General features: G+C 43.7%; 2 protein-coding genes and 1 long non-coding RNA gene across 8 annotated transcripts; all 3 read left to right on the forward strand.

The window, feature by feature from the left end:
* The first annotated feature begins 6,598 nt into the window (after positions 1-6,598).
* On the forward strand, positions 6,599-59,094 carry PDXK (pyridoxal kinase). The gene is made up of 11 exons (XM_087758046.1): positions 6,599-6,827; positions 30,486-30,540; positions 38,503-38,607; positions 41,542-41,625; positions 44,807-44,853; positions 47,104-47,189; positions 48,046-48,091; positions 50,775-50,886; positions 52,288-52,424; positions 52,986-53,052; positions 53,796-59,094. The coding sequence occupies exons 1-11, from the start codon at positions 6,735-6,737 to the stop codon at positions 53,906-53,908; spliced, it is 945 nt and encodes a 314-aa protein (XP_087614172.1). The 5' UTR covers positions 6,599-6,734; the 3' UTR covers positions 53,909-59,094.
* Positions 59,095-99,992: 40,898 nt separating this feature from the next.
* On the forward strand, positions 99,993-112,210 carry LOC148055742 (uncharacterized). The gene is made up of 3 exons (XR_015704785.1): positions 99,993-100,101; positions 103,297-103,409; positions 112,156-112,210. It is a non-coding gene; the product is annotated as an uncharacterized LOC148055742 (long non-coding RNA).
* A 10,532-nt stretch (positions 112,211-122,742) lies between these two features.
* Positions 122,743-222,731, forward strand: AGPAT3 (1-acylglycerol-3-phosphate O-acyltransferase 3). 6 transcript variants are annotated; one of them, XM_087758639.1, is made up of 10 exons: positions 123,942-124,202; positions 167,714-167,834; positions 199,733-199,959; positions 204,376-204,545; positions 204,748-204,909; positions 209,257-209,410; positions 209,859-209,961; positions 213,121-213,196; positions 215,424-215,622; positions 216,280-222,731. In XM_087758639.1, exons 3-10 carry the CDS (start codon positions 199,782-199,784, stop codon positions 216,366-216,368), a joined length of 1,131 nt encoding a protein of 376 aa, XP_087614765.1. In that variant the 5' UTR covers positions 123,942-124,202; positions 167,714-167,834; positions 199,733-199,781; the 3' UTR covers positions 216,369-222,731. The 6 variants fall into 6 exon arrangements, with proteins under 6 accessions (XP_087614768.1, XP_087614769.1, XP_087614765.1 ...); XM_087758640.1 differs by lacking the exon at positions 123,942-124,202 and adding an exon at positions 165,242-165,375; XM_087758642.1 differs by lacking the exons at positions 123,942-124,202; positions 167,714-167,834 and adding an exon at positions 122,743-122,946.
* The last annotated feature ends 5,106 nt before the right edge of the window (positions 222,732-227,837 follow it).

A 227,837-nucleotide genomic window follows, 5' to 3' on the forward strand; every position in this document is an offset into this window, starting at 1 on the left:
TATGGATTTAAGTCCAACAATTTTTCTGCAGGCTGTTTTTTCACCTAAGCTGAGAGCGTGCCAGCCTTGCTAGTTTGCAGTTCTACTTCATGCTAGGTTTTTGAGAAACAGCACTGATGGTGCTCTTTTTGTACTAGAGACAGCAGCCCCACCTGCCTGTCAAAGGGTTTAGAATCAAACGCTGCTAATACTTTATTATTACTATTACAACCATAAATTGGTACTTTACAATCTGTCTTAGCAAACAGTCAACTGACCAGCAAAAATCAGTATCTTAAATACAGATGGTTTTCTAATTGGAGAGTGCACAATTATTGCTCTCTGCTGGTCCAATTCTGCCGCCTTGAAGACTTGTTGAGAAAAGGAGAGGTTATTGATGCAACTTTTACATAACCTTGACCTTTTATTTTCTGTCGAGGCCTATGATGATTTAGAGAATCCATATACAATTTACAAAATCTGATTTAAGACCCTCCCTCTATGCGTCTTTCATCAAGCTGAGTGTGTCATATTCTTGGCAGCCCCCTATCTTTTCTATTGTGCTTATATAGAAAATCTGGACTTCAGAAGATCTTGGTAGTTAACGCAGTCTGTCCCCCATTCCAAGACAAACTTAAATATAGCTATCAATATTTATAAAAATATTTCTTCCACTAGTTATGAAAAACAAACGGAAGATAAAAACTCATCAGTCTTGCAAAGCAATCTCTTCCTGTGCTTTTCATAATCCGTTGCATAAAGGAGGTAAGCCCTCCATTATGGACATCAGTTTATTCCCTTCTGCTCCTTCATAGCTCTGTGTTATATGTATTTGTAGGCTATTACTGGAGTCGAGCTTTCATTAAGCTAAAGACACCGTTTCATCCGAGGTTGTGTGTCCTGAGCCTTGGATCCTTCTTACGGCCTCTTGCATCATTCCATCACTGCATTTTGAATGAAATGCCATTCCACAAGCTTGGCAGTACTCCACCAGAGACCCTACCAGTGCTGGCTATGCTGCAAGGATTACTTCATATGTCTTGCAGACTATATTGTTGTTTATGCGGTCCAAAAGGTGTTTACCTTCATTGCAATATTGTGACATTGTTGACCCACGTTAAGCTTGTTATTCACTGTAATCTCACGATTTCTTCATGCATGGCGAGCTGGAATTCCAAAGGGTAACAACACAGACCTCGGAAGGCAGCAGACTGTGCAACAAATGGCCCATAAAGATGTTTGTCCTGTCTTCCCAGGAGCAAAGAAGGTAGGTAAAGATGTGTATCTTTCTGGATTGCTGTCTGACCAACTGTCATGTATTATTGCCTCAGGTCTGCCATGGGGTGTTTTGCCTTTTGGTGCACTGACAGGCTGAGCAGAGGAGTGAGGGAGATGTGAGACAGATCTAGGGGAGTTGTAGAAGGAGAGCGTAGGAGGAACAAGGAACATTTGTGGAAGAAACATTGCCAGTTGTTGATAAACTGTGGTCTTTCTGACTATCCTTTCTCTTGATCAAATTATGATAGTCTTCTACTCAAAATTAATGATTTCCAGAAAATATTCTGCTCTGACCAAGGAGAACTGGTTTGAGAGGTCAGGTTACCTTAAAAAATGAACTGTAAAACTCCACGCACAGTCCAGTGACAAGGTCAGGCGCTTGAGAAGGTATCATCCCAGTAGCACTACAGCAGCAGCTGTAGTAGGAAGCCCAGGACAGCTTCTCTATTGCCTACATTTGATCTAACCTGCCCCGCCTTTTTCTTTTTTCTTAATGAAGCCCTTTGTCACACATCGAATGGTTATTTGCTCTTTGAATAGTCCTAGTAACCCCCAGATTTGGAGGAGTACCTGGGAGTTAATTTTTTTCATACAGAACAGGCTTGAGAAGGATAGCATAGCAGAATGCATGATGACTATGGTGTTGAAGTCTAGCTTCACTTTTTTCTGAGACACACACTCTTTTTTATGAGGAAGGGGCCTGAGTTCTTAAAGAATAAATAGGGCAAAGTCTGTAAAAAAACACTGCTCCGAAACTGGGCGCTCACATTTAGATGAGCTGCTTTCTGGAAGGGAAGGAGAATTGTTTTCTGGCCTTTGTTTTGCTTGTGGCAACTTTTTTACTGTATAGACGTACAGGTTCCCCCATATTTTGAAAAATGTTGGGACTTGATACTGTTGAGTCACCCCATTGGTTACTTTTGGTTGTGTATGCGGGTTTTCCTCCTGAATATATGAAAAATACTTCAATTTTTACAGCTTAGAGTATAAAGGGAGGCTTCAGATGTTCCTCCGGGATAAGCATAAAGAAAGATTGCTAGGAGTACTTGCCTTTGTTGGACCTTTCAGAATATTAGGAAGAAGGTAGCAGTCCTGCATAGAATGGGCTTCTCTACTTGCTTGGAGAAACAGCATGTGTTCCCCTGTAACAAATACTCTCTCACTCCCAGCAGCTGCAGAGGAAGGCAGAGCTCTGCATTTGCACCTTCCCTGCCTTCCTACAAAGGGCCTTAGCATTACTGCTCTTGCAGACCTTATCGCTCTCTACGACTACCTGAAAGGACGTTGTAGCGAGGTGGGGGTCGGTCTCTTCTCCCAAGTAGCAAATGATAGGATGAGAGGACACGGCTTCAAGTTGCACCAGGAGAGGTTTAGATTGGATATTAGGAAAAACTTCTTCACCAAAAGGGCAGTCAGGCGTTGGAACAGGCTGCCCAGGGAAGTGGTTGAGTCTCCATCCCTGGAGGTATTTAAAAGATGTGTAGATGTGGTGCTTAGGGACATGGTTTAGTGGTGGACTTGGCAGTGCCAGGTTAACGGTTGGACGCGATGATTTTAAGGGTCATTTCCAACCTAAACGATTCTATGATTGCTACCCATGCTGTAGTTTCCTCACTCAGCTGTACAAGCAGTCTGGTGTCAGCTGTGCTCTGCAATGTGAGACTTCCTTGAGCCTATTCCTTGCCTTGCCTATGTGGTCTGCTAAGTGCAGGAGTAGCAGCTGTACAAAACCTAAGGGCAGGCATTAATAAACATATGAGGTGTGCTTTCCTTCTTGGGGAGAGGGGACGTGGTAACTTGCTCCAGTGAGAATGTCAGACGTGCTTGGGCAGTTTTTAGAAAGAACAGCTGTAAATGCCAGAACTCTTCCTGGCATTTCCTTTGGACAGTATATCATTCTCAGGAAGGGATTATACAGTTGGCATAGGCACTACGGAGACAAACCATTAATGTCACTGCACAACTATCTTAATTGAGGGCCAGCCACACCTGACAAAGCTGTGGAACCCACAAGATAGATCTTCTTGAGTCATCCCCACAAGGAACATATGCCAGTATGTATGTATCCCATGCTTACAAGGTGAAAGTGGAGTATTCAGCCCTGTTGCTGGGGAAAGGAGGAAAAGCAGGAAAAAGGACAACATCTGTATTCCAACATTTGCCCTCCAAGCTAGCGGAAGGCCAAAGAAACGTTATTCTTCAGTGTATCAAGAGATATGGAAAACCACAGGGTAATAGCACTTCAGCATTTGTTGCATCGTGTTTGTGGAGGCTTTAAGAGCAGCAAAATGGAGGCACAGATGCCTTCTGTTCCAAATCACATGCAGTAGCTGCTCCCTTGAAAAGCAAAGGACACATGCAGCAATTGCTACTAAATGAAAAACAGTGGTTGGACTTCAGGTGAATGAACAAGTTGTAAGTAGGCTTCATGTTAACTGCACGCAGTGTGTACCTTGTACACACACATATTACAGAACAGGCTGTGTCCTTTGGATGTGCATCACGGGAGCGGCACACAGATGTGGCATACGGCTTACTGCATGTACACATTTTTCTTTATAGTGTGTGCATTCTGTACTCATTTATTATGATGAGTGTCAAACATAAACAGGGCTGGAAAATTCTCTACGGTTGCCTAGCCTTTTCCATGTGAGACCTTACTTTAGTTGTTTATAAATTTGGAAGCCCTTGACTGTTTTCATAGACATTTTCTGTCTTAGGTTCATTTTGGGGTAAGAGAAGGAGAGAGGACAGGGGGAAAGAACATAAGCTAGAACAATTGAGTCATGTCTGGAAATGAGTCTTGCAGAAGAGACAGAGTATCCCACACACACATTTTTTGCAACCTTTCCTTTAAAAGACGAGGACACCTTAAGCTCTGGAGCCCTGGGTTTCTTACTTGGGGGAAGACAACGATTTCATGTGCATTTTGCTCAACTTATGAAAAGCAGCCCCAAATGTAACCCAGTTCTGTTAGCCTTTGTGAGGGGGAAAAAAAAAAAAGTCATTGTCTATGCTCTGTTAAGATCTGCTAGTGCTTTAAATTCTTCAAAGTTTTGTCTTTTTTTAAAGTAGATTTGACCTGCAGCTGCCAGTCTGGACCGTATGCTGTCTGGTCTCAGCACAGCAGATGGAAGCAGGGAGCCTTGCCTTTTCCTCCCTTGTCAGTTCAGAAAACGTCCATCTCAATCAGGTTGCTGGATTTGGACCAGAGCAAGATACGTGTTGGTGGGAAGAGTGCAAGTGGGAACGGGTCAAGGAGTTTGAAGCGGGACAGGAAGGTGAAGCAAAATGACACTATATGTTAAGAATGATCACTGGAAACTGAGATAATATAGTCAAGGTCATGGACTTGAAAAATATGGAAAGAAAGAAAAGATGGTGGAGTTGCTGGATATAGATGGTGGAGTTATTGGGGAGGGAAACAGAATAGCTTGAGTCAGAGGAAAAATAAGAGGGCAGACTGGCACAAAAAGTTAGAGATGCGAGGAATATGAAAGAGGTAACAGACCTGGCAAGCAGCTTTGGCTCTAAGAATGCTAAGATGGTGAGGGGAGGAAAATTAGGACTTGGGACCCTGCAGGTTGAGGGATGTAGTAAGTGGCTCAGTGTAGGAAGGCAGGCAAGGAGCCTGGAGGTGGAGAACGGAGACGGGTGATCAGAAACTGAGGAAGATCACATCCCGATATATGCCTCTGTCTCTAATTCTTCCGGCTTACCCTGCCATCCAGACGTGTGTCCCATCGAGATAACCTCCTTGCGTGAAATGCTGTTTTGTAATGTTTTCCCAGACCACTGGATCTGGAGCATACATGGTGCAGATCATTCCTTGTTCTGACCCTATCTGTACTCCAAGGAGATGCACCAATTTCTACAATTCAAGAAAATACGTACATTTATAGGTGATGGAGAAACTGTTAGTAATAAGGCCAGCCTAGAACAAGCCCTCAGTTTTGCAACTGGAGGGATGACAGAGAAGAGAGCAGTATGTTTCCTAATTTTCCAACAGATTACTTATGATGAGGAAAATATACTTTCATGTTGCTGAGAAATAATCACGCTATTTCAAGAGCTGATTTAAAACTTTCCACTAAGAAGAACAAGAGGCATCAGGCATGATTTCTTGTGAAAAGATCTTTGACTGAGCCTGTGACGGTCAATAATGACAAATGGCCAGCGGAGGATGAAATTCCCAAACAGGCTATGAAGTCCTAGCTCAGCAGAGTCTTGATGTATTGTAGCACTTGCCAGCCAACACATCTTCTTTTACTCTTTGGCAGCCTTACAGAGGGTTTTTTTTTTGTGTCAATAACATACAATTGCACTCACTTCAAAACCTGACTGTGAGGGTGGTGCTCCGTCAGGCCGCCTGTAGCTCAGGCTGGCGTGCCTGTGGCGTCCGTGGCTTCACAGGGCTTTCTGGACACTTGGGGAAGAGAAGCTGTAGCACTGTCGGGATGTGTGTGCTGCTCTTGGCTTTCCAGTACACGGAGGGGCAGGTGTGGCTAGCACTGAGGCACGGGGGAGCGTGGACAGTAAATGGCAGTTAGCGCACAGGATGGGTGGTGTGGGAGGGTTGAATGGCCAATGCTGTGCGTACTGGCCAGTGCTTGGACGTACCTATGGGCCCTGGAAGCGTGCTTGAGGTATTGGGTGCCGTGGGGTTGTGCAGTGAGGGCAGGAGGGAGTCGATGGTGGCAGCCAATGTGACATGTCAGACTGGGCGAAGGGGGTCCATGTATGCGGGCCGTGGGTACGCAGCGTTTGGAACAGGCGTTGGGCCTGGCGTGTGGGAGCAGCGGTACCGGGGGGCCTGTGCCGGGGAGGGGTGGGCGACCTTGGGGCAGCGCCTCTCTGGGTGTCAGCGGGCGCACCAGCGCCGGGGTGAGGGGCACAGCCTCCCCGCGGCGAAGGGTGGGCAAGGGGACGCGGCACCGTGCCCGCCGAGGGCCGAGGCGGCGGCCCGGCCGGCCGGGGGCAGGAGGGCTCAGCGGCGGGGCCGCTCTCCCCGCGGGACGGCGCCGGGAGGAACAGCGGCGCCCGCCGCGCCGCCGGGTAAGGGAGGGGCGGCCGTTGAGGCGCATGACGGCGCGTGCCGCGTGACGACGGGGGGGGGTGGGCGGAAGCCGCGGCGGGAGCTGCAGCGAGAGCGCCGGAGGGGACAGGGACGGCGTTAGGTGCCGCCGGTGGGCGCCCCGCCGCGGCGGCTGCCTCCCCGCGGCGGCGAGGCCGGAGGCGGCCTTTAGGTGTCCGCAGCGATCGCCTGACGGCCTGGGCGCGGCGGCGGCGGCGGCGGCGGCGCGCCCGCGCGCTCCCCGCCTCCCGCGCGCCGGGGGGGCGGGTGTGACAGGAGGGGAGGGCGAGCGCGTGACGCCCTCCGCGCTCCGCCCCCCGCTCCCGCTGCCGGCGCCAACAGCCCGGCTCGGCTCGGCTCGGCTCGGCTCGGCGCGGCTCCGCTCCGCTCGGCCGGCGCAGCCATGGAGCCGGAGCGCGAGTGCCGGGTGCTCTCCATCCAGAGCCACGTCGTCCGCGGCTACGTGGGCAACAAGGCGGCCACCTTCCCCCTGCAGGTGAGCGGGCGCGGACGGGCCCGCCGCCGCCGCGGTTCCCCTGCGGGGCGGCGAGGGCAGTCGGACAGGTGGTGCGACGGCGGGGCTGCCCGGCGGGCTCCGGCGCCCGGGGGGGTGGGCGCCTCCTGCCAGGCGGGGGTAAGGTCAGGAGGCGGCCGAGAGCAGCCCGCCCGGGCGCCCTCCTCGCCCTCTCGGGTGCCGGAGCGCGGGGCTGGGCCGGGGGGAGCCGGCGGCAGTGACCGTCCCGGGTCTCCGCGCACCCCGGCGAGCCGCGGCCGGTGCGGCTGCGCCTCCCGCCGGCTCCGCGCCGCACGGCCCGGCCCGCGGCTCCCGCTGACATAACGCCTTCGCCCCGCCGGCTTGAGGCTGTGGTGGACGGCGGGCGGGCTTAAAAGGGTGGGGGGCGAGGGCAGTGCTTCTGGTGGGTCCGCTCGGCTTCATCCCGCCGTGCTCTGCGGGCGCCTGTGCCTGTCGCCGAGGCTTGTGCCCCGGCATGGGCCGGGCGCCGCTGCCCGAGGGCGTCCGCGCCGCGGTGGCAGGCGTGCGTACGCAGCCTGGGTTTGGGTCTCCCGCGCCGGGGACGGGGAGCTGGGCTCGGTGGGCCGGTGGCCTTGTGCTGGGGCAAAGCGGAGCCCCTCTAGTCCTCCTTGGTGGTGGGGCTGGGTAAGCCCCCACCCCTCGGTCTCTGAGGATCCAGGGGAGCTGTAGTAGCGTGTAAGGACCACCTAACGACTGTGTAAGGCTGGGCCAGAGAAACTAGCTTACACGGCCCGGGGCTTGAGGGTGTAATTGGACCTTGGCCTTCATAGCTGTCATGTGCTGACTTCAGAGTTGCTTGCTAAGGTCTAGCTGACGGCGGGAAAACATCGGTGTGCTTTGGGGCGAGCTTTTGTACATCTCACTGTTCTCTCTTGCGGAGTGTCTGTGTGGTAAGGGGGCTAATCTGGGGCCTTATCGTCAAGAGGTCTTTGTTCCTTGACGCGCGCGTGGCTGCGTGAAGCTTGCTGTCGAAGAATCTCGCTGCTGGAACGCAGCGTGTCGTGACGTTGGTTATCTTGGTACATGCTGAACAAACGGTGGTGTAATCTCACTTGACGAGACACGAGAGATGGTATACTCTGATAAATGATACACTTGCAACCAGGCCTGCAGCAAGCTATCATCACACCACCTTATCGCCATCCAGTTATAATGTAACCAGCTCTCTTGAAATTTAGTATATGATGAAGGGTGATGTGCATAGGAAATCCGTGTATTGTGGAAAAATCTGTGTATGTGGAGACCCATGCCTGAAAGGCTGTCACGATCTGCAGATCAGCCGTCCCTCCTTTCGTAACAGAATGATCTCTAAATTGTGCTCCCCCCCCCTCACCTCTCCCAGCTATTTTTGTGGTCGCAGAAGGGCACACAGTAGTACTTATTCCAGAAATCTCCAGTCTCGTAAACTGTTGTCTTCATTTTCGTTCTGTGTCAAAGGTTCTCTTTACTCTTACGTCACTCAACCTTTCTGTGGCATGTGGGCCTCTGTATGGGTGTCTCATATGACTTGGCAAATCGGTTCCTGTAAAGTGTCTTTGGTTCCTTGACTATGACGCTATAAAATACTACTGTAGTTAAGAAGTCCTATTGATGTTGTAGCTGGGTTCTGTTTAGGAGGCTATCACGCTCGCACCGTGTCATGTTCCTCGGTGTACGCCGTAAGAGGAAGTTGCTGGGGTGAGGTGAAAAAAGGTAGCTGGGGAACAACTGAACTCCTATCACTACAGGCTATGCTTGAGAATCCTATGTAGGCAACCCTGGGTGAAGCTGTGCTTGCTAGAAAGTTATTTAAACCCTGGTTTTGCTAGAACGTCAGATCTAGCAAGTTGCCACCAAGTGAAACTTTCCTTTTTTATGTTTTCTTGAAACAAGGAAAGGAATTACAAACCCCAGTCTCTTTATTTTTTTAAATATATATATATATATATATATAAATGAAACCTGATGCTAGTCTTGAGGATGGGTGCAAATCTAGCATGCTTATGTTATTTCCCATTCTCTTTTTTACTTTGGTCTTCTGAACCAATAATGGTTAAATGAGCCTTCCGTCTGAGCTCATCAGTATTAAGTTTGCAAGGCAAGATGTATGTAGATACGTATGCGTGTGTGCATGTGAGGTCTGATGGGCTGAAATCCTGACAGAACACTTCAGGAATCTGCATTTGGACAGCAGCATCCAAATAGAAAACCAGTCGTGGTTTCACCTGCTGCTTGCGGACTTCTTTTTGAATGACTTGATCTTTGGTGGAAGTCTGTGATGTTATTATTTATTAGCCATAGCCAGCGTAGCACTGTGCACAGCAGAGAAGTCTTTAGTGTCTCTTTCTAACCAGTTGGTTTTGCTTTGTCAGGCTTCCAGTACAATAAAGCTAAAGCATTTTAAAAGTATTTTAGAAGTAGGTGTGTGGATGTACTTTCTTTGTGAAGTATGTGGTAAACGCTTTGTATATAGCAAGCACAGCAAAAGAGAGACCATATATTAGAGCAGTTGTAAGTAATATAGGTGAGTGAGAAATGCTGGAACCCTTTATACCATTTCAGGATAAAATACGTTTGTTTAAGTAGTTTGAGATTCTAGATTAACTAATAGGTCGTAGAGGAAACGCGCACCGGGATTTTCCAGGTAGTAAAATGCCAGGAAGTGAACTGTCCTCAGCTGTGCTTTGAAATCTGCCTTGTCAAGAGTTTAAATAGTTTTTACTTGCATGGTTTTACTCTCTCTTTACAAGTTCTGAAGGTGGTTCTAAATTATATTTAAAATAGTCATAAGTTACTTCAAAATTGTGTAACCTGAGCAGCTTTTAGTATCAGGAAGTGGTAAAAAACTGGCTAGATGACTCAGACAGTTGTGGTGCATGGAGTTAAATCCAGTTGGCGGCCAGTCACAAGTGGTGTTCCCCAGGGCTCAGTATTGGGGCCAGTTCTGTTCAATATCTTTACCAATGATCTGGACAAGGGGATGGAGTGCACCCTCAGTAAGTTTGCAGACAACACCAAGTTGGGCGGGAGTGTCGATCTGCTGGAGGGTGGGAAGGCCCTACAGAGGGATCTGGCCAACTGTTTGAGGTTCAACAAGGCCAAGTGCCAGGTCCTGCCCTTGGGTCACAACAACCCCATGCAACGCTACCGGCTTGGGGAAGAGTGGCTGGAGAGCTGCCTGGAGGAAAAGGACCTGGGGGTGTTGGTTGACAGCCACCTGAACATGAGCTGGCTGTGTGCTCAGGTGGCCAAGAAGGCGAATGGCATTGTGGCTTGGATCAGGAACAGTGTGGCCAGCAGGACTAGGGAAGTGATCATCCCCCTGTACTTGGCACTGGTGAGACCGCACCTGTAATACTGTGTTCAGTTTTGGGCCCCTCACTACAAGAAGGACATCGAGGTGCTGGAGCGTGTCCAAAGAAGGGCAACGAAGCTGGTGAAGGGTCTGGAGCACAAGTCTTATGAGGAGCGGCTGAGGGAGCTGGGGTTGTTTAGTGTGGAGAAGAGGAGGCTGAGGGGAGACCTTATCACTCTCTACAGCTACCTGAAAGGAGGTTGTAGCGAGGTGGGGATCGGTCTCTTCTCCCAAGTAACAAGCGACAGGACAAGAGGACATGGCCTCAAGTTGTGCCAGGGGAGGTTTAGATTGGATATTAGGAAAAACTTCTTCACCGAAAGAGTAGTCAGGCATTGGAACAGGCTGCCCAGGGAAGTGGTTGAGTCTCCATCCCTGGAGGTATTTAAAAGATGTGTAGATGTGGTGCTTAGGGACATGGTTTAGTGGTGGAGCTGGCTGTGTTAGGTTAATGGTTGGACTTGTTGATCTAAAAGCCCTCTTCCAACCTAAATGATTCTATGATTCTTACACTAGTCCTCAGTGATTCTCTCCTGCAAAAGAAACAGTAAGTCTACATTTTTAGCTCCTTCTGAATTGTAAAAAAGATGGGAAAAAACTTTGGTCAGCACAGACAGTAATTTGATATTTAAGGATAGTCTTGAACTGCATTGTTCAAGGCCAAGGGTATAATTTGCTTTCATATGCTGAGACCAAAACCATTATCAGCCTATCTTTAATGATTATCTGCTGCCCTAGCAAAAAAGTTTAAGGCTTTGTTTTTTTTTTTTTCCTTTCTTTTGTTGAACAGTGTAGTCAAATGGATTAAGTATTGTACAGAAAGAGAGACAGTTAAAGAGCATCTCTTATTTAAGATGACTACTTGTTCTGTTTTTCAAAACCTACTTCTAGTGTGTTAATTATGTGAGTCAGAAGAAGGATGGATCAATCAAAAGTCTTCACAGAGTAACAGTAAGAAATGTTCCTACTGGCTAGCCCTTATTTTTGTTACAGATCAAAGGCTCACAAAGCCTAACCCTTAAACAAAAAATAAATACAAAGATAAAAGAATGCATTTTCTCTTTGTAATACCGAAAGATTGTCCTAAATTACGTATCTGAAACAAGAATCGTGCCTCTAGATTTGTACTTCAAATGAAGCTTGTGGAAGCATGGTTTTCTTCCTTGCCCCTGTTTTTGTTCTTCTAAGAAAGGTAAACAAGGGACAGATGAGTTGGGAAAAAAAACAACAGCCAAACAAAACAAACTCCGGACCCCTCCTGGAAGGCTTATTCATGGCTATGTAAATAGCATTTTCTTGTTATGTGGATGTCAGTATTTGTAGTTGCAGAAGTCCAGTGAATACCATGTGCAAGGTGAGGCCACGGAAAAGACTTGTAATCCAAAAGGTCCTAACAAGGTGGTTCCTGGCAGTCTGGATTTCTAGGGAGGGGCTTCGCCAGAGTTTACCAGAAGTGCTTGTCCAGATTAACCCACCTATGAAGAAAGGATGGTTCTGGCCCTCTAGGAGCTCTGATGTACTGTGAGAACTTTGAACTTCTGAGAAGATTGTAGGAGATGGACATTGGACCTGTATGGTAAGCTGGAAGAGGAGTAGGACAGGTCTAAGAGAGGACAAGAAAGCAGAAAACTCCTTGAAACTAAATAAAATAAAATAGGGGTGGTGGTCACTCTTTCAGCTCTTAACATTGCTTGAAGACAGACTAGACTGAGGCAAAGAACTGGAAAAAATATTGGAATCTCACTTAACAGTAGTTGTTCACATTTGTGTAGCACTGTAAACTAAGAGATTCCAAGTTTCTTTACAAACTTTTTACAGAAATCTTTTCAACTACTAATGCGAAATAATAAATTTGAAAAATTAGAGTAATTTCAGCCTGCCTAAAAGCAGTGCAGCTAGGACTGCTGTTGTGCTATGGACTCTAAATTGCAACACTGAGCAGAGTCTCTAATAAACAGGGAGCGAGGCTGACTGAAAGGTCATCATCTGAGGTCAAGTCTAAGTGTGTGATAGTAGTATTGATAACCGTTCCTACAAATCACTTAATTGGGGCAACTTGTTAAATAAACTTTTGCCCTGAAAATACAGAAATGCTGAGGGATGTTCCCACAGGTTGACTATATTACAGCTGGAAAGCTGAAAAAAGCATTTTAAGATGCATTAAAGTTTATTTTGCAATGTGTGTATGGGGCCAGTTGACCAGTTGCCATTTTTAAACTTTTTAAAAAGGAGATGATAAATATTTACAGTGGATATTATTATAATTCGCTAACTTTTTCATGGTACATTGTGAAAATAGGAAATATGCAGATGCATAGACTGATATTGACATAATATTTACACTGGAGTGCCTGCTGTAGTGAAGAAATAGTAGCTTTTTTTTGGACATAAATGTAATCTTTTAATCTAACACAGCAAAGTAGGAAGATTAAGGAGGATCCCATTTGATGTCTAAAAGTATATGCAAATATTTGGCTTCAGAGCAAGCAAAACTGCCTTACCCTGATTCACTCACTTTCTTTGGAAAAAAAAAAATGGAGTCATCAAGAAATTGCAAATCTTAAAGGACTAGAAAACCTTGCCTACTAAAGGTGGATTTGCACTGTTTGTATGGAGAATATAATGTACTTGGAGACTCAGTAGTAAGTGTTCACTTGCTTAAGGCATTTTTTTAGTTAGGAAATGGCCTTATGTTCTATCTTTAAGCCTTAGGTTTTTTTTGATTGTTTGAATTCTTAAAAGTAGTTATGTCTTATTTCTGCTCCAAATGAAACAGTAGAGAGAATATTTTTTTCCTGTATAAACAAAAAAGGACAGACAACAGAGTCAATATTGATCAGATTTCTGAAAAAAGTAAGCTTCAAGTTAAAGTTAATTTATATATTAAAATGTACTGAAACAAATTTACAAATAAAAGTATGATTTGAAATAATAAAATGAATCTTTAATTGTATGTACGAGGATGGTACAAAGATATGCCTGAGAGAAATGTGACACACAAAGCTACTGATACTTCCGTAAAATTTCCCTTTTAGTCAAGTGTTGTCTCTTAATTTTCATTTTTTCTATTTATATCCAAACTGATGGCCACCTTTCCTTGAAAAGCATATTTAGTCATTTTTAATAAGAGATACGGCATTATCCATGGCAGACTGAACACACACCATGCAGGTATTTTTAGCTTCTTTAAGCCGAAAAGATGCAAGTGGAAGTTCCACTTCAGTTGCTTGTGTTGTGTGGAAAACAGGCTTGAGTTGGTGAAGCAAGGTTAATGTGAGGAGTCAGGCATTAATCCTGGTACATAAAATGTCCATTCTTCTGAAATCACTATGTGTCATAGAGTGTGCAGCTGTATAGTAATCTACAGAGGGGGGAAAAAAAAAGTGAGGAAGATAAAATTTGAAACGTGCCAAACAGATCCATGTTGATAGATAATATGTGCCCCAACAGAAGCCAGACTGGTTCATCATCTGGTGGCTTGGCAGCAGTGGGGTAACTTGTCATAGCAAAAAAAGTATTACTGAACTGAAATTTGGCTATGCTGAGCTGCCCCAATTTTTTCAAGCCTTTGGTCAGGACTCGTATCTGTTGATGCTAATTCATCTGTGACACCTCTGAGCTCCAGTTCCCTTAGCATCTGGAACAATTATCCATAGAGCAGGAGAGAGAACTGTGATACCAAAACCTCTTAGGTGGTTCATTTGAAAACAAACAAACCAACCAACCAACCACCAAACCTCACTTCACCTTCTGTCATCCTATTTACATCTTAAGCATATGGCCTAGTTTGGGCTGAGTAGAAATCCTTCCATGGTGATTCACCTTCGCTCCCTTGGGAAGGCAAAGCACCTCTTGCCAGAAGGATGTATGGGATTGAGGAGGTGCTAGAGCACATACTGAAAAATGGTAAGAGTCTCCTCCCTGGCAAAGCAAAAGCTGGAGAGCCACTTTCTGATCTGTAGATGCAGTTGTTTCTGCAGAAACAGAAGCAAATGGTTTTCCTGACCAGCAAAACCTTTCCAGTCTGATTACAACTGCTCCCCTTCTCCCCTCTGCGAGGTCCAGTTGTGTTTTACCTCTCAGAAGAGGATCTGTGTGGAAATCTCAAGCAAGGATGACACAGCTATCAATGACATTAATAAGTTGAAGGGAGGAATCCATGGCAATCTTCAAGAATAGTATTCGTTAGGTCATCACACTTGAAAGTGCCAAAGAAGTAAAGTGCTGGTCTGTCCCACAATATCAGAATAAGGTAACGTTTTTTCTCTTGCTTAACTAGGCAGATTGCTACCTAATAAAGCCAAGTATCTTTTTTTTTCATACTCCCTGTAACAGTTCTCTACTTTATTTATTGTTAACAATAAATTATTTGTTTTCTTCCTGAATTTTACTGTGATTATTCTTAGCTCCTGTGTATGGTAAGTCTGTCCCCATCTTCTGGAAGAGGAAAGAAAAAGAAAATAAGTTATAACAGAAAAAAATGTTGGCTAAATTCTCAAAATTTGATACTGTTTTTGCAGAATTATACGCCAGAGTTTATGGTGATGTATTTAGTAAAGTTTGGCCTAAATCTAATAAATTAAAATATATTTTTTATAAATATGTGTATCTTCATGTATTTTACAGCATTTGTTTTGGGTGATGAGTACTACTGAACAGGTTTAGGCCGAAAGAAGACTCTTTTTCTATCCACCCAGCTCTTCACTGTGGTTACTCTCACTTTTCTGGCAGAATACAGCCCCTGTCTCGTAGGGGTGGGCACCACGTTACCTATGGAAACCATCAAACACTCTGAGCAGCTAACAGAAATGGAAAAAAATGGTTAAAAAATTGTTAAAACTGAGACCAGCAGGGATGATATTTCCTGCAGCACGTTAATTATTTGTTATTGCTGTTTGTGGACCAGCACAAGCTACAACCTGTGTCACAGCTCATTCCTTTTGTAGCCAAATATTGCTAGTAGCTTTATATTGGGGATGGTTGTTTCTGTTCTCACTGTAGTTAGTGGAAGTAACATTGTGCCTCTGCTCATTCATACAACAACCAAACAAATATATGGCAACTTAGTGTTTAAATTTCAGAGATTTTTATATTGTCACCTATCCTCTAGGGTATGGTTTCATGATCCGCTGGCTTCAGTAGCAAAGCCAGCTTGAAAAACTCTTGCTCTACCTTACCACCACCAGCTGGTTCTTCCACCTGCGCTATTTTGCTGTCCACTTCAGCTCTTCAAGGTGAGTCATTTTGTGAGGCCATGTGGTAAACTGCTCTGAGAAGCCATCCAGGTTATAAATAACTTGACAAAGAGGGAAAAGAAGAAAATGTTCATGTATCTTGTGAGTCAATTTCCTGATCCAGTTCCCTACACAGCCCCACAGACAGCTCTTTTGGCATAACGGAGGTGCCAGAGCAGGAGCAAGCCCCAGGCTCCTGCACCTGGCATCTGCTGAAGGGAACGTTCCTCAAAGTATGCTCTTGTGTAAGACATCTGCTTGCTCTGAGTGAATGGGTGAGACGTTTAACTGTTCTCCAGAAGCTTCGTTCTTTCCCTGCAGTGGCCTTGGTGTGATCTTTACATAACATGGTGCCTCTTTCAGGGAGTTGGTCCCTGTTCTGTTTTTACAGGCATCTGTTATCTTGCAGTTTAACATCTAAAGGAGAGTGGTATCCTTTCATAGTCTACATAAGAAAGCCAAATAAAGCATATGTGCTGGATAAAACAAATTTCTTGTCGGATAACTCCGCCGTAAATGTACATAATGTTCTTGTCATGCCTTGCTCGACTTGCGGTTCGAGAGCTAGCTATCAAAAATATGAACAGCAGGATTAAAAATAAAATAAAAATCAGAGGAAAAGAATGTTGTGGGATTCCCCCCCCTCCCATTTCATTCACTAAAATAAACAAGAGATTAAGTCCATGCCTATTGAACCTATTGCTGCTGTGTATGTCTGCCTCTCCTGATCAGTGTTTGTAAACTTCCTTGCATAGCACTGTGTGTGATTCCAGATGGTGGGAGTTTGCAGTGACAAGTATGGCATTTTTGTCAAACTACATCCAAGTGTAGAAGGAAGCAGCATGAAGATGATGAATCTGAAATTTGCAGTGAACCCGCAGATATTATAACTTCAAAAGAATATGTGAACTGCAACTTCTCCATCTGAAATTAGTACCTGAAGTCACTCTCACCTAACAGTAAACAGAGTCTCAGGATGGGGAGGAGAAATGTATTTCTTGAGTGAAAGGCAGTCAGACACCCACGGCATCGTCTCATTCTCCTTTTTCTTAATGTTTGCCCTATAGTGGGAAGAATGAAAGGGAAAACAGGAGCTGTTATTTCCATGTTTTTCATTACCTTAGTCCTTAGAAATCAGTGCCTTGCAGATCCATCACTTGATCCCACCCCAGATGGAAGGAATGACCTCCTGCCCATAGGAAGGTTAATAGAGCAGCTATACCACAAATCTTTTGACTCTGCAGTCGGGTTGATCCTGAACTGAACTGGCATAATGCATGGAGTAATGGTGATGGGCATGGGCGTCTTGCAGGCACAAGAGGCTGTTTGTTTGAGCAGCCTACGAAAAAATGCTGATGATGTAGAACAAGGAATTTCTTAGTGCTGAACAAAACGGCTTAGAGGGAATTTTGATAAAGGCATGTATTTTATGTTGTCTTAGTATCTTGCATTGAATAGTTAGCAATGCATACCAGTCAGTCTGTCAGGGTGGCAAGTAAAACTGAGTGACCTGGTGGTATTTGCTTTGAAGCATTCCTGTGTCTCCAAGGCTTATTTGGAGGAGCATCTTTAAGGCACTATTATCCTTATCTTGAATTTGGCCTGATTATGTTTCAGGTATGTATTTATATTGCGAGCCTTTTCAGAAAAATCAAGAACAAATTCACTGCAGTCTCAGGCTGTTGTAGTCTTTTCTGGTCAGATGGTCATGATGTTACAGCTAGATCAGCCCATCTGCAAATTCTCAGTAAGTACCAATTTTGCCAGAGCACTTTGACAAAAATTGCAGTCTGCTCTGGCAGAATCATAGAATCATAGAATCGTTAAGGTTGGAAAAGACCCTTAACATCATTGAGTCCAACCGTTAACCTAGCACTGCCAAGTCCACCACTAAACCATGTCCTCGAGCACCACATCTACCCATCTTTTAAAGACCTCCAGGGATGGGCACTCAACCACTTCCCTGGGCAGCCTGTTCCAGTGCCTGACTGCCCTTTCAGTGAAGAAGTTTTTCCCAATATCCCATCTAAACCTGCCCTGGCACAACTTGAGGCTGTTTCCTCTCGTCCTATCACTTGTTACTTGGGAGAAGAGACTGACCCCCACCTCCCTACAACCTCCTTTCAGGTAGCTGTAGAGAGTGATAAGGTCTCCCCTCAGCCTCCTCTTCCCCAGGCTAAACAACCCCAGCTCCCTCAGCTGCTCCTCATAAGACTTGTGCTCTAGACCCTAGAAGAGAGAGGCATTTGTTTTCTGCTCCAGTCTTTAGTATGATGTCCTCCGTGGTGTCCAGTGCTGAAGTCAGCTTGTAAATCCTGAAAATTGGTATGCAGTTGATCAGAGGTGAAAAGGGAGTGTCACTCAAGAAACAGGCATTAGGCTACCTGAGGTGATCATCTTGCCTTGTTTTTACTGATGTGGGGCTAGTTGTTGTTGGACCTGAGAACTTGTGGCCATAGAGCAGCAATGAAGCATCAAATAAACGTGGCTGCAGCGTATATAAAATATCCCAGACTCTTCCACACCTAGCTTCCTCTCGTGTAGGTTCTTTTGTAACTGGAAAGCTGAGTTGGGAAGGAAAGAAAACAGTTTGAGATGCATGGAGTTTGACTTGAGAGTACAAGAAGTTGAGGTGAAAGGTAGGGTCAGGTAGGGAAAGGCATGGTGGTTTGTGGTTTTTCAGGGATTTTTTTTTTTTGTTTTAATGTGAGAGTGAACAGTTCTAACCAGGCAGGTTGTTCATATATTCTTGATTTTTGTGTGTGTGTGTATTGTTTGTATAGTCTTTGTATAATTTATTTTGTAGCTTTTTTAAAGAGTATAAAGTTCTGTCATTTTTAACAAGTATCAGATACTATCCAAATACTAATCTTTTGTATCTGTTATAGCCTTTCCTGTGTTTCCTGTGTCTGTCACTGGTGAAGGAACTTTTTTTTTTTTCTCAAGGTCATCTGCTGTATTTTTTTATTGTCTGTTTTGTAATTGTCTGTTTCTAACGTCAGAATTTGAAGTGGCCTGTTTGGTACCTGACTCCGGATTAATGAATCACCAGTGATATCTCCAGCATCCCTATTCCTAACCTAGTTTATTTGCTCTTGTGTTACTATCCTGGTACAATATCTCCGAGATCTTAATGATTTTTCTTTGCAGTGCTTTGTCAAATGGTGCACTAAAATACAGCTATATTATACGTACAGCGTTGTCATTATCTACTTGGTATGGTTTATTAAAAGCTCAGAAAGAGAAGAAAGAGATTGGGTTAGTCAATAGCAGTTTCAGTTGAGTTTATCAACCCACGCCAGCAATTATGCCTGCTTCTCTAATTGCCAGGACATGCCTTTTCTTTTCCCCAAGCTCCTTTTCTCAAACTGAATCTGTGTTCTCATTTTCTACACCCAGTACAATGTACGTTTTTTTGATTCGGTATCAAATGGAAGGAGATGCAGGAGCTGGCACACAGTGACTGAAGTGCAAGCTGCGACTGGGAAATCCTTTCTCTTTCTCCCCCTCCAAATTAATTTGATTACAGAAATTCAGCCTTTTAAAATATATTACTGTTCCATATCCAGAGGAATACAGTGGAACAATGATGTTCACTGGAACTACAGTGATGGCTGGGTAAGGTGAAGTTCCAAACTGTAGTACATAAACATCACCACATACATGCAAACCACTTGTGATACAATGGATATATAGAGTGTTTCATGGCCTCATACAGAGACTTTCTTATTGGAAAGTATTGTTGCCATTGCCTAGTTAAAAAAAAAACAAACCAAACTAAAACAAAAAAAACCCAAAAAACCTCAATTACCTTGTTTGATAGGGTAATTTTAGTTGTGGCATGGAAGTGAATTCTGTTAATGACTTTCAATTAAGCTCATTTTTAATATATCTAAAAAAAATGGAAGGGATGGAATGGTTTTGGTTTATGTGATATGGTGATTTTTGTAGACAAATACAGGTGTTACTCTCTGATTCAGTTTGTGTATTGTACACATGGTCTGCTGAAAGTCAGCAGTTTGGAGACTTACCACAAGATTTCTTGAAAATTCTTCATAAATTGTGTTTGTTTAAGTCTCTGTAACCCCCTTTGTTTATGTATGTCTTTATGCTATAAAACTTTGTCCTTTGGCTGATGAATCTGTCAGTGTTACATTGCTATAAGAGTAATTTTCCTGTTATGTAGGGCCTACCATATGTGTCCCCTGTTAATAGCAATAAAGCCAGCTGTCATCTAAATGTGGATGTGGAGGGAAGTCCCCTGGAAGAAAGTATGATCGTACGGTGGGGCTGTTCAAGCCTTTGATCGGTTTTGTGTTGCTGTCGTGTACCCTCAGGTACAGGCCCTCTGAAGTTAATCAGTGTGGTTTGTGCAGTCCTGAGCAGGGCAACTGTTGTACTTTCAGTACATACACCGTGGTTCTGGTGGGCTACTGGTTAATACTTTCGAGATGCTTTCCCCTTGCATGGGGCACTGGATACGCTCTGTTAATACACCTGTCTGCTTTTAGCTTCTTTTTTTGGCCCAGATCCATTTATTCAAGTGCCTTATGCCAACTCACCTTGTTGTTGAATTTCCTTATGTTAACGGTGTTTGTGGAGGCAGAGAAGACTGTAATTAGGCAATTATTAAGTATGTTAATTAAAATTCATAGTCACAGTTAAGATGTTTGTGTTGGGATAAACTTCACATGTTCTTAAGCTTAATAAAAAATTGCGTGTGTGTTTATTTGTTTTACGTGTATTTATTAGAGATGCAGGATTTGCTCTTAAATGTATTAATTTCTGTTTTTTAAAATGCTCCTATGTGCTTTAAAGGATATAAATCAAAGCACTTCCCCATTACTTGGAAAGCTTGACTGGCTCTTGAAACTGAGGACTTTTTTTTTCCTTTCTGTAGAGCCCCTAGGCTTGTCATGTGCTGCCATTAACTTTTGAAAATTAAACACTGCATTTTGTTTTGAGTATGTTGGAAGGCTTCCATAAAAAGCCCTTAATTTGTAGAGAAAAATAGAGGGGTTTTGAGTCTGTTGTAGTTGTTGCAGCACCCGGTGGCATGGTCTGTGTTCTGAAAAACAAAGTACAAGACCACACGTATTACACAGTACTGTACAGATCATGGCAGCACACAGACAGAGTACATATAATGCAGCGTAATTGATTTTGCACAGCATAAATTCCCTAAGCGGTTCTTTGGCAGCTGGGGAAGGACCAGTGTCTTGTTCCTAGCTGTATTCTTACGGCATGTGTGAGGAACAGGACATTGGCTTTTACATCTGAGTTCAAGTGGTGCTAGTTTAAGCACAGTACTTTGCAGACTGATGGTGTCCTGTCTTTGATTACTGGCAGTATGGTTTCACATGAGTATAACACTTGTCCAGTTCACAGGGCTCTATGAAGACTTATATTTTTAATGCTTTAAGGAGACAAATATGCAGTATTCAAAACAGCATTTATTTTTTATGACTTCTGTAGCTGAAATCTGTAGTAGTGCTATGTTTAAGATAGCAGGATGATAGACCATGTTCTCCAGATGCCTGCCTTCTACTTCTTTAAATCACAGCACAATGGTTAGAAAGGGTTTGGAAATACAAAATGATCTGGAGGTCAGACTGTGATGATCTTCTTGTGCTTTAGAACTTACATATCTTGATCAGGAGCGCAGCTGGCTGAGAAATCCTTCAGTAGCATTAACTGCTTATTTTTATCAGGAGGATGAGGGCATACACTAAAGGATATGAGGCTGTTACACTCTTTTAGAACTGGCTTAAAACAACATCCTGATACCTGTCATGGTTCCTTGCTTCTCAGGCTCCCTGCAAGGACCTGTTTTCTCTGCAGAGACAATCGCTCTAAACTCAGGCAAGAGATTTTAGCGGAGCGTAGGTCAGAGTCTGAGCCAGCCTGCAATGAAGACAAGCCTGACCATCGCTTCTCTTCTCCCTAGTAATGAGTGATAGGACGAGAGGTAACGGCCTCAAGTTGCATCAGAGAAGGTTTAGATTGGATATTAGGAAAAATGTCTTCACCGAAACGGCAGTCAGGCACTGGAACAGGCTACCCAGGGAAGTGCTTGAGTCTCCATCCCTGGAGGTATTTAAAGAATGGATAGATGTGGTGCTCAAGGACGTGGTATAGATGGACTTGGCAGTGCTAGGTTAACGGTTGGACTCGATGATCTTAAGGGTCTTTTCCAACTTTGACGATTCTATGATTCTGAGTGAAAGCAGTGAGATCTGCCTGGGTTTCATGACTTCGTGAATCATTTCTAGGCATCACAATTTAGTCAAAGAGTAGGAAAGCAGCTGAAATTAGTGGTTGTTTCTGATAATGTACCTGCACATTGGTCTTGCCCAGTAAAGGAAAAGGAATACAGTAGCACAGTTGAGTTTACGCACCTGAATCCTTGATTTGGAATCCTGCGCATAATTCGCTGTGCTGCCTTTTTAGGCTCTATCTGAATGGTTTTGGTTCACTTGTTTAGTCTGTGTTAACCACCTTCTCACTATTCTTAATATTTACTGCTACTTTGCTCTAGTTCATCAGTCTGTTACCATCCCTTGGCACAAAGGACAGGACATACCTGGCTCGGACCGTTCATCATTTGACTGTTAACTGAAACAGAGTCATCCTGTTTCCATAAACTTTACTTACAAAGCGAGTGTCTTGCTACGAAGCAGAAGAGTTGAAGTGCAAGGAAGTTAAGTGTTATAATAAATGTTATAATAAATGCTGCATTTATTTTGGGGAGAACTAGATGCATGAAAGTAAAATCCTGTTTTCGAAAGTGGAGTCTGAGAGGTTCTCTTCTGGTTAGCAGAATCTTGCTCCACCTTTCTTCTTAGCCAGAGCCTTTTCTTGTCAAACTGTGTTTCCCTTGGAGATAAGCTCACCTTTTAGAGATGTGAACAAACGAATTATATAGCGAGATTTACACCTGTGGCACATTTGTAGCTCAGATCTGAATGTGAAGCTCTAATTATGCATACAAGAAATCAGGTACCTTGTGTTCACAATAGTAGAATTTGTATCAATGATTGGCTGAGCTTGATTTGCAACTTCAACCTCTGATATTTTCCCTGGATTTGTGGTTTACAAACTGTTTCGTTTGTGGGCTCACTTGGGGAAATTGGTTTTGATGTGTTCTGGTACGGCAAAGCTAACATTTTCCAAAATTAAGAACTTTGAAGGAACTGGAGAGTTTGGATGGAGGTCTTGGCTTTGCTTCATGATATATAGATAGCAATCTGTGAACATGTATCAGGGGATATAAATACTATGGAAGAAATGTATACAGTTTACAAAGTCCGTTTTTATACAATCTTTTTTTTTTCTCTTTTCTTCCTCACCCTGCTTCCCCCCCCCCCCTTACTCTGCCTTTCACTCATTGTTCCAGATTTTTTCTCTTAACTTGAGTTGCAGCACTGCTTTGTTGGTTTTAGTTTCAAACCTTAAAATGAAATGCCACCAGAGGCATAAACCCAGTGCCCAAAGAGGGAAATATGTACCGACCGAGGTTGCAGAGAGGTATTTTTAATTGAATTTCATTCTTGCAGAACTAGGTCTTTGTTCTCTAAGGTTGTCTAAATTAAGTACAAACTCAAACATTCTAGTTAAATTGGCCCACTGATTGTTTAAGAGCGATTCCACAGCGTCTCTCTCAGCCCCCTCTAAACCTCTCTTTCTCTAAATATGTACATATAATGCATTGGAAATTATTTGTTTTGTTTCTAATGTTTAGTACCCAGGAAAGCAATAAAATGTAGTTCAGTTCGGAAGTTCATGTAATTCAAGTGACAGTTTTTCTCGCACACTTAGGAGATTTAAGATATTTATATATTTTTTAAAAAAACCCCATTTTTTCAAACTGAATACAAGCAAGGAAAAAGGAGAACTTCTTGAGTACTATGAAGTGTGTGATACTTTTGATAATTTATTTTTTTCCTTGCAGAAGCATAGTAAAGCTGCAGTACAAATTTTAGACAGAAGCAGTTCAGTAACAGCTTTTCACATTTCTATAAGCATTTCTCAGAGTAAATAAAATTATTAAATGAGAATTTATATTAATATTTACTCTGAGACAGAGCTAATCTTTGAAGTTAACAGTTTTCAGTCTCAGATGGTGTTAACAATCCACTAACAAATAGGATTAGGAGGCAAAAAAGAGTACTTTTATTTGTCTCCAGACCATTGGTACATAATGTAGATTACAGAAATATAAAGCTTAGCAATCATTAAAACTGAATTTGAGATGGTGCATTTCCTTCAAAATCTTTCTGTTAATTTATCTGTTGCTCCACTGACGCTTTTCCATACTGTGGAATAGTTTATTGTTGTTTTACAATCCCCCCCTTTACATAACAGGCACAATTTAGGCTGTCCTCTTGAAGGAAATGTATGTTTGTGATCTTTAATTTCTAACAATCTTAGGTACTAGTTCTTTGCAGCAAAGAAATAGCATGTTTCAGTATATGCACGATTGAAATGTTTTCTGGAAGGGAGAGGAAGAGAGACTGTAAATTTTGAAGAAAGCTCTAATTCATGCGTTAACACAGTGGCAAAGTCCATAAGGTTGCATTTTTAGAGGTGAACCAGAACTGAGATCTAGCTATCTATCCAGCCCGTCTACAAGAAGGGCCGAAAGGAGGATCCGGGCAACATAAGATAACATATCCGGTGCTGCATAACCTCGGGGAAGGTTACGGAGCAGATCATCCTGAGTGCCATCACGTGGCACGTACAGGACAACCAGGGGATCAGGCCCAGTCAGCATGGGTTTATGAAAGGCAGGTCCTGCTTGACTAACCTGATCTCCTTCTAGGACAAGGTGAACCGCTCAGTAGACGAGGAAAGGCCATGGATGTTGTCTACCTGGACTTTAGTAAAGCCTTTGATGCCGTTTCCCACAGTGTTCTCCTGGAGAAACTGGCTGCTCATGGCTTGGATGGGCGTACTCTTTGCTGCGTAAAAAACTGTCTGGATGGCCGGGCCCAAAGAGTTGGGGTGAATGGAGTTATATCCAGTTGGCGGCCGGTCACAAGGAGTGTTACCTAGGGCTCAGTATTGGGGCCGGTTCTGTTTAGTATCTTTATCAATGATCTGGATGAGGGGATGAAGTGCACCCTCAGTAAGTTTGCAGCCGACACCCAGTTGGGTGGGAGTGTTGATCTGCTGGAGGGTAGGAAGGCTCTACAGAGGGATCCGGACAGGCTGGATCGATGGGCTGGGGCCAGCTGTATGAGGTTCAGCAAGGCCAAGTGCCGGGTCCTGCACTTGCGTCACAACCACCCCATGCAATGTGACAGGCTTGGGGAGGAGTGGCTGGAGAGCTGCCTGGCAGAAAAGGACCTGGGGGTGTTGGTCGACAGCCGGCTGAGTATGACATGGGACATAGTTTAGTGGTGGACTTGGCAGTGCTAGGTTAATGGTTGGACTTGATGATCATAAAGGTCTTTTCTAACCTAAATGGTTCTATGATTCTATATAACCTATATAACCCAAGACATTTTCCATCTGTTTAGATCTTCAGGTTGGTCTGCTAGTAAAACAATTGGTATCATTTGTAAAATTTGAATCCTGAAGGAGATCCATTTTTTGGCTTCTAATTTGTGGCTTGGTGGCTGGACATAAGTTTATATTACTTCTGTGCTTTTAGAAAAACTAGGCTGTTGGTCCAGTTTTCCAAAAAGAGCCGACACCTTTAGAGGGTGTCCATGTATTTTGAAGTATCTTCCTTTCTTGTGTGTTGATTTTTTTTTTCCCTTGAGTACTTGCCAGTTCAAAGATGCGCATTTTAATAGTTCTGTAGACTGGGTGCCTGCACGGGTGATGCACCTTCTCTTTGCAAGGCTGGGATAGCACTTTCTGCACTGTGGGAAGAACTGGATGACGTTTGTCCCTTTTCTTCAGTTATTTGTGAGGAAGAACTAAGCCCAGTTTGATGTCATGCATGATCTTGGAGTATGTGTTTCATGCTAGCTGTTTCTTCAAAGGCGTTCTGTTCCAGTGTGCGTATTTTGATTTAATCTTTCAAGTATTTTTCTGAAATGTGTCATTCAGACCTGCCAGCCATGCCTTCCAAGTATAAAACTCCTCCGGTTTTGATGTTTTGTGATTTATTTTTAGAAATGTAACAGTTCTGCCTCCTTTGCTTGAAGATACTCAAAAAATATGTAAGAATTGCCCATTTTCCTCTGAGACTTCAGTCACAGTAAATGTCACTATATGATGTGATATAGGCAACCTTAGTTTGGGTCTTAAGAAGAACATTGTTTGACATGTGTTTAGACTGGAGGCTGAGAGATTTAGGATGAACTCAGTTATCTTTTTCCTTTGAAGAGAGCTTATTGTCCTTACCCAAACTGGCTGTGGGTTTAGATTTGCCCAGGATTTGCAGTTCTGTGGGCAAATTATATTTATACAGAATCACAGCAGAGGGAGAGTATGGAAACCAGGAATTGTTCTCTACTGGAGGGCCTGTAAGAGATCATCCAAAACAGGGGATAATGGTAGCGTAGATGATGGGGAAGTAACAGAAGTATAGACTGTTTACAAGCTGGTATAGAGAAGCAATAAATTAAGCATTATTGTGTATTTCCTAGAAAGGTCAGTCCTCACACTAATCAAATAGGATCTGAAGGTGTTAGTTCTGACATAGGCAAAATCCAAGTGGAGCGAGTTCCTTCAGTTGATTTACACAGAGGTGCCAGGAACACATGCATGCATACACATGCAGGAGAATGACAGTTTTAACACAGAAAGTTGGGTCATTTTGCAAACTTAGCAGACTGATATGCAGAGAAATTCAGGAAGCAAAGGGAAAGTGGTGCATCAGTGGGTATAAGGTGAAACTGTCAATATCTCAGTAAAGGCGTTTGTCCCACGGGTGGACCTGGCAAAGTGCTACTTGTGGCTTCTGCTGTATTTTTTGAGCAAAGTGTACAGACAACTCTGGACTTCAGTGAACCGTGTTAAACCATTACCAGCTTGAATTTGTCCTCTGTTGACTGAATGCCACAAATCTACTGTATAGATCTCGATTTATATTTATTTACCATTTCATCTGCAGTCTTTAATGGATTACAGTATTTGGATTGCTCACAAAATAAGGAAGGGTGTTGAGGTGACAATTTAACTGGCATATCTATGTAGTTACTTCAGAAACATGGAGAGGTTTGTTTGTGTATGTAGAAAAAATGTCAGTAACCAGAATGGATTGATTTTAAATCCATGAATTAAAATAAGTTATTTAAATATGTTTTATATCAACAAGCAAGAAACTTGATATAAAGAATTGAGTTTAGTCCTGTTTTGAATTTGTATTTTCTGGTCATCTTCCAAAGGAAAGGCTAATTCTTACTGGTTTATGACATTGAGAAAATTGTTGATATCCAACTAAATGCATAATTTCGGGAGATATTTGGTACTTCTGTGTGCAAATATGAGGGATAGACTTTCTTTTTTTGTATGATTTATCTGATTCAATATGTTTGCTCTGATCTCAATTTTCTACGTCTGTACATAGGAAAATTATGTATTTCTAATTAGGTAGTTAACTTTCACTTAAGATTTATTTAACTTCTGGTTTGGGTAGAATTAACTAAATTAAAAAATCCTCAAAATCAGTGCTTTGTTAACTCTGCCCAAGACATTAAAAATGCGAGTATATATTAAAAAGATTTAACAGGACATCTTTTGAATACAGCTCCCTTTGTAAGCAGGGAAAGTATTCATCATTCAGAGAATCAGAAATGTATGGTCCTTTAGATATGCAAGGATGATAGTTACTACTACTGTTTTTTAATTGTTGGTTGAAGGAGGAAGCTTATCCACTTTAAATAATCAGGTTGTTAAAATGAACTACACAAACCACAATTAAGACACAGTTTTCTTTGTGGCCATAGAAGAGATGATTGCTGTCAAAAGCTGCTTTTAGCACTTCAGTATACCCTGTTTTCAGGTTGTGTTCTGATGATTAAATTCCATGAGACTTTTCAATGCAGTTTGCCTTGGTAGCAAACACGTACTGGCTTAACACGACTTCAGCATTCTTTTTGATTATTTTAATGCTTTATACTAAGGCCAAGACCTCAACACCTGTGGCTGTCATTCCAAAGGCAGTACTAATTAGGGGGTTTAGTTGTACTGTGTTTTTTAAATGACACTTTATGACCTTTAATTACTCTCTCTGTTTTGATAAGAATCTTTGTAAAAGGAAATTCCTTGAAGTAGAGCAACCATGGCTTATTTTGAGGGCTGAGTCAGAACTAGAGAATTGTTAATTAGGTGTGTTAGATTACAGTCCTGTACGTTTATTCAAAACAAGACTTTAGGGCAAATTTGAAACTGTGACAAACTAACTTTTACCAAGTGTACAGCTAAGGTCTTGGAGACAGCTAGGTTTCAGGTTAGAGGTGGCCTCCTTTGTATTTTCCCTTCTGCTGGTTGAAGCAGATAAACTGGCCAAAACAAACCAAAATTCCCTAATCCTATAGTAAAGCTTGCTGAGAAATCCAATGATAGCTAGTGCTGGTATAGACAATAAAGAAGGACTGCTCTTTCTGGGGACCATCAGCTGGTACAGTGCTTACCTGTATTATAAAACAGCCCTCCCTAGAAGCCGTTGTGCATGCTCTTCGTCCCTAAAGCACTAGGTGTAAACCTGACTAGCTAGTAAATCATAGTAAGTGTGTTCCATGGTGTCAGGTGGTTAATAGTTGGAGAGATGTGATCTAAATATTGCACAGAAATGGATTAATTCTCAGTTGTTGCCAAGATGTTTGAAGAAAGTCAGAACTTCTTAGGTCTGTTCATTGCAGGGAGGGGAACTGAGTATGGGATGACAGTCTCATTACAAGCAGTATTCTCATTTATTTCTTTGAAGAGCATGTGCAGACATCAAGGTTAAGGTTATGACAGTATTGCCATGTTCTCACCCCTTTCATTCATGGGTCTTCAAAATAAAATCCACCAAGGTGAAACGAGAAACTGGGGTGAGAGTAGAAGCTGTGGTTAATTTTAACTCGATCAGGCTGAGACAACCCACCATTCTGTCTATCATTAATGTATGATTACTTTGCTTTCTGGTTAGGAATGAACAGAAACCTTTATTATATATTAAATTATAGAATCATAGAATAGTTCGAGTTGGAAGGGACCTTTAAAGGTCATCTAGTCCAACCCCCCTGCAATGAGCAGGGACATTTTCAACTCGATCAGGTTGCTCAGAGCTTCGTCCAACCTGACCTTGAATGTTTCCAGGGACAGGGCATCTACCACCTCTCTGGGCAACCTGGTCCAGTGTTTCACCACCCTCATTGTAAAAAATTTCTTCCTCATATCCAGTCTGAATCTACCCTCCTTTAGTTTCAAACCATTACCCCTTGTCCTATCACTACTGGCCCTGCTAAGAAGTCTGTCCCCATCTTTCTTATAAGCCCCCTTTAGGTACTGGAAGGCTGCAATAAGGTCTCCTCGCAGCCTTCTCTTTTCCAGGCTCAACAACCCCAACTCTCTCAGCCTGTCCTTATAAGAGAGCTGCTTCATCCCTCTGATCATTTTTGTGGCCCTCCTCTGGATCCACTCCAACAGGTCCATGTCCTTCCTGTGCTGAGGACCCCAGAGCTGGATGCAGCACTGCAGGTGGGGTCTCACCAGAGCAGAGTAGAGGGGCAGAATCACCTCCCTCGACCTGCTGGCCACGCTTCTTTTGATGCACATTGAAAGAAGAGACTTGTTCTGCAAAAACCTGTGTGGACTCTGAGCTGTAAAATGACAGAAATGCAGTGCCTGCAGGCAGAAGGAACTACCTCCATCTTGTAACAGCCCAGGGTTTGAAATAAGGGGCTTATCACTGAATGGCTTTCATGTGCGAGAGGAAGTAGATGCACAGGGAAAACCTAATGTCTGACACCATACACCCAGAAATTTTTAATATATGTGAACGCGTTGCCTTCGTGATGAAAAGGGAGAGGCGTGTGTCTCAGTGAAAAACGTGACTGGCAAAAGCTTCGTTTGTTCACTCCCCCCTCCCCAGCAAATTGCCTGAAAGTGGATCATAAACAGCGATGCATCATTACTATTATCTCCCAGTATGACTCACTGAGCCATATATAGCAGCTCGTCTTTTGAGGAGAATTCTTACTCAGAGCAAGTAGGCTGTGGAAACAAATATTGAATGTCAGCCTGTTATGTCACTGTAGCATTAGAATTTCTTTTGTGGCAGATAAAAATGTCTAAAAATGGCTTGAACAGCAATGCCTGTCTGGATTAAGCAGGGATTGTCAGGTTAAAAATCCTCATTAGTTTTCTCCTGATTTGATGCTCTTATTTTCATAATATTTATCTCTTTTTGGGGCAACAAGAATGTGTAGATTGCACTAGCAAATTCTTGGATATTGCAATATTTGGATTGCTGGTAATGCAAGGTAGCAGGTGGCTTTTGGAGCATGCTTTAGGCTTTTTTTACTTTGTGTTTTTAAGAGTTCTCGCCCTTTGATTGCCTAATCATGCCCCAAATTAATTCTCTGTGATTTCTTTCTATTGTCTTTTAGTTGTAAAGAAACTGCTTGTGAAATCCAAGTATGGCTCATAACGTTGTTCCCTTTTAAAATTCATCTGTCCTCCTTTTAGAAAGATTGCCTTTCTGGAATACATCCTCCGTCCATATTTTGCAGTAATTTAGTACCTTGAAATTTAGACTGCTTTTCTTGCCAAGAAAGACTAGCCAAGGCTTTCTTCAGGGCTTCAGTGATTGCTGCTGGACCAGCCTCTCCATCCTTATCCCCAGGTGAACTCTAGCCTGAGGATCCAGAACTCTGTTTTTCTGGTGCTGTTGCCAGTGTCAGTTTTGTTCCATGTCTACTGCTGTAGTGAAGTACTGCATTGTTTGTTTATGTTGCAGGTATGTTGACTCAGCTTTCGCTTTAAAACAGTGCTCAAGATTTTTAAGTAAGCACTGGGAAATAAGAATCCTTTCTTGTGTTCTGTGATATTGATAACATATTGACAATGCTGTATTAGTAAAAGAAATATTCCTGTGTTCTTTTACAGGTTTTGGGATTTGAAGTTGATACGGTGAACTCTGTCCAGTTTTCAAACCACACAGGTAAAATTTTACATATGTCTTCATATACCACTCCACAGTCACTCAGCTCTACTCAACATGTGGCTCACCTCATCACATGACAGTGGAAAAGAGATGGGTCTTATGTTTTCACTCACATTTTCAGGATACAGGACAGAAATGTAATTTTCATGTTTTGATTCAAGTCTCACAGAAGTCTGGATTTGAGATTAGGACATGATATGACATGGTAATGTCCTGTTGTGCTACTTCAGAGTGTGAATTTCTTTTGTTAGGCAGTAATCTAATTAACTCAGACAGTGAAATAACACAAATACGACTGGCCTGGTTTCGACTGGGATTAGTTAATTTTCTTCCTAGTAGCTGCTGTAGTGCTGTGTTTTGGATTTAGAATGAGAATAATATTGATAACACAGAGATGGTTTAGTTACTGCTGAGCAGCGCTTACACAGAGTCAAGGCCTTTTCTGCTCCTCACACCACCCCACCAGCGCGTAGGCTGGGGGTGCAGAAGAATTTGGGAGGGCACACGGCTGGGACAGCTGACCCCAACTGACCAAAGGGATATTCCATACCATATGATGTCATGCTCAGTATATAAGCTAGGGAAAAAGCTGGCCAGGGGTCCGCTGCTCAGGAACTGGCTGGACATCAGTCAGCGGGTGGTGAGCAATTGCATCGTACATCAGTTGTTTTGTATATTCTTTTATCATATTATTATTTTTGCTTTCTTTTCTGTCCTATTAAATTGTCTTTATCTCAACCCACGAGTTTTACCTTTTTTCCGAATCTCTCCCCCATCCCACTGGGGGGGAGTGAGCGAACGGCTGTGTGGTGTTTAGCTGCCTGACAGGTTAACCCACAACAACATCCATCCACAGGCAGGCCTGTGCACAGGAGAGTCTTCAGTACTGTTTTCTGTGCAGTATGGCCCTATGACACTCATATTACCAACCGAAACATCAGAAGAACACTGAGCTAGATGCAATGTTTCGTCTCTCTATGTGCCCACCCAGAAGGCTAGCAATTACCCGAAAATTACATGTTGGAGGGAGGAAAGGGGTGGGGTGTTAATATATTTGGGTTCTAAGCCTGAACATGATGCATTCTCATTGTGTTTTCAGACTTCCTAACACTCACAGTGCTAGAGGACTTTACTTTTCAAAAGAAAGCTGGAATTTATGTTTATTTTAGCAATACCTTTCACCCATAAAGGAGCTCCAAGTGACGTGCTATTTTTGAATCAATAGAGGCACATCTACTGTCATGGTGGTGACAGGTTGTTTGAGGGGAGATCTACTCTAGATAAAGAAATTCTAAGGGTGTCTTAAAAAATAAACAAGGAACAAATTCTGACTTTAACATTTTGTAAAAGAGCAAAAATTGTTTCTGACAACAAGAAAAAAAGACAGAAGTTAAGATACTTTCCTAGTATCTCACAGGTACAGCTCTATTAATAAATTACTAAATTTTTGGAACAGAGAGCAGACCAGGAAACCTCTGTCCTCTTATTACTATGTTGAGCTCCATGCAGCTTTCAAAAGGTTGTAAGATGTTCCTGTCATGGAAGGAACTTAGTGACACCCTGGGAAGAAGAAAGTAATGTTTCAGAGGTAGCTAGAAAGCCATCTTTGCTTGTTGAGGAAAGGCACAAAAGAGGTAATAATTAAACAAGGGGTGGGTGTCTTTCCTGGCTCAGGAAAAAAGCTGCTTATTGTGCTTGTACCCTTTGGCACAGTACAAAGGTTCTCTCCTGTTTTTAAGAGATGTTTGGATGTGACTTATGTTTCTTTAATGTATTTAGGTTTGGAGTTTGGGATTTTTTGTTGTTTAGTTTTTGACAGCTGGGTAAAACTGTTGTAGTCTTCCAGAAATGAAGCAATTTTTTCATGTGAAATAACTCGGTGCTCAAAATGGATGAGCACCTGTCGATTGTTGGCTTTCAGTTTCAAGATTAAATCAGCTTTATAGGGTGTTAAAGAGCTTAATAGAGTTTTTATTGGACCATAAACTGAATGTTTCTGAAGGCAGGAAAATTACATTACCAATAGGATGACCAGATTCTTAAAACAGAAAAGAGGAAAGATTTTTTTTTTTTTTTAATGGTATCACAGCTGGAGAAAAGTTACAAGTGCTTCACTCAAGGTTTTGCAGGAACAACAAATTAGTGATTCCCTGCCCCTGCCCCCCCCCCCCCCGAAGGCCTAAATGAACATCCCAAAACTAAAAACATCTCAAAGATCACAAGTCTTTAAAATATTTGGAGCTTTTATTTTGTCTCCTGGTGTTTAGGAGTCGCATTATCAAGTTTTTTCTGTAATCTTGATTGTCTTAGTAAATGTGTTAAAAAATCCCAAAGATTGGTGCACAACCTTATGACTTTGGGAAGCAGAGCTTTCAGAAAAAAATCACAGTACAATAAGTGTTTGGCACTTGCCAAGTGTGAGTAAAAGGGGAATTTATTTAGGAGTATTGGTCATTTGGCTGAAAGAGGAGGGAACGGAAAAGAAAGGAAGGGCACATATTCCCTTTTATGACAGGTCTGGTTTCCTAGCACTGCAGTTTATCCATGAAATCCTTTCCACCCTTTCTTAAATTGAAGGATAGATTCTAAGCACAGTGGCTTTGCACCTCTTCTTTGAGAGAGGCATGTAGGAACATGTAGTGTCCTCATACGAAGGCTTTTCCAAGTTTGAACGTTTACGCATGCCTGCACACAAACTTGCAGTAGTACCTGCAAATCAATGTACATGCAGTCTGTGCCACTGCAGGGATTAACGAACAGAAACAGCCGTGCTGGGCCGTGGCTTGTGTCTGGAGCAGTGCCGCAATACGTAGGAATCATGTGCTGGATGAACTGGCGAAGGTAACTTAATTTTCCTGCAAAAACAAGATCTTATGAGAACCCTTTCTTTGATCATCATTAAAGCTGAAGGGCAAATTTTTGCTTCAAAAATCTGTGAACTTCAGTTTCTAAAAGAACGTGACATACCAGAGGGGGCACAGATAGCAAAGTATGTGAGGTTTTGGACATGGCGTTCTTTCTTTCCCCATCCCTGTCTTTAAACCTGGTCTTGTCAGCAAAAGATACAACTCGGAGAGAATTTATGACTAACAGGCTTTCTTTGGTGAATCATTATTGCTTTTTTTTTTGCCCTGTCTTTAAATTAGTAAGATACCATGGGCCTATGTCTGCTGACTCCTGCTCAGAAAATTCAGCTTTCTTTAGTCTCTGATAATCTTGAAATTCGGAAAATGTGCTTTAAATCAGTCCCTCTGGGAGAACAGTTTGTCATGTTGCTTGGTGAGGAACTTTAATGATTAGAGTGACTCACCCTCGAATGGCATCATGCTTCATGTACAAATAAAAGAAGCTGTCATGCAACCTTTCAAGATTCTGTGCTTTTTATTCTATTTTACTGTATTGTTTGCAGAAGCATCTCATCATCTGATGTGCAAAAATAAAAATCTAGATTCTTTTTATTGTATCATTGATTTTTTGGGGTGCATTTTTAATTCTTCAGTGATTTGCATTTTTGCTTTTAATTCGTAGGTTAATGGTAGGCATATAATGTGCTTACTTTGCCATCCAAATCCTACCTTTGAAACTGCTCCAGATGAAATAGCCTGTTTTGTTTTGGTTTTTTTTCCTGTTCCTTTTTATTTTTAAGCAAAGCACTTTTGGACTTCCACTTAGTGGGTGTGTAGTGGGTGGTTGGGTTGGCTGGTAGGTCTAATATATAGGAAATTATAATTATGTCTCGTTGATGTCTTGTTGATGTGATTCTTCACAGTCTTCCGCCCATATGCAGTCGTTCACACCTGTGCAGTGCAGGACAGAAGATCTCCACTTGTGCCTAACACTAGTAGCATTTTACTCCTACACTGACCAGCTGTAAAAAGTCCAATGGAGAATTTGGTACTGTATTTCTGGTTTTGTTGAAGGCCTTCTGGTAGCTGAAGATTAAGTCGTGTTTAGACCAGGTTGTCTGCCAGAGTTTGCATGTGAATTTTGTGCCACAGCTGGGACCAGATTGCTTGCCCATCATGTGCCGTAAACACTAGATCTTTCTTCCTTTTTCCCATGTAAAATACTTGATTATTGAAGCTGCTCAGAATAGTTTTGCAGGGAGCACCACAGGAGGAACTCAAACCTCAGAACAGAACATGCCTTGCTATACTTAAATGGTAGCTTGTTTTTTGTTTTGGGTTGGTTTGGTTTATTTTTTTTTCTTCTGTTATGCCTGGGATTTTTATTCTTTTCTTTTTTCCTTGTTTTTGAAAGTAATTAAGAAGCTTATAAATACATTCCAAAGGAGGTAAAAAATGTAGCAGAGGAGGAAGGCAAGAAAGAAGAGTCATCTTGGGTGCAGTATTAGCTGTCTCTCTTGGTTGTGGTTTTGGTTTTTTTTCTTTTTCATACAGATGAACCAAGTCATTTCCTTGGAGACTAATGAATGCGTTTATCATTTTAGAGGGATAAGTGACAAGAGGCATCATATCTTACCTGTTTTTCATTCCCTTCTCTGCTTAAAAGCAAATATATAACATTTAATTGCAATAAAAGACCATAACACAGATGAGCAGAAGGGGTATAAAGATGTTTAAATGTTTATGTTCATCTATGCATTTAAAATTATTACTAATCTGGGAGACTGATGTAGTCAGTCTGAGCCAAGTGCAATGTGGAGAGCTGTTATCATGATTTGCAGTATTCTCTCTGCTCTCTCAGTCCAGCACTGAGGGGAATTATTTGGTGGTTTTGTAACCAGAACAAGGAAGACTCAGATTTCTTCCTCTGTGGAAGATACAAGCCAAGATCTCACTTTAATATCCAAGATAAAAGAGTAGTAGTTTGATCCAGCTGCTATGCCTAACCAGCTCTGTAGTCTCCAAATGGGATGCAGTTGTTTTGCCAAGTACAAACTTGAAACTCATTCTTTAGTTTTCTTGGCTGTGGTTCTTGTATAATGTGTGCAAATAGCCAGGTACTGTGAGACTTTGAACTTCTGTATTGTTGAGTACCACAGTGGAAATATTACTGCAGAGCAGAAGTTACAGCAAGTGGACAGTTAGAAGATTTTAAATTTTCTCTTGCTGTTTTTCAGATATTCACATTTAGTGGTGTAGGCATAGGGATAACAGTTCTAGGAAGCTGACTTTTAGGTCTTGCAAGGCATCTCTGGGCGTTCAAATGTGTTCATTGCTAGCGAAGTTCTTATGTCTAGCCGAGGAAGACGGCGATTCCTCGTTATCATCCTCAACTCCAACCACTCATGCTTTTCCCTAAAGCCAATTGGACGTCACATGTTTAAGCTTGCTGTTGGCATTCCTTGCTAACTCACTTTGGGTTCAGGGCTGTGCAGTATTTTTTTGATCACACAGTATCTATCTGGATATTTTGCCTTTCCCCTTTCAAGATAGTCCCTCTCCCTCTTCCTGGGGCCCGAGGTATCCATCCTTCAGTTAGTGAAACCCTTTTTGAACCTGAGTAACTGGCTTTTTCTTCTGTCCCTCTATAGAAGCTGCTTTTTGGTTGTATGTTCCGCCAGGAGAGTAGGATAAATGCAGGGTCATGGGATTTGCCCCTTGTTCACCATGTCACATGAAATTACCCTGGGGAAAGGGCTTAAGGTGGTTTCCATCTTGCTGCCAATTTTGATTTTGTTTGTTTCCTCTTACTTGAACATAATTCAGCTCCTAGTGAAATCACAGTTCTCTGCAGATCCAGTGAAGCCATTGCCCTTTTTCTTCTGTCGGACTAGCTGGGGCTTCCCTCAGAGCTTCCCTAGGGCTTTTTTTTCCTCCAGCTATCGTGTGATTAGACTGTATGTTATATTACACGTGTTACCAGGTGGTAAAAAGATCCTCTGGATACCTTTGGAAATCATTGCTACAGAGTTTGGACAATGTCCCTGCTCCACGTGGGTAACTTATCAATTCCTGAGCTAAGCTGGGCTGCTACCTAATATTTTGGTTCTGTGTTTATTTCCCTCCCTCAGTGGAGAATCAATGTGACACGGACCCTGTGCATTGGCTATTTAAGACGGCTTGACATAGGAAGATGAACTTTTAGTTAAATAGTGAATGTGCAGGGTCCCTCTGTAGGAATGGCACCTGAGAGTATCTAGATTGTCTGGACGGTCTATCATAGTTATTTTTATGGCCATGTGTAAGATGAATGACTGCTCTTTTGCCAGCTGGCCTTGATTCTGGGTGAAAACTGCACTCAGTTTCATTGATGGGCACAATGGAATAAAAAGGACTCTGTTGTGTCCCTGTGTGGACTGGCTTTGCAGTGCTAACAGAAGTAGAGATTCAGGGAAGAGGAGAGGGCAGATTATTTCTCTCTGAAACTGCAGATGTTACAGAACAAACATCTCCATATGTGTTAAATAAGCCGAATACTTGAAGTTAGTTGTCGTCAAGGGTTCCTCATATACTTGGGGCTAGACATGTGCCTACGTGTTAGGCTTTGCTGGTTTGAGTATCATTGTGTTCTGCGATGGAACTACAGCCCTAACATGTGGGAATCCCTCACTTTGTCCCTTTCTTCACAGAGACTTTTTGAAAAGCGTTTGCTAGGGAGAGAATTGTAGTGGCTGGTGTGAGTCAGTCCCCCAGCCAGCTGGCAGCGAGTTGTGTTTTAGAGGCTGGGCCTTTGTGAGCTGAGGAGAACAAAATGATCCATCTGCTCACCCTACTGTGGGTGTATTTGCATGCATGAGAAGGAAGACTGAAAAATGTGCTTATCCTAGGCTCTAGGCACCTTTTGGCAGTTACTCTAATAACACAGTTTAGAGTGATAATCAAAGCCAACAGTTTTTATCACAGAATTTTCTAACTCCAAGAGCAGAAGTTAAAACAAACAAAATGCCATTGTCTTCACACGGGGGTGGTGTGGAAGAAGATAACCTCATTTAACATTTCACTTTTCCTAATTCCAGTTAATAAAAAGATAAGCTTTTTAGCAAACTCTGAATTTACGGAGGTTGGAAGAGTTTGATTGTGGGTGCTTCATCTAATATCCTGGAGGAAGCCCCATTCTTATATACAAGGGAGTGATGTCTGCCATCTAGATGGGCAGGCTTTGATGGCAAGGTGCATTTACATTTTTCAGCTGATCTTTAGAGTCTGCTGAGGAAGATTTTTTTGTTTTCCTTGAAATTGGCTGCCATGAAGCTTGGTCCATTGTTTGCTGAAATCAGTTCAGCTTCTCCCAAGTAACTTTACCTTCCGTCCGCTTCTCAGCCAAGAATATTGGCTTGTAATTCTTAGAGATCATTCAAGGATAAGAGTGTATGGATATTATTTGTCTCTTTATAGCGTCTGCTACTCATTTGCCTCCTCTAGGATCTTCAGCATTAAAACAGTGCTATTTTTGGAAGAAAATCTGTCAGATGACATTGTATGTTTAAAGAGCATCCGTGACAATGTTCTGCTGTGGTCACTATTCATTACATGCAGGTCCCAGTAAACGCCGTATCTGATGGGTGCAGCAGTGCTGCATGCCTGTGTCCAGACAGATCCACAAGCCTGTTTAAGCTTGTCATCTAGCTGTCAATCTTCCTCTTTTTTTTTAATAGTATAAAATAACAAAAATAGATTATACTGACACCCTCCTCCAGTGAAGTCTAAAACATACGTTTGTCCCCCTCCACACAGGAAAGGGATAGTTGTATAAGCTCCATGGGAAAACTTGCAGGAGCTTGTGTGTGCTTTGCTCAATTTGCTGATAAATGGACAGTCTCAAACTCCAGTGTAGTCACTCTAGTTCCTTTGGGAAACAGAGGTGCTAAGAAGAAGATGAGCATGTTAACTGTTCTGCTGACAGCAGCTTTCATTTGGCAGCAGCGTTTTACAGAAGAGGAGGTGGAAATGCTTTCTGGTGCTAATATCTGATATGGTCCTCTAAGTGTATAATCTGTGTGATCCTAAACAGAAAATCTAGCTCTTGAAAAATTATCTGACATTTACTTTGCAGGTTATGCCCACTGGAAGGGTCAGGTGTTAAATTCAGATGAACTTCATGAACTGTACGAAGGACTTAAGCTGAACAAGGTCAACCAGTATGATTATGTACTCACAGGTAAGAAGAGTTTGTTCCTTGGAGTTCCCATGAGATGTAAACAAAAGTAAAGAAAGATAAACTGTATCCCTCCTTTCTCCAAACCAAACGATTACGTTTTCCCTCCTTTGATTATTCCTTCTGCATATTATAGTCTCAACTGCTCGTGCTGTTTAGTGTGAAACAGCCAGTGTTCTCCAGCCTGAAGGTTGTAATTGGGTAGGTAAATTGATCCTCTTGCATAGTTGACAGACTTGTACAGGCTTAATTAATGTTTGGGAGTGCCTCTACTGAAAAAAGGATGAGGAATGTCAGAGTATTATTTTTAAATTTATTACGAAGACATGAGTTTAACCCTTTCTCCTAAATTTGCAGTACTGGCACTCTGCAGTACTATAGCATGATTTTATACGCAGTTGTCTGTCCTTGTTTTTTCTACTTGATCTTTAAGGGATGGTGCTTTGGATACAGAGCGAAGTATAACCAGGGTTGGATTTTGGTTTTGACTCTGTCATATCTCTTGATCCTTTGCTTTTGTTACTACATAGGTCCTCTGAGTGGATACAGTTCCGCAAGACATAATGACTGCAGTGTTTTCCTTTGCTTGCCACTAGGTGCAAGGTATTTATAAATATAGGCAAAGGAACCTCTTGTAGAATGCTTTATAGAAAGGAGAGATTCTGTGTGCAGTTTTTATTAAAAACTGCTTCTCATCCAATTCCTGCTTCCCAAATGTAGATTACTGATCAGGTTTTACCTCAGTAAGACCTATGCATCTGGTTTAGATTACAGTATCAATTTTTTATAGCAGTGAACAGTCACTTTTTAAAGGTAAAGGGAAATATAGCACCAGATTTGATTGATTTCATGGCTTCCACATGTAGGAAAGTGCTTTATACACAGGGAAAACTGGAGACCTGAAGTGTATGGATTATAACCCCAAAGCAGTCATTCTGGCTTGAAGGGTGTGGCATATCTGAAGAGTTATTGTCAGTTCTTTTCCAGGGAATATCTCCAAAGTAAAGGAGACTAAATAGAAAATAGACTGAACTAAGGTTAAGAAATTAATTTCAGCATAAATGTGTTCTTTGTGATTGAGAAATAGACAAACATCCTTCCTTTCTTTGAAAGAACTCACACAGAGGACATTTCCAGTAAGAGCACTCTGTATTGCAAGAGTTTTCAGGAGATGTTAGTATGCAAACTTTGTAAATAATGTTTGACCATTCTTCTAGCTGAAATGTTCCTTTTTTATTTGACTTTCAACTCTTGGAAGATACCCCAACTCCTTTCCTATCACTGTCTTGTACTGGCAAAATGGATGTAAGAGATTAAAAATAGTAGAAGGAAGAATAGAAATCTTCAGCAAAAAGAAATTTTGGAGGGAAAAAAAAAGAATATTAATATGCCTTTTAAAATAGGATTTGTAGGTAGATGGGTCAGTGTGTTGCTCATATTGTTGAAAAATCTCGTTTGGTGTGGCTATTTTTGGTACGGACAAAACGAAGACATGGGTAGAAAGGGCACTAATTTCTTAAGATCTAATAACGCTCTCGGTGTTTTAGTGTTCAATTGTGCTGTGGCTGAACTTAAAATTCAGTTTTTTTCATTCAGGGCCAAAAGACAGATTTTTTTTTTTTTCTCTTCAAACGGGAACAGCCGTTCACTGTAGTGCACAATGGTACTTTGTACCTCCAACAACCTGGATATGATTATTCAAACACTGAAAACAAATTAATTTGTCAGCAGATGGGATTTGACTGTAATTATATATCTGACGACTGTAGATATCTTGGCTGAAATGGAAAACATTACCTTTAGGCTGATTATACAAAATAACACTTTGTTAACTTTTGTGACTGTTAGTTACTTGTAGATCTTCATATATTTGTTTCATTTACAGTAAAACACTCAAGAGACAAACTCCAATTCAGTGTAATTTTTTTGAAACACCTCTGTCAATAATGTTAATCATACTCCGTATTTTTTTTTTCAGCCAGTCTACCATCACAGGTCATTTTAAACAAAAGTCTTTGCTTGACTTTTTTGTCTGATTATCAGCATTTCATAGACATAAGACAAAGCATTTTGGCCAAAAATCTTGGAAGCTTTTTCCATTTCTCTGCAACATCTAAGAATTGATCAATTTTGCGAGTAAAAAAAAAAAAAAATTCTCCAAAATGTATTTTTAAATATTTTAGTAGAGTGGACATTTCTAAGCTGAAGGTTTGAAGAAACTACCTTGCTTAAAATAATACTATTAAATGAAATTATTAATTAATAAATGTTGTAAATAAAGTTAACACCTAAAATAAATATATAAATAAACATCTATAAAATAAAGAAATTAATGATTAAATGAGAATATTGTGGTGCTAGCATTGTGATTAGGCCCTTGAGATATAATAAAACTTCTTTCTAGCTTATTTCACTGCTAAGCCTAGAAATAGGAATTTTATTGGTATATTGATCATTGCTCTAAAATATTCAAGATTAGTTCTCCATTGCAGTAATGTGTTGGAATGTATCAGCACCAACATTAATAATAATAAAAAAACCTGCTTTGAACCAGAATACAAGAAAAGCATATGAAATTTAAAATATTTCTCATTTACTACATGATGAATAGTACTGATTCGGACTGCTGTTTTGAAGAGAAGGAATGTTTTTTCCTTTCAGCCTGACCTTTTTCTATATATGTTAAAGCATTTTGAAGTTGTATGACCCCTTCATATACAACATACTTAGTAAATGGATTTTTAAGGTTGTATTTGTAGTTGTGCAAGCACTGTCTGAATTTGTCTTCCACCTATTATTCCTGAATGAAATACTAAAATGCCTTTGTTCTAAAAATACATTGTTCCAAAGAATGAGAAGTATGCAGGATTCCTATCCAAAATTAAAAAAAAGCGCGTTCATGAAAATAAACTTCAAAAGTGTCTTTTTTTCCCAAAGGGTATACAAGAGACACTTCGTTTCTTGAAATGGTGGTGGATATCGTCCAGGAGTTGAAGCAACAGAATTCTAACCTAGTATATGGTAAGGATGTGTATTACAATCCTTTCTGCTTCATCATTATGTATGCCCATCATTTTCATGTTTTAGGATGAAACACCGTTCTGATGTTACGCAGCATTTCACAACCACCTTGTGCTCTCATCTGTCTGGGACCAGCTGAGGCTTCAGTGAAGTTTTGTTTCAGCATTGCTTAAGTGTAGAGGGAGTTGGTTTTTTATCTTTCTGATTTTATGCCTTTCATTATGTTTCTTGCATTATGCTGTCCAAAGGAGAATGTGCCTTGAGGACTGATTGTCTGTATCAAAGAAAGGCTTGTAAAATCCCAGCCAGCTGCTGCTGTTCATAGTTCAGAGGCATAGGTTGTAGTACTGATAACTGAAGCCTCTCCTTGATTTCCAAGTCAGTCAAAAGCAGGATAGACTCTCCCATATTGCCCTGCCATGGTTTCATGTTACATCCCAGAAAAAGTGTCTTACTGTGCCGTATGAGCTTCATAACTTAGCTTAAACTCCAAGGCTTTTTTTAACTGTAGTGCCCTCTGCTAAGATTACCTAGGAGCACTCAAAGAGCAACAGACTCTAGCGACTGCTGTCATTGACATGTCATGTCAGGCTTAAACCTGTGAGAAAAGATTCTCCTCTTTCTTTCCTGACTCCCTGAGTGTTTCAGGACTTTTGAACATAACCAGCGTAGGCTTGAATTGAGCAAAACGTTTAGAGTACCAGGGCAAAGTCAGTGGGGATTTGGTGGGGTAAAAAGCTGCGAATGATGGTTCAAGCCTGTCATCTTCAGTTTCAGTAAACTGTGTGGTCAGGAAACACCTAGAATGGTCTGTAGCATTTGCAAGGTGTAATACTGCAGAGTGTGATATCTGATTTAAAATTAACAAAGCACCTTTCTCATTTAGAAAAATGTAGCAGTTATCTGCATGAGCTCGGGTTTTGTTGCTTTTTAGCCTTTATTAACACTGTTGCATTGACTAACGGCTTGACTAAACTGATCCCCTATGAGAGGGTGACCTGCTTAGTGGATGAGGGAAAGGCTGTGGATGTTGTCTACCTGGACTTTAGTAAAGCCTTTGACGCCGTTTCCCACAGTGTTCTCCTGGAGAAGCTGGCTGCTCATGGCTTGGATGGGCATACTCTTTGCTGGATAAAAAACTGTCTGGATGGCCGGGCCCAAAGAGTTGTGGTGCATGGAGTTATATCCAGTTGGTGGCCGGTCACGAGTGGTGCTCCCCAGGGCTCAGTATTGGGGCCGGTTCTGTTTAGTATTTTTATCAATGATTTGGATGAGGGGATGAAGTGCACCCTCAGTTAAGTTTGCAGCCGACACCCAGTTGGGTGGGAGTGTAGATCTGCTGGAGGGTGGGAAGGCTCTACAGAGGGATCTGAACAGGCTGGATCGATGGGCCAGGGCCAACTGTATGAGATTCGACAACGCCAAGTGCCGGGTCCTGCACTTGGGTCACAACAACCCCATGCAATGCGACAGGCTTGGGGAGGAGTGGCTGGAGAGCTGCCGGGAGGAAAAGGACCTGGGGGTGTTGGTCGACAGCCGCCTGAACATGAGCCGGCAGTGTGCCCCAGTGGGCAAGAAAGCCAATGGCATTGTGGCTTGCATCAGAAATAGCGTGGCCAGCAGGACCAGGGAGGTGATAGTGCCCCTGTACTCGGCGCTGGTGAGGCCGCGCCACGAATACTGTGTTCAGTTTTGGGCCCCTCACTACAAGAAGGACATTGAGGTGCTGGAGCGTGTCCAAAGAAGGGCACCGAAGTTGGTGAAGGGTCTAGAGAACAAGTCTTATGAGGAGCGGCTGAGGGAGCTGGGGTTGTTTAGTGTGGAGAAGAGGAGGCTGAGGGGAGACCTTATCGCTCTCTACAGCTACCTGAAAGGAGGTTGTAGTGAGGCGGGGATCGGTCTCTTCTCCCAAGTAACAAGCGATAGGACAAGAGGACATGGCCTCAAGTTGTGCCAGAGAAGGTTTAGATTGGATATTAGGAAAAATGTCTTCACCGAAAGGGCAGTCAGGCACTGGAACAGGCTGCCCAGGGAAGTGGTTGAGTGCCCATCCCTGGAGGTATTTAAAAGATGTGTAGATGTGGTGCTTAGGGACATGGTTTAGTGGTGGACTTGGCAGTGCTAGGTTAGCAGTTGGACTTGATGATCATAAAAGTCTTTTCCAACCTAAACGATTCTATGATTGTTAGGTTCTCCAGAGCCTTGTACTAGTAAGTGAAAGCTAAAAACTCTAATTGGATTATGAGCAGAAAGAAACATGTAGCTGTATAGTACAGGAAGGAAGTAGTCAGATGGTGTGAACACAGCTAAGCTAAGATCCTTTATTTTTAAATAAATAGATTATAATGTAAGGAAAATACTTCTAAAATGTAGAACAAGTTACCCTATTTTTACTCATAGAAACTTCCTTAAATACTGATTGGACATGGATTTCATATCTTTGGATTTGTATTTCTTTTTTATCTTGCTAAAAGCTCTTTTAATACAATGAACATTGTTCCTTTTTAAAGTACAAGGCTAGGCTGGTTCCATCCTCACTTTGAAATGGAGGGCACTTGGAATATGTTGTAAATATTGCTGATGATTCAGAACCTGTGCCAAATGTGTGTTAATATTATTACAGCGAGTATGAGTTTATGTACTTTGGCATGAATTTTCTTCTTGTTTCACTATAACACACATAATTTTTTTTATGTGTACACAGCAGTTTGGTGCATATGTTCAGCATGTTTCTTTTTAGACTAAAGTAAAAGTAGCACTCTTTTCACATCTATTAGTTTCTCCCACATTTCTTCCTCACCATACTACTATTCCAGACTTCTGGGTTGCGGAGTGAAGGGGAGGGCTCTCTGTGTTTTCCATAACAAAAGCCCCTTTACTCCCAGCAGTCAGACCCTCTCATCCTCGTCACCCTCAGACATAACATGGAAGCAGGTAGGAGAGGGTGACTACAGCCCTCTGACAGTTGTTTAAGACACATGGCCTACTCTTTTGGAATTGGCAGCCACCAGTTATAAATTTCAGGCTGAGCGTGCTCCAAGAGCTGTGAGAGTATATAAGCTACCAGGTGCTCAGTGCTGTTACATAGCCACTGTTACCTAAATGGTATTTTATGTTTTCCCTCCCACCAGGGTCTTTATAACTGTACCCTATTTCTAAAGCAAAATTTATTCTGTTACAGTATGCGATCCAGTGATGGGTGACAAATGGAATGGAGAAGGCTCTATGGTTAGTACTTGCCTGTTTGGATTCTCTGTATAGTGAATATCTGCTATATAAAGATGTATAAAGATTTATTAATTTTTAAACGCCAAAACTAAGCTACTTTACCTAAGCATGGCTTTGGATTCCAGCATCTATTAAGTTTGTACTTTCATTTCCTGTATTTGAATGAGTGTAGTATCTGGGAAGAATGATGGCTGCATAGCCTTGGGATTATTTCTCACTCTCTGCTGAGACAACAGGTGGAATACAGACCCTGTCCACAGGAAAATATCCCCCTGCTCCCCCTCCTTGTCTCACTGGAGTTCCCTCATCTTCTGTCAAGAGCTCTGTTTTGGCTGGTAGCCTGGCTGGCATTGTCCGCGGTCGTGTGAATTGACATACCACTTGAACCTAAATGAAGATGACTTATTTCGCTTGAGATCCAACAGCTGCTAGGCAGTGACAGTGATCAGTGACAGAAAGGTTCTGTGTGCCAATACCAGACTGCATACTGGCAAAGAAACATGCCTTTTTGATCAAAACTGGCAAATAATTTCAGTAAAAATGCAATGTGGGAACACATCAGCAATAATGATATTTTATGTTTTCTTCTGCCTTAGCTAGTCACGCACTATGAATTCCTCTTTGTCCTTGTACCTTTTTACAGTTTACCTGCTCATAAAACATCACATGAAGTAGCACCTAGTAATAAATTTGCCATTGCTTTTGTGTTCTATTCTTTCATTTTACATCTATTGCAATATTTATTGTCCTTGGCTTTTGCTAACAAGGCAGAGATCTAGCAGCTGTAGAGTCACCTTGCAAAGCTTTAGCTCTTGGGAGAAGTCATAACCATAGGCCTACCTATGTCTTTGGGTGGAAGGTAAGGTAGATGGAAGAAGAGGAGAATATTTAACAGGCAACCCACCAACTCATTCCTGCCATAAAAAGTAATAAAATCATTATTTAAAATGCCATGGTTCAGATGTGACCTAGTCTTGCATTTCCGTCTAAAGGCAGAGTCCCTGTGACATCATCGCTTCACCATGGCTGCGTGAGTGAGCTCAGTATCAGTATGACGGGTGTTCTGGTAGCACCTAGTGGTCAACACTGTGGTGGGGTTGTATCTGTTGCTGATACAATTGGAATGGGAGACAGTAACACATGGGCACGCGTACACACGCACCCTGCCCTGCGTAGCTTATGAGACTAACAGAGAAGATAAAACATGGACAAAAGGGGGTATTAATCCTGATTTAGCAAATGGGGTTCTGCCAGAGAATATCAGCTACTAGTAAACAATGAACTTTTATTAAAGGTTTTGTTAAATTGAGTTACAGCAGGATTCAGGAAGGTGAGGTGACCCCTGCACCCATCTAACCCAAACTCCTAGCTGAGCTCCAGTGTGTGCCAAAACAGCTGATGCTTTTCAGCTTTGAGTCTGAAGAGCATACAGGCTGGTGGGCTCCTGGTACGTCTTAGCATATGGCACCTGCTTAGACAACCAATCTCCCTTTGCTGATGGGCTGTATTTAGCTAACGAAGATGGGATAGAGATGGAACAGACAGGTGGAAAGGGGAGCGTTGGACCTCGTTACTTGAAGAGCTGATTCCACAGGCAGCGAAGTATGCTAGCGTTTGTTACACTTGGGTGCAACACAAGCAAACTATTTTTAATGTCCTTATCAGAACTGCTTTATAGATCAAGTTGTACTGAACAAATTACAAATCTGATTCCCGTTTACACATATTGATGTACAGCACACCCTAGAAATACTGCACTGAAAGAAGGAGGCAAAATAACACGTAGCATGGATGTTACTTGCTCCTAAGCCTCGCAATGCAACACAGTCAGTGTGGGCACACGCTGCCGCAGCAAAGGGCCTCTGTACTGTCGGTACAACAACAAAGCAGATTCTTTTGGAGGTAAGGACATGAGAAAAGGTTGGGACACTGTATTTCCTCATGCTGCTGTGTCACCTTGGTGAGAGGGAACCTGAAAGTTCTTCATCCAGGCACCTCTTCCTTTTAACGCTGCCAGCTTAGGTCCGTCTGCTTAGCGGTGCTTCCCATCGCCGCCGGTGAAAGAAGGGCTGTTGGTCGTGCTGTCACCAGCTGGAGGATGCACTGCCACGTTAGTTACCGCTGCATAACAGTACGCTGGGAGCTGTCAGGTTACTCGTGACGGCATCAATGGTAGTGGAGGGAAGGAGAGTTGCAGTCCCACATCTCAGATGCTGCTGACAACATTTGATGCTGTTTCTTCTCCCCTAGTATGTGCCCAAGGATCTCCTCCCAGTCTACAGGGACAAAGTTGTACCTGTTGCTGATATAATTACTCCTAACCAGTTTGAAGCTGAGTAAGTACTTATTTCCTTTTATAGCCAAATAAACTTGGGGATAAAAGCAGGGGAGACTGATACCCATGCTTTTATTTTCCAACCTAATCAATTCTATGGTTCTATGATGTGTCTCAATACCATGCCATATGTATGTATGTGTCGGGTTTTGGTTTTTAGCTGTTACTTCCAAGTGGTGCTTTTCAGCAAACCTCCAACTGTTCCATATTGAAACCAATAAAAAGTCTGGGAGTTATGCGAGGAAAAGATTTCTCTTGTTTTCTCTGGTCTCTCATTTTCATGATTACTTCTCGTTGTCTCCAGAGGCCTGTATCTAAGGCAGGTTGAAAAAATACCTCTCTTCCCTTCCCATCCTTCTCCATTCCTAGGAAAATTTTTGTTAAATGTCAGAATATTAAAACTGACATAGTTTGACTCAACCCCCCAAAATTAGATTCAGAAATACCACCATGGCAACATCTCATAGGAGTTAAGAATTTAATGCCTCCTGCCCGTCCTGTCTACATAGCTGTGGTGCTTTGGTGGGGAGATTATCTGTCATGATACATCACAGGCTGTCCTCCTGAGGGGAGGGAGCAGCTACATGGGGGATGGAGAGAAGACACTTGTGAGGGAATTTTATGATACAGGGATCTCTACAGGAGGCAGGTTAGGACTGGTGTGAGTCCGCTTCAGAAGCACTGTGTATCGGTGCACAGAACTTTTAGAGACAGCGGTCTGGTACAGCAGACCGTGTAGCTACAAACCGTTTAGGCCTGTACGGTGCAGTCTAAGCTTTCCTCCTTTCAAAGAGTTAAACAACGCAGTCATTGCCTGGAGAACTTGTGCTGTTTTAAGATTTCTGTTTCATTCTCAGGTTACTCACGGGCAGGAAGATTCACACGGAAAAAGAAGCTTTAGAGGTAAGTAGGCAAGGGGTGGGATGTGTAAGATCTCTTTCTGTATTCCTGCCTGCAGTGCTGCAGTTTGCCATTTGCCTTTAACCTTGAATCACTTTGGCCTCTATCCTTTCTCTCCATTTATCATTAAAGCTTGCGCACTCCAGGTGCAAAGCACTTTCTGTTCTAGTGCCAGACTTCTGAAGAAACTTCCCGAAAGACCTACAGATAAAGGCATTACAGCGGTAACGAGTAGATCTCTGTGAGCTTGTTTTGCTGCAGTGTAAGAAGGGTAGCAGCAGCAGCCGTGGCGAGTAACCCCACGCTGCCCTGGCTGGGGAGAAAGCCCCGGGTGACCCTGGGCGTTAGAAACCTGCGTGAGCCGCTCCCTCTGCTGTCCACATGCGAGTCGTGCAGAGTGCCCCGCGTTAGGGCAGCCGTTCCTCGTTCTCCCATGCAGGCTGTCTGCAAGGAGGAGAGCTCGCTAGCAAACTCTTACAAGGATTGATTGAACACGCTCTGAATCGCTTCCTGGCAGTGTTTGCCGGTGCTCTGTTTCACTTAAATTGACTCAAAGGGAATGAGACTTGGATTGCAAAAGGATAGATTGCATAGGTGAGAAACCAGACTGGGAGTCAGGGCCTTCGGGTGCTTCCTGGTGAAGGACGGACAAATCCACAGCACTGATAGCTGCTGCCATCGCCATACAGAGATGATAGATGGTCTGCAGGTACGCTGCATTGAGGTGTAAGGATTTACCCTTTTACACAAACCGAAGAAAATAAAAAGCTGCAGGGCGTGGTGATGAAGGACAAAATAGGAATATGGTTTTATTGGTGTCCTGAGAAGGGCTGAGCTCTTTGTTTTGTTGACTAGTCAAGTGCTTTCATAGTGGACTGATGTTATTTCTTCCAGTTTGGTTTCGAACTTCAAAGGAACACAAAATCTTTAAACAAACAGCAGCTGCAGTGGCACCCTGGAGAGTAGCTGGGGTCTGTCAGCCCAAATGTTTGTTGTTTTGGTTTTTTTTTTTCTTCCAGCAACGTCATGCAACGTGGGTTGATTACCATCTCTTCTCGCCAGGAAGCAGCTCCAAAGATCTCAGCTCTTTTAATTTTTTTTTCCTCCCCCCAGTTTTACATTACTCCACTGTGCTGGGCGAGGGTGATGAGCTGTGCTTCATGCCGCTAGCTGCTCACTACAACTCAGTTATCCTATTTTCATCCTCCCCAGTGGAACCACAGTCTTGAGAACAGCACTGTTGCATGAGCAGCCATTAGTTTTAAGTTTGCATATTTCAGCTGCAAACAGGAGTTGCATGTGCTAAGCAATTTAACAAGTTAGTTTTCTGACAGTCTGTCTGGTTCATGTGATAGCTCTTATTTGTGATGGGTTTTAAAAAAATCTCTTCTAAAGAGATGGAATTATACTTAGGAATGGAAACATTTTTAAAATAGTTGCTTGCAGGATATTATATTTTAATCTGTCTATTTCCCCAGCTGCATGTCATATATAGGTCTATCCTTCTGAGTAATAATCCATGCTGGAATTTGTCCCCTTTGGAAGTGGTAGGAATTCTGGCATCGATTTCCATGGTGACAAGCTTTCATTCATTTCTTTAGCAAGACTAGTGATGACAGTATGGTCTTCTAACATAAAATTAAATATGATGTAATATTAATGTAGAAGGGGCTAAGTCCTACAACTAGAAATACTGGTGATTAGGTTCTTGGTGAACTGTGACAGAGAAATGAAATTGAGTTTAATGTTACTTCACAGGTTGATTATGTCAGCATATGCTGGTGGATTTACTGCTTCTTTAAAACATAACCGATGTCTGTGCAAAGAGGTCTGACAGTTGAAGAAACTTGGAGGCTTAGACAAGAAAGAAAAGCAATGGAGAATTAAAAAATAGCAGAAATAAATCTTTATCATTCAGCTGCTCATGAGTCATAGCTAGCCTGAGAGGATTTTTAGTTAAGCTCTTCTGGGGAAATTAATATTTTGTCTGTATTTTATGCCAAACTCATTATTGAAGTCATTCTTTCTTCTGTGAAATCCAAGTCACTTCTGTAGCAACCAATTGTGATGTCAGAAGTAGAGTATTAAGGAGTTTAAGTGAGGAACACACAGAGTAGAAATACACCTGCAAAGGTACATAATTTACAGGTGTAATTTGGGGTTTGAAACGGAATGAGAAAAGAAGATTGAGACAGGCTTGTGCCTCTGATTTAGCTCTTTAACTCTTCATTTTTGCTAACTCTTAAAATAGTAGCCAAATAAGACTTCATGACCTGGAGTTACTGGCTTTCTAGCAAGTGTTTCAAGATGCCAGCTCAGTTGCGTGGGTCTCTATATTTGTTCTCTTATTCTTTTGATAATATATTCTGAAAACATGATGCAGACAAAAATTCTGATCACAGCTGAAACAGAGTGTTCTTTTCAGAGGAGCATCCAAAGATAATACAAACAGAAGACGCTTGTATATTTTAACAAGTATGTACGTTTAAATGCGGATGTTTTCATTCCCCTATTTCAAATTAATTCCCCTAATTCAAGTGAATTCTTTGAGTAGAAACTGGTTTTTCCTCTTTACAAAAGATGACAAAGTCAGGTGCTTGTCAGAAATGCTCAGTACTATGAATGATGCAAGGTTTAATCAACACACATTGCAGTCACTGATTCCTGCCTTTTTGCACATGGCAAGGTAATGGATATGCTCCATGCCATGGGACCAGAGACTGTGGTGATCACAAGCTCAGACCTACAGGCGCCTCTAGGAAACGACTACCTAATTGCTCTGGGAAGCCACAGAAAAAGTAAGTCATGAACTCGTTCATTAAACTGTGCTTTCTTTTAACCTTTTCTGTGCTTTCAGTTACTTTTCTAAGAAGTAGTTTCATCAGACCCGTCTGTAGTGCATGGAAGGAGCTTAGATCCCTAAGTGAATTTCTTCTCCTACAGTAATATCAGAGAGTGGTAAGAATGGGGCTGCTCCATGAGGGGAGACAAGCTGGGAGCGGAGCATGATCATAGCAGAGGCAGAGCACTGCCCTCACCAGCAGGGCACAGGCCCACAGTATCTGAATAAGGTGAGCAGAACAGGGGTGGTGATGGTGGACAGGTCCCATTGGCAGTCCTGTGATTGCTGGAGAAAGGTGAGACAAGCCAGGTCCAAGATTAATCTGGAAAAACCCAATCAGTAAGCAAGAACAGCAGGGCTGTACACAGGTACATCTACAGCACAGCTCAGGCAAGGACGCTTGCACCCGGGATGAGCTTCCGTGCAGCTCCTGGGTAGGTGGGCAGAGGGTGCATGGGTGGAGGATGTCCTAGGTGAGGTTGATCAGGGCTGTTAAAGCCCCTAGTAGCGGTCCTGACAAGTAGTAGTAGTAGTATAAAACAGGAACTTTGAATGTTTTGAATGCTTTTATGAAAAGTTATACTGTCCTGTTAGCAGATTGTTCCTCCCCTGGGAGGTTGTAAAATGTCCTTCTGCTTCTTCTCTATATCCCCTTCTATACCGTCACCAAGATTCACTGTGTGTTTGGACTGTCGCAGGATGTTTTTACCTGAGAAGGGCATAGCTATGTGGGATGGTATATGATCTTATTTTCTTGTTCACCTAAGGGGTCTAAATGTGGGCATCACATTCTGGACTGCTGAGAGACCGAAAAAGTCTTGATATTTGAAACAGATTCCACCAAGAATCAGTCAGTGGGTCTTAGCACTCAGTACATGCTAGGTCTGGAATAAGTCTGGTTATTCCACTGGTGATTACAATATGGCACATGGATCAGATATTCTCTGTTGATGTCTACAGCTGCTCTTGTGCCTCCATACAACCCAGAGATACTCTAGGTTAGGATTTGGGATGCCCCATCTAGGATTCAGCAGTCTCCATAAATAGGTGGTTTCCTGAGCAAGCTGCTGCTGCTGTCTGAATGAATATAGGTGGCTCTCAATCCTTCATGAAAATGAAGATGCTCCCTATTAAGTGAAGTATGTACGGTATATAAGTTGTAAATGCTATCCCCACTTGGCAAAGTTTTGAAAGGTTGCACCTTTTAAAAGAGCTGGTACAAAGTTTACAATACTCCTTAGCATCTTTACGTTCCAGACAACAAAGGAATTCAAATCTGGTGATCACTTTTAAATTATAGTAAATGCTATTGTATTAATTGCTGGGTCTGTTACTTAACTGTTTATTTGTGTTGTAGCTAAAGCAGATGGTACGAAGATAACACAAAGAATTCGAGTGGAGTCTCCTAAAGTGGATGCTGTTTTTGTTGGAACAGGAGACTTGTTTGCTGCTATGCTGTTGGCATGGACACATAAGCATCCGAACAATTTGAAGGTGTGGGAGAAGTTATTCGTCTCTTTGCAAGTTCAGACTATGTTTCTTTTTTTTTCCCATTACTTTTAATTTATGACATTATTTAGAAACTCTCTTCTGTTTTGGCTTTTTTTCCTCACCTCGGAGGAAAAAAAGCAGAATTTCCGTTTTGCCAAAGCATTTTAGCTTGTACAACTTTGGATGGTCATCTTCAGTTACATGGATTTTGTGATTTTGCCAAATAAGATGTTCGAGAGAGAGAGAGGCTGCATACAAGTTTGTAATTACACTTTTTACCCTCACTTCATAATAAGCACTGAAAATAATTTATCAGATCTATTTTTACGTTTCTTTCCCCTAAGCACCTAGAGTCCTTGATACGGGTGTATGGTTTCTAATACCTGTTTTGGGAGAATTAAGAGAGTCTAAAATTTTTTTTCCCAAACTCTACATTATATAGTTATCATTCTGTTTGAGTCTTGTCAGTCATGTTTGTCTTTTAATAGCAGTGTTTTTGAAATAATAATATTAAACTAGGCAGCTGAAATTTTACTAAAACCTGAATATATTATGTTAACGCAGGTGGCATGTGAAAAGACTGTGTCAGCCATGCAACATGTTCTGCAAAGGACCATTAAGAGTGCAAAAGGTAATTCATTCAAACCTTGTTCCCTTGTTCTGTCTGGATTTGCATCAGAAGAAACATTATAAGAGCTTTCTGGGTTTCCTGACTAAAGGCAGCCCTCGGTGCAGAAGCAGCCAGGGAATTTACAGAATGAGAGCTTGGTAGTCTTGTCAGTGCGTGTTCCTTACTGTGTCCTCCAAGCCTGTTTTTGACAACACCCGACTGAAGATGTCACTGTTCAGCTTGTAGTGGGACTACAATCATGCTGACTGCGCTTGACCGCATTGCAAAACCCTAGCAGAAGAACTTGAAGAAATGCTGAGTTTGACGTGCCAGAGAGCTGCTGTTTTAAGTGTAGCTCGCTCACTTTCCCTTTGAGTCCGTGTGTTTAGTATTGAGAGGGGTTTATCAACTAGCAAACTGTCTGTTTGCTGTGTTGGCTAGGTGAGGAGCGTTTTTTTTTCAGCTTCTCTCCCCTTGGAGTTCCCATGTCTTTCAGTTCCTAAGGAGATCCAGATGGGATCTGTGGGTTCTCAGAGCATGCCTGTGTCACTTTCACACAGCAGAGCCATGTCTGTTTCCTGGAGAGAGGTGCAGAACAGGGATGATAGGAAATCGCAGTGCTGACTTGGATCTTCCACCTTGGAAGCCTTTAGCAGGGGGTAGTAAGGGGAGGAGGGTAGAAAAAATAGGGGGGTAACAGAACAATGTAACTTGTTTCTTGTTATACTGCTGTTTTTAATGACATTCTGATGTCATCTTTTTAGCACAAGCTGGAGAAGGAAACAAACCAAACTCAGCCCAGCTGGAACTGAGAATGGTCCAGAGCAGAAAGGACATAGAAAACCCAGAGATCATAGTGAAAGCCACCGTGTTATAAAGGCTGTATGTCTCCAATAACGCACAATGTATTGATGTCCTCATTTCTTCCCTGTAAATTGTAATATTTGCCTTAGATCTGTGACAGAAACCTGACTTTCATGAAATAGTGCCCAGCATAGGCAGATATCCACTCTCAAACATATGTGCTGGCCTTGCTCAGTTTTAAAAACAAAACAGTTAGTGTGCATTGAAGCATATTACCAGGTATCAAAATGGCTGTCAAATTCACTTAGTCTGTGTAATTACCCAGGGCAAGAGAGTACAATGTTCCTGCCTTGCCAAAAACTTTAGATGTGAATTTGCTAACGGAATGCTTGACTGACTGGAAAATATATTTCAAGATGGTATCTAGTGCCAATGGAGCTGGCTCCATGCTCCCTTTTCCTGGAGATGTCGGGTTACCTACTCGGGTATTCAGCATCTCAGCTGCTATGAAACTAAGCAGGGTTAAAACTACACACAAAGTTCTGGTTGTGTGTAGGAGTACTTTGAAGATGTTTGGCATTTAAGTACTCTGAAGCGACCTTGAGGTGTCGTTCACGTTACTGATAACTGCTCCTGTTTCTTGTCTGTGAACAGCTGTACAGTTTCAGTTTTTGCAGGTACTGGCTGCTTATTTCTAATGTCTGTGGGTGTCCACATGATTTTCTTCCAAAAGCTGCTCCAGAAACATCTTCATTAATAAGAGAATATCTTTATTCAGTAGCACTGGTTAGAAGTTTGTAGTTCTACCTCTGAGGCCAGGTTTGATTCTTTCTTTAGTTTTTAACTAAGGACAAACATTCTGTAAGGACAGAAGAGAAAGCAGATCTTACCCTGAAAGCTGGCTACCCTAGTTTCTTCTTCATGCGTGGATGTATTTACAAACTACATAGGGCACTTCCACTTAACAACAGTGAGCACTACTGGCAGGCTTATCAACGAAGCAATATTTTTAGTTTAGTAAGGTTTAGTACGTTACATATGTTTACCAAATGCAGTGAAACATATAAAATTAACTTGTTCATAATGTAAGTCTCTGCAGCCTACAATGATTAGAGATGATAGAAATGCATTATTATTAATGCATCTTTATTTCAAAATTCTGCTTCATAAGGCTTCAAAATGGGATTCTTAATAATTTCAGCGTCCTATACATCACAGCCCCATATTATACCAGTAGGGCAGATATGCTGACAGGTGCTGACCGCTTATACTTCCGTACGATTTCTGTATGGGACTGAGGTTCTTGCTTCTCCCAAGATGAGGTCTAGTGTGTTGTTAAATCCAAATTCAGTTGATGAGCTTTATTTGTCTCAGATGGCATAGGGAGATTAAAATTGCATTTCTGCTTGCAGTGACATGAAGCAAATCTGCATTCGAGGAAAGGGCTGAGTTTTTCTTGATTACCTGAGTATGCTCAGGAAACTCACTCTTGGGCATCTCCCAGATACCGTTCCTGCATCTTCCTCATCGCACCTGCCTAACTGATAGTGTCACTTGCATAGCTTGGGAGTCCCCAGAAGAGCTACTTTGGAGATTGCTTTGGCCACTGAAGTCTTCACTTATCCCACCATTTTTGTGGATTTTCTGCCATTGTAAAAGTTAATTGGTTTCACCTAGTAGAAGAGTATTTTATCCTTAAAGTGATTTTTTAGCTGAATAGATTTTTTTTTGTAGAGTAAGATTTCATAATTAATACATCTCTGAAATCCCTCATTTTCAGTATCGCTGAAGCAAATTAAGAGACGAACAGGTTTTGCAGTAGCTGTAAGAGGCAAACTTCATGCTTTCACTCTCAACAACTAATAATAATATTATTTCCTCTCATGCATTTGGCATTAAAAATGAAAAAAAAAAAAAAACCCAAAACTCAGATGACTTGAGAATTTTAAGGAGGGGAAAAAAAAAAACACAAATGACCTACAACACGTGACTCTACTGCCACAGTTTTTAGTAACCACTGCCATGAAATAACTTTCTAGCAATAAATAATTTTGGTGATGTGCACAGTTGCTAAAATTAGCAGTCAGTAACAGAGACGAGCTCATGGCTGATATCCAACATGTAAAAAGATATGAACTATCTTAACAGTGTGTGTAAATATCTGATGGGAAGCACTGAAGAAGAAGGAGCCAGGCTCTTCTCAGTGGTGCCCAGCAAAGGGGTAACAGACAATGGGCACAAATGGAAATACAGGAAATTCCATTTAAACATTAAAAAAATATAGTTCACTGTGAGGGTGATCAAACGTTGGCACAGGTTGCCCAGAGAGGTTGTGGAGTCTCCATCCTTGGAGATATTCAAAACCTGACTGAATGTGGCCCTGAGCAACCTGCTATACTTGACCCTGCTTGCACAGTGGGGCTGGACTAGATGATCTCCAGAGGTCCCTTCCAACCTCAACCATTCTGTGATTCTGTGAAGTACAATGAATTGCCTTTATTTGCAGTGCTGTATTTTTAAATTGATGCAAATGGGTTTTTTTCTTCCCGAGACAAACTTCCAGATAGGCTAGGAAATAGCTCAGTATTAATAATTTGCCCCCTTTTTAGATAAGCTGCTTTTTGCTTGGGCAGTTGTGCCAGTAATGCAATTGCCTTTTTTGAGATAGTTGCTTTCAGCAAAGGTAGTTAAATACTGTAGCTGGCGATGCATTTCAACAGTTGAACACAAAAGGATTTTAACTGTTTCTAGCATTGATTAAAGAAGTGTTGCATGCCATATTCCAAACATAACTATAAGTTTATTTATCTTTTAAAATTATACTATTTCACGTGGAAGTGTATAATCGCTACCATCCTCTTGGGAGGAAGGGATCAACATACTGAACTCCCCTGCCTGTGCATATCACGGTCGACTTTGTGGCATTATGCTTGACACCCTCACCCAGCTGTATCCAGTTTTGCAGCTCCTATGGGTCACATATAAAAATCTTCAGATGGCCAAGCTTTGAGACCTCTACTGTGTCCCTCAGATTGCCAAGAATTAGATGAATCCCAGGAGCAGTTCACATGCAGTAAATGACATTTGATTTCTGCGGTCCCATGGCTCCAGCACAGATCTTAGCTGGCTCTGGAAGTGGCTCCTGGTGCACTGTCTCCTACAGCCAGGGCTGTGGATTGCTCGGCACCCCCTGCACCAGCATTAGCTTCATTGCCAGTCACGGAACATGGCCTGGCTCGGGAGCTGCATGGGGCCTAATTGCGAGCCATATGGTGGCCATCCCTGCACTAGTGCAGTGCAAAATTGAGGTTCTTCAGTTCTTCACATCAGGGGATCAACAGGAGAGAGAAGCTCAAAATTGGCCTTTTAATTTTTATTTAAGCAGCAATAAGTATGCACAGTCAAAATTTGCTGTCAAAGAAACCCTACCTGTTGTAAACATGTACGACAGAAAAGCCCTTTTAGTAAGCGTGAGACAGCACAATTCGTTTTGCCACTAAAAAAATGGGCTTTCACAAGGGAATTGAGAGTAAGGCAAGGGCTGGTTTTTTTCTGAAATAAAGCAGCTTGGAATTTAGGAAACTTAAAGCTACCTTGCAAACAAGATCTTTTTCTGTAAACCATAATGAACTGTGATCTTGCCATAAAAGAGTAAGTGATGTGTTTGTTGGAGCAGCTTATACCTGTCAGGTGTGATCTTTACCCACTGCTTCAAAGAATGGATCAGTTCAGTAATTCACCCCTTCCTTAGAATCTGTGACATGTCCATGTTAAAAAAAAAAAAAAAAAAAAGTATAATGATACTAATGTGCTCAATTTGCAAAAGTTCATATTGCGCAGTAGCTGCATTCTGTAGCAATGGGCTGCTAGCTTCTGCTTAAGTCCCCAGGAGTTGCTCATGTGATATCTGTTTTAAACTCGCACTGACCTGATCTAAATTAGGTCAGGTTTATGTCTTCAGTGAAGAATTGGGCTTAACATCTCTTGCCAGGAACAAACATCAGAAATTATCTGTAAATATGTTCTGTAGCTAACGTTTTGTAGTCACAACAGGCTAACAGGTATTTTTACATGTCAAGGTATACATACTTAATACTTGGATGCATTTTCATTTGTTCAGAATTACACAGCGCTTTTTCATAATGCTTGCAGAACAAAATTCAAAGACTCAGCACAGTCCTGTCCAATCTTTTATCCTCTCCTCCTGCATATAATACCTGTATCTATTTCTGTGTTCCTACTGTCTTTCTGGTGCAGCTGGAAAGTGTCTCAGTATTAGACAGCTGTCCACTATTTATTTAAGGGTTTGGAGAAGACTTGTCAGGGTTGTCTGATCCACTTACAGATCCTTAGGTAACGAAAAATGGTTAGCCTAAACTAGTTTAGGTCCCAACTGATTACAGAAGCACTTTAGCCCAGAGAGTGGAGTCAGTAACTAATGGATAATCTTCCATGACCGTCCTAACAGCATGAAAGGTGTCTGTAACCCACCAGTCCAGCATTCACCAGTTCGGGACTGCTAACTTCACTGCCACGCGTACGTGTGAAGTTAGCAGCGAAGGATGCTTCTAATGCTGAAGTACACGTACGCATGGGAGCGGTGAATGCTTTGTGTTTGTGTCCAGTCAACTTCCCCACCATTCTTTCTTTTTGCTTACTGGAAGTAATTTATGTTGGATCCCCTTTTTTCTGGAATGAACTTTGCAGTGTATGTGGTCAGCCATTTTGATTACTGCAAAGGCACTCATTTGCGGAGCCATCGTGCAGGAGAGACCAAAAGTTGTTTACAAACGATCTTCTCTATTCTGGGCCCGGATTAGTCTCTACATGCTTAAAATTCCCATGTACCTCTTTGGGAGATGTGCATAAAGACATTGTGCTAAAATCAATGCTATTCACACTCAACATAAACATCTAAGAAATCTGCAGTATGAATTGCTAACGTTAATGTTTGTTTGCTGATTTTTATCATAATTGGGAGAAATCTATAGTCAATGTGTTATACAAAAGAATCGGAGGACCAAGGTTTCCAGCTACTCATACTGCCTTTTTGAGTATCTTAACTGTGTCTTGATTGGATTGTGTTAATTTGTTGTCTGAGACTGTTACGGTGATTGTATTGATTTATTTTATTTTAAAATATATGGCAAGGAAGATTGTAATAAAAGCATCTACATTTAATATACCGTGGACACACAAATTGTTAGATCCTATTTTTGAATGTTAGTTGTTTCAGAATTAAACAGAACAAGAACAGTTTGATAGTCTTGCTGAATAAAGTGGATGTAATTACAGGTTTCCTTAGTTATATCCTAGTATAGAGAAAGGGTAGTTAATGGAAGACCGCACGTTGTGTGCTGTAATCATCTCATTGTAAGATAGTAGGTATGTGGAAGTGAGTAACATCCTTGTTGTCTTAGGGTTTTTTTTTTTTTTAAAGAAGTTTCATGGGAAGACAACTACTGGCATTCTGCACCACCGCTCTTGTATGCCTCTTACTTGCATGTGTAGGATCTCTCGGTGTTGTGCTCTTCATTCCTGCATACAAGGTGAGAAGAGGGACTTGGAATAAGAACCACAACTCATTTTGAGGTCTGTTTCTTGCGCAGCATTTAGCTGCACTCCACAGAGTCATTTTTATCTTACTGCGTGGGTTAGAGCATACAAGACCACAGAGTAGGAAACAATTGTTCCTGCATGTCAGAACGAGTGCTTCTGTTAGCACTCTGCAGCGTCTCTTTTGCAAGAGGAAGAGAGGAGGTACCCAGTTTAACGAGAGCACTGGTTGATGGAGAAGGTGCTACGTCATTATGCTTATGCCCGCTGGAGAAGTTTGGCTTATACTAAAGAAAACCACCTCTCCTGAGTAAAGGTCCGTGCCCATTTAAAGAGCACTTTTAGAAGCTGAGACATATGTGTTACAAATTTTGGTCACCCTGAAACCAAAATATTTCTTCATAAATGGAAACACAACCCCTTCTTTTACATCCCATTGCAGCCTTACTAACTCATTGACGAGTCGTTGAACTCCTATTAGAACCACAGGAGGAGATTATTCAGAGAGCTGTTCTTCATGAAAGACATTTGCTTCTGGTAAGTGAGAGCCTACTGCTGAACAGTTTTGTAGCTTTCTAAAACATGTCCATTAAAGACACATACCAGCCATGGAAACTAAGCTTTGAGATGTTCAATCACAGCCCCCAAAATAGCTCTTCCCTTTTAAATAAATGAGTAAAAGAGTGAGTTTATACACGCATGCAGGAGCAGATTTAAGGTGAATCTACGAGGTTCAATCAGAAACTGGAAGACTGTGCCCTAAGTGCCCGGCAAAGGGTGTTGAATGCAGACTGCAAGGGAGCTGCTATTGTCAGCACACTTTTTCGGGAGAGTCCAAGCTAGTTCTCACATTTTCCAGGAGAGAAGGATGCAGTTTGGCTTTCGACAGCCTAGGAAAGCTCCCATCTGCTTCACCGGGAGACCAGTGCCAGGTGACAGCGCCAGCGCCACCAGCCACCAGTTTGGTGCTTTTACTGCTCCAGCAGCAATGGACGTCGAGGCAAATGGGATGCTCCCAAGTAAGCACGCATTCCTGACTTAGTGCCTCCACAGCGCAAATAATAGTAATAAATCCACAATTTGCAGAGCAGTGAATAAGGCAGCACATTATTCAGAGAGAGAAAACCAGCAATATGAGAAGGCTGCGCCATATGTTACCGCTGAAATCACATGTACTCCTTACCTATTGCCCTTGTGGTTGCATCGCTATTTAGAAAAATCCGTGCGTAGAAGAGTGTAATATATGTACTCTGTGTGCGTGCGCGTGTATGTTGAAGCTTTGTTTGCAACGTGGTGGGGGTGGGAAACAGACTTTGGGGGCTGGCTGTGTAGGCCTTCAGGATGTGAGCAGAAGGTCTTAAAGAATTATATTTTTGTAGATTGTGCTGAAGCTTTGGGTCCCAGCCACACGTAGTCTTTTCTTCCAGAAAAGTAAAGTGGTTTGCAAAAAGAGTCAAGTGGCTGTAATGCAGTAGGGATAGTACAACCCCACCAGCCCTGGACAAACTGAATAACTTCATAAAAGATGCCTTTTGAAGTAATATTTTTTTAGTGCTGAATTGTTAAACAAAGAAATATTTATGAGCCAACTTTCTATGTACTTAAAGTTTGTGTGGTGCTTTGTACTGAGTAGGTGGACCTGTTATATGTTTACACATCTTAATGATTGTCCTCGAGGCATATGTAGTAATCCAATGACTTTTATGCCAGAAAAACAATGAAGTTCGGTGTAATAGCAAAAGATTTAATTTCTAATGAAATTGTAGGCTTTTGTAGCGTTTGTGTATTTTTCTGGTTGGCGGTTACGAGTCGTATTCTTTCTGCAGTAAGGCTTGTACGCTTGATTGTAGAGAGAGGCAATAGGATGGTAAATACCATTGTTTAAAAAGAAAACCCTAAATATTGCTACCTTATCCATTATAAAATCAGGTAAGTTGTGGCATAAGGCTGAAATCTAGATTTTGCATTGGAATAAAATATCAAATACATCTAGGGCAGGTTAAAAATAGGTGACGGATTTGTTTATCTCATTAAATAAGACTGGGGGATCTTACAAGTGCTTAGCAGCAACATCTAAACGGGCAAGCCCAGAGACTGGAACGAAAGTAGCTCGTTCACATTTTATGAACCTGGCCGAGCTAACTTCATAGCTTGTGCTGAACACGTGCAGCAGATAGCTGAGTAGCCTAAATGGGAAAAAGTCAAGATTTTTTTTCCCTGTAGTTTGTCAGTTGTAATGATGCGAAGCATTTTAGTAGGGTGATCTGAGTTTAAACTCAGAAATATATTATCTTTCGTAAGAGTTGAGTTACCAACAAAATCCCATTCAGTCAAAAGGCAAGCCGTCAGCATGTTTGAAAATCAGAGCATGATTTCTTCATCTTACTATACTTTCTTGAGTCTTTGTTTCTTATGGCTGGAAGACGAGGGCTAAAGCACAACCATCCATACGTATTTATTTTTTTGGTTGTTATTTGGGGGCTCTCTAGAAAGTGCAAGGCTCTGCAACATAAATCAGTTCGCGGAGTATGGCCCACTGCTGAATGTTGTGCTCCTACCGCCACAGTTGGTGATCTGGAAAAACGGAGCATCATTTATTACGTCTCTTTTAAGAAACATGGCAGTATCCTCACCACACTTCCGAATAAATCACTACTGCAAAAAGTAGAGGAGAATTCATCAGAAGTTTTTCTCTCAAGAGTTCCCAAGTCCTGCATATGTTAAAAGAGAAGTACTTCTGCTTTGCTGAGTTAGCAAGAAAAAGATCACGGAGATTAATAACGCACTGTCGGGGAGAGGGGCTACGGAAGGGAGCAGCTACATTTTGCATGCTTCGCTGTGCCTGGCTTTTCCTCCCGTGGGAACCTGTGGGTGCAATACACCCGTGGTGGTGGCGGAGTGAGTGTTTGGCCTGCGCCCTCCCTTGGGGAGAAGGCGGAGGAGTTATTCTGAGCAAGCGGGAGACGAGGCCTGCGTGGAGCTGCTGGGCTGCTCATTTCGAAGTGCTCTGCCAAAGCTCTGGTTTAGCACAGCTCTGTATGCACTTTAAAGTGGGCGATGGACAGCACGCTGCTCTCCTGGCTGCGGTGTAAGGCAGCAGGGTATTCATTCTCCTCCCTGTTTTAGGAACCCAGTTTAGCCATGTAATTTCCCTAGACTTCATCTGCAGGCCACGGAGAATGAGAGACTCTAAAAATGAATTACTCAGATGATTTAGGCTAGGCTCTTTGGGGAAAAAAAGGTAGAGAATTACCAGCTGCTGTGATAGATGTAACTTGTCCAGCTCAGCTACACCATAAAACTGCGCTCCAGCCTTCCTCTCCCATCACTTGTGCTGGCCCTGCTCCTTGCTGGCCCCCATAAGGAGTGAAGTGAAGGAGCTAAAACCAATGGGGAATTTATCCAGCCAAAACCCCTGAAGTTTTCATCTCCTTTAGTTCCCTTAACCTTCTCATCCTGGGAGGGTGAGCACTTGTGCTGCTGCTAGGGAGGGGTTGGGAAGATGCAGCCGGACAAAATGGGGGAGAATGGGGTTGCCTCTTCCTGGCAGTGAGATGCTGGGTAAGCAGAGCTTAACTGCAAAGCTGCGCTGTTGGTGACAAAGAAAAGAAGTCTTTGTCAGCTAAGTACTTGAAAGAAGAGCTGCAGATTTAGTAATCGGAGTTTGGTGTTCTCAGCCCACCCCATCCCCTGTGTCACAAAAACGCAGTACTAAAAGATTTTGTGTGACCGTTCTTGATGATCTATGTGATGCTTGTGCCTAGCAGAGTAGAAAATAGCATAGAGTAAAGCAGTTATCTTTCTTACTGGGGAACATAGTAGGAAGATCCAGGTGGAGATAGTTTCAAGTCCGCTCTCACAGCACTTGCATGGTGTCAGAATTGTCCAGGTCTGGCTCTTTTCCTTCCCGTCCCCTTTAAGTAATGAAGAAATCACATAAATAAGTAAGTAAGTAAATAAATAAGGGAAGATACCTGGGAATGTGGGTGGCGTTAGTATTTATTTTTGCCTGCAGACTTTTTAAATCTTGCCACGCCAAAGGTCTCTGGTTCGTAAGGGATTTTCAGAAGATGCCTTGCCAAGCGGTGTGAGACAGCCTGCCACAGCTGGCCTGGAGCAGAGCACGCTTCTTGCGGTATGCCTGTGACAAATGGCCTTGGGATGCCACCTGCAGACAGGTACTCCTGTCCTGTGGCCTGCATTTAGTCGAGCACAGGTATTCACGTGCCTACTACGTGCTATACGTGAATTCATGCCTCGCTAGGGAAGAAGACTGTAGGGCTTGTTGCTGGAGATGCGATGATGGAAGGAAACGCTGGAGAATTTAGCACCGTCCAGTGATCGTCTCATTTGCTGTTAGCGATTGTGAGTGCAGTGTATCCCCTTCGGTATTGTCTCCTTTCTGGAAGATGGGAGGGTGACAGCCTGTATGTCATTTTAGCTGACTGAATGGGAAATACAAATCAAGATTGTTAAAAATGGAGGGGAGGGATAGCCATGAATTTGCCTAAGATCTAAGTGAGTAGAGAAAATCTGAGATTTGCTTCTAATTCAGAAATAACTCAATATTGACCAAATGAGTGCCATGTCTTCAACGGGGAGTGGCATCTGGAAGAGGCCAATATTTAGGGTTTTTGCCCAAAGCACATTTAGTCCTGCTCTACTGTTTAGTGAAAACGCCCAGTGCAGATGCCACCAGAGCCTCATCTCGTGGAGTAACGCTGTAATAAAGAATGTGGTTTTCTTGTGAAAGTCTTAACCTCTTCGTATGAAAATAACACACAACTCGGTATTTTCATGGTGTATAAGTGAAATGTAATTTTCTTTTTTTCAATAAAATACATTTCCTTTCCTAAATCTTGGGGTTTTTGTCCCCTTGGTGATGTTTTTCTTTCCCCAGTTAAGTGTGTGCCCAGTGGGAGTGCCCAGCTTTACCAGAGATGGTAACTGTGGGATTCGCCTGCTGGCATTTGCCCCTGTCTCGCAAATACCTGCTGTGAGTCACCCGGAGCTGAGCCCTGTGCCCGTCCTGCTGCGTGTCACCTCTCCTCTGCTTGCCTTCCACTGCCGGGAGCTGCAGCACGGGGCAGTGGCCTCTGCAGCCGGCCGCCCGCAGCTTTCTTCCCAGGAATGCTACACAAGGAAATTTCCCTCCCTGATGCAGTGCCTTGCTATTAACTGCCAGTTGCCCCCCCAGTTCCTGCAGCTCTGGGTAATTTCAAATAATTATTGTGAAGAATGCCTAAAATCCAGAAGGTATTTAATCCTGCTTGTGCCGGGGCATTTCAAAACCTCACGGTGAGGAATAAGGTTAGGTAAAACACGCTGGATTCCTCTGGGGATTTGAGGTATTTAAATAGCTTCTGTTTGCAGTTATTGAGGTTTCACTGGTTCTAAATTATGCGGTAAAAATGGGCAGTAAATCTCAGGCCAGAGCAGAAGGGGAACTAGCCTGACGGCTGCTGCTGGGTTAGGTCTCCTGAAGAGCAGGCCAAGAGGAGAGGTATGACAGCAGCTACATGCTTTCTTGATCCTGTCTTGTGAGCCTTCATTTACTCAATTTTATTTACATGGCTAATCCAGACACTTTGTGAATGGTAATCCCAGGTGTGGGTGCACTCTTGAATGATCAAGGTGTCTCCCTGCTAATGATCTGACTACATCCATCATCACGGGAGAGAACAAAATATTAGAATAGAACAGAACAGAATAGACTATTTCAGTTGGAAGGGACCTACAATGACCGCCTAGTCCAATGGCCTGACCACTTCAGGGCTCACCAAAAACTAAAGCATGTTGTTAAGGGCATTGTCCAAATGCCTCTTAAACACTGACAGGCTTGGGGCATTGACCACCTCTCTAGGAAGCCTGCTCAGTGTTTGACCACCCTCTCGGTAAAGAAATGCTTCCTAATGTCCAGCCTAAACCTCCCCTGGCACAGCTTGGAACCATTCCCACGCGTCCTACCACTGGATACCAGGGAGAAGAGCTCAGCACCTCCCTCTCCACGTCCCCTCCTCAGGAAGCCGTAGAGAGCAATGAGGTCGCCCCTCCGCCTCCTTTTCTCCAAACTAGACAAGCCCAAAGTCCCTCACGGCTCCTCACAGGACATTCCCTCCAGCCCTTTCACCAGCTTTGCTGCCCTCCTCTGGAGGCATTCAAGGACCTTCACATCCTTCTTAAACTGTGGGGCCCAGAACTGCACACAGTACTCCAGGTGAGGCCGCACCAATGCTGAATACAGCAGGATAATCACCTCTTTTGACCAACTGGTTATGCTGTGCTCAATGCACCCCAGGATGCGGTTTGCCCTCTTGGCTGCCAGGGCACACTGCTGACTCCTATGGAGCCTGCTGTTGACCAGCACCCCCAGATCCCTGTCTGCAGGGCTGCCCTCCAGCCCGTTACCCCATCCTAGGTGCAGGATCTGGCATTTGGACTTGTTACATTTCATCCCATTAATCATTGCCCAATGCTCCAATCTATCTAGGTCCCTCTGCAAGGCCCCTTGTCCCTCAAGAGAGTCAACAGCACCTCCCAGTTTGGTATCATCAGCAAACTTGCTAATGGTGCATTCAACTCCTGCATCCTCATCGATGATAAATATATTGAACAGAACTTGAACCCTGAGGAACGCCACTGATGACCGGTTGCCAGCCAGATGCAGTCCCATTCACTACAAGCCTTTGAGCATTGCCCTTCAGCCAGTTCTTCACCCAGCGCACTGTGAACCCGCTCATCCCACAGTTGGACAACTTGTCCAGAAGGATGCTGTGAGGGGCAGCATCAAAAGCCTTACAAAAATCCAGAAAAACTCCATCCACTGACTTCCCTTCATCCACTAGGCGGGCGACCTTATCATAGAAGGATATCAAACTAGTTAAACAGGACTTTCCCTTTGTGATCCCATGTTGACTGTGCCCGATGACTGCATTATTCGTTAAATGCCTTTCAGTAGTACCCAGTATAATCTTCTCCATAATTTCTCCAGGAACTGAGGTTAGACTAACAGGTCTGTAGTTCCCTGGGCTTTCCTTTGCACCCTTTTTGAAGTAATACTGGCTCGCTTCCACTCAGCAGGGACCTCCCCAGACTCCCCAGGCCTTCGGTAGGTCCTGCCGCAACATCCGCTAGCTCCTTCAGTACTCTGGGATGAATCCCATCAGGCCCCGTGGACTTGTGAACATTCTGCTGATACAGCTGGTCCCTTACAATTTCAGTGTCCACAAATGGAAAGTCATTGTTCCCACTCTCGTGGTCCTCTGAGTCAGGGGACTGGGCAGCCCAAGGTCTATAAATATTATTAAAGACTGAGGCAAAAAACGCATTGAATACCTCTGCTTTTTTTTCATCCCTATTAGTCAGATGACCACCTTCTACAAGTGTCAGTCCAATGTTTTCTTTAGACCTCCTCTTGCTATTAACATACTTAAAAAGCCCTTCTTGTTATCTGAAACAACAGTGGCCAGTTTCAACTCTGGCCTTTTGTGTCTTCTCCCTGCATATATGAACCACGGCTCTGTAATCTTCCTGCAAAGCCTGACCGTGCTTCCCGAGGTCATACAATTTCTTTTTCCTCCTGAGCTCCGTGAGGAGTCCCTGTTCAGCCAAGCTGCTCTTCTGCCCCGCTTGCTGGATTTACGACACAGTGGAATTGCCTGCTCCTGTGCTTCTAAAAGGTGGATCTTAAAGACTGACCAGCACTCGTGGACTCCTAAGCCCTCAAAAGCAGATTCCCAGGGTGCTCTGCCAAATAGCTCCCTGAATAGCTTGAAGTTTGCTCTCCTGAAATCCAGGGTAGCAACTCTGCTGTCCTTTTTTCTCATTACACTGAAAATTTTAAACTCAACCATTTCACGATCACTGTGTCCAAGACAGCCACCTACCATCACATCCCCCACGAGTCCTTCTCTATCCACAAATAGCAACTCTAGGAGGGCACCTTTCCTAGTTGGCTCACTGAGTACCTGTGACAAGAAGTTACCTATCTATCTATCTATCTCCCACAAACTTCAAGAATTTCCAAGACCTGCTTATCTCAGCAGGAAGATATTCCCAGTTGATGTCTGGGAAGTTGAAATCTCCCATAAGGACAAGGGCTACTGATCCAAAAATTTCTCCTAATTGCCTCTAGAAAAACCCATCAGTGCTTACATCCTGGCTGGGCAAGCCGTAGTAGGCACGCACTACAACGTCTCCTTTGTTTTCCATCCCCCTAATCCTCACCCAGAGGCTCTCAACCGCATCATCACTGACTGTAAGAGCTGTATGATCAAACCTCTCCCTTACATATAGTGCGACACCTCTACCTCACCTGCCCATCCCTCCTGAACAGCCTGTAGCCCTCCGTCCCAGCACTCCAATTGTGGGACTCACTCCAGCAAATCTCACTAATACCGATGATATCGTAGCTCTGGGAGCTGACCGACGCTTCCAGTTCATCCTGCTTGTTTCTCATACTGCTCATACTTCTTTCTCATACTTCTCATACATACACATTAGAAAGTTGCTTTCTATGTGTTCATCAGGGATACTATCATCAGTCTAACCCAGCCAGAAAATTTCAACCTTCCTAACCCCCGGGTCCTCCTGAAATGCTCCCTCTCCAAAGCGGGTGCTGCCTCTGCACGCGCTGCTGTCACCGCTGCCTGACAGCACGGCAATGGTGCCCTTCTCTACCAGCCTGTGCCTGATTTACGGCAGCTGCCTGTCACCACAGCCTTTGGAAGAGATATGTGTTGAGCCAGCCTGGCTGGCTTCTCCAGCTGACAGCTGGAGTGAGTGCGGAGGGGAAGGGAGCACAGCCCAATTTTCCCTGGCAGCTCTTGGCTCTGGGGAGCGGAGACAGGGAACCGGAGGAAGGGGCTGAAAAGGCAATTTGAACATTTTAGGGGGAAGTGCTGAAGCTGCTGTCCTCTTCATAGCCCTGTTGTCCTCAAAGATGGGGCACCGCACCAGCTGGCGCTCTCTCCTGTCATGAGCAGCAGCCCTTTCATGTTCTTCTTGTCCTTCCTTGCAATTTGCTTAGGAGAAGAATTGGAACATGTGCAAAGTAAAAGGAGAGACTTCCGAAGAGTGGTACCTCCTCCTGGGGAAATCTAGCAGAGCCTCCAGCAGGTCCCTCTGCAGCAGCAGCAGCTGCCACGTGCGCTCTCCATCGGCCAGTCCCACCAGCCCCCCATGCCAGCAATACGATCTGGGGGGTCCGTGGGGGCATGCCAGCCTCAGGGGGATCTGTGTGGCTGATGGGAGACACATGGCTCTCAAGTGTCCCAAAAGAAGGAGTGTCTCCTGAATAAAGGAGCATCTCATGCATGCACGGGAGGTCACCAGGGCAGTCAAGTCTTTCCCTGAGCCAGCTGGCAGCCTGGAGAGCTGAGAGTCGGGTGACAAACCTTGCTTTTGCTGCCTCCTTTGTGGGTTTGAATGCTGCCTTCGTGGAGTAGAGACTGAGCTGTCGCATTGCTCATCACCTGAGTGGTCTGAAGGGCGGGGGGAGGCAGCGAGGCTGGCAGGGCACGGGAGCTGTGGCAGCGAGGGGGAACAAAAGGAAAGGAGGAAAAGACATAGGAGGGAGGTGTGACTCCAGGGAGTATTTCTGGATGTAACTCAGCTTCTGAACAGGGTTTAACTGCTACAGAAAGGCCACGTTCTGCCTTTGGGCTCTGCTCGTCCTGTTTGTGCCCCGGGAGCGCTTCTGCGGATGAAAGGAGCTGGAGTCCTCACATTCCTGTCCCAGCCACGGACCGCGGCTGCCCAAAGCCGAGCCCTCTCCATGGAGCAGGCTAGTTAGCCCTGAAACATGGTGGGTTTTTTTTTTCCTGCTTTCCTCTGGTAAGTAAGGTTAGTTTCAAACACAACAGAAGATTGTTGCAAGCCACATAACCAAGAGGAACTTTAAGGAAATAATAAAAGCTGCCACCACCTCCACATCCCCCCACCCCCCTTTTATTCCAAAGACTAGCTTGAATAATAAGCAAAGATGTGTAAAAAATGAACAGAAGGGTAATACGCACCATTGGCAGCCTTTTGAATTGAGCTGAATTATGAGTCAGGTCCGCTGAATGGCTTCAGGAGGGCTGGAAAGCCATGGCGTTATGCGTAATACTCGTTAGCTGCGCCTGCTAAGACAAAGGCAATTAAATCTCCTGCTTTTAGCAATACCAGGCTTCCACTCGCCACAGACCCTTCCCCACCTCCTCGGAGTTCATCACTGGAGCTGAAATCAACCCACACAGACGAGCAGCACGTGTGAGAATGGGCATCTAGACACAATGTGCTTTGAAGTTGGAAAATTTATCAGAAACTGCCCTCCCACCAGGAGGGGAGGGAGATGTTTGTTTATTGCAGCCAAAATAGTCAGCATGGCTACAAAGGTCTTTAAACGAATCCATCACAGAAATTTAAGAAATTGCTTGGCACCTTATCCTCAAAGCTTCTCTGAGAGGCTTGTTTTCCTCCTCTGGAGCAAGCTGAGGACCTGTCGCACACTTTCCTGGGAGGTGCCCCAGAGGGCACCCAGCAGAGACCCTGCCCGTCACCCTCCAGCTGCTTGTGGGGTACGAGCCAGAGCTTCCTCAAAGTCCTTCCCCAGCCCAGCCTTAGCAGCAGGGAGTCTGCCCCTAGGTCCCCAAAGTAGCTAGCATTTCTCAGGCTGTGCCCAAGCAGGCTCACCTGAGACTCAGGTGGATAAAGACTATGCTCAACACCTGGCTGAGCCCCTAACAACTCATTAGCTCTCTGGGAGGCCTTGGGCCAAGGGGGGGTCAACTCTCAACTGCTCTTTCTGCAGTAATCCTGGCATTTCACGTAAAGACGGATAGTGAGACCTTTGCTTTGTATGGGCATATAAATGGGGTTAAGAAGTCGGTTGCTCCTGCCTTTCCCTTGGGATCAGGGACATGGTGATTTTAGGGTGACCCTGGAGGAGGGAGGTGACTTGTCCCCCAGGCCCTGCCTTTGGGGAATATTGTGAGAGAGCCTGGGTGGAGCTGACTTACCCCCGCGGTCCCCAGGGACTGTTTTATTGCCTGTTAAACGGCTTCCTGCAGAGCGGAGTAAGGCATGAAATAATAATGATGCAATAGCTGAGAAATAATGCAGCCGCTGATTTATTATCTAAGTAGGAAATGTTTGACTTAACCTTTGCCGTGGTGGAGTGCTCTGATGGTTGCCAAACCTGGGCTACCCAGCCTCTGCAAGGCAGCCGGCAGGCGAATGTATTCCCTGGTTTGGTCCCAGTAGCCCAGGGGGAGCCTGGGGAGCTTCTCCCTCTCTGTTTCCCCCCTTCTCAGAGACCCTCGGGAGCCCCCCAAATCCCGGGCTGCTCAGCACCGCCCCTCCCCAAGGCGAGGGGTGCTCCTCATTGCCTGAGATAGAGGGCTGTGGATAACCCCAAGAGGTGCCCACCGGGAAACCCAGAGTTGTTGGAGATGGGTGGGAATAACCTTTTGAAACACGGGCATGGTGCACTGGAAATATAAAAGAAAATCTCCACAGTGTTAACCAGAGAAAAATGCAATGGAGAAAAAATTTAAAAAGAGAAAAAAAAAAGGCAGTTTTAAAAGAAAAAAAATGTCCAAGCTTTGTTTCCAAGCGTTCTAAAGAGAATTAACTTTATTGTGGTGTATTTAATGGCTTTGGAGGACTTTGTAGCAGAGGAGTTTGTGTTTTCCTGGTCTGTCATGGTAGCGCTGCGCTTGCACCTGGGCTGGAAATGCCTTGGTCACGCCGCAGAGCGAAGGCAGCGCGCCGGGCACGGTGCTTGGTGGCAGTGCTGCCGCTGCTCCCCTCTCAGCATCCCTGCTGGGTGACTCTTCTTAAGTGGGGTGGGGATGGTGGGGGTTTTCCCTCCATGGTAAAAATGTTATTTTTGGTACCATAATATGGTATTTCGAAGTCATCCCCACCTACCCCAGGTCATCCCCCCCACCCTTCCTCTCTTCCCTCCCAAAGTCTCACAAAAACACGGTACTTGAACTGAAGCTGGTGAGTTTTCCCCGGGGAAGTTAATGGTTCTTCCCCGCCATAAAGGTGAACGTGTATGTAAGTGTGACTGCAGAGTCTGCATCTTAGCTGAGCCTGGCATGGGAGCACGAACCTGCCAGCAACTTTCAGAGGAGCAAGGATTTTAAAGCTTCCTCATAAAGGAAATTTGCTTTTTAAAACTTTCATTTATTTATTTAAAAGTGACAGATACTTATTTGATGTTTACCAGTAACAACTAATTCAGTGATGCGCTTTTGCTTGGCGGGAGCAGCCCCTACCTCCCTTGCTACCGCAGCCTGAAGCGGTCAGTCAGGTTTTGGATGAAGCTCTCTCTCCTGCCCCCCACCTCCTACTTCTTTTTTTTCCTGTTTTATCCCTCCCGTATTTTTCCACCTTTTCTTTTTTCAGCTGTGTTGCACGTTTCTGTTGACTCTTCTCCCTCTTCCACCTCATCTTGACCGAGCTCTCAGGCCGCAATCTCCTCTCTCCCTTCCTCGCCCTTCCCCAGGTGCCCAGGGGCTGGTGAGCAGCGGGTGCCTGGTGCACGGCCAGACACTGTCACCGGGGGTGCACAGCTGCCCCTGCAAGCCACCACACGGCATCCCAGGCGCGATGGGAAGCTCTTCAGCATCCTCCTGCTCTTTCCCACACAGAGACATGGTGCCCTGCTCTGGTGGTTTTGTGAAGGTAGCAGTTGTGTGATCTTAGGCAGCCAGTGTTGTCTCTCTTGCTTCTGTGTCTGTAGACATATTTCTGTGTCTGTAGACAGGGAATAATATTTCTGTGTCTTAAAGAAGAGCTATGGGGTAAACTCACTTCTGTGCAAAACATTTGAACATCACAGAGACAAGGGCAGCAAGGCCTGCAAGCAGGCGAGCAAACGTGGCAGTCAGTGGGATGGATTTGTGGTGTCAGGGTATGCTCAGGGTACCAGCCCTCACCCTCTTAATTTTGGAGCCAGTGAGCAAGTCTGATGCCCCTTTTCTCAAGGAAATCCTGGCTTTGCTCATCTTTGATGATTTCATTGTAAAGCCGTTCAGACATCATCCTCTTATCTTCAGCCTATGAAAGAACAAAGGCCGCCCCCCATCACTGTTATGGCACTTAAATCTCCCACCTGTGGTCAGGGTTTACTCCTGCCAGTCCTAGAGAGCAGAGGGGGAAAAATACACACACACACACCCCCCCCCCCCTTGAGAAAGCTCACTTAAGTGAGCCTATCTATCAAATATTACCTTGACGTGCAAAGCGTGCACTTAATTGTCTAAAGCTCCAGCCTACATGGGAAATCCCGATACTTGGCTGGTGCCTGCTGTGGCAGTCCAGGAATGCATATCTCGAGGGCGCTGTGTCAAGAAGTTCAGGTTGTGGTTCAGCATTTAATGGACCTTATCCTAAAGCGCTGACTTTGTGGACATGGTATGGTCCTGCATGCTGTCCCGATCACAGGAGCTGCAGCATAGCATGAGGGTGCTGGGGAGCAAGACAGAAGTTGGCTTTTAGAAAGTCCTTTTATACTTTTTGCATCCCAAAGTGCCACTTCAATTAGCTGCCACACAGACTGTGGGGGCTTGCAAAAGGCCAAGCAAAGGCTGAGAGAGAGGTGTAAGGTGGTTTCAATTTAAAATTAAGTGACTCATAACTCAAAGCATTAACTCATGACCTCAACGATTACAAATTGATTTTGGTCTTAATTCATTATTAAATGACCGGGGGTTTCTTCAGCTTTTTTTTGAAGGCTCTTACCCCACCTCAGAACCATGGGATCAGCCTGGGGAAATTGTCTATAAGCCTCAGGGAGGGAAGATGGAGTAGCCAGAAACCATCACAACGTGCATCGTCTTCCCAATGCCTACGCGTGCATGTGGAAGGTACCTCCGCTGCTGCCTCTCAGAAGCGTTGTGGCTGCAGCCAGCAAGTTCTGCTCAGGTGCTACAATAACGCTGCCCAGACGATGCCCAGTGAATAGAAATCTCCGCTATTCTTTCACTGCCCACCCAAAAACATGCAAGTGGTTCAGGTGCTGTTTCATACCAACCTTGGGACTGGAGCAAGGGCTTTCTCACCTTGTTGAGCTCTCATCTGAGGTGATGGGGGTGTTTAGTCCCACGCTTGAGCCAGGAATGGGCTAAACAATAACATGGGAAACTGAAGCCCAGCAGTTTTAAAGAAATGCAGGGCAGAATTATTCCTGATGCAAAGAAGTCAGGAGGTTGATAAGTATAGCTGAGTTATAGTGACTATGGCTGGGTGCTAGCACCTGGACCTGCTGTGCTGCAGAGCACCATCAACACCAGACAATTTTCACTTTAAACTGATCAATACAGTACCACAGGCAGTATTTTAAGCATAAGCGCTTTAACAGCGGTATCCTATCCACAAGCTGTCCTGGGTCAGCTTTTTCTGCCTACCTGCTTAGGCTCCCTCCAGCTAAACTTTCTGCTGTTTTTCATCTACTGGTGGGAGCTTGTGTGGCTCCACGTTGCTCTGTGCTAGTAAATAGCTGTAGCTGTCTATGCTTAGCGTCACAGAAGTGGAGAATGACTTCTATATTTTTGGGGGCTTGTGGTCAAATTTTTCCTTTAGACAACCAGCTGGTGGTGGCCATGTAGCCTCTAGGACAGGGCAACATGCACAGCTGTAGAGCGCTTGATGACGGTCCCAGCAGTCTACAGTTGTGGTAGGGGAGACTACGTTCAGAGTAAGGATCAGAGAAAGCAATGGGAGCTGGCAGGTATGGTGCCAGGTTCTGGCATTTGCTCCAGTGGCCAGAGCAGCAGGAGCCACAGCTGCGTCCCTTGCGTGGAAAGTCTCCCCTGTAAGAACAGCCTGCGGGCAGCAGCCCCCGTGCCCACGGCAAACCGCAGCATGGGTAGGGCGGGTGGCATGCCCAAGCACACGGGGTGCTCCCGGTAGCCAGAACGGACCCCGGAGGAGATGGCGGAGGGCAGCTTAGCCCTTGCTTTGCTGCAGTGCCAGGTGGGGAGTAGGATGTATGGCTGGAAACAGTTAAAAGAGAGAGAAGGGGATGCTGAGTATTGCTCTGCCAGGGTATTTAGCAATACCAGCTGAAGGTGTTAATGATCTGCAGCCTTGTTCGCCCATGCTTACACAGCAGGAACTTCCACTGATGATGCAGGGGAAGACAACTACAGACAGACTGCTCCACCAAAGGGGTTTTTCTCAATATTTTATTACTCGTAATAGCAAGGTACAGTCTTTTCTGGTTCTCCAAGATGCTTTCATAGAAACAAGTGCCCTGCTGTGTATTGCAGAGTTTGTCCTCCCTGCTACTCTGGCCTCAGAGGAGTCCCTGACTTCTCTCCTTGTGCCACCGTCTTTGCCTGTTGAGGATGCATTTGTTGTCAGCCAGCGGTAATTCCCATAAGGAGCACTTAGATCTTGCTCTGCTTGAGTTATCACCACCCAATCTACTGTAATTCTGTAATACTTTCCTGCAGTTTCTTATTTGATCTTCCTCACATACTCTTTTCTGTGTCCAGGTACTCATCACTCTGCTTCAAATTCAGTGATGTTTACTTCTCCTCCCTCCTTTCCCTGCTTTGCATCCACACTGAAATCTGAGACAAGCAAAGGCTTTGTGAGCTGCTTCCCCCCTCCCCCCCCAAGTTGTCATTTTGGGTTAAAAAATATACACAGAGCAAAGCAATGGCAATTTCTAATTTAGTAATAATTTTCTAAGGAAAGAAATTAGTAATTGGTGCTCTTAAATGTTAAACTTGTTATCTGTTTAATTACTGTTAGCTGGATTTCTTCAAGACCTCGTTAACTAAGCATCTGGTTTTATAGATGCAGTTCTTAAGGTCTCAGATGCTTCCTGCAATTATCTAGCCGTGACAGGGAACTTATTACCACATCCAAATAATTAGTGCAAGGCAAGTAGATTCCCTCTGTTCTGTAAAACCGGAATGACTGATCTGTTACCTGGGTAGAGGACCACAGGATAGGGGCAGGCCCTGCCTGCAGTGGGACAGGCGTCACTATTTTCTCATTCCTTAATATAACACTGTGCTAACAACTGAGGCAGGCTCCCAGCCTCTTCCAGTGTAACCCAGAGGCTATCTTGCAATACAAGATTAGCTACTTTCCTCAAATCTTTAAAAATCTAGGCATTTTAATCACCATTCCCTCAGATCTCCAACATATATGATGGACGACGAGCTTATTTTCTGGAGTCTGTACCAACTCATCTCATCCCTCACCCCTTGTACCAGGGCAGAGAAGATAGGATTGTGTTGGCTATATTGAAGAATGAAAGGTCAGCTTTAGTTCTTACTTTTCCTTTCTCTCTCCTTTGCACAACCATGGAGTTCATGAAACACCCCCTTCACCTGGCTCCCTTGCAAGCAAAAGGCCCTTTCTCAGCCGCCTGCCTCGGCGTGCTGAAACCCTTGTGGCACGCTGTCAGGCTGCCTCGACCCACCTTTTGCACCAAGCCTCACAAATTGCCCCCTGGTCCCTCTTCTGGTTTTATCGTGTTCCTTGAGGTGAGCCTGGTGCTGAAGCCTCCTGGTCCTTGCTAACCAGCAGCTCTCAGCTGTTCCTCTCCTGTCTCTCTCAAAGTCTCCCTTGCTCTTTCCACATGGAACAATTCCCATGGGGAAAAGCTCAGCCATGTCAGCGCTTACGGGCAGCAGGACGGCACCTCCTTCGAGGCAGCAGTGACCTTGCCTGCCTGTGCAGCCCATGGAAAGGTGAAGCTACAACAACCGCAGTGCGAAGAGCTCGCCCTGCGCGGTCTGCGGCAGGAGTGGTCCTCTCCTGCAGCTCTCTCCTGTTTCCCTGATGGTTTTCAACTCCATAGTGGTACCTCCCATGCCAACTGTTTCCTAAAGCTTTGAATCTGTTTTGAACGACTCCCCGGTACTGCTGTCCACATTTCTTAGATCTACGCTGTACCTACAGATAGTGTCAGGCCTGCAGCTCATTACCATTTCAAGTCTCTTATTTTGTGTTGCTCTTGTTGATCCAAGGGGCTGGTAAGCACTGCGAGCCCCAAGTCAGCCCCTGCAAGCCTTCTGGCACCCCGAATGTTACTCCCAGGCTTTGAAGCACGAAGCCGCTGGTAACCCGAGCGGAGGCAGCCCAGCTGTCAGTGCTTGCACACCTTCTGCACGCTGGTGTGAGCGTACACGCTGCTCTCCGCTGCCTCTTCTTCAGAAGTAGAGCAGCTAATTACCTCCTGCCACTTGTTAGCTGATAAATTCTGATGCCTCTCTCACCCGTTTCTTGGAGGTGTAATTTGGAGGGGGACAGTGACAGATCACTTTGACATCCCAGGGACTATTTGATCCTAAATTAATTAAAAGTACTTTCAACTCTACCCCCATTTTAGCAGCTTTCCGATATACTTTAACAACCTACACCCTCTAATGATGATCCTTTCGTTCAAGATCTAATTTACTAGAGGGACTTCCTTCAGAACACTATTATGGACAGAAGAGAGCAGCTTTTAATCAGGGCTGTTCATTAGCAGCAGCAATCAGTCTGGCAGGCGGCATGGGCCACTGCTCTGCCTCTTGATGCATGTGCTCATTAGCAGGGAAGTTCAGAGGAGAGCTCAGACCTTTTGTCTTCAGAGTGTTGTTACAGATTGAATACCTTGCTGACTCTGAATTCAAACACTGTTATCCAGAGTTTACTGGGCAAACTGGTTTTGGTCCACATGATGGGCTTAGTTAAGGCAAATGCTGAGGAATCTAATGCTTTGGGTAGACTTTTTTTAGCTAGATACTATTCAGGGCATGGGATGTGTAAGTATACACATATGAGTATGTGAAAAGGAGTTTGATGGAGGTTGAACAAGCTTTTGTGACCCAAAGAACAGGCCTTCTGGGAGGGGCTGGGATGCTGGCTAGAGAGGATTTAGCACGGCTACTAGGAAAATTTGATGATTTCTCCATCTAAGCAGGGCTTTGTGTGGTCTTGTTAACAAATAAGCTGACATCAAAGTCATCTGATGCTGGTCTCTGTTTCTTCTGACAACTAGAATAACCTGAGCACCTCACTTGGTCAAAAAGGACAGCAGATGAAAAGACTGGCGTGCTGGATCTATCCAGAAGCTTAATAGTGGTCTGCTTTACTCAGTGATGAAAACCCAAGCCTTTCCTATGATGTTTTCCAGAGAAACGATGTAGAAGCAATGATATATCCTTCTCATGTGGAAATGAGAGCCCTGAAGTGTTCAGGAGGGGCTCCTGAACCAGCTGAGGATGGGGACTACCACTAACCAGAGTTCAGCTGGGGGAAAGGCTGCCATTTAAAAAAAAAATTTTTTTCAACCAAAGATTGCTTCCTCCCCCACAAGTCTGCAGGTTTTTCAACCTGCTCTAAACATTTACCGTGAGAGCACAGACTGGGCACAGTGTGCCTGCGGGAGGAAAAAGGGAATCCAGGTGTCACTGGAAATTTTCTCACCTTATAAGAAACTAATCGGACCTAAATACCTGATGGAGCTGCCATAAAATCTGTTTAAACTGAAGGTTTTCTCAGGAGAGCTCGTTTTTTACCCTAGGCACTCTGAAATGAGAGGATTAAAGCAAAAAGTTTTGTTGCCGAGTTGTACATAAAATGAAGAATACTTTCATAACTAGTTTCACGGCACATCAGCTACTTTGGAAGAGCCATGTCGGTTTTCTTTTTTTCTAGTAATAACCCATGGTGACCTTGTCCTGGCTCCATGACGAGCGGACGCCTCAGCCCGCTCCCGCCCGCGTCCCCTGCCCGGCGCCCCAGGGAAGCAGCTCTCCCGCACCGCCGGGCCACCCGCAGCTCATCTGCAAGCACAGCCCTGTGTCTCCGGTTGATCCGAAAACAGTCTTCTTTTTATATCCTCTGCTTCCACAGTCTTGATAGAGGCCTGCCAACCGCAAGAGTTTTGTTCACCTGCCAGAAACCGCCCGTCGCTGCCAAGTTGCCCACAATGAACTTCAGAGGCTCCGCTTGCCAGCGGTGCCTTGGTCACAGCCGCAGAGGCAGTGCTGCAAAAACCTGGCAGCTTTTACAATGGGACAGCCTGGATAGCTTCAGAACAGCTTTTCCTGTGACCTCCGGTGGTATTTTAATAACATGGCTTCTGTTCAATGTGCTCAAACATTTTTTTCTTATTTTATTTTTTCTTTAAAAGCCCAGCCTGTGTGTTGGCACTCAGGAAACCATAAAGATGCAGAAAACCACGGGTGACTGCTAACTAGGAAATGCAAAGGCTTCATCTAGAGTGCTTCCGTCTATGGCACCATCCTCTCCCCTCCCAAGTCCACCCTTCTCCCCTTTGGTTCCCCAGCAGCTGCTGAAGCTGCCAAAGCTGCAGTGCCCAGTGCCGTGCCTAGACCTGCTTTGCATAACTCCTGAAGAACCGTATTTCCAAAAACTTCCCCGGGGAGCCCGCACCACCCGTTGCTGGGTTTCGCTCTGGTTATGATTAACTGACTTTGCTTATGCTCCGTCCTTCGGAGTAAAACGGGCAATCCCCCTCCTTCACTGCCAAGCTCATACTTTAAATAGCTGCAGAGTTTAACGTTTGCGGGAGCCTCTCCAGAGGATGTGAATAAGCGGAGTTTACGGCAGTTCAAGCTCCAGCCTCAGACACAGCCCGGATGCAACAGACTTTATTCATTGCTTTGCCACACGGCATGAATCTGATGCACTAGTATTCACCTAAGGTTTTTTTTTCTTTATCTTCTAGGTCCCTAAAAGCATCTGACTCAAAACAGAGGTGCTTTTAGCTTGCTAAAGGCTGGATGGATTTTATTTTCTATCTGGAAATGAAATATTGGTGCTATTATAATCTGGCTTGGAAATCCGCCATTGGATTTAGCGGGGCCAGAATGCTGAGCTATATTTTAATACTGTTGAGGTATTTCAATGTACAAATTATTTTTCTTTAGGAGGAGAGCTGACTAAATGAAACAAAACAAAACTCACCACCACCAGAAATGCCTTATGACATTTACTGATTGCTCACTACATCCCTGCGGCTTTTGGCTGGTTAAGGAGAGGTACAAAACCCGTATTATTCTCTGTAAAGTTCTGTAAGCTTTAAGTCACTTGTGTAACTGCCTCTCCTATTTCCAAGGATGGTGTCTGCGTGCAGGTCTCCAGATGTCTCTTGATTCTTGCCATATTGACCTTAACACTTGTATGCATTTTAAGGTGTTTATTTTGCGTATGTGCACATTTCTATGAAATGCAACTTGTAACTCAAAGCAATTGATAGGAAATGTTATTATTTCCATAAAGAAAATTTTTCTCTGGAAAAAACAAATGTTCTCGCTACCAAGCAGAGCATGGGTCAGTATGCTTACTGTAAAATGCTGTCTCGATAATTTTAATACTGAACCAGTTACCTTTTGTCAAGTCAGGCGTGACTATTCTCCAGGTCCTGTTAATATAATGCAAAGCACGTTGAAGTCCTATGCAAGGTGCAAAATAATTATGAAACATATACACTACATTTCACACGCACTTTAAAATGTGAACTGATCATGTGTGTGTGTGTGGTGCATATTGGACAGCCGGTCTTTCAAATGTACTGTAACTATAAGCTGACATCAAATGTTGTATCCTACTCTTATAAATTCAGCTTCAGCCCTGGTAAGCGATAACCAAAACAAAAGGTAACTGTACTTCTAAGATTAAAAAATATGTACGAGCAGAGACTTTTGCAAGACTTTTTTTTTTTTTTTAAAATGTCAAAACTTAAAATGGAAAATCAAATTACCCTTTCAAAAATATTTCCTAATTTCTGATTCAACAGCAGCACTTTCTTGTTTTCTGGAGGAGAGAATTTCTCGAGTGACTTGATCACAAAACTCTGCACGAGTGTCCGTAACCACAGCTCCAGGCAAAGGCACAGCTTTGGTGGTGTTCCCACATAACTGACTTGTTTCAACGGATGCTGGTCTAAGCAATGACAGATCGAGACTGACTGATCAGGTACAGGAATCTTTGTATCAGTAACTGAGAAAATTCTACAAAATGTAAGAATGAGCTATTTTCTGATACTCCTTCCTATTATCAAAATATTTAGCAAGGTGAAGTGGAAGCCATGCGCATTTCAAGTAGCTCCCAGAAAGTTCCCGCACTGCCATCGGAAAGAAAAAAAATCTAGGGCTGCCCTGAGAGCCAAAAGCAAACCCAGGGCCTGACTCCCTGGAACAACAGCAAGCTCCAGCAGCTGAGCTTCCTGCATTTAGCCATCAGCAAACAAGGCAGCATGAAAAAAAACCCGTTTATCAGAGTTTCTGTGTGATTCTTCTTTTTAATCTTAGATGAGAAGTCAAGGAGCGTGTGAGCAGAGGCAGTGAGCCACCCTCATTAGCCCTGGTGGTTCTCATCCGTCTTTGGGGAAGCTCATTGACCTTGCACTGAAAGGAAGGCCACACAGGTACCGGCTCCCCAGTCGTATAAGGGGTGTCATTCTCTAGAGCTACTCTTCTGACACCTTTTCCCAGCATTAAAATCAATGGAGTAGCTGCAGATGAAGATGCCCGGAGAAATTTAAAAGGCAGGAATAAACAGGAGGGTTACATAATGTTTTTAAAATTGCTGCTTTTTGACATGAAACGTTGAGGTCAAGGAAACAATTATTTGGTTTCAGGGGTTTCCCCGCTGTGGGCAGCATGCAGCAGGAGTAGGGTCATTTTCATCAGCATACTGCTCAGCAGGTGGGGAACCAAGCATTAAGTTTAAAATAGCTGCAAGTTATTTTCTACACATCCTTTCCCCAGTCTTGGACCCACACTGGCTTTCTATAAACGAATAAATTATTCTCGCTGTTCCGTGCCAGCATGCCACGGCTGCGCGCAGGGAGTCAGGTCACGCACCCTTTTTATTCATCTTCGACTGCCACGTTTTGACTGGCTTCCTGAAGAGGCTTCCTCGGCAAACGGTATCTTGTTATAAGAAGCGTATGCTACCCCTATGTTTCCTATGACTCCACAACTCTTCTGTACTGTGACACTTGTGGCTGGTAAGTCAGACACAACTGAAGCTATCCTCGACACTTAAAGCCCAGCAGCAATGCGTGTCTGGCACACGTTGCCAGCCAACAGCCTTATGGTGTAGCACACACTTTTTTTAAAATTACAGAATACTGAACACAACATTTAAAAATAGAGAGGAAAAGCATATAGGTATTACTTGTTTTGTCCACAGAATGCCTAGTAATTGCTTGCCCTGGTGGTGCCCTCCTTCCAGGTTCTCTCTCTCCCATCCAGCTTTTGTAGGCATTTAGGCAGGGCTCTCGCTGCAATGTAGGTAACAAGTGTGCTTCTGAAGAGCGACACGCTTGTCTGCATCTCCCCCGTCTTCCTCAGGTGGTGGTCACCGGTGACTTCCGAATCATTGCTTTTTCTTTCTTTTCCTTCTGTCCTTTCTTCTGCCTCCTGGTGCAACTCCAGAAAGGCACAGAGGGCCCAGGACAGGGGACCAGTTGCACGCAATAGCCATCCCTTGCTGTTCACACCGTGGCTTTGTGACAGTGTATTTGTAATGGACAACACAGAGGAAAAGGAAAGGAATTTATCCCATGGGAGAAAATAAGGGAACAAGGGAAAGAAGGGAAGCACAGACCGGGGCTTTGGCTGACCCAGGCTGCGGGGCACCTGGGAATGCCCTTTCAGAGGACGCCTGTTTCTGAAGGGGGAAACTGCGCAGGTGTGTGGGCGTGCCTACCTGTAAAAGGATATCATAGTATTCATTTCACTTGATAAACCTTTTATTTTTAGGAATTTTTAGGGATGTGGAAGGTAGGAGGAGGAGGTTTCTGGTAGTAATCACCTCCAGAGTGTATTGTGTGTGCTGGTAGGATGGTTTTCGATATCCTGTGCAGTATGATTTTTAACACCTAAGGACAATATTATGGTCATGTCATGCAGGCCAGATGATATAGTAAAAATTCAGCCTGCAGTCAGATCTGGTCAACCACTATGAGGGGCAAATAATTGATCGCCAGTAAAGTAACTTTTGGGAGGCTTCTGGGATTCAGTTTGATGTCTGTGGTCAGGCTGTGGGACTTCCCCTCACAGGGCTGGAGAAATAGATGACATTCAAGGCAGGGAGAAGACACTGAGACACTGGAGGGGCATTACATGGACACTGCTGGGTCGTCAGCCTGCCTGGATGCAGGGACTGTCCACGAAAGATTCCTGCTACAGATGCTGGACATGTCTGCTTGCGTTCCTTGGAGGGTCAAACAGGCATTGCACGGTGCAGTCCCTCAGTGACGGCCCTCCAGCCAGAGCTCCTGAACAGCAGTAACACGTTGCTGAAAATCACCTGTGTTCAGGTAAAAGGTATTTTCTTGACTCTTTATCCTTCTGGGACATCCTATCCCCCATTTTTTTTATTTTTTTTCTAGATGGGTTGATTTGCCATGGCTTTTCTCTGTAAGAAAAGGTGAAAGCAAAAGCTGTTAGTTTCAGAGTCAGTTAACTGGACAAAAAAATTGTTTTTCCCTAATCATTAGGAAGCTTTAAGACAATATTCAGTGAACTGAGTGAGAAGGGCATTAAGTGAGGTGTGTGGAGGTGATGGGTAAACGGTCTCTCGCTTTTTTTTTCTTTTAAATGTTAAAATGCACATGGAATACAAACATTCAGAAGGAATGTCTGAGGGAATGATCTTGGGAAATTTGAGATGGGCACAGGTACATTCAATAATATGTGTGTGTGAGAGATGTTCAGTTGCTCTAAAAATGTGGGCAGAGGGAATGTTTGCCAGAAGGAAATTTATAGAAACAAAAGGGGGGGGGGGGGAAATAATAGCTGAAGAAAATGCTGTTTCTCTGATCCGTAAAATACAGGCATAGCTGCTTAGTTGGGCTAATTCAGACTCTTTCCACTGAGTGCCTTAGAGACATGTCCCTTTGCAAGAGATGAGAAGCTTGCTCCTAATGCAAAAGATACTAAACGAAGAAGTTAGAGCAAGACTGAAACTACAGCAGTTGTTTTTAATTCACTGCCCCTATGTATCTGCAGTGTGTTCTACACTTATATGAATTAACACCAGACTAGAAACTGAAGTCTGGCAAACCCTTGTCTGCAGGCTTAGCTCTGAGCCCAGGGGCAGTCTTGTTAGCCATTAGAGGGGTGAAGGTAAGAGATGGGGGGACAAAAGGACATCTCAGGAAATGCAGAAGAGGAAATAACTGAGAATGCATGCATTTACTTATGCTCTTTCTTGGGAATTGTGATAGGAAGGCATCTGTAGGAATAGCGGGAATACAGAAAACACTGGTAACTTGTTGAACCAAATTAATGCAGGTGCTGCATAAGAAAGCACTGGCTTTCTAAATTTTATAGTTGAAGTCATTGCTTCATTTAATATGTTTTGTATCCCCTGAGTCACTCTTATTTTTCAAACACACTGTGAAATTAAAAATCCTCCAAATCTGTGCAAAGCCTGCTTCAATCTGGGGAAGATGTAGGAAAGAAGGGGAATGAGAAAGGGAGAAAAAAAGGCCTGGGATAACATCCAGAGCTATTCAGCTACAGGGTTCTCCATCTGCCAAGAGAAGAAGAATGTCTTTCTAAAATGAATAGCACACAAAATGCTGAATGAAGTGAGCATAAGAAGCTCTATCAAATCAACAATTATTTGGTGAAAGGAATACGATTTTTCTGGGCTGAAGTGAGCTGAAATGTTAAAAAAGTCTGTTGCCAAATATTACATCTGGAGAACTGCTGCTCCATATTTTGTGGTGATCTTTACACGTTTTCATTCTACTAAGGTTCCCTGGGAGAGCTGCCTCCTGGTGTGAAGACTGGGATGCTACCCCCAAAACTGACTTTAAAAAGATGAGCTACAATGCTCACAGTCAGGTTTTGGGGGTGCTCTGGGCACTGTACGTAGGAGAGAAACAGCAGTTGTCCTCATAGTCAAAATACTGTTGTTGCAATCCTTTTTATCCTCCAAGGCGTGCAGGACACGGTGCTGCTGAGCAATTGGTTTTCACAGGTCTGCAGACTGTAGGTGTTCATGTGCACATTTCCCACCCTAGCGAAAATGAACATTACAAAATAAGTGAATATACCCTAAATCACACAGTCCTACAGCAAGGCTCATTGCCTTTGAGCTACAGAAGTCAGTCCTAAACATGCAAAAGTCAGAAAAAGCAAAAGTTACGTTTCTTCTTGGAAACTGTTACTGCCCCTAATCAGTACCTGCGGCTTTTCTTGGAAGAACAAGGATGCTCATAAAATGAAGCCGTACACCATGCTTTCATTCATAAAACTCTGTACTGTTTTCGGTTACGTTCTCGAGACACTGTCCATCTCTTGGCCTGGGGATATGGATAAGAAAGAAATTCCCAGCTTTCTCAGAGCTCTCTTTAGTTTTATTTTAATAAAGAAGCTTCAACCGCTGCCTCACAGCAGCTGCCCTGGCCCCACACACGATCTCTGGGGCTGCGCCAAGGGGATCGTGCGAGGAAGTGAGAAGGGAAACGGGGAGGCAAGGAGATTTCTAGAGCAGCTGCCTTGGCGTGGCTTCCCATCAGCTGTGCTTGGCAACCTGCAGATGAGTTAGCTATGGACAGCAAGAGCTGGAGAGCAGGGTCTGAGCCAAAACAAAGAAGACAGGTCTTCTTCTCCTTTGCCTTGCAGGTTTTGGACAAAGCATCCTTTATCTCAGAAAAGGTACTGGTATGAAATATGCCCGCCACTAACGAGGCCAAGCAGAGCAAAAGATGCAGGATTTGTGGCGCTCCGTTTTGGCCAGCCTCCCTTCTTCGAGGCTTCACTGAAGTACGAAGGCTGTGGCAGAACTGTTATAATTGGTGCACTCTTGAAAACGGAGATGCTATAAATAGCCAAACGGAGCTTAAAGTGGAGGGGACATCAGAGTTGGTTTTTTTTTACTGCTACTTGAGGTGAACAGAATACTAATTAATCTGGGAAAAACAATATTATTTGGTCAGACAGTTCAATAATTGCAGTGTGCTGCTTTATTTTTTATTTGCCTCCCTCTGAAAGTCTCTTTCTCCCTCTTTTCCCTGATTGCAGCTTTGCTGATACGGATTAGGTGCCTAGGCTTCCAGGTGGAGGAAAGTGTCTATTTTAATTGCCCCAGATTTGTCTCCTTTGTCCCAAATGGGATGTCCCCTTGCCTCTTCCTTTGCCTGTGTTCTGCATGGAACAAGAGCTATGTGGCGTTTGGGGTGATTTTAATGAAATAAAACAGAATTGGGAATTAATTTATAGACTGACCGTGTGCTCTCTGCAGGGTCTGTATGGGAAAGGACTTCACTAAGCAACAGGAGATGGTTATACTGGTGTCTCTGAGACACAGAAACAGCCCGGTAGCCCACCTCTCCCCGAGCACATAGAGAACATGAGGTTACCTCGTCCCTTGTGTCAGCAGTATTGACTCACCCAGGTATTAAGAAACTTCTGGGTTACACTCTCTCCACAACCACAGCTATGATATAAAGCTCTGAGATTTAAAAATGTATATACATTTTTTGGGGGTTTTTGTTTGTTTGTTTGTTTTTTTTAATCAGCCTCCTGATTTTTGTATCTTTAAATGGTTGTAACATTTTTCCAGGCTTTCATCAGTCATTTCTGTAAAGTGAAGCTTTGGCCAGTTCCTGGCTTCACTCCTTTCCTCTTTTGTGTTTTTGTCCTCTTCCAGGCTTCATGGTGTCTCCCACCTGTCATTGATGGAGTCTCAAAAGTAAATGCTAATAACCATAAGGGTGCCTCAATCAGCTGCTTTGGAGGCCCCAGAACTGCTTTGTCTTCTTCTAGCCTGGCTTCTTTTTCCTCTGCTAGCATGTTAATTGTGTTAGCCACTTGATCACAGTTAATCTTTTTACTATTGTATTAGAGTAATACAATAAAAGGGGAAAGGAAAATCAGTAAGAAAGTCCTCACAACCCATCAGTAAATCAGATGAGAGTCTCAGCAAGGCAGCGAGTAAAGCATTTAACAGACTGTAAGTTGCTTCTCTTGAATTAAAAACTAATGAGAAATAATAACTGGAAGACTCTAAATTAGCTGTACTCACATCTGGCCATAAAAAGGAAGACGCAAAGAGTCTCTTTACAAGGCTCTTGGAAGAAGGGTGGTTTGGGAAGGGAAGTTAAATACCTTCCTACCATTAAACACCCCCTCAGTGCCGGACCTGGGACAGCCCCTCTCTGATGTTGAAATTTCGCCATGGAACAGAAGGCAGCCCAAAAGCCTGGAGCAGCTGCTGCTTCTCAAGGTCTCTGGGAGGTCCCTTAGCAGATCCCTTCTGTGCTGACAGAAAAGTCCATCCTGTCCCTCCACACCTGAAACCGTGACTGTGCTGTGGGCAACACAACTCCAGAAGGGCTCTGTGCCGGGATCCTCCCGGGGACTGTTTTTCCTTCACAGAGGTATTTCTGTCATGGGATGGGTGGGATGAGAAGACCTCAGCTCAGCTCCTTTATTTCTCCCCCCTCCTCCCTCTTCCTCCTCTGCCTTTTTTTACTCTATAAAAGACAGTAATTTCACAAGCTGTGGAGCTCACACAAGTGTCTGGGCCTGAAGGAGGAATGGCTTCATTACTGGAGGGCAAAAGAAGTGTTAAGGTGCAGGTTCAGCTCTTCTCTCTCCATAGAAAAGAGTCTTATGGTCACCTTTTGAGTTTTTTAACAGATTTTTCTGAGTCATGATACTTGCTGGTAGACTTTATCTAATCTCAGTACTTCATAAAAACACATCCTTTCATGTGTTTTCCCCCATACCTCTCCACACAATGAGGAATTGTTGCCAGCGAATACATACAAATCCATTCCATGTTCTGCGAAGTCTCTTTTGCCAAAAATGAACTTGACCACATGTAGATCATTGGTCTGCCAAGACGACTGTCAGTCATGTTTGCTGACCCTCTCTCACCCTTCCTCTGCGTGTGACCATCGAGCATCACCTGGCTGGAGAGCATGTGTGCGCTCAGCCAGGTGCGGCGTAACCACACCAAGGCCAGCTCTGAGCTAGCTGGTGCTGCTCCTCCGGAGGAGAATAACCACAACAGCACTCACGTGGTCCAACCACCCCGAGCGCTCGATGAGTTTCTCAGGGCCTTTTGCATCCCACGCTGAATTTGGTCGAGGCTAGCTAGCAAGCTAGATAATATAAAGAGCGTTATATGCCTGCAATACACTGACCCATAAAAAGGCCTGCACTTTCCACAGTTTGCAGACTTGGGGGGGGGGGCTGGCATTATAATTTTGCATTTATACAGCCCCCATCGTAGTGGGCTTCTGGTCAGTGGGAGGGTCATCGCTGCTGTTGTTACGTGAAAGGTGAATAATGATAACGCGTTAATGATGGCTTGCAGCAGGCTGACACACAGGCGGAGACGCGACAGATGGTGCACAAAACTAGTTCCTGCTGCCGTAGTGAGAGTAATCTGTTAAAATCTGCAGGTTTTGTCATGTAAGGGTAAATAATATGTTTCTACGCTGGGGCAATGAGATCTGGCAGGGTAGCAAGTGCTGTGTGATCATGTCTCTGGTGTTAAATGGAGGTTCTTGGACATTTAATCCTTTTTATTTTTCAGTGACCCAACTTCTGGGAGATTTTCTGACAGAGCAAGCCCTGAGACTCCTGTTTAGGATGATGACCTGTCAAACCATCAGTTCTCTGGCTCTGCCTGTGTCCCTGTCATGCAGCTGCAAGTTTTCTTAGGCTCCGCTGCTGAGAGCCCAGACATGGGGGATACGTTTATACTTTGTTAGCTGTCTTTCATTAGTAGTCCATTTTGAGGGTAGAGCATGAGCATTTTAAAAGCTATCCTGCTTGGTTTGCTTCTTGATGTGACTGATTTTGCCCAGTTCTCTGCTACTAATTAATAAGTAGTAGCACAAAACGGTAACAGCTCACACTGCAGGAGCCAGGGACTGGCAGAGTGCTCTCCAGCTTTTTTTAGACATCAGTGAGCAAACATCCTGTAGCTCTCTCGATTTACTTCAAGATCTTTCCTGACCATATACAGTGCTCAATTACATCCCTACTTGGGAAAAGTAACAGCAACAAAAAAAGATAGGGCTGAAGCTGATTAATTTGATGAGGGAGACAGCAAGGAGCAGTCATGAATACAGAAATCCAAACCTTGATCATCGAAGCCAAGAACAAATATGTGCTGGCTTTTCTGTAAAAGCTGGAAGTCCAAAATGTAAATGGGTAGAGGCTAAAAATTAAAATGGGTGGACTTTTAAATGATTATATTGATGCAATGGACATACCAGAAACTTGGAAAATAAGCTGAGCCATGGGATAGCATAGTTGTAGGCTGCGACTGACAAAGGAATTGCGGATTGCATTGTGCTACTCTGTGTTTAAAAAAAGCTTGGAGTCAAACCAGGTAAAGAAGTCATCTGTGGCATACAGGTAATGCAGAATCCCTGCGGTTTGAAATACTGTGCCTAAAAGGGAAGAATACCGGTCAGAGGGATGCTCTCAGCCACCTGACCAGGCTGGTGACCTTGACTGAGAAATGGGAAGGATAACGAGAAAGCATGAAGTGGCAGAAAAAAAAGGAGATGATTGGAGTTGTTGGTGACGTCCTGCAGCCTGGGTAAATGTTACGAGGAAGTACGAGGCCGAGATTACACTTGCAGATGCCATAAATAACTGCTTGTTGCAGCAGATAGGCAGAGAACACAGCTGAGAAAAAACAGTGCCTGGTTTTGACCTGAGCCATGAGAAGAGCCTTGCTGTGGACGCAAGTATCACCCAAGTGTTTTAGCACAGTGACCACAGCGCATCCAAATTCAGCAAGTCCACGGGAACAAAAAAACCCCACAAAGACCACAGCGTAGAGCTTCAGAAAGGACAAAAACGTACAAATAAGAGGACTTATTAGAAACAAACAGCACAGTTAAACAAGTAAAATGCTTGCAGATACCATGGACACATTTAAAGACCTATTCAAAAATCAGAGTAGGGATACGTTATGTGTTGAAAAAAGACTTTCAAAGTTGACATAGGTAAAGAGCAAAGTAAAGGAAACCACAAGAAAAAAGATATCTTGCAGAATAGAGGCAAAGGTACAAATGAGAAAAATAGAAGAGAGAAAGGAACGTTCTCGGAAAGGAAATGTAAAACCGTACCGAAGCAATAGGTAATAAAAAGGTTCTTGGTAGCAGCACACTAAAGGCATGTAACTAATAATAAGAAAATTTTCAAACGTGTCAGAAACAGAAGGTCACTGGCAGAAGCTCAGTATAGCTGGTAAATGATCAAAGTGTAAAAGAAAGGCAAAGCAATAGTGGGAAAGCCAAACGGGTTATTTGCATTGGTGTTTGCTCCAATTTAGAAGTTCAGTGGAACTGCCATACTGAAAACTTTAATAGGGCAAGTCTGATGAAAGGTCTCAAACCGAAATGACATTAAAAGCCTTTTTAAAGCAAACCCATAAAAGGGATAACAACAGATCAACAGGACCAGATGGCACTCACGCAGGAGTTTCAGAGCAGCTCTGATATGAAATTGCCAAACTATTAACTGTGGCGAATAACCCACTGCTTAAATTGGCTTTGCTTAAATTAGCCTCAAGGTTAGAGGAAGTGGGACATGTCATGCCCACTTCTAAAAAGATCCCTAGAAGAACCCGAGGAACTACATACTCATAAACCTGATTTTCATTTGAGGGGCATTTGTGAGAAGCATTATAAAGAAGAGAATTAGTAGACATATGGAGAAATACAAAATAATGGATAAGAGTCAGCACAGCTTGGAAACCATGGCTCATAAATCTGTTGTTAGGGTTTTTTGCGAGAATTAGCACGAACGTAGATGAAGCTGATCCAGTAGACACGGTGTACTCAAAAGCTTTGGTGAAGTCTCTTCCTTAAATAAACCAAGTTGTCATAAGGGTGAAGGTTGTCTTATGGATTAACAACCAGTTTAAAGACAAGAAACTAAGAGCAGGAATACCTGTCAGTCTGCACAACAGGGCAAGGTCACCACTCAAGGTCATACAGGGATGAGTGGTGGCCACAGGGCAGCTCAATATACTCATGAGTGGCCTGAAAAATTATTTTTATTGGAAGCAACAAAATTTGCCCACAACATTCAGTGACTTGGAGTAATCAAAATCAAAACTGATTGTGAAGAGTTACAGAAAGATCTCATGGTACTGAATAGCTTGAGAATAAAATAGCGGATGACAGTCAATGTTATCAAGTGCAGAGGAGTAGACTTAATTTTAGTGCATGTAACTTTATATGCACAGTGGTGGGCCCTGAAGAATTACCACTGAGGAAAACTATTTTGGTGTTCAAGAAAGTTTCAGCTAAACCCACAGCAGTTGTGAAAAAGGTAAATGGATAATCAAAAACCAGCAGGAAAGAAATGAGGGAATAAAGTGGGAAGTTTTGCCATTCCGTAGACCCACGGTATGCTATCATCTTGAAAGGTTCCTATTGCCCTGCTCATGTCATCACAGGAAAGGTGTAAGAAGAACCAGTATAGACAGAGAAAAAGGTGGCAAAGCTGTTGAGACCTGTGGAGCAATTGCTGTATGAATAGAAAGGAAAAGGACAGGGACAGTTCATTCTGATAGAGACAGCTAGAGAGAGGAGATATGACAGGGGTATGTAAAATCAAACACACCACGCAGAAAGTGAATAAGGAGTCATTACTTGCTCTGCCCATATTTGGCAGCTGCTGAATCACCCAGATGCAGTCTCCTGCTGCTGGCCCTTCACAGAGACGTGAGCTCGCTAGTCAGCCCTTTGCTCCCAACAAGTATGAGCAGCCACGCGTGTCAGGATGCTCGGAGAGCATCTCAGCCAAACGGGCCTTACCCCGTCATTCCTAGCAGGACCACAAAGAAAAGGCGATTTTTTTTTCTCTTCTTGTAATTCAGCGGTGCTTTAGCTGGGACTGTTGAGTTGTGCAGAGCACTGTGACTACCATGAAGTCGTGATTCCCAGGGTCAGCGATGCTGCGGCTTTCAGCTGCTACCGCTGCTTTGACTGCGTATTTTCAGTGCAGTTTCTGCCCAGTAAGGAGAGAACGCATTTTCTAAGGAAGAGACTCTAACTGTCCGAAGTATTTCCATTTAAATACTTGCTGATGATGGTCCCCAGAATAGGAGATCATTTTGATTGTTCTGTTAAAGTTCAGTGGCTTACGACTCTTATTAAGCAAGAACACTAATCTGAAATCATGTGTAAAGCAGAGTGTCTGATGGCATTTGTGGTCATTAGATGCTATCTTGTGTAGTCATGAAATTGATGTTTCTTTTTTGGTGGTTTGCGGGTTTTTTTTCATGCTGCAGGGTTTTTTTTCCATTCAGTAACATTTTATCTATACTGCTTCAGTCTTCTGAAATCAGATGAACATTTCCATAGTTGTAAGGGATGAAGCATTGTCATGTAAACAAAACAGAGACTTTTGAAGAGGTTGAGACACAGTCCTGTTCAAGACCACAAAGTGCGACTGTGGCAGAAACAGCCACTGAATCTGTCTGTATGTCATTTCCCACACCCCTAAATTAGGATTTTTGTGTGCAGTACCGAGACTTTGAAATAAAATAGTGACATACATGCAAATTGATCAGGAATCTTGATTGACAGTGAGGGTGGACTGACTTGCAAGTTGGATGAGGACAAGAACAGCAACAATCAAAGCCTGTCTCGTGCCTTGGCCAGAGCCAAATGCAGTTCTGAATCCTGAATTCAGCGCTTGAGCTCTTCCTCTTACCACTGAAGGAAAAATTTTGGGTCTGAACTCATGATTTTGATCCAAAGCTAATTTTTGTGCTTCTCTGACTGTGTAGATACATATAAATTCAAAACTGGACAGAAATGAATGGGTGAGGGGTCATGTGCTGCAGAGGGAATGATACTGAGCAGGTGACTAGGATGCTTATTGGCTTCATAACAACATTTATTCCTAACACTTTTACTTTATTACCTACTTAACAAAAATGTTGCTTTAAGTATTTTGGAGTGGATGTTCCAGCTGATGCTGGGGCACCTGTGTTTGCAAAGTCTGTTCCTCTGTAAGGACCGTGTGTTGTGTGTCACTTTTCATTGATAGTTCACAGAAAGGGTCAGAGGGAAGAAAAAAAAGAGGAGATAAAAAAAAAGGTTCAGCTAGTGAGACTTTGCTGCCCACTGCAGCGTGATCTGGTCATACCCAAGCGGCTCGTGCCAGAACACATCTGACACCCTGGAGGCACAGAGTGCAGCACAAGCTAAGTTCTTGTGGAAAGCAGGGTATACCAGCCTGTGCAAGTCTCTGTGCTGTGAGTGGGCACGATATCTAGTGTAAAAATAGGTTGTATACATCTATACTGCACTGAAACATACAGCGTACATACATCCATAGGGATGAAAAGCTTATTTTCTACAGAGACACTGTGGATCCCAATTACATAAATTCACTTGCCATCTGTAAAAAATGAGCAAAATTATCTGACAATCAAATCCTGTCGCTAGCTGAATTTTGGGGAGGGCCCCCTTTGGAGGTGCCCAAGAAGAGCAAGGAGATTTTACGGCTAGGGTGGTCTCCTGCATCCTGGGTAGCAGAGGATATTGGCTTGAACCCGTTGCAGGGGAGCAGTGGATTTCCTTGACCGGGAAGAACGGTTTCACTAATCTCTTTTCCGACACAAGGCAGCATTCAATTGATCTTTCTCATCCTGTTCCTCCAAACCCTCTTTCCATCTTGCAGGATCTGCTGACGTATGTCTGATAAAGCTGCATGACTTTTGGCCATTACATGGCTTTGCTACCCTGCTCTCTCTGCTGAGTTAAGCCTATCCTGAAGTAAGGCTGGGACTGTCACCTGTGTCGGGATGAGACATCCCACCAGAGAGCCAACCCCGCCACGTGGGCAGCCACGCAAGGGAGGCAGGTACCGCTCTGTGGTACTGACAACTCACTAGGGGCGGGCTCTCCCTTAGTGGCTCGCAGGCTTATAATCTGCTGCTGGTCCTACAAGGGAAACATCAAAAACATCACCTTTCCTTTTTTTGGAAAGAAGTCTGGTGGGAGAAAAAAGGGTGATTTTTGTTTACATTCAACAAGCACACTAGCTCAGGGGCTGTCTATTGCAGAAAATCTTATGTTTCCATCCAGAAAGAAGTGCCTTCAAGGAGAGTGATATAATTAGTGTATATGGATAACTATTTAACTACATAAAAATCAGTGATGGGAGGGTATCTTCAGTGTTGAAGTATGACTGATTTTCATGGTTTAACCCCAGCCGGCAACTAAGTCCCATGCAGCCGCTCGCTCACTCCCCCCCACTGGGATGGGGGAGAGAATCAGAAGGGTAAAAGTGAGAAAACTCGTGGGTTGGGATAAAGACAGTTTAATAAGTAAAGCAACAGCTGCGCATGCAATCAGAGCAAAACACGGAATTCATTCACTACTTCCCATGGGCAGGCAGGTGTGCGGCCATCTCCGGGAAAGCAGGGCTCCATCAGGCGTAACAGTTACTTGGGAAGACAAACGCCATCACTCCAAACATCCCCCGCTTCCTTCTTCTTCCCCCAGATTTATATGCTGACCATGATATATGGTACGGAATATCCCTTTGGTAAGTCTGGGTTAGCTGTCCCAGCTGTGTCTCCTCCCAACTTCTTGTGCACCCCCAGCCTTCTCCCTGGTGGGGTGGTGTGAGAAGCAGAAAAGGCCTTGACTCTGTGTAAGCGCTGCTCAGCAGTAACTAAAACATCCCTGTATTATCAACGCTGTTTTCAGCACAAATCCAAAATATAGCCCCATACTAACTACTATGAAGAAAATTAACTCTATCCCAGCCAAAACCAGCACACTGATCAGACAGTGATGGAGGAGAGAGGCCCCTGACATCCATCCCCTCTCTGTCCTCATTTCTCTTACTCTAAAAAGTGCCTTACTCATTCAGTACTCTACTCATTTCAGCACGACTCTGTGCAGAGTGAGACACTCTTCAGCTCAAGGAAAGGCAGACTTGAGCCATTCAGTACTGAAAGCATTTAGAAGTCATTCTTGTGACATGTCCAGGTCCAAACATAAATTTTCAGGCATTGACTGGTGCTCATGCTTTCTAACGAGGCTAATCTTGAGCACATAACATGCCAGCATGATGAGAGGAGTAAAGAGCAGTCAGAAAGAGATGGGTTCCCAAGCTACACTGCAGGTTATCATTTTAACCGAGTTTGGTTCGAATTCTTAAATTTCAGTGCTGCCTCTTAAGAGCTCTGTGACTCCAGCTGTACCCAGGGTAAAAACTGCGCAATGTCCAGAAATAAAAAAAAGTCTGACAAGGCGGCTTTCCTCCAGTAACAAAGTGAGTGCTTGCAACCACTTTGGGTTTCTTTTCAAAGATTTTGGGTTTTTTTCCCAGAGCACTGATGGAACTGATGTAGTTGTACTGATATGATAAGAAATCAGCAAAGCTTGTATGCAATAAGAACGAGAGGAACTTAAATCTAATATGCGAAACCATAGAGAACTCTCAAAGAAAAGTAGTTATAAAGTGAAGAGAGAAACAGTTCCATTTCAGATGAGTTTTAGAGTCATTATTCAGAGCTTTATCTAGCCCAGTTTTTTTTTTTAGCAAATATCAGCACAATTATAACAGTATAGTATACATATTATAACTTTAGTATGCTTATGTTCAACGAGAATCTTTACAGCTTTGCAAAAGTCAGATAGTAAACCCCTTTTTTTAACTACAGTTCATTACAAGAGGACTACAGACCAAAGGTGGAATTGTTTCTGCTCCTACCATCCTGAAGTAACTTTTCTGTCCCTCTGTTCCACCTTCAGAGGCTGACCAGAAAATAAAACTTGAGCAAGCAGGACTGTTTCTAGTCTCAGCGACCCTCAGAAGATGCACCCGTAGGCCTGGCAAGGGTCTGAGCTGAATCTGAAAAAAATCTCCGTATGTAAGGCAGGAATTAGGGTTGCTTGAAAAAAAGAACAACTAGGATGGTGCTAGCTATGTAGGTGCTGTGTTATCGGTTTCCAAAGTGAGCACAGGAAGGTAATATATACTCCGCAACAAGGCAGAAAGTACAGAAGCGAGAAATGATGCTATGCATGAAGCCAAGTCACCTTAGGGATGCAGGAAAGTGTCAGAATAACTTTTGGGCCTTCACTAGAGAAGACCCAAGGCATAATTATCACCAGGTTTAGACCTGGATGCAGCTAATGATCTCTCTGGCATTGTCTGGATTAATACTACTGAGAACTGTTGCTAACCTGCCAGATTAAAGTACATGTTGGTTATTATAGTAGGATCCAGATATTCTGGGAAGTCAAAATCAGCCTATTCTTTCCTACACAGCCACTGAACAAATTAAATGTGTGGATATATTGAAGTTTTGATTTGGTAAAAAATAAGAAAATTATAATGTGCTGGTTTTAGAAATTAACTTCGGATCAAGTGATTTCTTCAAATTAAATGAAAGGAATAACAGGCTTTTGATTTCAAAAACAATGCTTTTGATTTTAAAGGTCCAATCTTTGTTAAGTTAGCTGTTGTGGTGTGCTTATAAAGCTTAATTTCAGAGTGGGCTTTGAAAGTTTTTGCATCTTTGATTTAATGGCAATGTGGAGTTTGGATCCGAGTAAATGAGGAAAGATGTTTAGGAAAAGGCTAAGGTCATCAGAGGAGAATAACAGCCATAGGATAGACATTAAGAGTAAACAGACAGCCTATGGCAAGACTGATGGCTTAAGATTAACGAAGTGCAGGAAGAAAGTAAAAATTGTCAAGAATCAAGCTGAGATAGATGTTGTAAAGGATATTAATAGAAACAGTAAAAAACTCAAACAAACAAAACCCAGCAAAAACAATATAAAAAACTTCAGACATCAGGAAAGTGAAGAAATGGAGCTGTCATGTGGTGAGGGCAGGATGGAAATAAATACAGCCAGTTTGTCATCAAAATGAAATTAATATTTTGCTTTTGTCTCAGCAGAAACAATGAGGAATGCAAATAAGGAAAAAGCAGGGTGACTAGTGGGAATGGGAGCAGAAGACTACCATTTCTCAGATGAAAGCAAATTAGAAGTTGCTCAGCATGCTTATTTCCAAGAAATGTTGGGAAAGGTGGTGTCTGAGGTGGGTGAAGAAATGGCACACAAACTCTGAACATCCCGCCTCAGGGCAAAGGCAAACCAAAAAGAAGTGCACAAGACTTTAGGTGGTTTGGTTTGGTTTAATGACAAGTATGAGAGACATAATGGCATTATAGCAAAGCTCAACACTCCTTCATCACAGTTCCATGACAGCACACTACCCTGACAGCTGTCCTGGGAAGATGGCTGTTTTCCCCAGCCAAGGGAAATGCAGCAGACCTACCTGGAGCACTGCAGGGTATGATGCTGCATTAGATGGAAAACAGCAGCTTAGGAGCTGAATGAGAATTGCCAGGGCAGGCAGTGACCAGCTGAGAGGAGGCAATGGGCTGGGGTGAAGGAGGAACTGGGATGCTTTCCTAATTCCTAGTAATTCCTAGGTGTCCATCCTAAGAATTCCTACAAATCTACCCAGGACAGATCTCTCTGTCTCATTGCATCAGGAAGCCTACATCATGTCTTTGATATTTTGAATACGCAACTTCCTCTTGTGTGGATTTGCTAACACATGGTGTAAAACAGTTGCAAGAAATAATATCTCCATCCTATTATTCCAGAGATGTGACTGCTGAAAAGATGATTCTGTCTTTTGTGGCTCAGAGGAGTTTTCATCTTCTGAAAATTATTGGAGAAGTGCAAAGTTATTTTTTCCTTCCATATAACATTGTCATGGTTTAACCCCAGTCAGTAACTAAGCACCAGACAGCTGCTCACTCACCCTCCCACCCCCCACCGTGGGATGGGGGAAAGAATTGGGAAAAAAAGTAAAACCCATGGGTTGAGATAAAGACAGTTTAATAGGATAGCAGAGGAAGAAAAAAAAATGATAAAAGAATACACAAAACAAGTGACGCATGATGCAATCGCTCACCACCCACTGACCAATGCCCAGCCTGTCCCCGAGCAGCGATCGCTGCCCCCCGGCCAGCTCCCCCAGTTTATATACTGAGCATGACGCCATACGGTATGGAATGGCCCTTTGGCCGGTCTGGGTCAGCTGTCCTGGCTGTGCCCCCTCCCAGCTTCTTGTGCACCGGGCAGAGCATGGGAAGCTCAAAAGTCCTTGATTTAGTGTAAGCACTACTTAGCAACAACTACAACATCAGTGTGTTATCAACATTATTCTCATCCTAAATCCAAACCACAGCACTGTACCAGCTACTAGGAAGAAAATTAGCTCTATCCCAGCCAAAACCAGGACAAACATGAATAACAAGGGAGGGAAAAAGATCTCTGTTTAGCCAGAAGTACAATAGCTACCAAAGATGACTGTGTGGTCCAGAGTGGTAATATGGATTATGAGAACTCAGTAACACTATTGTATAGCTGAACTATTCCCTAACTTACACAGGTTCAGATAAAAGTAGGTAGAACTGCCTTCAGCTTGTGGAGGCATTAGCTTTAATGCCTTGACCAAGTTCAGCCCTGGCTGTACCCTTATTTAATAATATGTATCCACATTTTCTTCTAAAGTGATGTACTATCATGCATATATAAATATTTAAGATGAAATGTGAAAGTTGCCATTCTTTCTGGAAGGCCTGTCATTGTTGTGATAGAAATACTCCACTTCCACTGAGCAGAGACAGCAATTTTCAAAGCCAGAACTTGTTTCTACAAAGCACCTGGCAAGTAAAGCTATAAACCAATTCTCGCTGACTACTGCGAGCCATAAGTTTGCACTTACACAGCCTTTTCCTTAACCAGACTGCTCACATTTCTGCAAGCTCATGCTGGTTGCAAACCAAATAGCACATGTATGATTTGCTTCTTCTTACCAGTACGTAAAGGGGGGTACTGATGGGTTCAATTATACACAGTCACAAAGCAACTCTGTGAAAAAGGTGGGATCAAATCGAGAGGCTTCTTCCCTGCTCCCATTTTTTTTTTCTTTATTTACAAGAAACTGCAGCACAGTTATAAAGCTTAAAATCCCCCAGCAGGCATACAAATAAGGATTCACACAGGTGATTTTCTGCCCAGACTTTGGCTCGGCTTCTCGCTACTGTACTCCACTGGGCAGCAAGAAAAACCCTTAGCTTAGGTTTACAGACAAGAGGGTAGGAAACCGTGCAGGGTCTCAGGCAGGTCGTGGAGGTCTTCAAGAGGACAGGGAGGAATGGAGAGACAGCATAGTTCTTTCAAAAAGAGGAGAGAGGTGGTTAATTCTGGATGGCCCTGAGGTGCGAGGGGAGAGGGGAAGAGCAGTGGAGAGCCCGGGGAGCTGTGGGTCACTCTGGTGAGCAGCTGGGCACAGCACAGTGGGTCCTAGGTGGGGAGGTCTCCCACCTTGTCTCAGTCGGTTCTGGCCCTTGCTAAATGCTTTTGTCCCACTCCAGCTGGGCCATGTCTCTGCTTTATCGCTTCGTGGTAAAAGCCCTTTCACACCTCGCATTAAAAGATGGCAAGATGCCCAGCAAGATGGTAGCTGTTCTCTAATGACCCTGAATCTCAACTTCCCGCAGAACAGGGAAGAGCCACTGAGTCTAGGATTACTCTGGACCTGCTGAGTGGAGCAAAATGACCGATAACCGAAGAAATGGGGTTCATGTCTTGTATATAACTGTCGCGGGATATTGGAGATTACATTAAGCATTAGGAAGACTCAGGTCAAAAAAGAGCAGGCACTGAACATAAGAACGGGTTCTGGAGGAAGGGCTTGATTTGAAAGGCAATTAGAAGAAGGTTTCAGAGGGATTTGACAGGTCACAGCCTGATGCTTCAGTCATCTTGATGGAAATCTGTCTTCTAGCAGCTCCATTTTTTGCTGCTGTCACCAGGTGAAGGCAGAAATGGGAAACTCTTAGGAGAAAAGGACCATTTGCCTCATTGCTGTGGCAGTTCCCAAACATAGTGGTCTATAGTTGAGATTAGGGAGGAGAATCAGAAACATGGAACATGGTTCATCCCTTCCAGTAAAGCAGCGGAAGGAAGAGAAGACCTGGGTGATGAAAGAGATGGACTTGGGAAGATGCCAACTTTTAAACCCTTTCCACCTCTTCAGATACTCCAGATAGAGATAAAGAGAAGTGCTAGCATAAAATTCAGCTGGTAAGTGTAATCATTTAGGAAAGCATAAAACTACGAGCGAGGGTACTAGCTGGTGAATAGATCGAGTCTGAGAGTTATGAACCTTTTTATTTGTTTGTCCTTATGCTTTCAAGTGTCGGAAACCAGTGTAGACCTCAAAGTGAGGTCTTAGGGAAATTTAAGGGATTTTAGACTGAAAGAAAATTATTTCACTGTGCGACAGGTACACACCCCCCCTCCCCGAAGATCGGGGCCTTTCACATGGCGATCCCCGCCTCTTCGCGCCTCGTTTTCGCGCCTTTTGCGCTGGGCCGTGCCCCCAGGCGGGGGCGGGGGGGGGGGCAGGAGGGGCGGGGCCGCTGGGTCGCCAGGCGGGGCCCGCAGCCAGTGAGGCGCCTGGGCTCGGAGAGGCTTCTGGGTCGTGGCCAGTGATGGCCACAACTCGGGTCCCACCCGGGGTATAAATGGGCGCCGCCGGAGACACACACCGCTTCCCTCCCCCGCCCTTGGAGCGGTTTTCTCAGAACGGCGGGTCTGTGTTTGGCGCCTCTCCCCTGGGGTCGGGATGCTGCCTGAGGAGACTTCCCGGGGCTGAGTGCCTTCGCCTCCTTCGGGTGAGTGGTTTTTCATCTGGGTGTCCTTGAGTGAGCCTTCACCCCCCGGGGTGAGCGACTGCACCCTCCGGGCACCCACGGGAGGGAGAGAGTTTCCCCCCTTGTGCCTGAGCGTGTGTGTGCACTTCGGGTCATCATTGTCGTGTGTGTCGCGGTGTAGCAGCAACACCCTGCCTGCCTGACACTTCAGACCTGTTATGTGTTAAATGTTATCGGAGTGTTGATTGATTTTTGGTTTACCCCTGTTTCTCATTAGCTTCTGTTGTGTGGTTTGGGTTGTTTTGTGCAATAAAGTTGTTTGTTTGTCCTTAGTTTTGGTTAGTCTTAGTGTACCCCTGTGACACGCTGATGCCCATTCTCGGCCACTACACTTGTACCCTGTTCCAGTCACGCACAGTGAGGCAGATCCGTGTGCTTGGGCGGCCTGGCCAAGGACCACTGGTGTGTAATGTGGAGAGCAAGAGGTGGAGGCTAGCGGTTCCTCTTCATTGGTGATGGCAAATTGGGTTTGGACAGGCCTTTTATACCCGGTAGAAGCCAACAGTTACAGTATAGTCCTTTTGCCTCAGAATTTTGCATATTCCTCCATGAATGTTGGCATGTGCTTTGTCTGTGCTTCCATGTTTGGGGTATCTTAGAGGTACCACCAAGAGGTGGACCCTGCAACATCCTGTAAACTTGTTGCCTTCCTCCTGTGGGATCTGCTATTGACAAACCATCCCAGCTGTTGTTTATCTGAGCACAGGCCTTCTGGTCTTGGCATAAACACCACCTTTGTTAGTATATTATTCCTGTCAGTTTGTCCTTGGTAGAGGCTACTCTTTTAACCTTTGTTTTGCTGTTTTTTTCTGGTGCTTTCACACACTCATTTCCATTCGTACTTCATTCAGAGCAGACTTATTTCTGTTACAAACCTCCCCAGAGGAGTAACTTTTGCTTGGTGGTGGACATGCTGTGTGCATTTGGTTTCCTCACTGCTTCCCAGTAGATGTTTTAAGAAGTCCCTGGGCTTTTTGTGGGATTTTTTGTTGGTTCATTGCTTTATTTTTTTTCATCTGGTTGAGGATAATCACCTCTGTTTTAAGCAGCGATTGCAGCTGCTCTGCAAGTCAAGCTCTCAAGCCTGAATATGTCCATGCAGCTTTTTTGGCAGACTGATATGAGCTGAGTTCACTCATGCTCTGAGCTGCAGCAATGACCCTAAGGTCAAGCTCAGTCTCTGTCGGGCTTATTAGCTTGGGCACAACACAATGCTGATGAAGGCTCTGCAGTGTCTTTTTGCTTGCCTCTGTGCACAAAGCCCTGGATGGAAGAACAGGCAGGAATGTAGCCCCTTTTCTTCTCCTCTAAGGGGTAATACAGGGTTTGCATTAGAACAGCTGACATGCTGAATTTTCATATGTTTTCAGTCACTGAGGTGTGGTGTTGTTTCTTTCCCTTTGTTATTGTTGCATATAGAGGGGGCAGATGGGCTCAGCCAGCTGCTTCTGCATCGTGCTGCTTTGCCCCCTGCCTCTCACAGGCAAGGGACTTCTAGGAGGGCAAAGATGCTTGCAGCTCATCCTTTCTTATTTTGGGCAAAGGACCAATGCCAGTATTAGGCCAGCTTTTACCTCCATGAGCCCTGAGGACTGGGCCCCTTCCTACATTCAGGGCATATTTGATGAAGAACTCCTTGGCAGTGGTGCTGGCTTAAGCAATTACTGCCACATACTCTGTTGCTCCCAGGCTACTTGTGCCTACCCCATTTTGCCTTTTTTTTTTTTTTTTTTGCTGCAGTCAGATCAGCTTCCAGGTTCGATCCCTCACACAACGGCACACACTGAGTCAGCCCTGCCTGAGGGGCTGTTACAAGAGGACAGATATTACAAGAGGCGGATGAGCGCAACTCTACTGGGGAGTAGTAAGCCAGCTTAAAGCAGTGCTGCTAGTGACAGTGTTAACTAACTGTGGCCTCAGAGGTCTGGGGGTTTTGATACGGATGCAGAAGCTTTAAAGAAGGCAGGCAAAAGAAAGCCAGAGATTGTCTAGATAATGTCATGCAGACTTGGGCCTTGGCATCGTGCAGTTGCATGACCACAACTGCAAAACCTCTTGTGCTTTCTGGACAGGCCTCCTAAAGCTCATGAGATCATACTGTCTGTCACTTTCCCCCTCAAAACTGACCTGTTCCATCTGAATTTGGGAGATGAGTTGAAGACACAGAGATACTGAAGTTCCCATGTGTGCCCCCCTTTGGCAAAGACTGCAGTTGGCGCTGGCAGTCACTGGTTTTGTTTGACCTGTGGAGAGGTCAGCTGGCAGATGCAGCCTGCCCAAGTGATCAGCACATCTTTGGCTTGGGACTGGCCGCAACAGAAACTGCCTCTGACTTAGTATGTGGGCACATGGGAAGAGGCTGGAGGTAGGATGTGTGCATCCATGGGATGCAGTGATTAGTAGATGTGGGATATTGTGTGAAGAGCAGAGATTAGGGTTGTAGGATGCAAGGCCGTAGAAAACCAAGCTTCCTCAGCTCTGCTTCTCGCAGAGCAATATTTATTTTCCTTAATTTCAGCTTGGGGAGCTGCAGCTACACAGCCTGTACCTTATTAAGGATTATGACTCAGAGGCGCAGCAAAATTGAGGTATTTGGTCTCTAATGTTGCTGAGTGTTGTCTCTGTGTGCAGAGGCACCATTCTAGCTCTTGCAGAGTAATGCTTGTCTTGCTTGCAGTAGGATAGCAGGTTTGGAGCTAGATACAAGTTACTGCATTTTCATCTTTCTTAGGGGACTTGCTACATTAGGAGAAAGAGACTGACTTTCAAGGGCTTGTGCAGGACAGTGTGGCTATAGATCTACTAACACCTATCACACAAGAAGGGAGTGATGAGATTCTGGGTTTTTTTTGAAGAGCACAAATGATAACAATTTTTTTCCTAGTCTTTGCACAGTCTTCCTAGCTATTCAGCTCACATTGCCCTTTTCAACTCATGAGTGGGCAAAGCATATATATTGTGATTTTTTTTTTTCTCCCCCTCCCTTAGCCTCCTCAGAGGAGATGTCACTAGACGCAGTCCAAGCCATGGTGCCTGTGTACAAGGCACTCCTCAGCTTTGTTTTCTGGATACCCCTTCTCTCTGCTGCTCTTCTTGCTGGGGCAGAGCGCAGCGGACTTGTCTCCTCTGTGCTGAAGGCACTTCTACCTTCACCAGGGGCTGTTGGGTTGGTGTTGCCAAAATTCCTGTTTGCAAACCTCTCCATGATTTAAGCTGCATGCTCTGAGGAGAAACACTCTTCCTGCTCAGTGACTTCAGGGAAGGCCAAGGTAAGTGGGGAGCTGGATTCCTCTGCCCCCTTTGCTTGTGGGGCAGGGACTGTCCAGTGATAGCCAGAGAAAGGTTAGTTTCCCTTGTCAAAGCTCTGCTGAGATAGAAGATGGTGAAGGTGATATGACCACCTTTATATTCAGAGGAGGGGGTGGACAGCAGGAGAATTTGTCACTCTTCAATAGCTAATGGCACTATCTGGGATGGCTAATGGTGTTGATGGGCTCTTCTCTGGGGAGTCTGCTGGGCTGTGAGAGCAGGGCTGGGCTTAGAGGGCTGTTACCAGCCTCCTGCCCCTTCTCCCTCTACAGACAGCAAATTTGTCCTCAGAGCTGGTGGGAAGCAGCCTTCTACATAAAAACCATCAGCTTCTGTCAAGCCTTCTCCAGGCAATCAGGGTACAGTGTGGTTTCTGAGGGCTGCCTGGGAGTTTTGCTTTTAGGCTGCTTGCTCAGCTGCCAGTTGGGGTGACTGCCCCGGCATGCTGCTGCTGAGCCTGGCACCTAACTGCATCTTCACCTGAACTGCTGGCCTGGCTCCTGCTCCTGTCCTGCTCTGGCCCTGCCTCGTCCCCCCAGCCTTCCCCTGACACGGTCCCCTTCGTAGCCCTGTGGCTTCGGCTCCTGACTTCAGGCTCACACTTTTACCCACCCATTATATAGCATGCATAGGCTCGGGATTATTCTGCCTAACTTCTGGTCTGCTTTGTATCTCATCAAGCTCTTCAGTGTCCTGCTCACTGTTTACTGTAAGCTCCTGGTCTAGCTGTCCCCTTCCTGGATGGGAAGACCTCTCAAAAGACAATTTTCTAACCACAGTTAACTGTTTACTCCATCAAAGGCATGTATACTTGGGGGGAGCGAGAGCTTGTGTGTGTGAGGGGGTTGTAAACAAGATGGGAAGGGAGTGAGGGATGTGCAAGTGGAGAGGAATGGTTTGTGTATCTTTGGTGCTTGTGTGTACGCACATGTTTGTGAGTCAGACCAAAGGTGTGCCTAGCCTAATACCCTGTCTTCAGCTCTGGACAATAGCAGATACTTAGGGAAAGAGCATAAGAAATAAGGCATTCACATATTTTTAACATGGTAAACAGGCAGGTTGTTTGCAAAGACTGAACATTGCTGTGGGTTGTTATCCAGCCTCCACTCAAACACTTCCACTGTTAATACTTATTTTCTTCAATGAATTTATTCACTATTAGCAGTACAAATTAATGCTGCAGTTTTGGGGAGGAGTGACCTGTTGAGAGTTAGAGTCAAGTTTTCTGTAGTCTTAAGTTTCCTGCAGCCAACACGATGTACAGAGAGAAACATTACAAATGTATATAACACAATACAGTGCCTGCACAGAGTATCTGGTCTCCAGGTATCAAAAATACTTACCTTTCTTATTGCCACTGTTGTGTTTTTGACATCCTGCTCAATCTTTATAGCCTTACAACAATCACTGTCACAGCTTTTTGAGTCAAGGCTAATAAAGGACAACTTGTGGTGGCCTCCACCACCCATAACTCACCACAAAATTCAGCTAGACTTTTATGGAGTTGTCTGTTCAGTGCTGTGAATAAGCAGAATTTGGAATGTGCACATATAATTTACCAACCTGGTTGAACTAACTCATTAGAAAAAGAAAAAAGTAATTAACCTGCCACAGAAGTTACTTTAATGCAAAATGACTTTAATGCAAAACAGGTGAAGTGTGGAAATAGAATCTTACTGATTACTGCTGCAGTCCTTGCAGTTCAGCATGAATTTCTAGCTTGTTACTCAAATTTGGGAATATCTGCAACGCTGTGATAGGTAACAACAAAGTCATCATAATAGGTAAGCAAAAGGTCAATGTACACAATCCTGACATCCATCAGTTTTGCAGTATGATAGCTTTGGTGCTCTCTGGAGCCCTCTGATTTCCACAGCCCTTCAGTATCTCTTGGCGTGAGGATGACCTATGCATAGGTCATGCAAAGTCATGTATGGTTTTCGCTCTCAATATCTTACAAAACCTCCTTCTTAACATAGCAGTATGACAGTAGTGGTGAGGCTCATATCCTGGACATAATAAGACACCAGGTGAGCTTGTGGGAAGAGTCCGCTGTTTTTAGAAGTAGGTCCATGTGCAGATTAAACAAAACTGAGACTTGTGACCTTCAAGTGTAAGACCAAAAGTCAAGCTAAGGTTTAGGTTTGCTTAGGTTTTTGCTCAATGCAGGTTGTGTTGAAATAGTATCTCTGGAAAAGAGGACACACCAACGATATCACGCCATCGGATTGCTTTCCCTCCAGTCAGGAGGTCAAGGTTTCACCTGGGAAATTTATTCAAATCACAAGCTCTCTGCAGTAACTAGTAATACTTAATAAAAATACACTCTGCCCTTTTTAGCCTGTGTATTTTAAAAGTATTTTACAAAGGAGGAAAATAGTGTGCAGCCACAGTAAAATGAAAGAAAAAATACTCCCGCATGTGACAACAGTGACATTTTTCAGATACATTTTTCCTTTTCTCTTGTGTCCATATTTAAAAAGCAAAGCAGGGAAGTTCTCTAAAGAGCCTCGAATAATAGCCAGTTTTAATGTAGACTCCTCTGTATGGATCTACTGGGTTGCAGACAGTGCAACCCATATTACCCTCAGAGGAAATGTCAGAGTAACTCCTTCATAGCTATCTAGCCCTCCCAATTAAACCATCTGCAAGACTATGCATAAGCAACCTTACGCCAGGAATGTTAAACTGTAATATGTGACTCTGCAATCTAACAACATGCTTACATTAATATTATGAAATTATTGTTTACATTGCAGTAATTCCCAGATACTCCAGTCGAGAGCAGAGCCCCTATAGTGCTGCTCAATTGTAGATTAAAGTTCAATTTAGGCCCTGGGGAGTGTGCCTTCTAGAGTGGAAAAGGGAGTTCCCGCTGGTGTACAGAGAGAAGTTTAATTGATTTCTGCCTGGGGGTGCTGCATTATGCCAGCTGAGGGTACAGCCCAGAGGAGCTAGGACAGGAGGGGGTAAATGCCAAGGGCTTGGGCTGGTTGTATGCACAAGCTGGGTGCATTTTCCCCTCCCTCTTCATATGTCACAGCTGTGTCATCCCACCTCATCCACTTGAACCTCCCTTCTCCAGCTACCCCACACGTGCTCATTGATTAACCTTTCTTTCTCTTTATTCATATGCTCAGCTCCCAAAGGCAAGCTCTCCTACTGAGGCCTCCTCCAAACAAGACTGTCCCTTGCCCACAGTGGGAACCCTCTCCAGCTGACCCCTTTCCCACCGGAGCTTCTTCCAGCGAGGATTTTGTGGCAGCTGGGGCAGGGGTTCCCATATCCCTAGGGAAGTATTGCTCTAATCCTAATGCCAGCATTACTTCAAGGGCTCAGGACCCATGCTCTGCTCTGAGAGCCAGGCTTGGTGTCTGGGGCAAGGTTTTGGGCAGTGAGTGGGGAGGAACTCACCCTCACCACCATGGATTGCTGCAAATCATCTACTAATTGTGCTGAATGAAAAGCAAATACCATGATGGTATTGCTCAGCAGGATCTCATCCTGGGAATCACAGCCTTTCTAATTGAGACAGAATAAGAGAAATAAAAGGGGAGTTTGACTTCACATTTTTGTTTTCCCAAATTACAGAGAGTGGAGACGTGACTGCTTACACAAGCAGTAACCCCACTGTTTAAATGACAAGTTAAAGCTCCAGGGTTCAGCAGCTATGGCTGCTTGAAAGTACCAGTGCTTGATTTTGATTAATATGAGTTTTCCAAATGGAGCTGGTAGAAATGTCTTATTCCCTGTTCTCTCCTTGGCTGCTGGTGTATAATGCTGTAAGCTGACTGGTTTTTTTTATATTCCTAGGAGAGGAGAAAAAAGATTGGTTAGAAAATATCCCAAAATATATCAGACTGTACTAGGGTAGAAAATGAGCTTCAGTTTGATACAATGGGTGGAAATGTTCCTTCTCAAAATCTGACTGCTATCACATTTTTGTCTGAATTTGTAAAGAGTGCATCATTATTATCTTCCTACATGACACAACATCACCTTCGCTACTGTCCCAGCAACCTAGCAAAATCCTAGCTAGGTTTTTAGCATTGCTGCTTACCTGCTGTGACTCACACAAGAGCTGTTCCACTAGTATTCTTCACAACCAAAGCTAAAAATAATTCTCTCTAAAGAGACAAAGACTCTGTCAGATAGGAATAGTTTTTATTAAGCAATAGGAGTTTGTTTTGTTTTAATTTTAGGAGACTCACTTAGAGAAACAGCTTCTTTTGCACATGATTTTTCTGGGAGCAAATCAATGCATTTAATTTGATTTTGAACCTTGCTGCACAATCAATAATGCCTCAAGTGACTTCAATCTGACATTTCAAATCAGTATGCCTAAAATTCAGATGTGAAATCCCTTTCCCAAAAAACCAAGACCAGTTTGCTTTTGACCGAATCCATATTAAGAAGAGGGCTATACGTGCTATGAGTTACAAAAGAGGCCAAACTCTGGTACTGTTCTGAAAAGCTGCAAAAATAAGGTGTAGAAATAACCCAAGGAGTGTACTGCATGTCTTGGTAGTCCTACAGCGTAGTCTAGTCTTGTATGTGGACATATACTTCACGTGCCAGTGATGGTCATGCATGTTTGCCCAAACCCTTGGGCTCTAGACTCTGTAGCAATGTGCTTCTACATGCCTCAGATGGGGAGGGAGAATAGGGGCAGAAAACTTCTCCTTTTTATTGGATTTCTGCCCTGATTTTTTTTGCAAATTAGCACAGATCCCAGACATTTTCACACTTTGCATGACTGGGCAGTGCTGTTAGTCCATCTTACTGTGCAGCTGCATCATCCACATTACTCACTGCAGGAGGCTGGAGTATGAGGAGACTTATACTGGGACTAGATTAAGCTACTGGCCAGTCTCTGCTGAAACTTTTCTTCTTTTTCTAAAACACCAGTTATCAAGCTTTTAGCCTTCCCTTCACCCTTTGTCCAATTTCATCTATTCTCTTGTTAGCCCAGCCTATCTATTTGTGACAGGTGGGAATTTGGGAGCAGTTCTTGGTTAGTGTAAACTACCAGGTTTCCGTCCATAGATTCAATGGATGTGACAGTTAATTTCAACTGCAGACCTTCCCCTTTGTCTTTTGAAAGATTTAAGGTTTTTTCTCTGTTTATATATACTTGAGAAAAATCTCTACGGAACATTGTAATTTTACCAGTGATGATCTGCATAGTTCTGAGTCTTTGTCACACATTTGTGACTTCAAAGGGAGCTATATTTAATGAGGATGCCTTAGTGAGGGGCTGCCAACATTTTGACAAGCAGTTCCCACAAAAATTTACCCTGTGATAGACCCTGCTAAGCCCCTTGAATGGATGAGTTTGCGTGAAGGAGGGATTTGCACATTATAAACCACATGGAGTTCTGATTATGTAGGGTGAGCATCTCTACAACACAATCCACCTTCCCGAAAACTGTGTTAGAACCATGTCTTTTGGGGGAAAAGACACTCAAAAACCCCCTCCCAAATACAGCTTTTTTTTTTTAACTTTAAGATTGTCAGAAGTAGGAAATCCACCATAGCCATTGGTACAGCTTTCTAATTTATTGCCAGAAACAGGAAATCCAGCATTAGTACAGCTTGGTAATGGTTATATATCCTCACGTTTCAGATTTTGCATGTCATTTTTAGTTTGAGTTTATAGCTTCGGCTAGTTAATTGGACTTTTTTTTGTTTGAAGAGCCCTCGCTTATCAGATTTCTGTTCCCATGTAGATAGATACTTACAGCCTATGATCTAATTATCACTCTTTCCTTATTAAGCTAAACAGTGTGAGCTACTTTAGAAATCCCAAGTCTTATTTATTACCCAGTCATCAAGAGCTGATTTACAGGAAACTAAAGACATTCTTCTTGTCATGTCTGTGGTGTCTTGATTAAATTTGTCTTCAGGCACGATTTTGTGCTAAACGCTTATTTGGTGGTTCTTCTTTCCCATTAGCTGTTACCATGTTGCCCTCCTGACCGATTCAGTCCAGGTTTACTTCCTCAGAAGACAGGTCCTCCCGCTGCTGCCATGAGGCCACCCTGACTGCACGGGTTACTGCCTACATACAAGTTGGAGCATCAAAACTGAATCCCTCAGCCCACATCACACTTGCTAGGTGTGCCTTGCTTCCAGAGCCATTGCCTGTCCACGCTCTTGTTCCTAATTCAGAAATTATTTTCTTTCAGTAGCCTCCAAATTCCCCAAAAGTCCTAAAATTTGTTATGTGTCACGTGAGGCTGTGATGCTAATGCTGGTGCGCACCGTTACAAATGAATGAAGTCTGGAAAGCTGTATGGCCTGAGTTATACCGCGAGGCTCAGCCCCAGGAGAGGAAGAGCACTGCTTCTGTGGTCTCTGTGTTTGCCTTGGGCAGGATGGTGGCTTCCTTTTTCTTCGAGTGAACTTCCCAACAAGTATTGCCCGTCTTTCTTGGGTAGCTGCATTGCCGTTTTGAAAGCAGACTTGACTATTTCATGGTTTCTGTTGAGCAGTTGTCGACAATTTTATCCCATACCACCCTCCGCTGTCTTTGATCAAGTGTCTCATCAGTTATTTGCTTCCTGCTAATGACTTCTGGCTGTGCAGAATTCCCCAGACCATCTTCCTGCAGCATGTGGGCCTCTGTTCACCTGCACCACACAAAACACTGCCTCGTCCCCTTGGCTGCCAAGACCACCTCCTCACCCCCCTCTCTCCATGCTTTGTTCCTTTGTGCCTTGAATTTGGGATGACAGGGGTGTTCAGAAAGCATCTTTTGCCTTCCAATTTGATATGAACTTTATCTTAATTTTAACTACTGGATGAATTCAGGCAGATGGCAAACAAAACTGCCATATACTGTGTGCATTTACTGTAAATATTTGTGCATATTTTCTGACACATTATAAAATATACCACTACCATGCAAAATGCTTAGTCTAGACAAAATGGAAAAGAAAGAAAGGGACAAGTGGACAAGAGGGAAAATGAAGGTATTTTCTTTGGAAAGAGTTGTAATACGGGGCTCCTTGGAGCTGCCTCCCGCACTCCCTGTGCTGTGCCATGGCCGTATGCGTGGAGGAGATTACAGCTGTCGCTGTTTGGCACAGCCGCAAGATCATGGCCAAATTGGAGCCGTGATTGCATCAGTTTCACTTAATTCAATTTCTTGATTTAGGGGAAGAGAAAACGACATGAACATGACATTCCCATCCTCTTTCTGACAAGGCAATTACACTGAATTAATCTTTCTTAAGACCTGTCTTAATTGTTTCTGGTTTTCTGCAGTACATTTGCCTGTGTTGCTGGCTTTGTTTTTTTTTTTTTCTGAGAGAAGCTGCCCTTAAACTCCTGACTTAATAATTTCAGATTGCTTTGAACAGCAGGTTTTGTAAAACAGCTATAAAATTTAATGCTATTAAGGGAATAGGTATATCTATATGTTATGATCATAAATGCATATGATCTTCAGGCAGTGAGCCTAGAAAATCTTTAATTCAAGATTGCAGATATTTCCTCTTCTCAGTGACATTTCAAAGCATAACTTAAACAAAACTCCTCTCTTCCGTGTCATCCAATGCTGACAGCCAGAAACTCCCTGCACAGGTACAGCACTTGATAGTCCAACATTGCTGGTGAAGTTTTGAAAACCTATTAACAACCCAAACCCAAGCAGCCCAAGCCTGCTGCACCTCCTAATCATGGTCAATGCAAAGGTTCCTATTGCTTTAACAGGTCTTGAATCGGACTCACAAGGAGCAAGTTTGGGTAAAAAACACCTCCATGCAGATATCCACTGTGAGAAGGTGTCTGTATCCCCCCCTTCCCCAATAAGCAAGGGCTGTCTACACGGACTGGTGACAGGGCCAAGGTTATAGAAACGCAGCAGGGAAGGGCAGGTTCAGTACATTGAACATCCTCGAGTGAATTTAGGATTGCCTTTCCATTTAACTAGTGAGATTGCCACACTGGGGAGGCTTGGGAGAATTTACTTTAAAGGCAATCAGTTGGCACAGGAGGCATTTTTCAGGCACAGATGTCCCACTGTAATTTACAATCAAGTAATTAATGCCCACTAAGAACTAGGAAGACCATCCCAAGTTTAAAAGTAGGTAAATAAACATTGAGATGTTGGTGTGCATCATCCACTGATTTAATGACTGCTATCACAGCATAACCCAGGAGCCCCGAGCAATTAAACCCAAGGAAAAATTATAGAAAGCAGAGTAAATTTCATTTTCAAGTCTCCAAAGAGTAACAGAAAACATCCCCTGTGTTAAATAAGTCTTAAATTTAAAGCAAGGCAAATAACCCATACTAGTAACAGACTACCTTGGGATCTTCTTGCCTTCTTGTTTCTCCCTCTTGGCAGAATTTGAGCTGATCTCTTGCCTTTTAATGAGCTGTCTCCCAGTTGGAACTGCCAACTTCTACTGTTTTTTCAAAAAAAAAAAAAAAAAAAAAAACAAAACATGTTCAGACTGTTTTATGAAACACTCTAAGCATCAGTACTTGTTCTGTAAACTGCACGGTAGAATATATTGTAAGGAAGTAATATCCTGTTGATCTGAAAAAAGAAAAATCAGGATATTGACTTTTACTCTCTACATTCTTAGTACTTTCAACAGTTAGTCCTACGACTGGAAAGCTGGTCTGTACACACATGAAACAAAAGCAGGTTGATATATGACATAGGACAATGATTTTTTTGTTTGTTTGTTTCAGGATCCAAACCAGAAGATTTGTTTCTCCCTTGTGTTTTATTGCCACTTTAAGTTAGGGAAAAGCTGATGGCATCACAGCACTGGACCTCTAAGATGACCTTTCAGCGTGCCAGGAGCCATGGCACATGGCTCAGCTGTCAGCCATGACTTGAAATTGCTCAGCCGGGTGGAAGGCACAAGAGGTTGTGATCGATGGCTCGTTTCGACGAGTTTCTCTCTCACTCTGTCACACCTCTTTTCCCCAGATGTGTGATGCAAAGCCAAGCAGAGCGGGCAGTCTTGGGGGAGGCCGTGGCTCCCTGCAGCACACTGCAGTGGGTGCGCAGGCTGTTGTGCCACCCGCGCATCCGAGCCTTCGTTTCTGAGCCCTGGCTGGCTCCCGGGGCTGTGTTTTACAGCCTGCAGGCAAGAGGCTGCCTGGGCTGCCTGTGCGGTGGGGATGCAGTTTGCTCATCCCCAGTCTACATATTTTTTTTTTATGTCTTGAAGTGTAACTGGGGAGCTGCGAGCCAGGCAAAATGTACCTGCACATATTCAGATGTGTGCGTGTATGTGCCTGTATCCTATCTTTAGCATTTCAAGAGTTAGTGTTTTAAAAGCTCTGCTGCAAGAAATATTCCCATGTCAAATTCAGTATGAGGAAAAAAGTCCTTTTTTTATTGGCAAATTTTTTCATAGATTGGAAACTGTGATACTCAATTATTCTCTTTTGAATTCATAGCCATTTCAATCATGATTCAAGGCATAGTTGGATGTTCACTAATTTATATAATCAATCTTAATCTTTCTTTTCCTTCATCTTTTTGCTCTTTTCATTTGGAGAAGTTGATTATTATTGCATTAAAATTATTAAAATAGGTCATTGTGCAATCATATATAGTTTTACACTACTTCATACTTCTTTCTTGCAAAAAGAATCTGTACATATACTTACTAAAATAATTACTTACTTTAACATACATTTACCCAAATACTTAATTTTTACATTCTTAATGTACTGAGTGATATAATGTCAGTAAAAAAGAAAATTAATTTGATACTAATTTGTGCCAAGCACTTTTGATAAAGAATGGAACTCATTTGAAAATGTGGGAAGTCAATATTTCATATTTATGATTTATTTGCTGTAGAACCTTTGCTGGTACCTGTCTGCATTTAAACTATTGAACAAAGGAAAGACTACCCACTCCTTTCCTCTAACTTAAAAACCTCAAAGTATTTTTCAGATGTTCTAATTGCTCAAGTAATTGGACTTCTTCACATTTTATGAATTTGACAAGACTTCATTCAGTCAAGCAAATCGTTCAATGACACGTATTCCAGTACTGAACAGCTGCTGATTTTAATATCTTGCCATGTATTCCTTTTGTTTGTTTCATGTTTTGAGGATACTGTCAATTCTAACAAGGGCAAAAGTGTCTCTTTATGAAACTCTGTTGAGACAGTACTGCAGTAACAGTAAAGCCAGAGCATGCTGCTGCTTTTACTCTACAGGTCATGCAAAGAGACAAGTTTGGAAATTTCAACTCTTGGTACCACTAAAGGCAGCAAATTCTAAAGATGCTTTTTTGGAGACATCTATGTTTTCAGGCTTGGTTTAGATATGATAACCTTCTCTTTGTAGTAGTTTATTAGCAATTTGTATTTTTTTATGGTGACATCCTCGCATCGTGACAAATGTATTTGGTGCAATAATGCTTAACCTTCAAATACTTAGAGTTAAAAGAGAAAACTTTAACACAGGTAACTATATTCACTGTTTAAATGCACCATAAGCAAATGACATATTATTCTCCTTTGGGGAGAGCCCATAATGTATACTGCAAGGCACTTCTATGACACAAGATGCATGGTGCAAGCAACACTGTAATTTTTCTTCTCCTTCAAATCTCCACTGAAACTAGTTAGTGCACACAATATACAACTGTCTATCATAAGTCTTTGGGCTGGTCTGGACTGCCATCTTGCACAGCCTGGTGCACTTTGGTCTGTTTGCTAAGGTGTCCGTGTCCATCAGTTACTATCCCATCTCACCAGCCTGAGGGTGGCTTTGGCTTGTGGTGAGCCTGTCACACCAGGTTCACATTGCCTGCATGTCCCTCAAGGATCCAGCCAGCACTGGCTGGACCCAGCACAGCCAGTCCCATCCTGTCTCCAGTTTCCCACTTCCAAGCACCCATTCAAGGCATGCCGAGTGCTGGTAGCTGTTGCGTAGGAATTAACTCCAGCCGCTTATTCCTATGCCCTGGCTCTCCCCGCATCCGCATTCGGCACAGGCAGGTGTCTAGCAGCGCCCAGTGGTACCAGCCACTGCACTTCGCACTGCGACATGGGAATCCCACGGTTTCTGGTGGGAAGCCCCATGATTATCCAGGCCTGCAAAAAGTCTGTAAATAGCAGGGCTCCTGACGCTGTGCTGCCTGCAGAAACACTTAGGAGCTGTGCCTCATCCCAAAAGCCACTCATCAGGGAATATGCATTATTATTATTATTATTATTATTATTATTATTATTATTATTATTATTATTATTGTCAGTGAATCTTGCCCAGGACTGTTTCAGAAAAAAAAACAAGCAAGAAAGCAGCAGCAGTTTCCCAGTACTCCAGTGCAGTACAGCATTGCTGACTCCAAGGTACTATACAGGGCTTCTGTGCCTTTAGTGATGATTGATTTGGTCCCATCATCCTGGAGAACGTGAGAAATAGTATGTCTGTGTGTAGCCTCCCGTGATGATTTATGAAGCTCAGTTTCCCCCTCAGTGGTCTTTGAGACTGAAGCAGCAGGATTCATGTGTGGGACAGTGAACTTTTGTCATGCAGCTTCTCACTAGTATCATTTCCATTCTTCAAGTGATAATTTGATGAATCCTGACTTATAAATAGGGCTATACAAAAAAGGTCTCTGTTCTTAGACCTTGTGCCTTGAGTGTGTTACGGAAGAGAAGTATCCTTTGCTTCTTGCAGTGCCTTTATCAGTCTCTTCTGGCAAATGTCAAATGCCATGTCAAATCTGCAACTTCCAGCCTCCCTTCTGGAGTGCTAATATGCAGAGATCTGGAAGAGCCGTGAATATCCACTCATCCTTTTGATTAGATTCTCTCTGTAACGTAGAGCTATTTCCTGGGATGGTTTCAGCTCGCCTCCTGTTCTCTTCTGCCTGTCCCCTTTCTCTCATAGCAATTCACATGGTGTTACTAGTGAAGTCAACTCTTAGCCATAGTGCTACTGTACTCAAACCCTCTTGCCTGTATGTTGCTTTGGATTTGCTTGGTTTGAGCTCTGAAATGTTAACTATGTCTTTACCACCAGATTATCTACAGCAAGCATATTAGAAACAATTTATCTGGATGTATTTTTTTTTTTCCTGTCTCAACAAGGGTGTTTAGGAGTAGTTCCCCAAACTCAGACTCTGGTATAGAATGGGAAGTGCTTCTTCCATTAATCCTTTAACTACTGACTGACATGATTTCATCGAAGTCTTATTGTGAAGTCAGTCACAGTTCTTGCGCTTGGGTTAATGGATATACTATTTCTAATCGGAAAATGTCTGCATTAAGAAGCGCTTTCTAATCTAGACTCCAGACTATCAGTCCCACGCTTATTTTGCTATAATGATCTCTTCGTTCTCAGTCTACATATGGGAGCGAGCACAACGATAACAGGCTTTTGCAGCCCCAATCTCCCTACTGAAACTTGTGAAGCACCTGTTGTCCATTTTCTTTGCAGCAGATTTTCTTACTTAGGCATTTGATTATTGTGCATTGCACTTAACCAGCACTTCATGAATCCCTGGTTCTTTCATATACTTTTTTTTTTTCATCTGACAGCAGAGACAGACTGCTTCATATGATGATCCACTTGGACCTGTCTCAGAGGCTCCCTGTCAGTAATTGCTGCTTTTCTCTTCTGAGACAAATGCATCCAAACATTTATTCCCAACTGCAGATATGCTAAAGCATTGCTGATGACACCGAATCTGCTGTACCTTAGTCTCACTTCCATTTCTGGCAAATCCAGGCTGTAACATGACTGCAAAACTGGCATTTCTCAGAACTTGTGGTTTGTGGATGTAGATTTTGAAGCAATGCTACATTGGCCATGGGATTTCTAAGGCTATGTGAATTATAAATGTCTTTCACGCTCTCGGGGGGGAGGGAGAGGGATGTCTACTGGCTCCTCTCTCTTCTCTACTTAGCTTCAGAAATGTGACAATTACATTGAAATCTGCAATGAAACCCGGTGTGTACTCTACACTGCACAACAATTCACCGGTATTGTGTAAACCAGAGCATCAGTAACAGATGTACAGACCAAACAGATACTGTGACATTCAATTTTCATTTCGGTATGTCTTGGGAGAATTACTCATGTGGAAAGATTAACACATACAGAGAGACTACAAAACCATACAAATAAGCCTGTCTGAAGTAAATGTTGCCACAGCCTTGCATACTAGTTCCCACCTGGGTTTGGGAGCTTATGTAATACCCTTAGCCTATGACATTAATTGATGGCACAGATAGGGTCTGGTTTTCCTTTTGGGTAGTATATTGTCATTGTGCCAGTCTGATTCTGCTAGTGTCACCAAAGCCACACCTGAGAAACCAAGTAAGGAGTCAGGTCCATAGATCAGGGATTGTACATGATGATGACGGATAATATTGGACAATCCTCTCTGGCTTCATTCATGCATTAATAAATCAACAGGAATTTATTTTATGATACATACAGCAGTGCCACTAAATCCTTGTCCTTTTAAAATCATGTTTATTGAGTTTCAGCCTGGCAAAGCCACAGATTACTCAAGTAAAGCATTTTGAAGTATATCAAAACCATAGTGGGAAAGCATATCCCCTTCCATGTAACAGCAGCTTACTGAACTGCAAATGCTTCCAAAATGAGGAAGAAGCAACTTCTTCCACACAGAGGTAGGAAATCAAGTTTTCATCTATATTAGGGACCTGGCACACTGCAGTCTTGTATCTTTTCATGTTTTACATGTTTATACATAGCAGGGCAGCCTGCCAGCAGCTCTGGCCAAAACCAGCAGCAACAGCTTAGCTCCGAGTGGGTAGGTTTTTGCTGGAGCAGTGCATGAAATAGGTACATTGGTTTGTCAACATTCAATTGTAAGTACGGAGGCACTGCCTATGCTGCTGACCGCCATTAAAAACATAACAAAACTGAACGGTATGTGAGTGCCACCAGAGCTAGAAAGTAAGGTACTGCAGTTGATGGAGAAGCTCTCCTAATGCAGTCCTGAAGCTGAGGAATCTCATTTGCATTCACATTTTGGCCCCCATCCACTATGCTGGCAATGCAAAGGAAAATCAATTGACTAAGCTTCTAAATTTGCTTTAAAGACTCAAATAATGTCAAATCTGTTTCCTATGTCTATAGCAATTATCAGAAAATTCAGAATTAAGAATCCCCAGTAAACTCAGCTCTGTCTCCTTGATCCTATGCATTAAGTGGGGTTTTCATTACCCCATCCTACTTCTTTGTACAGATGTGTTCTATAGATAAACCGGACCAGTCTTTTTCACACTTGGTCTGGGAACCGTGCATGATTCAGAAGCTGTTAGAAGGTGGCTAATGGAACAGGCCACCAAAACTCAGTATCAAACGTACATGCATCTTTCCATGCATGCAAGCCAGAAAATAAGCAAGTTCATGAAAGGAAACGTAGTAAAGAGATACTCAAAGCTGAACCTAAGGCTTTCTCTTTGTACATGGAAGCCAGTGTGGGTGCATTACAAAAAAAGGTTCCTTAATTTTATCTGAGGTGGTTACGTAGCCCTTGGATCAGATAAAAGAGCATTGGGCTAAGTGATCTCCAGGGTCCCTTCCAGACCCATGCTTCTGCAGCCACACAACACAAGTGCTGGGTTCATTTCACCTAACACTCAACATCTACAGTGCAGATGTTTACGCTGAGCTGGGCTTTTGAGGCTGAAAATATAGGGGGGGTTAAATCAAACTAGTGTTTATCCAACGTTTCCTGAGATCTAATTATTTATATGACTGTGATCCTGCTTTCCTTGTACAGAAAAATTCCCACTAACGTTAATGGGTATTTTTTCCTTAAGAAGATGCACGAGATACAGCCCTTAGATTACAGGGAAAAAAATGCAATTTCAATGGAAGTCAAGAGCCTTTAGTTCAGCTCCTTGTGAGAAGAACAGAACTAAAATTCACCTCAGGGCATCTGAAGATAACGAATGCAATTTCAAGAGAAAGTATAGGGAGCTGTAGTTAGAGCAAAATGTGTATTGTGTATTTGTATTGTGTGAGGTTTTGTTATTTGCTTAGCAGCATGACCTATTTCCCAGCATCATGTGATTTTTGTATTGGAAGACTCTTCTGTAAAGAAGTAGAATTAATTTTCCAGGGGAAAAGATAAAAATCTGGCTTTCCTTAATTCTGCCCATTAAAATAGTATAATGCTGCATTTCTTTTTATTTACGTATTGATTTAAACTTCATAACCCTTTTGAAAGATACATATGTGTAACGCATATGTACATACTTATCTGTTGTTGGCGGTATGTAGTTTCATTAAGTTGTTATTCAAAAACTGTACAAGGCATCAGGAAAATCCAAATTAAATTACACTTGGATTTAATATGATTTAAAGTCCATCTCCCACCACAGTGGCAGTTAAGCGCTTAGGCATCTGAAGTGCACAAAGGGAATTTAAGCCGCCTTCCGCCTCCCTCTGGTGCCTAAGTTTTCTGCTTAAATTTTTCTTAGCTGCCTGAAGTTTTTTCAACTATGCACATGGAGATGAGAATCTAGGGATGCCACCTGTGGCTAAAATGATCTGGCGTTCCTAAAACAGGAATTCCTGTGTCCTAGTCTCATAAGCAACCCTGTCTATCAGACTTTCTCAGTTCATTCCTAATGGAGACCAACACTAGAACAGAGAGAAGAGAGGAAAAAAAAATCAAGCTGTAATGGAGACATCTGGAAGGGAACTGTTTATACAAACTCAACAACTGTTCAAAAGCTGGCCTGTAAAGTATGCACTCCAAATCAGCAGTCCCTTCTGAAGTGCTTGCTATATATGTATTTTTAGCTTGCGGCTTCTTTATTTCTAGTCATACTTCTAACATAGTGGAAGTATTCATAATTATGGTGATAGGACTTTTTTTAATGCTGGTATAACTCAAAAGTGACCAAATGAAAGCTTACTACACTTTCCCAAAGGAAAGGAAAATGTTTTATGAGTTAAGAAATTTCAGCTCTAACAATAATTAATTCTCAAGCAATTGTTAGAAAGCTGTGTTCATAGTACAGGTTTCTGTTCATTTGTCAAAATTGACAGCACAACGCTACTGAGGATGCAACAAAGCTGAGAATGCTGTAGAAATGATTATAAAGGAAATGTTGAACATTTGGTAAGCTAAGAGGATATTCAGTTAGGTTGGATTTAAAGTATTAACCTCTTCGGGAGATGAATTCTATCTGTCTGTATCTTTTGTATCACACATACATTAATGCATTGGGTCTGCATGGATTTTCTTAAGACCTCAAATAGGAATTTGAGCTTATATTTAGGATAGGATGGGTCAGCACTAGAAAATAAGTGTTGTTGCTAGGTCATGCTTTCACTTATGTATGTGCCCAATGCTGTGTACCTGCACTTGCCGCAGTGCCCCCAAATTTTCAAGTACAGATGAGACCCGATTCAGCATCTGCTTCAAGTCTCCTTGATCTTTCCGCAGCTGACGCTCCGCGGCTCGTGCAGTACCTGCTGTACAAAACTGCAAATGGTCGCTGGCCTCTGCTCGCTCCAGAAGTTAATCAGGGCTTCACTGCAGTTGATGGGAAGTGATGAGGAGCTGCCCTTGGACCGAGGTGTTGAACACGACTCGGACACAGCTCAGTATTGAAAACTAACAGGGAAGTGTCCTCCAGTGATTTCCAACTAACAGTTTGAGAAACTAGAATGAGCACTGGGGAGGCGGGGCTATAGCACGTGCAATGGCTACAAAAGGGATGAATTTGAAAACCTAGAACTCAACCCCCATTAATGTTGAAAAGGAAGTCTCTTCATTTGGAGAGAAAACCCGCTTCTCCTAATTACATTCATATTCTCAGAAAAATTGACAAGTGAAGATCAATGTAAGAGACTTTCTTTCCAGCAGACCCCGTGGACTTGTTGGGGTGATGTGAAATAGCTGCTTTCCTGATGCGCTTAAGTAGATTTCAACCATTTTGATGTGTTAAGTGTTTTTTTGCTCAATAGAAAAGCCTAGTAGGGGTCTATTTGAAATCTTGCTTTGTGCACATAACAAACATTGCTTCTGTGGAACAGCTCATTTTAAGCCTGGGGATGATAATGGATGAATATCAGGACAGTTGCTCTCAGTTTCACTCCAGAGGTACTGGTCAGCACCTCACAGAGCGCTCTTACCAGCTGAGAAAGAGAAGCTCGTGGCTTAACCTCAGTCGGCAACTGAGCACCACACAGCCGCTCACTCACCCTCCCCCGTGTGGGATGGGGGAGAGAATCGGGGGGGGGGGGAGGAAGTAAAACCCATGGGTTGAGATAAAGACAGTTTAATAGGATAGCAGAGGAAGAGAAAATAATAATGATAAAAAAATACACAAAACAAGTGATGCACAATGCAATTGCTTGCCACCCACTCACTGGTGCCCAGCCCGTCCCCAAGCAGCGATCGCTGCCCCCCGGCCAACTCCCCCGGTTTATATACTGAGCATGACGCTATATGGTATGGAATAGCCCTTTGGCCGGTCTGGGTCAGCTGTCCTGGCTGTGCCCCCTCCCAGCTTCTTGTGCACCGGGCAGGGCATGGGAAGCTGGAAAGTCCTTGACTGGTGTAAGCACTGCTCAGCCACAACCAAAACATCAGTGTGTTATCAACATTATTCTCATCCTAAATCCAAACCACAGCACTGTACCAGCTACTAGGAAGAAAACTAACTCTATCCCAGCTGAAACCAGGACACTTACCTGCTGAGAAAGAGAAGATGTTTTTTGCCAGTAAGATGTCAGAACACAGCTAAAGCAGAGAGGTGGCAATGAATTTATTGGCAAACTTTCTAGGTGCTACCTTTTGGGATTTTTTTTCATGCTGTTTCTGTATTCACCATTTTTATTCCCAAACTTTAAATGTATTTTCTTTTCTTTCTCTTTCTCTTCCGTATCTGTCTCACGCTAAAATACCCCATGAATGCACCATCCTGTCAGGTTGTAGTTTTGATCATTTGATTGTTACACGTACAACACTCTCAGTAGACACTGTAAGCATGTGAGCACTGCAAAGTAGGACTGGCAGTATATAAAAAAAATAGGGAATTTATACTTTGCTGTAGTTAAAATTCAGGCAGACCAGAAACGGGTCAGGCAAGCTTAACTGTCTTCCTGTTAGTGATACAATCTGAAAAGTCTTCTGACTGTAGAAATTATGTCATGCTCTGTTTCTGCAATCACACCATCCTGGGCTACTCCTATTAGATCATTTCCTTGAATGAGCTATTTCTGATTTGGAAACAGACTTGTGAGGTATACTAAAAGCTCACACAGAGAAAAAATGGAAGCTCTACTCTATGTGCATCCTTGTACAAACCCAGAAGTTGCAGAAAAATAAGCTGCAAATGCCTGTGTACTACCAGCCTGGGAAACAAAGACAAACGGGAGGCTGAGCACCGGGACCCTTAGAGGAAAGCTAAACTGCCTTTGTCCTGCCTCAGTGCCGAGCTACGTGAGGGACTGAAATCACCTGCGATGTTCTCCAGGAAGCCTGCTGTAATTTATGGCAGCCTACTATAAAGCTACACCGGCATAGGAAACCGGCCAAAGATTTTGCGATTGGCCAAGCCGGCATGGGCTGAGCAGCATTCGGTAGGGCCGATCAGAGCTGCCAGTGAGAGCGGCGCTGGAGGAGGTAGAGGAAGAAGAAAAAGCAGCATGCGCCCCCGACCTGAGGGCAGAATCTCTGCCTCGTACTTGAACTCACGTACAACTGGAAACCAGTAGCGAGTTCTGAGATAACAGTAAAAGTGCAGCAATTAAGGGATTTAATGGCACTTCAAGTAAACACAGAACAGAAATATTTAGATATTACTTGTGTGTACTTTCCTTAAGTAGGTCAAGTTATGATGTTCTGAATGTCTCATACCGCAGGCGAAAGAGGGGAACATTTGGAACCTAAACAACTGTTAAACCCACTTTTTTTTTTTACAGGTCTCTTACAACTGCTAGTTATGTATTTGCTTTACTGTGACGATCCAGAGAGCACTACGACCGCTGCCTTTCCATGTCACTGCCTAACACTAGTCTCCTCAAAATCTGTATTCTGGAACCAAATAGAAGGAACTGATTTTCAGAGGTAACGAACGTGTGCGATCTCGAAGAAAAAGCTTTGAGAGTTGCAAGGTCTCATCATCTTGAAAAGTAAAGCCAGTTATTTAGTGGCATCAGTAAGGCGTTTGGAGGCTAACGCTAGCTACTGGTGTTTGAAAATGTTGTTCCAATTGTAAAGATTGTCTATAAAAGATGGGTAACTTCCAAGCTTCGACGCTTCCTCAGGCCGCGCCAGGAAAGGAGAGGAAGATCTCCCTACCCCTACTCGCTGTCGCCCGGGAAAGCCGCGCCGAGCCGAGCCGCGTGTCTCTGGCCAGGAGGAACGCAGCTGCTGCAGCCCTCTCGCACTCCGAGGAGAACAACCGAGACCCCAAACAAAAACGTTATCTTTCAAGACTTACTCTGAAAAATGGACCAGGCTTGTGTTCCCTTCCCTGTGTTCTGACCTGCTCCTTTACGGTACGTGTAGGAACACAAAAGGTACCGTCAGCCTGCGGCGTTACGTTTGTTCGAAATCGGGTAACCGGGGTGAGACCCTGCTCCTTCCATGAGGAGTTTCCACCCAGTCCAGCCCTTGGCAGGGCACCCGATTTACTGCGCGGGGAGCCTCGCCCCTACACCCCGGCGCCCTGGCTTTACCGCCTTTTTCTTCAGGCGGACCCGGGCCTGTATCCGTCTTTATTGCTCGCGTTCCGTAGCGGTTTCCTGCCTCGCTGAGACCTTCCGTTACCGCTTCCCGCCGTGCCGTCTCCCCGGTTCTCCCACGCCGACCCCCGACCCTGCACGCGCACCCGAGAGCTCCGCTCGCGCCTCCCCGGCGCCCGCCCGCTCCAGCCCCGAGGGGCGGCGGAGGCCCCCGCACCTCCCCGCCGTGGGGCAGGCGGGAGGGGACGGACCGCTCTCCCCGAGGACAGCCAGCGGCGAAGCGAGCCATGGCTCCGGTGAGCGGCCGCGCCCCAGCGAGGCGGCTCTCCCTCCGGAGGCACGGAGGGGCCGGGGGCAGGCGCCGCCGCCGCCGCTCCTTGAGGCGGGGAGCGTGGGCTTTCGGCCCTGGCCGAGCGATGGAGACGCGGGGGCGCCGCACTCCCCTCCCCTCCCCGGGCCGGGCGATCGCCCCGCCGCCGCCGGTGGCCGGAGGAGCGGGGCTGCGGCGAGGGGCGCCTCGGGCGGGAGCGGCGGCGCCCCCTGGCGGCCGCCCTGCGGTGGGGGGGCGCGGGCGGCGGCCGGGCGCGGGGCGGGCGGCTCCGCCGCATCGCACCGCACCGCGTCCCGCCGCGGAGCGGGCGGCGGGGGTCCCGCCGCGCTGGCCGGGGCGGGGCCGGGCGGGAAGAGAGGCGGTCGCCGCCGCCGCCCCCGCTGGCTGACCCGACCTTCCCCCCCTCCGCCGCCCGGCTCTCCTGCCCCCAGCGGCCCGGGAGGAACTGAACCATCGCTGCACAGGAAGTAGCGGCTGCGGGGAGCAGCGGCGGCGACAGCTGGGGCTGCCGCACTCAATGAGCGAGGCTCCCGCAGCCGCCGCCGCCCGCCCCGCTCGCCCCTTCCCCGCCTCCCGAGGGCAGCGGCGCCGAGCCAGCCCGCCGCCGCCGCCGGGGGGGCACCGCGGACAGCAGCAGGCGGAGGCGGGCGAGGCCGCCCGCCCCGGGGCTGGAGGCTGAGGCGGGCAGAGGCAGCTCCGGCTCTTCCCGAGGAGGCGGCGGCGGCGGCGGGGACTGCAGGTTGGTGCGGCTCCGCCGGCGAGGCGCGGGTCCGGGCTGCGGGGGGAAGGCGGGCGGCGGACCCTGCCCGCGCCGTGCCGTGCCGTGCCATGTCGGCCCCTCCGCGGCCGGGGCAGCGCCCCCCGCCTCGGCGCTCCCGCATGCTGCCGGCGCGGGCGGCGGCGGCTCTGCCGGGCGCCCCTCGCGAAGGGCCCCGGCGCGCCGCCCCCCGCTGCGGCGGCGACAGCAGGAGCCGCGCCGGGCCCGGCTCGGTCCGGCGGCCGTGGTGCCGGTGCCGCCGGCAGGCTCAGCCCTTTGTGTGCCGGCGGGCGGGCGGGGGGGGGCGGCCGGGCCGGGCCGGGCCCGGCGGCAGGGGGTACCGGGGGCGGGGGGGTGGCGGCGGGGCGGGGAAGGGCACAATGGTCCCGCCGGCGCGGCCGGGCCCCGGCTGGAAGGCATCCTCCCGCCCCGGTGGAGATGGACGCCCTCCCGGGGGCTGCGGAGCGAAGGAGGCGCAGGCTGGCGGCTCGCTGCTGGGAGGATGGCAGCGGGGCGCTCCGCCGAGCCTGTGGGGAGGGAGGGAGGGTGAAAAGTGGGAGAGCGGCTTCAAACAAACAAACAAACAAAAAAATAGAAGGGAAGCCCGTTTCGGGAGAGCCAGGCTGTACCTGGGCGCACGGCTTGCGAGTGCAAAATGGAGAAGAGCAAACCCTATTGATCTGAGAGCGCCAACCAAATAGGATGCTGTTGTGCTTGGATTCTGTTCAGATGATGCTGATGGATTTAATAAGCTGCTAACCTAATGTGTAGGCATCTAAATCAATAAGCACATTGATTATTTCCTTATAGCTTTTAATACACTGTATTCTAAGGGAACTTGCGTGTTGCGACTGTTACCCATTTGATGCTTCACTTGTATATTCTTGTATATGCCTCCAGTCTTTTTTCCTCTTTGAATCTGCATCTCCCCTCCTTGATTAGGCAGAGAGCAGGTGTGGAACGAGAGAGGAAAGTGGCAGAGTTTGCAGTAATCTTGCTGCTCCTTCAAAGCAATAATAATCTCATTAGCTCATCATGTTATCAAACTCATTAATTTCAAGTCCAAAATAAACTTCATGGCCTTTCCCCCTCTTCCGCTCTAAGGGAAGTAAGCTAGAGTCCAAGATCGCGCGTTTGCCATCGGTGAATTGCTGATACGTACAAGCACGCTTGGGAGTAAAGCGGTAAGCTCTCCGCTTGTCCCGGCAGTCTTTCTTTCGCGGTGACGCTCTTCACTTGAGGCTCTTTGCTTGAACTGCAGGTCGTTTGGGTGAAGCTGAACGTAATCACAGATAGGTATGTGTTTTATTTTGTTTTTTTTCCCCAAGCTTGATTCTGAAAGCAGTAAACCCCATGCAGTTTCCATTTATTTTCTTTCAACACTGCATCTGTATACGAGATGATGAAGTTAAACCGAGTTGTTGTAACCTGCAGTGAACTCTCTTTGCTGTGGTGAGCGTTGGGCTGTTACAGAGCTCCGTGTGCTGTGAGGATTTTAAACATAAATGTTCTGGTCTTTCCTGTAACTTGGCTTTTGGTTCCCTTCTGTGTACTCTAGTCTTCTTCCCCTTCATGGCTGTTATTACTGAACCTTCACGATTAAAATTACATGCATTACATTCAATACCTTTTTTCAACCTTTTTTTAGGGCAATCTTATGTACTCTAAGAAAGTCTCATTATCCCTTTCTCTCTTAGTTCCCGCCCTCACCTCTCCACCCCTATATACTCACTTAATTGGAGAAAGCAGGCTAGAGAACAGTTGGTCTCCAAATACAGCTTGAATTCGACAAGCACAGGAAAAACACCTGACCAGATTGTCCCCGCTAAGCATGATTAAAATGGCAGGACCACTCAGCAAAACTTGGTTGTCCTGGTTTCAGCTGGGATAGAGTTAGTTTTCTTCTTAGTAGTTGGTAGAGTGCTGTGTTTTGGATTTAGGATGAGAATGATGTTGATAACGCACTGATGTTTTGGTTTTTGCTGAGCAGAGTTTACACTGGTCAAGGACTTCTCAGCTTCCCATGCTCTGCCAGGTGCACAAGAAGCTGGGAGGGGGCACAGCCAGGACAGCTGACCCAGACTGGCCCAAGGGCTATTCCATACCGTATGGCGTCATGCTCAGTATATAAGCTGGGGGAAGAAGAAGGAAGGGGGGGACAATGGGCGTGATGGCGTTTGTCTTCCCAAGTAACCGTTACGCGTGATGGATCTCTGCTTTCCTGGGGATGGCTGAACACCTGCCTGCCCATGGGAAGCAGTGAATGAATTCCTTGCTTTGCTTGTGCGCGCGGCTTTTGCTTTACCCATTAAACTGTCTTTATGTCAACCCATGAGTTTTCTCACTTTTACTCTTCCGATTCTCTCCCCCATCCCACCGGGGGGGTGTGAGTGAGCGGCTGTGTGGTGCTTAGTTGCTGGCTGGGGTTAAACCATGACATTGGTACTGCAGTTTAACAGTATGTTGCAGGCAGCTCGGTCAAGGGTGTGTGAGTTGTACCTGACAAGGGCTGAAATCAGAACAGGCTTTAGCTGAGGTAATGTTGGAGAGAAATAAGGATGCTATTTCCTCTTCCCGGTGTGATTTCTTTTCTCTCTGAAGAGATGTATCTACAAACAGGACAACATTCCACTTACAGGGAACTCTGCTAGCACAAAGTGTGTGTTCTTTCCTCAGCCAGAGCCAAAGCTTTCTGCCCTGTGTTAATCTTCTTACAAAATGAAACTATTGCATAGTCCTGTGCTAGCTTAGTTTGTGTTTGTTTTTTTTTTCTTTCTGCCTCTGTTTGCAGAAAGATGCATTGTTTTCAAATCCTAAATGGTGTTTTGTTTACTTGCAAAACTATTATGGAATAATTGCATTTGAGGCTTACATTTTGTGGGGAACTGGTGTGAATGAAGTATTGCTGTTAACTGTAATGAGTTCACCTATACTAAATTTATGATAGCCATAAATTATGGTAGGCTGCTTCTACGCTTTATGCAAATACAAAAAAACCCAAGAAAGGCTGCATTCAGTCTTGCTCCTTTGGCTTATGAGAACATAATTCTTGATAGGAATGGCCAAGATACTGACAAAGAAACGTAATTATCATCTGGAATGGCTAAAAATGTCCTGTTCTTTCAGTGGGGTTTTTTAGTGTTAATGCTGAGTGTGTATATTAGTGCGTGCATATTAGTCTGTTTATAGGCAGTGCCTGAACGAAGAACAGGTGACGAGGCAGTCGGTACCTTGAGTATTACAAGATAAGGAACAAAAGAAATGACAAAAAGCAAAGGGAACCCAAAATTTTGTTGTATCTCGGACTGTTCCACCACCTTCTGGTGCAGAGCCCCTAGTAATAAGGATTCTCTGTCTACACTTGCATTTCAGGCTAATACCAGGGAACTTTTGCTTGTGGGTAGCTCTTGATAAGTAATCAATACCATCTTTTTAAGTAAAACTAAAAGGAGGGGAATGGAGAGGCATTAGAAGGTGTTATCCAAATGTCTTGTTTACCTGTGAGATTAACCAACGTAAAATGAGAAAAAGAAACACTAATCTCAAGGCCTCTGCCACATGCTTGATGAAGATACTCTTACAAGTGTTACATTAAAATCAGTTTGCCACCTGATAGGTGATCATGTCAGGATTCCAGGATTGAGTCAGCACCTAAGCTGGGGGCTGGTTATTGCTAGGACGCAGGCACCTAGAGGTAGAATCAGGATAATCTAGAAGCATTTAATTTGTTGGTGCACCAAACCAATGATCTCTGCTTCCTGTTTTGGTTTATTAATTGCAGAAGTCCAAATTTCAAATGGCTAAAAAGGAAACCAACCCTTGCTTACATATGTTTTTGGTGCTCCTAAAATCAATGGATGCCTATGATTTACCTGGAAAACTTCCTTGTGCTTCTGAGTCTGGACATGTTTAGGAGCGTGCAAGACACGACCGTGATGAGAAGCTGGGCACTTACAAGCTGTTACACACAAGTCATAGCAAAAATGGAAGAAATGCTTGTCTCTTTTTGTCTAATCTGTGAGCGCTGCCTTTGGATCCGGTCCTTCACAACAGCCCCTGCTTCTGCTGTGTCTTCATCTGTAGCTGTCTGACCTTGCGCGGGTTAGCATAACCGTGTGGTTTAGCAGACAGGACGTTCATCTTGGGAAGCAGGAGGCTTGGGTTCTTGTCCTTGTCCAAATGGGTATTTGGTGTTGTAAAAAGGAACCGAAAGCCACAGGGAGTCGTCTTCTGTCTGTAAAACCATGCAAAACCCAAACGGTTTTAGTAGGAGAGGGCAGTGAGCAGCTGTGCCGGGGTGCCCTGGTGCATTGCCAAGGAAGTGCTGGGTGAAGGTTTTGATACCTTCCAGGGAAAAGGCAAGGAAAGCTGTACCAAAATGATGTACAGCTCAGGCTACGTGAGGACGCTGCCCATCAGACTGATGGGCAAAGGAGCTGATCAGTCTTGCTGTTCTGTTTCGTGCCTGTGTTTTATGAGGGGGTCGGGGCAGTCTCGGCACCCTGAACTTTCCCCTAAAGCTGTTGATCTCTACCAGACATGAACCTGAGGAAAGCTGGGGTTGATGGTACATCTCCTTGCTGCGTGCTGTTGGTAAATCAGCCCAGCTGCTTATGTCACTTTTTTGTCTGTCTCTTTCTTTCTCTCTCTTTTTAAAAAAATTTCCTCTCTTTGCTGTTCTCAGGCATGCAACTTCCTCAGTGCATTTTCTAGGGAGAGCAGGCACATAATTTTGGGGGGCCAATTCCCCTGGGAATCAGGGAACTTGGGACTTTGGCTCTGTAAGGCTTGCTACTGCAATGCTGCATTTTTTTGTGCACCCGTAGGTGCCAGTTCCTTGGTGGAGAGCTAGGATGAAATAAAGACGAGAAGAAGCTTTCTGTTGCATCTTGGATGGGGAATGAAAGCTGGTGTACTGACTAGTCCTAATACTGTTATTTATCTTGCAGTAGTATCAATAATGTGGTGTTTGCTTTCCAAACAGAAGATGTGGTCTGTGTCCCAAAGAGTTTAAAGATCCTTTGAAGCTTTGTGTAGTGGAAATGGTAGATCTCTCAGCCAGGTCAGTCTCCACCCTGGGTACAACCTCGGTGCCTAATTATGATTACCGCTGTAGTTTGAGACTGCTCAAAAAAAAAAAAAAAAGCTTGTCCTTGAAGTAGGTGTTGAGCTCCTTGTGTTTTATGAGAATGAAGGGGCGTGTAGAGTCCTTATACCTTTGGAGCAACATGCTAGAAATTCTCTTCATGGAAGAGGTGGATGTGAACATTTAGAATCCAGTACCTCCTCTTTATTTGTGTATTGATGGGGAAAAAAAAAACCCAACTATTTAAAACTTTTACAATGTTTCTCTATCAGTGTTAAGAGCTCTTTAATGGTCAGGCACAAGCGGTATGACATTGGCCTCTTTCTGCGTGCAGCACCTCTTCTCCATGCAGACTGACTTTCTCATCTGCTGTAAAGGAAATGGGATTTCAGTGAAATTTTTAACTGCCTTTTTTTTTTCCCCTCCCTGTTGTTGTTCTTGTGCGTTAGCATTACTTAGGTAATTACAGTGTGTTTATTAGGAGCCCTGACAGCCTAAACTGAGTTCTTTGTCAAAAATGCAATGTTTCCCTTAATTAAGAATGACTAGAAACAGCACCTGAATCTATTAATTAAATAGTCAAAGTTGATATCTGTTTAGGATATATTAACGAGCAAACCAAAATACATTTCTGACTAAAGTGTTGCCCAGAGTAAATGAGCTTCTGTGAGGCTTTTTTTGTGGAGAAAAATAATATATGGGTGCTGCAACTGTCACACATGCACGGTCATGCAAAATTCATGTGAGATCTTTCCAAATTCTATGGTACTCAGAACAATAGCCACTATTTCTTCTTCAAAGCTCTTCAGAGATGTTAAATAACCCTTGTGACAACCCTATGAAGTGAGTATTGTAGTAATTTTTTATGGATGGCAAAACAATTAATCGGCATTGTCTCCAGCCGTATTGCCAAAGTGGGATTTTCAAAGTGCCCGTGGCCTGGCTCGCCACTAGAACTTGTGGTTGTGTGAGCAAAGGGTGGGTGAGCGCATCTTTCTGCCTCTTCCTCTAGCTGTAGCTGTGCCGATGAAAACGTTTCGCAGATGCAGTGGTTGTCGGCATGCAGGTGTGTACATCAGGCTGGACCCTAGGTGTCCTCATAAAGGATCAAGGTAGCTTGTTCTAAATTATGCTGCCCATGTTACTGACATCACTTCTTGGAGGAGAGATGTGCAGAGCTGTTGGCTGTGCTGGTGCCTGTAAAGTTTGTCCGCGTGTGAAAGTTGGGTTGCTCAGGCTGACTTCAGAGCCCAAGTTTGATCATTCATGGGATGAGGTCCTGGTCGGACTCTTCTTGCTGGGCTCTTGCCAGGCTGGACTTGCTCAGGGTTACGAGTTGCCTTGAGGTTGGGCTCCTAACTCCCTTTGATCCTAGAAGGCTGCAGACCCAGCTGTTTCCTCTGCTACGTGAACACCGGTGCTATCTGCAAGCTGAAGGAGGTCTGGATAACCAGGACGTAAGTTCCTGTTCAGGGCAGATCAGCGTCGCGGCTTTTCTGCACAGCCTGGCTTTGGTTGCTGAGATATGTGTGCCTCTTCTTCTCCTTCACCAGCTCTGCCTGCTGCCCTTCCAGGAGTTATAAATGCCACAGCAGATGGCTTGGGGAGGCAGTGTCTGTAATTACTGTTGCAAGATTTGCCTAAGCTTGACTCTGTACAAAGAATGCTTTTTTCCCTGGAGATTCCAAGTTGTCGGTACTTCAAATGCAGATTTGGTCTTTTCAGGGGAACATGATGGTGGAAATGTGTGCATTATGTGCTGGTTCAAAACCAGCCTGTCTTTCCTCTTAACATAATACATATGATGGTGTAGTGTTACCAGTTTTCAGTATTCTCCTGCTGGGTCAGCTTTCAGGTTCCTGGTAGTGATATAGGCTAGACTGCTTAGGGACCCGAATTTTGATAACAGCTGACACACTGTTAAATAACACAGCTATCATCAGTTTATTTGATAAAGGTAGGTTTTTAAACCCATTAGCTTTCCATCCGGTCTCAGTGTGAACATTGTTCCTCCTCCCAGCTGAGCAGAGATGCGCGGCTATACGGTTGATGCATGCATCTTTAATGCCTAATGCAAGCGTTCACCTCCCAGTGGCAGTTGTGATTGATTGATCCAGTGTTATGCTGCACAGTGCGTACTTTTCCAGGGGCCCCCTTGCCCCAGATGCCTTCCTGCAGTCTTGGGCTCCCTACCAGCGTGTCTGAGCCGAAATTCTCCTCTCGCATCCATCTGGCGCCTGTGGCCCTTGGGTTATTAACCATATAGCCAGCCTCTGCTTTAAGCTTGAGTTGCGAGAGGGCTGAAAGCAAAGGGAAAGAAAGGTTTTCATTTCTTGAGGTCAGTGAAGATGCTGTGACCCAAACCACCCAGACCTGCTGAGCAGTGGTGTTTTTCCTTCTGGTGGTTACAGCAGAGGGTGATGCCTCCGGTTCCTTGGGCAGCTTCCTGGGGCTGCTCACGGTACAGAGGGTCGGAGCCCCTCTCTTCCTAGGGAGCATGAGGCTCTTGTCTCTATTTCAAGGATTTTTTTTTTTTTTAAATTCACTTTGCCTGTGAAGTACCTTTGGCTAAAATTATAAGCAGCAGTGGGAATTTGGGCCAGATTCCAGATCCTTACTGATTTTCCCATTTCCAGTGAAATATCCGCACCACTGGGATCATGGGATTGAGGTGGCTGGCTCTTGGTATTTTGTGCTTTGAGGTTTTTTATCTTGTCTTTTGCTTTCCTGGCCAACCTATGGCGGGGTGACAGTGCCATGCCTTTTAGCAGTCTCTGCTCGTAACTAACTCTTCTGAAACTTGTAAATGTTTTTCGTGCTGAATTTGTGTGTGGTATCGCTCTTATCTGTGGAGAGGACAACTGTTTGAAAATAGGTGTGTTTCGTATATAGCTAGCACGGCGGCAAGGATGTTTACATGATCTCTCAAGAATCGAGATGTCTTAATCTGAAATATGATGTACTTTGAGTAATTCGGTTTGCTTTTTGTTGTCTCAAGTTGGATTTTTTTTTTTTTTTGACGGTGGAAACTGAACTGGCTAGCTTAACTCTCCAGTTGCATTTTTCTCCAGCGTCTTTCTGTGATGGTATGAGACCTATTGCTGCCAGACGCTGCTGGATTCCTTTCAAGCTTTCCAGCCCAAATACTCATCAGAAAACACTCAATGAGCCCCCTCCTCTGCCTGCTCTGAAAGGACTGAGTTTGCCTTCATTTTCTAACAACTTACAGCAGCGTGTCTTAAGCTGAACTCCGAAGGCAGCGGCACTGCTTCTGCCATGAGAAGTGACTTGGCTGCAGATCGCTAGGTGCTGGGAGGTCAGGCAGCCGCGGGGTCGCAATACGCTTGCCCTGGTCCTCTGCTCTTCCCTGGCCATCATTTGCTGGCTGCTGCTGGGAACATGTTGAGAGACGGGGTGGACCTTGGCGCTGACCGGGTACAGACATGCTTGTTAGCTGCCTGAGTCCTGCTCAGCCCTAGAAAAAGCATTCAGCCTTGCATCTGAAATGAAAACTTTGGTTGAAAATGGCATTGCTTCAGCTTGCTTGTTGCAGCTGTAGCCGTGGCTGTGAATTGAGGACCATAACTTAATTCATGGGAAAGGTTTTTGGAGCATATAGTCTTAGAATGAAAATGTATCCATTAAACGTGTATGTATGCTATTAGATGTATACGGCTAGCAAGCTCTCCTGGGTGCAACTGTGCCTATACCAAAACCTTCTTCATGGCACTTTTCTTTTTTTAATTTATAAGCTTTTGCTAGCAACTTACCAATAAGGAAATAAGCTTTACTGGCTGAAAAGTTTCATTTTTAGTCTGTGTACTATAGGTTTTTTATGGTATATTCCAGTACACTGCTGGAGTAATGTATTGGCTTTTCAGTAGCAATATCATGCTGGAGAGAGAGAGCTGGCCAAAGTAGTGGTGATATTAAAGGGAATTTTACGTAGTAGCTTGGAAAGCAGGCTTTGCAGCTTTACTGGAGAAAAACAAGTTTCCTTGTTTTGCTGTTTACCTGATGAACTGGCATTCACAGCATCAACTTGGTTATATTTCACAGTAAAAACCAGATAGACAGTGCTCATCATCACTGAAATAACAGGACTTGCTGTATGCAACCCACTATATGAGCCTTACCTCATTCAGGGAATGCGCCTGTACCTTTCTCTACAGCAGAAGGAAGTGGTATAATCCTTTTCTTTCTTTTTCTCTTGTGTTGGTTTTTTTTTTTCTGTCAATTTTTAATGTCCTAAACATTAAACATTTTCTACAAATGCAGTGATCTCAGTGTTTGTCAAGTACCCATATGGAACGTCTGGTTTGAAGGTTGAACCTTTGGTTTTTTTTCAAGGCATTATGGGTGGAAAGGCAGTGCTTCATGCCCATCTGCACTAATTCTTCTGACACCAATACAAAAGCTGTCTTGATGGATCCCAAAGGAAGCTATGAACTACGGGAAAGGGTTACCTACGGATAACTTGGCTTGCTGGGCCTGAGAAAGGCGGAGGATGTGTTCTAGTATGAGGGAAACAGGCAGAAGTTTTACCACACTTAGTGTTGCGTTTGAAATTAGCACTGATTGCTCTTCACACCTGCTGCTGCTGCTGCGAAGGAAGGCGCATCCATTGAAGACATGATTGGGTTCATAATGGCAGAGCGAAGACTTATTTTTCAGTGAAGGAACATCCAAAAAGAATGCGGGTTTCAGATTGGTTTAACAAGCATTTCCTTAGTTGATTTATTTTAATAAAACTTTGCCTAGATGGCTTTTTTAATTGAATATTTAAGCAAGTTGAAAGCAGGCATTTTACTGTCTCTCTTTAATTTGTGCTGATACGTGGTTTAGCATAATTATTTTTTAATGTCCTTTTTCAAAGTATGGTGCCCTCATCCTCTTGACCCTCCTCCTTCAAGAAAAAGTGGATTTAATTTGGAGAGAAACGTCTGCTGTATCGCTCTGTGACAAGGAGGCATGTGGGTGGGGTGGGCTTGGTGAAAAAAAATTGCTGACTTTTAAAGTGATGGGTTCAGGGCAAAAAGCTTTAAGAATGGTCTGAAGCATGCTGTGGTGTTTGTAAGCTCCCTTTCTGAACCTCATGAATTCACTTCTAAATAAGAACCTTGCAGCATTACACAGATGCTTTGGTTTTACTGGGTGACCTAAAATAAAAATAACCAACTTGCAGCTTTCCTTCCCCTCTTCCCCGCTCCTCCAGCAGGCCTGTCCTTTTCTTGCTGATTGGCATTGACTTTCCTGAGATCTGGGTCCCTGCAGAGGGAACAGAGCCATATTCTTGTGTGTTCAGGTTTCTGCCTGATCCAGCTTGGGGAGTAGCAGAATAGCGGACTACTCCTGGGTGGGAGCATTTTGTTACAGGGCAAATAAAACTGGCTGCTTACCTCCTATCTAGCTGGCTCCTTGCTCCTCCCCAGTGCAATAGGAATATCAATCCTGGAAAAAAGGTTGGCAGGATCTTTTCTAGTGGGACTGCAGTTTAGTCTGGAAGGGAGGAGTCTGTTAGCTGGTACTCTTAATCCCTCTCTTTGAATAAAATCAACCACAACAGCCTCAATTTTTGGTGATATTGTTGCCTACATTCATTTGTTTCTCTGTACTTACGCTGGAGTTTCTTCTTAAATGCTATTCATTAACACAGCTAGGTTGGCAAAATATCTAAGGAGAAAAAAAGCCCTAGGCTTGCCTGTATTCCTACCAAATACATGTTTTGATAATAATCAAAAACGTAGTGCTTCCACTTAGCAGTTTGCAATGAATGTAAGTCAGTCTTAGGTGGCTGCAAAAAAACCAAAAACCAACCCCAAACCCTTCCCTTCTCTGACCCTAAAAGAAAAAAAGCAAGCACACTAGATGGGGACACATGCACACTAGATGGGGATGCATACACGCTCCTGCAAAATGGTTCTACTTGGCATGAGCTGGACTATGGCATGCAACTGAAGGCATCACCTTTTAAGAAACACCTTTTCCTGCGGACAAAGCTGTAAGAAAAATTGAGTGAAAAAATTCACAGGGATGTCTAGAAAACATTACTAAAGGGAAGGTTTACAGAGTGAAGGTTGTTCTACATAGAGAACACCCGAAAGCCTGCTGCAAGAGGAGAAGGGAGTGAACTGTTCTCCATGCCCGCTGTAGAGAGGACGAGAAGTTATGGATTTAAGATGCAGAAGGGAGAGCTGGAAAGCTTTGGAAAAAGCTTTCTGTTGCCAAACGGGAGTTGTGAAATCTCTGTTGCTGGAGAGAACTCAAAAAGAAAAGATCCTGGCAGATGCCTGTGGAAAGGGTTGGGGTTTGGTGCTCCTGCACTGGGGACCGGAGTGCTGGGTCCCTGGTGGCAAATGCAGCCTTAGGAGATGTGGGCAAGGGGCAGGGAGGAGCCAAAGAACACAAGTTCTGGCTGTCCCTGCTCATCCCTTATGTTGTCATGTGAAAAATGGGTTGCAAGGGGTTGGGGGGGGCAAGAAAAAAGTGTTCATGATGAAGAAGAGAAGTTAAAGGTGATAAAGAAGCTTAGCTGTCAGAGGTTGGGGACAGCTGGGTTGGGTGACCTCTTGAAATCCCTTTCAGCTGTGCACACTGCAATTTTATTTTGGTAGAGACTCATGCTCCAAGCCCGCTCTGCTTTAGAAGCCTTGCGTGCTGTGAATTCCAGCACAGGGCAATGCTGATCAATCTGTGCGTCAGACTGAATGACCCCAGGAAGGGTATTGGTATTTTAGCTTTTCTGACAAGGGGTCCTTTTAATTAGTGGCTGCTTCATATCTTCCTCTTCAAGTGTGTGAAAACAATTCAATTGCAGTCCATGTTTGCTCCATGCAGAAGGTGGAGCAAAGCCTTGAGGATGTTGACCTTACAGATCAGCCTCAAAACTGGAGCCTGAACTCAGCTACTGCAAAGACCGTGGTGCCCATTTCATTTGGTTTGCTATTTTTCAGCCATTCAGCTCTCAGTGAATTTCTGTGGCACAGAATTAATCCCTGACGACCAGCCAAAATACCTTAGAGTCGCTCTGGCCAGAAGTGGTAACTACCAGCAATGCGTGGAGGGCACTAAACAAAAGCTGAAAGGTTGGGTAAACCTCATTCAGAAGCTAGCTGGTATGTGCCCGCAGAATTTCAATGCAAGCATGGGTTCTCTCTGCAACAGAGTACTGCTTGCCTTTTTGGTATTACAGCCATTGCACGAAGCTGGTGGGTGCTGAAGTAGTTTTGCAGAATGATAAGCAATGAATTAAAATCTGAGTCAAGTTCCTGGCTCCCTGTACTGGCGAACGCTTCACTAGCAAGTATTAAAGATGAAGTACCAGAAAATTTATGGACTGTGATGGTCTGTCACTCTGTATGAACAGAAAAGAAATACCATCCAGCTTCCTGAAATGCCTTCTTTTATACGTGGTATGCCTAAAATTGTTTGGCAGGACGTACGGTCTTTGCGTGTTGGTAAAACACAGGCGATCTAGGATGCTCCACACAAGGAACTTCTTGTTCTTTGAGTTCTCTCCCCAGCAATGGCCAGTGCCTGACCTCGGCAGTGCTGAGCTGTCGTCGAGTGTGTCTGAAAAACCCATCGAAAGTGTGTATATCTTTAATATAAATGAGGCACAACTTGTGTCCTTATGACTACGAGGAACTTAAATCTTCCTGTCGCTGACTATGGAGCATGTGCCTAGGTAGGAGAGACACAACTAAGATAAATTGAGCCTCTATTGAATGACTCAATAGCTGCTAGGGGAATTTGTAATGCACTGCTTTTTAAAATGCCATATGCTCTTATGAGAGGGGAGCCCTGCTGTGTTTCTGCCTTAATTCCAGAACAACATTAAAATGGGATTCTGTACATTGGAAGCATTTTTGATGTTACTGTTTGGTAAATGGACCCTGTATCTTGGAAGATTCCATCTTTTGCAGGTAACACATTATTTGGAGTTCACAAATCTGGTGTAATCCAGTGGAATTACACCTCTGAGAAAGGGTATAAACAGCAGAAATCCAGTACCTGCACTTCACAATACATGTTTGCTCTGGCTAGCCAGCAGGTTGTCATTAGCTATGTGCTTCTAAACCTGAGAATAATTGTTAGACAAATTAAAAAACCACTGCACTGATGTTGGTCCTCTCTGCAGGAGTGTCTGTCTGGCAGCAGCTGTGTTCAACAAGTTCTACTGGTGCCAAGCACATACAACTCGGTTACAGCAGTGGGGATTTTTTTCCCCACTGAGTTTTTTGCTTGAAACTTTAGCTTGCAGGTCTTCTCTAGAAGGGGGTGGATCTTCTCAGACAGGTGAATTTGTGCATCTCCAACTTAACTTGATCTCTTGGTGTAATTTTCTCTTGTTCACCACCTCCTCCTCTTCCTCGTTTCATCCCACTTACTGTGGGTTTTGTCAGGGCTCTTTTTTAAGCATTTGCTTCAGTTGCCAAATTGCAGTAATGAGCAGGTAAGTTTAATGCTGCATTGCATGATAGATGAAGTAACTGTACTAGCAACGCTTAATCTTTGTGTATTTCATTTTTGTACTTCCAGTGTAATTAGATCAGGTTTTCTTCATTGTACCTCTAACCATTTTTCTCCTATACTAGACGTAGGTGGGAAAGGGAGGGGAAAGAGGAGGAGCACGAAGGGAGTGAAAAGGGCCTTTAACTGTTCCTGGGTTTTCTTGGATTTATGTTTATGTAAGCATGTCTGCCTCAGGTGGGGGCTGCGGTTCTTCTGTCTCAAGTCCATCGTGTACGTGGCCAGCAGACCTGAATGTAACAGTAACTCGAAATCCACGTTTGGGTAGATACTGCCATTATTTCGGCTATGAATTAAGGTAGTGGGGTTTTGGAAGGGGCGCCTTGGCTGAAATAGAGGAGCATGTGGGGAGAGATGCTGGGGGGGGCGGCACAGGTTCATCAGTTCAACCTGTCGCTTTCTGGGGCTCCCCGTTGCCTGCCTTGCTCCGAGTTCCTACAGCGCATCTCTTCTGGCCTCGCTTACTGCTTCCTGGGATCTGTCTTTTAGACCCTGAATTTGCTTTTTGTCAAACTTCTCTACTTCCTCCGCCATGAACTCGTGGGGTTGTTTCTGCTGCTTCCCCCCGTACCCTGCCGAGGCACTTTCTGCTGCTTTATCAGAGGGCGAGAGGCTAGGACTGTTCTCTGGAGGGCTCTCACAGGCGTTTCAGAGCCGCTGCCCGTTTTTTAGGATGGCAATATTCTTTTTCTTGGGAGTCCTAGTTTGCCGCTTCAGGTCTGGATGCAGTCCTAATTTATGTAGAGATCCTATCTTAAGACTTGTTCAGATGTTGACGTAGCACAAACAGCTTTGCCGTTCTTGCAATGGAAATGATAGTTTCTGTGTGCGGAGGGAGCTGTGTAAGCTCGCTAAAGACCCTGGTTATGTTGGCCGGTTCTTGACTGCAGCCTTTTTAGTTGTTTGGTGAGAGGTTATTTTGGGAAGAAGACTGTAATTGGGTCAAAAATCAAACTTCAGCCAAGGCTGATTTATTTTGTATGGGTATGTTTTAGTTGCTGGGCATTGCTCACAATGGAATTTGGAAGAACTGAAACGTTCAAACTACTTTTTACAAGTGGTCTTTCCTGTTGGTGATGCGTGGCTTTCCTGATACGGTTTCATTTCAGATTCCTGAACGCTAATTACTGTTTTGTGTATTGTTTTTGTTTTGTATTTGTACTTTTGACTGTCTAACAGAAATGCTTCGGTGAAAGTAATAAAGCCCAGAGGGGGACAAAACCATTTCCTTTTGGCTTAGTGGTTTTCTTCTATAGAACAGCTATGGCGATGTTTTGCTTTGACCTATTTCATGCCTAGTATGAATTTCAAATTTAAAGTCCTGCCAGTGAGCAGAGTAAACTTAATAAAACACTCGGGTAAGATAAGGTGGAGTACTTGGAGTCTTAAGCCATGCTTATGTCACTTTTGTTCATGGTATCATGGTGGTTCCCATCGTTAATCGTGGGGCCCTTGGAGAGCAGGGTAGCAGCTTTGTGCAGGTAGAAAACGCTTTCTGAAAGTGTGTGTATCAGGTAGTTAATGTCTATAGTTAATGTCTTGTGATACCTAAAAACCATTTTTTTGAGTTCGTGATGTATGGTCTTCCATATTGGGGCCTGATTTTGCTCTTTTTTGGGAAATAGTGTTGTAAATCCCTTGCTGTGTTGTGAAAGCCTAGTCCTTTCGTGCTGCTATCTTCTATTTGCCTTCTGTGCAGCTCAGCCTTTAGCGTGCGCTCTTCCTCTTGCGGTCACTGTTCTCAAAAGTTTCTTCAGTTATTTGTCAGACCGATACCATGCAAAATATTCCAAATATTTACTCTGAGAAAGCAGCTTTCTTTCCTGCACACTGAAATCGTGTGGCCGTCCACCAAATGAACTGGCTGGAAGAGGGTAGGATGGAGGGACTGGGCTGATTCTAAATCTGGTTGTAATCTTCTCTGCTTTAGTTAAATGCTGTAGAGACTAGTGGGGTGACTCAGCTATTTGAATGTCTAATGTCACTTTAGGCACTCTGGGATATTTCTCCTGGCCTGGAGCCACCACTTTCAAAGGGTCTAGGTTTCCCAGTGGTCTGGTGTCACATCTGCCAGTCCCATGTGGAGGCTGTGGATGTATCTTGGAAACAAACTGTGTTTAGAAACCTACATCTCTTCCATAAGTGTTGGTAAGAATTTCAAGGAATAGCTTTTTTCTGCCTGTTAACCTGGAAGCCTTCATAACTGATAGACCTTTCCTCAAACCTCAGCTGTCTTTTCACCTCCCTGCCTCAATGTTTGTGTGTTTAAAGCCAAAACCTTTAAGTGCCAATAAGCAAATACACACATACGTTAGTGTGTGAATTCAATTTGAGGTTATCTGACTCTCGTGAAGATGTAATTTCATTCCTATAAGACTCTTCAAAATTGCTCTGAAATGAAGATAGTGGGGTAATCTATAATAAAGCAATGTTCCATGGGTTCAACATTGCAAAAATGCAGATGTATAAGCGTATGGATAGTGTGCCTTCAAAGATACATACTTATGGGACTGCAAGTGCTGTAAACCTTTAAAAGATGTGCAGATGTGGCGCTTAGGGACATGGTTTAGTGGTGGACTTGGCAGTGCTAGCTTAACGGTTGGACTTGATGATCTTAAGGGTCTTTTCCGACCTAAATGGTTCTATGATTCTGTGATTTCAATGTCATACCCATTTTAATGAAATAGCATGCCTCTGCTATGACGAAGGCAAAATGAGTAAGGTAGTGAATGGATTGGTATGGTGAGATTCCCCCCCCCCCCCCCCCCCCCAGTTTCCCACGATCCTTCAGCATAGTATTTCCAAACGAATAGATACATTGGAACACTATGCGATAACTTTGTAATAAATCTGATGTTCTAAAGAAACAAGAAAACATCTTCCAGCTTTGGAAAAATATTTGTCATGTGAAGAGCAACATCATTCCCTAGCAAAAAGTACTTGCATCTCTATGCTTTCCGATCCTCTGTTATTCATCAAAACACTCAGATATGTGTTTAAGTCCTCTTGACTTCAAGATTCGCATGTGTCCGGAATGAAGCTGCTTTATTATTATCTTCATCATCATTCATAAAGAGTATTTTGGACTTTGATAAAGGGGCCATAGTTGCAAAACCACCTTCGAATAGAAAATATGACAACCATCTGGAGCTGTGGAAAGAATGATTAGTGTGGATATTAAGAGAAAGTCCAGCTTCTGAAAAGCAGTCACATCAATGGTGCAAATTCGATAAGATTCGTGGAGTCTCTGAATGCTGTTGATCTTGGTAGCTGAATGCCTGAATCTGAAATGAAGGTGATGCAAGTTACTTGGTCACTAAGCATTCAGTTTTATTAAAACTCCTTGTATGTAGGTCCATATAAAGGGTCTAAGTAGATTCAGTTGTTCATTATTTTGAGTAAGCATTTAATGTTTTAAATACCTTTGCAGGAGGGAGGGCATACAGTGGAAAGAGAGAAGGGGTTTTTTAAGTATATATTCCTTTTCTTTTAATTTTTTCCATGTCCAAGAGAAAGAAGGGAGCATAGTGGCTGTTTTTAAGAATCAAGCAAGAGGCAGAGCTTTCAGCCTAGAAATAATTAGAAACCTTCCCCCGAGCTCAGTAACTCATGCCCATCTCTGCAGTAGCCAGCACTCCAAATGATGTTCAATCCAGGTTATTGCACTGCTGGAAAGCAAACACCCTTTCCTTTGGAGTGCATCAAACTCTGGTTGCAGTTGCGGTTAACGCATCTGATTTCAGAAGGTGTTAACTGTGTGCTTATTTTTACTGTTTCTTTGTCTAAAAATCAGTGAGTACTTTGTATGTGGGTCAAAATACATTCTAGTCACTGGTATGTAAATTGAAAAGCAAAAAGTCTTACTTATGACAGCATGTTATAACTTTATAATGAAATGGGTAAATAATACTATAATTTGTACTTTCTAAATAGTTCAAAGTGTGTTTGAGCGTTGTAATCAAATGCCACTTTGTGGCACAACAAACCGCTGGCCGTGGGGCTGAATATGTTTCCAGGGGCTGGATGTAGCTTGGGTAGGAGGCAGCAGCGGAGCCTGCGGCAGCAGCATGATTGGGGCTGGGTGGTGGGGCAGGACACCGGATTGAAAAGCCAAGTGTGGCAAAATGCACTCGTGAGAAATCATAATCGTTCCTTCTGACTGTAAGAAGCACTCAAAAAGAGAAATCTACTCATACTGACTTGTGCCGGCCACTAAAACTTGCTGAAGTCGATGACGATATTTCTCAAGTTCACCTGCCTGCATATGAGCTGTGCCAGGGTTGACCCCAGTGATCCAGAGGGCGTTTGTATGCTTGCTTTACCTGTGCACTTTACCCTGATAATGTGACTTTTCAAAATGGTATTTATATTTTAAGCAACATGAGATTGCGGCTGGATCTTTGAAGGATGCGAGTGGTGTTGCGCACACATGAGGGTCAGTAAATACTTGTTGTTCCTCTCCAGACGTGCTCCGCACCAGCACGGGCTGGCGCCGGCCATTTTAGCAATGCCTTCCTAATCTTTTGATGTCCTAGCGGCGCACGTGGCTGGACACATCTGGCGGTAGCAGGGTGTGCAAACACGCAAGCGTCTGACCAGCTGTCTCTTGTGCTGGTGATGCCGTGGGGTGCTTCATCTGCAAAAGAGCCCTGGATTAAGGAGAAGGCATGAAGGTGGAGTCGGCCATCCCTTCAGGCCAGTGAGCCTGAGCCGGGCGAGGTTAAGCCTCGTGAGCTGTGCGAGGTGCAGGCATAGGTGAAGTCAGGGAGGCTCCTCTGGCTGCCTGTGCCTGGAGGGCCTGGTCTGCGTGGTTCCTCTGCTCCTGGAGCAGCAATCCCCGTGGTGGGTCAGCCAGCAACGCTTCCCATGGACCCCTCTGCGGGCCCAAGCCTGTCTGCTTAGGACCTGCAGGTCTCTGGTGCTGCTGGGTTACCTGTTGTCTAGCACGAGTGGTGCAACCTTATTTCTCAGTTTGCCAAAAGTGGATTGGGATTTGATATTTTAAGGTGATGATTGGCTGGGGGGGGCGAGGTGAAGCTGGGAACTCGCAAAAGAAAAGCCGTAACGCCCCTAGGTGTCTCCTCTGAAGTGTGTATGAGGTCTTAATCCACTTACCGCTGAACGCACTATGCTTAGGACGCTCCGTCAACATAGAATTTTATCTTCCATGTGCCAATAAATATTTTAACCTTTAATTATTTGTATTGTTTTATTGTTTTTTGTCTCCTGAAACAGCGGTACTTTTAAAAATCTCTCATCCACTTACAAAATGCTGTCTTTACATATGAATTTCTGTTTCTCGTGAGGATAATAAGGAGGCAGTTTTTGCCTCTCATGATATGTGGAAATAAATGAATGTGATGGATGTAGAGAGGCATCTCACTTTTTTTTTTTTTTTTTTAACTTTTAATTTCTTAGTAGGGTAGGAAGTGGCTCTACTGTTCTATTTTAGCCTCTTGTGGCATCTGGGAAATGAGAATGAGAGGAAACCTAACCCCTATGCTTAGGCTGACAACGAGGTGTGAAAACAGGCTTCTGATATGTGGATGCCATGACTCTCTTTCATGGAGCTTGAAGGCAGACAGTCTTACTGCAGCACCCAAATCTGTCACATTGAAATAAAAAAAAAAAAAAAAAAAAAGCCTGATTTCTCAGTATTTGACTGTTGATTTCTCTTTTTCCTTTGCCCTTTTTTGTGTTTAGAAAAGTAATTTTATTATTTTCTTTCTCTGTATAAAGAACTGGCTTATTTGGACAATGTTATTTTCTTACAGTCAAGCATTGTGTTATCTTTTTTCCTTTGATTTTTAAAATTTTAAAAACAGCGCTGTGAAATTAATCTGCAAAGCAGTAGGTAGATTAAAAAGGAATACTTACACGAGTAACCGAGCTCCCAGGAGCAGAGAGACTGGAAGCAGGGGGAAGTGTGCAGGCGAGAAAGAATGAATCTCTTTGTGACTGTGCTGTTTAACACTTAAAAGCCTTTCTGCATGGGGCATGAGTAAACTGCCGGCTGTCTTGAGTGTTCGGGAAGAGCTACTCCTCTTTCCCTGAGTCATTCTGGAGTCATTCGAGTATATCTATATATACTCTGTCTCTCCTCCCGATACCTCCAGAGTGAACGCTGCTTGGGACCACTTCATGCCGTGTGGGGATCACTGAGCTGATCCAGAGTAGTATTACACAAGTTGTAAAGAGACTATTTGGGATTGGGGGTAGGGGAAAACATGTCTTTGAATGTCTGTGGTTATTGGGGGGTTTTTTGTCTGTCTTTTTTTGTGCTTTGTTTTTTAAATATTGAGTGGAAGAAGCTGTGTGGATGAAACATAAATGTAGGAGGAAACAAAAGGGGATGTACCAAAACACCCCCCCCCTGTTTTTACTTCCCTAAGACTTTTAGGAGGTTTATTTTCCCTGAGTTTCAGTTTTGCCCTTGACTTTTGGCGTACATGTGTGATGCTGTGTGTATTTTCTGCCTTTTTTTGCCTAATGGTAGGTAGCGCTCAGTTGCAGAAAGCGTAAGCTTTTATGCGGTATCTATCCACTTGGAAGTTTCTGTTTGTGTGCGTTTTGCTGGATGTGATTTTTAGAGCAGAGGTAGGAGTAAACTCGGATCTGATGAGGGAATCGATCCCTCTGTCCGCCTCCCCCAGCAAGTTACCACCCCATGCCTAGCAAAGGTGAGAGAAGCGTGCTGTGCTGCCCTAAATAAACTTTCTTGCTGTGTCCCGAGAGGCTGATTGCTTTCATTGATAGAGCTGTAAGCGAGACAAACCAGCCTGCTTTAAAGCCTCTGTGGCTAATGAATTGGTCAGTACGTTTTGATCTGTCCTGTATAATTTGCTGCCTTAGCTACCCTGACTATAAAGTTCAGATCTTCACATTGTTATGTGGCAAACCCTTTTAATTCGGTTATTGTTATTTGCTCCTGTAGTTACTGCTTGAAGAAGCTGACCGAGAGAGCCCAGCTAGGTAGTCCCTTGCTTCCTGTGCTTTTGTGTATCGATACCTGGTGTCCTGGTGTCTCCTTTCCTTTTGCATAGATCACAACGCCCGCACACATCTGATCCCCTCCAGAGCTGGTGTCCGGGTAAAGTTTTGCTGCTGTACCTCGTCAGGGAGCTTGAAACAGCGAAGTAAATAAACAATGGCTGTATTGATCAAGGCAGCATGCAAAGGAATACAGTGGCTTTAAAAGAGCATCTGCTTCCGCGTTTCATTTAAACAGGGGATCACTAAGTGTAAGGATTTGTCACCTGGAAGAATCAGGCTGTGTGTGAGTGTGACTGGGGGCATGTTTTAGGCTTAGCGTTTTTCTGGTGTATTGTCACACGGCATCGTGTACTGCATACACAGTGCGAGGCTGGTCGGTGTACCGCATGGCAAGCTGCAGCCGGCTTCTCTCGTATGGGGAATTTTGTGCTTGGAAAACTCGCTCTTTGAAGTACTCGGTGATCTGAGGAATCAAACAACCAAAAACTTGTCATCTTTTCCCTCATGGCCCCTCCTTGCCCCCTCTCCAGCCCCAGTCTCCTGCACAGAACTGGTTTCTCTTGTTCCATTTCTTTTCTTCCTCCCATGCATCTTCACCTGAAACAAATGAACTGATTATGTACATTCTTTTGCTTTCTCCTTTTAGGCTGCTTTTACTCATTCTACTTCATTATCAGTATGCTTTCTTTGTTTCCCTCTATATCTTTTTCTGTACTTCCTCTTACTTTCTTTTCCTGCCCCTTTTTTATTCCCCGGCCCCCTCACACACCCACCCCTTGGGTTCTCGGGACACAAGCCAAAGGTAGAGGGTGTAGGAATTATCCCAGGGTTAACCCTCTGTCTCATAAATCTGTACTCAAACTATAACTTGCCTTCAAGAACTTCCAGACTTGATTTAAAAAATGATTAGTCATGAAGGCTATCCTGGCCCTCGGTAAGTTGTTCCAGTGGCTGGGATCTTTGCTGAAGTATGTGGCTTGTGATCCGAGATTTTTTAGTTTCATCCAGAAGCTGATGGCTCCTGTTTACCAATTACTTAATCTGCTGTAAAACTTGTTTCCATGTGGGGACTTAGACTGTGATCAAGTTTGTGGTTTTGGGTTTGTTGTTTTTTGGTTTGGTTTTTTTTTTTTTTTCCTTTAAACTTGAAACAGATGTCCTTGTTGAGTCTCCTGCTGAAGACTTGTTTTCTGGTGGTTGAAATTGTTTGTGAAGCTCTTCCACGCACACTTTTCAGTCTGTGAACATAATCCTTGCACTACCAAAGGCAGAACTGGACATGGCGATGTGGATGCACGACAACCCTGTCTCCTGTTTGTATCAGCCCCTCACTACAGCAAGGCCCTGTTTCTTTCTCCCATTCCTCCCCATGCTTCCTGAGCACCACCCTGCATCTTCAACATCTTTGCTCGCTCTTGTTTCTTCTTCTGTCTCTCCTATGGAATTTCCTTTGCCTGCTCTGCTTCCCCTTGCTCAAGGAGTGTCCCAGCTTCTGATGATGTGCATATTTACCTCTTCACCATTTCCTCAGGACCTAGTTTTTATGCTTTTTGGGTGGAGGGACCGACTGGTTTGAAAGCCATTGAGCAAATATCAGAATACTGTTAGTATAGTTCTACTCTTCAGGCTGGCTTTGGAGGAAGCAATGATCCCACATCACGAGGCTCACCAGGCTCAGGAATGAGCTATGTATGTAGAGTCCTCCCTTTGTTTTCAGTGGCTCAGGATTTAGAATTAAAAAAGCTTCCTCTTGCTTTTCCAGGTGCCTGTCAAGGCTTTTGCGGGGAAAATAGTAGTCCTTTTGGTCACCTGGATGAAAAACAGTGTGGAAAAAACAACAGGGCTCATTCACAGGACTCAGTATTATTGAAATCTTGATAGATAGGCAGAGTGTAATAGTTTTATTTGTACTACAGCAGTAAGGCCCCATTTGCTTTAAGCCTTATAATCTGCAGGACTTGAAATAAGTCTTGGAGGCTGTTGATTTCTCAATTCACAAAGGTAGCACTGGAAGATATTTGAGGAGAGCAAGTGGGTTTTTTTCCACCCTTCAGTTTGACAGTTGGACTAAGCCTGTTCTGGGGAAAACTGTTGCTTGCCTTGGAAAGGTCATTCGCATGTTCAAATAACAGCATGCAAAACCAGAAAAGTCCTTCAGAGCAGGTGTCCAGAGATGCAAGAGAAGATATCTGCTTGTCTTTTATTATACCTGTCATCATGGAAATCTGGTGAACGAGTCTCCAGTTGCCAGCAGGAGGAAGAAGTTACAGTGAACAATAAATAAGAGGCCCACGGGGAGCACCCGAGGCATCGTCTTTCACGCAGGCTGAAAGCTCTTTTCTGCTATGCAGAAAAAGAACAAATAAGTAAAACTTTAGTATGCCACTGATGGGACACATGTGAAGCATTAGGAAAAATTAAAAGGTCAGGTTACTTGCAGTTCTCGCTGAAGTTAGATCCTTATCTCTGTGCTGACAGAATGGAGAGCAGGTTTTATTTACTTTTCAAAGAAAGGAGAGGATCTGCCAGTCTGAGGAACAAAAGTGGGTTTGTATTCCTATGCCAAAGTCTAAAATTGCTTGGTGAAATAGATTGTATTATGTGAAAAGCTCTTGGAGTGTATGTACATTCGCGGTTGTGATTTTTCATTACGTGGTTCTTTGCCTTTGCGTGGAGAATACATCAGTCCTGGAGGTGGGATATTATCAGTCATTGAAAATGTTGCAGGTGGGAAAACTGTAGTAGTCCAGCAGTAAACTAGTGTTTCGTTGAACAAAAACATGAAATCCCGTTTTGTTCCACGAGATTTCTCTGTGCAATTAAGGCAGCTTGGAAATAAAGGCCATCAAAGCTGAAGCTGGCTTGTACCTTTTATCATGGGTCTAACGTAACTGATCTGTGACCTGGCTGGAGGGGCAGGAGGATGCTGATCAAATCTTTGTGACCGAAAAAAGGCAGTTAGAGAGCAGTGCTTATTTATCAAACTTCCTCTTCCAGGCAAGAGTGCCTGGGAGCTTTCTCTTCTGTGATGAGTAAAGAATTCAGCTTGTACAGGTTTCTTTTTTAATAGTGGAGGTAGATTTTCATGTGAAGTACTGATATTATTTTAGATAAGGGCTTGTTCCACCTAAATACTCCTGTGCAGGCATGTACGTGCATAAAATTTGTCAAAAAAGTGAAATAGTCCAGAACATGTCCACCTGATGGCTTTGACCTACCTCTCTTTGAATCAACACGCTTGCACGGCAGCTTGGTTTTGCAAGATTAGCAAGCTGTGGGCTCTTCACTTACTTGCTGTTTGGTCTCTGTGCTCTGGGATTCACTTTCCAGTGTGTTGTAGGAGGCTTTTCTAAGGATGCCAGATTTTTGCAAGTGTGAGCTCAGGTACCGGTTCCTGCGATTCTTCTGTCCTTTCCGTTTCTGCTTTTGGGCTGCTGCCGACAGCAAGGTGGAACTATGGCTTGGTGGCATGATCCTGACAATCATTAAGATGTTTAAGCTGCAGCACGTGTGTGTGTGATCGCGCGGCCTGGGTGCGCAGGCTGTTCAGCTGCTGTGGCTGCTTGGCCGATCTGGGTGGAGGAAGAAATTGAACTGCTCCTTTTGGGTGCCCTTACCTGCAGCAGCCTCTCCTGGAGATGTTTTTGCATATGGAAATGCACATGGCCTGATCAGGAGAGATAGTTGCGTAGGACAAGGGCAGCTGCCGGTGGGAGCACAGCCTCTGTGTGCTGAAGGTCAGCTTGGCAGCGCTGGTGCTGGTCCAGGGGAGCTCTGTGCAGGAGCACACGGATGTGATAGTTCCCGTCTGCCTGGCTCTCTGTGCAACCAGTGCTGCCTGGGAAATTGCTGTGTGTCACTGCTCCTGATCCACTGCTTCCCAGTACAGTGTCTACTTTGGATGTAAAGAGCTGCTTGGCAGTATGGTGAAGGACATTAGTGCAGCCGTGGCTCCAAGAGTGTCTTAGGGTCACTGATAAAGCCATTAGCCTTGAGCCTTCCCTTTCCCAACCAGGCTTCCTGGTGTGTCAGTAGAGAATTGGCCTTAATCTTTTTAGAAATTCACTAACTACCAGAGGCCCGTGGTGTCAGGATCCTTAAACTTATTCTAGCATCTTCATCAATGAGAAGAGAACTACTTTTAGAAAGACATTTTTCCCTATGGTTGCTCTGGGCAATGGCGTGCTTGCCATTCCCCTGACTTCAGTGTTTCTCAAGCAGTGTTTTTTTAAGGCGGATGGCAGTCTGGAGGATTGTAGGGAGAGCGTTCATGGTAAGGCTTGGTGCTGCAGTCTTGAGGGCTGCTTTTTGGGTGCTTGAGCTTGTCTGTGAGGGGTGTGGGAAAGGGGAGAGGTGGAAGCCTCATTTAGCAGAAGAGATGCAGTAACCTCTGCAACACACTGAGGAGGCAGGAAGACTGCTTCTGCAAATTGCAGCAAGTCCACTGGACTGCATCGGGGTCTTACCTGGGGCTTTGCACTCCTGTTTTAGTCTGAGGGCTTTTTAAGGTTTTTATAAAATAATTTTATAGAAAACACTTGAAGTTCATTTTGCATTTAATCTTATGAAAGGTTACTGAGTGAAGATAACAGTGCAGACTTTAAGCCAGTGGACCACAAGCTGCTGCAAAAACTATCCTCAAGCTAGTACAGGTTTCATGAAATACAGGTGTAGGTATGTCACAAGCTCATTGCTTTTGGATGCATGTGATTTGATACTGTCCTTGAGACTGCACCGATATGGGTTTCCCTTGATCTTTGCCATGCAATAGAGAATGTTTTCTGTCTTGCTGTTACTTGCATGTATAGTAGCAAAAGCCTTGGGTTTTGCTGTTGCAGCATTTTGGAGTTGGAAATCCTGTGGATTTCCTAAGGGAATGTGCTCGTTCCTTACGTGCTGTAGGATGTGCTTGGCTGAGGATGATGATTTTGACCGAGAACACTGCACCAAAATGTTTTCCACATGATGGGCTGTTCCTGCATCAAATTCAGCAGCTGTTTCCTCATATTGCTATCTTCTGCAGCACTGTCCTCTGCCAATTCTCTCTTCTCTCCCTAAGGAGAACGCACACTGGTAAGCTGATTCATCAGTCCAGTGATTAGCTGTGCTCAAATGAGTCCTTTCCCCAGGCCTCAGAGTATTGTCCAAACATGAACAGGAGTGGATGGTATTAAGGTATTAGTGTACAGCTATGGTCAGGATTTATCCTTGGTGTTTCTGAGGGTCCTGTTATCCCATTTGGAGGTGGAGCCGTTTCTGTCCCCTTTTGCAGGCAGCCACCAGATCTGCTCGGTCCGTTCCCTACATTGAGCTTTTTGATTCCTTTTGTCCCTGCCCCCCAGTTTGCAACTTGAACCCCTAGAAGCGAAGTGAGCTGCCTGATAAATTTTTTCCTTTTGTCCTGCAGCTGTTTCTTCCCTGTTTGGGGAGCAAACACTGCGATCCACCAGAGGATTTACATCTAGGTGGTGATAATGTGGCCGTGTGTGAGATCTGGTACCTCTCAGATTTCAGTCGCTAATAAATGCTCTTGGTTGGGAGGATAGGTCAGTATGCCCATCTAGTGCAGGAGCTGGGAAAGCACAGAAATAGAACAAGAAATTGCTGAGAAGATATTCCAGTCATTAGAAATAATGATTAAAGAAATAAAGATCTGGGGTTTTTTCCCCCCTCGGTTAAAATATTGCTCCTCACCTCTCTCAGTTTTGGAGAGCCCTTATAATCTCCTCATGTCAGAGTGAGCCTGGATGTGAGGAAGCATTCTCTCCATCCCTTGGTATCTCCTTTATGTAGCATCTAGGTACCCATCCAGAATCGTGGAGGACAGGAAGGGCCAGGGCAGTAGACATCTTGTGTGCATGTCTGTAGAGGAGTCCTTGTGTGGGAGGCTGGTGGTGGTTCACAGCAAGGCAGAAAGGGGCCACATTCGGGCAGCAGTGACTTGATCCGCAAAGCACTTGGTTGTGTTACTTGCTGGAGTGCTCTGACTGCTGCGAGACCCAAGAGGACGCTTCTGTAGAAGAGGTCCAAAAAATGATCATAAGGACTGGAGCCCTTGTCATCCACTCTGCTTAGCTGTCAGCTTGCCACCTGACTTGTTTTGGACCAAGCTTGGCCTTCTGGCCTTTAGCAGCATCGGTCTAGCTGTAGAGTAGTGTCTCAAGTAGCAGTGGCTGTCTTGCTTGTCAGGGTGTGTGCCAAAATGGACTCCTACCCTTGCCTTAAACTCTTTGCGTGGCTCATGAATCAGCACAAAGTCCACTGAAGAAGAAATAGGCTTCTACAGCAATTTGCCCTGAGCCCATGGGATTCAGATTCTGAGAGGCTGATTAATACTAGTTCTGTGTTTGATAACCTCTGGGTTTTTGAATGTCATTTTTGGAGGACGAAGGGGGAAAATAAACCCATGTGAAATGTTCAGGCTCGGGATATTGCTCAAACTGGAAATCAAAGGACGATATGGTATGCTTTTCTGTCCTTACCAGTTGTTCAAATAAACGTGCTAGTCCCTGTTTTTTCTAGTAGTTGTGGTGATGATAACCACAATAACAACGGTACATATTGGAGGGAAGGGAAGATTGAAAAGGCACTGGTTCATCAGATTGTCGGAGATGAGTGGAATGCACCTCACTCAAAAGAGAGAAGCAGCAATATGTTTTATTGAGGTAAAATAATAATTTGACAGAGATCAATAAATTCAATAGAATTTAACAAAGTTTAACAGTGGTTTACCAAGGTTCAGTAAGTTTGATGGCAAGGTTCACCTTATTAATTACTGCATGGAAGCAACATACAAAGGAAAATTGAGTTAGAATTGAGTTAGAATGATTCACACAGAGACTGGAAATGCAAAGGGTAAGGAAGACCCTCCCGTTGAGTCACGAAGTTCAGAGTGGACTCCCTTGCTTTCTAAACTCCTGATGGAGCTTAGGTGCGTCCAGGTCCAATCTTAGTCTCAGACTTGGACAATGGTTTATGTCTAACGGAATTATCTATACAAAGTTTATAATAATATTGAGTAGCTACATGGATTAGTAATGTTTCATTAGTATTAATTCAGCATGCTATCAGTCGCTTACCAAGGCTCTGTCACAAGTAAGGGATCTCTCTGCCTTGGACAAGGAAGGATCTCTTAGTCTCAGGTAAGGAACCTCAAACCTGGAGAGGTGTCCCTGCTCAAGGGGAGAGTCACCTGGTGTGCAGACCAGCTGCAATTCAGGGAGAGCTCAAATTGGGCCCATCCTGATGGTAATATTTATAGGGTGAAGTAGGTGGCTGCTAGTCAATAGTATAGACAAGATAGATGTCTTCGTTTTAGTCTGGTATCTTGTTCTGTACTTTGATTGCCTTGCATTTTTGGGCTTCAAAACCACCTTTTGAAGTATTTTTCCAAGGCACCTTCACTCCCTTGCACATGAGCCGGGAGCTTTCCAGCTCGCAGGTTCACCACAGGGCATGAGGCCTCTTGCTCCTTTGTCAGCCTGAACCAAAGTACGGCTGCGATCAGGTGTGTCCCGATACCTGAAGCAAAAGTTTATTAAGACAAACAAAAACCCCACGCAACAGAACCATACTGCAGTATGGCACATAATACTCATAATGCTTTTTAGCAGAAGTCATCTCTTCCCTGCAGTGCCAATGCTGGGCTTTGACTGGGATTTTGGAGCTGCTTTCTGTGGATTCTTCTCTACAGGTGCGAGAATTTCCTTGCCAGGGGAGTTGTGGCTGGCCGTGGCTGTGTTAATGGCATGTGCAGTGCGGTAGGAGCAGGCCAGGAGATCAGATTTCAGTTTTATGTGCTTTGTCTACTTAATGTTCTTTAAATTTGAGTTAGCCTCCTCCCTGGACTGACTGTCCTCCCTGTATGTGTGCTGCAGAGCTCTCTGAAGGAAAGCTGTCCCACTAACCTCTGCTCTTCGGGCTGTTGCTTCAGGAAGTGTCAAATTGTCCTCTCCCCTGTTTTGCAGGGGCAATGCTGGCATGTCATTGCCCTGTCAGTAGTGTCTGTGTAAGCCTCTTGTGGGAACAAACTTTATTTCTCTTCCTGCTCGCTTGAGTGACTTATGCAATGTGCTGCCTGGGTCCCCTCTTGACTCCTGAGATTAGTGGTGTCAGGGGAAATAAGTGTTTTTCACTGTCACCTGCTCCCAGGTGAGAGGACACCCAAAAGATCAGACTCTCGCCTTCCTGGACATCCTGTTGTTTGGGGACGAAGGCAGAAGTAAGAGCTTTCTCTGAAGTTTTGCAGCTGCTTTTTCTCTGGGCCTGGTGGAGAAGCTCGGTCCGGTAGGATGCTATTGCTCTCACGACATGAAATGACTAGCAGTGGGCAGAGAGCTTTTGTGTGTGAAGAGGCACAGTCAAGGCCTTCTGCCATCAGATGGTACAGCATCTCTGTTGTCACCGAATGAAATTGTAGCAGCCCAGACCTTGCGCAAAAGAGCGACTGTAATCTGTAAGGTCTCCTGACCCTCAGTTCGTACCACTAGTGGTGAGCTGATGTGGGGTGAGCAATTTCAGTCTGGGTGTCGTTATGATCAAGGTTTCCAAGGCTACTTTCCAAACCTTTTACCTCTATGTCGTGGGAGTTATCAACAAGATAACCTGGGCCTTTGTCCTCTGTGGATCTCCAGGCAGTGTGAGCAGTATTGATTCCAGCCTGGTGCCTGGCCCAGGGCCGCCGTTAGGTGGGCATGGGGGCAGCCCTTTGGCAGTCCTGCCAGCTTTGGAGCGTGGAAGGGTATTTCCGGGCCATGGCCTCATGTCTTGCCTTACTGAGGTGGAACGTGCTGCCTGGTTCTGCCTGCACAGAAGGTAAGACACGAATATTTCCACTGCCCTCTGAATCACAGGTGGCTGGTGTGGACACTGAGGATGTGGGTGAACCTTTTCTGAGGCTGTAATTTCAGCCTCCCACATTTCAGAAAGTTGGAGCACCCAGCATGACACTCATCTAGGACACTTATCACAGAGTGGCTGGGAGCAGACACAGTGGAATGGAGGTGGTGAGGGAAAGCAATGGCGCCTAGAGCTTTTAGGATCAGGATAGTCAAGGAATATGACACTATATGGAGCCTGTTGTTATGCTGTGTCTTCTTGGCCCAACTTAAGTAGGTAGAAGCTCTGTGGATTGGGGGGGATGTGTCAGCTGTCAATGGGGCTGACAGCCTTCCCCTTGCACTGCTCTACCTGCTGGTGTCTGTGACGATGAGGTGGGGACTCTGGATGGAGATGAAGGTCTTTGCAGGAGCTGCCACCTTGCCAGGCTCTCTGCTCAGCTGGCGTTGAGCTGAACTAAACCCTTTGTTGGGCCTGCTGTGAGTCCCTGTGCCAGCCCAGGGTCTCCCTCCTCTTTCTGTCCTCCTCCCCTGTTAAGTTCCCTCTCAGACTAGAGGTGCTACAGTGGGTTGGCCTGCTGCTGCGTACATTGCCCCCCTGCCTGCAGAAACTGCAGGATCAGGTGCCTGGGATTGGTGAATAGGGGCTATCTTTGCCTCTGAGACCTCCTCTACTTCAGAGGACCTTATGGAGGAGAGAAAAATAAACCGTTTGGTCCTTGCTGTATGGATATGATGCAGAGCTCTGACTAGTTTCCCCAGGTTTGTAAAGACGTATTTCTGAAGCATAGTGGGAGCAGCAGAAGGAGATGGAAGGCAGTATAAACTGACAGACCCATTTTTGCTCCTCCTGTAAGGGACGGGTGAAGTAGACCTCTGAAGAGGTTATCGTACCATGCATGGTAATTACCTCTTGGCTGTGGCCGGTGCTGTAGTGCAGGAATCTGTCCTGCGACCTGCTCAAATTTGCAGCAGGGGAAGGCGGGGGAACAGGGGGAAGGGAAGAGGCAGAGAGCCAAAAGGAAGGAAAAGGGCTCCTCCAAAAATGTTGATCCCTTGGGTTTGGTGGGGGTTTTTTTGTTTGTTTGTTTTGTTTTTTTCTGGCCTGCGCTGAAGGGAGAGCTAGTTGGGAATAGCTGGTGGCCTTTGAGGGCATCCCATCAGTAACTGCTGTGAATCTGCTCTATGCCACACAACAGCCCACCTGGATCAAGGGGTGACCTAGGCCTGTGTGCTTCTAGGGTTGTGCCGCTATGCTGGGGAAGGAGGGGGCCATAGTCAGGGCCTTTGTGGGCTGTGTTAGCAGAATACCCTGTGCACAGGTGTGCTTGGTCAGCGGGGCTGAGCGAGGCTGTCATACAGGGCAAGGAGTGGAGAGATGCTTTCTAGTTTAGCTGCTTGCCATGCTGTGAGCAACAGCAATCTTCTGCCCTTGCGGAATTGCTTTTAAAGGCATGACAACCTTCCCAGTCAGGCTGCTGATGTTTGGCTCTCTGCAGACCCAAGATCAGTGTGCTGTAATTCAGCTTGAAGACTCATGTGCACATATCCTTCTTCCCTAGCAATGGGTGTAGAAAAGCAATGCACTTACCTGGGCTGGAATCAGAGGTGTTAATGCAGGAGGTTGCTGGTGGTGTCCATGGGGGAAAATGGACAAAGGGAAGCATCCATTCCCTGAACATCGATGTTCCCTCATAGGAGTTACCTGCAGGGTCTGGGGAATGGGAAGCATAGAGACTGTGCTGCCTTACAGTATCTCCAGCTTCTCATAGTGGGGGCAGATGCTGGAGGTCTTGCTGGAGTCTTAATTACTCTGAAAGAAGCTATTTTTGTAGTTCATGTGCTCTTGATTGCAGCATGGCTGTCCTGGGAGTGACCTCCCAAGCTGGTTGTTTGGATGTGTCCTTCTGAGTCTTGTGTTCGTGGCCCATGTTGAGGAACCAGCTCTTCTCTGCAGGGTGTCTGCGTGGGTCTGGTCAGAGAAGCCCATCAGACAGCTCTAGTGCTGAGAAGGGTATGTGAGTGACTCTCTAATTACAAATGGGTTACACCTAGCTGCATATTGGCCTTCCAGTGCACAGGTTATATGTCATCGATTTGACACCTGAGTACTAACAAAAGCCACAAAACAGCTTAATTTGGGCATTAAATAATAGTGCAGAAGGGAAGACTGCCAGAGGCAAAACCCAGTTCATTCACAGTGCATGTTTCTGGACAAACTTTTCTTGACATGCTTATTCTGGAATTTAATCCATTTTGAAAAAAAGGATTATCCCATTCAAAAGGTAGACAAATTGTCTAAAAAAAAAAAACCAACCCTGTCACATGAGCTTAATGGCTTTTAATCCAGGAAATACAAATAAATTGGATATGGTGTCCCTTCTCCCACAGATGTACTTCTCTTAAGCAAACCCTAAGTTTGTTTCTGTTAGAGTATGTGGGTTTTATTTTGTTTTTAATAACCAGAGAGGGTATACAGCATTTGGTTTCTGTCTTTCAAAAGTTTTGGATGTTTCTGTTGCCTTGCTTTGGGGTACTTTACAATGATAAACTATTTTTTGATAGTAGGGGAGGAGCTGGCAACAGTGAGAGAATTTGCATTTTTTGTGAATTTTATGTGGCAGAGGAGAGGATTCTTGATTTCGAGCTAGCTATTTAAACTGAAACCACAGCTGGATGCAAAACGTTTTAATCAGGAGGAAAAAAAGTAGTTCAAAACTGGATAGGAGAGTTAGGTGGGTTTGCTCAGTTAAAAGCCTTCAGAGCAGCTTGTTTTAAAATTGTGTAAAATTAACCTGAAGTCTTGCTGCCTTCCATAGTGCAATAGTGATGCAGTGCAAGGTCTTCAAAGACAAATATACAAGGGTCGTTCTGAGATTGAGGTAATTGAGGCACATATATTTTTAACTTGGAAAGACCTATAATTTTTTGAAAATCCATACTTTTACCTTGTGGCAAGTTGCAGGCTCAGGTGATTTGCACTGTATGAAAGTAGTAATAACCTGCCACTGACCGAACTTACTCATTTGATACCAGTGTGTGTGCCAAGATGTTTCTGGTATAGTTTCATAGTCTGGAGTCCCTCAACTGTCTGTTGTTTACCCCAGGATGGGAGAGCTGAGGTAATGCCACTTGGAAAAATACTTGGAGGGTATGGTTGAGTGATGAGACATGTCTGTCTTCTACGTAGGGAATATCTGGAAGGAAGACAGAGAGTCCTTCAAGGTCAGAGGAGAGAGGAGTTCCAAGTTGATATAGAGCTAAGTATTTTACCAGTGTCTTCCCATCTCCCTCCCTGCCCTTTTGCTATTTTCATGAGTGTGTTAAGAGATCTAGCATAACTCAAAAATCTAAAATAACCGTCGGTAAGTAACAGGTGTCTTTCTAGAGCAGGAAATTCAAATACTGTTAGCTTCAAAATACAAGTTGTCTTCTGGGCTTTTGTGGATGTAAGACCCTGTCTTAAATTATTTTCTTTTTATCTTTTAAATGAAAGTTTACTACAACTAGGAGAAGCTTCCTTGACACAGTTGTACTTTTCCTGTCTATCTGAAGTATCTCTTCCCGCACAAATAACCCACACCTTTGATAACCTGTATCCTGCCCTTGAAAAGAAATCTTCCAATAGTTTGCGTAAGATCAGAGGCACGAGGCTGCTGGGGTAGTATAAACACGTTGGAGGTAACAGGGCAGGGGTCTTTGCAGCAAGAAGGTCACAGCTATAAGGAAACAGAGTAAGGAAGAGATAACTAGTGTTTTATTGCCTGAATATTTATATGACCTGAGCTGCTGCTGTTGCTGCTGACCTGAGGTTTTGTTGAAGTACGGTGTGTCCTGGAGTTGGGGGTGGTGGGTTTGTTTTGTTTTTAACAGCTAACCCACAAGGTGTCTTGAGTTTTTTGGGGGTTAGACAATTAGAAATACTTCAAGGTGTCAGTTTTCAAGCATGAAGCTGAAGTGTTGCAACTAAGCAGAATGACAAAAAGGTTATGCTGAGGAGTTTGCTTTCTGGATTTGTTTGTTTGGTTTGGTTTGTTTTTTTAAGCACCTCTTTGAAACTGAGGAAATATTATTCTGTGTACACTCCCAACCCTTAGACTTGTATGGTTGAATGGGTGGCGTGATGTACTTGTTGCAGTGCTCATGTAGCTAAGATTCATAAAGCAGACTTTCCAGTAGAATATATTTTCTGGTAATGCTTCATCAGAGATCATGCTTTTTTTTAGATAGACATAAATGAATAAATATAGAACAACTCAGGTGCTAAAAATATCCGCTTGCATTGACGTCTACTATTTTTTTTTTTTTTTCTTTAAAAGAGACCTTTTGGATATTTAGCAAGATGCTTCATATCTGCTCAGAATCATTTTGGCTGCAGTGATTTTGAGGGAGAGACAAGTCAGCTGCTCTTAGAAAATAGCTTATCATGGTTTGATTTTAAGAGTGCAATGTGGGAATAGAGCAGATGCTGAGGAAGAGACTTGGTGTGGGTAATGGCATGAGAAGTTGGTTTAATTACTGCAGCTGTAGAAGCTGGGCATTTGCAATCTCAGAGATTAGAAGACTGATCAGCTCTTGCGTTTATGAAAAAAAAAATACTAAATACCTCAATCAAACCCTAAGATACATATAATGGATCTCACTGAAAAGATGGTCCCTTGATAGGAAAGCTGCTTGCACTGATGGCTTCAGTTACAGTCCAGGATATAGTAATTCTGGCATCCTTTTAAGTGTGAGATGAGGGAATGAATAATCTTCCAAAAGATCTCTAATCTTAGAAGCTGAGATTTTCGTAGCAGGAGAATGATTTACTTGAAATGGATTTTGAAGTAATTCTCAATTCGCAGATGATCTGCCATGGACATGATCCCTTGCGTGTAGTTAGCCGCTGATTACGTTCTGAATAGTCCTTTGAGATCTGCGTTGCGAGAATGAACCGGTGAATCAGTTAACACGGTTAACTCAGTTCAAGATTCGACTATTAATTCAGTGCCCTGTAATGTAGAACTTCAAAATTTAATAATTTGGTGCCACACTCCTTTATTTACAAACTGTGCATGTGTTTTAGTACCTAGAAACACTGAGATCAGCCCAAGCAAGCGTGTGCTGCCAACAAGCGTGTGCTACCCACAGTCTGGTGCTGTCAGAAGTGGGCTGTTGGATGTGTGGGGAAGAAGGGGTCAGGGCTTTTTGGCATCTCACAGGTTGTACGGCATTGGGCAGCCGCTGGTTTACAGCAGGTGGAGCAAACCATTCCTGCAGCCCACGAGGCGTTTCAGAGTCATGACCGCGTGCCCCCTCCCAGCCACAGCCTCCCGTTCGCCACCGATGAGCTGGGAGCCCGCCGCGTTGCCTTCCTGGTGGCGTTGCTGCAGCTGCTTCTCCCTTTGAACTTAAACCAGGTCAGATGTAAATTGCAGTTTAGACATAAAAATAGCTGGCACCTGCTTCAGTCATGCCGGCCAGGGGTGAACGGGGGCCCTGCTGCCGCCCGTGCCAGCCCCGGGGCTGGCGTGAGCGAGAGCGGTCTGGTGAGGTTTTCTCTGCCTGTTACAGGTGGAGCAGCCCCAGCCGCGGGGAGGAGCGTGGACAACCCCTTGGCAGGGTCGTTGGCTGAACTCTTGCAACATCGATAAAACACCTATGCTGTGTCACCCTGTGATCGCAAGTATTTCCTGTCTCCTCAGCGCGTGCTCTTCTGTTTGACTTGGGTTTTTTCCTCTGGTTTCAACCTCTAACGTAGCAATTTACTCTCTTGCTGTGTTTGGCCAAGACCAAGCTAGGACAATGTAAAGATAATGCATCCTCTTAGGAATTACATTGTTATTTTAGGTTTCAATTAGCTCATGCTTCATCAGGCTTCTCAAAATCCATTATTTATGTATATTTCTGATTAATTAAAAATGTTATTAAGATGGTATTAAAAAACTTCCCTTGTGTAAACAAGGGAAAAAAGGCATTAGTTCAGTGGTCCAGTGCACAGGTTCTCTGGAGAAGATAAGGTAGGCCTTCTCTGCCTCGGCAATCAGCTCTGAAGATTTTTTTTTTTTAATTTATTATTATTATTTTATTGTTGGCCACTGTTGCTTGGAAAGGAGTATGTGGAACATCTGTAATTTTTTTGAGATCCTGAAGAGCTAATGCGTCCAAAATTATCACCTCGTTCACTGCAAAATGGCTTCACCCATAACAAATAAGATTTTTTTTTTCCTCGGGATATAGATGTATTTAACTGTTCTTTTCTTGTTTATGCTGCGAAATGAGGTAGGATGGCAAATGTGGCTAGTTTCACCATTGCCTGTAAAGATCTTAGCTGTGGCAGTTCAGTTTTAAAGCTTTCTTTAAAAGGCTTTTACTTTCTTAACACCGAATGCTAAGGGTTTGGGGCAGGGAGCAAACTTTTAATTAGTTCAAGTGCTTTGTAATAGACTTCATTTCTAAAGTGCTATTCGTGTTCGTTAAAGTTCTTAACTAGATTGCCATTCTAGATCCTTTTAATTTCACTTGTATTTGAATTATGAATAGTGAATAAACAGAAATAGGTGTAGTTAGTGTAGCCTAGCCGGGGGAGTAAAGTAACTACTGAGGAGGAGGAGGATCCCTCAGCTACAAATAGTTGCTGCGCAGGTTTGTGCCCAGTGCTAGGATGTGGCCGTCTCCTGGGGTTTGCTGGTGCTAGCACCGACAGCAGTAGGCGCTTTGCAAACAGCTTGGAAGCTTGAAGGCTCTCCAGCGTTCAGGCAGAGGTGGACAACAGCGAGGCAGATGAGGGATGGTGCTGGAGAATATTTTTAGCCAAGCCTACTTGACTCATGACCCTGGCGGCAGCTTCTTGCTAAAAGGCACTTAATGTGGACAGGGAAGGGGTGTGTATGGGTGAGCTCAAGGACATGACGTGAGTCTGGCGTGCTGGGCACACACAGGTTGCTGGGAGTTCTAATTCTGATGTGACTAACCCTTCATATACATGTTTTCATTTTGGAACCTTACAGATTTGAGCCTGTAAAGGGAAGGTGTTTCTGCCAAAGACTTGTTGCAATTCTTAAATCCCACAAGGTAACTCTTTCCTATTAACTTTATCCATGAATTCACAAGAAAATTATTAATTCGGAGTACCTGGGAAGTCTGCTTGTGGAAGATCAGAGCATGAAAGTTAATGATCAATTGTGTCTCATTAGTGGGTGAAGAGTTGTATTTTGGGATTGTTTTCAAAGTTACCTATGAATCTTATCCATGAATTCACAAGAAAATTATTAATTCGGAGTACCTGGGAAGTCTGCTTGTGGAAGATCAGAGCATGAAAGTTAATGATCAATTGCGTCTCGTTAGTGGGTGAAGAGTTGTATTTTGGGATTGTTTTCAAAGTTACCTATGAATCTATTGCACACCAAAGAAGACGTCAGAGCAATGGGAGAGAAATGCCGCGCAATGAAGGCTTCCCCCTGAATGCAGTGCAGGGACCCTCAGCCCCAGGGTTTGGGGCAGGGCACAAAATGAAGGCGGTGGAGGAGCACCGTAGTGAAAGGAACGTGCTGCTATAAAGGTCAGCCAGAGGAAATCAGCAGAGGGTGTTTGCAACTGGTTTTGTTTTCGGTTTTGTTTTTTTTTAATGCTTGAAAAGTAAAAGGAGGAGGGAAATTGAGAAACTAAGCTTATCCCTTACCCTGCAGATCATTCCTGTGTATGTTTTCCACACGCAGTCCACAGCAGTTTGGTCTCTATAATATTTAGGCGCTGAATACAGCACCTAACTATCCTTGTTTCTGTGAAGGCGATTCTTCATGTAGCTCTGTGGTAGTCAGGACTGTGTTCTGCTATTGCCATAAGCATTTTCTATAATGGGCATATTCTAAGCAAAAGAATATTCCAGTGTTTCAAAGGAAAAAAAAAAAGAAAAATCACTGGAATTAGTCTGAACATGACAGATGTGATACATTGTGGTAGGAAAAACTTATGTTTACAATTAAATAGCTATTTACAAAAATAATTTAGGTCCTCTTTCAGAGCCTGCTTCTTCCCAGAAGCCAGTTGAGGTAATTCTTCTATAAAGCACGGATGAGTTTGCATCAACACTCAAGATTTATTCACAATTTAGATTTCATTAATAAACCCAACTAAAGCTCAGGCACTCCCAAACACAAGGAAATACAGAAAACTTGCCTGAGCCTACTCAAATTCCACTCTTACACTTATTCTTTTATGCTGTGTTTTTATCTAGTCCTTTAGTCAGGATCAAGTTGTGGCAAAACCTCAGAGGTAACTAGTCTCTAAGAAATTGCAGATAAATTATTACATTTCTTGGGAGTAAACCTGTCTGGGTGGTATCTGGGGTAACATTTCCCAGGACAGGGCACACTTAACTTGGTTCAAAGATGTTCTGCCCTAGCTGTTTAGGGCAGCTGTGGCTTTCCCAGCTTACGTCATTTCATATGGCCATGGTTTCCTTTCCTGTATGTCACATTTGAAGCTAGGAGTTGAGATGAAAGCTTTCCAACTAAGCACGATAGTGCTATACAGGCATCTGAGTTAACTTGCTGAGGACTTAATCCTGTTTCTGGTCTCAAGTATCAGAAGCCTTATAACCTCTTTAACCAAGAATAATTCAGCCTCTTCAAGTTGGACCAGCATTGCCTACCAAGTCTCGCTGCAATGATCTCGGACATTGCTTACTCCTCCAGATGTTGCCAGCCATTGGCACTGCAGAAAGGACCGTTTGCAGGTGCTTCAGCCCCTGCAGTTCACAGCTCGAAAATCCTGGTGGAGTTTGCTGCCTTTAAAAAAAAATAATAATAAAAGAGAGTCATGGCAAGAACCCACCTTCATCAGGGGTTTAAACTAACACATTGATTGTGGATTGGAGCAACTAAGGTGTAGGCTATGAAGGTGTTTGAGCTATGAAGCAGTGATCCCTAGCAGAAGGCTGGGATGGACAAGAGGGGGCAGTAATGTTTTAGGCTGGCACAGCTGAACCTGCTGGAGGACGTTTATCCCTGGCTCCATAGAAGGCTATGGACAGAGTGAGGTGTAACTGGTCGTCTGCTGGTGCTCAAGTTCTCTCTCGATGAGCGAACAGGGAACTTTGCAGAGTTACGAGGCCACAGGTACATTCATCCACTTCATTCTTGCTTGTCTGTTCACCATCTTACAAAGAGAAGCTCAAAACCAAAGGGTTTGGTTGCACGTTGCAATGGAAAATCAAATGCTTTGCTTGCTACAGAAGTCTAATATCCATTTTGAAAAGTGAGAGAGTCTGTCTCTCGTTGGTCTGTCTAGGTCAGTCGTCTGGCTTATAATGGATGCCTTACCAAAGGATTTACAGTCAACACAATGACTGCTCTTTGCTCTGTCATATCCTCCTAATTTCCATGTCATTAATAATTCTGGTCCCTCTCTTTTCAGTCTACTTATGCCACCTATGACAGCCATGGCAAGAAGGGTCACGGTTCAGTCATGCATTATGGGGGGGTAAAAGCACTTCTGATGGTTTGTTGTAAACCCCTCATCATTTATTGACATTCTCCTAGTTTTTCCTACTATGAGTGAAGACTTCTTTTTCTGAAGGTGCTTTCAGAGTCAGTCATTTCCAAATATCATTAGGAAAGCATTTAGTTTTTAGGGGCCCTCTTTCTAAGAGATGATGGGCACAGTAGCGGGATGGTGGCAGGAAATAATTTCCTGAAGCCGTTCTGTTAATATCAGTATGATTTTATAAGACATTGAGAGAGATTTGCCATGAAACCAGTTTTACCATCTAGGGAGAAAGTTAACTTGTGATTAAAAACAAATTATCAAGCCTTTTTCTGTTTCATTTTGGTTTTTTTTTCCCTAACTGCCATTCCTCCGTCAATATCGGGATATTACCATATGCAAGATGGTCTTTATGGAAGGGACTGAGCTGTGGGTCAAGCAGATAATCAGGAGATTCAAAGATACTGATACTTACTATGGCGAGGAAGGAAACTGACCAGAAAATGGATTCAGTAGTTTTAATAAATTATTAAAAAAAAAAAAAAAAGAAAGAAACAAACAAAAAGGAATGAAATGTTCCACTTGTGAAATGATGCTGAAGACAGAGTTGTATATGTCCACTTTCAAGTCCTGTATGTCCTAAATGTTGGAGCGCTGAGAATGTTTTGAAAGCTGTGGTATCAAAGTAGCTAATGGAAACAGGGTTTTGGAGGTTATCATATTGAATTCAATGCAAGGTACTATGCAAGAGAGAAACTGCATAAATGTTTAAGTGCGTGCACATGCATTTATATTTAATTGGGGGACTTTTTTTTTTTTTTTAAATGGAAAAATATGTGTGTACTTAAATGCGGCTCTTTTATCCTCAATGTACTGCCTAAATCTGTTTGTTCGGTCTTAGAATTCTGACATCAGAAAAGCAATTTGGTACAACTTGCAGTTTCCAGTTCATGTTTTTTTATATATATATTTAAAAAAAATAATATATATATATATTTTTTAAACTGGGGAAGGTGAGGATCCTAAATGGGAAGAGCTGCTCTCTCTTTCTTTAGAGCTCAAGTACCTCTTATGCAGGCACCAGTACAATAAACAGTGTCAGACCAAAACTTGCTTCAAATCCTGTTGTCTTGCATAACACTGCTGTGCTTCAATATTGAACCAGAAATTGTTCTCCTACCAGTTGCAGTGTTTAATTCTGGGAACTTTGACCTCAGTTTTATCAGTTTTAGTAAAATGCCTGCATGAGAGATGCTGTACACAGGCAGTGAAAAGGCAAAGATGCCTTTGATATGCCATGGAGGCAGTGTTCAAGAATTGCTTCAAGACCAGAGAATGTGCTTGTTCCAAGGAGCAGCTTGCCTTGAATGATGCAATTTGTTGAACTGTGGCATGCTCTGTTGCGTCGCTTCTACAGCTCTCATTCTTGTGGGATATTGGGAAGTAGGATTAGGTGCTGTTCATGGCTTGCTGAGCTTTTTTAATACACACTTTTAATTGCCATAGTTGCATGTGAGGATTTTAATGTAAACAAAATGGCTAACATTATTTTAAATCAGGAGATATTTGTTTGCCTTTTAGGTATGCAGGAAGATTATGATAACTATTTACAGTCTTCCCTGTAACTCAGCTTCCCGCTACCCTGTAACTGACACACCACATACCACCTTCCCCCACTAGCACCGAGAACTGAACCAGCTGCTTTTGGTGATAGTTTCACAGACCCTTCATTGAATGGTGAGATGGGACAGCTACAAAAATGGTTGGAGCTATAGAAAGCAGGTAGTGTGTTGTAATGTCCTTCATATAACAAGGGCCTCCTTAAGCATTTAGGTTTATTGTCACCAAAAGCTTCTCCCAGAGCTTTGCTCTTCTGGTAGGCTCCAGCCTAACCTTACTGCTGGCCAGCTGATACCTGTTTGTTCTGGTATCCGCAGCCTTTTTTGGCTCAAATGGTTTATTTCCCTTCATAGTGGTTATCTTTACTGTCTTACAGGGAGCAATTGCATCCCCTGTAAATGCCTCTGCATCCCCCTGCCGTGTGTGCCGGTCTTTGTGGATGCTGTCAATGCTGGAAATCTTCCTTCCCTTTCCTGTGTTTCTAGTGCCTCCTTTTGGAACATGGACAGCCTCTTTTGTGCGGTATTCCAGATGGGATTCTAGCAGTGCCTCCTATGTACTTCCCTGTGCTTCACGTCTGCGTTGGAAACGTTTCTCGGGATACATCCTGGGATTGCATGTACGTTTTTCACAGCTGCATCTGGGTGATGACTCACAGCCATTTTGTGCTAGGATGGGCTAGCACATCCAGGCCCTTCTGCTCCAGGCACTGATCATCCTCTGGTGTCTAGCTGGGGCTTGTTTATTTTGTATATGTGATTGTGCGTTGTATATTAGTGACTTTCTTCCCGCTCCTACGTCTCCAGTCTTTAAGGTCGTGGTGCCTGTTGTATAACAACTCAACACACCTTCATGTTCAGATTGCTTCCCAGCTTTGTCATCAGCTGCCATAATTACTTTTTTTGTATGCAATCCATTGATTGGTTAAAAATGAAGCAGAAGACTGATTGCTGGGGTTTGTTCAGTGTTTTCATTAGTAACTTCTGAAGTGTCTGCAGCTTTTTCTTCCCATGCTGTCTGTCACCATCTCTTTTGGGCAGGATGTTCGGTGAAACACTGGAATGGGTTGCCCAGAGAGGTGGTAGATGCCCCATCCCTGGAAACATTCAAGGACAGGCTGGGTGGGGCTCTGAGCAACCTGATGGAGTTGTAGATGTCCCTGCCAGTTGTAGGGGGGATGGACTAGATGACCTTTAAAGGTGCCTTCCAGCCCAAAGCATTCTGTGATTCTCTGATCTTTACTGCTGTCACAGTTCCTCTACTGGTATCCAACTCTGCATATTTAATGCGATACCACATGGAAAAGTATTAAATAATGTTTGTTGAAAATCCAGATAGCTGAGGCTTAATTATATTTATTTTGAGTTATGTCCCTTCAGCAAACCTGTTGTGTCCCGATCTCTTTGTAGCTGTATGACTTTATTCTTCGTCAGTCTTTGCTGAAATGAGTTCTGTAGCCTTTCTTCTATGCAGCAAGTCAAACTGTATCATAAAAGTACTGCCATTAAAGCCTTCAATTGAATCTACATCTTCCACATTTATAGAGGTAGTTCTCTATTGGTCTGAATATGGTTGAATTTAATTGAGTGTTGAGCAGTTGTGTGTGTTGTTTTTGTCGTACAATTTTGAAGACAAAATGTTGCAAAAAGTGGTGTATGTTTTTAAAATGCTGGCCTGGTCATCTGTTTTCCTTCTCTCTAATGACAGCGGTGGAAGATGATACCCTTTGTTCCAAAAAACAGCAAATGTGTTTTGACATAAAACTGGCCTTGGGCAGTGTGCCAGCCCAGATGGACTGGCAGCTAGTGATGCCATTAACTGTATACAGACCTAAAGCTGAGCTAGATGGCTAGGAGCTAGCTGGATGGCTAACTGGCATTTCCTAGTACGGTTTGGTTTCAACAGCATGTTTATACACATTCGTCTGAAGTAGGTTGGAATTGAGCAGTTTTCGAATGGTATGATATCCAGGGTAAATATATACGGTATGAACCTCCATGCCTGATCTTTATTATCTGTGACCCGTCACAGAAGCCTTTAGGTGTCTGAACGATTCAGTACTGGTTACACCCCACAGCAGATACCTGCTGGGCATCCTAATAGACACGTACGCTTTCCTGTAGACCTTACATTCTGGTTAAAGTAAGTTGTAAAGGAAGTGATTTGTGTGAGAAAAGCATCCAAAACAGGATTGCAGTCTGGTAAAGCTGAGTTTCTTGGGGGGTTTTATTTTTTTTGAAGTTTGATTTGTAGATTTCTGCATGAAAACTCAATGACATAAGGCTTGTGAAATTAGATAACATGCTTTAAACAAGCCACCTCTGGGTAAAGTACATCTCTAATTACTGAGACTAAATTATGTGGAAAGTGAGCTTGTATCTGAAGTAAATCTTCAGTTCAGTAATCTAAAATTAAATAATGATTAACTTAATTGCTTCAGGATCATAAAAACCACTCTTAATAAAATATAGGGATTAAGTGTGTGTTTTGGGAGTGGATAATTGCTTCTGCTTCATTTTCAATAACTTCTATCAAGACAAGGTTTGTAGGTAAAAGAAATACCTTTTGTTATGCTGATTAGTAAAGCTAGGAAAAGTAGGCTAGTTCTTGAGTATGTAAGCCCTTTCTCTGTTCTGAATAGAAGCTGCAATTTCACTACTAAATATAAATTGAGAACACTTGCCTTTAATTTTGTAGATATGTGCCAGTTAGACCCTCTGAAAGCAATAGTAGTTGGTACCTGTGGAGTAGAGTGGAATATTAGTACATGGGAAGAGGGATTAAATAAGGTTTTTTTCCCCCAAAGAAAAGAGAAAGATGGGTAATTTTCATAAGAAGAGTTTGAGTTAAAGAATTTGTGACCTGGGTTAGCAGCTGCATGTTGTTTGCGTTGTATCTTGCTTCTAAACAAAATATTTTTACCTTCATTCATTGAAGAATGTCTTTTTTGCTTATAGGCAAATGAGAAAGCAAATCTCTTGAAACATAAACAGTGGTACTTCCCTGGAGGGAGGAGATGGGAATTCTCCTGTTGCTCTGAGTGTTGCCAGGTGCCAGAAGTGGTCCCCAGTGGTGGTGGTAAGAAAGAAATATTCCCCCACGTTTCTGTATTTGCGTTTTGTCTGTAGCAATAAGATGCTTTTAGCACAAAATGGGGGTGCAAATCCTGTTCTTTTCATAGAGCTATATGAATTGCTGGGAGAGGCGCTGAAAGTCTCCCACTCGGAGAGTTTTAATTTAGGGACGAAACCAGTGCTTCAGCTTGTTGCTTGCTGTAGTATTTGCTCCTGCTCTCTCGTATATGCTCTGTCTGTTGGTAATCATTGTAGCAAAGACTTAACCACAAATAAAGCTCCAGAGGACTCTAGAAATAATTAACTATCACCTCCCCCCTTAAATGTAGAAGGGGGACCGTGGCCTTACAGTGCTTTGAGGACCTCCTTTACAGAGTTCTTAGAAATCTCTTGAGTGCTGACTCTGGGGTCATCTCAGGCTGCCTTTAATCTAAGCATCCTTACATTTTGTCCAGTAACCAGGTACGGGAATGTTAAGTTATAGCAACAAAATTCCTTCTTTTTGCCCTTTTTTGTAGTCTCCCCTACAAATGGTGACAGCAAAAGCGGAAAGCTGATGAGACCCCACTAACACAGCAACAGGATGGGGTTTTTCCAGGACGAGACCCTTAAAACCCCCAGAGTGGTTAGTGTCAGATGTTGACGTTTTAATGATGATCTCTGATACCCTGCCCCTTCATGGGCTATTAGTAGCTTTTTTTATAGGAGAGTAATTTAATCTTGGTGATTTTGCAAAGACCCAGAGTGTTGCCTTAGTATTCTATAACCTTTCAAGGTCTATTATAGGACAAGTCTCCCAAGAAGCTTTGCTTTCTGTGAGATATTTCTCAAAGCTCTGATTCACAGGGCAGTACATACTGGATCAGCCACAGTCTGTGTTCAGGGCATGTATTCTGACCCCATCCAAAGTTACATCCCTTTGGAAGATGTACATTTTCCTGCTATAAAGGAAGTTAAAGCATTTATCCCAGATCGTATTAGGTGGGCAAATAACCACTTTCTGCAAGCCCCAAATATTCTTGGATCAAAATTTTAACCCCAAAAATTAATTATTGCAACTGAATCTGTTTAATGCTGACCATCTGCAGCTTTGGTGGGTGGAGGGAGACCCAGACTCATGAAAATAGCCTTGTTACAGTGTCATGGTGACCAGCTGCTTTCAAAACCGGTTCTGCAAAATGCTTTTGCCCAGGCTCATTGCCATCAGTGTAAGAGCAATGCCCCAGAAATACATGAAAGTCTGTTTTTATGCATTTGCTGTTTTGTAGCATATTTTTCTGCTTACATGGCTGCAATTTTTGCTTTTCTTCTTTGTGTGTAAGGCCTGAAAAGGCCATCAATGTGAGTGTTACTGAGAAGCTAAAATATGCTTGGGGGGCAGGATTTTATGAATTGTGCACGGCTCTTGAATTTTCAGGCTCTGCTTCTGTTTGGAGAAGAGAGAACTTGGGCTTCTCATAGCCAGCCCTGCAGGCTGCAAAGCCTGGTGCCTGTGCCCCTCGTGTAGTGCGTGCCTGGGTATCTTATCTTGGGTCGCTAGAACCTGCAAGGAGGAATAATCTGGAAATGAAATGTTCTGAATGAAGTGAATGGCCATGCTGGAAGCTGCATGGATTGAATAATGCCATGAATAATTCCTTCAGCCTTCACCTTCTTGACTGTTCAGATAAATCCTGAGCGGGTTGATAGATATTAATATGGATTAGAGAAATTGTACTGAGAGCTTTTCAGTGTCGCAGTGGATGCTTCTTCTGCAGAACAAATCTCCATTTCATGAACCAAAGCACAACTGGTGCCAGCAGGCACGCAGTCAAGGAGGCGAGGGACTGAATTACAGGGAGGTCAAATGGTAATAGCATTTCCCATAGCAGCCATCCCCTCCTGTTGGGGTTTGTGCATAGGCAGAGGCCCTATAGGCATCATCTGCTGCTGTTGTCCTTATTGTGTGTCTCATGAGGGGATTTCTCTTTCTCAGACTTGCCAGTGTTGCAATTTGTGACAATTGTTGGAAGATTCAATTTTCATATGAACTTAGTTGGGGGCCACGGGGAGGGGGGAGGAATCTTTGCAAAGCACTTGTGGACATAAAGATCCAGCAGGCTAGACCAAAAAGCAGCTCACAAAAGCAGTCATGGCAGTCACAATTCCAAGAGTTTTCTATAGTTCAAGCAAGGAGAAATGTAAAGTACATCAGAAAACCAGTTACATTCTCTGCTTTCATATTTAATTTACCAACGTGGAGGCTGTGGTAACGGGCTATTTCGAAGTCCATAAGACAGAGGCCTCTTCACTGGCAGACTGATGTTCTGAAAAGCTGCTACCAGAGATACGATCCCTGCCATTAGTCTGGTGCGGTGTGGTTTTTAAGCTGAGAGTCAATTTAGCACAACATGCAGAAGTAATGTTCTCTCCTATCTGTTTTTAATAGAGGCAAGACACTACGAAAATGAGAAAGGACTAGTTTTCCTTGGTAGTCTAGAAACACTCGAGAAGGTTTGAGTGTGTTAGGTGCGTTGTAGCATGGAGCACCCTTCTGCAAGGTGGAAAGTGTTGCTCTGAACTCTTTCAGGACAGGGCGAATATTGTTTCCATGCCCTTCACTTCAGTATGTCTCTTCTAACTACTGAGCTCACATATAAGAGGCGGGCACCAGAAAATCAGCTCTCCTTGTGACTTTTATTTGGAAGAAGCGAGCATGACAGTTGTGTTTCGTGAAGCATTTGGTCCTCGCAATCTTTGAAAACGCTTGGACTGCACCCCACTAAGCTTTGCTCCCCAGAAAGCTTAGGGAAAGAGCGGCGTTGTCAGACGATGCTGGCTACGCTTGTGCTCAGGACCCAGCGCTCTTCAGCCCTGCCAGGATGGTCTCCGCTCTGGCCCGGCACAGGGACCGCTGCAGGGATCAGCTCATGGAAATCAAGGACCAAGGACCTATAAACTGCATCTCCTAGGGACGTTTATTTTGAGTAGAAAAAATAATCCAAACTAAAAATGCTTTATAAGGAGCTATAATGGCATTTACTCTTACTCTTTTATAATTGTTTTGAAAATGTCGATGCTGCCATGGGAGCAATTGTTTTCATGTGTTTTTTTTAAGCTGTGAAGGCCACACATTCAGGACCTTTGACAGTATTTTCCAAAGCAGAAGAAAGTACAGATGGGAATACGAAAGCTGTTGCAGTGTGTGTTTCGGGATGATGCTATTATGCCTTACCAACAAGGCCAGTTTTGTGTCAAGGGTTCATTTGCCCAATCTCTGCGTCTGTGTCTTCCTCTTAAGAGAGCCTCCCTTTCCAGCTTGGTTGTGCTGTTCAAGTTTAATGGGAGAAGCAGCCTGATGTGCAAGAGAGGCTTGGCCTGAGACCAAGGAGTCGGAGATCACACAACCGAATACACTTGTGATTGAAAACAGCTGGCAAGCAAAGGCACCCCTCTTAAAAACAGAACAAGCCTTGCTCCTGCCGCAACGTAAGAACAGAGAGAAGGAAGCTCGGTGCGGTGTGAGCTGGTGATGGAGCTGCTGGGCTGTTGTGGCAACTGCTGGTGCCGTACCACGGCGGAGAGCAGGTGTACGTGTCGGAGCTGGCCGGGTGAACGGCAGCCAGCCACGAGCATGGGCTGCTCACCCGCACCGCAGGGCCTGGCTGCGGCGGCTTGTGTTGCAGGTCCCTTCTGGGTGGCTGTCAGGGCAGATACTCCTTGCCCCGGCTTTGTGAGCTTTTGCCTTGGTCAGTCAGAAATCATCTGGGTGCTTTGGATCTTTTATTGCAAGATGGGAGCAAAAGACCTAAGCATCTCCTCGTGTGGTTCTTTTTCCTGTACTGAAGGTATAGCAATGCCACTTGTTATTGTCATGTGTGCCCCAGAAGGAAAACATCTTCACTCTTCATGGCTGTGGGCCAGTGTAGTGCTGGGATATTTGGTAGCATAAACTTACAGCCCAGCTGCAGGTGCTACTGTGTTAAGGATGTTTGTCCCTTTGTGCCTACTACTACCGATATCTCGGCTTTACTAGGTTAACTGTTCCTTAAGTGAGTCTACCGAAATTATCTATTTGCTAAAAACTTCTAAACAAAAATTTAAAAAAACCCCACCCCAAACAGTTTAGCTTAAGATATATATTGTTGGTACAGACCTGGGATGACTAATAACTGTAAAAGCAGTTATACAAGCAAAGCTCAGGACATGCTGACCTTAAGCACGAGTTAAGAGTGAGTCTTTAGCAGTGCCTGGGAGCAGGGACTTGTGAACAGTCAGTCAGTCCAGGCATGGGATAAGCTCCCAGTCGCCTGGAAGTAATGAACTTAGTTGTGGAAAAATACTTCTTATTAATGCTGTGAAGTTTCAATTATTACAGGTATTTCCAAAATCTGGCTTATTATAGTAAAGGTAAAAGGAATTTAAATAGAATGAATTAAAAAAAATAATTCATGTTTAATGGGCTTAAAAGTGAACAGCACAGACTGCAGACTCAAGAAGCAATTATACGTTGCTGAGTAAATAGCATGAAGGTTCTTGTTATATGTCTTGATTGGAGAAATATTGATTCTTTGAGATTAGTTCTGGTAATTAGACCAGTTTGCTTGTTTGTTTATTCTAAATGAAGCTAGCCTGGTTTGCTAGACTCATTGTCTGTAAATGTGTTCTATATTAACACATTGCATTGAACTGCAGGCACTCTTTGATATCCTTGAATATCTGATCGGTTTTTTTGGCATATAATTGCAGATGAGCTAAGGGTTATTCTGGCAGATAAAAAAGAATCATAAGAGCATAAATGCTGCTTCTCAAACCATTACTCTGCCTGACTGAGGAGCTTTTGAAGAGCAGTGCCAAGCTAGCAGCGGTGACATCCAGAATTTAAATATGGCACGCAGGCTCTTTTAAATATGAGGCTTGGCTACAGTAAACACCTCTGTTTACTAATTAGCTTCTAATTTTTCAAATGATGGGGAGCAATTTTTGACTTGGCAGTCCAGCTATTCTGAAATACTGCAAGCTCCAAGAGAAATGGGTGCCTGCTTTTATACTATAATTTCACATTTCACATTTCTTTCAGTGCTTTATAACTGTGCCAGGTAACAGAAAACAACCTCTGCTCCAGCGATCCTGTGTGTCTCTGACAGAAGTGGAAATGATGCAGTGGAACATACAGAGATGTAGAAATTTCTACGCAGGCAGCTGCCCACCTGGCTCGGGTTAGGTCACTGAGAAATCTCCCACGGTCAGATTATATCAGTACCATGGCACCTGTAGGACTGAGAAAGTACTCACAGTGTCACAATTATTTTAATATCCTTTTGTCTAGGTCCAGTCAGAGCTGGCTTACATGAGATGATGATAAAAAGAGCAGAGAGAGCATCTGTGAAAACTCCTGTGCTTTTGCTGTCAGTTGTGGAGCAGCCCTCATGCAAAGTAGCTGTCTGAATTTTGCTGCTGCGAGGCAGGCATGCATTTCTAGTGGGCTAGTCATTTCGAGGATCCCTGCAGCCTTCAGTAAAAGGATATTTAGGTCACCTCCCTCTCGAACATGGTGTTAAAAGGCTGCTGTTCAGAAGAAGCTGAACAAGTGAAACTGAACCGCAACAACACTAACCAGTCCTGGATTTCTGATCTTTGTTGGCAGCATCTTTCAAAGACTGTGTGTGTTACCACAGAAGGGTTCCCTGCTCTGCAGAATTCAGAATGGTTTGAATTAACTATATACGCTACAAGAGGCTTATTTAGCAATAGGATGTCAAGCTACCAGGAGATGGAAGATCTTAAGAAGCGGGGAGGGCTGTAGATGTTTCTTTTCAGGTCTTTCTCTCATGTGCATTTTAAAATAGATGGGCTGTTTGCAGAGTGGCTGTCCTTCAGTTTCTCAGCTGAATGGCTGACAACTGCCTGAACTTTAACAACATACAGACTTCCCACTTCTAAGTTAATTTTTTGAATCAGTGGGATACTGTATTTATAAAGTGTTCTGGCTGTAATTTTTAAAGATTTCACCATATGCAAAAGCACACATTTATGTGCACGCAGTTCATCTTTGCATTCAAAATGTGATCTTCAAATTTGTGTAGGAGAGAAGAGCTTTTTCTTTTTGTGGTGGTTTGTTTGGGATTTTGGGGTGGTTTTTTTGTTGTTGTTCAGGGTGGAGTGTTTTCCATTTACCCTAAAGAGATTGTGTGGTGTGTGGCTGCTGTCAATATTGGTATTCAGGCCAGAAGGGGCTGGTGTGATCTTGTCTGAAAACACAGGACAAAAAACTTTGTCTGGCATGTATTTGTTTTTACTATCAGTCTGCTTGATAGTCTGCTTTATCTTTTTGGAAAGATACTTGCTTTTGTGTATATGCAAAAAGAGATCTGACCACAAGGATAATTATGAATTCAGACTGATAACAGCCTTGTAAAATATTTGTCAGTGAAATAATCCGAAAGAAGTAGAGCCGTTGTGTTCAGGTGGGAACACACTGCTCATGGCAGCCGAGGTGACAGGAAAGGGAACAAAAGTTGGATCCCGTACAAGGAAGAAGGTGGGTGATGTGGGCCCCTGCCCTGCTGTACAGCTCTACCTTTCTTCCTTTCTTACCCTTTGGGCTGTGAATAGCAGACTGCACACAGCACTGTATGAAGCAGCATTGCACTGAACGACCTCCTCCTCTTCTTCCTCCGCAGGATCAAGCTCCCCGGTGCAATTGAGGCTGCCAGTTCAGCTCACGTGAACCGACTGAGGAGCTCTTTGGGTTGTGTACCTGTTGGTTTTCCAAGCTACGTTTTTCACCTAATATTCCTTCCTGACTGCAAAACAATGGGGTTTTATCTTAAGCTGCCTCAGTGACAGTCAGTCACCCAGCACAACACCTACTGCTTCTGCTCTTTGTGGTTTTTTACTTCCCTCTCTCTTTCCCCCCGCCCTGTGATGGAGATCTTCCAAACTCAGGTACTTCAGAATGGTGGCTTTCATCTTCCCTCCCCCTCCACACGGCCCCCACCTCCCTCCTGGGTCGAACCCAGGAAAATTTGCTGGTGGAAGCATCAACTTCCTATACAGAAATGTCTAGAGGAGGTATCCTTGTCCGTGTGACAAATGTCAGTTTGGTGACAGTAGGCAGGTTGGTCTTTCTCACTTGTCACAGATCCATCAAGAAGGCTGGGGACCATACAGTTACAAATGAGTGGCGCATATTCTGCTTCTCAGCTATCTTTTAGAGCAGCCTTTCTCCATTGCTGGCAAGCTGTGAGCAGTTAGCAGTTTGGAGGTACTCTGTAGGGTGAAATAATGTGAATGCTCTTCTGGGGAATTTCTGGATTTAGTATAGCAGAGCACTTGCAGGGGAAAACTTTCCTGCTGTCTCTCCTTGGTTTTGCAGCTGTGATTCTTACAGCGTGTTGTGGATGGCTCTGGTGTCACTAGGGCCTTCACTGTATGTGTTACTCATTTATTTAATAATCATAATAATAATAAATAATTGTATTTATTTAAGCTTTTCCATCCTGGCGGCTCAGATTGTGGTGGCAAACGCTGGAGCAGAAGCACGAGGCGTAAGCGAGTGAAGCCAATGTGCCGAGTCTGCTGTCTCCTGGCCCACTCTCGGGAGCGGGGTAGTAGGGAGGTGGTGGGTTTGCTACCGGGCAGCCCCGAGAGCCTGCCTGCTCCTGCCGGGTCACTTGCACCGGTGATCACGCGTTACCGTGGATGCAATCACAGAAAAAATCATATTGCTTCTCTTTTGCAGAAGGTAGTGTTTTATACCTAAAACTTAAAGCAGCTCAGCCATTCTCAAAAGACAGACTTTCAGTTTCTTCACAATTAGTATGCAGTACTTCAGAGAAAAGCTTTGAACTTGGGTAGGGGTTTGTAGACGTGCATACGGTGTTTGCTGAGACTTCGTTTAGCAGCAGTCAGAAGCTTCTCCTTGTTCAGCCACAGCACATTTGCATGTTGACAGATATCTCCTGTTGGCTTTCTTTGTTTCTTATGTTTGAGGGTTGATTATTTTTTTTTTTTGCATAATTTTCCATCCAGAACACAAAGTATATCATTCTACTTATAACACTTGTCTCAGATGATCGCAGATGAGTCTTTTTTGTTTATCCTTTATTTTGCATCCCTGTTTTAACAAGTAAGGAAACTGTGCCACAAAGCATTTCCCAGATTCACACAATCTCTCTAGAAGGAGATGGGTCCCTAGGTTTCACAGCTTGGTGCGTAGATGCACTTAAACTCCTGAAATTTCTTTTGTAGTTTATTTTTATCTGAATACGAAGAATGAATTCCCACTTGCCTTGAAAATTCGACCGCTTGGAGTGAAGAGGAGCATTTTGTGTAGTCTTAGGGATGAGTAGACACTACTGAGGTTTTTCTTAATCATCAGAGACTAAGACTGGCAACATTGTATAATTACGTAACATTGATCTATTTTGTACCATACAAGAGGCCTGTTACTCAAATAATTTTGTACTAATAGGGCTTCTGTTAGATAACTCCTTTTCTGTTTGTTATATAAGGACTGGTATTATAGAATCACTGTTTGAATACCAGCACTATAATTTTAGAATTGCTTTTATAATAGAAATACCAAGTAAGCCTTGCTCCAAATATAGGCAATTATTGCAATATCCTAATTAATTTTTTTTTTTTTCAAATGAGGCCTCTCGATAATTGCTACTTTGGTTTTGTTTTTTCTTTAAAAAATCCTGAGGCTGTCCTGTGCCCAGTCATATTCCATTAGATGCATTTTCTGTAATGAATATTGTGGACTGGAAAAGTATCGATCAGCAGTCCTGGAAACTGGTGATTGAGCTTCACCTAGGAAAACATTGCAAGTGCCAGTTTACAGACTCTGCATTTCTAGAACCCTCCTGCCCTCTTTGAATTACATGTGTGTTTGTCTCTTGGGTTTTGGGGTTTATTTTAATATAATTTAATATAATTTTATTTCTGTAATTGAGAACAGAAACAGCATGAGCAGTCTCAAAATGAGGCTGGGGAACACAATCAGTAAAAATTCCTTTGGAGCCCACAGAAACTGATTATTCCCAAGCAAGGAATTTAGTTGCAACCTATCATCTCCTTCACTGACAAAGATGTAGATAGTAGTAACACTTTTGTCGGTGTAGTCACCTGAGAAATGCGGTTGAGCTATAGGTGAGGTTGGAGAAGGTTTTACAATAGACCTGGACTTTGTGCAGTATGTAAGGGGGCAGGAAGACCTATCGACTTGGTGCATAGAGAGCACCCAAAACTTTCCTTTGAATGCTGTGATGCTTCTGTCCTTATTGAGAAGTTGGTTTCCACTGGACTCTATTCACCATGCTTTCTGGAGTATGTTGTATTTATTTTGTGCGTGCTTTTAAACTCAGAGGCAGCGTCTTATATTCTTTTTCCAGCCAGCTCTGCTGAACTTCATACCAGATATAATCTCCTATTTGGCTGTGATTTTTAAATCCACAGCCTCTTCTTTCCCCTTTTGGCCAAATAGTTCCAAGTATTGTCTGTTTCTTTGTTTGTTAAAACTTTCTATTTATTGTATCATAAGTGTTTTTGTACTGCCTCTTTCCATTTTATTGAAATCTCCTAAAATCTCTGTGACTCCACTTACAGGGCAGCCAAGGGTTTAAGAGGAGCTAAAGCTGCACGTTTCTGTAGAGCTGCTGCTAAAGTTTGGGTCAGAAAATGCGAGCGTTGGGGACTGTGACTACCCCTGTAATTTTTCTTTGGCATTTAAGCTAGATTTTGTTTGGATTTTGTTTCTTCTTGTTTCTTTTAGAGGCCTAACTCTTACCAGATGAGGATCAGTTATGCCAATGAAAACTATCTCCACAAAGGGCTGTGCTGGTGTAATCGCAGGTGAATGGGAATCGTACCCTTTGGTCCACCTGTTCTGTCCCTGTGTGGACGTGGCCTCAAGTCTCTCTTTATCTGGACTGTCCAGATTATGGTGCAGAACAGCCGGACGGGCCCCTGAGCCTTAATCACACCGGCAGTACCATGTTCCTGCCACCTGGGTAGGGTGTAACTGCTGCCGCTGTGTTTCTTTCCTCTCTAGGCGCTGGTATCTCCTTTTTGTTAACCAAGCCGCTGGAGCGTGCCTGCTGTGGCTCAGGCCTCCCCAAAGCCCTGAATTTGGAGCGGGGAGACAAGAGACAAAATATAGTTGTCTTTAGTTGGGTAGAGCTCTCCTATGAGACCCACAGAGAAAGGGTAAGGGCAGTGGGGTCCCAAGTCCCCCTCTGAGCAAAGCACCTGGGAACCTGCTCCCCCGCTGGCTGCGGGGTCCCCTTCTTTAGGCTGTGCAGTTCAAACATGTCCCTTCATCGCGCCGTGGAAGCGAGCGGTCCTTCTGCCCTGCAAGGACTGCACTCTGGATGCAGACCAAACCCTTTTTCTGCCATGATGTTCTGTCAAGCCTTGTGTTTGCTCTTCATGGAGAAGAGATAGGCTTTGTTGGGGCAGGAGGTTCCTTTGTTTTAAAATATGGAGTTTGATAAAATCTTCTGTCAGCTCTTAAAAAAAAAAAAAAAAAAAAAAAAGAGAGAGAGAGAGAAAAAAAGTTAAGCAGCAGTGCTGAACGTACGTACCTCACCACACGAGCAAATCCAGTTGATTGTAGCCTGGTAATTTGCTGTAAGAAGATTATTGGATTAGAGCAAAAGCTTGGTTTGTCAGCAACACCACCTGACAGTAACATTTATTGAGAAGTATTACCTATTTTAAATATTAGTCTGCTTACGCCCCAATCATACCCTCATTCTTGAGGTAAGAGGGGCTTTTCTGGTTCGGTGTTTTACAAAGCCACATAACGGAGAGGACACCCAGCTTTTTTTCCCTGCTGCTGAGCAGGCAGTTTTAGTAGCTGCAGCGCTTCCAGATTTACCTCGATGTGCTTTTGTCATCATAATCCCTCCTCCATGTCACGACTGATTTGCTTTCCTAGCCGAGACTCACATCATCCATTTTTGCCGTTCCATTTCTCCTCCTCCTTTTTTTGGTTTTATTAATCAATAACAAACTGGGAAGATGTTGGTAAACCAGTCGGGTATATGCTTGCTAGCTGGAATCTGCGCTACGCTCATCGCCCTGGCTTTAGTCTATTACTTGTATTGGTAAGTTGGATTTTGTGCTGCGACTGCGGTGGTGGCTTGTCCTTTAAAACGCTTTCTTGGTGTGCGCTGGAGAGCAGTGGTCCTTTTGAAGTGCTCTCAAAGGCTGATGCACTTACTAACGTGTGGCTAGGGTAGATACCTTCCCTGATTTGTGCTGGTACCCTCTTTATTTTTCATGGGACTCGGTTTTGCCATTGTTGGAGGTTTTGTATGTTTTTATTCATCTGAGAGCATAGTGGCTAAGGATGCCATCGCACGCATTGGGTAAGATGGCGATTGTGTCTTTCCAATTTGTTGTGACAACCTTTTTAAACTTCTTTCACTCTTATTTTGTGCTCTTGCTTAGCATTTGCATGGCGGTCTCTCTTGGCACGCAGCTTGGAAATTGGGCTGCGACAGGCTCGCAATGCACTAGGGGGTTTGCAGGACACTCGTGTCTTCAGCACTTCCAAAGAAATGTTTCAGGCAGGTACAAATGAAGGACTACCATAGTTTTCTCCCCCCACCAGGAGCTCAGCAGGTTGCTTCCCCTTGGGGGTGAGCTCTTGCCCAGGAGGGTGGTGGCATGAAGCTTGGGCGTACCTGGGTTTTTATCCGTGCTGGAGGAGCGTGCGGTGATGGGACTGCGAGGGTTTGGGAAAAGTAAGAGCAGTGCACGACTGCCCTAGATTTCTGGGCTGGCTTCGTTTCTACGCGTCTCTACATGTGTCCAAGACTTTCAGCCAAAAGAAAGCTTGGAACTTCTTAGAGCTGCGTCTGGAGCAAGTAGCAACTTTTAGAAACCTGAGTGCAATCTGTTGACTAGTTTTAGTGTAAAAGTTACACGTCACTTCAACTGTAAAAGGAGAAGCCTGCTGGAGTTATAATTAATATGGCTACGATTGGAAAACTTTCCAAGGGGTGTGATGTTGCTGAGAATAAATCTCCAGCATAACATGTGGGTTCTTTTGTTTGTTTGTTTTATAAGAGAATGAAGAGACAAATAAATTAAAATCTCTGGGGTGATCTTCTTGGCTTTGTTTTTGCCAAGTACCTCCTCCAGGCAGTTGTGCCTGTGCTATTTGCAAGCCTGCAGTCCTCTGTGTGTGTATGCACACACTTCTAATATTAATGAGTTTGTTTACATTTAAGCTTTACAGTGAATCTCTGCAGATATGTAAGCTTTCAGATATACAATGTGGCAGCTCAAATTACAATGTGTGTGATTACTAGCCTCTTTAGTTCTCAAAATGTTCACAAAAACAAGACATAGGTAAGTGACGTTACAGTTTTAATGTTAAAAACTAGGAAATGTAGAGCTTAGGGATGTTAACAGCTGTCTGGCTAAATATTTTTTTACCAAAGAAAGTACACGTGGTAGGTATATACATGAACACAGTGTAAATTTTAATTAATTCTGCATGTCTTGACTCAATATTGGGGTGTAGTATATGCATCTGATATCAGTTATGCTTTTGTATTGATACAAATATAAATTTGTGTGCATGTTATACAGAGGCTTGGCATGTACATCTCTCATAATTCTTTCTCCTCCACCCTATTTTGTTCACTCTTAGAATTCTTGACTTGAATCCAGGTCAGATCTGGTTTGCTGGGGAGATTACAATTCTGCACACAGCAGGAATTAACTGGTATTAGGTCAGATCCTCTTCTTCAACAACCTCAAGGTTCAGGAGAAAATTAATGACATCATCTATTTGTGAAAAGAAAGCTCATTCAAACCTCTCTGATTAGATATGGATGAGACTTAACGTGAGTGCCTCAGAGTGCTTGTTTGGCTTTGTTGGTTTGGGTTTTTTAACTCTTCAATTTGTTGATGCTTCAAGAAAGCTGACTTTAATAAATAGTTTATTAATTTTTAACATAAGTCTGCTCTGTAGGAAGTAACTAGAAAAACTAATTTTTTTTTTATTTTTATTCCTTTTCCTAAATGTGTTAGTGTGGCTGCTGCAATTCCCTTAGAATAGCCTTATCCTTAGATTAAGATCAAAGATCAGCAGTTCAGCAGGGAATCAACTTTGCATATTGAGAGATTAACCTGGTTTTTTTGTAATTCCATCTGTGATCTTTTGCTTCTCCTGGATTGGAGCACCTTTATTAGCTTGCTGGACAGGACGTGTTTTGGTCACCTTCTAGGCTAAATTTAGTTTGTACTCTGTAAGGAGTTCGTCTGAGGAAGCGAAGAGTCTTTGTTCCTCTGGGATTTATGTGGCACCCTGCAGGCCTGGGGCTGGCTGCCTTGCTTTGTGTCTGATGCAAGAACACCATCAACCTCAGAAGTGACGTAGGAAATCCAGCATGCCCCTTCCACCCCGCCAAAAAAAGGAAGAAAAAAAAAAAAACAAACAAAGCAGCATTGCTCAGATATATGAAGGCTGGTGCTCAGGCAGCAATGAAAGATGTGCAAGGGACCACCACAGTAAACAGTCTCCTGAAGTTACAGGCAGCTGTCTAGGAAATAGTCCAGAGGGCTCACGTGCATCTACCCATCTACGTCTCCACACATAGGCTCGTTCTGATATCAGGTATTAATGCCTCACAAGATATACTGCAGCAATCCAGCGTATAACTCCATAGTGCAAAACTAAAGTCCACAGAAATGATAAGAGCATGAGATATCACATTTTCTTCTTTGATCAGTCATTACTCCCGCAGGGAGTTTGTTTGGTTAAAGTCTCCCTGCAACATGAGACCCTAAAAGAATTGTCCTTTTTCACCAATCAACAAATCGCTTAGCACATAAATAATGGATTTATCATTCTGTGTGTGCTTGTCATCACCTAATATATAGGATAAACTCATAAGAATCCTCTGCTCTAATTTTTTGCAGTTTTTAATTGACCCATTCCAAGGTACAAAATATTTGAAACAAATGCCTTTTCCTTTCTTTTTCTTTTCCAAGTATTTTCTTTTCCAAGTCTGCCCTCTAAGTTTCAGCTTCTGGCCACCAAAGGAGCCCAAAATGCTAACATGTATTTAGTTTGATTAATTGGTGTACTTTTTATTAGAACTTAAGGTAATTTAACTCAGTGATCTTGCCACGTTCCTAGCCCTGCCTTGTAGCTTGAGTGATGTGAAACACCTGAACTTGCCATGAATGTTTTGATTTCATTAATGCACTTTGAGTTAAGAGCAAAATCATTCAGATCACAAAGTTTTGGCTACTGTTGTATTTTGTACTGCAATAGTTTAGCATTTTTTGAGACAGACTGTGAGACGGGAGGCCTATGCTAGGACTCGCAGGTATATTCAAGCAGTTTTAATGAGCTGTGTAATTTCACTGCCCATTTATTTTATTTCCTTATTGACTGTAATTGTGCTTTGCTCTCTCGGTTTTGTGTGTTTGAAGCGATAGTTTAGCACATGATTTCTAATGATGTCTATCTTCATCTTCACTTGGATTTTATTAGTATTTCCCATCGTATATTTGGAGTGAATGTATTGTCTGTTATTTTAGGCAGAATAACCTAATTTGTACGTGCTGGAGGGGTGATTTGCACACAGCGGGGGCAGGTTGTTTCTGTGTTGGTGGGGAGCCCAGTGCCACTGGCCCTGTGGATGGTTAAGCACTCTGGGAAGTACTGCGGTGTAAATGCTAAACTGGTCAAACATGAGCTTTAAGCCTGCTCCTGTCGAGTTAGTGCTTGGTTTGTGTTTTTCTTCAAAGTAGCACAGCAGAAGACTGCATGTTCACTGCCTATTAAAATATTGTTTTAAAGAAAGATTGACTTCCAAGGGAGATAAATAGGCAAAAATGAGTAGCCAGGTCATTCATTAGTGTTCCTGCACCATTTCCCCAGCCCTGAGGGGAGCAGCAAAGCAGATGAAGAGCACGGCTCCGCTGGCAGGCCCTGCCGTCCATGCTGGCTGAAGGGGAGGGAGGGCCCTCTCAAGGGTGGGGGACTCGTGGGACAGAGATTTAAAAAATGTATCTCATCTATACTTAGTATATTATTCACATATCTAAATACTAGTCCACTGATGCTTTTCTCAAAATGGCGGGGGAGAGGAGCCTTGTGCGTTGGCTGGCACGTTCTCTGTCAGGCCCGTGGAGTGCAGCTGTCCATGCCACCATTAAGGGAGGCTGAGGAAGAACGGGCCAAAGGCTGCTGGAGGAGCAGTTCAGTTTTCTGGGTGCATCTGTACAGATTACCACTCGACACACAAAGCGTGACATTATATATTTCTATATAATGTCTGTTCTCTGGGTTAATGTGCCCATAATCTATGGGCTGCTGTGCTTGAAATACCACCACGTTTGTGTAAAAGCCACTGTATGCTCTGCTGCTTTATTTAGGCAGCTTAAAGTAAAGTACTGAGAAGATGTGGCCTACATTGACTGAGTAGTTGTCTATGAGATAAGTGCCTAGAGATTAAAACAGCCAATGTCTTCCTAAAACACCTGTAGCACGAAACCATGCAATTTTAAGCGTGCAAAGTATTCAAATAAATCAGGAGTTTGCAGAGAAGCCAAAGCTTTGAGCAGTGTTCTTAATGTGGATTTTGGGGGTTTGTTTCTGTGCTGCGGCTGCAGCTCATGGATCTGCAAACATGGAAATCTTGAATATCTAAACTCATTACCCAAAGAATTTTGTGACCATGCCCATGTGCATAAACCATGAGTTTACCCAGGCTAACATAGCATTGCTGTGTATTTAAATTTGGTGACCTGAAGAGGCTGAGCTTGGGAGATGTTCAGCCTACTTCACTATGGAAATTAAATTTAGTGTTGTGCTGTTCAAATACATCTGTGTCCCTCTCCTAAGTGATATGTTTTGAACCCATTGAGGGGTTTCCAGCCATGCTTGGCTGGCAGGTGGCAGCGAGCGTGTCTCCAAAATAACTGGAATCCTGCAAGTTTCATGGAGGTAGCCAGGGAGAGAAGAAAGGGGCTGCTAAGAGCCTCGCCTTAGGGAAATGTTGCGACATAAAGTTGGGTGTTCTTTGATATCCAGGTCTCTACATGGATGTGAGTTTGTAAAAGCATCTGTCAACACGAAAATACAAGTTTGTAGGGAACCAGGCTTTTGGAACTACTTGCTAAATTCCTTTCTTTGGCAGGCTGCTTTCTAATGATGAGTAGCTGGCTGGTCAAGCTCTTCTCTGCAACCAGAGCAATCATTATGCATGAACTAAATGGAGATTTCTATATATTGGTTGGAGTCGGAGCTTAGGAAAAACATGAGATATCTAAGGCTGGAGGAAAGACTGGAAGAGCAGCTGTCAACACGACACAGACTGTTTTTTACTGTTGAACACAAACCAAGTTGACCACAGGGACTTTGCTGATCATGCCCCTTGCAGTGGTTGCTCTGCCACAGACCTCTAGTCTGGAGAGGCAGGCACTGTTCCCATTTTGCTGGGGATGTGCAACAGTGCAGTTCCCCAGGCATTTGGTCCCCAGTGGCTGGTTTGGATGCCCTTTGCAAACAAATGATGTCAGACTGTGATATGAAAGAGATGTGGCTTAACACTCTGAAATTTGGAAGATACAGTGAGAGAAACCTGTTGTTTTAATGCTAGCAAAGAGATTAAGAGTAGCGAAACAAATGCTCTCAGTAATACTTAAACTTGAATCTGTCTTAAGAAGGATGAACTTGCTTTAAATCAAATCTTAAATTTGCAGAGCTGGTAGAGGAAAAAATGAACCTGTGGCTGAGTTACCTGGTAGGGCATGTCTATACTGCAGCTGTGATGTGATTAATTTTAAAGGAGGGGTGAAATGCTTGTAAGAGTAGCCATGGCAACATAAAGCTCACTGCAGGCTGCAAAAACCACCTGGGAAGTGGAGTGAAAACTCAGGCAGTTTGGACTTAATTATTATTGCTCAAAGTGCATTGCCTGCCTTCCTGTAGCGCTCACTTGATGACATTTCAAGGAGGAAAGAGGTCTCAGAATGGTTTCCCATGGTCAAATATAAGGTCTCAGCATCCTTTTTTCTATGGAGATTGTAATTGCGGGTTTTAATCTTACAAGCACTGATTATAAAAATAAAAAAAAAAAAAGAAGAATATAGTTGGGTGGGACCTCTGAAACATGCCGTTTGAGTTTGAGGCAGCTTTCAGCAGGGTTTATCTCACAAATAGGTTGGGTTGATCAGGGTTTTGTCCAGTTGGGTTTTGAAAATGTCTAAGGATTGAGTTTCCTCAGCCTCACTGGACAACTTGTTCCCGTGCTGAACCACTGTTCGCGTGTTGTTAATACAGCTAGCAGTAGTACAAATCGGTGTCATATTTGTCATATCTGGAAAGAGAGAAAGGAAACCTTGGTGAGGAGCAGGCTTTGCTGTTAATTCCTTTTGGAAGAAGTTCTGGGAACGTGAAGGGCTGTTGTTAGTAAGAAGTTTTTAATCTTCCCAATGTTTGTGTTTGGGCTCTTTGAGTTAGACCCTTGTGAGCTGTCACTGGGAGAGCGTGTGCCCTGCCAGGACTTGGGCCCCTAATTCAGAGAGTACGTCTGTGATGGCTGTCCTGTAGGTGCCCAGCGTGATGACAGTGTTCACAGTTTGGCCTTGTCTATGTGAAGAGCTGATCTCTCATCCTGCATTAGGAGCCTGCCAGGGAAATAGATGCTATCAGCAGCTGGAGTCGCTCTCCTTCTCCCGCTTGTCCTATAGTCTGAAATATATGTTCATCGGTAATTGTTCAAAGATGATTTCCCCCACATCACCGTCATGCATGTATTCTGTTCACTTCTGTGCAGTCTGATTTACTTACAAAAGTAGAAGCTGAAAGCAGAATTTTGAGATGAGTAGCAAAGATTGTAAAGTGCTCGCAGGAGCTGTCATCCTGGGAAAGATCGAGGAGACTAATTGGCTGTGTATAGGGCAGTAGGTAAGATGACAAAAATGCCGTCAGAGTGTAGATATCAAGAACGCATTAACGCAGAGGAGAGGGAGAAGCTTTGCGGAGAAAACTAACTAGAAATGATAGTATGAAATTAAATGTCAGGAAAAAAAAATTCTTAAAATATAATAACCCTTGTGCAAAATTTTTTTAGCAGAAAACACAACTGAAGAAGTGGCTTGTAATGACAGAAAATTGATGGGAACTTGAGTTCTTGGGAAATTACTGTAAAAATAAAACTTGCAAACCATTAGGATACTATTTTGTATCTTGTGTTCAGAAATAGCATCCAATGCACTTTACTAAAGAGACCATCTATCAACTTGGTACACATATTGCTATGGTGAGGGGAGAATTAAAACCAAAACCTTTGTTATTCTCCAGAGATCCATAATAGAAGCTGCACTTCTGAAAATAGACGTTTACGTGGGGGAGGAGACAAGATAAGTCAGGGATATTTTAGGTTTACTATCCTCTTGATGTGTCTGCGAAATGTTTGGATTGACCGGTGATTGCTTTGCTCATCCAGTGGGAGCGGATCTGGTGGAAGGAAGGCGATGCGCGGGGCAGAGCTGGAGGGAGCTGCGCCAGGGTGGCGTGCGCGCGCGTGCGGACGCGGCTTCCTTCCTGCGCCCGGCGAGTGAGGAAACAAATAGCCCAGCTTAGAGGGTTTTTTTTTTTTCTGGCAATTAGTAAGCTTCTCCTGCCTGACTAAATCGAAGTGCTGTAGTGATGACATTAACTGTGTCTCTGTGGCGTGGTAGTAGCTAGCTGTCAAATTGATGTCAGAACAGCAGATTGGCATTTTACTCTGTGGATTCAGCCATAGGGGGGGAAATTAAAGCGATGAGGATTTCTTCAGACATATAAATAACTCCTGTAGTCGCATGTAGCGAGTGGAGGGAAATAACGTACTAAATATACTGGCATGGAGGTGGAGAGTGATGGATGGAAGACTTGTTCACGTGGTGAATTCAAACGTACGGGTTGCAGGAGGGAGCATGGTCTGGGGGTGATCTCTGCTCCCCTGTGCTGCTTTGTTCCTGTACTCCACCTTAGTCTCTCAGCTCTTCAACCATCTGCATTTCAAGGCTGCTATCTTCCCCCTAGCTACCTGAGCACTTGCGCATCAGGTTTGGGCATCCTCCCTGCCCTTGGCTCCATAGGGATGCGGGGAAGCTGCTGTTTTGAGGGAGGTTTGTGCTCTCCCTCTGCAGTTCTTGGACTGAACTTACTGTTGACCTCAGTAGTGGCAGTCCCATGTGTTAGGCTTTCTGTTTTGCAGTTGTATGGCTCACTTTGGAAAATGTCCCTCCATTCAGGGGAGCGACTCCAAGGGACAGCTGGGAGCCGTGCGCTTTTGTCATCGAGGAAACCATACACTGATCGGGAAGCAGGGGATGTTTTCCGAATGATGCCTTTTTATACAATATTTAACTTGTCCTTCTTTAGACCGTTTGCTGTTCTCTGAAGAGTGTTGGATTACTGGTGCTCTGAAATTTATTTGGGCTATCTAGAAGAAAAATCCTAATATTTTAAAGAAGTCACTTACTCTGGCTAATTATTTTGTTATTTGCCACTTCAGCTAGCTACTAGCTGGCTAGTGCTCTGGCCTCTTGCTGTCAGCGAACCTCTCTCTTCAGTGAGGGTGGAGGCACTCTGAAGCTTTTAGTGACTTAGGAGTTGTACAAATCAGAGCAGGTGATTCAGGAGAGGGTGCTCCAGCAAATTCTTCAAATTGTAAATCCCTGCATCGAAATACAGAAACACAGTTTCTCACTGAAATAGTTATATTTTAACCTTTTTTGTTTTGTTTTGTTTGTTTTTTTTTTTTAAAAAACAAACTAAACTTTTCTTAACCTGATTAAACTTCAGAATTTGGGACCTAATGAGAGACTTAATTACCAGATACAAAGCAGGTGTTAATCTCAAGTTAGAAAATAGGAGTCAAGGTGATTGCAAACCATCTAAGTTTGTTACTTTCTAAATATTTTTGTTTTCCCTGTAGTGTTCATTTAATGCTTAAAAAGTGCTGCTATCAGCATCCAGACATTAATCTGACCAAAACCTATTGTATGGTACCAATTGTAATTGTAGTAGCTTCACATTTTTGTGTTCATAAAAATGAATTTTCACCTGTGCAGGCAAACTATCTGGCTCCATAAATTCAGAAAGAAAGAGAGGCTTTGGAGGGATATTGAATTACTCTGAAAATCCACTCTGGGCAGTATTCTTCTCGCTAAAGAGAGTAGCACCAACCAGAACATGTTTGGTTTAAGAACAGAAGTCTACTAAAGTGGAAAAAACTAGATATAAGTCCCAGGGAAAGTCTGGCCCCATTTAAAATTCAGAGACCTCATTTTCTGCCACCTGTTTTTTATTCGGAGATTGCAAGTGGCTCTTTCCTTTTTCAACTCCCAGTCGGGTTTTCAACTTTGAATGAACTAGTCGAAAGGAAGAAAATAGTCTCGCTACACCTCCTAGCTCTATCAAAACCAGAAGTAATTAAGGCAGAAAGTCTTTCTTCGCAAGAGGAATTGAAAATGCTTACATTTGAGGGGAAAATGTCAGTATCAGCATTTGCTCCATAGGAAAGGCTGAAAATAATAGAACTGCTAGATGCAGAATGTGATTTCCTGGTGGTTAAATCTTGACTTGACCTGCAGTCACGTGGGGAAAAAGTCCTGAGCTCTGCAAAATTACAAAAGTGCAACTTTTATCAACTATATTGAGAACTCACTGAGACAACTTATAGCTTCAGCTATTTCTGTGGTTAATTACATATTTGTAATAGATTGTATAGTAAGTTTTGGTCTCAGTCGTCTTTTGTAATTTTAAGCAACTGGGGTGTGTTTAAATAATAATAATAATAATAGCAGCCTATGGCTTGGCTCAACAGGAGAAGTTCAACTGGCGTCAGTTACTTTTGTGGAGAGGGAAGAAACTTGATTTTCTTGCCACATTGCATGAAAAAAGGAGGATTCATGCTTCTGTCAAAATGCAAATTTTATCACAGATCTGTGGGATGACAGATACTCTGTAGCCATTGCATAGGTGTGTAAACTGCAGTGGGACGGAATAAATAATGAGCTGACTTGAGAAGAACATTGATTATGGCCACCCCAGCCTTTTGACATTACTAGTAAATTGTGGAATCTCTTGGCTACCACTTCCCACCCTTTCTCTGATTATAATGCTAATTTTCTACGGACTATTTCTTTCCAAATACTAGCATAACTACTGGGTTAAAATGAAATTCTATCAGGCCTACAGCTGCTATCCTGGAAATTGCTGGTATGTCCTGTGCATGTTATATATACAATTTTATATATGTGTATAAAAAAAATATGTTATTTTTATATATATGTATAAATTTTGTTATTTTATATATTTATATGTGATTATATCTTATTTTCTGTGTATATATAATATATGTGTATATATATATATACATGTGTGTGTGTGTGTATATATGTATATAAGCAAAGTGATTTTCAAAACCATGCCTATGTGGAATTTTGTCCTCCCATACTGAGACCTGCTGGTAGCTGAGGAGCTTTATTTGGGGGTATCAGTACGGTGGTAACCCACCAAATCTACAAGACCTCCAGAGCATCCACAGCATGAGCTGTAAACCTGTCTAAAACAGGTCATCCCCTCCATCCCCCTCCTTCCAGGGAGAAGCGTGTTGCTTCCTGCGCCCCTGCCCAGAGGTCTGGGGTCCTCTGTCATGGGGAAAATGGAGATTTTCCAGCCCTGGCTGCAGCAGTGGTTGTGTGTGTTTGCAGCAAAGGGATTAAGTGACTGAATAGTGGAGAAGTGTTTTATATCCTTTTCTTTCTTTGAGAGAGGGAGGTCTCTCAGCTCTTCCTGCGGCTTAAGGAAGAGGGCAGGGGATATTAAAGCAGATCTGTATGGACAGTTGTGGGCTGTTGCCCCACTCTCTCCACCCCCTACGTTGGCCAGCTGAGGCCCAGAAACCTTAAAGCCACATCAGTGTGGTGCTACACACAAATTGGTAAGTCACGGCTTAGCAGCAGGGAGCATGAGCAACACAAGCGAGAGGGCAATCAACAGGTGCCTGTGGGGATGTGCTTTACATCTGCAACGTCCTAAAGCTGTATGTTGTCATTAAGGAAAAGATTTCCCATGCCTGCAGTGTAACTGTGGGAGTAAGTCAGAAGCATGCAGATACTGTGGTTATTAGAGGTTGTTTGGCTTATTTTTCATGATGAGCATTCAAAACTGCTTAAATATCTTGGAATGCTGGTGGCGATTTTGTTCATTGCAAGTGCAGTGGTTAAATGATGTGTGAGCTGCTGCCGGGCTATGCAGTAACCTTCATCTAGCTGTTGACTCTCACGAGTATCCATTCCCTTGCGTATAGGGGTAAAGTGATGCATAGTGTTTACCGAAGGTGCCGCTGAAGTCCTTCCTTAGATATCGCTGACAAGCATACCTGGCTGGGAAAAAGAAAGGGAGCATTTAGCACCAAGAGCATCCCAGTGCTGCTTGGCAGGTATTGCATCTCAGTATTGCCTGTCATCTGCCACACTTGAAATTGGGCAGGGCACCCTGCTGTTGCACTCAGAGTGAAATTGCAGAGAGCAGTTAGCAGGACAGAAAATATTTGGCTGTCCTTTAGAGAACTGGAGTGGACCTGTTAGACCTGCTGGAGTGTGCCGAGTTCTCCAGGAGCTTCTCCCAGCCTGCTTTGGCTCTCAAAGCCTGTGCAAGCTGGAAACTTAACAGCATTTTTCAGAATTTGGGGTTGACATACAAACCGAATACCAGATGGACAGGCAATGCCTGTAATGCTGTGCACAATGGTTGAATGGCATAAATCTGCTGTGGCACGCAGCAGGACTCTTGCACAGGCCCGGGGAAGTTGCCGGCATGTGTAACAAAAAGAGGAGAGTATAACATGAGGGAAGGAATAGGGAACTGGGGAGCTAGCATCCTGCTTCTCCCTTGAAGGTCTCTTATCTAAAGTGGCGAAGAGGGGAGGATAGCTGCCCCCAAACAAACAGAAAAGGCAGGGGGAGGTTTACAAGATCCAAAGAGAAGGAGCAAGACTGGCAGAAGGTGTTTGACAGCCATTTCTGAGTGAGTCACGCTTAACTGTCTGGAGCCACAAGGACTTTGCAAAAATGGATAATTGTTCCTATTTATTTCTTGAAATATGCGGAATATGACAGTGCTCTAGCTCATGCATTTCAGCGTAAAATGTCTTGCTGTGGGCTGGTATTTTCCCCTGGTTTTATCCCTTTTTCTTTTAAATTGCAGTCTTGCCTATCTTCTCCCCTTCCAGAGCCAGGTGAGAGCCAGGTCCGTTCCTGCTGCATCTTGCTGTGCGAACAGGCTGGTGCGAACACAGCTACCCCTCGCCCTGGGTCGATGGCTCGCGTCTCTGTGCGTGGCTGCAGCGGGGAGGTTGACTTCTGTAGTGCTGCAAAGAAAGGCAAGCAGACGGCCCTGTGTAGCCCCCAGGAAGAGCAGTCAGCCCTGGGGAGGGGTGTGGGACCCCCGCTGCACTCTTGGGTTACTGGTACCCTTTAATGGGGAAGCTGGTGCATTAAAACGTGCATGTTAACTTGCAGTTTAACTTCGCTGTGTTGCAGTAAGGCTTCTCAAGTGCAATTTCTTTTTGGTTTGGGCAACCAAAAGAGTTGAAAAGCTCTTATTTTTTTGCTCCTAACAACTGAATTCTATGAATTTTCCACTTTCCATTAAAGATGAAACCAGGAGTAGCGTGTGTCTACCTGCCTTTGGCTTTCAAAATGAGGCTAATTGTATGCCGTGTAGATCAAGATAAATTATGTATGGGTTTTTTTTTCTCTTGATAGCAAGCAGGTCAAAGAAGGAACTGGAGTCCAAATGCTCGGACTCTTGTAAATCTTTGTAATTAGTAATATTCAGGTTTAGGGCAAGGTTTGTTAAAATTGAGTGTTCTACAAGGGCTCTCCCAAGTATCTGTAAATATGCATATACCCACAAAACCCATCTGTATCTATGAGAAATGAAGCAAACTTGCAGAACTGGCAAATTATTATCTAATTTAAATTTAATATGCAATTAACATTTTGCAATTATAGCTTTAGGAAAAAATTACTTTACGTGTTTTTTATACTGAAGCAAAAGTGCCAGACTACAGACCGAACGAGGACAAACGGCGTACGCGTATACAGGGGAGAAACAGCACACAAACACCTACAAGCAGTTGTAAATGACATACTATAATAGGAACTATCCCAAATTTACTAAACCATAAGGCAATGTTTGTCTTCCTGAAAGAAAAACAAGTTACACACATGCACAACCAGGTTTTGAAGTAGTGGGACTCCTTCACTGGAAAGCTCAACAGAGAATTCTGCGGTGTCTTGCAAGGAGGGTGAGGCTCTTCTACGCAAAAACTGATGTTCAGCCTAGTTCAGTGACATTCAGCTGTGACATCAAATTGGCTGGGCTGGTTTTACCCAGTGAACTCGTGACAGAATCTCTCTAGTTTCCCTGTTGTGAACAGAAAATCCTTACGAAAATACCATTGTTCTCTCCATTGGTAGAGATGCTTGCAGCGAGGGAGGTTTCTCAAGCAGTTCTGCTTCGTTGTGTTGGTTGCCTTGCATCCAGCAGATTTCTAAGCAAGTCAGGATTCATTTCAGTTATCTGATCTATTCGTTTAAATAGAGGCCGAGTTAACTGAGTGTGTATGCTGAGGAGAAATTGAATTTGTGTGCACTTGCTCTCTCTTTTTTTTTTTTTTTTTGTATGTGTCAAGTACAATAAAAGGAAATGGTTGAAATTAAATTTGGAAAATAGCCATTTTAATATTGCTTGTGTTTTCAGCTGTAATATTGTAGCAACAAGTTAGAAAAATACTATTTCATCTCTAGCAGAGGCATAAGCGCAGTGCTCTCCGCAGCTGGTGAGGAGACTTAATCATGTCAGTAACACTTCATTTAGGGCGGGGAAGAGGGAAAACTGCCCCTCGAGTGCAGTGATATGTAGTATCAAGAGCTGTTTTATCCCCTTCTGGTTCCATTGAGTGGTTTGAATATTTTTCTTCGCTTTGTTTACATATTCTGTGATCTTCTATCTGCAAAATACAAGTTAAACAACTGGTTATCTTGATTTTTTTTTTTTTTTTTTTAGAGCAACCCGTATCTTGATAGGAAGCTGCCCCACATTTTAAAAGCAGGAAGGAGAGGTGGGGCTCAAGCCCCGGTAGGGTGTGGACCTCTTAGGCCTCTTATGGATGCTCTTCCTAGGGCTGGGGGGGGGGGGGTTTGCCGTGGCAGGAGGTGCTCTGAGCACATAAAGGCCTCCCCGCAGCGGGGCCGTGCCTTAACGCAACATTTGTGGGGTGAAGGGATGACTTTCTGTGGTTACTCCCCAACGGGGCTCGCTGGTACACGTAAGCTATTCACATATGCATTTTATTTTGTAACCTACTCTCTCCTGAAGTTTAATTGGTAAACTTACGGTCTTCTAATAATAAAATTAAAGATTTATAGAGTGGAGGAGGCATGAACAGGGACTAGTGTTTCTGTTGAGGATGTGTGCTCCTCACATGATTGTCATTGTTGTGCGTGACCATCACATCATGTCTGGAGTTAACGCCTACACTTTACCTATAGCAGAAGAAAATGAAATAGCTTCTTCAGGACTTCTCATTCTGCATGCCTATTAAATGACGATGAACGTCAGAGCAATGTGCATAGCTCTGCTTTGGGTTTTTTGGGGGTTGGTTTTTTTTCATTTGTTTGTTTTTTACACATTGAAGTACTGGCGTCTCATTAGGATGATGAGTTAAGCAAAAGGCTTTCTATTTGATGGAAATAGACTGATCTCATCAAAAATCTCTACAGATACTGAGCCAAACCTATTGACAGTAGTGGAAGTTCCTGTGATCTAATGGACTTTAGATTAAAACCAAACGAATTAATACGTTTCAGACAGATAGTGGCGATAATCTTTTATTCTTGACCTTTTCTAGAAACTGGCTGTGATGCTGTTTCAAAGCCAAGATTTATAAAATTTCAAGGAGTAAGTTCTCATCTAGTTTCATGATGGTAACTCAGTGACATTTTTTTCTTTTTGAGATCATATTCCTAGTTCTCACAACTCGGAAACAAATTTGCATCTTTGTGACCTGAGTTTGGCTTAAGGTCCTCTTCCATACACTTCAATTTTAGAAATTCATGACAAGCAAATTTTTAATGAACTCTGAATCAGCCTTGCATTTCACTGAGGGACGTGCAGGGAAATTAGACCTATATTGTGTGAGAAACTAAGATAATCTTCCTGTCATGCTTAGGTTTAAAAGGCTAGGTCTGTAGTAGACAGTTTGTAATGCTGTGTGGGATGTGATTGAATAGTTGTCTATTTTTACAGCATATATGGTGAATCCTTAGTACAGACTGTTCAAATGGATACCAAAACTGTTGTTATACCTTATTTCCTTTAATTTGCTTATTAGCTGTTCTGACTTACCGCTGTTGATCTCAGCTATGTTTTCTAGCCTCCTTATACAGCTGTTGTTGCCAGTGGTTCTTCTAAAACTATATTTCTAAAATAAATCCGGCCCGAGTGGAGACTACTTTTAGTGGTGCCATGGGAGAGCGGGCAGGAGCCTCGTGTTGTGGGAAGTGGAAGACCATCAATTACCTACTTTCTTCCTGAATATTTTCGATATCAGGGGTATTTGCTATGAATATGAATATATCATTACACTTTTAAAAGCTGGATAGCCACTGCACTTTTGTCTTTTAGCTAGAAAGTATTACATATTCTGCAAGGAAAAATTATTTCTTAGAGGTAACTGAGGTAATTACTTCTAAGCATTGAACGCAGCTCATAAGATGATCAACATATTTTTGTGTGGTATGTCCCAGAAATGTCCAGGAAAACAATCCGCTGCCGCTGTGGCAGTGTAGTACATCTGAGGGATGCTAGAATGACCAGCGTGGGACCTGTACTTTTATTTATCCACCAAACAGGTATAGGCAGTGGCATGGAAAGCTTTCCCTCACATCTCTGCCTTGACTGTTGGGTAGCTGGTTAGTATTCTTGGGTTTTCTGATCTTGTAAGGGGATGTGAGGGAAAAGACGCTTATGCTAGTGATTTTCCTAGCTGCTTTTAGAAGAGAAGTAGCCTGAGTTGGGTCAGCTGAGAAATCTGGAGGGTAGAAAGTATACTGAGAGAAGAGGCTTTTCCTTCTGCTCCTGGCTGCTGCTGTTTGTACCTGTCCTCATCATACACATGAAGCAGCTCATGGAACAGATAGTTCTCACTCTGAATAAAAAAGCAGTTTGTAATTTTCCTCGTGTGTTTTCAATTAGCAGAGTTTGTAGAATTCTGAAAAATGGTGAGGAAACTCTTGATGAGACATGGCCAACAAAATGTCTTTTTGTACTGCTTCTGACTTGCAACGTTATTAGCCTTTCTTCATAGACAGGGTCTGCCAAGTTTATACAGACATCAAGGAGGCTTACAAAGCTCAATCTGAAAAATACAGTACTTTAAAATATGATGGTAAAAGGTGGAATTCAGTATCGTAAGGGTTTCACTCAGTTCCTCAACTAGCAAAAATGTTATGAGGTAGGTGAAATGCCAGAATTCAGGGTGGGGGCGACACATTCAGAGCGAAAGACGTCTGTAATTAGTTTCATAAGTGGAGATAAATATGGTATGGTAGAGCAGAAGCAGCTGGAAAATGGCAACAGAGCATGCTTAGAAAAACTGAAGGCAAAAGGCTAGAGATGTAAGTACTGGCTGCTGCAGTTTTTGTTGTTGTCAAACACATTAATTCTCACTGGGTTGGAATATTGGAATCAGTGGGCCAGTTTCTAATTTCATGCTCATATTCATGCAACCCTCATGAACTTCAGAGGAATTGTACACACATGAGAGCAATAAATTAATTAAAACCTGGAGTTTGAACTGGAAATACTATATTATAAAATGATTAATGGCTTAATTTTTAATTTTGAGTTCATAACTAACTACATATTTCATGAAATGGCTGCAACGTGCTTAGTGCACGTTGTGCATCTGTTTTGGGTTTTTTTAACCTGATTTCTTAATGAAATGAGGCTGACAGAATTGTGCTGTCTTTGTCATTCTCCCTTCTGACGGCTTTTGAACTTGGTGGCACATTTCGGTGGCATTTGACAGAGAGGTAGAAGTCTCGAAGCAGTTTAATCATTAGGACTTTCATGAATGTAGAAAGCTGGTTAAAGGAAAAAGATTGTATTACTCCTTCTACTGAGAGGCACATAGTATCTTTTAGATACCGGTGAATCCATGTGAATGTGGAGCCTCAAGACACAACTCTGTACCCAGGAAAGCTGTAGGACATCTGCCTTCTTGCCCTTTACTTTAGAGGTGTATAAATAAGGGAGGGAGTGCAGAAGGATGCAAAGCATTTAAGAACTTTCTCATCAGATAAAATGAAGATCAATACTATGGGGAGCGGCCTCTGACTTTATGAAAGTCAAACAACCCTGCAGGATAAGGCACTAAAAGGCAATTAAAGTGTGCCGTTTGGTTCGAGCTGGGCTTTACTCTAGTGCTGCTCTGCCGCATGGCTGTGAAAAGCAGGCACTGGGCGAGGATGCGAAAGCGGGGAGAGTACTAAAGGTGCCCGCAGTTCTCAGCGTGGCTGCACGGGAGGAAATGGGGGTTTTGTGGTGAAAGGGCAATGTTGTGAAGTTACAAGGTGCTTTAGGAAAAGAAGGCAGAAAAAGAGAGATTTTTACCAGCAGGTCTATGAATATGCACGATACGGGTATACTTTAAAAACGAAAAAATGAATAGTGCTGAGACTTGGCTGTCTTAAACTAGTTTACTTCCTAGACACTTCACTTATCTGATCTTAATATATATGTCAGATGCAGAAGTGTTGCTTCTCCTTGTTCCAGCAAATACTGATTTCCCCATCCTCTCCCCAGCCTGACCGTGGGTTTCAACAAAACAGCAGCTGACCACCCTTTGCCTGTTGCTCTGTCCCTGAACTGCCTGCCTACATGGGCAGGAATGCAGAAAAGTAAAGAATCCCTGGGTTAAGATTAACGTCTTAATTATCTTAAAAGTCAAATACAATTAAGTGAGGGATTGGCAAAAGGGACATTGGCAGGTTCTGTATCCAGCACTGAAACGGGAAGGATCAGACAGCAAGACTAACCCATTTTTCAGTTGATCCCTGTCCATTTTAAGAGGAAGTGCAAGTAAACCAGCTGTGCTTTATGGAGCGGTTGGGCAGATGCTGTTCTCAAAAGGTGCCAGAGAGGAGCCAGGTGTGCTTTGGCTGCTGTTCTCTTTGCCCAGTAGCAATACTGGTAAGACTTGCAGTCCCCAGATGCGCAGGGGTGCAGCAAGCCCAGGTACAGGCGCATGAGGCGGCTGTGTCGTGTTGCCAGCCAGAGCCGTGCAGTACGCAGCGTGTGGGGCAGGGCATCAACGCATGAGTGATAAATCCTGTTTTCCATGTGTAACGAAGCTGGAGAAGCAACGTGCTGCAATGTCTCCAGCTTTCTGTCTGGGAAAAAGGGATGCGTCCTTTTGGGTCCGTAGTACGGCAACGTCCTTAACATAAGGGACAAATGCCAGAGTGTTCCAGTCTTTGCTCAAAGCAAAGAGGCGTGGAAATAGAACCAAACCATTTTATTTGAGGATAATACTTGACATTTCTGTTCTTCCTCATGCCATTTATAGGCGCTTTGGGCCTTGTCTGGAAGGGGCCAAGCTGTGCATTGAAAGGCAGTAAGTACTGGTCTAATGACTATGATAGGCACGATCATCAGCAAAGCTCCTTGCATATGGCTGTACAGAAGCCAAGTAGGGATTAAAAAAATAGTTGGGGGGGGGGCAGGGAGGGAGATTGTTCTTTTCTGGTTTATTTGAACTGATTTTTGAGAGAAACCAGATGAAGAGAATGACTCTGATTCTGGAAGTGAAGAACTTGGTGTTTAATGTTTGGCAGTACTTAATACAGTGACTTCAAGAACATGCCAGTGGAAAAGAGAAATGAGCCGAATACCATGGCTACCTCCCATGCGGTACGTGTGAACGCTGGTACGGTGTTTTGGCTGTATGGGACAACTGTACCCTGCAGCCCTTTGGGGAGGGGAGAGGAATGAGGGCTCCACTTGTTTCTTTTTGAACACAAGTGTCTGCTTCCCAACAGTTGTTCTTAAAGTAATTTATTAGTGGAAGAAATGTTTCTTCCATTCTTGCAGGACAGCGTTGGGGGAATTTAGATTATTCATCATAAGCTTCGATATCAGCTTATTCAACTTGCTTTGCTTTGCTTTCTGTGGTAGGCACAATAGTGGCTCTATTGAAACAGACCTTTTTTCCCTCTGTAATGTGCTTCTGAAGTGGGTATATTACTAATGATGTAAATAGATTTTACTTGTGCAAAAGCTAGACATTCTGTGCCTTGAAAGGCAGTACCTGATTTTTAGAAGAGATGGTAGAAAACAAGCTTTCACAAGTAAAATTGCTGTTGAATTTTATAAATAGCACCATACTGTAAGCAGGTGGCAAATGAAAATGGTTTGGTTCCTCACAGCTGGCAGGTATTTTTTTATTTTCGGGCATCGGGAACTTCTGCATCACCTTCGGATGCTTGACTTATCAAAAGTATTTGTTACCATCTACTGGTTGGTCTGGTCATTTGCAACACTTGTAAAAGCTGAGCATAAATACTGTTAGCAACCTTTGGCTGTGGCAGAAAATTGGGGTCATGCTTTTATTTTTTTGGATGAGGCATTGAGGCTGTGGTTTGACAGCCTGGTTGGCCTAGTTGTAGGGCTTCTAGTACCCAACGGTTCAAAAAGGCCAGTGCCAGATAACGCAGGGTTTGGAATAAACTCAATCTGGTGGCTGGGTAAATACATTTTATTGGGTTATCTTTGTACTGGCAGGCATAGTATTGGATCAGACTTGTCTGTCTAAATTACTATGTCGTTCTGCTGGTTCAGACATTGCCCGTCTTTCTGCACCCGGTATAAACATGGCACGTGCTTAGAATTAAGTGCTCTGGCTAATTTGGCGGATGCAAGATTCTGCGCCAAAGCCCTTTCCAGGTCAAGTTTGTACTGCTACATAGCCTAAGGTTTTTCTATTATTTTACTTTTTTCCCCACACTAACTGGTATATTTAATCAAGGAACTGTGGCTTGACAAAGTTAGAAGTTATTAAACTTGTTCCAGCATGGGTTTCGGATGTGGGAATACCTAATTTCCACGCCTTAGTGTTTTCCAGGCTGATGCTCTGCGTGACCAACCCTGCTCTTTTCATCCCAAAATTTGCTGCAGGATGAAGAGCCTGCTCTTAAATGGACTGCTGTACTCTTCTAGTCAAAGCAAACGTGTAACAAAGTCTCCGTAGCCCCCGGCAGCCCTGGCAGCCCTCGCTCGGTGCTTGTTCGGGAGCAGTGTGTACAGAGTGGTGGCTTTGAGGGCAGGCCAGGAAGGCATCGGTTTGTTTGCGCAGCTCCAGAGGCTCGGCTTGCCATTTATTAGGTGCAGGGGGCTGAGGCTCCCGTTGCAGTTCAGGGACAGCAGCCCCTGAAGGTACAGCAGTCACAGGGCAGCTTGTTTACCGATCGGGGCTCGGCTGCTTCACTGTGAGCGCAGGCGTCTGTGTTCCCTCCAGCATCAAGTCCAATTATATGATCTTTGTTTGAAGAGAGATGTGAGATTCGTCTTCAGCAAACAATAATCTTCTTGGTGGGCTGTAAATTGCAAATAATGATTCCTTTCTATGTTTGGAAGTGATTTGCACCATCGACAGTTTCTTGTGTGACGACCTGACTGAGGCAGGCTTGGAGAGCGGAGTGTTTATTGGGTTGGGTTCCTGTTGCTGAAGTGGCGTGGACTGTTTCAGGACTCCCACTTTGCTGTTCCTCAGGGCTTGTAAATCCAGTCTCCATTTGATTCTTTTCTTTCTCTTTCAGGACAATTATTCTGAGTGACGGCCCTTGCAAGCGCTTCTGAGTGGTTATCATGGGCTTCATTGCCTTTCTGAAGACCCAGTTCATAGTTCACCTCCTCATTGGGTTCGTCTTTGTTGTGAGTGGACTGATCATTAACTTGATTCAACTATGCACGCTAGTCCTCTGGCCCATAAACAAGCAGTTTTATCGCCGAGTAAACTGTCGCCTTGCCTATTCGCTTTGGAGCCGTGAGTATGCTTGAAGGGGATGTGAGGGCTGGGGGTGGGGAGGGGTGTGGGTTTTGTTTCTCTTTTTGTTAATTACAGAAAAAAAAATATACACACATATATGTATACACACACAGACACATGTGAGAGAGAGAAGTGCTAGGTTAGAAGTAGACTTTTTCAGAGCAGTTCAAAGCAGCCATCTTTTCTGAAATACTGGGAAAGCATACAAAAGTCAAGTGACTGATACTTATTGTCATCCATTATTTAAAAGAAGTGGGGAGTAAAGCTCCTCCCTAACCCCAACCCTGTCTTGACTGGTAGGAAATTGCTGATTCTGTCTCAATACCATCTTTACCCTGCATCAGAGCCTGTGCTAAGTGATGGGGAAGGGGGAATTCACAGACACTGCTTCAGGTGTTGAGCATACGTGCAATATTGACCACTTAGGAGCCCAAGTTGACTGTGTGGTCTGCAGAGATGTCTGTCTTAAAGTAGTGTAGATGCCTCTATAGCTGAACTGTGTAACAACTTCAGAGCCCTCTTACACCCTACAGTGTTCACCTGTGATGCCAGGGTCTCCTCTTGTGAGCAATTTGTTGCTCTTTAATTCTGCTGCTCATGGGACAGCTCTACAGTGAGTGCAACTGCTTTGCGCTCCTCTTTCAAACCTTTGCAAAACTTCCTCCCTGTGGATGGCTTTTTTTTTTTTCCTCCTCATACAGCTTAACAGGGGATTAGATTTCTGAAATGAATGTTTAGAAGGCTCCTTAGTCCAAATGTCACCTCCTGTTTCAGCAGTGAATCATCTAATTTGTTTCCATTCTCCATCCCCTCCCAGTGTGCATGGCCACTTACCTTAGCACTCAGCTCAGCATCCGACTCCCACTTTGGGTAAATGAGTCACCTAAATGAGTACTTAAATTACAGTTGAGTGGTCCACTGACAGGCACCCACACTTCTTAAATCATCGATGTCAAGTACTACCAACAAAAACTCCGAAGTATCTAGTTCAGTTTCTTTTTAAGCTTGTTTTCCTTGACCTTCCTGTGCTTTTTGTCCTACCTATTGAGAATGTTGTCTGAGAAGCACAGGAGAAAGGAAACTAAATAGAGAGTGGCAGGCAAGCTGTCAGGAGAAAAGGTATTGTAATGGAAGAACTTACAGGTAGAAACTTCAAAACTAGCTTGGTTGGAGGGGAGTGGGGATAGATGGGGTTTTTTTTTTTATTTGCTTGTAAGAATTTCTTAATGTGCTTTTAATAATCTAGAATCTGATCTCATCCTGAAAACTATTGTTGCACTAATAGTCTGGCTTTTCTGAGGGTACAAGCTGCTTGTGCCTGTAAGGCTTGTAGGTTCAGACCCTTGATTTCTACAAGTTAGCATTGTGCATGGAAAAATCACGTTTTAAATGCTGTTATATCTTGTATACACTAGAAATAACCTACACTATTGTTCAAAAAGGTTTGGAGAAGCTGAGTAGCTAATTGGGTTGTACCTAGGATAACCCCTCTTGTATAGCCTATTATAAATTAAATGATTGAGAAAATAAACTATGAAAATTAACGTAAATTTTTATGAGATTGCAGAGTGCTGATGGCCTGTAATGGAAGAGCTGACAGAATATGCACTTCAGTTGTGATTTATAATGAATTAAGCCAGCCATGTAAATGCAGCAGTTCAAATGTTGCCATTCATAATGAAATATATTTCATTGTGTGGAATCCTTTTGGCAATGAACCCGTGGGTTGGTGTTCTGTTCTGGATGCTATGTTTTGCTTCCTTACTGCAAGAAGCTGCTCTGCCTCTCTGGCAGAGGATTGGTGTGCAGGGGTAGATACGCAGGTGATCATGTACCTGGTTATGCACTATAGCCCACTGAAAATCAGGCTGTATTCTTACTGTATCTGTTCTCAAATACATAAAGCACAGCTTCACAAGGAGAAGGAGATAGACTCTATCCAATGTTTGTGGCAGACATGTGGGGGGGAAAAAAAGTCTGTGGGGCTCTGGCCTCAACTTAAACCCGTTGCAGCACATGTGATTCATGATGGGTAGTCTGTACTTTAAGCTCTCCTACATCAGCTCCTTTCAGATGACTCACGCCTTTGGAGAGCGCAGCGCATTTGGTTTAGTCCGGTTGCAAAAATAATCTCTTGAATGTTAGTACTTTAAACTGAGAGGTGCGCTGTGCCTCTTGTTTGCTTTGTTTCTGGGTGGCTTGTGAGGCCATACGAAACCTCGGCCGCAGAAGGGGGTTTGTTGTGGCGAGGTGTTGCTTGTCCTCTCCAGGAGGTATCCCAAGCAGCACAAGCGTTACCATCCCTTCGTTCAGAAAGATGCTGTAGCGTCGGCAGGATCGGTGCCACGCAAAATAGCTGTAACCCACACACCAAAAAAAAGGAAATGAGCCCACTCCTGGTTATAACTACATCATTTATCAGTACACTTGTAAAGGACAATCTGTTTCCTCGTACTAATTCTCCGGCTCATCAACCCTCCTCTCTTAGTATGAACTCTGGCAAATCTCTCAGCAAAGCTTCCTCCTCTATTTTAGAGTGAATGGTACAAGAAATGCTGTGCAGAATTTTTTTCTGATTTTGAAGAAGAAACACACCCATTTTATTTTATTTTATTTTTTTTATAAGAAAACACAGCAACTGTAGCAGGTACTGGAGATGTTCCTCCTTAGTACATAGGCAGCAATGGAAAGGGAAAATTGCTCGGAGTACCACACTGTGTCTGGTACCACTACTCCATTCTCCTGGCCACCTGCTTGGAAGAGCGTAGGTCTCAGCTGAGGACGCTCTTGCTGTCCTCTTTCCCCTTGTACTGGGTCAGGATAACCAGAGCAGAAAAGGTAAGTGATCGCATCATTTGCAAAGGAGACAAAGCTGGAAAGCAATGACAGAAACCTCTAGTTGGTATAAACTATTATTCTGTCTTTCCTCTGCTGTATTTCCAGTTTACCAGGGTTACGCTCTCTTGATCAGCAAGTTGCATAACTTTGTCATGCCTCCAAATGAGTGAGTCTTGAAAATGATACACGGGAATAACCTGGCTGATAAGTGGTCACACGGAGAATACAAGTGAAAAAACTAGTGCTAGAGAATCTATGTATCTTCAGCAGACCAGGATTGGTTTTCCCTATCATTCACCTAAATACTGTGTTGCCATCTCTCTGATGTGATGCAAAATTGCACCCACTGTTATTTAGCAGTGTGGATAGAGTACCCTGTCGTGATCCCACTGAGCGGAAGCCCTTGTGCAGGAACGTGCTGTTCCATTTTGCAAAACCAGGGCCTCTCGATGGAAAGCTGAAATACTGCGTGGCAGAGCCTGATGTAGAGAACCGAGACAACACCTTCCAGTTTTGACCCTGCAAGTTCATTGTAGTAATGTTGGATTCTTTAACTGCCATATTTGTGCAAGCAAATTTTGATTGCATCCATATCTCATTGAAATGAGAAAATACCAATGACTGCAGTTTGCATGGAAGCAAATCTTCCTACTGGGAGAATGAACTATTCTCGTACTTTTTATAGTTGTCCCATGATACAAGCAATGCCTCCATCTGCCTGGTTGTACTGAAATGAGAGAAATAGGCTAACCATAGCAACTACATTCAGTGCGTGCTGCGTTTAAGTGGAAAGGTTTTTTTTAAGATGAAAAAAGGGGAGGTGGAAAGTAAGACGAGTGGGTAATGACAGAAATGTTCAGAGTGGAGTAAGAGAGATGCTGGGACATTGAAAAGCTAGAGAAGACGGAGGAGAAAGGGCTCATTCTTTCTAGAAGATACAATTTACCATTCCTGGCTTTGCCCGAGTATTTTGATAAATTAGCTCGATTCTCTGGTACTTCTGACTCTGTGTTGATGACCGTAATACAGAATGATTAGAGTCCTGTGTTCTAATACTAAAATCTATTGCAGAAGATCTATGGCACTGTATCCCTTTAAAAGCTCTTTATTGGTCTGTTTACCTCCATAAAGCTTGTTTCATGTTGAGTAAAAGCATTAGGCTGCATCTATGCATAATTTGTATTCCACCTGGGAGAAACTGTACTCATTTAGTGGAGCAATCAGCAGCTCAACTGTCTGTTTTCAGGCACAAAATTTTGTTGTTTTTTTTTTTTCCAGTGATCATGAAATTTCACATTCGTAATATAATGCCCAAACTTGTCACTGTTAAAAACTTGTTAAATTATCCATAGTGCATATATCTAGTGCCCTAAATACTGCTTAAGGATGGTGATGTTCTTTGGTCTATACCCGTCTAAGCTCTCATTTCATCTCTACTGGGTTAGATTGAAAAGGTGACAGTGTTGTGGGGAGTCAGAAGAGATTAGGCACTGAATGGGGCTGGAGATGAAACACTAAGTGCTTTCCATAAGCGGCACCCCTAACTCCTCTCTCCATCTTCATCATGTTTGTCAGAGTTGGTAATGCTGCTGGAATGGTGGTCAGGCACAGAGTGCACCTTGTTCTCAGACGAGGCCACGGTGAACACCTTCGGGAAAGAACATGTCATCATCATCTTGAATCACAACTTTGAAATCGACTTCTTGTGTGGCTGGACTATGACAGAGCGCTTCGGAGTGCTAGGGGTACGTGGGACAACGAGCCTTCCCTTCATCTGGAGGACTATAGGTTTATTTAAAACCCGTGCACATACAGTTTCTTTGCATTTGAGTTTCCAGATACAGCTCTATCAACTTTTCGTCATCTTAACTTTAATGCCTTTGTTTGATCTCATTGTACAAATCAGCAAATGACATTTTTGGTTTATTATTTTTGTTTTTCTCCAAGAGTTCCAAAGTTCTTGCTAAGAGAGAGCTACTATATGTGCCCCTAATTGGCTGGACGTGGTACTTCCTTGAGATTGTTTTCTGCAAAAGGAAATGGGAAGAAGACAGAGATACAGTTATTGAAGGATTAAAACGTTTGGCTGATTATCCTGAATATATGTGGGTAAGTGTCAAGTTCCTCCTCTAGTATCACTGCTAGAAGTGAAATGGTGATGGAGATACTCATGTGGTACTGTAGCCTTATATATCAGGAGAAGGTCTGCTCACTACTTTCTTCAAGTGTTGTCAAGGAAAACCTGTGCTCTGTTTCAGGAGGTCTCTTGGAATATGCTGGTAAAGTGTTGCTCTGTTTGCCTGTTGGTAAGGGAAGTCATTTGGAAAACAGTTCAGAAGCTTGCATAGATGATTAGAAGCTAGATGGTAATTTATAAATCGGGCTTATGTAATACTTGTTAATTTTGTCTGACCTTATTTTTACCTTTTAAAAAAAAAAAAAAAAGTAATAGCCCATATTTGACTACTAAATCTACATATCCTTAAGCTACATTTTCCGAGGTAGGCTAAAAAGACACCTAAACAAAAAAGTTTCTTCTGGAGAAGTGAGTGAATTTGGGGGGGGGGGTGGGGGGGTGGGGGGGGGAGATGATGCACAGACCATGAATTTTGATAGGAAGTTCCTGTTAGTACGTTCATTGATCTGTGAAATGACAGGTTTCCCAAAAAGTCTCTATGAGAACATATGGCAAGCTTACATCTGCTTTTGCAGTTACACTTTTGCTTTATATTTTGACATTATTTGAAGTCAAGGGTGAAACATCTGTGTTTCATTATATGTAATGTTGTTTGATTTTACTGCAGCAACACAGTGGTATAATAAACCTATTAACCTTCTTTTAGCTTTGAATGCAAACGTTTTGATAAATTTACTGGTTTGCTTTTATAGCAGCTCATATAATATACAGTTATTTGGCTCATAAAACATTTTCAGAGGCTTTTTGTGCATTTTAAGTGATTTTTTTCAATATTATCCAGTACAGCTTGTTAAATGAATAGTGAAATAGTAAGCCTTAACTTGGTGAATGGAGTCAAATCCAGTTGGCGGCCAGTCACAAGTGGTGATCCCCAGGGCTCAGTGTTGGGGCCGGTCCTGTTCAATATCTTCACTGATGATCTGGACGAGGGAATTGAGTGCACCCTCAGTAAATTTCCACCCAACTTGGTGTCATCTGCAAGTGTCGATCTGCTGGAGGGTCAGAAGGCCCTACAGAGGGATGTGGACAGGCTGGATCGTGGGGCCGGGGCCAGCTGTATGAGATTCAACAAGGCTCAGTGCTGGGTCCTGCCCTTGGGTCACAACAACTCCATGCAATGTGACAGGCTTGGGGAGGAGTGGCTGGAGAGCTGCCTGGCAGAAAAGGACCTGGGGGTGTTGGTTGACAGCCGCCTGAACATGAGCCGGCAGTGTGCTCAGGTGGGCAAGAAGGCCAATGGCATCCTGGCTTGTATCAGGAACATTGTGGCCAGCAGGACCAGGGAGGTGATAGTGCCCCTGTACTCGGCCTTGGTGAGGCCGCACCTCGAGTATTGTGTTCAGTTTTGGGCCCCTCACTACAAGAAGGACATCGAGGTGCTGGAGCGTGTCCAAAGAAGGGCACCGAAGTTGGTGAAGGGTCTGGAGCACAAGTCTTATGAGGAGCAACTGAGGGAGCTGGGGTTGTTTAGCCTGGGGAAGAGGAAGCTGAGGGGAGACCTTATCACTCTCTACGACTACCTGAAAGGAGGTTGTAGCGAGGTGGGGATCGGTCTCTCCTCCCAAGTAGCAAGTGATAGGACGAGAGGAAACAGCCTCAAGCTGCGCCAGGGCAGGTTTAGGTTGGATATTAGGAAAAACTTCTTCACCAAAAGGGCAGTCAGGCACTGGAACAGGCTGCCCATGGAAGTGGTTGAGTCTCCATCCCTGGAGGTCTTTAAAAGATGGGTAGATGTGGTGCTCGAGGACATGGTTTAGTGGTGGACTTGGCAGTGCTAGGTTAACGGTTGGACTTGATGATCTTAAGGGTCTTTTCCAACCTTAACAATTCTATGATTCTATAACTAGTACATTGTGAATGCGTCATTCGTGATTTTCTATCATGACAAAGATACAAAAAATAAGAATCTGGAAAATGTATTTTAAACTACTTAATTGCTTGAATATATGGATATGAACTACATTAAATATATCCTCCTGATTAGTGTTGGAAAAAGAAAAAAGAAAAAACCCTACCAATTAAAAAATCTCAAGACTGTAATTCAGTTGCAAATCTATACATTTTAATGATTCTACGATTGAGAACCAAGGACTAGTCTCTAGGGAAAACAACTAGAAAATACAAATGCAAAACGTAGTTAGCATTGATTATTTAAATCAAGACTTCCTGCTTGGTAATTTAAATCATGATTAAAATTGACTTGAGTAAATCAATTTTCTAATTTTTGTGCATTCTAAATGCCACAATTAGGCCTGGCTGTGCAACCTTCCTTCGTGAGGTCTTTCTCACACGTGCACTGCAGTGCAGTCTATACCTCGCTCGCGTACTTGGTCCAGAAGGATCGCTGCACCGTTGAGTAGCAGAGGGTGAGTTTGGTATAGAAGAAAGAGCTTGCGCTGCAGACTGGGGTTGAGATTGCAGTGTTATACTCTGTACCTTGTGCTGTCGTCACCACTTGGTGGTGATGGTTGGTGTCCTGGTTTCGGATGGGATAGAGTTAATTTTCTTCCTAGTAGCTGGTATAGTGCTGTGGTTTGGATTTAGGATGGGAATAATGTTGATGTTGTAGTTGTTGCTAAGTAGTGTTTACTCTAAATCAAGGACTTTTGAGCTTCCCATGCCCTGCCTGGTGCACAAGAAGCTGGGAGGGGGCACAGCCGGGACAGCTGACCCAGACCGGCCAAAGGGCCCTTCCATACCGTATGGCGTCATGCTCAGTATATAAACTGGGGGAGCTGGCCGGGGGGCAGCGATCGCTGCTTGGGGACGGGCTGGGCATTGATCGGTGGGTGGTGAGCAATTGTGTGAGCAAAAGTGTATCATCAGTTGCTTTGTATATTATTATTGTATTATTATATTATTATTACTATTACTACTATTCTATTTTATTTTACTTCAATTATTAAACTGTTCTTACCTCAAGCCATGAGTCTTCTCCCTTTTACCCTTCCAATTCTCTCCCCCATCCCACTGGGGCGAGGGGGAGTGAGCGAGCGGCTGCGTGGTGCTTAGTTTCTGGCTGGGGTTAAACCACGACAGTTGGTCAGATTTTCATAATGAACGCCCCCTCAAGGGCCAAACGAAGATGGCAGGACCGGCTCCCGTTCCCTCGCTGCACTCTGGCAGGTCTAACTCTCGTGTCTACGGCTTTGCAGTTTTAACATTCATTTAACTTACCTTTCGTGGTGCACAGTATGTGGATACACTACAGAGAAAAAGTCAAGCAACCACAGTACTGACAAATAGCAGATGTATGGTGATGCATTCGACAAGTCTCTTTCTTTTGAATTGCAACGTTACACCGTTGCGTGATACTGCTGTGAGAGAGGAGTAACAACCTGCTCTTCTCCCTCTCCATTGCTTGCCAGGGATGCAGAGGTTTGTGCGTTCAAATGCAGCCATGTTTTCCAATGCTGGCGCAATGGGAATGATGTCCACCTTTCAGAAAGGCCAGGGATAAACAGAAAATCACCCTAGGGCCCTCAGAAGGGCTTTGTTTGTCTGCTCTTGGCTTTGCATTGCTTCTGGTCTGTCTCTCTCTCTCTCTCTCTCAACTAGAGCAGAGGCAATAGAGAGGCTGGAAAAAGACAGATCGATGTTTTGTGCTGCTTGAAGTCAGTATGGGAGGATTTAAGTCTTTAATAGTTACTTAGGATACCACAGTCAGATTGGTGCCTTACAAGATGAACAAGGTAAAGGTTTTAGGGAAAGGCACCATTTTTATGAACACAACTGATGCAAATGAAAAAAAAACCCAAAACAAAAAACCAAACAAAAAAACCCAAACAACAAATAAAAAAAAACAAACAAAAGCTTTCAGACAAACAAGTCTGTCTTCAGATGAGTAATTCTGGTTGTACAGTACAAATTTTAAATGAGTTAGCTAGTGATTAATATGTGCTTTCCTGAAGTGGTTGTGTACTGGTATTTGGATTGCTTTTTGTGATTTCTAGATTAGTCCATCACCAGCCAGCCAAAGTCTTCATGAATTTTTCTTTTTTTTTTAAGTAGATGTTACAGGTATAACCTTTTAGACTTTTTGTCGCCTTAAATTTGGTACCAGTGTTGTTGAAATTAAATATAATTGTAAATGAGTTGTGAGGTGGTGCTTACGCCTAATATTTGACGATCAAATGAGACAATTGAAGTGTGTGTGCATGCATGGGTGTATGTTTATCTTACACAAATTTTCAGTGTTCTGCTTGGTTTCTTGTGATCACAAGATGTCCTTGTTTTCACCTTTTGTCTCATTGTACTAGTTTCTCCTGTACTGTGAAGGAACTCGTTTTACAGAGACCAAGCATCGTATCAGTATGGAGGTAGCTGAATCCAAGGGGCTGCCTAAACTGAAATACCACCTGTTGCCCAGAACCAAAGGTTTCACCACTGCTGTCCAGTGTCTCAGGGGAACAGGTACTGGCAAGCTGCTACTTGTTTGCATTCATTGTAATGTGTTGTTTAGTATACTCCGTGTAGCACAGCGTAGTATACTCTATTGTTTATTGCGTCCATTACAATTAGTGAGTTGGCAGTGATAAGCATTCAGTATGTCAGCCGTTAATTTGTGCCACATAACTTTCAGGTACCAGTCTTAAAAAATAATAAACCTTTCATGTATGTCATTGTTGCTTAGTTCGTCAAGTTGTCTTGTGTTTTGATAACACGCATGCTACATAGATGGGAATGTCAGGTGGCTGATATAGAAAAATACAACATGTAAACACGAAGTAGTGAAGGACTCTGCTACCTGACATTAATGCAAGCCGTGCACAAGGCCCTGTTGATGTCTAATGCAAGGATGCTGGCAACGTGGTTGCTAGAATTGCTGATATAACAGCCATATTTTCTTTTTTTGTAACAGTTTCAGCAGTGTATGATGTAACACTAAATTTCAGAGGAAACAAGAACCCGTCTTTATTAGGAATTCTTTATGGAAAGAAATATGAAGCAGATATGTGTGTAAGGTGAGCATATAATGGTGGAGGTGAGCCCTAAGATGCATGCTTTGGCATGTCGAAGTGTATTCAGATTTTACAGGGTAATGTCCTTTGCTGTAGTCCCCTTATTCCTTGTCCGTCAAGCTTCTCTGCAGGCTACAAAGAGCTCCCCATTTCCCCCTGCTTTAGTTCACTTTCATGTATGAGATCCCGTGATATCACCCAGCAAGTCAGAGAGCACTGGGCCGACTTTTTAAGCCCGGGTATGACCACATTGTCATTACGGGGTTTCCCCAAGTTTTGTGCAGTGAGGGCACTGGTCCACATTTTTCCTTTCTCTGCTGGGAACAGAAAACCAGCTGTTCTGCCCCCTTCCCAGTCACCTGTGATATATATACTGTGCATATATACTATATGCATATATCCCCTGTGCATATATACTATATGCATAGTATAAATAGCCTGTCCAACATGAGTAGTCTCTTGTAGTAAATGGTGTAAAGCACTTTACTGTGCCAGTTTCTCTCCTTCTCTCACATGGTTTGATTAGCAGATTAGAAGTGAAATAATGCTGAAATTCAGACATCGTATGAATGAGGTGGTACATTCCTCACATTCCTCATTACTCTTTTGCCTGAAAGAGTAACTGCTAACACCTAACTCCATGCAGCATGTACACACACATGCTTTCTCTTTCTTGCTTTTTCCTTGTTGCCTTCTGCTTTAAAGGTTTCCTTGTGATCATAAAAACTACCAACCCTTTCCTGTTGAATTTCTTCTTTCCCCTTTTATGTTTGGACCTGACAAACGACCTGGTTGTTCTTTCCACAGTTCTTTTGGCAGTTCACTTCTGCTTCTCTGGGGACTTCACCCACATTTTGGAAAACATTGCTACATTCTGGTGATGAGGTTGATGTTTGGTTTTTAAAAGGAAAAAAAAAAAAACAACAAACAAAAAAACACACCTTTCCCCTCTGGCCATGGATCTGTGCACTGCAGATGGATGGCACTGGCTCTATACGTTGTCCTTCTACAGGACAGGTGCGTTTTGCCAGAGCCTCCAAGGGTGAAAGACTTTGTAGGGAATCAAACTGATTATCCATTGTGTGGAGGTATAGCAGCAACGGTTTTATGGAAGAAATGCTGTCCCAGGAGAGGCAGAGTGCTGCAGCCCTAATGGGGAAGGGAAGGACACGCGTTCCAGGTCTGTGCTCAGATACTGCAGCTTCCACAACACGTCAGTCTTTCAGTTGGAAAGAAGGCTGCGGAGGTCATGGGGAGAGAGATGGGGTCACTCATTTGCAAGGGGTTTCATTTTTGGCTATTTACACTTACCAGATGCATTCCTGATGAGGAAAGCGAGCAGACCGCTTACCAGCTAGCAAAACAGCTGGTCAGGCAGTTGCCACCTGTAATTCCATACTGGTGGCAGGTGTGCATGTAGCATGTCTAGCTAGATCTGGGGTACACGTGCATGGATGTACATCTCTATAATTATACATTGAAAAGCAGCTGTGTTCAGTTAAATGTCCTGTGACTTGCTAACGGAGATACAAGTTGGTTTTCTTTATTGGTGAGGTAGTGGGAGGAAAGAAGAGAAATGTAGTTTTCAGTAGTCATTAGAAGAGGTTTGGGTTCATAAAATGCTCTTGAGGATGATGTTGCAAGGTAGAATTACTAATTGTACCCTATTAAAGAAACAAATGAGTATGTTTAGATAATTTTGATTTAAAATATGTTTGTGGACTGAATCAACATTCTCAAGATGCTTTTCTACACTTGAAGTTTTTTTTCAGTTTTGGAGAGGAAGCTATAAGCATAAGGAAACTATTTTTACAGTCTTTTTGCTGAAAATTGAACGTGTCCTTAATGTGCCAGCAGACTTAGCTTAGCTCAGAGAAAGGAAGCACGTAAGCTCTTGTTCTTGGTATATGCGTATGCAGTTACCTGTGTACAGGTAAGAAGCTTAGCTCTCTGCAGAGGATCCAGTCTTTCTCCTGACTGGCTCCAGAGAAAATAATCAGCTATATGACCAAATGATATTGCTGTGAGTACCCTCTAGTGGTGATAGCAATACAGCGACAACTTTACCAGAGATCTTTCAGGAAAGATTTACTGAGCTTTCAGGAAAGATTTACTGAGCTTTTATTGAGCATTAATTATATTAATTGAGCAGCTCGTCCTGTTAGAACTAATGAAAGTAAATCTGTAAAATCTGGTGAACAGATTGGTGAACCAAAATCTGGTTGAACAGCAGCAAATAAGTTGTATCTGGGATCACTGTCTCTAGAGCCCTCCCAGAGGTTACCCTTCTGTTCTTACTGCCCTGCGGTAAGAGGGCCCTGATACAGTCCAAGTGTTGCCAAAATATGTTTGAGCTAAGGGTAAGGTGTGCGCCTGCCCTCTGGAAACCGAGCAGCTTCTTTCTGAATTGATCCAGGACCGAGATGTGTGCCACTGAGAAAGGAGACGATACATTTGTGAGCATGTTAATGGCCTATCTCAGAAAATAAAAGAATGCAGGAAAATGGTTGGCTCTTCACCACTAGAAAGAGGCTTTTAAAAGGTGCTTGTTCTTGGTGAGGTCAGGTCAGTACCTGCAGCTGGACATAATTTTCCTATGCAGCCAGAACTGCATGCCTCAGTCTGGAGAGGGCTGGAGAGGCCAGGAGACAGAACTGCAGTCGCTGTAGAAGATGTTTTCCTTAGAGTTGGTACAAAGTGAATTTTTAACTACCCCTCCTATTCCTTCCAAAATGGGGTTTTCACTAACAAAATGTAACAAACAATTATCCTAGGGTTTGCCACTTTCTTGTCTTTTCCCAGCTCTGGGTGCCACAGTCTGAGCTCACTGGGAATCAGCTGGTGGCAGTTCTGGTGAAGGAAGAACAGTGTTTGAATGGGAGATGCTTATTTTATTAATGTGCTTTGAAATGGATAGGCGCTTGTACAGTTTCTTTTGTCTTAGGAATCTGAGTTATCCTATAAAAATTGGGTGTTATTTAAGTCCCAGTTCTTCTCTGCATTTAAGACTTCTGCCTTCAGTGATAGTATTACCTGCATTATGCCCTTCATTGAATGGAAGATCTTCCCTGGTAGAGGTCTAAAGTCAAATACCTGGATTTTACCTTAATTCCTTTTTTTTTTTTTTTTTTTTTTCCTTTTTTAATCTTTCTACTAAACTAGGAGATTTCCTCTGGAAGATATTCCTCAAGATGAAAAGGAAGCTGCAAACTGGCTTCATAAGCTTTACCAGGAAAAGGTAAACAGCTTTGCTTTCTTTTCTGTCCATTGGAACTTTCACAGGGGTAGTGTATTAAGGCACTGAGTAATGCACACTCTTCCACTGGATGGAGAGAAGAGATGGAAATACTATATATCATTTGGCAGCCATCCCTCATACTGCTGGACGGAGCAGTACAGAAGAGCCCCTTGGCCGCGGAGGGCTGGCTAGTGAGTAGTTCTCAAACTGCTGGGAAGCACAACGGGATTCAGAGATATGCCTGAGTTGTGGAAGACTAATAGCAGTCCACCATCTTTTTATATTCTTCAGCTCTTGGGTCTCTGTCATACATTTCTGAAAGCTCCATTTTCCCTGTGGGTGTTTTTAGGCATTCAAGAAGAGTGATAAATGTATGTCAGGGACAGCTGGTCCTGGCTCTTAGCGGCAATTGTCCTTTACTTTCATGTTTCTTCCACTGTCACTTTCCTTCTGCCTTCTGGTAATACCTCTGCAGTGGTGTGTGACATGGTACAGACAGTCCCTGGGATCTGCTGCCAGGGACTGATGTAGCACATGGCCAGCATGCCTTCAAATGGCTCAAAGCTTTTCTTCATGTCTTCTCTTTTTTTTACCGTAGATGGTTAATGTCTTGACCACAGATTTAACGGTTCTGTGGGGAGGAGGAGAGAACTGTAATTAATGTTGCCCAGCCCTAACTGGTGGATTGTTGAACTTGAAATGCGTATCTTGAATTTTTGTGTTGCTTATCTTTGTGGGAAAACAGAGGATCACAGAAACTTTTAACTATCTTGGGCTTTCTTCTGCTATGATGACCTGTTCTGCAGCATTCCCAAGCTTATGGTTAGTCTGTAGGTAGGCAGCAGATTGTTTGTAAGGGTCTGGAAGTCCTCTTATGTATTTCATTTTGTTCATTTTAAGCTAATTTGTTTGAATACCTAAGCTCTAATTCAATTAAGGGGAGAGAAGTTATCTTACAAAGAGCAGTAGCTATCATCAGCTTCTTCCCCCCACCTCCAATTAGCCAGTGCATCAAACTAGCTTGTGGGTCAGTTAGTGTAATATGGGATTAGAGAGCCTAAAAAAAACCCAAAAAATTGGAGATCCTTGAATCCCACCTCCTGTTATCAGGGGCATGCTATCATGTAATTCCCTTGTGAAAAGGCTCTTAAATGCAAGAATTCCTTCTGACATTGCCTGGCTGGAGAAGCAGACGTTAAGGTGTATGTTACGGGGTGGTCTTTCTCTGCTTGGCTCCTGCTTTGTTAAACAGTAAATGCAGAGGTAAGCAGATGTAGCACAGAGCATTCACTCCGCTTGGCGCCATTCCTTGGGCAGAATGCTCTGCTTTGCTTGCTGGAGGAGGGCTTGGTGTTCTTGATGGTGTTGGCTCTACCTCTGTTCAACTTTGGTGTGAGGTGTTGCCGGGGAGGTATTACTTATATATGTGGGTATTTTGTGTATTGATCTTACGGTGGTAGCAATATGTTGTAACTGGAATCCTTAAAGTGCTCTTCCCGCACAAAGGGTATGTCCTCAAAAGGCTGTGTTATTGGCAAGGAATGCCTTGCACTTCTCAGCCTTTTATAAGGGAAGCTAAAAGAAAAACAGCTTAAGTGGGGAAAAATAAGAAATAGTCACACTGGAGCCATCCTTGGTACTGGCTTGGAAACCTTACAGAACATTCTTACAAACTGAGGGAAGACTGTGGGCATGCTGCTCCTTTGAGTGATGTGTTTCATGATTGTGTCTCTCTGCACGCTCAGCTCAGGATGCAACTGCTCTGTTGAAGTCTTGGGGTTATGGCTAGCGCAGTGCTGTCTCTGCTGGTTAGCTTGTGCTTTGCCTTCCTCTTCTGGCTGTACTACACGGCATTTTTCTGCTGTGCTTTGTTAAATCGTGCTGACCTTTTTGGAAGTAAAAACGGGAACAAAAAGCATCCAGCAAAGAGGCGGGTAGTGTTTCTCAAGCAATTAAGAGAAGAGATTAAGGTATTTGGTAGTGGAGAGGCTGATATGGTTTCAGTTTCTGATGGTGGCCAAGATTGCCTTCAAAGGGCTAATACAGTAGCCTCAGCAGTCAACAGAAATGCCCAAATAAATGACAGCAGATGGAAATGGATGCTGTGTGTTCTTGATGGGTATTTACCACAGATACTGTCCTTGACGTTGTGCTGGAGTTGACTAGTCTTGGATTGCTTGGTGCAAACGTTATGAACATGTTTTCTTCTATCTTCTCTTTCTCCCAGGATGCTTTGCAAGAGATGTATAATCAGGAAGGCATATTTCCTGGCCAGCAGTTTAAACCTCCTAGGAGACCATGGACTCTCCTAAACTTTCTTTTTTGGGCCACATTTCTCCTCTCTCCTCTCTTCACATTTGGCTTTGGAGTTTTTGCAAGTGGATCACCTCTCCTTATCCTTGCATTCCTGGGACTTGTTGGAGCAGGTAATAAAAGCAGAGAAGATGCTAAGCCCAGAGTTAATATGAATGGGGCTTGCAGGAGAGTACTTGGAGCTCAGTCTGTAGTCTTTCTATTGTATAGCATTTTTATTATTTCAAAAGCTTTAGTCCAGGCAGGCTTGCCTTCATATCTTAGGCAATATCTATAGCAATCAATAGCAAGTGAGTCTCATAGCCCATTATTATGGTGCCTGAAGGAGAAAATACTCTTACTGCACACCTTGTCTGTGAATTAAAAAAAAAACAAACACACACAAAAAACCAAACAAATACAAAAACCCCAACCCCCTACCCCACCCCCCAACAAAAAGCCCTAATTAAAAAAACAAACAAACAAACAAACAAAACCAAAAAAACCACACATGGGGGTAGGGGGAATATGCTTCAGTGTTCATACTACCTGTCCTGTTAATCAACATAGAAGCATTAATTATATTTTTAAATTTGGGTTGTCCTCCTCTCTTAGTGACATCTGACCTGTGATCCACGTGCAGCCTCATACAGTGCACTGTTGGTCCTTAGTCACTACTGTCTTTGGGATTGGGTTAACTCATGTTGGTTCTGCTTGTGTGTTTACGTGTAACTTCCTAAATCCTTGAGCTGGTTTTAATATGCCTCCCATTTCTCTGTTATATTTTAAAGCTTCCTTTGGAGTTCGTAGACTGATAGGAGTAACTGAAATAGAAAAAGGCTCCAGCTATGGCAACCAAGAATTCAAGAAAAAGGAATAACTGACAGCTGCAGTTCAGCACATATAACCAGACTATGGTATCCGATTAACTTCAGTTAAAAAACAACAACAAACACTTAGAAACTATCTTTTTCTTAATAACTGGTGACTAATATTAATGAATAAAACTTGAGCCAAGAATGAAGAAGTTGGAGGCATCAACTGAAGAGAACGCATCAACTTTCTGCCTGTTTAAGGATTACTGTAGTCAAACTATGGGAGAAAATCTGGGGTGGGGTGGAAGAAGAAACTAATTTTTCTTGCTTTGTTGGGGGACTTGGGAGTGGGGGCAGAAAAGAGGGCATCACATGCATCTTCAGATGACTGAATACACTGGTTTCTGTCAAGAGCACTACACTCACTTGTACAACAGGAGCCATTGAATGTTTCCTCTTGCTAAAGCCAACATAATGTTTGTTGATTTCCAACTTTTTTTATTAATGAGCCAGGAAAAAACAACCCTTCTTAAATTAATTGACAGATGTTCATTGGGTTAGAGTCATTTTGGAAAGGCTGTGTTGTCATGGCTACAGATGAAATCCTATTTGTATGTTACACTGATACTTTTTATTTTCAGGCAACGTCTTAAAACTTCTGTAATGTGAGAGAACGGGTAGTGGAGTTTGGAAGCAGAGCGTTATTGATCAGCACATACCATAGAACAGATCCACTAGTTTTAAAACAGTATAAAATTCTCATCATATCTCCTAACTGCTCAAGGCTGTTTAATTTCAAAATATTACTTCAGTCTTGAGTGTCGTTTGCCCTGTTTCACATCATACATGTATGATAATCTTGAATCTGTTTGGGCTTGTTTTGTTTTCTGAATTAACGGTGACAGTGGGATTTGGAGTTGTGCAAAGAAGGAAATTTATTCAATTGTCCTGACGTCTTCTCCTTTTATTTCTGTTCTCATCTCTCATCACCAAAGTCCAGTTCAGCCAACCTCTCTCAGTAACCTGGGAGGCAGCAGCAGAAATGAGCACAACAGTTTTCAAAATGTCGTCTTTTAAAAAAAATTTGAAAAGGAGAGGTCTGTAGCAATCAGGTTTTGACTACTGGCATCTCTTGAACTTTTAGTGAGAGTTTCAACATTGATTCAAATGGGGCCAGCATCTTATCCTGTGTTCTGTAATGACAGGGTGTGCTGCACTTTCTACTTGGTCGTGCTTTAGATGTTAATGTGAAGTATATTGCAAGGTGAGCTGTGCTCTTAAGCATTAGAAAGAGTATGGGGTCTCTTCAGGGATTTTAAATCTTTAGATTTGCTTGTTGACCTTTGATTTCTTTTCACTGAAAATTAGAGATCAGAATCATGACTGTACCTGTCTCTTTTTCTTTTTTCTTCTTTCTTTTTTACAAATGCACATTCTGAGATTTTTGTAGACTGCCGCTGTATGCACAGCTGGAGAATTATTTGCAAACAGATGGGAACTACCTGTATGTTTAAGTCCGAAGGCCACAATCTGCATTTGGCTATGCTCAGAAGTCGGTGAAATGGGTTGCAGATCTACAGCTGAGGGCAGAAGCTGACCCTCGGCGCCTGTATTTTTAACCCAGCTGCCACTAGAATATTTATCTCACTTTTGTAAAGAGCAGATCTTATCAAAGCACTGGTCGTTATTTTCATCTTTGCTTTAGTAACCAAGATAAGAGAGTAATAATTTACCTTCTTTTTGTATTTACTCTAACTGTTGGAATGTAACCTCTTCTCCCACAGGTTTTTCTGTTTTCAAACACTGGAAGAGCAATTTTGTAACTTAGAAAAATATTTTACTTGGGGTCATTAATCACTGTTCTGTCATGCACTTGATTTTTATTTGTGGTCTTTTCAACAAGAGGATTTCAAGGATGACCTATGTTGTCTGTCTCCTGTTAGACTCATCCTCATTGAATCATTGTACCCGTAGCTCCAGCATTAGTATGTCTTCGTTGTCCCCTCAATAAATCTTCCCTAAGATAGGGGATGCAAAACTGTTGTTAATGTTAGTGGAATTTGGAATATGCTTTGGGAATTGAGGAGAATAGAGCCTAGCCATGACTCTCTCTTCCTTGCTGGATGTTTTTGTACTCTTGTCTTTAAATAGGGTTAGAATTCCAAATGCTGATAAATATAACTCTCTGACTTTTCCCTGTTTTTTAACTGGAAGAGTAAAAGCAGTGGGCTTTTCTTTCTTTATTTTTTTTTCTTAAGTAATTCAGTAATGGATATAGTTCTTGCTTCTTAGAAAGATGTTACAAATGCTGTATACTTGCTTCCTGAAGATGATACTGAGTATATATCAATTGTACTGGCTTAGCAGAGTAAGGCTTGCAAAGCAGGCTGACCATTGACTATGTTTTATAATTATATTTTGAGCAGTATATTAATGGACATCACAAGAATTTCACAAAATAAGTTCCTTCTTAATGCTGAGAAGAGGGGAGATGCTTAAAGGAGAAGGGAATTAATAGCCTTTCTCTTTATGGGATTCTTTTCTCCTCTTAGTGCATGTAACTCCCTATTAGGAATCATGGGATTAGTGCATGTACATCAAGGGGAGAATAATCAACATTTCGTATTTTCTTATCATAACTTATTCGTTATGCTTTCTTTTTGAAAATATAATAAATACATCATCAGTTACTTAAATTTTGCTCTTCTAAACAGACATATCAGTAACCATTTGGAAAACTGAAATATACGGCAATGCACACAACAGTACAAAACCAACACAAATCTCTTCATGTTGAATTTTATCTCCTCAAATAGGGGTTTTTATACACACGCGCGCGCACACGTACACAGAGTATGTATAAATTAAAATGACTGGAAATAGCTGAAGTTAATGTGACTAATGAAGATTAGCGAGTGGCTTGGATTGGAAAAGTGAGCATAGATTTTATATCTTATTTTCTTCTGGTTTAATAGAACATAGCTTGTATATTTGACTACCAAGCCCTTTAAGAGCAATAATAAACAAAAATATATCATGTTTTTCGTCTTTTGCTTTTCAACCATGATAGGTTTAATAAACGTAAAGCTATAGGAGTGTTTTCTCTCTCCACCCTTCAAAACTTTCATTTGTTGCTTGATTGTTTAGACTAAATACCGTGCTCTCTAGTATGGACTTGCAAGCTGACTGCCATGGAGTTCAGCATCGACTCTGAAGATGCATGGTTCTCGGGCTCATACGGACAGATGCTGTGCTCTTGGCCTTGGCAGTGCTCGTCATTGTCATGAAGAACAATGATGTTGCTCTCAAAGTGGGATTTGCAGTTCCAAGGTAGCATCACGTTGACCTACGTCCAAGAACCTGGTGGAAGAACTCGGAGACTGCTGGCATTGTGGCATCTCTCAGTTAGGAAGGCACAAAAAGCTGATGCTGAAGAAGGACCAGATAACTGATATCCAGAGGTCTTGGCTTGGCAGGGATTACAATTCTCTGTTGCTCATTGTGGGCTGAATGTGCTCTTGCAATTGACTTTGCGTCACTGAGCAAAATATCTGTCTCTGGCACAAAGGGTACGGGCAACGTTCCTTTGTTCGGCTTTAACTTATCTTGAAGGGCTCTACACTTAATTGCTGACCAATGAATATGACTACTACCTTTGTCCTAATTGCCTGGTATTCACAGAAAAAGTGAGTGTGTCTGCTCGCTTCCACGTGATACCACTTGTCTGCATCTACTGATGTCTGTATATTTGCTTGCTTGTGTTTTCTGCAGATGGTTCGGTTATGACCTCTTAGCTGGAACTTGGACCTTTCCAGTTCAACCAGTCCTATGGAAATCGTCTCATGTAGCTGGGGTTTTGTCTTCCTGCATTTTGGCACTGGTTGGCGTGCTCAGTGGGTCTGAAGTGACACAGTTGTGTTTAAGTTGTGTTAAGCGAGAACGCAACTTTGCTGCTTCAGAGCAAAACTTTTCTTAGGGAAGACAAGTCCTTCCCAGGCCTGCTCGCATAGACCATCGCTACCTGGTAACATGGCCCTCTGGCATTGCTGAAGCCAATAGAAGGGAGTTGGGACAAGGTCTTCACTAACAGTTGGAGTAACTAGCAAGCGGGGGTCACCGTACATCTGATAATTGCTAAAGGTACAGTTTCTGTCTGGGACTACGCCAAAATCTGGTTTTGCTTCATGTACGTTTTCATTAAAGAAACATGGGGTTGGGGGCTTTTAATAATGCTGAGTTCACACTATGCAGAGTGTTTCAGATTGAAGACAGATAATATTCACATATTTTGGCATCTTGGAGAAGTCTGCATTAAGAAGTCTAAGGCCAAGATTGGACAGACCTAGCCCAAGTGTGTTTCATTCAGATGCTGGAGGGCAATGCAGATAAAAATTAAATATCCATTCCTAGATTTCCTTTAAGAATTGGATACACTGGTGTAACTCGCAGCGTCTCACGGATGCCCGTGCACTTATGTCACTTGGAGTGAAGTTTCTGGTTCACAGCAGACAATTACTACACATTCTGGTTTATGTCTGCGGAAAGAAACCCATCCCTGTGATGGTAATGCTGAATTTCTACTTTGACCCAGTTTGTGACAGCTACTTGCTTCCATGTTTCTGAACTTTTTGATCCATAATGAGCTCCTCCAGAGCTGCCAGAGCTGAGTGAAGCCAGGCTTTGAAGCAGGGCACAGTCACGCCGAGAGCTGCAAGGTGCGTCGCTGGGAGGAGGAAGAACACTGCAAGGTGCATTGCTGAAGGGAGGAGGAACACCGGCAGATCTGGCCAAATTCTTGCCCTGAGAAAATGGCGTGATGGCCAGAAGCTTTGCAAACCAGGGACAAGCGTGTATGTGGGCAGGCAAACTCTGACTCTACTACGAATGTGAAACCCCCCTGTGACAACTTAGGAGGTAACCCTTGCCATGTTCCTGTCATTGGGGTCAGAATTTGTCTTGAAGGGCTTATCTCCGTGTTACAGGTGGGAGCTCTTACTCTGCCGCACTTCCTCCTATTTATCTTGAAGACTAGTTTATCTGATTGTCTCGGCAATCTCTGCATCAAAGATCCTTGCAGATTGTTGGTTGGGGTTTTGTTGGTTGGTTGGTTGTTTTTTTTTACCTGCTGTGGTTTTGAGGGAAAACTTTCTGGAAGTCGATGTTACAGGGTCTGCACCACGTTTGGTAGCCACCAGAGAACGTCATGAAAATGTTCCACACTTTGGAACTGGGAAGACAGTGGACTGACATCTGTAAGCCAAACGTGTCACGTTTCCCCTGTCCTTGGCCCCTCTAGGTTTATGGAAAGCTGCCTGTATTTCTTAAAAAGTTATACCCATAGTTACAAGCCACTCTTCGGTTTTCAAAACTGGAAAGAAAGTACATTTGTTCACTTTCACATTTGAGAGTACTTGAGTGCAGCTGATTGTCTGTTTCTAAAAAGCTTTACATTAGCAGAAGCAGCATTTTATCTTTTTAAGAGGAAATGTAGTTTAAAAATAGACACTTCAGCAGAAACTGGAATATAATAGTACTTTTAAAATCTAAATTGGAAGTATGCTGTTGTGTGGGGGCTGCCACTACCAATTTGTAGTCTTAGACAAATTTTATTTCTTTAATTTGGCCAAGGTGTACTTTCAAGAAAAACACACCGATTTACTAGTCACACTAAAATCGAATTCGCGAAGGGAGGAAGAGTGGGCAGCAGAGGCTGATCGAGAACGAGGTGGGTTTTTTTCCCCCCCAAAGGCATGAACTGGTTCTCCGGACCTCCTTTTTGACGTGCATGTGCATTTGTGCCGAGAGCCAGGCTGTGCCCCTCCGTGTTCCCTTGCTCCAGCTTTGTCAGGGCTGTACCGTCTGGCAGCTGAGCGCTGCTTGCCTGAACGCCGGGCAGCCGCTGCCGGCCGGCGTGCCGCTCGCTCCTAAAGATCACCAGCAGGTATACTGTAGCTTTAATGAAAACCTTCTCTCCTGAGAAAACTCACTGTCCTTAACCCGATCGATTTGTTGCAAACTTGTCATTTGGAGGGAAGCGTGAGTACCTGATGATCATTATTAGCCAAATCTAACGAGTAATAAAACTGTATACAGGGTACGCATTTACTGTGCATGTGTATATATTTTTTTGTACATTTTTACAATTATTTCCTACACTTGATTTTATGACGTTCAGAAGAGATGTGTCTGCATCTGGTTAAAAACAAGAAGCTATTAAGAAAACCCAACCCTGTCACCTACTGTAGTTTCTGCTAAGAATTGTGCCCAAACACATACGCAGATTTACAGTGCTATGCAAATATTACTTTGTAAGCTGTCTCTTACATTTTGCTTAAGTAGTTCACGCTGTTTTTACTGGGCTTTCAGAAAAAGGTTAATGCAAAAGACTCATCTTGTAAAATAAAATAGCTTTGGCTGTGTGAAAGTACTGTATATTAGAATCTCATTCACGCTTTCAGTTGCTTGTTTTAACTGTATGTGATTTTGTACATAATATGATGGCGTAGAGGGTTTTTTAATTGTGCTTGAATGAAAAAGGGTGACTGCCCAGCATCTGTTTTATTTTCAGTGTTAGCGAGTAAGTAGCTGATAACGTAACTGGGAGATCTGCATCCTTTTACTATTTGCCACTCTGGTTTTTGTAACTAAACGTGCACTGAGGGCTATTTTCTTTTTGGTTTGGTTGGTTTTATTTCCATTTACACTTTCTGGTCTCAGTCCTGCAGACCGATCCACGCGAGGGCCACGTGTCTGCAGCAATAATCTGGGTGGATCATTTTGTGGGGGCTGGGAGTAAAGAACAAGCTTAACCCTACGGCCGTTCCCTGCACTAAGCCAGCCATTGAGAACTGCAGATGGATGGTGCATTGCTGTAGCATTTATAGAAGCAGCATATAAAGTTTTGCATGGTTCCTCCAAATGACCAGGATGGAGGGGAGGGATGTTCCTTTCCTGAAGAATCCTCCAAAATGAACCTAAAGCTGTATCATCTGAGAAGTTGAGACTCCGGGAGGGTAAGCTGGCTGTTCGGATAGATGCTGTAGATTAAACCAGTTTTTCAAATCTGACATCTTTCAAGTTCCTATTTGTCACTGAAAGATAAAGCCCTTCCCCCTTCCTCAGCTGTGTGCTGCATCATACGCTCCCACCTGAAAGCAAACCAAGACCCACGGGAAGATCACTTGGCATATTTTGCTCCCTTCCCCGTATTTTTATCAGAAGGCTGCCCAACGGAAGTAGATCTCTACAATTTCTACCTCTAGGTATATCCCTGGCCTGCTTCTGTACCTGCTTGGTCCCCTAAGGCATTAGCTCTTTGTTACGGTGTTTGTGCCTGCAACAACTAACAGGCGCATGGGATCGTGTTCCTCTGTCGTCTTTTTGCTAGACCGTGCAAGTGCCGAGTTCTTGGTTTCTCCCGTAGGTTTTGCCTTCCCTGATCCTTTGCTCCTTTGAATATTCCAGGTTGTGCTGAGCTGCCTTAAGATGACAGATCAGTTGCGCCGTGTGTCACTGTATGGACAGACCTTTTTTCGTGGAGAGGATGGGCTCTGATTCTAAGAGTACGCAAGCAGAAATTTATTTTCTGTTACTTTGCTAGTTTGCACAAATACAGCTTTTCTTATTTCTGTGTCTCCATTGAATCTCCTCAGAACCGTAATTCATTTTTAAAGGCTGATGATTTTGATCTGGGGTTTTTAATGCTGTGTTCCAGAACTACTTTATTCAGCTTTAAGGTGAAAAACATGGGTTGAAGTTTTTATCAGTATAGCAGAACAAAGAATTCACTTGACTAAGATGGTATGATCCTTAGTACATGCGTGCAAAAGCCAAGCCGTGAAAAGTGAAGCCCCAGCTGATGGCAGAGCTCTGTTGCTGAACGTGTGTTGTCTTGCCGTGCGCTTCAGAAGAGATGTTACTGTCGCTAATTCTTGTCCTCGGAGGTACCTGTCTTCCCTCATTGCCTATCCACCTGCCCTTCTGCAGGTCCTCTCTCCTGAGCTGCTTTCTCTTGCTGAACCAGCCGGTGTCAGAGCTCACAACTGCACGTGCTGGAGAAGCCGGGGCGGCGGGGTGTACGGAGAGGGGGAGGTTAACGGGGCAGCGCTGTGTAAGGTAGCTGTGGAAACGGAAGAAAATGTTGCTACTTGGATGAAGGCATAGGGCATGTTGGTAGGTGGTTTGTTTCTGTGCTAAGCAGTCCACATCACAGCGACCTTTAGGTTGTGGGAGCTTCTTACACGTCCTCTCTTTAAATTGCAAACACAGTAGGAAGTTGACGGATGGTGGTGGCGGCAGCGCTTTCTGGGCGTAGCTCTTCTAGATTCCTTAATCTCACTTATTCCACCTTTTTTCTTCCAATATGGCATTAATATATTGGGGAAAACAGCCTGGAATTCCATAAAAGCAATGTTGTGCCCTCAACACCAGACACAACCAGCCGCTGCATTGGGAGCGAGTTCATGTTTTAGATGTGCTGCATTCCCGACTGCAGTTACGTTGGGCAGAGTGCTTTCTGGGGGGAGGAACAGGTGAATGCACTTTCTACATACTTTTAAAACTGGAATCTGTTCCTGAGAGGCTTGACAGACTGAGTGCATCTATGGAGCGAAACTTTATAGCAGATTCTTATAGGTAGATAGAAGCTTAATAACTGTGATACGGGTTAATGAAATACTCTTCTGGATTTTGCCATCCTATGGATTCACATCTATGAACCTATAATATTTTTTATATATATATATATATATATATAATATTTTTTATATATATATATATATGTCAGAGTCCAATACTCTCTGACCAGGTTCTTTTACATACCTCACATGTGGAGGATGTAATGTTTAGTATCAACTTTACTTATCTGAAGATAGTTGTTACACGGGATTTCTGATTTAGCAGCGTGATACAAATTATACCGAAAACACAAGACAAATGTAAGTTACGCTCAGCAAAATACAGCAATTGCAATACACGGTTCAAGGACGATGCCGATGTGATCTCCGTTACAGACCTCTGTAACAGGCTCACTGCCACGATGCTGGGCATCCCCAGTTGCCAGCGAGGAACACATGGGCTGAAGCCAGCTCAAGCCCGCTGTTCTCTTTGAAATTCTTTTGTTAGTTATTTAGGTTTTATATTCTGCGTGGGGCTGAGCTACGGATTCATCCCCCCTGTGCTGGTCTGGCTAAGTCAGGGAGATGTTTACAGTTGATCCGCTCAACTGTTTATAGCTATTTATCTAAAACAAAGGCCGCTCTGGTCCCCTTTGTGTTGAGCTGCAGTCAGCTTGCTTTGCACAGCTGTGGTCAGTCACACCCTCCGTTATCCCCTCAGCTTCACCAGCCCATCGCCCTTGCCCATCTCCACTGAGCCTTCTTCCCTTCTAGGGGTTCATTGATCAGCCACAATAATACAATATATGGTGTTGGTGTATCATATGATATATGTATGATATCAATAATATTGTATGATTGACAGATTCAAGGTCCTTGAATGCCTCCAGAGGAGGGCAGCAAAGCTGGTGAAAGGGCTGGAGGGAATGTCCTGTGAGGAGCCGTGAGGGACTTTGGGCTTGTCTAGTTTGGAGAAAAGGAGGCGGAGGGGCGACCTCATTGCTCTCTATGGCTTCCTGAGGAGGGGACGTGGAGAGGGAGGTGCTGAGCTCTTCTCCCTGGTATCCAGTGGTAGGACGTGAGGGAATGGCTCAAAGCTGTGCCAGGGGAGGTTTAGGCTGGACATTAGGAAGCATTTCTTTACCGAGAGGGTGGTCAGACACTGGAACAGGCTTCCTAGAGAGGTGGTCAATGCCCCAAGCCTGTCAGTGTTTAAGAGGCATTTGGACAATGCCCTTAACAACATGTTTTAGTTTTTGGTGAGCCCTGAAGTGGTCAGGCCATTGGACTAGGTGATCGTTGTAGGGCCCTTCTAACTGAAATAGTCTATTCTATAGATATATCCCCTATTATGCCAACATCATTATGTTCCTGCTGTGATAAAGGCATGTGCCAAAGGGGCAGGATTGTGGTGGGCTATATGGTGAGCCTGCTGCAGCTGGAGCTGTGCCGCCTGAGGTGGCGTGGCTGGAGCAGACATTCCTGGTCAGTGCCGGACAGGCAAAGCACGTTGCTTCCCAAGGTACTTGCTAGAAAGCAGGCTACCAAAAGCAGTTGCCACCTTGCCGTCTGTGGTAAATGCCTCTGCGCAGTCACAGGCACATAACTGACAGGGTATAACGGGCAGGGACTGATTGCGAAGAATGCGGTACAGAGCACGCTTGACTCTGAGGACAGGTTGTTTTCCTTTTCTTCGCCGTGACTTGTGATGTGAACCGCCTTTGTTTTTCATCTTGCTGATGTAGGGCAACATTTGCAAAAGCCAAATTCAGTGGTGGCCTAGTTTTCTGATGATTTCTCTTTTATTTGCTTGTCCAATGAAGTTATAAGTGGTTATGGGCTAGTAGTTGCTCCATTTATGAGGAAAGTAGAAGAGAGAAACTAGGCAGGGTTTAAGAGGTATAAAGGGTTAAGGGTATAAATCTCCTTCCACCTTGGCTGAAATGAAGTAGAAACTCTACAAGTATTTTCAGGAAAATGCTATTTTGTGGATGCTTCCGATCAGCTCAAAGCTTCTTGTCAAAGGCAGGAAAGTGCTATACTCTCCTTTTTTTCCCATCTTTTAATTCAGCTGTAGCAAAGTTATATCATCAAGATTATGGCCTGAAGCTGCATCTTTTAATTGTAGACCTCTACCACGCAGATACACTTAAGTATGCTGTTACAGGCTGCTGCTTCCAGTCCGTGGAGAGAAGGCTCTCATGGCAGTGGTTCAGGCTCTCCCCTGGCATTCCTGTTTCCCCCATCACACCGGTGAAGCGTGAGCCCTTTCGTGGTGGTTTCCAGAAAGGAGGACAATGCTGTGCCTTATTCCATCTGATCAAAGCTCTCCACTTTGTAATCCAGCCAGGCAGGACTCGTGGAGAAGAATATTGGCCCTCCAGCTTGTTTGGCCATCAAACATTTCCATTTATGTAGTGACATTTAAGATGATGAGTTTATTTGAGCTAAATCCTGTTCAGACCATTGCGGTGACTGGGGTGTGTGTAATTGTCTCCTTAGGGATTAGGAGCCAGAAAACAGCCCCATACAGCCGATACGGTTACTCTTACCTCTCTGTAGGCAAGAGAGGACACTAGATGGAGGATTGTAGACCTAACGACCACCCTCTTCTGCACTTTGCCTGTGTACAGCAAAGCTGGTTTGCAGGTTGCAGAAGTGGGGTCTGCTGTGCCACAGGGCTGAGCCGATCTGAGGCGTGCCAGGGGAAAATCCTTCCCGTTGCAGTTACTCCTCTCTTCACACAGCCTCTGCAAGTGTCATGTTTGAGCAAACGAGGCCAACTCATTTTATGCACAAGTGAGCTTTCTTCTAGCTGTAAGGCATTACTTTAAACAGCTGCACAAAAAATGAGAATGCAACCGATGCTGAATGGGCAGACCGAGATCTCCCTCTTCGTTAGGGCTCTTTCCCTGTCTT

The sequence above is a fragment of the Nipponia nippon genome, unplaced genomic scaffold (assembly GCF_047370975.1).
Source record: "Nipponia nippon isolate SJK-2023a ecotype South Korea unplaced genomic scaffold, ASM4737097v1 scaffold_2, whole genome shotgun sequence".
In the NCBI taxonomy this organism is placed as follows: Eukaryota; Metazoa; Chordata; class Aves; order Pelecaniformes; family Threskiornithidae; genus Nipponia; species Nipponia nippon.

Bases quoted from the DNA above. Each gene is read 5' to 3' on its own strand.
- AGPAT3 (XM_087758642.1), top strand. From the start codon at position 199,782: ATGGGCTTCATTGCCTTTCTGAAGACCCAGTTCATAGTTCACCTCCTC. The intron at 209,411-209,858 runs GTACTGGCAAGC...TTTTTGTAACAG, and splicing joins CCAGTGTCTCAGGGGAACAG to TTTCAGCAGTGTATGATGTA. The intron at 209,962-213,120 runs GTGAGCATATAA...CTACTAAACTAG, and splicing joins GAAGCAGATATGTGTGTAAG to GAGATTTCCTCTGGAAGATA.
- PDXK (XM_087758046.1), top strand. From the start codon at position 6,735: ATGGAGCCGGAGCGCGAGTGCCGGGTGCTCTCCATCCAGAGCCACGTC. The intron at 48,092-50,774 runs GTAAGTAGGCAA...GCACATGGCAAG, and splicing joins CGGAAAAAGAAGCTTTAGAG to GTAATGGATATGCTCCATGC. The intron at 52,425-52,985 runs GTGTGGGAGAAG...ATGTTAACGCAG, and splicing joins AGCATCCGAACAATTTGAAG to GTGGCATGTGAAAAGACTGT.